This window comes from Jaculus jaculus, chromosome 11, assembly GCF_020740685.1.
Source record: "Jaculus jaculus isolate mJacJac1 chromosome 11, mJacJac1.mat.Y.cur, whole genome shotgun sequence".
In the NCBI taxonomy this organism is placed as follows: domain Eukaryota; kingdom Metazoa; phylum Chordata; class Mammalia; order Rodentia; family Dipodidae; genus Jaculus; species Jaculus jaculus.
The window spans coordinates 104845368-105131406 of record NC_059112.1 but is presented as its reverse complement, the minus strand read 5'-3'; the positions used below and the strand labels follow the sequence as shown (position 1 = coordinate 105131406).

The 286039-nt window shown below is 48.9% G+C and overlaps 4 protein-coding genes, 1 non-coding gene and 1 pseudogene across 8 annotated transcripts; 4 read left to right on the top strand and 2 right to left on the bottom strand.

Annotated features, from left to right (window-relative positions):
- Nucleotides 1–50088: 50088 nt before the first annotated feature.
- Nucleotides 50089–51382, top strand: LOC101593953 (annotated as a pseudogene).
- Nucleotides 51383–93144: 41762 nt separating this feature from the next.
- On the top strand, nt 93145–214026 carry Abat (4-aminobutyrate aminotransferase). Of its 2 annotated transcripts, XM_045161866.1 has the most exons (17): nt 93145–93209; nt 93911–94105; nt 164972–165083; nt 174407–174504; nt 175299–175328; nt 178295–178412; nt 183827–183876; nt 194194–194274; nt 195995–196087; nt 196494–196556; nt 199843–199906; nt 200679–200827; nt 203933–204070; nt 206355–206522; nt 207075–207221; nt 210646–210757; nt 211708–214026. In XM_045161866.1, the coding sequence occupies exons 3-17, from the start codon at nt 165014–165016 to the stop codon at nt 211827–211829; spliced, it is 1503 nt and encodes a 500-aa protein (XP_045017801.1). In that variant the 5' UTR covers nt 93145–93209; nt 93911–94105; nt 164972–165013; the 3' UTR covers nt 211830–214026. The 2 variants fall into 2 exon arrangements, with proteins under 2 accessions (XP_045017801.1, XP_004652304.1); XM_004652247.2 differs by lacking the exons at nt 93145–93209; nt 93911–94105 and adding an exon at nt 115095–115215.
- On the top strand, nt 184121–184311 carry LOC123453498. Its single transcript, XR_006632872.1, has one exon. It is a non-coding gene; the product is annotated as a U2 spliceosomal RNA (small nuclear RNA).
- Nucleotides 214027–226503: 12477 nt separating the features above from the next.
- Nucleotides 226504–229849, bottom strand: Tmem186 (transmembrane protein 186). The gene is made up of 2 exons (XM_004652031.2): nt 229628–229849; nt 226504–227989 (listed from the first exon to the last, which is right to left on the bottom strand). The coding sequence occupies exons 1-2, from the start codon at nt 229721–229723 to the stop codon at nt 227363–227365; spliced, it is 723 nt and encodes a 240-aa protein (XP_004652088.2). The 5' UTR covers nt 229724–229849; the 3' UTR covers nt 226504–227362.
- Nucleotides 229798–252954, top strand: Pmm2 (phosphomannomutase 2). Of its 3 annotated transcripts, none has more exons than XM_045161837.1 (8): nt 229798–229946; nt 236799–236910; nt 239107–239183; nt 240483–240574; nt 244571–244670; nt 245264–245339; nt 246732–246847; nt 251481–252954. In XM_045161837.1, the coding sequence occupies exons 1-8, from the start codon at nt 229851–229853 to the stop codon at nt 251580–251582; spliced, it is 771 nt and encodes a 256-aa protein (XP_045017772.1). In that variant the 5' UTR covers nt 229798–229850; the 3' UTR covers nt 251583–252954. The 3 variants fall into 3 exon arrangements, with proteins under 3 accessions (XP_045017772.1, XP_045017773.1, XP_045017774.1); XM_045161838.1 differs by lacking the exon at nt 251481–252954 and adding an exon at nt 247983–248136; XM_045161839.1 differs by lacking the exon at nt 229798–229946 and adding an exon at nt 230103–230207.
- A 1469-nt stretch (nt 252955–254423) lies between these two features.
- On the bottom strand, nt 254424–271336 carry Carhsp1 (calcium regulated heat stable protein 1). The gene is made up of 4 exons (XM_004652250.2): nt 271272–271336; nt 260232–260399; nt 259372–259494; nt 254424–256676 (listed from the first exon to the last, which is right to left on the bottom strand). Exons 2-4 carry the CDS (start codon nt 260390–260392, stop codon nt 256514–256516), a joined length of 447 nt encoding a protein of 148 aa, XP_004652307.1. The 5' UTR covers nt 260393–260399; nt 271272–271336; the 3' UTR covers nt 254424–256513.
- Between the last annotated feature and the right edge of the window lie 14703 nt (nt 271337–286039).

Below are 286039 nucleotides of genomic sequence, written 5' to 3'. Positions count from 1 at the left end.
TTTACATTACAAAAGAGACTGGCATGTGTCATATGGATTAACTCTCATGTCCCTCATCACAGGCAGGATGGCAGGGTTCAGCCTTCTGGGAGCATCTCCGTGAGAAGACCTGAACACCTTTCACCTGGCTGGAGCCACGAGCGAGTCGTAAGTTGTTTCACATGGGACCACAGATTAGGGTCAACAGTTATTCATAGGCTGATTAGTCCTGTTAATTTTTTGGCTAAGTGACCATGTACATTATGTTCCCCTGATACAATCCTTTGTTTCAATTCTTACACTGTGGAATATTCAAATGGGACAGTGCCGGTGACCACACAGTATAACAAGACACCCAAGGGCAACACATCCTTTTTTTGTGGCATCATATGGTTGATGCTTGTAAACTTCTGGTGAAAGTTATGTGAAACGACCACAGCATTTGGTAAACTTCTCCCCTGGCTTAGATTTAGTGGTGAGACCAAGGTCAATGACAACAACCTTGCCTGTTGATCTTGTCTGGCTTCATGTCTTGGCGTGACACTGTAGACACTAAGGAGACTCAAAACTCATCAAAGCAGAAAACCAGAGGCTGTTGGAACTTAATACTAAAGGTGACTTGGAACACATCTTTCAAAAGATAGGGTAAAAACACTCTAAGAGCCTTGGGGTGGGAAGGAGTATCCTGAGGCATTGTCCCCCATTCTCAAAACTTACTGGTGCATCCATGACCCCACAGTAAATACCAATAACACCACTGAATAGGTCCCTCAGTGGAATGGGGGAAAGGAAGAGATGATATAAGAATATAACCTAATGGGAAGATGACCAGGTACAATATGTTCATAAAGTCCACAATTAACATAAATAAATAAAATGAAAAGCTGTAAAATAAAGAAATAAAAAACTGGTGCTTTGGGGCCTCAGGAGCTCTCGGCCAGGAAAGAAATAGTCTGGGACTATGGCATGCTGTCCTTATTCCTGTCCTGTCCAGGAGTGAAGAAATGAGTCCCTCCTCAGACACCAAGAGAACCACTAGAGAGTCCAAGACTCTAAGGCAGAGAGAAATGACCTGAGAATCCCGGGGAAGAGGAGACCCTAAGACGAACAGACCACCTGTGAAGAGGAGGTGTCATGGCAGCCATTTAAAAGGGAGCATGCAGGGCTGGGGACAAGGAAAAGTGGCATTAGCTCGGCCATGAGTTCAATCCCCAGTCCCTCAATAAAATAAAAGAGGGGGCATGCCACCTGTTTGTTGTATGGCAAATTCCTCTGCACTAAAAGCAGTAAACAACAATCGCCAGCATTATCAAAAGCAGCTGGGACAAGTCACAAAAGACTCGTGAGATTGGGTCTGTTGACAATTCCCCATAGAAGGAAGGACATGTGGAAGGTCTTCAGAGCTCCATCCATGATCACTGGAGCCTCCTGAGATGTAATGATGCACAAGACCCGCAGGCCTCAGGGGGAGATGATGAAGATAGAGGGTAAAAGATCGAGGAACAATGAGCTGTACCCAAGCAACCATGGGAAGGTGATCTGGTTTGGGGACTGCTTTGGGGGTCCATGTTCCTGTTAGTAGCCCCTCACCATGCACTGTAAGTGACCTCTTCAAACTCATCGGCTCACTAAAACTTGGTTTAATACAGCCGTACCGTCACCTGTCATCTGTATCTTACCCGGGTGAGTAGACGTGTGTTCACGTCTCCAGGGAAGAAAGTTTAACGCAACATTGCCTCAGGCTTGCAAGCGCAGATGCGCCAGCTGTGGTTTCCAGAAACCACTTCTCTGCTGCACCATTCTTTGTCCCAGTGCTGGGGCCCACCTGGCTGCCCACAAGGCCACAGGCTCACCCAGCACAAGGAATAAGAGCTCACGTGTGTGGCGCTCCTTCTGGGTGTCAACACTGTGTTGAGAGCTCAGTGAGCGCTCCGAGCCTCATAACATTGGATTCTCATCATAACCACGAGAAGTATAAATTCTCTTCCTACACCTAATGATGAAAGCAAGAAGCTGGTAGAAGGTAAGACCCCATTGCTGAAGACATCACAGGCTGTGGTCAAAGGACACTGAGAGGCCATGCTGGAACTTAAAGGGGCGCTGCTTTCCTCCTGGCTCACCTTCGTAGTGCTGGAAACTGCAATGAAAGCTACTGGGGGATATTGGGACATGGGACCCCCTCAGTGCAAAAGAACGCATACCTGGTACTGGGAACCAAGTCAAAATCCCATGGATAGGAAGCTCATAGACTCCAGAGAGAACCTCCATTGTTGTTTTGAGTACACACAGCAAAAAGTCTCTTGAATAATGATGCTTGTCTCCTGTTAACCCAAGCTGCTCTCACGTTTAGTTAGAGAATCTGTTTTATTTTGCAGATGGCATATAAGACTGGGGAGATCCAGTGTCCCTCAACGCGACAAGAAAAGATAGCTGACTGCCCATCGCAAGCTGCATCGCCTCTATGCATCTGCCCGGACCCAGGAGACATGGCAGAGGAAGTGGCACCATGAGGGCTGCTCTCACTGCCAGCCTGATTACCAGCTCCTGGAAGATGGCAACAGACACTGTGGTCATTCAAAACTCAGCAAAGCAGAAATCCAGAGGCTACGCAGAACTCAACACTAAATCAGACTTCTAACATGCCCACCGAGGCTAAGAGAACGTTGCAGAAGAAGGAGTGGAAAGGTTGTGAGAGCTTCAGGGTGGGCAGGAACATCTCCAGACACGCCCCGCCCACAACACAAACTGGCTTCAGGACCCCACCGCGACTGTCAATAACCCCACTGAGGTGGGCCCACAGTAAAATGGGGGTAGGGAAGAGGGGATATAAGAGCATAACCTTTCTTTCACACTTTTTTAGGACAGTGAGAGAGAATTGGTGCACCAGGGCCTCCAGTCACTACAATTAAACTCCAGACACTACAATTAAACTCCAGACATGTGTGCAGCCTTGTCCGACCTTGTGCGCTTGCATCACCTTGTGTGTCTGGCTTACATAGGATCTGGAGAGTTGAACATGGATCCTTAGGCTTCACAGGCAAGCACCTTAACCACTGAGCCATTTTAAAAATAAATTTTTTTTTGAAGAAGCCGAGACATTCAGTCACCTTCTCCAAGTCCAGGGCACAGCCAGGATTCCAAACAAGTTCCTGTGACTCCACAATGCTGGGATGATAGCCTGGCCAGGTCTACCTTCCTGTAACACAGTGGACTCTTTCACCTATGCCCACACCTTTAGCTGTGGATGGAAAGTCGCCTCTAACTTTCAGGTAACCATTATTGGGTCAGAGATCCACACTGTTGGAGTAGGCATGGTGCTCAGTGGTAGAGTGCTTGCCTAACATGTTCAAGGCCCTGGCTCCATTTCAGCATAACTTTCCTCCCCACCCTTCAAAGTTAGCACTGTTTCAAATCGTGGCATCTGGCTGCATCACCATGACCACAAAACTTCAGAAAGCCCACCAATCCAAACCTTGTCCACATTCCCCACACGTGCCCACCACTGTACAAATGATCACATAATTTTGGAGCCCTTCTGAGTGCTGGTCCAGTTCCCCTAACGTAACTGTGGCCCAGCCTCCTGACTGCCCCCATCAGCCCACCCTCCAAGGCTCTAATGCTTCATATCCAAACCTACTCACATATTGACAAAAGGTCACAATTGCCCATATCAAAATCAAAGCCAAGGTCTGCACGCTGGACACAAAGGAGAGCTGACTTTAGTTTAACTCTAATAAAATAAAAATATGGAGCAGAAGAAAAATGAGGAAGGCCAGCTTTGAGGCTGCACCATGTCCCATAAATGACAAATGCTCTGTGTCAGGAAGCCAAGGCTTATAAAAGCCACAAGTGAATTAGGATGGAGTCCAGAGTGGTGACGTCATGTGAGAACATCTTCTTGAACTGTCATGTCTGAGTACAAGGTTGCTGCTGGTCAGCCAGAGGCCCCAGCCCCTCTGCCCCTGAGGGGCCTCCCAAAGTAGAGAAAAACACAGACATGACTTCTGGAATCATAGTGTCTCTCAAGGAGGCACAAGGACCCACTCACCCTCAATGAAAGCAATTCCAAGAAGGGCATGAGAGTGGACATCTCCCCACCAAAGGATCGTGCCCCCAGGAGTATGGTGATCCATCCTTAACAGCCTTGTCTTCTCAGGGAGCAACCTCATAGACCATTCCCTACTGCCAGCTCTTCTTCAAACACCCAAGGAGCCGAAGTGCCTAGATCCATCCTGAAGAGGCAGGAAGCCCCCTGAGACCTCAGTTCAACCAATCAGATATGGTCAGGACTTGAGCCCTGAGAGAGACTGCAGAGGGGTTGGGAAGAGAGCTCTGTGGGTAGAGGGGCTTACCTTGCCAACATGAGGGCCCAAGTGTAGATTCCCATGTAAATGCCAGGCAGGGCAACATGGCCCTGAATCCCAGCGCTAGGAAAGGGCAGACAGGGTTCTGCCGGGGAAAGCTGGCTAAGTAGTCTAGGCGAATTGGTGAGCTTGCGAGAGACCCTGTCTCAACAAATAAGGTAGAGAGACTTTGAAAAAGACATCCCATGCCAACCTCCTGCCTACACACATACATATGCACATGCATTTGCACACACACACACGTGCTACACACAGACACACCATGCATACACACACACACACACAAACACATGCAAAAAAAAAAAAAGAATCAGAAAAAAAGAAAGCTGAAGTGCTGGAGAGACGGTTAGCGATTAAGGCGCTTGCTTTCAAAGCCTAAGGACCCAGGTTTGACTTCCCAGAACCCACCTAAGCCACCACCATGTGCCTGGAGTTTGTTTGCAATGGCTAGATACCCTGGCTTGTCCATTCTCTCTCTCTCTCTCTCTCTCTCTCTCATATCATATCATATCATATATCATAAATAAATAAAAGTATTTTAATAAAAAGAAAGAAAAGCGAGCTGCAAAGATGGGGTGAGTTCTATGCTGTTGGGGGCTCTTGTTGGGTGGCCCCTCCTCCCACATTCCTGCCCACGGCCCAGACCTGGTCCTGCATTGACCGGCAGGTTCTGCAAGCTCCCACTACGCTAACTTAAGCAGGGTCTGCTGCTGCTTCTTACAGCTACAAAGCCCTGCCTTTCCCCTGTGGGAGCTGGCATAATTCTATTGAACTCGCCTATTTTAATTTATTTTTTTTTAATCTGTGAGGAGAGAGAGAATGAGTGTGGGCATCCCAGGGCCTCTTGCCACTACAAACTCCAGACATATGCACCACTTTGTGCATCTGGCTTTACGTGGGGAATCAAATCCAGGCTGGCAGGCTTTACAAGCAAGCACACCTGCTGAGCCATCTCCCCATCCCCAGTGCCTGTTTAGATGCCTGCCAGGAAGAAGTACCCAGAGATACTTGAGAAAGGATAGAAAATGGCTGTGCGCCGAGGAAAGCCCAGGCTTGAGATGCAAGTGCCTCTCTCATACCTGAGGCCCTTTGCATAGGCTTTTACCCTGGCCCTTCCATCAGATCTGGACATCAATGCCACTTCCTCAGAAAATCAACATAGTAAGTCATCATACGTTGGCTTATAGTCATCCAAGAGCCTCATAAGAGAGATGGGCCAGGACAGTTCAGCTTACCACTCACTTGCTGGTGTCTACCTCAGCCTGAACAGGATTGGCCTTCCACACAATGCTATAAAAATTCACAGCTGTAAAGCAGAATCATCTGTCCAGATGAACACTCTCACAGCACACAGGAGCTTGATGTTGCCATCGCCATCTACGCTTAGCAGACAGGACCTGAGAAACAAAGGGCTCAAATCACCTACAAGACGCACAGCGATTTCCGCCAGCAACCAGCTGGCCATGTCCTTTCACTCTACCCGACCAAGAAACAATTCATGTGTTGGTAGACGGCAGCATTTGGACCCCTCTTCATCTGACAGAAGTGAATGCAGCAGCAGGCAGGCAGGAGCAGCAGCAGGTAGCGCCCCCAGCATCCCACATCTCCAGGAGCAGGGCTCAGCTCTACAGTCGGATGTCAGGACCCTTAGCTCTGAAGTGGTACCGCTCTTGTGTAGGGCTAGGAAACTGAGATTCCTCCGGCCTTGGTAGCAAATGGCCTTCCAGCTTCTGAGTAGACCCAGAGAATAGGACGCCTCAATGCTGAGCAGCAGGGGGACAGAGACCCTTGGCCCTACAGAGTCAGCAGGACTGACAACCAAGGACTGAGGCTTCTCTTCTCTGGCTCTGTATAGACTTTTATCCTGCGCTGGGCTCCACTCTTTGCCCTTTCTTGCCTTCTCTCTATTTCCATTGACTCTTCCAGGCCTGGCTGCTCCCTTGATCCGGTAGCTGGCTCGATGCTGTAGCCTCGGCTCCAGCTGGTCACTGCTGCTTCCTCACGACTCATGGGTCCTGTGGCTTCGCCTCTTTAACTGTCCACAAGCAGCTTAGGTGCTTGCTGCTCTGCTTCGAGGGGGGGGGACATTCTTATACTCCACCACTACTTGGTTAGATTTTGACGATCTCTCTCTCTCCATGTACATGCCATGTAACCTGATCATAGTCCCCTCCTGCCACCCTTCTTGCCCTCCCAACCCCTTCCACTGAACGCCCTCTCTGCTCCAACGAGTCCTTCTTCAATGCTGATGTCATTTTTCTTGGCCGTCCTCCATCATCCATGACTGCACGTGAATGGGCCCAATATTATGCAGACTTTTTAAATATTTTTTTAAATATTTATTTACTTGAGAGTGACAGACAGAAAGACAGATAGAGAGTGAGAGAGAGAATGGGCACGCCAGGGCTTCCAGCCACTGCAAATGAACTCCAGATGCGTGCGCCCCCTTTGTGCATCTGGCTAACGTGTGACCTGGGGAACCAAGCCTCGAACCGGGGTCCTTACGCTTCACAGGCAAGCACTTAACCGCTAAGCCATCTCTCCAGCCCTATGCAGACTTTTTGCCGGTAGCAACAACTACTACGAAGTCATGAATGCCATCCTCACTTCATGTCTAGAAGAAGGTGTTCCCAATCAGTCTTCTTGTTCTTTGGCTCTTACATGCTTTCCACAGTTTCTTCTGCAATGTTCTCTGAACGTCGGAGCGTGTGATGTCTCACTTACTGCTGAACACACAGCTGACATGTCTCCTAAGCACTGTGATGGTAATCCACCTCTCGATGGAGGTTGAAAAGCTTCTAGGAGAATGCATGAGATGGGAGAGATTGGAGCCATCTGCCAAAACAAGTAGTATTTTGCCCAATTTCACCTCCGTGGGGGGGGGGGACGTTCTCATATGTGTGCAGATGAGTGTGCCTCATATGAACATGTGGAGAGGCCCTAGCACTTTGCATGTCCTCTGTCACTCTTCCGCCTTATTTCCCTGAAAGCAAATCTCTCAGTGAACCTGGAGCTGCCAGTTCTCAGTTAGAGTGGCTGACCCGTGAGCCCTGTGTCTCACTCCGCACGTCATCAGCACTGAGCTTACAGGCATGCCTGACCATGCTTGTCTGTCTTTTTTATGACAAAGAGAGAGAGCGAGCGAGCAAGAGATAATTGGTCTGCCAAAGCCTCTAGCCACTGCAATCAAACTCCAGGCATGTGTGCCACCTTGTGCATACATATGATCTTGTATGCATATGTCGCCTTGTGCATCTGGTTTATGTGGCTCCAAGGAATCAATCCTAGGTCCTTAGGCTTCGCAGGCAAGCACCTTAACTGCTAAGCCATGGCTCCAGCCCTCTCTGTCTTTAGATGAGTGCTGGGGATGAAACTGAGGTCTTGATGCAAGTTCTCTTACTCACCAAGTCCTCTCCACAGGCCCAACAAGCTCAACTTTCCATGACTCGCCCGAGGGGCCCCATTGAGAGTTTAGAAAGAAAAGCACTGGAGTCTAAAAAGAGAAGCTAGGAAAAATCAAAGGCAGGCCTGGGAAAGGGCAGAAAGCTACGGTGACTTCCCCTGCAGTGTTTACATATTTTCAGTTCATTTCCCTACCAGGCCTGGAGGTCTACGAATTAGAAAGTCATTTGTGGTAACTGGTTACCAATTTAAAAAGGCAGACACTTTGGGGGCTAGCCAGGGCCCTCCAACAGTGTGCAAATAACTTTCGAGGACTGTGCCTCACACCCACCGCTGAGAGCTGGCTGCAGGGGAAGGCTGGGGAGAGCATCCCTTACCTTTGTGGCCAGAGCACACCTGGATAGGCATGGGAGTGGGAAGAGGCTGCTGATCTGCATTGCAGGAGCTTGTCTGTAAATCACGCCATGTCTCCCGTAATCTGAGCCTGACCCAATGCAAGATGGTATAGTGGCAACATTTACAGTCCTGCTGGCAGGATGGGCCACTTTTTATAAATACCCATGCACACGGGTCAAGGGACATAGCTCAGTCAGTAAAGAGGCTGCCTCACTGGCAGGAGGACCTGAGTTCCACTTCTAGTACCCACATAAAATGCTGGGCATGGGCTGGAGAGATGGCTTAGCGGTTAAGCGCTTGCCTGTGAAGCCTAAGAACACCGGTTTGAGGCTCGATTCCCCAGGACCCATGTTAGCCAGATGCACAAGGGGGCACATGCGTCTGGAGTTTGTTTGCAGTGGCTGGAGACCCTGGCGTGCCCATTCTCCCCCCACCCCCGTCACTCTCAAATAAATAAATAAAAATTTTTTAAAGTGCTGGGCTTGCTGGCATACACTTGTAATTCCAGAGCTGGGGGGGCAGAGACAGGAGGATCCTTGGAGCTCACTAGCCAGCCAGTCTTGTGGAATTAGTGTGCTCCAAGCCATGTGAGGCTGTCTCAAAAAAGGTGGATGAGGGCTGGAGAGATGGCTTAGCGGTTAAGCGCTTGCCTGTGAAGTCTAAGGACCCCAGTTCGAGGCTCGGTTCCCCAGGTCCCACGTTAGCCGGATGCACAAGGGGGCGCACGCGTCTGGAGTTCGTTTGCAGAGGCTGGAAGCCCTGGCGTGCCCATTCTCTCTCTCTCCCTCTATCTGTCTTTCTCTCCGTGTCTGTCGCTCTCAAATAAATAAATAAAAATTAAAAAAAAAAAAGGTGGATGAAAGCCAGGCGTGGTGGGACACGCCTTTAATCCCAGCACTTGGGAGGCAGAGGAAGAAGGATTGCCGTGAGTTAGAGGCCACCCTGAGACTACATGGTGAATTCCAGGTCAGCCTGGACTAGAGCAAGACCCTTCCTCGAAAAACCAAAAAAAAAAAAAAAAAAAAAACTGAATGATACTTGGGCTGCAAAGTCACTCAGAAATCCTGCTGGAGCTGAGCTGAAAACCTCCTCTGTGTAGACCAGGATGACAGAAAGCTGGAAAAAGCTACGCTACATGCAGCTCCGTGGGAGAGAGAGACAAGCCATCAGTGGAGCAGCTGAGGGAGACTTCACAGGGTAGCTGCCTGTGGGTCTCCCAGGCTCCAGTAAGTAAACCCAATAAACTTATTCATTCACAAAGCTGGGCTTAATTCTTTTAAAAAATATTTTATTTATTTTCAAACACACACAGAGAGAGAGAGAGAGAGCATGCCAGGGCCTCCACCTTCTGGCTGCATTGGCCACTTTGTGCATTTAGCATTATGTGGGTACTAGAGACTCAAACCCAGACCATCAGACTTTGCAAGTAAGTGCCTTTAACCATTGAGCTATATCTCCAGCTGCAGAATCTTTTACTATTGATGTTGAGGTGTGTGATATAGTGGGGTGTGTGTGTGTGTGTGTGTGTGTGTGTGTGTGTGTGTTATGCACGTGTGTGTAGACATCTGCCTGTGCTCCATGTACACTCATGTAGAGGCCCAAAGAGGACATCAGGTGTCCTCTGCTATTCCTCTTCCACCTTGAGGCAGAGTCTCTCACTGCACACGGAGCTCACTGGTTTTCAGATAGATGGGCTAACCAGCAAGCCCCAGTGATTCTCCTGTTTCCACTCCCCTCAGCACTGAGGTTTGCAGACATGCCTTTTACACACAGGCTGGGGGTTGAACGCACTCTTGTACAGAAAGCCCTCTGTGGCAGTTCGAATGGATGTCCCCAGCCAATTCAGTTTTATTAAAGCTTCTTGGATTTCCAGCTGCCTGGCTGGAAAAAGTGTCACTGTGGGTGGATCCTGGGGTCCAGACCTAAGGTGTGCCTGAAATTCCAGCCCAAGACAAGGAGAGTGCTTGAGCTCTGCCTTGGGTTCCTGGAGTGTGCTCGCTTATGCTGGTGGACCTGTAAAAGCAGGACAGCTTCTTCTGCCATTATGGAACTTCCCCCGGATCTATAAGCTCCAAAAAATTCCCTTCCTCCCACATCGGTGTCTGGTGTGGAGGTTCATCCCAGCAATGTGAAGCTATGACACCCTCTTACCACTGAGCCACCTCCCCAGCCTGAGACAGAACCTTTTCTTTGGTCTCTTGGTGATCTATCAAGAGAGTAGAAGTTTCTTTCTATACCTCCTCTGGAAGGGTCACATGGCAGCTAGGTAAGGGCTGGAGTTGAACTCACATCTTTCCTTGCCTTGTGCTTGATGCCATTAGCTGCCCCTCACAGGAAGACCAGGGAAACACAGGTTGATGGCCTCAGAGAGTGCCAAAGCAGGGGCAGGGGTGTTGGTGGCAGCCAGCTCCTGTCTGTGACAAGCAGTGTCTCTTCCAACCAAGGCAAGCCATGGGGATGGAAGCCCAAGGAGTGGGATTAAGGGCCAGCTCGAAGCAGCCACAGTACAAAAGAAAAAGGGATGCCAAAGAGCCCTGCCACATGGGGTGGGTGGGAGGCGAGGAGACCTTGGAGGCCGTGTGATGCCTGGTGCATCTCGAAGTCCAGCCAAGGTCTGCGCTGCAGAGCAAGGTGGAGAAACCTAAAGAGAGGAAAGGGAGGAGCCAGGTGTGGTGGCGCACACCTTTAACCCCAGCACTCTGGAGGTAGGAGGATGGCTGTGAGTTCAAGGCCACCCTGAGACCACATAGTGAATTCCAGTTCATCCTGGGTTAGAGTGAGATTCTATCTCAAAAAAAAAAAAAAAAAAAAAGGAAAGGGAGGATCCAAGATGGTAGCTGGGTGCTCTAGACACATGAAGGATGTGGGATTTAGTGAGCCTCAACTGCGAAGGCAGGAGGAAAAGAAAGTCAGGGAAGGCAGGGAAAGCTAAGGAACGAACATTGTGTGATGAGCTGTGGCTTATGCAAACCAGGGTCTACAGAGAGTTCCAGAAAGGACATGAGGTTTAAAGGGGCTTGAAGTTAGGAGAATTCCCCCTGGAGAATACAGAGAAGTATAAAACACAGGAGAGAGGTAGATGAAACTCATGATGGAAACTAACCAACCATTAGACACCTTCCAATAAGACACTGATTGGAGGACTTCCCAGGCAGAGCTATGCCAAGCCATCTCTCTAGCCCTGTGGACTTGCTTTTTAACAGAAGTCCCTCATCATGCTATGGTCCCGGAAAGTTTTATGGTCCACCAAGGTCAGTGGTGCGAGGCCAGTGGTTCACCAAGTCTTCACCTATGACAATGGGAAGCAGAACCAGATGAATACCAGAGCTAATAGGCCAGCTGACAGTCCTACATTCAACTGAGACCTGGAAGTTCCTCTGTAGTGGCGAAAGACCCTGTTTCCAAGAAGGTGGAGCACCAGACACCTCAGAGTTGTCCTCTGAGCTTCACATGTACATACCATGGCATGAGTACTCAGACCCCCACACACACACACAAATAATTTATAAAAATAAAATAATAGGTCTGGGGAGATGGTTGAATGGTTAAAGGTACTTGCTTGCAAAGCTTGCCAGCCTGGGTCTGATTCTCCAGTAAAAGTAAAGTAAAGCCCAATGCACAAAGTGACACATGTATTTGGAGTTCATTTACAGCAGCAAGAGGCCATGGCACACACATATACTTCCTGTCTCTCTCCCACAAATATATATATATATATATAATTAAAATAACAAGAAGGGCTGGGAATGACGCTCCGCGATAGAACACCCACATAGCATGCAGAAGGCCGTAGATTCAATACCCAGTGCCACAGAAATCAAGTGATAACAAGAAGTGTGTGGGTGTCGCGTGCCTGAAGCCGTAGTTTCCACCCCAAGCCTGGCGTGGCGCGTGCCTGGGGTCTAGCACTGGGGAGGTGGAGGCAGGGAAACTAGAATCCCTCATAGTTTGAGGCCAGTCTGGTCTACATAGCACTCTTCTCAGAAATAATAAATAAATAAATAAAATACAATGAACAACAGCCCGTCTATTACAAACCCTGGAGGAATGCTTTCCACGAGCATCTACCAAACAAGAACGGGGCTCCCTCAAGGGGGCTGTAACAAGTGTGAGAATCCAGCTCCATTGTCCAAGCCTTTCTGCCCAGCGGAAGGCTCCCATCTAGCAGAAGTGACTTCCTGTCGACGCCCAGGCTGCGAATACATAGGTTGGCAACTTTTGAGATTCCCTTCATGCCAGGTGTGAATAATTTCCAGAGTCAAAATATTCCCAACACTCAAAATCAAAATGACATTGGGTCACAGGGTAGGTACATTATAGGCCAATCACCCTGATGTTTTTGTTTTTGTTTTAACGGTGAGAAGCCATTAATGCCACTGAATAAGCAAATCTGTTTTCATAACCAGATTTTTATAGGCTACTGGGAATAAAGTTCCCCTAAGTGGGCGATTTGTACAACCGTCGCCTTTGGGGCTCTGGCATCACTGTTTTGATGAGGAACTGTTCCTTTAATTATGTGGCAGGCCAATTACCACGTTATAGCCGCATCGTTCTGCGGGCTGACTCTCCTTTTGCCATTTCTATCACTTCAGAACTGTTGTTCTGCAGGAAATGCAGCCTCCGAGAAGACACTTGAGGCAGATAATGCTGGAAATAAAGATGTTTTTGTGAATTCAATTGAAGCTACAACATGAAAGTTATTTTGTTGAATAAAACATAGCACGGTAATGAGCACGTGTGTGTCAGCGCTATGGCAGAGGCGATGATGACTCAGGAGGGAGCAGCCCTCGCCCCGTTCTCTTATCACTAGGGCAGTGGATAATGCTGGAGAGGGGCTTCCTCCCGGTCAGGCTTCTAAGGGCTCTGTCCCTGCAACTCTGCAGCCTGAGAAAGTGCATGAGAGGAAGGCAAAGGCATTAACCTGGGTCCTTCCCAGAAGGACTACTACTTGATGGCTCGGGTCTGCTGAGATTTCCTGCACCAATTTCTCACCCAGGAAAGACTTTCCTTTTTTTTTTTTTAATAAATATTTTCTTTATTTTTATTTATTTGTTTGAGTATGACAGACAGAGAAAGAGGCAGAGAGAGAGAGAGAATGGGTGCACCAGGGTCTCCAGCCACTGCAAACAAACCCAGATGCCTGTGCCCACTTGTGCATCTGGCTTAGGTGGGTCCTGAGGAATCCAGCCTCGAACTGGGGTCCTTAGGCTTCACAGGCAAGTGCTTAACTGCTAAGCCATCTCTCCAGCCCCCAGGAAAGACTTTACTGAGAAGCTGAGATGAATCACTCTCTCACTTCACCCTGGAACACTTGGAGGGAGACGTGGAAGGAACCATCAGAGCCAGGGCAGAGAAACAACAGAGAAAGTCAGGTCAGGATAAAGATACTGTGATGGGGCCGGGGAAATGGCTTAGTGGTCAAGACGCTTGCCTGTGAAAGCTAAGGACCCCAAGTTCCATTGCCCAGGACCCATGTAAGCCAGATGCACAAGGTGGCGTGTGCTTCTAGAGTTCCTTTACAGTGGCTGGAGGTCCTGGCATGCTCTCTCTCTCTCTCTCAAATAAATAAAAACAAATAAAATAAAATAAGAGGGCTGGAGAGATGGCTTAGCGGTTAAGCGCTTGCCTGTGAAGCCTAAGGACCCCGGTTCGAGGCTCGGTTCCCCAGGTCCCACGTTAGCCAGATGCACAAGGGGGCGCACACGTCTGGAGTTCATTTGCAGAGGCTGGAAGCCCTGGCGCGCCCATTCTCTCTCTCTCCCTCTATCTGTCTTTCTCTCTGTGTCTGTCGCTCTCAAATAAATAAATAAAAATTTTAAAAAAAATAAAATAAGACTTATTTTAAAAGATACTGGTATGTTGGTTTCAACCCTGCCTCTGATGAGCAGGATCCATGGCTTCTCCTCTTTGTGATTCAGTGGTTCTTGTCTGTAAAAAGGAGCTGCTGGGACTGGGGAGATGGCTTATTCAGTGAAGTATTTTCCATCGAAGCATTAGGATCTGAGTTCAGACCCAAGAACCCACCTGCAAAAGGTTAAAATAAAAAGCCAAGTCTGAACACGGTGGTACATACATGCACAGCCCAGCCCTGGAGGTGCAGCAACAAGCACATCCCTGGAGCTCACTGGGGAGTTAAGGCCAATGACAGACCCTGTCTGGCAAAAAGAAAAAAAGATGGACAGTACCTGAGGATGACATCCTAGTCCTCTGGCCTACACACACACACACACACACACACACACACACACACGGAGATGAGGGAAGAGAGGCTGAGTATGGTGGCTCACATAATCACAGCCCTTAGGAGGCTGAGGTAGGAGGATTACAATGAGTTTGAGGGCAGCATGAGTGTGAGACCCTGTCTCAAAAATAAAAAGAGGACTAGAAGAGAGCTCAAGGCCTCCTTAAAAGTGTGGACATTCCCTGACCCTGTCCATCTAGTTGTCACTTTTTATCCATACTGATAGAAATCTTGACTGGTTCGCCTAGAAAATACAACATCAAGCTGCATCTACAAAATATGCTTGCTTAGAACTATGTAGGTGAGGCATGAGATGTATCTCTCTGGCAAAAAAAAAAAAAAGATAAAATCACCAATGAGAATTGGAAATACTTAACTTGCTGTCCTTGTGCCAGAGACAACATTGTCTACCACACAATTGTGCCTCATGGTCATTCAGGAAGACTCCATTTCCCATATTCCTTTATGGCTGGGTTTGGCCCTTGTGACTACATTTTCACCAACAGGAATGTAAGAAATACATTTCCCATCCCAAGTAATCCCACCTATTTGTGTAAAAGGGAAATGGGAGAATCACAAGATGGGAATGTCTATTATCTCTGAAACATTTCTGGAAGAGGAACGGCAATGTGGGTATTAAACCACTCAGACTTGGTCTGTTTGCCAAGGCAGCATTACCTAGAATTACGCTAACAGTGTGAGGTTCCACAAGGTTCTAGCCCACAGGACAAGAAGCTGGCTTCAATTCCAGTGTCAATCTTGATACACGTAAGAGCAAAACCTCTCTCCTAAAGTTCAGATGATCCCCATTCTTTTTAAGCACACAAGGTACATTTGCACAAATATCAACTACCACATATTTACCCAAGGAAATCTCAACAAATACGCCTAACATTGCAACAAAATCCACTATATGCTTTTTTTTTTTACTGTCCAGATCACATTTTATAACCGTAATACATCAATATTAGAACTTGACAGAAAATGGGAATTTTTTTGTTAGCTTTAAAGATATTTTTAAGACTTCAGATGGTACCTTATTAACAAACAAATAAAAAAGAAGGATGCTGTGAACCTGTTTTATCAACACCACAGTAATACATGCACACCAAAGTGTGGGAATTCCTGCAGAGTGTGTGTGTGTGTGTGTGTGTGTGTGTGTGTGTGTGTGTGTAGCCTTGAGGTCTGCATTACCTGGAATGCTTCATCTCAGTTGTCAACTTGGTGGGACAGAAAAGCACCTGGGAGATTAGCATAGGGTGTGAGGATGTAATAAGGGCGGAAGACCCACCCGAGGGTGGCTGCAGCATCCCATAGGCTGGGAGTTGGGGGCTGGAGGGATGGCTTAACAGTTAAGGCACTCACCCGCAAAGCCAAAGTACCCAGGTTTGATTCCCCAGGAGCCACGTAAGTCAGCTGTACAAGGTGGCGCATGAATTTGGAATTCATTTGCAGTGACTGAAGGCCCTGGCATGCTCATATTCTCTTTACCTCTCTCTCTCTCTCTGTCTGTCCCTCCCTCTTTTTCTCTCATTCTCTCACAATTTAATAAATAATTTAATAAATAAATAAAAACCATAGGCTGGGGGTTTGGATAAAATAAAAGGAAGTCCTATATGGGGCATTCTCCTCTCTCTCTCCATTTGTTTCTCTGCTCCACCACACCCTCTGGTGGTATGATTCATGTATTTCCCCCATAAACTCAGGTGTTCTGAATGCTAGGTTCCCAGCTGAAGATCTGGGGAATTAACGCCTCCTGAAGGCAGAGTATTGTTGGGGGCGGGGTTTTGGGGGTTACAGCCAGTTTCCCCTTACCGGTGTTTGGCACACTCTCCTGTTGCTGTTGTCCACCTTATGTTGGCCAGCAAGTGATGTCCATCTTCTGCTCATGCCGTCGTTTTCCCCTGCCATCATGGAGCTTCCCCTCAAGTCTGTAAATCAAAATAAAACCCTTTTCCCCAAAAGCTGCTCTTGGTCGGGTGATTTCTGCCAGCAATGCAAACCTAGCTGCAAACAACACCCTCCCTCCCACAATGGACTAAAACCTCTGAAATCATAAGCAATACACGCTTTCTCCCTTTAAGTGGTTTTTCTCAGCTATTTGTTCACATTAACAAAAAGTCGAACACTTATGTATCCCTAAACAAATTCCTCTAAAACCCCAAGTGGTAAGTGCTTGTGCTTGTTAGCAGCAGACTTCCAATTTAAGGTCACTTACACTGTCAGGCAGAGCCGAGACGGGGGTATCCTGTAGATGGGAGGCACTTCTGTTTGAAACAAACTGGTCTATGGCCATGTCTTCACCACTGGTCCCACTCTGTAGGGCTCATCTTAGGAACAGTGCAGGCAGGGGCCATGAGGCCTGGAGACCAATTGGCTCCTCACCCACCTGCTGAACGTCTCACATAGGACTGCTCAGCTGTAATGTACAACCCAGACATCATCATGGCTGTAGTTTGAAGATGCTCCTCACAACATGTATGTTGGAAACTTTACCCCCAATGAGACAGTGCTGGGAGTTGAGGCCTAATGGGAGGAGGTGTTAAGGCCATGAGCAGATAAAAGCCATTATGAGGGCTGGAGAGATGACTTAGCGGTTAAGCGCTTGCCTGTGAAACCTAAGGATCCCGGTTCGAGGCTCGGTTCCCCAGGTCCCACGTTAGCCAGATGCACAAGGGGGCACATGCGTCTGGAGTTCGTTTACAGTGGCTGGAAGCCCTGGCGTGCCCATTCTCTCTCTCTCCCTCTATCTGTCTTTCTCTCTGTGTCTGTCACTCTCAAATAAATAAATAAAAAACAAACAAACAAAAAGCCATTATGAAAGGGGGGTCACTCTCTGTTTCAGTCAGGTTTGCATTGCTGGCAGAAAACACCTGACCAAGAGCAGCTTGTGGGGAAAGGGATTTATCTTGGCTTACAGACTTGAGGGGAAGCTACATGATGGCAGGGGAAAACAATGGCATGAGCAGAGGGTGGACATCACCACCTGGTCAACATCTGGACAACAGCAACAGGAGAGTGTGCCAAACACTGGCAAGAGGAAGCTGGCTGTAACACCCATAAGCCCACCCCCAATAATACACCACCTCCATGAGGTATTAATTCCCAAATTGCCATCATCTAGAAATCTAGCATTCAGAACACCTAAGTTTATGGGGGACAGCTGAGTCAAACCACCACATTCCACCCCTGACTCCCATAAACTGATAACTATCCATGATGTAAAATGCAATGCATTCACACAACCTTAAGAGTCCCCATAACTTTTAACTGTCCAATGATGTTCAAATATCCCTATAGTCCAAGGTCTTTTATCTGAGCTGTAATAATAAAGAAAACCAAAAAATCCATAATGGCACAGAATAAACACACTGCAAAAGGTGGCATTGAACATTCAGCCAATGCAAGATTTAAATAGGACAAACATCAAACTCTGTAGCTCTAAGTCCAACAATCTAGCCAGTGACAAGGCTCCCAGTCCAATAATTTTAACCACTGACAAGTCTCTGAGGTTCCAATTCCACCCCTCACAGTCCTGGAAAACTTCATCCGGTGCCGGCAGCTCTCCTTGGCAGCCATCTCATAGTCCTGGCACCTCCACTGGGTCTCTGTTGCAACCCACGGTTCATGCTCATGGCTCCACTGGGTCTCCATGCAGTCATCAAACAAGCCTGCTTCACACTGCCTATAGCCGTTTCCAAAACACAAAACCATGTTACAAATCCAATGACCCTCTCTTTCCTGTATTTCTTTTTCTTTAATTTTGTTTTTATTTTTATTTTTATTTATTTATTCAAGAGTGACAGACAGAGAGAATGAGGCAGAGAGAAAAAGAGAATGGGCATGCCAGGGCCTCCAGCCACTGCAAGTGAACTCCAGATGCATGCACCACCTTGTGCATCTGGCTTATGTGGGTACTGGGGGAATTGAGCCTCAAACCAGAGTCCTTAGGCTTCACAGGCAAGCACTTAACTACTAAGCCATTTCTCCAGCCCTCTTTCCTACATTTCTTATACTCTATAGTACCAGGTAGGCTGCCAGCTTGTTAATCCATGGGGGAATAAAGCCAACTTTGAAGAACAGGACACTCCTTCAGTATTCGGTCCCCTTGAAAAGATTGCATTCTTTCTGTTTTCCCAATGCAGGTCAGCTGGCCCAGTCTCAAAGGTTATAATTTCTCATACAATTGCAGTTGAATGGTCAGAAGTTTTAGACTGAATATTTCATTTCTGTGCCATATCCCTCTGCTCTGTCCATTTCTATACAATGCAACCATGAACAGATTCTCAGGACACAGCAAGCAGAACACAGCAGGCTGCTCACACAAACTGCTGGCCCAGTCCAAGCAAAGCTCTTCCTCATCTTCACAAGCCAAACCTCACAGTCCATAGTTCTTACTGCATTCAGATCTTTCAGCTCCGACCAGAATAGTCCATCAAGCTGCACTTACAGCTTTGCAAGGCATCTCTTGGGCCAAGATTTCAAATTCATCCACACTCTTCCTGCAAAGCAGTTCCAAGAGGCCAAAGCCACAGAATCAGGTGTCCAGCAGCAATCCCACTTCTGAGAACCAACTTTACTGTTGCAGTCAGGTTCGCGTTGCTGGCAGAAAACACCTGAGCAAGAGCAGCTTGTGGGAAAAAGGGTTTATTTTGGATTACAGACTTGAGGGGAAGCTCCATCATGGCAGGGGAAAATGATGGCATGAGCCGAGGGTGGACATCACCTCCTGGCAATATCAGATGGACAACAGGAACAGGAGAGTGTGCCAAACACTGGCTTGGGGACACTGGCTATAATACCCAAAAGCCCACCCCCAACAATACACTCCCTCCAGGAGGCATTAATTCCCAAATCTCCATCATCTGGGAACCCAGCATTCAGAGCACCTGAGATTATGGGGGACACCTGAGTCAAACCCCCACACTCTCAAATCAGTTTGGCCTGTGGCACAACTTGCCTTCCACCTTCCATCATGGCATAAATGCAGCAAGAAAGACCCCAGAAGATGCCAACACCTTGGTCTTGAATTTCCAGCCTCCAGACTGTAGGAAATTTAAGCCACCCAGTCTATAGTATTTTTGTTCCAGCAGTATGCATGAATGAAGACAGAAGATAGAGAAAAGTGAAACAATGTGGTCAGAAACAGCATTCCTCGGGAGCATAATTTGCATCAGCCAGCCAATATCACGCATTATACAAACTCAATGGCATATGCAATGCAAATTTCTTTTTGTTCTATAGGTTAGAAATTCAAAATGTGTCTCTTTTGGGTACAATCAAAGTCTCAGTGCTACTATATCCCCTCAAGAATCTCTAGGGGGGATCGCTCTCCTCCCTTTGCCTAACTTCTAGAAGCCACACACATTCCTTGGCTTATGGTCCCTCCAGCCAGCCTCAAAGTCAGCAACTGGGGCACAAGATACTCCGTCTCCTAATCTGCTTCTCTTTTATACAGGAGCAGGACCTGAGGAGATAAGCAGCCCATTGCACTCCAGCTCGGCCCCAGCTGAGCCCACAGAGGAATTGGGGAAATGAGCAAGAGAGCTGTTTTCTCAGTGAATCTTATGTCAGCAGGAGGGTGAAGGAGACAGACACTGAGGACCCTCAACGCCTTCCAAAGCAGAGATCCAGAGGCTCCGAAGAGCCCAACACTGTAGTAGACCTAGGATGCACCCAACATGGCTAGGGAATTTTGTGGAACAGGCCACAAGTTGGGACATTATGCCCAGAGACACTGCCTCTCCCCCATAACTGGCTGATGCCCCTACAATGCATGACCCACAATCCCCAACGAGGAGGACCCCTTTGGAAAAGGGGCAGGGATGAGGGAAAGGATGTGTTGTTCACATACTATGTCCATACACAGTAAAAATAAATTTTAAAAAAGATGTTCTGTGTCCTTGTCCCTCACCAATGCTGACTCTTCTGCCTCGTTCTTGCAAGGCCCCTGAGATTGCACTGGGCCCACAAGATAATCCTTGTTGATCTCCCTAAAGTGAACTGGAGGCAACATTCTGAATTATGCCTGCAAGGGCAATCCTCCTTAGCCATGTGGCCTAACATGAGCATGACCCAGGGGTCTAGATATGGGCGTCTTTGAGGGGAGAAGGGCACTATACTGCCCACCCCAGGGTAATATTCAAGTGGACTATGGTATGGGCCTACACCCTAAAGATGGGGTTCAAGTACAGGTGTTATGGTGTCCCTATAAGCAGCAAGGAAGAGGACAGAGGAGCCCAGAGTACACAGAAAAGCATCTGAGCAATCTGAGCAATTCCTAGCTCTTTGACTGCTCTGAAGGTGAAGTTAATGCCTGCCTGCGTGGCACACAGAACACTAAGTATCTTGTACCAAGGGGTAAAGTACAGACACCAGAGGCCATGCAGCCAACCTCCAGACCCTCCCCAGGAACCACCACCTCCTAGTCAGTCCCAACACACGTGCACTATGCCATACGTGCATAAGGAGGCATGCCAAGGGGGCACACGCGTCTGGAGTTCGTTTGCAGTGGCTGGAAGCCCTGGCACGCCCATTCTCTCTCTCTCCCTCTATCTGTCTTTCTCTCTGTGTCTGTTGCTCTCAAATAAATAAATAAATAATGAACAAAAAATATATTAAAAAAAAAAAAAAAAGAAGGAGGCATGCACGGTGCTCCCTGCAGAAGGGGGCCAGGAACCAGGAAAATGAAACAGAAACCAGGTGGTGGTTTGAATGTAAAATGTCCCCGTACAGCCTCTTGTGCATAGATGTCTAGTCGCCAGCTGGTGGCGCTGTTTGGGAAAGTTGAGGAGGAAGTGTGTCACTGGGCGCAGGCCTGGGGTGGGATAGTCCAGCCCTGCATGCCACCCTCAGCTCACCCTCCCTTCCTCCTCCATGCGGACGTGCAGAAGCTCCCCGACGCTCTCCGCTGCTGCTGGGCTTTCTCCACCACGGTGAAACTTCCCCTCGAAACTTAAAGCCGGTAAACATGTTGCTGCAGTCAGGTTCGCGTTGCTGGCACAAATCGCCCGACCAAGAGCAGCTTGTGGGGGAAAAGGGTTTTATTTTGGCTTGCAGACTTGAGGGGACACTCCACGATGGCAGGGAAAATGGTGGCATGATCGTAGGGTGGACATCACCCCCTGGCCAGCATAAGGTGAAACCCTACCAACAGGAGAGCGTGACAAGTATTAGCAAGGGGGAACTGGCTATGACACCCACAAGCCTGCCGCCAACAATCCACTGCCTCCAGGAGGTGCCAGTTCCCAAATCTTCATCAGCTGGGAACCTAGCAGTCAGAACACCTAAGTTTATGGGGGACACCTGAATCAACTCACCACATTTCACCCCAGCACTCAGGAGGCAGAGGTAGGAGGATCGCCGTGAGTTCAAGCATGCGAGGGGCAAGTGCAGCCTCAGCTTGGAGGCGAGAAGAGTTCCTTCAAGGCAACCCCGAGGAGAGCAGCAGAGGCCAGCTGTGGTGGGGCGCCCCTGTGACCCCAGCTCCCGGAGGCCGAGGCAGGACGTGGAGCTTTCAAGGCCAGCCTGCGCGCACGGGGATGGGAAGAACATCCCAGGTGGGGAACAGTGAGAATGGACTCCATCAGGCTCACTTTGAGGGAAGGAGAGCCAGAAGGCCAAGGCTGTGCCTGAGAGAGCTGGGGACCTCAGGAGCCAGGAGCACCCAAGTGGCGCTCTGGAGTCCACATGGGGCAGGCCAGAAGCAGGAAGGCGGGCTGGACCAGACTCAAGACTCAAGCAGGAAATGCGAAAGCATGGTGACTTTGATAGGTGGGGCACACAGCATGCACCCCATCGATGCTAGGCCCCCAAACCACTGACAGAGACCCGTCTCACATCAAGATGGCAGCGGCGGGAAAGCGGCCCTCCCCCAGAAAGCAGGGCTCCTCCCGGCTCCTGTCTCTACTCCCAGCAAGGTGGGGTGAAAATTGGCTAAGACAAGACATCACAGCTCTAGCAGGTTACAGAGGGCGCCCGCTTGCTGATAACGTGCACATATGGCAGATCAAAACGTACTTTTTTGTTGCTTTGGGGATCTTGCTCAGTACCAGAGTTCCAAAGCAGCTGGCTGAGTGACCTCACAGCCAACCATTCACCTGCCAGAATATTATCCACACAGATAAATCTGCAGTGCGAAGCTGACTTCTGAGCTGTCCTCTGAATAAAAAGAACCATGTCCAGTGGCAGACGGGGACTGCCCACTCCAAAACCACCCTTAGTGGTTCTTTTACTCCAGTCTTAATTACCACTAGTACCTCCCTCATCACACATGACACAGTAATTGCACTTATAATGTGTTTGCGTAGGGTATAGAGAGCTGCGCGTGGGCTAAAGAGGCCTTGGCAGAGCTCAGGGAGTTCAGAGGGGCCTCATTGGAGGATAGGCAGAGCGAGTGGATACAGGCGCAAAGAGTCAGTGCAGGTGGTTAGATCAGGCATCAACGAACACACCTGGAGAATTTCTGGAAGCAAGCAGAACCAAGGCTTCTAGATCACAGTGTTGAGCCAGGCCGTAGAGGTGAGGCACAGGACAAATGGATGGACAAATGGACGATCAGATGGACAGATGGGTGAATGCACAGCAGTTTGGGAATACTCTCAGCAGTGAGGGCCAGGCTGAGCTGAAGACACTCAGGAGTTCTCTCCCTGCCAGTCCCTTGACACACACAGCACGTGGTCAGTGGGGCCATATTGTCACAGTGCTAAGCGTCCTCCTCTTCACAGGGTCCAGGTGCGAATGCCTGCACCCTTCCAAGTCCATTCTTCAGTGGGTTGTGTGAATTGCCAAGCCCGGGTTTCCTGACCTGCTGTTAACACGCCCGTGTGCTGGTACATTCACAACCCACTCTGGCAAGTTGATGGGCAGTGTCTTTGCTACTTGTAGGGACGCGACGAGTTCTTCACCGGCCTGGGCCTCGCCCCGTGGGCGGCGCAGGGCAGGTGGCGGGGTTTACACGCACAGGGAGACGCAGCTCCTCTTACTCTTCTCAAGCACTCAACGCAGCGCCGACTGCTGCTGGCGAGATAGACGCACCCACGCAGAAAGCCGCTGTTTTGCACGATATGGAGTCACTGCAGCCGGGCGCAGCCTGCTCTCCAGGGTAGGCCTCTGCGGCTGGTGCCAGTCCCAAGGAAGCCGGCCACGGCCGCTTGCAGAACAGGCTCGAGGAAACTTCTTCTAAATAATACACAGCCCAGTGTCACACGCCTTTTCCAGTGTGCTCCAGGTCCCACACACTCTCCCATCCCAAAGTGGCAGGAGGGGTGTGTTTTTCTGGGGCCTGGCCTGACCCTTTGGGCTCCACGTAAACCAAGGCCTGAATCTTCAGTTCATCTTACTCCCCTTAAAACATCATCAACTATGACATTTTAAGGACCAGCTGGACAGGAGAGGATTATCGCCGCCCAGGGCATAAATGCCTCCAGGACCTGAGGTGATGAGCCTCATGGAAGCCATTATATAAACTCAAGGCATCCAAGCTGGATCAGCCTTGAGCAGACCTTCAACAGGAAACAAAGAGAATAAAGAGAGTTTCTGATTATTCAAGCTCATTCAAATTCTTATTTGAATATGAAAATGCAGCCTCTATACCATCAAAGCTTTTTTTTTTTTTTTTTTTTTGCTCTGTTTTCATGGTTCTGAGGAAAGAACTCAGAGCCTTTGAATGCTAGCTGACTGCTCTGCACCTGGATAACACCCCTAGTACCCGCCACACCACTGAGTCACACCCCCAGCCGCCGTCAGATCTTGTGCCCAATGTAAGGGTTGTACAGAAGTGAAAGCAGGGAAGACCCGAGGAGCACGGGGTGGCCAAACTTAGCGTCTGTCATCCGTCCAGGGGATGTTTTCTTCCCTCGCTGGCCCTGGCCCTGGACCACAGCAGATGTATCAGAAGAATCCGGGCCTTGGACCCCGCCACACATCTTTGACACTGACAAATTTCACACTCAAGAACTGCGCAGTGGAATCAAGCTGGAGCTGAGCTGGAAGCCTCCTCCCTGCTGACTGTGAGGATGCCGAAAGGACCTGTGCAGCCCCTTGAGAGAGAAAAGTCATCAGGAAGGGGCTCAGCAGGAGTGGGAGAGAGAAGAGAGGGTAAAGGGAGATAAAGATGACTAAAGTACATTACACATGCATGAAGTTGTCAAATGTAAATAAATATTTTTTAAGTGGGAGTACAGGTATACTTTAAAAACAAAGAGAACCCTCTACTATACAAATATTGTAGCTCACGAAACCCACAACAAACCAGCTGACCATTTGACTCAGTGGCAGCTCACTTGACTAGCAAACACATGGCCCGGGGTTTGGTCTTCGGTACGATGAGATGAGAGGAGGAGGAGGGAGGAATGGGAAAGGGAGAAGAAGAGATGAAATCGTAATAAAATGAAGCAAAATAAAATAATTAAACTTCCATAAAGGGGGGGAAAACAAGCATACAAGGACCACCAATTCCCATCTGTCAGTTTGTAGGAGCTGGAGTCAGCAATCAGACTCCCTATTTACTGAACCATAGGATGCACTTCAGAAACCGCCTTTCTCACCTGCGTCATGTGACACTCTCCTCATAAAGTCGGCCAGGACTCGCAGGATCCTCCCTCTCTGTGGCCGGGAGAGGCCGAGGGCCAAGGCCCTGTCACTCTCAGAGTGGGGTGGCTACTCCGTGAGCAAGACCAGCCAGCTGCGCACCTGCTGCCCCCACATGCCATGCTTGGCAGACAAGAATGAATTTTTAAAGGCTGATCACACATTCTTTTTTTACCGGTGCCATGTTTGTGGAGTGTGTTGTTCCCAGCTGGTGCCACGGTGGGTGACAGGAAAAAGAGGCACGAATAACGCACAGCACAGCCTCAGAGAACCACGCTGCCAAGACAGCAAGGATTTGAGGGGGCATGAGAGAGGTGCCTATGATTGCCATGTTCCGCCTGAAAACTGGAGACTGCTGCTGGTTTGAAAAGGTCCACACAATGGAAGAATCCCACCTCCCCAAATCTAATCTGCTGATGCATGGCCCCGGGTACATAAATATTCACGAATAAGAATGTCTGCCAATCTGCCCTGATTGGATGCAGGGGTGGTGGCTAGAGGTAAACTATGATGGAATTGTGCTTCTCCAGAAAGTCCCTCTAGGCTCCTACTGAGTCTGTCCCTGACATGGGCATGGTGGGGAGGGATGGACTGGAGTGATGACCATGGTCATGTGTGTAGAGCTGGAGCTGGAGGCAGTGAGGAGGAGGAGAGTCATGCTGGAGCTGATGAGGCAGCGGTATTTGCCTGTGAGCGGTACAGAATGCTCCCAAACTCTTCTTTCCTGCTTCTCTCTACAGAGATTGAACAAGAGATGCTCAACTTTCCCAGACTCTCCGGCAACTAGGGCAGCTGTGCTAGTTTCAGTGTAAAATGTCCTCTGTAGCTTGATGTGTTTGCAACGCACCCTCACACTCAATCCACAGCTGGTGAAAACTTTGGGAGGTGGAGCCTTGCTGGAGGAGATGTGCCCCTGGGCGTGGACCGTGATGTTTATTCATCCAGCCCTACTGTCAGCTCGCTAGCTAGCTCATTCTTACTGCTGCCTCCCAGCTGCTGATGCATGAAGATGTGAGTCAGTTGCTTGCTCGGGCCAGGATTTCGCCACCATGATGAAACTTCCCCTAGATATTTTTTTTTAATTTTTTTTTTAATTTGAGAGCAACAGACACAGAGAGAAAGACAGATAGAGGGGGAGAGAGAGAATGGGCGTGCCAGGGCTTCCAGCCTCTGCAAACAAACTCCACACATGTGCGCCCCCTTGTGCATCTGGCTAACATGGGACCTGGGGAACCGAGCCTCGAACCAGGGTCCTTAGGCTTCACAGGCAAGTGCTTAACCACTAAGCCATCTCTCCAGCCCCCCCACCTAGATATTATAAACCTGAAATCAATCCTTCACTCCCATAAGCTGCTTTGGGCCACTGTTCCGTCCCAGCAATGAGAAGGCAATTGCAACAGAGACCATGTGACCCAGGTGACAATGAAATATAAAGGAAACTTCTGTGAAAAGATGAAAGATGTGTCCTCTCCCATAGGAAGATAAAAGACCTCTCTGTTCTCTCTCCTCTCCCATCTCTTCTCCCGCCTGCTGTGCCTTCTCCCCAGTTGCACGGTTTTTAGTCAATCCATATATCCTTTCTTGTATGGAGGCCCATCAAATCCTCTACAAGTAAAAGAAACAGCAAGTGGTCTGTGGATGTTGCTCAGTGTAGCACCTGCCTAGCATGTGCACGACCCTGGCTCCATCTCCACACCACAAAGTAAAAGAGAAAACAGTAGCCAGTTGAAGAATAATAGTTATCATATAATCCTGTTTTCACGTTTGTGTACCTGTGTTTAAATGAATGCATGGACAGAAAATAACCTAGAAACCTATACAACAAGCCATCAGTGCCTAAAGAATTGTGGTATATATACAAAATAGTTTTATTCATTTGTAAAGAATGAAATTTTGTGATATGCAGGAAAAATGATGGAAATGGAGATCATCATACTGATCAGAATAAGACAAGCATCACATTTTCTCATATTCAGAGCCTTGACATTACATCTGTGAGTGTATAAACACATACATGTGACATTAAAGGAGGAGGGGAGGAAGGGACCGATGGGAAGGCAGGGGACAAGAGAGCAAGGAAGAGTCAAGGGAGGAGAAGAAAAGAGAAGAGGAGAGGAAGAAAAGAGAGGAGAGAAGGAAGGGAGGAGAAGAGAGAAGTTGGGGGCTCACTGAGTCCCAAGCCATGCCACATTCCACCCACTGCTTACCCACAAATACTTTGAAAAGTAGGGGCTAAGACATCAGGGAAAAACAAATCAAAACCTGTCCTAAGATTCTATTTCACCCCAGTCAGCATGTCTATCATCACAACAAATGCTGGTGAGGATGTGGGGAAAAAGGAACCCTTACTCACTGCTGTTCTGAGTGTGAACTAGTCCGACCACCATGGAAATCAGTATGGAGGCTCCTCAAGAAACTGAAAATAGATCTACCATATGGCCCAGCTATACCACCTCTAGATAGTCACCTGAAGGACTCTAAGTCAATGTGCCACAGAGATACCTGCACATCATGTTTATTGCCGCACTGTTCACCATAGCCAAGATATGGAAGCAGCCTAGGTGCGTGTCCATCAACAAATGAATGGATATGGCAGTTGTGGTAGATATATGCACTGGAGTTTAGTCAGTCATGAAGATGAAATAGTGTGTGCAGGAAAATGATGGAACTGGGGATCATCATATTAAGCAACATAAGACAAACATCACATTTTCTCATACTCGGGATCTAGACTTTAGATAGGAATGTGTGTGTGTGTGTGTGTGTGTGTGTGTGTGTGTGTGTGTGTGTTGGCACATATATGACAGGAAAGGAGAAGTCAGACTACTTGTGGGGAGGATGGGGACCACTGGGAACGAGTTTGGGGACAAGAGAAGTAATAGGACTTGAATATGAGCAAAGGACAATGATGGAAACATCGCTATGAAACTCACTGTCCTTGTACACTAGCTGAAAGATTAGCTAAATATTGAAGAACAAAGTAGAAGCTGCGGCAAGGGCATCGTTGTCATCCTGAGCTATAAGCCCAGCCTAGTGGCTTCAGTTCTCATCTGTGAAGCAGGGCTGCCAATGGGTCCCACCAGGCCAGGTTGGTGTGAAAGTAAACAAGAAGATGCACTCGTAGCAAGGTGACACGCTTTGTCCCACAACAGATGCCCTGAGCTGAGGCTCTGGGACAGGAGTGTATCTGGGCAGCAGTGTTAGGAAGTGGCACAGGGAAGGAGACAGTGACAAGAGGAAGCAAAGACAGAGGGGTGATGAGCAGGTCCCTGCTTCGCCATCTGTCCCAAGTAAGTGTCCCCAATGAACACCAAGGCTGTTGGCAGATCCTGAGGATATGAAGCAGAACAGTCAACATCACCTCACTGGCCACCATGGTCACTTAAAAAAGACAACCCAGTAACCCTGAGAAACAAAGGTCCCTTGTCATATTTAATACAAGTAAAAGCTGGTGGCTCAGGCCCATTATCCGAGATACTTGGGAGGCTGAGGCAGCAGGATCAAAAGTTTAAGGACTGTCTGGGCTACACAGTAAGTTCAAGGCCAGCCTGAGTGACTTAAGGAGACCTTATCTCAAATTGGAAGGATAAAGGAGGAATGGCATGTAGCTCAGCAGTGAAAGCACTTGTCTAGCATTTGTGAAGCTCTGGGCTCCATCCCCATTATTGCTAAAGGCCCAGGTGATGTGAAAGGGAACCCCTGAATTTCATCTCCAGCGGTGACTAACCTACACTGCTGGGCCTCTGGTCACCAGAGAATCCACGAGAACCCAGGCCCCTGGGCTCCAGCCCAGACACTCCATGCAGCAGTTCCCATCATGTCTCTTCTCTCCAGGTGATTGGATGGCAGAGGGCATGCTTGCATCGAGGGCATGGCTCTAGAAAGGCTGAGATAGATGCTGATTCTATAGCACTCCTGGCCACACAGAGTAGTGAAACACCTCCAGGGAGATTTTACAGAACTGGTGGACATTTCAAATGTGCGTGTGAGTAAACACTGGCAAAGGAAGCCTCTGATGTCAGCTTCCTATGACGACTCTTGGTATCCATGGAAGATGGGCTCCAGGCCCTGCATGGATACCAAAGTCCATGCATGCTCAATTTCCTTACATAAAGTGCTGCATTGGGAGTTCAAGGCAGAAGGATCGTGAGTTCAAGGACAACCTGGCCTACACAGTGAGTTCAAGGTCAGTGCGATCCTATCTTTAAAAAGTGGAGAGCTAAGGAAACAGTTCAGCCAGCAAGGTGTCTGCCATGCGGTAGACGCTGGGGAGGTGGAGACAGCAGATTCCTCAGGGCTTGCTGGCTAGCTAGGCGACCCTATCAGCGAGCTGCAGGTTCAGTGAAGGGGCTCCTCCCAGAAAAATCAAGGTGGCAAGCAGATAAGGAAGCCACTGGACGTTGACCTTTGAACTTTTCGTGCACACATTCACACAACACAATACATACACCAACACAAATGAACACACGCACCCAGATGCCCTAGGCCCCGCCTCAGCTCCGCCTCCCGCTCCCTCGGACAAGCGCCTGTGTCCGGGACTCGCCTTGAACCCGCCCTGAGAACCCGGTCTGGGCCCCGCCCCAAGCTCGGACGCTCAGATCTCAGAGGAGCCGGGCCCCGGCCCCGCCCACTCCCACGCCCGGCCCCGCCCACGCCGCCCGGCCCCGCCCCCACTCCGCCATCCTGACTCCGCCCTCCCGGCCCCGCCCCGCCTCCTGGGCTCGGGCCGCTTCCCGCCCTTTTCCAGCAAAGTCCGCTCCTGTCGTTACAGCGCGCGGACGGCGCGGGCACCGAGGCTCTTCTGCGGACCTTTGGCGCCGTTAACTGGCAGCGCGCGCTGCGCTCATTCCCCTGGCAGGTGGGTGCCTGGCGGGCATCTGGTTGGGGTCGGGGCGGCTCATTCCCCTGGCAGGTGGGCTCCTGGTGGGCATCGGGGTTGGGGCAACTCATTTCCCTGGCAGGTGGGTGCCCAGTGGGCGTTGAGGTTGGGGCGGCTCATTCCCCTGGCAGGTGGTTTCCCGGTGGGCACTGGGGTCTGGGTGGCTCATTTCCCTAGCAGGTGGATTCCCGGTGTGGGTCAGGGTCGGAGCAGCTCGGTGCTGAGCCATGATTGCAGCACGCCCCTCCCTGGGAAGGGACCGGACCTGCGAGGTCGCGAACTGGGCATGGCCGTTTTCCAGTGGTCACCCAGTTGCCCTTCCATTGGGAGGCCAGTGCCCTGGGTGGCGAGAACTCTGAGCTCCCCAAAGGGTGAGCAAGTGACCCTCTTCTCACCTCCCCATCTCAGTAGAAGCCTGCAGACAGAACCCTCTCTGGCTGCGGCCATGGTTTTCGGGCTTGGATTCAATACCCCAGCACCCCCAGAAAGACAGACAGAGCCATCTCTGTCACTGAGCACTCAGGCTTATGGGGGCAGGGAAGAGAGCCAAGCGGGAGGGGCCCGCGGCTGGGCACTAGGGCCCTTCTGCCATCCGCTCATGGAGCGTGCAGGGATAACCCACCGTGAGCTCACCGGACGACCCAGTCAGGACACAGAGCCTTGAGGGGCCGCCCCGTCCTGCTGGGTGGCAGTTGTTTGTGTTACTTCATCCACTGGAGATGTTTAGCCCTCAGGACACTTCCACTGGGGGAACGTGTGTATTTAACCAACGTTAACCACATGCCTAGTTCTCACTTCATTGTTGCTAGGTTTGGGTCAACATCTAAGACTGGTCCAAATATCAAGTGTGACTGGTCGCATGCCCTGCTAAGAGCTGGCTTAGGTTTGTCCACAGTGTCCCTGCACTGGGTCTATTACGGTCACTCAGTTTGACCAGCAGGAGCCGAGTGCTGTAGTTGAGAGCTCTGCCGGGGATCCCAGGCGTCCTGTTCGGAATGTTCCTCAAACCACTGTGCACTGAGTGACCTGGGACACTTAGTACGATGGAGGACATTGTAATACTGACCTTGTGTTCCAAACAGCTGGCTGGGTTCTTTGCCCTGCCCAGGTAGAAGGCCCAGGAGGCCAATCTGGTGATGGTCCCAGAGGGCAGCTTTGCTTTGCTGGCTGTGGGGTCTGCAGGGAAGCCCATCAGCGGGCAGGGACGCTTGCATCTGCTGGCTACCTGGCTGGAGGCAATGTCACTGGGTGGATCTTAAGTTGTGGTGATGGGTTTCCAATTTCAATCTAAACATATGCAAAGTGTGTCTAGCTGGAGTTCCTGACGTGTGCTGTGGCTTTGGACCTTTAGGCTTGTACTTCTCTCTCTCTGCTTGGGCCTGTGAAGGCAGGCCAGCTTCTTCTGCCATTATGGAACTTCCCCTGGATCTGTAAACTTCAATAAATATCCCTTCCTCCATAACTGCCTGGTCTGAAAGTTCACCTCAGTGAACCTGAAGCTGTCTGCTACACCCACCATCTCTACACATCTCTTCTGGAACACTGGTCCTCACTCCTGTCATATGAAGTTCCTAAGATAATCACAAGGCCAACTGCTTGTCTTTGTCGTAGACGGTGAAACACTCTGTGTGTGAGAAGCACCCCCCTTCGGTGAAGTACTCGCAGCGCTTTCTCTCAGAGCTCATCAAAAAGGTGAGTGACAGGCAAGGTCTACCAGAGCCAAACCGCGTCGGGACCCTGGCCAGCTCTCCAGAGGTCTCCCTGCCAGGGCTTTGGCCCACTGCAGGAGGGCAGAGCTCTGGGCTTCCTCCTGCCATGCAGGCTCTCTCCTTCATGGCAGCAGTCCCCACATCTCACTGAGGGCATCCTTCCTTCCTCGTCGCGCCAGCCCTGTGGCTCCATCAGACCTGCTCTCCTCCTGTGCTCCGTGGCTGCCTGTCCTCCGTCCCTGCTGCAACTCGCGCTTCTTCCTGCTCGTACCTTCCCTGAGAGCGGACCTGCCATTCTCCCCACTGAGCTGCTAGGCGAGCTTTGAGACGGGGTGCAGGATGCCTCCAGCAGATGAGCCCAAACCTCCTGTGTGCCACTTCAGATGGTACTGGAGGGGATTCCTCTCAAAGAGCAGACCAGCGTCACCCCCCTGGAGTACAAGGACCACACCTCAGAAGGCTTAGTGTGTGTTATCCTTGCTTCTGTCACAGCACCCCCAGGTCTCTGACGTCCCAGCAGCCCTGGGACCTGGGCTGGCTGCCAGGCTGGCCCTGTACGGCCCCTAAGCACCGCAAAGGTGGCTTGAAACCTATGCCTGCACCAGGGAGCACGGTTGCCATAGCTAGCTTTTTGTTGCTGGGACAGAACATTGAGCCAGAAACAGCTGGTGGGAGGTTATTTTGGCTTCGAGTCTCAAGGGGAAGATCCATGATGGTAGAGGGAGGCATGGCATAAGCAGAGGCTGGACGTCACCTCTGCCATGGCAGGTGGAAAAATACGAAGACAGTGAGCCAGGCTCCAGCAAGGGGAAGGTGGACATAACATCCCAAAGCCAGACCCCGACAACACACCTCCTCCAGCAAGCCTCTCCCAAGTTGCCACCAGCTGGGGCCAAGCATTTAGAGCACAGGAAATTTTGAGGGATAGCTGATTCAAACCACCATGGCTGATTGCGCAGAGGGGGACGTGGGAGCTACTGTGCCACTGTAATCAAGTCTCCCCTAAATCTAGTGACAGTCAGGCTGGGGTGGGGCTCAACACTCGTCTGCTTACGCAGCACGTGTAAGGTCGTGGGTTCCATCCGCTGCGCCGTGAGCGAGGCGAAGGCCAGCCAGCCTGTTCACACATCAGAAGCAACGGGCAGAATCTTGGGTTACTTTTGGTGGTCAGCATGGCCATCGTGACTGGAGCTTGCTCTATCCACCCCCAGCATGAGGCTGTGCACACAGAGCCTTTGGATGAACTGTACGAGGCACTGGCAGAGATACTGATGGCTGAGGAGTCTACCCAGTGCCACCGGAGCTATTTGCTGGTATGAGATGTGCCGCGCCCTTCCCCCACTAGCCGGCTCTAGAACTGGGTTCTCTGGAGGGCGTTCCACGAAGGAACCCAATGTCAGACCTGAGGTGGGCTGCTTTTCCTCAGCACAGGGCCCTTGGGATACACATTGCCGAGTGTACACGTGGTACTTTCCATTGTGAGCGGTGCTCCATGGCATGGACAGGCTGGTCTGCTCGACCGTCCACCACCCTCTGATAGCCGGCCTCGCCTTCCTGCCCTGTTTCCCGTACAGCCTTCAGGAGCCTCCATCACACTCTCTGAGAGCACAGCCATCGTGTCCTGTGGCACCACAGGCTTGGTCACGTGGGATGCCGCCCTCTACCTTGCAGAATGGGCCATCGAGAACCCAGCCACCTTCACAAACAGGTGACCTTGGGGCAGAGTACCAAGGCAAGGTGGTCCTGATGCAGTCATGGGCTTAGGTCCCCCTTTCTCCCTTCCAGGGCTGTTCTTGAGCTGGGCAGTGGAGCTGGTCTCACGGGCCTGGCCATTTGTAAGATGTGCCAGCCCAGAGAATATGTCTTCAGTGACCACCACAGCCATGTGCTCGAGCAGCTGCACAGGAACGTGCTCCTCAACGGGCTCTCGGCAGAGCCAGAGGCCGCCGCTGAAGCCGGCAGCACGCAGGTGATGGTGGCCGAGCTGGACTGGGACGAGGTGACTGCCTCTCAGCTCTCTGCACTGCAGCCGGACGTTGTCATCGCAGCAGGTGACGTGGCGTGGAGGGCGCTGCAGCAGGGAGGGGCCCTGGGTCTCCCAGTGTCGTCAGAGCCTCAGGCCCTTCGTGGAGAGGCCACGTAGCGTAACGGCTCATGTAGTGATTCATGAGTGAGTGGCTGTCTCAGCATGCCCTGAGGTAAACGGGCCAGGTGCCAGGGTACTGCAATAGCCCATCAGGGAAGTGGTGGCTAGCCCTGCCCACTCTATGCAGGCCCCACTGTGAGAGAGCCCACAGCCAGCCCTTCTTTAAGTGGGGCAGACTGGCCACAGAGGGCCGTGGAGGACAGCACCACTCTCCCAGGCCATGTCCACTCTTGTGGACACCAGTACCCAGTCCTGTGACAGGAAGACAGCGGGATGGCAGGGGCCAAGTCCAGGTCCCCGTGGATGCTGGCCGCGCAGAGCTGGGCTGAGTTTTGCTGTTACCACCTTGCTGGATGGCCCCCAGCCCCATGTCTTTCAGAGACCACAGGAAGGAGCTCGCCGCTCCTGGTGCCAGGAGGGACTTCTTAGTGGTGTTTGGGTGTGTTGACAAAGACATGTCATCTCTTTCTGGCCCCACAGTGGTGGCCAAAGTCAGAGCATGTCTCTGCAGGCCTGGCCTCTATTAACACTGACACCCAGGGCTGGGGAGAAGTCCAAAGCTGGCTCGGGGTTCGCTTCCTTAAGGATCTTCAGAGTGTGTGAGAGAGAGAGAAAGAGAGAGAGTGTGAGCAAATGTCTTTTAGCTCTGCCCACATGAGGGAGGCACTTTCTTCTCTCACCCGGGGAGCTTTCTGTCAAATAGCATAAATCAAACGTAACTGCTGTCCTCAGGCCTGTCTCCTGTATCAAAGTTGGCTCAACCCAGACTGTGTGCTTTGACTGTGACTCTTAGCAGGAGGCCTTTTCAGTAACCGAGAACTTCCATTGCAGATGTGCTGTACTGCCCGGAAGTGACCCTCTCTCTGGCCAGGGTCCTGAAGATCCTCGCTGCCTGCCAGAGCAAGCGCACTGCTAATGTCTACGTGGCCTATACTGTCTGCAACACAGAGATGGGCCAACTGATCACCACTGAGCTGGGTGAGTCCCCAGACTATGGGCTACTGTACTGCCTCCTGGAGGGCTAGTGAGCCAGTCCAAAAAGTAAAGGACTTTGGGGCTGGAATAGCTAGAAAGCTCCAAGCGCACAGGAGTGCGCGGAATTTCAGACAGGGCGGCTTAGCCAGCAGCAGGAGGCAGCCCCGCCCTGTGTCACTCAAGATGCAAGCTCTGCAGCCCCACTGTGTGCACCGAAGCAGCGTCCATGAGCCCTGGGGCCTCAGGCTCTTGATCTCAAAGTAGAAGTGGCAAGTGATGCCTCTTGGTGTTAGGTGTGCACCCCACCCACAGAGGGCAGGCCTTCCACGTGGAGATGGGTGGTTACTTGCTCTCCTTGAACTTCACGTAAGTATGGTATTTTTCCAAAGTCTGTGAGCTCTTCTGCCAAATTACCACATCTAAGGGGAAGGGTGTGGCAGCCCTCAAATTTACTTTTGAACAAGAGAAAGTTCAACTGGAGATGGGAACCTTACAGCTTGTTTCTGAAGTAGGGGTGATATGTGAGACTAAGTCTTTTAACCTCTAGAATGTGATGCTGATTCCAGGCAGTCAGTGTCAGAATTGAACTGAATTTTAAGTCAGCCAGTAGGTGTCAGGCAAGCAGAGATGTGTTACTGGAAATGAAAATGTGGACTGGTATCAGAAGGTAAAAACTATTGTCAGAAAACCCTACCAGCCTGCCATGTGCAAAACAAGTAAACCTGATACTGTTTCTCAGTTCAGCAAGTTAACTTGCTGCAGAGTGCTTGGGCAAGTAGGTGACAACGAGATTTTGCCTGTTACAAAACAACCTGTTCCAAGATGTAGGTGAGATGCTGGGCTTCCTTCTCGAAAGGAACCCAGACAGCATGGATATCAAGAAAACTTATTCCAGCCGGGCATGGTGGCGCACGCCTTTAATCCCAGCACTTGGGAGGCAGAGGTAGGAGGATCGCTGTGAGTTCAAGGCCACCCTGAGACTCCATAGTGAATTTCAGGTCAGTCTGGGCCAGAGTGAGACCCTACCTCGAAAAAAACCAAAAAAAAACTTATTCCAAATCTAGAAATTAGGCCAAAACAATAATACATACTAGCTCTTTTGACTTGTTCTTCATATATATTTGCTATATTAAAAGATCTAGGGCTGGAGAGATGGCTTAGCAGTTAAGGCGTTTGCCTACAAAGCCAAAGGACCTCAGTTCAGTTCCCCAGGACCCACATAAGCCAGATGCACAAGGGTGCGCACGCGTCTGGAGTTTGTTTGCAGTGGCTGGAGGCCCTGACACACCTATTCCCTCCCCCAACTCCTCTCTCTGTCTGTCTCTCTCTCTCTCTCTCTGCCTTTTTCTCTCAAATAAATAAAAAATAAAAATTTTTTTTAAAAGATCTAGTGTGAGAGGGCTGGAGAGATGGCTTAGCGGTTAAGGAGCTAGCCTGTGAAGCAAGGACCCAGGTTTGATACCCCATGACCCACATAAACCAGATGCACAAGGTGGTGCATGCGTCTGGAGTTCATTCACAGTGGCTGGAAGCCCTGGTGTGCCCATGCTCACTTCCCTCTCCCTCTCCCTCTCTCCCTCTCTCTCAATATATAAAAAGATCATATGTGCAGTACAACTACTTTTTTTTCTCAGTAAGCAGATGATAACTGTTCCCTTTGTGGAGAAACATAGGTTACTAAAAGTGATGTAAGGGATATGTTAGTTTGTTTCAGTGTAGTAAATAGTATACTAAATGTACATTTTACAACATCATTTTGTATACTTTAGCTATACCCAATGAAACTTACTGTGCAAATAAAGGAATGTAAGTGGTGTGCTGTGGGGTCCTCTGTGAACACAATTTCACCTAGTGCACTGGTTTGGGGACAGCATTTCTGAAAGTGAGAAGTAAGAACGGGAACAAAGTGAAGGAAGGACAGCTGGGCGGGGTGGAGCTGCTGCAAAGGCCTGTGGTTCTGGACTGAAAGAGGGTGTGGGGCCGAGAACCATCAACAGGTGGAAGCTGGGGAGGGACTTCCAGAAAGCCCCCAGACTCCCCAGAAGGAGAGAGGGGGAGGAATGCTTGTAACCCTCCTTCCCTACTCAGACTTGCAGTGGCTTTGATTCCCACTACAGGAAGAGCTGCCGGGCTCAGCCTGAGGCTCAGCATCTCAGCTCAGACTCAGAGAACAGCAGTGTCCTTCGCCAGGACCTCTGGACCAAGGCACCAGGGAAGCACTTTCTAAGCCTGACAGAAAATACAGCTCTCCCAATGTCTGTGACGCAGTGGCCTAAGTGAACCTGCATCCACTTAAGGATGGGACATCATGTGGTCTCCCTCTGGTCCCTGCCACCACTTGATAGAAAGGGAATTTAATTATGATCCCAAACTGCTTCTTATTTTGGTGGATATTTCAGAAGGCAAGAGAGAAACAATAATATCAACTTTTAAAAGTTCAGGGCAAGCCAGGTGTGGAAGGCAGAGGTAGGTGGAACACCGTGAGTTCAAGGCCACTCTGATACTACATAGACAGTTCCAGGTCAGCCTGAGCTAGTGTGAAACCCTAACTCGAAAAACCAAAAGAAAAAAAAGGCCAGGGCTGATGTTGTTGGGCTAATAAGTCACTTGTCATAAAACGGGATAACTAGAATGTAGTACACGTTAGCTGTTGTCAGTGAGTGAGGCCTGACTTGGAGAATTACGTACAAAGTGCCTTGTTCTGCAGTCAGTCCAAGCAATGTCAGCTGTGTGAACGAGTCGATCTGGAGGTTGCACATTGGTGGAGGAGAGTGATTGAAAATTACAAAAACTACTAATAATGAAGCCAGCTCTGTGGATGCCCACATTTGGGTTTAATTCTGGCTGTGCTGTTTCTAGCTTCGTGCCATTTCTTTTTTTTTAATATTTTTTGTTCATTTTTATTTATTTATTTGAGAGCGACAGACACAGAGAGAAAGGCAGATAGAGGGAGAGAGAGAGAATGGGCGCGCCAGGGCTTCCAGCCTCTGCAAACGAACTCCAGATGCGTGCGCCCCCTTGTGCGTCTGGCTAACGTGGGTCCTGGGGAACCGAGCCTCGAACCGGGGTCCTTAGGCTTCACAGGCAAGCGCTTAACCGCTAAGCCGTCTCTCCAGCCCTCGTGCCAGGTCTTAACTAGATTCGACTTCATCTGTGTTGTGGGATAGGAACAGTCTCCACCTAGTACAGACTGTAGGTTTGCGTTCTCTGCAGTGGACATTTCAGTCCTTACCCTCGCCCAGTTGGTAGTTTGGAAGGTGGGTCTAGGGGGAGTGATTAGGATGTGAGGTGATGCCATCAGCTGCGCTCTTGATGGGTGGATTCTCAAACACTGAGCATGGGAGCTGCCTCGTCTCTGTGCTTTCTGCTGCATGAGTAACCCATAGTCTACAGTCGACAGGAGAGTTTTTGCCAGAACTCAGCCACTTGGCCCTTTGCTCTCAAACTCCTCTGACTTCTGCAGTTTGTCAACCATGCAGGTGATGGGTTTTGGTTATAGCAGCTCATGCTGGCTATAAAAGAGCGTGAGGTGACATGTGCATTCAAAGCGATTCATTTAGGATCTCATATATGATAAGATTTCAATATTATCTATTGTTATAATGATGATACAAAAATCAGGAAGGCTTTTGTTGCCAAGTCTTAATTTCACATTCTAGATGGTTCTTTTTTTAATCCATTAAAATTTCATCTTCAAACAGGTTTAAAGAGCATGTCAGTGTTCTAGGGAAGTTTTTATGTCTCTAATTCAGCTTTAGGAATCTAAGGGTCAGGTGGATTTGAAGCTAAGAGATGACAGAGAAGAAAACTGAATTGTCTGTCCCAGTGTTGACACCTGAAGTTCAACGTCCTGCACAATCCTGCAGTCCTGAGCCAACCAGGCCAGTGAGCACATGGATTATAGAAGTGATTCCAGGATGCTCAATGAATCCCAGAACCAGGCCTGACCCCCGGCCTCGTAAGACCCAGTCCTGAGGGCAACCCCATCCAGCATGCCCCTTAGCGACACCCTCAGGGGGCTGAAGAACAGCATCACTCTTAGGAGCTCTCTTTCATAAATATGAGGACACAGGATGGTTGCTATTATTTTCACTATTTTTGTGACTCTGGCACTCTGAAAATATGAGGCAGAGTGGAAAATTCACATAGCCAACTGTGTTGTTTACTAAATGTACCATAGTCACTGAATAATGCCAATTGTTCATGGAAAGTGAACCTAGCATTGCAGGATGTATTCAAGACGTGGGAAAAATCTATATTTTTAAAAATGCAAAGTCCCCCTATTTTCAAAAACTGAAAACTAAGTCTATTAAAGAATAAAAACAGGCCTGGGCACCATAGTGCTAAGAAGTGACAGAGGAGTGTTCAGCACTGAAATATCTCTATCACACCTTCCAAGGCTCAGGATCCATTGTGGAAATGGTGGTGGGAAGAATGGAAGAGCTAAAGGAAGGATAGAACCCCTTACAGTGCACTCTTTCAGACACAAAATGGCCTGGATATCCATGACCTTGCAGTGCCTGACACTACCTACGCAGGACCCTCATAATAGGAGGAAAAGATGATGATACCAAAATGAAAGACAGACTAATTAAGGGGGGAGGGGATATGATAGAAAGTAGAGTTGAGAGGGGAAAAGTGTGGCGGAAGAATTATCATGGTTTATTGTCTATAATTATGGAAGTTACCAATAAAAAGTTTTTCAAGCATATGTCACCATGAAAAAAAAATAGACCTGGGGAGACAGCTCAGCCAGGAAGGTGTTTGCCTCACAAGCACGAGGACCTGACTTCAATGCCCCAGGGCCCACGTTAAAAACAAATGAAAACAACCCTACCTCGAAAAACCTAAAGTAAATAAATAAATTAAAACAAAAATTTTTTTTGAGAAACAGAGGAAAAGAGGCAGGAAGAGAGAGAGAGAATCCTGCCACTGTAAATGAACTCCAGATGCATGTGCCACCTTGTGCATCTGGCTAATGTGGGTCCTGGGGAATTGAACCTGGGTCCTTTGGCTTTGCAGGTGAGTGCCTTAATTGCTAAGCCATTTCTCCATCCCACACACTGACATTTTAACCTCATATAATGTTCAGTGGTCTATTTGTAGTTTCGCCCTAGTCATAAAATGCAAAGCCCCTTATGATCTCACATTACACGGAAGCAATTAAGAGCCCCGCATGGTGACGTTCAGCTTAAGTCCCAGCATTCAGGAATCCAAAGCAGGAGGATGCGGACTTCAACGTCAGTCTGGACTACAGAGTGACACCCTGTCTCAAATGTAATAAGAAAATAGCATCTCGTGTTCCTTTTCGCCCATGTAGACTATTGCTTTTCCTTTTCTTTCTTCAACTTTTTCATTTTTTTTTTTTTTTTTTAATTTTAGAGAGAGGGAGAGACAGACAGAGGAAGAGAGAGAATTGGCACGCCAGGGCCGCAGCTGTGCAATGAAACTTCAGAGACTTGCGCCACCTAGTGGGCATGTGCAACATTGCACTTGCCTCACCTTTGTGAATCTGGCTTATGTGGGATCTGGAGAGTCGAACATGGGTCCTTAGGCTTTGCAGGCAAGCACCTTAACCACTAAGCCATCTCCCCAGGCTTTTTCTTTCTTTCTTTCTTTTTTTTTTTTTTTTTTTGGTTTTTCAAGGTAGGGTCTCCCTCTAGCTCAGGCCAACGTGGAATTCACGGCGATCCTCCTACCTCTGCCTCCCAAGTGCTGGAATTAAAGGCGTGCACCACCACGCCTGGCCCTTGTTTTCTTTTGTGAACTTTGTTTTGTTTTGTGTGTGTGTGCATGCACATGTGCACACATATGCCACAGCATGTGTTTGAGGTCAGAAGACAACCTTGCGGTGTGGGTCGTCTCTTTCTACTTTGTTTGAGAGTGGGTCTTGAAGTTGGCTGCTAAGCATGCCAGAACAGTTCATCTGTGACCTTTAGTATTCTCCTAGCTGCACCTCTCCTGCTTTTCATCCAACTTTATGTGGGTGCTGGGCATTGAATGCTGGTCAGCAGCTTCTCTTTAGAATCTGAACTGTGACGTACTTCCCCATGGCTTTCTGTCCACCTCCATTTTCACGGTGGGCATTTCTCTTTTGGTTTCCTTCCTGTCCAGAGCACACCATGGCCACCCCCTTGGAGGATGTTTCTACTTCCCCTGGCTCCAAAGGGTTTCTCCAGAACTTTGTGTCACCTGCTGGTCTTTAACCTTTCCCAACAGGTGTGGTGAGGCGCTCTGCTCCTGACTGACTACATCCTTTTCCGGAGGGACCTCTTCCAGGGACGCGCCGTGCTGGAGCTGGGCGCAGACACTGGGCTCACCAGCGTCGTGGTGGCCACGGTGGCAAGCACTGTGTACTGAACGGGTGAGAGCGCAGAGCCCCAGGCGAGGGGTGGTCAGCGGCACGGAGTGTGGCCAACCGAGGAAATGGGCCAGGACACTGGGGTTGGACCATGACTCTGTTGACATTGCCAGACACTTCTCCTGGTTCCGTTTTTCTCAGTGCTGTCCAGTGGCCCTTATCACCCCATATGTAGTTACATTGCAGTCTTTACAGCCTGTATTGTAATTATCTTTCTCTTTTCCTTTGTGCATACACCCAAGGAACGGCTGAAGACAAACTGTGTACAGTACAAGTATATATAGAAAGTACAATTACTATGTGCACACAGTGTTCTGTACTGCCAAAAATGTTGAAAAGCATTTCCGCAAGCATTTTCCCGTGTCACCAAATGCTGTTCTAAGAGTGACCTGTAACACCTAGACCATTTTTTGCCTTTTAAAAACATTTATTTATTCGAGAGAGATACACAGAGAGTGAGTATGGGCACACAAGGTCCTCCTGCTGCTGCAGACAAAATTCAGGAATATGCACCACTTCCAGCACCTGGCTTTATGGGGATAAGGCCATGAAGCTTTGCAAGGCAGTGCCTTTAACTGCTGAACCCACTCTCCAGCCCTATTTTTTTTTTTTTATCTTTCAGTCCTTCTTGCTGGATACTTGGGCTTCCTGTATTTTTCTTCACATTTGTCAGTTTTTCAGCAATGAAAACCTGAATACTTCATAACACTGCAGTCCTTACTTCTCCTGACAAGAGGTAATGCCACAGTTAAGGGGAAGAGTAGGCACCTCCAACTGGAAAGAGATCAAAGGCTTTGGGTGACGACATGTGCTCTTGGAGGTATCCTGCGAGGGGAACTGACTTGTCCTCACTCAGCCTGGCGTCCGGGGAATGTGGTTCCTACCTTGGAACTCCTATACTCCTCCCAGCAATAGGGAAGCTGAGGCAAGGGGATGACTTCAAGTTTCAAGGCCAACCGGGACTACAGAGTGAGATTTTTGTCCCAAATAACTAAATAAGTGCTCAAGTTCCACCACAAACTATCCGTGTTTCTAGCCTCCTACTTTGTCACAGGAAGTGCTGAGGGTACAATAGCATGTCGAGTCTCAGGAGAGCAGACCGCATGTCACACCACGTGGTGGGTCTGTGGAGAGAGGATCTCCTGTAAGCTGAGTATGGAGGCGTACCCTAATGTCAGGTAGTGAAAAACGCAGTGACCCAAAACCTAGAAGAGAGGCACAAGCATTTCCTTGGTATTTATGAGGATAGTTGTGTACGTGAAGTGCGGGAACTTCACCACCCCATCAAGTAATGCTATGTGATTCTTGTTGTTTCTGTCCCTGAGGAGGCTAGCCTATGCATGTCATGTTTTGCCATGTTTAACCAAGTTTATGTCTCATGTGTAAAACGGCCCTATTTCCTCAAAAATCTCCAAAGTTTATCATGCTCAAACGGCTGCTGGCTCCTTTCTAAAGATGGTTATGTGGACATTTAGCCTTCAGTGTATATGTCTGTGTCTCTGTGTGCAGCGTGCTTGAAGGATGCACAGTGTATGCACACGTGTGTGCTGATATGCACTCTCTACACACACACGTGCAGAGGCCAGCGGGTGTCTGGTGTCCCCCTCTGTCACTGACGCTCCTCATTTTTCTCAGACACCAGCTCTTGGTGAGCCAGGGGCTGCGGCTTTTCCAGCGTGACTGACCAGCGCGCCCCGTGGGTAGCTCTGCCTCTGCGAGAATTCTCAGCACTGGCACTGCACGCGGGCATGGCGACGCCCAGCTTTGTGCCCCGGTGCTGAGGATCGAACTCGGTTCTTCATGCTCGCGCGGCATGTGCTCTTGCCCACTGAGCCATCTCCCCGGTCCCGCAGTTTGGTTTTCTGAGACAAGATGTCACCGTGGAGCCCAATCTAGTCTTGAGCTTTGGGTCCTCCTGCCTCTGCCTTTCTCACATGCACGAGCCGTGGCAGCTGGAGCTCTAAATTTTAAGGGAATTATGTTGTAGTTGTTTGGGAATTGTGACCTGGGAAGTGTTGGGAAATGATAAGGAGGGAGAAAAGTCAGTCATCTGAGTACTAGGAGAGTGAAAATAAGGGCAGTGACTACTTTAGGGAAAGTGAGGAAAAGTCTGGAAGGAGCCAGCTCCGCCGAGTGAAGGAACAGATTGTGGAATGTGTGTACTTACTAAGTGAGGCCCAAAACGCTCAGGGCCTAGCCAAGTAGACATTATTGTGATGCTGGTGGTGCTGGAGATTGACCCTAAGGCTGTGTGCATGCTAGTACGCACTACCCCTGAGCTACAGGGGCAGTACTGCTTCTGCTCTTAACTTCGTCTCGCAAGGAGCCCTGAGGACATCTCTCTCCCCCAGGTTCCATGGTGGGAGGATGGCATCTCTCATTCACAACCTGCTGGTCTTGCTGTCGCCTGGAAGGATTCTTGCCAGGAGGCGACGCGCCCGCCCCATGGATCAACAGTAGGAGCATCCTGCAGGAATCCTGAGTACTCATCAGTCTCCTTGGCCCCGGGCAGCCACTCCAAATGTGAGTCTCCAGCGACATTGATGACACCTTCACTAACCCGATCTGCATCGTGCAGCGGTCTCACACCACTTCTGAAAGCGCTTAGCAGCCAGCTAGTCCCCCGCCTGATTCAGGTCGCACCCACAGGCTTGAGCACTTACCTGTGCGCTCATTTACCTGCACAGATGTGGACCATGTTGTATTCTCTGGCTGTGCTGGGGGTTGGGCCTGGGCCTTAAAATGCTAGGTAAATGCTCTGCCACTGAGCTCTGTCTCCTGTCTCTGCACAGATCTCACAGGTTAGTAAGCCAGAGCTTAGAGAATTATGTTCCCCAAGGTCACAGGGCTCAGAAGTAGGAAGTGTGTGGGTCGAAGCACAGGTCTATCTCCTCCTCACTGAAACCCAGTGTTCCTTCCCTTCAGCTACCCTGGGAGAGCTGTCGTGTGACTGCAGGTCAGGATACCTGTGCACGCAAGACCTGGCTGTGCCACTGTCCTGGAATCCATAGATGGGCTATGACTGGTCTCAGCCTTCCCCGCCTTCTTCAGGCTTCAGGAACTGATGGCACATGCAAAGACAGAAGCTTTGCTTTGGGGCCTGGAATGGTGGTGGAATCTCCAGATACAGAGGTCACCCTGCAGTTGATGACTTCTTGCCAGGGTAAGGGACAAAAGAAAAGTGAACTTTCTCTCTACATCCCCTTCGTCTGGGTTTCCGAGAAGCAGGAAAGCTTGACAGTGAGATCAGGGAATCTGCCATCCATCCTCAACCTGGCCCCAGCACCTCCCCCTGAGCTCTGCATCCTGGCCTGTGAAGTGGTAAGGCCACTGGTACTTCCTTCTCAGAGCTGCACTGGGTAAGGAAGCAAAGCCCAGAGCAAGATGTCCAGCCCTCAGGCCGCAGTCACCCAGGGTGAGCCTTCCCTTAATCCTTCCCAGTGCTCGCTCACTCACTAATGGTCCCTTTCTGTCTTCCTGATCTCTACTAATAACTTTTATTTTAACTCACATACGAATCTAAGCATCTGAAGCTAAGATCTACATATGAAAGAAAACATGTGGCATTTTACTTTCTGAGCCCAGGTTACCTCAATTTGTATAATCTTTTCTGGATCCATCCATTTATCCAGTTGTGAGCAAATTTAATGGCTAATTTTAAAAAATCTTCAGGGGCTGGCTCAGCAGTTAAAGGTACTTGCTTACAATGCCTGACAGCCAGCCTTAAATTCCCCAGAATCTATTTAAAGCCAGATACACAAATTAGCACGTGCATCTGGAGTTCATTCACAAGGGCAAGAGGCCCTGGCATGTCGATATTCTCTTCTCTATCCCACTAAGAAAAGAAATTGCAAGCTTGGCTAACTGTCAGTAGTGGCCATTAAGAAAAGGCTTTCCAGGTGATTCTATGCAACCAAGTTTAGGGACCATCTCTGGGCAAGGGTGCAAGGGTGGTTCTGTAGGCATCAGTACTGACAACCCAGAGTCTACACTGACACGTACTAAAAGACAATCTTTGGATGAGCATGGCACCTGAGTGGTTTGCGTGTGTACTAACGTTTAAGAAGCAGTAAGTTAGACCATCCCAGAGACAAACACCAAGTCTGTCATCTCTTCCAAATCCCATTTCCACAGGCCCCACCTCCAGCTATGGTAACAGGTAGGCTGTTTCTGTCAGGCAGTGGCCATCTTGCCTCCTCATGGAAAAAGCCAGTGGAGACAAAAGGTTGAACCTAGGCCATTCATGCCTGAAGCTTTGAGTCATTTGGGAAAAATGAGTCCGAGTTCCTTCTTCACCTTTTAAATTAGGTTGGTTGGTTTCTGTATTTGCAAGCAAATGAATTCTAATGGGTAATGGGATATTTGTGTTCAGTTCATGCAGCGTTATCACCTGGATTCTGCTCATCACAGCCCCTAGACCAGTGAAAGAATCTCATAATGCCACACCTTCTCTAGCCATGCTATCGAACCCCTGTTGGTGCTGGGCAGGGTTTCTAGGCACTAAGCATAGAATGGCAAATAACATGGGCCGGTTGATGTGTAACTTGTATAGGCTTGGATTCAGAGGGTTTATGATGAGGTCCTGTATTATGGATGAAGAAACCAATACTTAGAGATGTTGAACAACCTGCCCAGGGTCACCCAGGAAATAAGAGGTGGGTTCAGAATTCCAACTTAGGTCAGTTTCACCCCTTAGGCCTGGGATAAAAATATAACCCATAGGTTTAAGTCTGGCCAAAAAAAAAAAAAAAAATCTAGCCAAATCATGCCAAAAGATTTTGTTACTTGGACCACAAATATCATTGTGTTACATTTTATTTTAGGTTTGGAAGATTAACCGGCATTAAATTATTGTATATATGGATCGGATGTGTTAGGTAGTCTTGCAAAGTTGTAGGTTCTGACAATAGACTGGGTGGTGCGTCATTCAACGCTCCATGGGCCACCTCTCTAACGTAAGTTTATTTGCTGCCCCTGCTATAAACGATCTGAGATATCCTGCTATCCCCTGTCATCCTCATGTTCCTAGTGCTTAGCACAGAATCAGTCATGGGTCATCTTTCTACCACATCAGAAGTAAGATGAGAAGTGTTGCCCAAGGTAGCTCTGATGACAGTCATCCATCCACTTGACACTTGCATATCTGAGAGCAGAGCACAGCAGAGCCAGCGGATAGAAGCAGCTCTGGAGAGACTGCCCTGCTGGCCTTCTTAATTTCTGGAGAGAAAATGCAGGCAGGGGAAAGTATGCAGCACGGGGGTAGAGCGCCTGCCTGTCATGCGTGAGGTCCTATTGATTCCTAATTCCTCAAAAGAAAGAAAGAAAAAAGAAAGAAAGAAAGAAAGGAAGGAAGGAAGGAAGGAAGGGAGAGAGAGAGAAAGAAAGAAAGAACGAAAGAAAGGGAGAGAGAAAGAAAGAAAGAAAAAGAGAAAGAAAGAAAAAGAGAAAGAAAGAAAGAGTGGGAAAATACAATCAGTGCTATAGATAACGCAGAGTTTAAGGCTGTCAATGTTAGGGAGCAAATCAAGGATAGAAAGAGATGTGCCTGGGAGGCCTGTCATGCCTGTCAGAAGGGCTTCGTTGCCTTAATAATGAGGAAAAGAAAACGGTATAGGGAGAACAGTCGTGTGCTATTGGACGTCTCCTATGTGGCAGACACTGCTGTGGGCCCATGGCAAGGAAATGACATGCTGCTCCTGCCCTCAGAGAGCTCACACTCTACAGGAGATTCAGTGGGGAGATAGGTAAGCCCAAGATGCTGTAGAGAGATAAAATAGCAAACCGAACTAGGGGAGCTGGGGAAATAGCTCACTGTTAAAAATGTTTGCTCTACCCATTCATTCTCTTTCTCTGTCTCTCTCCCTCTCTCTCTCTCTCTCTCTCTCTCTCTCTCTCTTTCTCTTTCTCCCCTTTCTCTCTCTGTCTATTGCTCTCAAATAAATAAAGAATAAAGAAAAGATAAAAATGCTTGCTCCACAAGCCTGCCAACCAGAGTCCAGATCCCAAGCACATAAAACCAGATGCAAAGTGGTGCATGCTACATGGAGGCAGAGTCAGGAAAATCCCAAAGTTCACAGGACACCTAGTCTGGCCTTCCCAGTGTCAAAAATAGAAGAGAGCCGGGTGTGGTGGCGCACGCCTTTAATCCCAGCAATCGGTAGGCAGAGGTAGGAGGATCACTGTGAGTTCGAAGCCACCCTGAGACTCCATAGTGAATTCCAAGTCAGCCTGGGCTAAAGTGAGACCCTACCTCAAAAACCAAAAACAAAAACTAGAAGAGAAACTCAGACCCAAGCATAGTGGAAGGAGAGGACCAGCACCCTGAGATTGTCTGTCCTGTGGCCTGTACACATATACTGTGACACACATGCACACCCAGACACACATGCAGCACACACATACCACGTATTGGAAAAAAAGAGATAAGAAAATGGTTATTATCCCAGTTAAAAAAAAAAAGTTGACAGAGGACACAAATAGTTCGCTGTATCTGGGAGTAATGGTAGCAAATAGCTAATCAAATGCTAATTAAGACACCTAGTCGTACCCAGTAGGCTTGAAAATAAGAATGTATAATAGAAAATGTTAGTAAGAATGGGAAATAGTGAGTGTGAAAATCAGGGTGGCCCTGGAATGTCAGTCACAACTGTGCAAAATATGGAGTAAGAATTTACACTGCAGTAAACCTTCCAGAATGGCACTCAGGAATCACCGTGCACAAGGGAACTCCAGACAGTGAGAACACAAATGACGTCATGGATCGGCATTCGTTGAGGTCCACTCATACGGTGTGGCAAAGCCATTTACTATCCATGGTAACTGGGGTTTGCGTTCACCCCTTTCCATGTCTCCTGCACCTGCCTGAAACTAGGAGGCAATAGAGAAGATCCCTGGCACATGTGTTTGCAAGGTTGAGTTATTGTGTACTGCCCTCTTGCCAGATGTTCAACAGCTGCCATAACAAATTACCCACACCTCAGTCAGGAGACCCCAGATAAATTTATCCTAGGAGCCATTAATGTCACTGAGCCAAGACCACGGTCTCCTCAGGGTTCACTATTGTCACTAAGGAGATTTTTTTCTTCACTGCTTCTGAGGACACTTGGCCTCAGTGCCATTTCAGTCTCTGTTTCCATCCTCTTTCCTCCTTCCTCCCTGGAAGTCTGTGTCTTCCTCATATTATGATGTAAGTCACTGGGTTTGTCAGCTCCTCCTCCAACGAAGGAATGTATCTCAAAACCTTGAACTATCTACATGTACAAAGAACATATTTCCTTATTTACTTAAGGTCTGATTGGACACGCAGTGTGAGAAGGACACTTGTCAATCTGTGGGTTCTCCTTCACCCTCGAAGTGACTGTGATGATTTGAATGTGAAATGTCCCCCCATAGCCTTGTGTGTTTTGAATATTTGATCCCCTGCTGGTAGCAATTGGGAATCTTTTGGAGTTTTTGGAAATGGAAACTTGACACAGGAGGTATATCACTGAGGATTGGCAGTTGACCTTGAGTTTTATTAGTCCATCCCACTGGGTGTTCAGGGATAAATCAATCAGATTACTTCCCTCCTGTGCTGCAGTGACAAGATGTGACTCTCGGCTGTCTACTCTGCCATGTGTCCCCGCCAATATGAAGGTTCCACTCCGCACTATAACCTGAAATAAACCCTTTCCCATAAGCTGTTTTGGTTGGTTGGTATATCCCACTATCCCATCAAGAAAACAGTAACTGCTACAGAAACTTGGTAATGATCATGAAGCTATTTCTGTAGTGAAACTGATCATTTGATGAAACTTGAGTGTAGGAGGTATATAGGAAGATTTGGAAGTCTGGATGAGAGAAGTCTTGCAGTGCATTAAGCAGAACTGCAAAAGGCCATTCTGGTGAGTTTGAAAGATCTTAACATTGAACTGTGGACTGTGGAGCCTCAGTATATGAGGTTTCAGAGTGGAAAGAGACCTTTGATGGGCTGGTCTGGAATCCATGTGTGATGTTCTGGTAGAGGGAGAACTGTGGACGGTGAAGGCATGCTTTATGAGGCTTCAGAGAGGAAAGAGGACTGCTGGGCTCACCTACGAGCAGTGTGGAGGGGGTGGTGCCTTCTGCCACGTCCTGGCGATGGAGCACAGCGGAACGGTGCAGTGGGCGATGTGCAGAGGTCGAGCGACGGCAGAAAGTCAGCTCTGCTACCGTTGTTGAGGAGCCGGCCACCACCGAGGACGGAGCAGCTGCTCTGAACCGGGAGAGCAGGACTGGTTCTGATTGTCTGAAAGGAGACTGCTGAAGGCGTTGCCTGTCCTCAAAGTCATCGTTATCCACGCTGGATCTACAAGCGTGGCAGGCCTGCTGGGACTAGTTTTTGAAGTTTGACACAGGCAGGAAATACAGGGCCGTTGAGTTCAACCATGGTTTCAGGACAGTGTGAGGCGGAGTAGAGGTCCCTGCAGGGAGGTCCTTGGAGGCCCTTGAATGGAGCTCTGAAGATGAACCTCGGGTGGCAGTGCAGACCCTGGGATTAGGAAGAGGCCAGGACTGCGGGATGGCCACCAAGGACAGCTGCAGCCTCAGGGTGGATCGGCCCAGACTGCAGCCAGCACAGCTGGAGGGGTGGAGAGTCCACAATACATTCTAGAGCTCAGAGGGGTTCATCACAGGCCCAGATGCCTGACATGGAACTGCAGGATTTGATGCTTGCTCTGATGATTTTTCCCTCATCATGATCCAGTCTTCCCTTGGTATGCCATCTTTTTGCAATAGGAATATGTACTCTGTGCTTTATATATTGGAAGGGTAAAACTTGTGTTTGATATTACAGACTCACAGTTAAGAACATGTCTTAGCCCTGCGCTTCCAGCCCCGAGGCGTGGGCTGCAGGAGCCTGGGCTGCTCTGGGCACAGGCAGGCGGGCTGGCAGGCAGAAAGGACCAGGCTGGACTAGAGGAAGGAGGTGGGGAGGGAGCTGAGCCCACCTCCTCCTCCTCGCTGTGTGGAACGAGGCCTGAGCATCTGCCAGCAGGTGTCCAAGGCGAGGCCCCGGCACAGACCCATGGTGGGTTTCGGCACTAACCCAAGGGCCGGCCACCTGCCCTCCTTCGTGCTGGCGGGGCTGCTGGTGGAGATCGTCATCCTTGCATTAAACTGCTGGAGCATCTCCTCCCATCACGTTGTGCTTCAGGAGGAGGTGGCCGAGCTGCAGGGCCAGGTCCAGCGCACCGAGGTGGCCCGTGGACACCTGGAAAAATGAAATTCCGACCTCTTGCTCATAGCGGACACTCATAAGAAAGTGATCGACCGGAAGGATGCAGACTACAGCTGCCTCAGCAGCCATCTGCAGGCCAGAGAAGGCCTGGCGAAGAGATGTGAGGGTGGCAAGGTTAGACCACAGAACAACACACCTTATCAGACGGCCAGTGTACATCATTTACAGGAACAACTTGCTGAGCTGTGCCAGGAGTTTCTTCAACAAGAAGATCAGCTTCAAGACTGCAGGAAGAGTAATACATATCTTGTGAAGAGGTTAGGCTATGAAAGTTTTCAGAGTGGACAACAGATCAAGGAATTAAGAGCACAACATGAGGAAAATATTAAAAAGTTAACAGACCAAATTTTGCAGGAACAAAAGCAGGAGGTCCCCAAGGCACAATCAAACAATGGAAAGGAACTGGGCATAAATGATCATGTAGTATCTAACAATATTGCAAACATAGCTGAGAATGCTGCAAATGCTCAAACAATCATATTCCACAGGGGAAAGAACAAATCAAACGAGTTGGAGATGCAGGCACGCCTGGAACAGAAGAGAATGGACTAGCAAAAGCAGACGATTTTCCTGCTGCTTTAAAGAAGCCCCTGTTCTAATTTCTCCACATGAAAGTCATCAAGCAATCTCCCATCTCCCAACTGGACAACCTCTTTTAGCAAATGTGACTCCAGGCTCGCGTGTAAACCACAGTGGAAATCCTGGTACTGCCAAAAAGAACACTTCCAATCCCCTCCAGCATTTAATTCCAGATTCAAATTTGAAGAGAGAACCGAGAATTCAGACAGACGTACTAAATCAGGCCACCAAGGACAGAGTCAGTGATTTCCACAAATTGAAGCAAAGCCGATTCTTTGGATGAGCATGAATCCCCCGTTGATCCACAGCATGGCTATAAACTGGCAGATTGTAATGGGGGATGATGGTAACTTGGTGAGAATGGGGCAGACAAGCAGGCTGAGTGGGCTTACCATGAGGAAGAGGACGGCGAGGTGGAGAGGAAGACGACCAGGATGATGAGGAACAAGAGCTTCAAACTGATCCTGCAGATTATGGGAAATATTGCAATGATGTCCTTTAACGACTAAAGTAAAACTCTAGAAAACCAAAAGTGCTATAAAATGGCATCATTTCTACTTTGTCAACTTTAGTTATAAAAATCAGTTGTATCAGTTGTAAAAATACAGTGTTACAGATTTAAGAAAAAACTTTAATGAAAAAGTCTATGTACATATGGGTACATTTTCATATTGTATTGTCAAAGCAGAAATGGTTTTGCTTATGACACAGTTGAGCCAAAAACAGTTAATCTTTGCATTTAATGCAAACTACTGTATATGCCACATTTTATCAAGCCCATCTTTATTCCCACAGATAGACCCGCAGGATAAAGTCGTCGTACGGGTTACATGTTGCACATAGCATAACCATGGTGAGAAGTTATTCAGCTGAAAATGGTTATGCACTAATATATCCCAGCAGGTGTTCTGTCTACCCTCATCTAATGCTTGTCCAGGAGTTATACGAGAATAATGACAGAAGAGAGGGGAGCCTGAGTGCCAAACCCAGGGCAATGTGTACAGAGTCACCTCCCCCTGCTCCTTTTTCTTTCTAACATGACGATGTGTTTTGGTAGATTAACTTTCAGCTGAATAGAATCATTTCATCTGCAAATAATGACAATTTGATCTCTCATTTCCAATTTTTATCCTTTTTATGAGTGTCTCTTGCTGTGTTGCTATAACTAAGACTTCCAATAGTATATTAAATAGAAGTGGGGACAATGGACACTCTTGTCTTGTTCCTGAATTTAGTGGAAAAGCTTCAAGTCTTTCCCCATTTAGTATTATGTTGGCTGTAGGTTTGCCATAAATAGCTTTTATTATGTTGAGATATGTTCCTTCTATTCCTAGTTTCTGTAATACTTTTACCGTGAAGGGATGTTGGGTTTTGTTGAATGCCTTTTCTGCATCTTTTGAGATGATCATGTGATTTTGTCCTTCAGGCCATTTATATGATGTATTACATTTATTGATTTGCATATGTTGAACCATCCCTGCATATCTGGGATAAAGCCTACTTAGTCAGGGTAAATAATCTTTCTGATATATTTTTGTATTCTATTTGCCAATATTTTGTTCAGAATTTTTCATCTATGTTCATAAGGGAAATTGGTCTTTAATGTTCTCTTTTTGTTCTGTCCCTGTCTGGTTTTGGTATCAGGGTGATGCTAGCTTTATAGAAGGAGTTTGGTAGAATTCTTTCCTTTTCTATTTTATGTAAAAGTTTGAGAAGCAGTGATGTTAATTCTTCCATGAAGGTCTGGTAAAATTCACCAGTGAATACATCTGGGCCTGGGGATTTTTTAGTTGGGAGACTTTTTATAACTGCTTGAATCTCCATACTTGTTATAGGTCTATTTATATTTAGATGGTTTATCTCATCTTGATTTAATTTTTTAGGTCATATGAATCAAGAAAATCATTCATTTCTTTCAGATTTTCGAACATAGAGGCGAATATATTCTTAAAGCATGTCCTTATGATTTTCTGAATTTCTTTCGTGTTTGTTGTAATGATATCTTTTTCATCTCTAATTTTATTAATTTGTGTCTCTTCTCTCTTTATTCTGGTCAGATTTGCTAAGGGTTTATCAATCTTATTTATCCTTTCAAAGAACCAACACTTTGTTTCATTGATTCGTTGAATTTTTTTTTTTTTTGTTTTTGGTTTCTATTTCATTAATTTCTGCCCTAATCTTTATTATTTCTTCCCATCTACTGATTTTTGGTTTGCCTTGTTCTTCTTTTTCTAAGGCCTTAAGGTGAAGCATTAAATTGTTTACTTGTGAACTCTTAATTTCTTAATATAGGCACTTAGAGCTATCAATTTCCCTCTTAGGGCTACTTTCATTGTGTCCCAAAGGTTTTGGTATGTTTATTCTCATCATTATTTGATTCTATGAATTTATTGATTTCCTTTTTGATTTCTTCAATGACACATTCATCATTCGAGACCATACTGTTTAGTCTCCATGAATTTCTGTATGCTCTGTAGTTTTTCTTGTTGCTGATTTGCAGTTTAATCCCATTGTGGTCAGATTAAAGTACAAGGAATTATTTCAGTTTTCTTGTATTTGTTCAGATTTGCTTGTTATTATTGAAAGGTATGTGTTTACTCTTGTTTCATAGTGCTTCCTGTTTTCCCTTTACTCACTAGTTTTAAGTGTTATTTAAGTGTCGTTTATTTTTCCCTAATTCCTCCTGTGTGTGTTTTGCTTTGTCTTCTGCATGAATGATTCCTTCAGATATTTTCTGTAGAGCTAGGTTAGTTGTTATACATTCCCTTAGCCTGTTTTTGTTGTAGAATGTCTTTATTTCTCCACCAATTTGGATCGATAGATTTGCAGGATAAAGTAATCTTGGTTGACAGTTGTTATCTTTCAGAAATTGGAATACATCATTCCAAGCCCTTCTTGCTTTTTAAGTTTGTGTTGAGTACTCTGCAGTTATTCTGATGGGCTTGCCTTTGTAGGTGACTTGCTTTTTCTCTCTAACTGCTTTCAATATATTTTCTTTGGTTGGTGTGTTTAGTAGTTTAATTATAACATGTCTAGCAAAGTTTCTTTCCAGATTTTATCTGTTTGGTGTTCTAATAGCTTCTTGTATCTGCATTAGCATTTCCCAATTTGGGGAAATTTTTCTTCTATGATTTTGTTGAAAACACCTACTAAGCCTCTGGATTGAAATTCTTCTCCTTCTCCTATACCTTGAATTCTTATGTTTGATCTTTTCATAATGTCCTGGATATCTTGAAATTCCCATTCATACCTTCTTATTAGCTTGTCTTTATTTTTGTTGGACTGTATTAGGTCTGCCACCTGGTCTTCTAGTTTAGATATTCTAGTCTCTCCTTTATCCATTCTACTCATGAGACTTTCCACAGAGTTTTTTATTTGACTGACTGTGTTCTTCAGAGCTAGAATTTCAGCCTGCTTTTTTTAAAAAAAATATTTCTATCTCCTTACTCGTGTCTTGTAATGACCTCCTTATTTCATTAAGCTGGTTTCCTGTGTTCTCCTTCAGGAGTTTGTTTTCTTCTTTAATTCCTTTGTTTTCTTCTTTGATTCCTTTCATTTCTTCTTTCATTTCTTGGAGTATAGATAAAATCATTTTTTAAAAAATCTTTGTCAGGCATTTCATCTAAAGCAGTCTCATTGGTGGTCATTTCTCATGGGTTTATAATTTTTGGTGGGATTATAATGTCTTGATTCTTTGTGTTTCTGGTATTATAATGTATCGACTTTTGCATCCTGAATTGATTTGATGCTTGGGTTTTCTACTTATCTGCAGTGTTCTTAGATATAGCAATTCGCCTTTATATGCTTTCAGGATATGAATTTAAGGTGCCAAGTGTAGCTCTTGGGCCCCAGTCCAAGCGCAGAAGTAACCCTAGGTGTTGAGTTTGCTTGTTAGGCAAGTATTTTAGTGGACTGGGTGGAACAATTTACTGACAAATTCTAAAGTTCAGCTGAGCAATATACACATTCAATAAAAACCAGCACAGAGTATGCAACTGTGGGGATTAAAACAAACAGATAGTCTTATAAAGCCAAAATCCCTAAAGGTGTGTGTTGCTCTACACCCTAAATCCTGTCAGCTGGGAGGTAGAGAATTCTGTTCTGAATTGGGTTCCAGATCAGTCTGGATTTGAATCAGACCCTGAACCCAGTAATGACAGAAGCAAAAGGCAAAAGCCCTATAAATCTGAAAGCATCAAAGGTAACACATAACCTGCCCTGACACGGAAAGAGAGATTGGCTCTTCCAGTGCAGGCCTATGTACCTGGTTTTTTGTTTGTTTTGAGTTTTGGTTTTTTTTTTTTTTTTTGCGGGTTTTGTGTGTGTGTGTTTTGTCAGTCAGCCTCATTACCTTTTGGGGTGTCCACCTCCATCCCTCCGTGATGTGCTGTGGCTGGAGTTCTGATCAGCTGTGCTGGATGCGCTGACACTGGGGGATGAATGCCAGGAGGTTCGTGGGTCTGATGGTCGGGGGATGGGAGAGCGCAGGAAGCCTGGAGCTGCTCACCCAGCCCCGCCTGCGGCCCCGCCAGGAGCTCCGTAGTTGATCTCAGCTGTCTTTCCTTCAGATTTCTTGACTTCGCAGGGAGGCTGATGAGGTTGGAAACCCCCCTTGTTTGGTCTCTGCTGCTGCCGCTCTGCACCTGGCCGGTGACGTCAGGTGGGTGTGTGGATGGTGCAGATCGGCAGGCCACACGCACCTCGGTGGGATTCTAGCCGCTTTCCTCCTTGCTGGTGGATCTGGGTCTCCCCTGCTTCTCCACTGTGTCTGAGAATAACCTATACTCCTTCACTTTTCAGAAGAAGAGGCTTTTTTGCTGTGTTTTTGCTTAACTCCCTAGCTGCTTTTGTGTGGCTCCTATCTTAAGGTTCCCTGTCTTACCCAGAAGTCCTCTCTTTCTGGTAATTTTAATAATCTTAAAAAATAAAATAAAATAAATCTTATTTGGTTAGACTATTAAATAAGGCATGTTAACGTTTTTTAGAACAAGTCAGCAAAATAAAATTCTGGGTGTTGTTGGACATTGTTCCACACATACATCAAACAGGCCAAAAATAAATAAAATAAACAGCAACTTCATAGACAAAAAAAAAGGAAAAACAGAAACCTTTTATCTTTGGCCTTTTTAACCTTCTCATACAAACCAACTACTTATAGTACAGTTAGGTACATACACAAAAAAAAAAGTTACTGGAATGCTCAAAATAAGATTTTTGTTGTTGTTTTTACAAGGTTGTTTTTTTTTTTTCTCCTTTGAGATTATAATAAACATGGTCAGAGAACACTCTGAAGGCCGGTCTGGTCATCTGTTACCATTAAAAGTGGCTGGCCCCTAACAATACGTACACAAATTGGCAGGGGCTTCTCTTCCATTCTCTGTCTCCTCCACAACTTCCTTCTTTAACTTCAGATCCCCACATCTGACATGGTGGGACATGCCATGCTGGTGGGCCAATGCAGCTAGCGATAGAGAAATCAAGAGTTCGAAGCTCTGGCAAAAATGCTGCCGGAGGGGAGGGGGCGGGAAGGCAGGCAGAGGGGTGGCTGCAGAGAAACGGAGGCCAGGAGCAATGCAAAGATGGCTTTTCCAAGCAGCCTGTGGGGGCAATTTTAATTTTTAATTAATGTACAGATAAATAGAAGCACAGTGAAGTCTACAGATGTTTTATTAAAGTGGCTTAAAGATTTGTAATAAAAAAGGAAATCTTTGTAATTACTTAATGCATTAGGTAAGAACCCATCAACCGCACATTTGCTAGACTTATAGAAGTGTTTTGTCTTTCTTGACATTATTCATTAGAATATATAAACTAACCCTTATTTTCGGATTCCAAGCACTTTTAAATCTTGTTCCCTAAAATTGAAAGGTTTTGATACTAGGGAACATTCAAAGTTTTTAATCCTATATGTCAGAAGGACTACTGGCATTTGAATATAAACATGAAATATAAGAATGGGGATATAGCTCATTGATAGAGTTCTTGCTGAGGATGTGTAAGGCCTAGTTTTGATTCTCAACACTGCACATACATATATACCTACTTACCTGCCTACCATGCAAAGACAGCTCCCACCTACACACATTATACAAAATACAAATTTATAGAAAAAAAAAAAGCTTGTTATTTTCTTGAGATACAAAAGTTCTCAGACTTCAGTACAAACTTACTTAGTGACCAGGATAAGGGGCAATAATGTACAAAATTTAGTTTTTCTACTGTATCAAGCAATTCATGCTTGATTGTCAGTGGGGCCATGCCTATAATAACATATATGATTCACAGAGGTTTTTTAAAAAAAATTTTGTTCATTTTTATTTATTTGAGAGCAACAGACAGAGGCAGAGAGAGAGAGAGAGAGAGAGAATGGGTGCGCCAGGGCCTCCAACCACTGCAAAGAATTCCAGATGCATGCGCCCCCCTTGTGCATCTGTCTAACGTGGGTCCTGGGGAATCGAGCCTCGAACCAGGTCTTTAGGCTTCACTGGTGAGCGCTTAACCACCAAGCCATTTCCTCAGCCCATGATTCACAGAGATTTTTAAATAGAGATAAAATAATGGAACATGGTGGCACATGGCTGTAATTCCAACACTCAGGAAGGACAGGAAGGAGGGATTTTTAAAGTTGCACTAAGTGCATTTTGCATCAGGAGATGGCAATAATTCTGTGGTGGCCAGGAATAGAAGGTAATGACCTGAATGTGAAACGCCTCCCATAGCGGCGTGTGTTTTGAATACCTGGCACCAAGTTGTTGGCAATTTAGAAAGGTTGTGGCTCCTTTGAGAGGTGGAGCCTTGCTAATGGAAGCTCAATGCCTAGGACAGACTTTGTGGCTTATTAGCTCATACTTCAGGGTGTTCAGAGTTAGCTCACTCAGATTACTTCCTTGCCCTGTTGGACTGGCAAAATGTGATGCTTGGTTACCTGCTCTGCCATGCCTTCTCCAGCATTATGACGCTTCTATTAGAAACTGCATTCTGAAATAAAGCTTTTCTTCTCATAAGGTACTTTTGGTTACGTACCGGAAATAAGGTGACTGCTGCATTGATATAAACCAGAGTCAGTTTGGAGATATAATGGCAAGTAAGTGTGTGATCAGGGAAATTGAAAGGTTAATCAGGAAGAGTTACTGAGATAACCAGGTGAGAGGCAGAGGCGTGGGAACAAGCAAGATGTGGGCTCAGGACACAGTGGAAAAGACTGTGCCACAGCTCAGTGGCAGAGTCCTTGCTGAGTGTGTTCAAGGGCCTGAGTTCCATTTCCAGCATACAGAAATAGAAAGGAATTAAGCTTCTATGCCAGAGTGACCAGGGGCGTGAAGAGCAGACATTTGTGCAACAATGGAAAACTAAGGCCTTTCAAGGTGGTCTGACCCCTTAGGAGCTATTTCGTAACATTGCAAGTTGTAGGTAACTTATGGCAATATAAATTGTCTTGGACTGTGGCCATTGAAATGAACTATATTCAAACAAGGGGAAACTTAATACACACTCAATGAAAAGATGATCTTTGAATTTATCGTGATACATTAACTCTGAAATGAATTATTTCCAGATGAGGGGAAACCTTATCCACACCCAGTGAGGCCAGCTCTGGGGACCTGTGAACATGCACACCACGCTTCATTTGCTGATTGTAAAGTTGCACTCTGTTTCTGTTGCCTGCTTTCTGAGTTTAATTAACACATATTGTTTGCCCAGACATATTAGTTTACTGTCACAATTGTAAAAAAAAAAAAAAAAAAAAAATCACTGGTTTTTTTTTTTTTTGGTTGAAATCAACACAAATATATTTTCAGAAGACTCTGAGAAGGGACAGTGTAGGCTGCAAGTGGAGGCGACAGGGGGCCTTTCACCCAAGGTTTAATGTGAGGACTTCTCAGGAGGGTCTTTCCTTCTTTTTCCCACAGTGGCCACAAGGTATACACACATCAGTGTCCTTGACATTGCCTGGGGCTTCATGATCTTCACAGCTGTTGACTGCTGTTGCTGTCATCATGTGGTGCTTGAATGGGTGGCCGTTCTGAGAAGGCGAAAGGCAGACACCGATGATCCTTATGCAGTTTTGGATTCTCCCCTTAAAGGCCTCCTGGCACCTGGGCAGGCCCTGATGAGTGGTTTCCGGGTGCTCGTCAGAGAGATTCTCCATGCTAGCCATCTTGCCCAGGAACCAGGGTCTGCTCCCTCTTCTGTGTGCACCTAGGGTAGATGCTACAGGCTTCTCTTCTGTCATATCCTTGGTGGCCATCTTATCCGGGAGCTCAGGACTGCTCCCTCTTCTGTGGGTATCCTGGGTAGATGCTACAGACTTCTGTTGGGATATATCCTTGGTGGCCATCATCTCCTGGAGGCCAGGCCTGCCCTCTTGACCATGGGTATCCTGAGTAGATGCTACAGGCTTCTCTACTGTCATCTTGGGGCGTGTGATCTTCTCCAGGAACTCGGAACTGCTTTTTGCACCATGGGTAACCTGGGTGGATGTTGCAGGCTTCTCTTTCATAAACTCATGGATTATAGTTTCAGCAAGCTCAGGACTGCTTCCTGGTCTTTGGGTAACCACATAGATGGGGCAGTCATTGGAGGACTTGTCTTTTCTCTGGAAGCTGTGGACCAAGTCTGGGACACAGCAATAATGGGGTGAATACATTTATGGCTGGAGTTGACAATGGGCCTTTTCTTTAGGCAGGATAGCTGTATGTCAGGCAAACTGGCTCAGCCTGTTGGGCATTCTCAGACTATGCATGCACTTTGAAGCTTAAAGACAAGATCCGAAAGGCAGACACATAGTCTTCACTTTTTGGAGCCAGAGAAAAGGCAGCAGAGTTGGTGTGGGTGGGGAAAGGTATTGGCCCTGGGCGTACGAGTTGGTCTTGGGCCTTGTATTACAGTGCCAGGTATCTCAGTGGGCAGGATGTTGCCTTTAACTGGTCAAATTTAACCTTGTTGGATGGACTCAATGGTGTCGCTTAGATCAAACCACATAAACCCCACGAAGGACAGGACATAAGATGTCCAACTGTCTGGGGAGCATCTCACAGTGACCTGAACCCCCTTTTCCTTGCTGGAGGCAAGGGTGCTCCATAAGGTCCGTTGCTACAGGGGACAATTACTGATCCACAGTGAGTAACTGGCTGGTCAGATCTGTTAAGTCTTCAGATATTGTTCTGGTTCCTTGTAAATCCCTTCTAAAATGTTCTGTTTGAGTTCCCAAGTTGACTCAGATCCAAAAGGCAGAGTCAGGTACATAGGCTTCCCTACTCAAACCAGAGTCAGCAGGTTTGGAAGGGGTGGGTAAAGGTGTTGTCCCTGGACATACTGGTTTGTCTTGGCCTATTATTGCACTTCCTGGTATTGCGGTAGGCAGCATGTTACCATTAATCTGTCAAAGTTAACCTTGTTGGATGGACTCAATAGAGTCACCTAGTTCTAACCACATATACTCAATGACTGACAGGATATAAGATATCCAGCTTTCTGGGAAGCAGCTCATGACGACCTGAAGGCCCTTCACCTTGCTGGAGGCAAAGGTGCTCCATAATGTCTATCACCGTGGGCCTCAGTTCCACATCCACAGTCAGTAGCTGGATGATTAAACCCCTTATATTCGGATACTTGTTCTGGTTCCTTATAATTCCCTTCTAAAATGTTCTGTTTGAGTTCCCAAATTGACATAACTTCAAAAGGGAGGGAGGATCAGACACATAGTCAGAGGGAAGTCAGTAGATTTTTGTGGGGTGGGAAAAGATGTTATCCCTGGACATACTGGTTTATCTTGGGCTTTGTATTGCAGTGGGCAGGATGTTGCCATTAATTGGTCAAAGTTAACTTTGTTGGATGGGTTCAATGGTGTTGCCTAGGTCAAACCACATAAACTCCATGAAGGACAGGACGTAAGATGTCCAGATGTCTGGGGAACAGTTCACAATGGTCTGAACCCTCTGGACCTTGCTGGAACCAGTGGTGCTTAATGATGTCCATCTTTGTGGGCCTCAGTTCCAGGTCCACCATTCATGACTGGCTGATTAAATCCCTTAAGTCTCCAGATACATGTTCCATTTCCTTGTAATTCTGTCCCACCGTGTTCTCTTGGAGTTCCCACAATGACATGAACCCCCTTCACCTTGCTAGAGGCAAGGGTGCTTCATAATGTCCATCGCTATGGGCTTCAGGTCCAGGTCCACAGTTAGTAACTAGCTGATTAGATCTGTTATGTCTTCACATGTTCCGGTTCCTTGTAATTCCCTTCTAAAATGTTCTGTTTGAGTTCCCAAATTGACTTAGATTCAAAAGGGGGGGTCAGGCACATGGTCTTCCCTACTTGTGGTCAGAGGGAAGTCAGCCTCAGATTTGGTGGGGGTGGGGAAAGATGTTATCCCTGGACATACAGGTTTGTCTTGGGGCCTATTATTGCGGCACCTGGTATTGTAGCAAGCAGTATGTTGCCATTAATCTGTCAAAGTTAACTTTGTTGGATGGACTCAATGGTGTCGCCTAGTTGTAGCCTCATAAACCCTATGACCGGCAGGATGTAAGATGTGCAGCTCTCTGGAGAACGGCTCACAGTGTCCTGAACTCCCTTCATCTTGCTCGAGGCAAGGGTGCTCCATAATGTCCATCGCTGTGGGCCTCAGTTCGGAGTCCACAGTTAGTAACTGGCTGATCAGATCCATTATGTCTTCAGATATGTGTTCTGGTTCCTTGGAATTCCCTCTCATAATGTTCTGAGTTCCCATATTGACTTAGATTCAAAAGGGAGGATCAGTCACATAGTCTTCACTCTTTGTGGTCAGAGGGAAGGCAGGAGATTTTGTCAGGGTGGGGAAAGTTGCTGTCCCAGGACACATAGGTTTGTCTGGTGCCTTGTTTTGCAGTTCCTGGCATTGCAGTAGGCAGTGTTGCCATTAATTGGTCAAACTTAACCTTGTTGGATGGACTCAATGGTGTCGCCTAGGCTGAACCACATACATTCTATTACTGACAGGATGCAAGATGTCCAGCTGTCTGGGGAACAGCTCACAATGACCTGAACCCCCTTCACCTTGCTCAAGGCAAAGTTACTCCGTCATTTCAATCACTGTAAGCATCCCGCCCGCCCCCACATTTAGTGACTGGATGATTAGATCTGCTATGTCTTCAGATACGTGTTCTGGTTCCTTATAACTCCCTTCTAGAATGTTCTGTTTGAGTTCTCAAATTGACTTAGATTCGAAAGGGAGGGCCTGGCACATAGTCTTCCCTACTTGTGGTCAGAGGGAAGTCTTGGGCCTATTGTTACAGTGCCTGGTATTGCAGTAGGCAAGTATGCTGCCATTGATGTGTCAAAGTTAACCTTGTTGGATAGGTTCAATGATGTCACCTAGTTGACATCAAACCACTTAAACTCCATGAATGACAGGATGTAAGATGTCGTGATGTCTGGGGAACACCTCACGATGACCCGAACCTCCCCCCCCCCTTCATTCTGTTGGATGCAAGGGTGTTTCATAATGTCCATTGCTATGGGCCTCAGTTCTGGGTTCACAGTTAGTTACTGGCTGATTAAATCCCTTATATTCAGATACATGTTCAGGTTCCTTGTAATTCCCTTCTAAAATGTTCTGTTTGAGTTCCCAAATTGACTTAGATTCAAAAATGTAGGCTTCACTCTTTGGGGTCAGAGGGAAGTAGCTAATTTGGTGGGGGTGGGGAAAGGTCTTGTCCCTGGACATATGAGTTTTTCTTGAGACTTGTATTACATTGCCTGTGTTTGTATTGCATTGCCTGTGTCGTGAACATCCAGTTAAGTAGTAGAGAAGCTGAGCAATTTACACTTGCCATACTTTATTGACACACTTCAAGTTCAATCAACACATGGTTCAATGTTCCTAGCCTCACCCTAGACCTAAACCGAGCCCCAAGGCAGCTCGTGTGTGAGGACACTTGCTCTGTGGGTGGCATTCAGGTCAGCCATCCTCCTCCTCCTCCTCCTCCTTCCCCATCGGTCAGCCAACTCGAGCCTGGCTCCCACAGGCTGCAGGTCTAGTGGCGGGTATCAACACAGGGCAACGAGGAGTTGCTCCTCTCTGGGTTGAGTGGCAGCTTCTCCAGCTTCCCCGTCGGTTTTTATACTCTTCTCCTCTGGTCCTTGTCCATGGTTCTCATAACCACTGTAGGGTTGGCTCTTTGGCATATCAACACATAGCTGGTTGTGTTTGTAGCCTCATGGTGACGATATCATTGCTAGGTGTGTCTCATCTTTTTTACACTAACTGGTTCACTAACTGGTCCTCCTAACATCTGATCCCCTGATGCCTCAAGCATATAGGGGCAAAGGGGCATCACAAAATTGCATGCCACAAATTGCTGCATCTAATAAAACACTGCCAACATCATCCTGTCAGTCATATAATATCAATGAGCAATATGGGTAATACATTTCAAAATGTGATACTCCACAAAAGTTTCCAATACAATTTCTATGTCGAATAAGCAGATAACTGAAACAAGCAAACATAGCAAATGGTCTGACAAGAGCTCTAAGACATATTATATCCTTCTGAGGTTTTAACGGGAGTTTCTGGATTCTTCTCTGTTGGTTCCATGGACCCCCAAGAGAAGTCAAGCATTAGCAGGACAGAATCAGGGTCATCCATAATCCTATGTTGAATAGCTGTAGGGCATATATAACGTCTATTGGAGACAAATAGTGCTGCCTCGTCTATAAGAAGCAGTATGAAGAGCTAAGTCATGATGCAGGATATAGCATTAAAACAGCAAAAAGCATGTCATCATCATCACGCCATATCCGTGATAACGGACCAACAGTGAGTACAGAAGTGGCATTGTGGGGCCCATCTGATTAGATCCCTTATGTCTTAAGATACATGCTCTGGTTCCTTGTAAGTCCTTTTAAAATGTTCTGTTTGAGTTCCCAAATTGTCTTACATTCAAAAGGGAGGGTCTTGGTGACTACATAGAAAAGGACACCTGAATTCCACATATCCTTTTTTGGGCCATCCTATGCTTGGTGCATGATTGCTTCTGGAGAAGTATATGTGTAATCCCCACAGTACCTGGTCAACATTTGTCCTGGCAGAAATCTGTTGGCTAGGCTGAAGTCGATGATGGTGACCTTACTACTAACCTCCAGTATGATACTATCTGGCTTTATTTCTTAGTGTGTTATCCCTTGGTTATGGCAGTAACATATGGCATCCAAAACTTAGCTAAAAGTTCTGTGAGCCTTGTCCTCCTGCAAGCAGACCTTCCTCCAGATGTGCTACATCAGCTCTTTCTGATACCAGAATTCTGGAACCAAGTATATATTTTTCCTCCTTTTCAACACTCTGAATCAGAGATACAATGTTTGGGTGTGTGGTCATCTGCAAAATTTCTACCTCCCCTGTAACTGGGGAGCTTCTCCTAACTTTCTCCAATACCTTGATAGCAACCATGACACTTGTTAGGCAGTGGTGAGCTCTTCATATTTTTGAATAGGCACCCCAGCCTAGGAGTCCTCAGTCCTCATAGTGGACCAATCTCAGCTGGCCATGACCAACACTGACAGAATGGACCATGACAGTGTGGGGCTCAGCTGGGCCACAGAGGTTCACATGGAAGCTTTTGGAAATCAGAACCTGGGGGATGCTTTGTGTCCTTTGGGTTCCTCGTTGACATCTGTAATCCCTTCTGTTTCACAGACCTCTTGCTTTCTCCACTCGCCATGTTACCTCCCTCTCATTCTCAGTGATGGTCTCAAGCATGTGCTGCCCCTTCACTGATATTGTAAGGCTTGTTCTGCTCATAAAATCCAACCCGATGTCTATTAATATTAAGAAGTTGATGTGAAGATCCCATTCGTATGATATTCGGGATATTTTTACTTAATCACTGAATAGTTCCCATTCAATGAACTATCTTGATGGTGTCACTTTGGATGTCTATAAAGGGATCCAGCTTAACATGACTGTGGCCATATTGGCTGTGTCCAACATGGCCTGCCTGGTGACCCTGGCATGCATTCCTAGCCTTGTAGGATCAAGTTTTCAGGGATGTCAGCAGAACATGCTGTTGACAGCTCACACACAAACTGCTGTTCTAAATTTTCAACTATTTACTGTTGTAAACACTAAACAGAAGTGCTATGAGATCTAAATAGTGTCTCGACAACTCTGACAGAGCAAATGGTGTGTGGGAAAAGCTAATGAGGATTTTTTGGTACTTTATACATGGAAGACAAGCTCTTATCACCTTCTGTTTTCTATTGGCTCTGGTGGTGCAACTGGACAGAGGGAGTTTTATTCTTTTAAGCCATCAAGACATGACTGTGATAACCTGTTTTAGGACTGATGGTGAGGAAAAGAGCCTTCCAACCATGGGCTAGCTCCACACAGAGCACTAATCCTGATATGGACGACAGTATTGGTCTGGCCAAGCAGTGAAAGCAAAGCACCTAGCTGTGCTCTCTCACAAGGTCGCTGCAGACATCCCTGCCTACCTGAGGTGTTCTTTGGCCATACTTCTATCAGCCTTTCCATGCTAGCACTGGTTAGCTGGAGGAGCGGTCAGCAGTGTGTCCATTTCATCCTCCTTCTGCTGGTCCAGAGTGACCTTTACCCACTTCCCAGGTCACGTCAAGGGGGGGACAGCGAGGAATGAGACACAGGAGGAATCTGCTTCAGGCTGAGAGTCTGAGCACCAAAGGGCCACCTTGATAAAGATCATGTTTCCTCAGGTCCATGGCAGCATATCACCTATCATTTGACTTTGACTAGCTGGAAAAATACCATGGCTGCATTATCCTAGGAGTTAAAACAGGTGCCAGGAGCTTATGTCCTTAGAGGTGGACAAAGTAAGGTACTCATCTGGGGTGTGATGATGTGAACGTTATACCATGTCCCCATCATGATGGAATGAATCCTTTGAGGGCATGTGCTAAATAAGTACTTTCTCCCCTTGTTGTCAATGATTTTAATCACAGTGACAAATATTGAAATTAGTGCGGAACACAGTTTCCTCAGAAACAATGACAGAAGCTTTCGAGAAGGTTCCTTTGGGTTGAGAAAGTACCAGGAGAGTGCCAGAAGCAGAAAGCATGTGGATGGTCCTCACTGAGAGCAGGTAGGAACCAGGAGGCAAATGGTGGAAGAAAGCAAGTTCCAAGTTGAGAAGAGAACTAAACTGGTCATGGAGGGGAAAAGTTCATGTCACTTGACCAGCTGAATCTTAAGGCTGTAGTGGAATGTAAGGCACAGAATATACCATTAGACCTGCTTAAGAATACTAGGCTCACGTCGCACATTGCACAGGTGGCTCAAGTGTCTGAAGTTCATTTTCAGTGACTGGAGGCCTTGGTGTGCCAATTCTCTCTCTCTCTCTTTCTCTCTTTCTCTTGCTGTCACTCTCACATAAGAAAACAAAAAGACTAATCTTTTGGGTTTGCCTCAAAAAAAAAAAAAATGCTTTGCTCATTTGGTGGAAAATATAAGAAATAAGTGCTATTTAGTGTTTCTGGCCAGTGCACAAAAAGTGGAGTGACTTAGAAAAATCATGCTAAGTGAGGTCACTCAGGCTCAGAAAGACACAGGCCACATGTCCTCTCTCATATGCAGTTCCTCACCTGGACCAGTGTCAGTTAGTTATAAGCCTTTGTAAATATCAACAGTATGTACATGATACTAGAATGAAGCCAGGAAATAGGGAGGAAGGGAAGGAAGAGCTAATCAACAATAGGCCATGGCTAACAACAGAAAGAAGAAAGGAAAGAAGGGAGGGAGGGATAGACCTGGGGTAGAGGAAGGGGGGGTATACAAAACTGATCCAACACGAATCCATTCCTCTGAAACCTTTCTGGATAGTGTTCCATATGTCATTACCCTTAGTAAGGGAGAGGGAGGCCTCAAACAGAAAAGCATCATAAAAGGTGGAGAAAGGGTAATTCCCAGGGCTGGAATTGGGTCCCCCACTCAGTGAGTTGTCAGTCAGGGAGACACAGGGCCCCAAAATAAGGTCATTCCCAAACACTTAGATACCTGCAAGAGCTAAAAGGTAAATCCCTGTTGCTGACGACACCACAGCCTGCAGCCACAAGACATCAGGTGACCTCACTGGCACTAAGAGGGAAGCCAGTTTCTTCTGTGACATCCCTCATAGTGCTGGAAAGTGCTATGAGAGCCGCTAGAGAATAACACTTACCAACAGAGTGAATAAGCAGGAAATCCTGCCGTTTACTAAATCAACCAGCCAAGCAGGAAGCACACTCTTGTGCAGCAGTGGCACACAGCCAACGCAGGTAACCACCTGCTCCCAGACTGGACACGAGACCTGCTCAGTGAGGGACAGCTCAGGTCTGGCTCCGGGAACCAAGCCAGATTCCCTAGGACAGGAAAGCAATAGGCTTCAGAGAGAGACCCTCCACTGCAAGAAGAGTAGGCATACACATCACCAAGTCTCTCTGATACTTAGGCTTATTCCCTTTAATTCAAAGCGCTCTCACTTTTGTTGGAGTATTGTATCTTACAGGTGATGGAGAACTAGAATACATCAGTACATCGGGAAGACGGAGGCGCCTACCGTGAGATAAGTCACCACCTCCACCTCATCTGCCTGGGCCCCGAAGCTGTTTCAGAGGAACTGGTGACATGAATACTGCTCTCACAGCTAGCCTGAAAACCAGTTCCAGGGAAATGGCGACAGACACTGTGGTCACTCATACCTCATCAAGACAGAGATGCAGAAGCTACAGACAAAGCAACGCTAAGTGCTGTCTTGCCTACCAAGGCTCAGGGGCATTGCGGAAGAGGGGGCGGAAAGATTGTAAGAGCCTTAGGGTGGGTGGGAATATCCTGAGGCACTGTATCTCTCCCCCCAGAGACTGATTGAGGCCTCTTAGTCCCCACAATGAATACCATTAACACCACTGAAGAAGACCCTCAGAATTTGGGCAAGGGAGAAGGGGGTCTAATCATACCACCTTTTATTTTTTAAAAAAAACTAATAAATAACATTAAAATGTAAAAGAAATTAAGAAAATATATGAAAACCGGGGGTGGGGGAGGTGACAGGATGTCCAGTGATCCACAAGTGAAGGCAAGACAATGACAAAACACAAATAACATCATGGGCCAGAATCCTCTGGGGCTGGTCCATATGGTGCAGTCATGATCTTGTATAATCCACGTTGACTAGGGTATGTGGGCACTAGTTTCCATGTCTCCCATGCTGAGCTTGAGACCAGAATGCACATAGTATGTCCCTGGCAAAATTTGTTTGCAAACTTTAACATTTTGTATTACCCTTTCCCCTGATGTTCATGGGTTTTCATAACAAATTGCCCCAAACTCTGGGGCTACACACCATTCAGCTGCTCCTGGGAGGTTTCCTGTCACACAGGCACAAGGTAACAAGAGCCTAGAACATCTCATGGCACATGGTAATGAGTCACCCATGGCTCTGCCTGAAATGACCAGTGTTTGCATATTTTGGGTGATGATTGTTTATGCATATACATGTGCATGTGCACATGCATGTTGTATGGAGACCAGAGCACAAAATCAGGAACAAGCATGTTTTATGGAGACCTGAGGTCATTTCTCAGGAACATTTTCCACCTGATTTTGAGAAAGGAACTCTCATTGGCCTAGAGGTCACCATTAAGCTCGCCTGGCTGGTCAGGATCCTCCCATCTCTGCCTCCCCAGTGCTGGGAATACAAGCACATGCTACCACGCTCAGATTAAAAAAAAAAAAAAAAAAAAAAAAAAACAAGCAGAGATCTTAGGACTTTCTGCTTGCAAGACAAGCACGTGATGAATCGTGTCCCCAGCCCAGTGCTCACTTATTTTAACTAGCCTCCTCTCAATGGAAGGTGAAAAGCTCGTAGAAGAAATCATGGGATGGCAGATATTGGAGCTATCTGCCAAAGCACGTGGTACTTTACCCAACTTCACCAGGCTGTTCCAATGTCAAGGTCGTGTGTGTGTGTGTGTGTGTGTGTGTGTGTGTGTGTGTGTGTGTATCTGTGGTATGCTGTGTGTATGTGTGGGGGTGTGTATGCAAAGTATGATCATGTGTGCAGATGTGTGCCTCATGTGAACATGTGCAGAGGCCACAGGATAGCAGGTGTTCTTTGTCACTGTTCTGCCTTATTTCCCCGAAATAGAAACTCTCAGTGAGAACTGGAGGGTTGGCTTAGCAGTTAAGGCATTTGCCTGCAAAGCCAAAGGATCCTGATTCGATTCTTCAGGACCCACATTAGCCAGATGCACAAAGGGGTGCATGCATCTGGAGTTCGTTTGCAGTGGCTGGAGGCCCTGGTGCACCCATATTCTCTCTCTCTTCCCCTGTTTCTTGTCAAATAAATAAAAGTAAAATATTTTTTAAAAGAATCTCAGTGAACCTGGAGCTGCCAATTTTAATTAGACTGGCTGACCTATATGAGTTCTTGTAATATACTTGTCTCCCCACGTCCTCAGTACTGAGCTTACAAGCAGGCATGACCATGATTGTCTGTCTTTCTGTGAGTACTGGGAATGGAACTGAGGTCCTAAAGCTGCTACAGCAAGTGCTTTTACCCACTAAGTCATCTCCACAGCCCCAACAAGCTCAATTTTTCACCCAAGGGGCCTGTTGCAGTCAGGTTCACATTACTGACAGAAATCACCCAACCAAGGGCAACCTGTGGATAAAGGTTTATTTTGGCTTACAGCCTCAAGGGAAAGCTCCATGTTGACAGGGGTAAATGATAGTATGAGCAGTGGATGGACATCACCCCCTGGCCAACATAAGGTGCACAATAGCAACAGGAGAGTGTGCCAAACACTGACAAGGCGAAAATGGCTATAACACTCATAAGCCCACCCCTAAGAATACACTGTCTCCAGGAGGCGTTAATTCCCAAATCTCCGTAAGCTGGGACCCTAGCATTCAGGACACCTAAGTTTATGGGGGAACACCTGAATCAAACCACCACATTCTGCCCCTGGCCCCATAAACTGAAAGCCATCCATGATGTAAAATGCAATGCATTCAGTCCCTTTCAAAGTCCCTATAGTTTTTATCAATCTTAATGATGTTCAAACATCCCCATAATCCAAGGTCTTTTTACTGAGCCATAATACCAAAATATCCCCCCAAGCCCATAATGGCACAAAATAAACAGTCACACAGCAAAAGATGGCATTGGGCATAGCAAAGAAATATTCAGCCAATAAAAGATTTAAAATAACCAGGGAAAACAGCAAACTCTGTAGCTTTAAGTCCAACAACTCTAGCCAGTGACAAATCTCCAAGCCTAATAATTTTAACCACTGACAAGTCTTGAGTTCCAATTCCACCCCTCCAGTTAGGCTACTGACAGTCCTGGAAAGCTCCCGGAGCCAGCAGCTCGCCTCAGCAGCCATCACATGGTCCCAGAATCTTCACTGGATTTCCACTGCAAACCATGATCCATCCTCATTGCTCCATCAGGTCTCCATGCAGGCATCCAGCAAACCTGCTTCACACTGCCCAGGGCCATTTCCAAAACACAAGACTGTGTTGCAAACTCAATGATCCTCTCTTTCCTGCATTTCTTATACTCCATAATACCAGGTAGGGTGCCAATTTATCCAATCTAGGGGCCAATAAAGCAGACTTTGAAGAACAGGACACTCCTTGAGCACTCAGGCCCATTCAAAAGAGTCTACATGCTTCCTGCTGCTCCAGGGCAGGTCAGCTGGCCCAATCTCAAAGGTTATATTCTCATAATTGTAGCTGAGTAGGCAGAAGTTTCAGCCCAAAGATTTCATTTCTGTGTCATATCCCTCTGCTCACACCAGTCCATTTCTACACAAAACAACCCTGCACAACTTCTCAGGAAGCAGCAACCTCACTCCTGGTACCAACTTTACTGTTGCGATCAGTTTCACATTGCTAGCAAAGGTCACCCCACCAAGAGGTGCTCGTGGGAAGAGGTTTATTTTTGCTTACAGACTTGAGGGGAAGCTCAATGATGGCATGAGCAGAGGGTGGACATCACTCTCTGGCCAAGATAAGGTGGAGAATGGCAACAGGAAAGTGTGCCAAATGCTGGCAAGGGGAAACTGGTTATAATACCCATAACCTGCCCCCAATAATACAGCACCTCCAGGAAGCTTTAATTTACAATTACCATCAGCTGGGGAACCTAGAATTCAGAACACCTAAGTTTAGAGGGACACTAATCAAGCCACCACAGGTCCCCACTGAGAGTTTAGAAAGAAAAGCACTGGAGTCTTAAAAGAGAAACTAGGGGAAGTCAAAGGCGGGCTTGGGGAGGACAGAAAGCTAGGGTGACTTCCCCTGCAATATTTACATATTTTCACTTCATTCCCCTACCAGGCCTGGAGATCTATGAATTAGAAACTCATTTGTGGTATCTCATTATCAATTTAAAAATGCAGACACCTTGGAAGCTAGCCAGAGTCCTCCAAACAGTGTGCAAATTACTTTCAAAGACTGTGCCTCACACCCACTGCTGAGAGCTGGCTGCAGGGGAAGGCTGGGGAGAGCATCCCTTACCTTTGTGGCCAGAGCACACCTGGATAGGCATGGGAGGGGGGAGAGGCTGCTGATCTGCATTACAGGGAGGACCAGGAGCTTGTAAATCACACCATGTCTCCTGTAATCTGAGCCTGACCCAATGCAAAATGGTATGGTAGCAACATTTACAGTCCTGCTGGCAGGATGGGCCACTTTTTATAAATACCTATGGACATGGGTCAGGGGACATAGGTCAGTCAGTAAAGAGGCTGCCTCACAGGCAGGCGGACCCGAGTTCCACCTCTAGTACCCATGTAAAATGCTGGGCACGGTGGCATGCAGCTGTAATACCAGTGCTGGGGAGGCAGAGACAGGAGGATCCTCGGAGCTCACTAGCCAGCCGGTCTCATAGAATTAGTGTGCTCCAGGCCATGCGACACCCTGTCTCAAATAAGGCGGATGGTGTCCCTGGGGATGGCACCTCAAGATGTCCTCTGGCCTCCACGCACACGTGCGTACACAGGCGCGTGCACCTGCACACACCCCAACGTGTAAACACAAGTCCGTGACTGAACAAAGCCCCTGCACCGCTGTGCAGAGAGGCCGTAAGTCACACTGTCACACGGCCCTCCAGCCCTCTGCAAGCACCTGTAATCCACCAGGGCAGAAAGCTTGCCACAGAAGCCCTGGGAGTGTGGAGGAACGTGGTTCCACTCCTTCGGTCCCTTATTCCCCAGAGGTGCCTCTTCCCGAATTCACCCACGCTGAGGGCGCCGCCTGCCAGCCGCCGGCCCTCCCCTTGCCAACGACGTCCCCAGCAGCCCGCTCTCTAAATAGTCACCAGCTCTGCCTGCAAAACCAAAGGACACAGGTTCAATTCTCCAATACCCACGTAAGCCAGATGCACAAGGGGGCACATGTGTCTGGAGTTCATTTGCAGCAGCTGGAGGCCCTGGTATGCCCATTCCCCCCACCCAATCTCCTTACAAATAAATAAGCAAATAAATAAAATAAAATTTTAAAAACTAAGGGAACAGAAAAATGGGAGGCCCATTCCACAAAGAGTTAGGTTAAACCTCTCTAAGGAGTCTGCATTTAAGACATCTAAAGCACAACAAAGGCTCCTGTGGGCAGAAAATGTCATAGAAAGAAAATCCTTGGTCACCAGGGATAGGAGGGAAACAGGAGTCCTTGCTAATAGGTAAAATTGTCTTGGCCCTGGGAAAGGGCTTGCACACCTCTATCATTGTATGAAAGCCGCCAAAATGTATACTTACTTGAAAAGGTTGTGAGAATTTTATCTGAATTTTATATATATATATATATATATATATATATATATATATATATATATATATTTTATATTGGCAACTTCTATACTTACAGACACGGTATTTTCCTCCCCTCCCCTCCTTTCCCCTTCATACCTCTGCTCTCCATCTTATCCCCTCCCCTCTCTCCACTGGTCTCTCTTTTAATTTGATGTCATCGTTTTTTCTCCGAATTTTTAAGATCACAAGCCATATCCAGCCCTCCCAGAGTTCCAGACCCAGATGCCACACAACCGCAGATGCTCTGTACCTCAGGTTCCCAAAAATAAACATATGGAGAGGGGTGTGTAATAAAGCCCACCTTACTCAGCTATTTGTGAGACTGATGGAATTACTCCCTCGAAACCCACTGGAAAAGGTGCTGGGGCATAGTGTGACCACAATGTGATCCTCGATTCCATCACCACGCCCTGCCCCTGTCATCAGACAAACCTACCCCCAGGTGGCTCTGGGGCTTGTTCAAGTTCTCACAGCACAATTAAAGCTAAGTCAAGGTCAGCACTGACACCTTTTGGACTCCAGGTCAGGGTCATTCCCCAATCAATAGTCTGGCATGATTCCTGGCCAGGAATTCCGACACCCCAAGGCAGCTGCCCTTGACATTAGCACATCCCTCCCTCCATGGCCCCATACCCAGTAGGCCCACCTACAGACAGGCACAATGAAATGGGAACACAGTTTGCTTCTTCCTGACCAAAAGCTGTGGCCACTCCATGAAGCCCTCACCCCGCAACACCCCAGCAGCCGCTCAGGCCCTTCAGAACACTCCCTTTGACTATTAGGGTCTAGCCCCAGCCCAGTGCCCTGCCTCAGCCTATCTTGGACGTGGTGGAGAGTTGTCATGGCTTTCTCATGCTCAGCCAGTCACAGGTGGAGACGGCCCTTCACATTCAGAGCTTGCTTGTTGTGCGTTTTGTGAGGTAGGGTCGCGCTCTAGCTCAGGCTGACCTGGAATTCAATACATAGTCTCAGGGTGTGGCCTCGAACTCACAGCGATTATCCTACCTCTCTGCCTTGAATTCCAAGCACTGAGAAGCTTTCTCCTACCACCACACTAGGCTGAAAAGGGCTTTCCCTTGCTGGCTTCCTCTGCTGCCAAGCCAGGGCTCTCCTTTGGAATGTCCCAGCCTGCTGGGTGGCGTGGTGCACCAGGACACATGGGCCAGGACCGCATTGTGGGTGCTCACGGGGTTAACTCCAGGACCATGATCTCAGCCCGCTCAGCTTCCACAGCAACCCTGGCTTTTCCCGGGGCAGAATGTGTGTCCGAAGGACCAGAGCCCAGCTGGCAAGTGTGCGATGTGAGTATCCTGTCCCATGTGCCCGCCATCGTCTGCATGTACAGCAAAACGAGCCCGGAACCATAGGGTATCCACCCAGAGGAACTGTTCCCCAAAGAGAGAAGAAGAACAGGGATGATGCGGGGTTCAGAGTTTGCTCTGCAGAGCTCCCAGATCCCCCCGAGGCTGACACCCCCATGCCTGGGCTTCCATCTGTGTCCAGTCCAAGTGGTCTGAGATCGCTGGGGCTTCTCTCTTGGACACGGGGTCTCCAGCCCCAAGCCAGGAGGTGAGGATTCATTAGGTCGGGGCCTTCCTGCAGTGTACACAGACAGGGAATCCCGAAGTGAACTTAATGCCCTGGCCAGCATGGGGGATGCAGACCTTGGAGACAGACTCACTCCCCTGCCTCCCTCCTCACCCGGTCTCCACCTCAAGGCCTGAACCTCTCTGACCTGCTGTCCCACGGCACTGGAGCTGCCTTAACATTGTGTGCCATGTCTCCCTGCCACCAAAGCCCCTTAACAGCATGGCTCTGTGCACCATGGGTGGCAAAGATATGCCATATATGTTTAAAAACAAGTTCAGAGCCAGGCATGGTGTCGCACACCGTTAATCCCAGCACTCAGGAGGCAGAGGTAGGAGGATCGCCATGAGTTCGAGGCCACCCTGAGATTACATAGAGAATTCCAGGTCAGCCTGAGCTACAGTGAGACCCTACCTCTAAAAACCAAATAAAAAAAAAATAAAAACAAGTTCAGAAGCTGGACATGGTGATGCCACTAGGGACAGGTAGGAGTTATGTAGGACCAGCGTAGGTAACATAAAGAGTCCCTAATTAATAATAATAATAAATCAGGATTATCATCTAAATTACATATCCCAAGATTTGCACAATGTCTGGCATATGAGATCTTTAGCACTCTTCTTCAGCTATGATTTGGATGACCTTTGCCCTCTCATGATTGGCTCCATACAAAAACACAAGAGCCAGGCTGTGCCTATAAAAATCACAACCTCTTGTTTCAGCAAGAAAGCTGAAGAGTAGCGGTCACACTCACACTGACTGGACAGTACACTAAGGGAGAATAATGAAGACAATAAAATGAGCCAAGCAGTTTTCCACTTATGATTGCTGTGGGGAACACTGATTATGCCAATTAAAGGGTAGAATAGTAAATACCCACGCCTTTGCATCCAGTTAAGTGCTCAGATTATGTCTTAGAAATATCTGTTGAAAATAGGACTTGATTATCAAGGCTCCCAAATTAACGGTCAAGTACCAAGGGTGTGTTCACTTGAGAGCTCATTTCACAGAGCAGCATGGTTCCTAAAACTCCTAGGAGATCAAATAAGAGCTTCCCAAGATGACGGCTTGGAAAATTGGGGAAAGTAGATATTTGTTGAGAACACAGCATAAATCAACAAATTCAAGTGGGGGAATGCCTGTGATTCCATGTGCAAACATGAGAAACTCAACTAGGTTTTAGAACTGCCTGAGATTCTGGTAATACCAATGTCGGCTAACTGTAAATAATAAGTCAGTCTTACAAAATGTTAAACACTTCATCCATCTAGTCAATTCTGTGTGTCAGAGCCAAATTGATTAGTATGTAAGTTAAACAAAGTTCCGTCACTAAAAACTAAGAATTATGGCTAGTGTCTATCAGAAATGCAATCTATAAATATTGGAGGATTTGCAAGGTAAAGCAACCGTAGCAATTCTATTATCAGGAATAAAAATGTACTACATGAACAGGTTACAAATAAGGTGCTAATATCCACAAGAGAAAGAATTCCTCTATGTGTCTTAGTAGGTTAGTCACAAGTGAGAATAGGGTAAGGTTTTTCTCATGACTACTGCCTTTCTGCCAAGGAGTAGCATCTTAGCTGTCTTGTATCAGCGGACAAAACATCCCACAGAAACAGATTAAACAAGGAAGGACTTATCTTGGTGTATGGTTTCAGAAGTTTCCATCTGAAACCAGCTCCCTGCTGGCTAGCATTCACAGTGGTGGAAAGTGCTGTGTAAACTGCTGGAGGATGATAGGCACCAACAGTGTGAACAAGCAGGGTATCCTGCAAGCTACACAATCAACCAGCCAGGCAAGATGTACACACCGATGCAGTAGCGGCACACAGGCTGTGAGGGGAATCAGCTGTTTTCTGATGAGATCTGAGGCCAACTCAGTGGGAAAGAATTCATATCCCATACTGACAACCAAGTCAGAAGCCTATGGCTTGGTAGTTCATAGAACCTAGAGGGAAGTTTCCACTGTTCCTTGGCTGAATGGAGTCTGTACAGCCATCCAAAAAGAAAAATACTTCTAAATGTCCACTTTTATTCCCTTTGATCTCCTCTTGGTTAGAGAATCTGCTTTTTACAGATGGCACTGAATACCAGAGAGACCCAAGATCCATCAGTATGACAAGAAAAGAAAGCTGGCTGTCTAGCATGAGACTTGTCATCTCTGTCACATCTGCCAGGGCCAGGAAGCATTGAAAAGACAGTGTTGGATTAACCATGAGTGCTGCTCTCACCGCTGGCCTGAGAACCTCTCAAGGGAGGAGATGACAGACACTGAGGAGACTCAAAATTCATCAGAACAGAAAATCAGAGGCTACTGACAACTCAACACTAAAGGAAATTTCTTACACACCCTCCAAGGCTCGGGGTGATGGTTCAGGGGTTAAAGGCACATGTTTACACAGCCTGCCAGCCTGGGTTCCAGTCCCCAGTCCCCTCACAAAGCCAGACACACCAAGTAGCTCATGAATTTGTAGTTTGTTTGCAGTGGCAAGAGGCCCTAATGTGCCCTTACTGCCACTCTCTCTCTTTCTCTCCCTCTCTCTCAAATAAATAAAAATATTTTTAAAATGTGAGCTGTATTTCTAGAATTTCACCTAAAGTTGTCCTCTGGCCTCTACATGCCTGTACACACATGTAGCCACACATGCATAAATATGTATAGGCATATGCATATGTGTACACACACTTAAGAAATACACAAGCCTCCAAAAGAAAACTGAAAACAATGCTCCTTGTGAGATGGCAATGGGGTGTTCTGGTTGCTGCTCAAGTCAACTAGACTTTATGGCAGAAAGTTTAGATGCTGTCAGGAGGACTGTGTGACAGATACTGCCCCAGGGATGCATGAAGAACACCGGCTGTGAGCAGGAGCCAAATATAGCCATGGAGTAGGCCACTTGCTTCCTCTGGCCTTGTCACAGCTCCAGCATTATGAGGTAAGAAAAATCAAGGGGTCCTTGTGCAATGTTGGCCAAGATAGTAACACTAAAATGTTATTATTCATCACTTCAGGTGTTTCTCATTTTTGAGACGGTTTGGTTTTGTAGCCCAGACTAGCCTTGAACTCATGATCCTCCTGCCTCAGCCTCCTGAGTTCTGGGATTAAAGATAGCACCCCTGCACCAGGCTTTGACTGCTGCTTTCGAGCCTGTGGCAAGGCTGAACACGGAGATGGAGGAGAGCGCATGGTGCAGCAGCGCTGCTCACCCCAAGGCTGCTGGAAAGCATGGGGCAAGGGAGACTGGATCCTCACATACACCTGGAGCGGTCGCCTCCAGTAACCTCACTTGCTCCCAGAAAGTACCACCTCATATACATATACCATATACACACACACACACACACACACACACACACACATACATATATATATGTGTGTGTGTGTATGTATGTGTGTGTGTGTGTGTACATATATATATATACATATATATATACACACACACACATACATACACACACACACACACACAAATTTTCAAGCAGAGCTAGAGAGCAAAAGAAATGAATGGGTGTGCCAGGGCCTCTTGCCACTGCAAATGAACTCCAGATGCGTGTACCACCACCAGATGTGTTTGGCTTTACGTGCTGTAGCAGACAGCTTCAGGTTCACTGAGATGAACTCCCAGACCAGGCACAGTTATGGAAGAAGGGATTTATTAAAGCTTACAGATCCAGGGGAAGTTCCATACTGGCAGAAGAAGCTGGCCTGACTTCACAGACCAAACACAGACAGAGAAGCACAACTCTAAAAAGCCAAAAGCCACACAGCCCAGCACACTTCAGGAAATGCAGGTAGGCACACTTTGCATATCTTTAGATTGAAATCTGAAACCCACCACCTCACCTTAAGAGCTGCCCAGACACGCCTCCAGCCTGGTGGCTGCAGAGGCAGATGGGAGCCGTCTACTCAAGCTACCACACGTGCATACTGAGTGTGGTGGTTTGATTCAGGTGTCCCCCATAAACCTAGGTGTTGCGAATGCTAGCTCCCCAGCTGATGGATATTTGGGAATTAATGCCTCCTGGAGGGAGTGTATTGTTGGGGGCGGGCTTATGGGCTTTATAGCCAGTTTCCCCTTGCCAGTGTTTGGCACACCCTCCTGTTGCTGTGGTCCACCTTCTGTTGGCCAGGGGGTGATGTCCACCCTCTGCTCATGCCATCATTTTCCCCTGCCATCGTGAAGCTTCCCCTCGAGCCTGTAAGCCAAAATAAATCTTTTTCCCAGAAGCTTCTCTTGGTTGGGTGATTTCTACCAGCAATGTGAACCGGACTGCAACACTGAGGAATTGAACCTAGGCCAGTCTTGGGCAGGAATGCTTTGCAAGCCAGTACCTTTAACCACTGAGCCATCTCCCCGGGCCTTTTCTTGATTTAAAAAAAAAATTTATTTAAGCCAGGTGTGGGGACACACATCTTTGATCCCAGCACTCTAGAGGCAGAGGTAGGAGGATCACCATGAGTTCAAGGCCACCCTGAGAATACATAGTGAATTATAGGTTAGCCTGAGCTAGAGCAAGGTCCTAGCTTGAAAAAAAAAATCATGTATTTTATTTATTTATTTTCAAGCAGAGACAAACAGACACAGAGAGAGAGAGAGAGACAGACAGGGAGAGAATGGGCATGCCAGGCCTCAAGCCACTGCAAATGAACTCCAGTTGCAAATGCCAGTTTGTGCATCTGGCTTTACATGACTACTAGGGAATTGAACCTGGGTCTTTAGGCTTTGCAGGCAAGTGTCTTCACTAAGCCATCTATCCAGCCCCCACTTTTCTTAAAATTCCAATGCATAGGTGTACATGTGTTTATGCATGTTTGCTGGCATGTATGTGGAGACTAGAAGACATCCCAGGCGTCATCCTCAGAATGCTGTCCAGCTCATTTGAGACAGGGCCTCTTATTTGACTGGAGGTCACCAATTAAGCTAGACTGGCTGGTGAGTGAGCCCAGGGGTCCTGCCACCTCCACACCCCCAGCGCTAGAGTCACAGCTGCATGCCACAACACCTGGCATTTAACATGATCTTTGGGGATCAAGTTCTTATGTGTGTGAAGCAAGCAATTTACCCACTGAGCAATCTCCCCAGCTCCAAGCCCCATTTTAGAAAGGCCTCACCACCTCCCCCTAGGCACCACAGCCTGGGGCCAAACCATAGGCTTTTTGGCAACATTCAAGGTCTTTCCTAGAGCAAGGTCTATCATTGAAAATAGGTCCCTAGATACTCATGCACCTGTCTGTCTGGAAGGGCAAGGTGAGTGACCCTTCCTGATCTCTTCTCAGGAGCCCATCATCAGGGCCTCACGAGGCCATCATCTGAGCAAAGGTTCCTGGTGGCCTACACCATGGCCTCAGAGGCATTCTCTAAGCCAGGCAGAGGACCCACACTGGGTGGATAGGCTCCTTCTGTGCACACCAGGCCTGTTGTTAAACCACTTACCAATGTCTCAAGCATCACGTTGCTCAGCTAGACTATCTGATGGTCTAAGAATCTATAAACAGTGGGTTAATGAGGTTACTTTGTAATTTGAAAAAGAGCATGAAGATCATGAGTTTGAGGTCAGCCTGGGCTACACAGCAAGACCTTGTGTCAAAAAAAAAAGAGAGAGAGAGAGAGCCAGGTGTGGTGGCACACACCTTTAACCCCAGCACTTGGGAGGCAGAGGTAGGAGGATTGCCGTGAGTTCGGGGCCACCCTGAGACTACATAGTTAATTCCAGGTCAGCCTGGACCAGAGTGAGACCCTACTTCGAAAAACCAAAAGAAAAAGAGAGAGAGAGAGAGAGAGAGAGAGAGAGAGATGAACAGACAAAAGCTAGTTAGAATTTATTGAACATTTACCTAGTCTTGAACCCTTGTTCATCCAAAGGTTCCCTCTAAAATACACACACACACACACACACAATCTTATACCACAAAATACATATTTGAGGGCTGGAGAGATGGTTTAGTGGGTGTAGCAGACAGCTTCAGGTTCATCGAGATGAACATCTAGACCAGGCACACATATGGAAGGAAGAAATGTATTGAAGCTTGCAAATCCAGGGGAAGTTCCATTATGGCAGAAGAAGCTGGCCTGCTTTTTTTTTTTTTAATTATTTATTTATTTATTTGAGAGCGACAGACACAGAGAGAAAGACAGATAGAGGGAGAGAGAGAGAATGGGCGCGCCAGGGCTTCCAGCCTCTGCAAACGAACTCCAGACACGTGCGCCCCCTTGTGCATCTGGCTAATGTGGGACCTGGGGAACCGAGCCTCGAACCGGGGTCTTTAGGCTTCAAAGGCAAGCGCTTAACCGCTAAGCTATCTCTCCAGCCCGAAGCTGGCCTGCTTTCACAGACCAAACACAGAGAGAAAAACCACAAGCCAAAAGCCACACCACACAGCACACTTCAGGGACTCCAGATAGAACTGGGCACTTTGCATATCTTAATATTAGAATTTTAAACCCACCACCACACCTTAAGGCTGGACCCTAAGATCCACCCAGTGACACTGCCTCCAGCCAGGTGGCTGCAAGCGCACAAACTACAAACTAATAAAACACTAAATATGTTGGGGGCCATCTATTTAAACTACCACAGCAGTTAAAGTGCTTGCCTGCAAAGCCTAAGGACCCATGTTTGATTCTCCAGATCCCACCTAAGCCAGATGCACAATGAGGCAAGTGCAAGGTTGCACATGCCCACTAGGTGGTGCAAATGCCTGGAGTTTAATTTCAATGGCTGAGGCCCTGGCATGCCAATTCTCTCTCTCTCTCTCTAACAAAAATTTTTTTAAAAAATTTTAAATACATAATTGACTATGGAACCACAGTTCCCAGGTTGAATGACCTGTCCCAGTGCTTTCCATTGACAACAAAGTGCCCATTTTCCCATCTTTGTGCCTCAGTTTCCACATCTACCAAAAGGAGATGATAACAGCGCCCTCTCTGGGCTGAATGGAGACTAACTGGGTTTCCATGGACTTGGTAAGGCATCCAGAACAACTCAGTATGTCATAAGCTTGTGCGAGAGCTTTCTGTTCCTATCAGTGTTACTGTGACTTTATGGCATTTCTCGGGGTGTCGTTTCCTTGCTCTTCTTCTCCCTCACCCCCGTCCCTCACTCTACATATCTCTACTCTCTCCCACATTCAAATGCAGGAGTGGCAGTTCTATCCTGGGAAAGCCATTAGCCCTGCAATTTAAAAAAAAATAGTCTGTGCTGGTTTCCTTTCTCTCTAGAATTTCTCACGTCACTCTAGTTAATCACAAATCCTGAGAGAGAAAAAAAAAAAAAGCAAAATGGGGTCTTTACAGCGTGAAGAGAAGGCTTGCCAGTTAAAGGCACTTGCTTGCACAGCATGTCAACCTGGGTTCCATTTCCCAGGACCCACACAAAGCCAGATGCACAAAGTAGTGTGTGCATCTTCAACTAGTTCACAGGGGCAGGAGACCCTGGTGCACCTCACACTTACTCACTCTATCGACTGAACAAATAAATTATTTTTTTGTTTTGTTTTGTTTTTCGAGGTAGGGTCTCACTCTAGCCCAGGCTGACCTGGAATTCACTATGGAGTCTCAGGGTGGCCTCAAATTCGTGGTGATCCTCCTATCTCTGGCTCCCAAGTGCTGGGATTAAAGGTGTGCTCCACCATGCCTGGCTAAATAAATTATTTTTTAAAGGGGTCTTTTGCCAGGTGTGATTGCGCAGGTCTATAAGCAGTGCTGCAGAGGCTGAGGCAAGATCAGGAATTCAAGTCTACCTGGAGCTACATAGCAAGTTTGAGGCCAGAGTGGGCTACATGAAGATCTGATTTGAGTTGGGGAGATGGCTCAGCAGGTAAGAGCACTTGCTGCATAAGCAGGAAGGCTGAGACTGGCTAAGTCTGAGCCTCAGAAACCACATAAAAATTTTGGGGGTGAAGCTGGGCATGGTGGCACATGCCTTTAATCCCAGCACTTGGGAGGCAGAAGTAGGAGGGTCGCCACGAGTTCGAGGTCACCCTGAGACTCCATAGTGAATTCCAGGTCAGTCTGGACCATAGTGAGACCCTACCTCAAAAAGCAAAATCAAAAATTTTAAAAAGCTGGGGGTGACCATGCATGTCTGTCATTCCATTCCTGTGGTGGGTGGACACCTGAGAATCCCTGGGGCTCCCTGACCAACAAACAGCAGCTGTAGGTTTAGTATCAAAACGACACACAGAAGAACAATACAAGACTCCCCATGTGCCCCTCAGGCCTCCACACATGCACACATGGGGTGTGCACATCTGTACACACACATCTGAATATTCCACACACAGCCTAGCACACTCCACATGCACACCACACATACTCTTCACACAGAGAGACCCAGATAAAAGGAGAGAGAGAACAAACAAGAGTATTAGCATCTTATTGCCTCTAATCAAGGCCACTGATACACAGAACATCAGGCAAACTGATTTTCAGCAAACTGACTTGGCAAATTAGTCATTGGGCAGGATGGTCATTACACAGATGGGTCACACCGAAGAGGTCATTTAGCAAATCAGCTTACAACAGCTTGCCTCTGAAAGTTCTCTTCAGTGAGCACTTACTGGGCTAAATTACTCATTTTCATAACTAATATTCACTTGAGCCTGGATAGGAAACTTCCCAGAGACCCAGGATCCACCAGAACAGCGGCTTAATAACCAGACAACTAAAGCTTTTGATTTGGGGAGGAGGATGTGAGCCCACCCATGGGTGCACATGTGCCATAGGATGCCTGTGGAGGTCAGAGCAAAGCCTCAAAGCGTTGGTCCTCACCTTCCACCTTGTTTGAAACAAGGTCTCTTGTTCTCCACCACACATGCCAAACTAACCGGCCTGCAAGCCTTGGGATTCCCCTAACTCTGTCCCTCACTGCCATACATGCATTGGGATTACAGATTCATGTGCCACTGTGTGAGGCTTAGTGTGGGTTCTGGGATCTGTATTCTGGCCATGGACTTGCATAGCCAGTGTTTTTAACCACTGAGCAATCTTCCCTACCCTCTGTATCTTTCTCTCTCCCTCGTTTTTGTTTTGTTTTTTTTTTTTTGTTTGTTTTTTTTGTTTTTTCAAAGTAGGGTCTTACTCTAGCTGGAGCTTGACATGGAACTCACTCTGTAATACCAAACTGGCCTTGAACTCACAGAGATCCTCCTGCCTCTGCCTCCTGAGTGTTGAGCTTAAAGGCGTGCACCTCACTGTCAGAAAAACAGGCTCAGTGTCATGATGGGAGGCCTCGTGACACACGCAGCCATTGCAGGAAAAAGCAGTGAGTCAGCTTTGGGTTTCCTATAGCTCCTGAGTTGCAAGAACCCATGACACCACTTCACACAGACCTCTGGGGGCCAGGACTGGCTTCCTGAGTTTGCAGACCACAGTCCCCAGGACCCAGCACTTGCGCTGAGCAGCCCTCAGCTTCCTTTACTAATCTGACCATTTTGAAATTATGGTTTATATACTTTTTATTTTGTTGCTGTTTTCTTTTCAGGTAGGGATTTGATATGTAGCCCAAGCTGCCTTCAAACTTGAATGCCTTCTACGTCAGCCTCCCTAGTGCTGGGGTTACAGATCTGCACCACCATACCCCCCATCATTTTGAAATTCTCGATTCTTTTCTTGCTGCTGTTGAGGCCAGGGTCTTACTCTAGTCCAGGCTGACCTGAAACCCACTCTAGTCTTGGCTGGCCACAAACTCCTGGTGATTCCCTACCTAAGCTTCTACAGTGCTGGGATTATAGCTATGAGTCACCATGCCTGGCAGAATTCTGGATTCATTATCAAATCCCTGCAGTTTCACTATCCATGAGTCCTGAAATTTGTGTGGCCAGTTGGATTTGTTTCTAGGGCTTTGGTAATCACTTTCCACAAAGTGGGTGGCTTAAAGGAGCACATTGATGCCTCGGAAACTTGGAGGCCGGGAGTCCAAAATCAAGGTGTGAGCGGCACCACGTTCTCCAGTCTGCCCTTCAGGCCTCTGGCACTGCCGGCAATCTTTGGTGCCATCCCTTAGCGTGGGGCTAAACACTCCCTTCTCCATGTGGTCATTTTCTCCTGCACTTTGATTTCCCAGGGTATCTTCCTCCCTTCGTACCAGCCATGGGTAGATGCCCTCTACTTTTTAAAGTATTTTATTTATTTATTTGACAAAGAAAATGGGTGTGCCAGAGTCTCTTGCAGCTGCAAATGAACTCCAGTCACATAGGCCACTTTGTGCATCTGGCTTTACATGTGTACTGGGGAACCAAACCCAGCTTTAAGGTTTGCAAGCAAGTGCCTTTAACTGCTGAGCCATATCCCTAGCCCCGCCCTTTACTTTTATACCCTTTACTCTTCTGTCTTAATCTTACCATGACTGTATCTACAAAGACCCTGTTCCCAAATATATTCACACTCCGAGGGACTAGGGGTTAGAAATTCCAACTTACCTTTGTGGAGAATGCAATTCAACCTGTAACCAAAACATTATATAGTTCTGGTGTCTCTCTCTCTCTAAATATCCAAATGGTGAGACCATCACACTGAGTCTCCTGTATTCCTTATTACAGCCAACCCTGCTGAGACTTTTTCCATAGGCACAGGGGCTTCCTGAATGCTGGAAACAGCCCCAGCAAAGTTGGTGCTTTACTTAACCTTCAATTCCATTATACAGTCCACATTGGGTACGATTTATATTTGAACTATAAAATTCTTCTATAAGTTGAAAATGACCTATAAAGGTCTTTTGCCCTGAATCAACATTTCAGAAAGAAATCAGTTTGTCTTTTTTTTTTTTTTTCTTAACAAATACCATTAGCCAGAGGAGGCATAAAGGAAACATGCCCTCATGCTGATTGAACTCTCAAGCCCACAGCATAACTTCTAAATGGCAACAGTTCCATATGACTAAAATGTACTAGGCTATTGGATTATAGAGGGCCTCAAACCTGGGACTTAAACCTTTGATATAGTCCATGCATGCACTGCACTGCCCCTTGTAACTAGCACGATGGTTCTCACGCTTCATGCCAGATAGACTCCACATGAAGCAGTCACACTGGATTGGAGGCAAGGATCTAAGCCTTCACTTCTGCTTGAACACGCCAAGCCTAGGTCTTTAAAACTCCTAGACTTCCAAGTAAGATGGTGACACACTAACCACACCAAAGCAGCCTAGGGAGGGAAGTAAACAGAAACACAGCAAAATACACTCTTCTTCAGAAAAGTGAAGGTGTATGAGTTATAATCAACCACAGTAGAGAAGCAGGAGAGACCAAGATTTTCCAGAAAAGAGGAAACTGGCCAGAATTCCACCAAGGAACCAGTGGCCCCTATTTGTGAGCCTGCAAGCCTGCCTGCCCACCCAGATGTGCCAAACTGTAGAAGCAAAAACAGAAATCAGTGTGGAGTTTCCTGAGACAGCTAAAAAACAGATTTACCATGTGACTCAGCTACACCACTCCTAGGCATATATCCTAAGGACTTATCTCACTGCCTCAGAGATACTTGCTCAAACATGCTTATTGCCACTCTACTTACAATAGCTAGGAAATGGAACCAGCCTAGATGTCCCTCAACTGGTGAGTGGATGATGAAGATGTGGTACATTTATACAATGGAGTTCTATTCAACAGCAAAGAAAAATGAAACTATGAAATTTGCAGAAATGATTATACTTAATGAGGTAACCCAGGCCCAGAAAGCCAAATGTCACATGTTCTCTCTCATATGTGGATCCTAGCTACAAATGACGGGACTTCTATGTGAGTTGCAATAAAACTCAGTAGCAGAGGCCAGTAAACTAGAAAGGGGATATAAAGGGAATGGGTGGGGGGGACTTAAGAGAATGATATTTTATATATGTAAGTAGAACAGATTAATGGGGAGTGGAAAGGCCTAAGTGAGGTCAGAGGAAAAGATTTAGTAAAGTAAAGGTGGAGAGATGGCTAATCAAACTCTAAGACAATATGAATAAGTCATATGGAAACCTACATTTTTGGACAATGGCACACCCAGAAGCTATAGATTGTTACTAGAAAATTCTCAGTGCTAGGAATGGGATACATTCCAGTAAGTTGCTGACCAGGCAGGTCCCTGATGCTCCCAAAATATTATAGACCATTGTCAAGGCTTTTGGTTTCCCACCAGGAATAGATGGTAAGACCCTACTGCTGAAGATTCCACATACTTGGGCTGCAAGGTCACTGAGAAACCCTGCTGGATATGAGCTGCAAAACCTCCTCTGTGTAAACCAGCTGACAGAAAGCTGAAAAAAAAGATATGTTGCATGCAGTTCCATGGGAGAGAGAAAAATACCAGTGGAGATAAACAACAGTGAACACTGCAAGCCTTAAGTTTGGCCAGCCAGGCCAAATGAGCCAACAGGTGCCATAGTGGCATGTCTGTTATGGGGGAAACCAATTGCTCTCTAATTGGACTGGAGACCCACTCCATGGGAAAGAATACATGCCAGACACTGAAAACTTATGATGGGGGAAGTCATGAGCTCTAGGGGTGTAACATCTGGCTAAATATACATGCTATGCTCTCCAAACGGCCCAATGACCACTTCTCTTAATGTTCATACCCATGTATTAATACTACTCTCATTTTTGGTTAAAGAAGCTTCTCTTGTCAGATGGCAGTGACCTTGGGATGACTCAGAAGGCACCATAGTGCTGACATGAAGTGACAGAGGAGTGCTTAACACTGAAATATCTCTATTACTCCTTCCCAAGGCTCAGAGTTCATTGCAGCGGAGGTGGCAGAAAGAATCTAAGAGCCAAAGGAAGGGTAGGACTGTTTACAATACACTCTTCCAGACACAAAATGACCTGGATATCCATGACCTCACAGTGCCTGACAACACCACCTACACAGGACCATCATGTAAGAGGAAAAGAGGAGGACATCAAAATAAAAGAGAGCCTATGCCGGGCGTGGTGGTGCACACCTCTAGTCCCAGCACTCGGGAGGCAAAGGTAGGAAGATCGCTGTGAGTTCGAGGCCACCCTGAGACTACAGAGTGAATTCCAGGTCAGCCTGGGCTAGAGTGAGACCCTACCTCGAAAATCCAAAAGAAAAGAAAAAAAGAGAGCTTGATTGAGAGGGGGAAGGGATATGATGTAAAGTAGAGTTGCAAAGGTAAAGTGGGGGGAGGGAATTACCATCATTTATTGTCTATAATTATGGAAGCTGTTAATAAAAAATTTAAAAAATAACTCCTTCTATACATTGATTTTTCTAGATTCAATTCTAACATGCATGGCCTTTGTCCCTCCTGAAAACCACACTGCAATATAAGATGCCTTCTGATGTTGATGATGGCATGAGCAGGGGGTGGACACCTCCTGGTCAACATCAAGTGGACAACAGCAGCGGGAGAGTGTGCCTAACACTGTCAAGGGGCAGCTTAAAGTCCACCCCAACAATACACTACCTCCAGGAGACTTCAATTTACAAATTGCCACCAGATGGAGATCTAAGCATTCAGAAGACATAAGTTCATGGGGACGCCTCAGTAAAACCACCACAGGGGGATCCCCATCCGTACTCGCCCCTCTTCCTGCCTTCCATTCCACAGGGCAGCAGCTCTATGTACTTTTCTTTTCCACTCTGTGGTACTTTGAATGGATGGTCCCCAATATATTCAGGATTTTATCAAAGCTTGTGATTTAGATCTGCAGCCACCTGGCTACAGCAGGTATCACTGGGCAGATCCTAGAGTCCAGCCATAAGATGTGGTGGTGGATTTGGAATTCTAGTCTAAAATTATGCACAATGCCTGAGTTTTGCCTGGAGTTCCTGCAATGTGCTTGAGTGTGCTGTGCTGTGTGGCTTTTGGGTTTTGGCTTGGACTTTTCTCTCTCTGCCTGGGCCTGTGAAAGCCGGCCAGCTTCTTCTGCCATTATGAACTTCCCCTCTATCGCCAATCAGTTCCCTTCCTCATAACTGTGTCTGGCTGGAGGTTCTTCTTAGCAACCTGAAGCTGTCTGCTATGCACTCTAAGTCTAAAATCCCGTTTCAATGTATTTTTTTTTCCCCAGACCCATACTCCACTCCCTCATGGGCTCATAGAACATATGCGTGTATCCATTTTCCCTTCCTCAGTTCACAAACTCTCCCTCTCCTAGTATCCTTGATATTCTTGAATAAAAATGTAATAATTTATTAATTATCCTTCTCAGTTTGGTTTCATCCCAATCCTTTGATAAAGACAGATGTGAATTCATGGTTTGGAATTTAAGGACTCTTCCCAAACACTGGAAAGCCTGTTACAATATCAGGGCAGGCTGGACAAACCTAGGTGTGTGTGTGTGTGTGTGTGTGTGTTCCTACTGAGACCAATGACCCCAGAATCTTGGGAGTTCTAGGATGGGAGGTGCTCTGCGAGGTTCAGGATCTTGGTTCTGACGACCCCAGTGGCTCCTTGTTCCAGGACAACACTGGAATGATGGCTCCTTCGTGGGTCTCCCCTTTACCCCAAGAAAACATCAGGTCTGGGTCCCCAACCCCTAGTAACGAACTGAGGGGGAACATGGAGCAAGGTGGGAGATCCAATGGCAAGCCCAGAAGCCCCATGGAAACAGAACCTGCTCTCCTGAAAACCGATCCAGGGATGGGGAGAGTGGGAAAGATGCTCCAAAGTAACACAGAGCCCAACCCCTTCCTCAGTCTGGGACAGCTCAGTCGCAACCACTCTCCATGTCCAAGGGAGCTTTCCTCTCAATAAACTCTCACATCTGCCTTGCTACCCCTGTGTTCCCATCTCCTAATTCCTTGTCTGATGGAGTAGAACCCATTTGCTAGCCACCAGTGTCAGTGTGTGTGTGGTGTGCGTGCAAATGCTTATATGTGTGTGATAGGTGCATGCTCAAATGTGTGCCTGTGGGGCTGGAGAGATGGCTTAGCAGTTAAGCGCTTGCCTGTGAAGCCTAAGGACCCCGGTTCGAGGCTCGATTCCCCAGGACCCACGTTAGCCTGATGCATAAGGGGGTGCACGCATCTGGAAACCGTCTGCAGTGGCTGGAAGCCCTGGCGCGCCCATTCTCTCTCTCTCTCTGCCTCTTTCTCTGTCTGTCACTCTCAAATAAATAAATAAAAATAAACCAAAAAATGTTTAAAAAAATGTGTGCCTGTGTATATGAAGGTGAGAGGTGGATGTCAAGCATGTTAGTCAATTTCTCTCCACTTTTCCAGGCAGGGACTCTCACTGAGCCCTGAGCTCACTGACTGGACTAGATCCCTGGACTAGCTAGCCAGCAAGCCCGGGGTCCTCCTGTCTCTACCTCCTTAGTGCTTCCATCGCAAGTGCACGCTGCTATGCCCAACATTTTATGTGGGTTCCGGGGATCAGAACTTGGGTCTTCGTGTTTCCTCAGCAAGTACTTTACCTAGTGTGCCATCTCCCTGGCCCCCGTGAAACACGATAGGAGATGGCAGGCAGTTTCCTTGGCTTCGCAGACAGGTAGGGTAAAAGGGCCCTGAGTAGGTGGCTACATTCTCACCCAAGGTGGCAAAGAGGCCAACCCCTACTTCCTCCTGAGTCCTGGCCGAAGTGCCCTGAGTGTATTTGTCCTGCTGGCAGACTGGCTTGGGCGCTTTCTAGGATCTGCACAGTACTGAATGTACCAAGTACCAGCCAGTGCCTTCGTCCTCATATAAGCTTACCAACCATGGACTCGGGATGGGTGGGGCTTCCCTCACTCAATACCAGTCCAATTCCTCCTCAGATGACACATTTCTAACTCTGGAGTCCCCTCCTTCCAGAGGAGTCTTTGAAATGAAATTTATTCTTTCCTGCCTTTTAATTCCTTAATCAGCAGAGAAAATGAACCCAGTTCCCCTAGATGGTATTACCTGGCCTTGGTTTCCGAATGTCCTTAGAAGGCCCCATGCAGTACTACTGTGACCTCAAGTGTAGGCCTTTGTGCTCCACAGGGACAGTTGATACTAGCTCCTGCGTGTGATTTATGACTGCAGCCAACGGACTGCTACTGCTTTGCATGATCAATTGAGTCAGAAAGCTGATTAAAGAAGCACAGGCAAGCCAGTGCCCCTGAGCTACCTCTGAAGTCAGCCTTCCTCAGCCTACAAGACCCAGGCTGCTTCACAGGCACGGGGGAGGCTGACTGCCTCAGGATCCTGTGGGAACCAGGGGGACTGGGCAGCATGTCAGACCCGCAGAATAATAATAAACGCAGAAATACCAGGCATGGTGGTACACACCTGTGATCTCAGCATTTGGGAAGCAGAGGCAGGAGGGTCACTTTGAGCTCAAGGCCAAGCTGGGCCATATGTCAAGTACCAGGCTAGCCAGGGCTGCCCAGCAAGACCCTGTCTCGGAAGTCAACGGAAAACCTACGGCACAACCCACAGGCACAGTGTGTTCATTCTCGTTCTCATCCCTCCCCATGGTCATCAGTGCTCAGGAGACGAGATGAGCCCTCTCTTGTCCCGGCTATATTCACCGCTTCCTGGAGGAACAATGGAGAGGGGAGAATCCCTGCATCTGCTTGGAAATAACTCCCCCCTCAGGATCGCCTTGTTAAGCTGGGCTCAAAGGTTTTTCATCTGAAGGAGGCAATGAGGTTTTTAGTCTGTCCCCTCAGCGACCCTCTGCAAGGATATTGAACAAGTTAGATCCCCAGTGCAGTTTCACAAGAGATTACTAAAGTGAACTGTTGGACCTTAAACAATGGTACAGATGCCAGTAACAGCAGCAATAGGGTGCCAGCCACCCTCAAATCCTGGCCACCCCCTGCAAACAACTCCCACTCTTCCTTCGGACCTCTTTCCCTGCAAGATGAAATACAGCTTCTGCTGGGGTTACAGGCCTTGCTTGCAAAGCCTGTTGGCCCAGGTTCAAGTCCCCAGTACCCACGTAAAGTCAGACTCACAAAGTGGAGCATGTGTCTGGAGTTCGTTTGCAGTGGCAAGAGGCCCTGGTGTAACTCTGTCATTAAAAAAAAAAAAAAAAAAAAAAAAAATCTGCTGGACACCCTGTCAGCTGTGTGCTCACCCTCAGGCAGATACTGCAACTGATATATTTAATTACCTCTATTCCCAGTTCCACAAGGCTCTGGAACCTTGGAGCTCAAGGACTGGCTGTATGTTTGGATGTTTTGCCCTACTTAAAAAATTTTGTTAATTTTATTTATTTATTTGAGAGAAAGAGGCAGAGAGAGAGAGAGAGAATGGGAATGCCAGGCCTCCAGCCACTGCAAACGAACTCCAGATGTGTGCACCCCTTGTGCATCTGGCTAACGTGGGTCCTGGGGAATCGAGCCTCGAACCTGCGTCCTTAGGCTTCACAGACAAGCACTTAACCGCTAAGCCATCTCTCCAGCCCTGCCCTACTTTTTTTTTTTTTTTGAATTGTAAACTTTTGTTTTTACTGACCTTTTTTTGTTTTTTTTTTTTGGTTGTTTTTTTTTTTTTTTTTTTTTTGGTTTTTCGAGGTAGGGTCTCACTCTAGCCTAGGCTGACCTGGAATTCACTATGGAGTCTCAGGGTGGCCTCGAACTCATGGCAATCCTCCTACCTCTGCCTCCCAAGTGCTGGGATTAAAGGCGTGCGCCACCACACCTGGCTTGTCCTTGGTTTTTTTTGACAATTTCATACATGTATTTTGATGCACTTTGATCCCTCCATATTTCTCCTTTCCCCTTTCCTTTCCCACTAAACTCTCCCCACCAGAACCCCATCCATGCTTTTTATTTATTTGGATTTTTCTGCACGCACGTTTATGTGGGGGGTGTGTGTGTGTGTGTGTGTGTGAGAGAGAGAGAGAGAGAGAGAGAGAGAGACAGTGTGCGTGTGTGTAGCGCATGCACGTGTGTGTGTGTGCTATTGTGGTTACTCTCTGATTTAAATCAGGATGGCTTGCAAATCATGCCAGGGAGGTTATTTACTGGAGAATGGGCAATGCTACCCACCCTCCCCCACTTAAAGGACCAGCGGTCATCCCTTTCCACTAACTCTGGGAGGAGGGAAGTGCGGGGTCGCGGGCCCTCCCTCGTCCCTGTTGGGATTCCCACAGGCTCTGTCCGGAAACCGCACCTGCGTGAGTTCACAGTGCGCGCACTCGCCTATCCAGAAGACGGCCTTCTGCAGCCCCTCCTCATCCTCCTGCTCTCGCCTTCCTCCGCCTCCTCCGGCGACTCTGGCAGCCCCGGTGCCTGACAGTGCCAAGCATGCAGTAGGTGCCTAGTAAGTCTTGGGTGCTGTTGGGTGACAGACGCAAAGGCTGAGGAAGCGTGAGCGTGCCCTTGCTAGCGCCGAGTTGGATGCTAGGATAAAGCCATCCGGACCAACGACGGGCGAGTGAGTAGAGGACCAAGAATCGTTAAGGTGGCCTGTGGCCAGACCCGACCTTTGCAGGGAGCGCGCCTGTCCCTGAGCGCAAACGCGGATGGGGTCCCGCCTCCCAAGTGCCAACCCGGACGGACCTGCCCCACGTGCAGCATCAAGACCCGGCCACCCGCCGCCCCGACTAGGCCCGCATCAGGCCACAAGCCCCACATCTGGGCCGCTCGGAAGACTCCGAACCGCAAGCCCTTCTCCTGGACCCCGAGCAACACCTCACGCCGCCTCCTAGCCGCCGCTCTGGAGCTCCGCCTCCGGGTCGTCAGTCCCCAGCCCCGCCTCTGCTTTCAAGCCCCGCCCCGAGCTGTGAGAGCTCCGCCCCAGCTCGGCCGCCCACTCTCTAGGACACGCCCCCGATTCAAGCCCCGCCCCCTAGCCAGCGGAGAGCCCCGCCCCCTACTCCCGCCATCTTGGCCCCGCCATCTTGGCCCCGCCATCTTGGCCCCGCCATCTTGGCCCCGCCATCTTGGCCCCGCCATCTTGGCCCCGCCCCCACCCCGCCTCCTCAGCTCCGCAGCTCTTCCCGCCCTTTCCCAGGACGTCCTCTCCAGCACTGAGGCTCGTCTGCGGACCTTCGATGCCGTAACTGGCAGGTGGGTGCCTGGCGGGCATCGGGGTCGGGGTGGCTCATTCCTTTGGCAGGTGGATGTCCCATAGGAGTCGGGTGATGGCATCTCATTCCCCTGGCATGTGGGTGCCCTGCGGGGGTCCGGGTCTGGGTGGTTAATTCCTCTGGCAAGTTCTCTTGTCTCCCTGTGAGCCCTGGGATTACAGGCATGCACAGCCATGCACAGTTTTTACATTGGTGCTGGGAATCAAACTCAGTTCCTCAAGCTTGAGCAGCAAGCACTCTGACCAATGAATCATCTTTCCCAGCCCTACAATGTTCTCTCTTGAGACAAGTTCTCACTGTAGAACCCAATATGGCCTTGAGCTTTTCCTCCTCCTGCCCCATCCCCTGACTTCTGAGGTAGCATGCACGCACCATTGCACGCGGCACTCTCAGTTTGAAGGCATTAATGCTGTGTTTGATAATTCTAACCTGGGATGTGTAGAGAAATAATGAGAACAGGTAAGTCATCTGGGCACTAGAAGAGTGAGAATGAGGGCAGTGGCCACTTTGGAGAAAGTGAAGAAACGTCTAGAAGGCAGGCACCCGCTGTCTTGACTGAACAAACAGATGTTGGAATGTGAGAACTGAGTGAGGCCCTCAGGGCCTAGCCACATGCAGATTTTGTTGTGATGCTGGAGATCAACCCAGCCCTGAACTTGTTCTTGACTTCCATCTCCCAAGGAGCCCTGAGGACATCTCTCCCCCCCAGGATCCATGGTGGGAGGATGGCATCTCTCATTCACCACCTGGTGGTACTGCTGGTGCCAGGAAGAATACTTGCCATGAATTCCAGCCCCATGGATCAACAGTAGGAGCATCCTTCAGGAATCCTGAGTATTCATTAGTCCCATTGGCCCTGGGTAGCCCCTCCAAAACGTGAGTTTCCAGCAATGTTTATGACATCTTCACTAACCTGATCTGCATAATGCAGCGGTCCTACACTAGATCTGAAAGTGTTTAGTAGCCAGCTAGTCCCAGGCCTGACTCAGATCACACCCTCAGTCTTGAGCACTTACCTGTGCTCTCTTTTACCTGCACAGCTGTGGACCATGTTGTATTCTATGGCTGTGCTGGGTATTGGACCAGAGCCCTAAAATGCTAGGTAAATGCTCTACCACTGAGCTTTGTTTCCAGTCTCTGCACCCATATTAGAGGTTGGTAAGCCAGAACTTAGAGGCTAATGTATGCCCCCCAAGGTCACAGGGTGCAGAAGTAGCAAGTGTGTGGTCTAAACACAAGTCTGTCACTTTTTCAGTGAAACCCAGGTATGGTGGTTTGGTTCAGGTGTCCCCCATAAACCTAGGTGTTCTGAATGCTAGGATCCCAGATGATGGATATTTGGGAATTAATGCCTTCTGGAGGTAGTGTATTGTAGGGGGCGGGCTTATGTGTGTTATAACCAGCTTTATCTTGGAGTGTTTGGCACACTCTTCGGTTGTTGTTGGCCACCTGATGTTGGACAGGAGGTAATGTCCAGCTTGTGCTCATACCATCATTTCCCCCTGCCAACATGGAGCTTTCTCTTGAGTCTTTAGGCCAAAATGTTTTCTGCCAGCAATGTGAACCTGACTTCAACAGTAAAGTTGGTCCTGAGAGAGGAGTAATTCCTGCTTGAAACCTGATTGTGTTGCTTTGACCTTTTGGAGCTGGTTTTCAAGAGGAATGTGTAAGAATTTGAAACTTTGACCTAAGAGACCCCTGGCACTTGGACTGACTGGCTTGATGGACTATTCTGGTCAGAGTTGAGAGACCTGGATGCATTAAGAACTATAGACTATGAGGTTTGGCTTATAAGAGTGAGAAATAGCTATCCTAGGACTGGGCTAGAAGCAGTTTGTGTGAGAAACTTGCTGTTATGACCATGTCCTGAGAATTAGTGCAGGGATGTATTGCATAGAAATGGCCTAGTGAGACCAGAGGGATATGGCATAGCAATGAAATCTTTGGCCACAACTTCTGCCCATTTGACTGCAATTGTATGAGAGATTACAGCCACTGAGATTGGGCCAGCACACCTGCATTGAGACAACAGACAGAATGCAGTCTCTTGAAGGGGCCTGAATGCTGAGGGAGTATCCTTTTCTTCAAAGTCTGCTTCATTCCTCCCTGAATTAACAAATTGGCACCCCACCTGGTATTGTGGAGTATAAGAAATGCAGGTCAGAGAGGGTCATTGAATTTGAAGCATGGTCTTTTTTTGTTGAAATGGCCATGACAGTGAGAAGCAGGTTTGGTAAATTTTGTGCTTGGAAATCCAATGGAACCTTGAGGCTGGACCTTGGTGTGCAATGGAGACCCAGTAGAGATGCTTGGACCACAAGAGGGCTGCTAAGAGAGCTGTTTTCCCCACATGAAGTTTTCCAGACCGGTGAGTAGTCTAGCTGCAGGAGTGGAATTAGAAGACCAGACAAATTTCATTGATTGGAATTATTAGACTTGGAGTTTTAATCATTACTAGAGTTGTTAGACTTGAAGCAACAGAGTTTGATGTTTGCCCTGGTTGTTTTAAATCTGGTAATGGTTGAATATTTCTTTGCTATATCCAATGCCATCTTTACAGTGTGAATGTGATGGGGTTTTTTTGGTTTGTTTTTGGTATTATGTATTAGTTAAAAGACTTTGGGCTATGGGGATATTTGAACATTATTGTGAGTGACAAAAACAATGGGAACATTTAAAGTTGGATGAATTCACTACATTGTTCATCATGTATGGTTATCTGTGTATGAGGCCAGGGACCAAATGTGGTAGTTTGCTTCGGGTGTCCCTTATAAACTTAGGTATTCTGAATGCAAGGCTCCCAGCTGATGAAGATTGGGAATTAATGCCTCCTGGAGGCAGTATATTGTTAGAGGTGGGCTTATGGGTGTTATAGCCAGCTTCCTGTTACCAGTGTTTGGCATACTCTCCTGTTGTTGAGGTCCACCTGCTGTTAGCCAGGTCTGTGAGTAGCCTAGGAGGAGAAGCAAAATTGGAACTCCCAAGACTTGACTTTGGTTAGAATTATTGGACTTGAAGATTTGTCACTGGCTAGAGTTGTTAAACTTGGAGCTACAGTTTGATGTTGGTCTGGGTTGTTTTTATTCATTTATTTATTTACTTTGGTTTTTCAATGTAGAGTTTCACTCTAGCCCAAGCTGATCTGCAATACACTATGTAGTCTTAGACTAGCCTCAAACTCACAGTGATCATCCTACCTCTGCCTCCTGAGTACAGGGATTGGAGGGAAGCTCTGCCTAGCCCAATGGCCCTGGTTCTTTTAAATCTTGTATTGGTTGAAAATTTCTTTGCTAAATCCAATACCATCTTTGAAGTGTGAATGTTAATTCAGTGGCATTAGGTGTTTTTATGTTGGCTTAGTTAAAAGACTTCAGGCTATAGGGATGTTTGAACATCATTGGGAGTGACAAAAATGATAGAAACTTTTAAACTTGAATAAATGCATTGCATTTTACATCACATGTGGTTATCAGTTTTTGGGCCTAGAGGCAGAATGTGGGATTTGATTCAGGTGTCCTTTGTAATATTAGGTGTTCTGAATGTTAGGCTCCCAGGTGATGGAATGGGAATTAATGCCACCTGGAGTCAGTGTATTTTTGCAGCATGATTATGGGTGTTATAACCAGCTTTTTGATGACAGTGTTTTTGTAGACTGTCCTGTTGGTTGGTGTCCACCTGAGGTTGACCAGGAGGTGATGTCCACCTTCTGCTCATGCCATCATTTTCACCTGCCATCATGGAGCTTCCTATTGAGCCTGTAAGTCAAAATAAACCTTTCTTCTCACAAGCTGCTTTTGGTTGAGTGTTTTCTGCAAGCAATGTGATCTTGACTACAACAGTAAAGTTGGTCCTGAGAGTGGGTTCATTGCTCCTTGAAATGTGACTGTGTGGCTTTGGCCTTTTGGAGCTTGTTTGCAAGAGGAATGTGGAAGGATTTGAAACCTTGGCCAAAAGATGCCTTGCACTGCTGTAAGTACAGGTTAATGGACTATTCTGGTCAGAGTTGAAGGACCTGAATGCAGTAAGAAGTATGGATGGTGAGGTTCGGCTCATGAGGGTGAGAAAGAGCTTTGCCTGGACTGGGATAGAAGTGGTTTGTGTGAGAAGCTTGCTGTTATGCCCATGTCCTGACAATTTGTGCCGGGTTGCATTGCACAAAAATGGGCTGGTATGAGCACAGGGATATGGCACAAAAATTAAATTTTTGGTTCAAAACTTCTGCCTGTTCAGCTGCAGTTGTGTGAGATTACAACCATTGAGGTTAGATGAGCAGACCTGCATTAGAACAACAGACAGGATGTAGTCTCTTGAAGTGGCCTGAATGCTGAAGTGTCCTGTTCTTCAAAGTCTGCTTCATTCCAGCCTAGGTTAATAAATTGGCACAACACATGCTATTGTGGAGTATGAGAAATGCAGAAAGAGAGGATCATTTAATTTGCATCATGGTTTTGTGTTTTAGAAACTGCCATGGGCAATGGGAAGCAGGTTTGCTGCATTGCCTGCATGGAGACACAATGGAGCCGTAAGGATGGACCGTGTGTTGCAGTGGAGACCCAGTGGAGCTGCCAGGAACATGAAAAGGCTGCTAAGGAGAACTGCTGGCCCCTTGTGGTATTTTCCAGGCCTGTGGGTAGCACAGCTGTAGGTGCAGAATTGAGATTCTGAAGACTGTTCATTGGTTAGAAAACTGTTCATGGGTGAGAATTATTGAAGTTGGAGATTTGTCACTGACTAGGCGTTGTACTTGAGCTACAAAGTTTGATGTTTTCCCTGGTTACTTTAAATCCTGTGTTGGTTGACTATTTCTTTGTTATGCCCAAGGCCATGTTTGCAGTGAGAATGTTCTGTGTTTTCTGGTATATTTTTGGTATTATAGCTCAGTTAAAAGACTTTGGACTTTGGCGATGTGTGAACATCATTGGGAACGAAAAAATGATGGAGACTTTTAAACTTGGATAAATGCATTGCGTATTACATCACATATGGTTATCAGATTGTGGGTACCAAGTGTGGAGTTTTGATTCGGTTGTCCCTTATAAACTTAAGGTCTTCAGAATTCTAGGTTCCCAGCTGATGGAAACATGGGAAGTGATGCCTCTTGGAGGCAGTGTATTGTTGGGTGAGGACTTAGGGGATTATAACCAGCTTCCTCTTGCCAATGTTTGGCACACTCTCCTGTTGTTTGTTGGCCACCTAGTGTTGGCGAGGAGGTTGATGTCCAAGTTCTGCTCAGGCCATCGTTTTTCGCTGTCAACATGGAGCTTCCCCTTGAAGTCTGTAAGCCAAAATAAATCTTTCTTCCCCACTAGCTGCTCCTGGTCAGGTGTTTCCTACAGGCATTGTGAGCGTGACTGCTGCCTTAAACTTGGTCCCGAGAGTGAGGTCATTGCTGCTTGAATCATGACTGTGTGGCTTTGGCCTTTTGGAGCTGGTTTTCAAGAGGAATGTGGGAGGATTTGAACCTTTAGACTAAGGAGGCCTTGCACTGCTGTAAGTACAACTTGATGGACTGTTCTCTTCAGAGTTGAAAAGCCTCAGCACATTAAAAACTATGGACAGTGACGGTGAAGCTTGGCTTATGTGCATGAGAAAGAACTTTGCCTGGACTGGGCTAGAAGCAGTTTTGTGATTGGCCGGGTGTTATGCCCGTGTTCTGAGAATTTGTGCAGGGTTGCATTGTGTAGAAATGGACTGGTGTGAGCAGAGGGAAATGGCACAGAAATGAAATCTTTGGTCTAAAACTTCTGCCCTTTAAGCTACAATTGTATAAGAGATTATAACCATTGAGTTTTTGCCAGCTGACTTGCATTGATACAACAGAAAGAATGCAGTCTTTTGAAAGTATGTCCTGTTCTTCAAAGTCTGCTTCATTCCCCCCTGGATTAACAAACTGGCACCCCACCTGACATTGTAGAGTATGAGAAATGCAGGAAAGAGAGCGTCGTTGAATTGGCAGCACAGTATTATGGGTTTTTTGTTTGTTTGTTTTGGAAATGGCATGGGCAGTGTGAAAGCAGGCTTGCCTGATTGCCAGCATTGAGACCCAATGGTTCTGTGAGGATGGACCGAGAGTTTCAGTGGAGACCCAGTAGAGATGCTGGGACCTCAATATGGCTGCCAAGGAGAGCTCCCAGCCGTGACTGAAGTTTTCCACTACTATTAGTTGGCTAGCTGGAGGGGTGAAATTGGAACTCCAGACACTTGTCATGGATTAGAATTATTGGACTTAGAGATTTATCACTGATTAGAGTTGTTGGACCTGGAGCTACAGAGTTTGGTGTTTGCCCTGGTTGTTTTAAATCTGGTATTTGTTGAATATTTCTTTGCTATGCCCAGTGCCATCTTTGCAATGTGAAAGTTGATTCTTAGCCATTATGGGTTTTTGGTTTATTTTTGGTATTATGGTTCAGTTAAAAGATCTGGACTGTGGCAGGGTTTCAACATCATTGTGAGTGACAAAAACTATGGGGACTTCTAAACTTAAATGAATGCATTGGATTTTACATCATGTGTGGTTATCAGCTTATAGGGGCCAGGAGAGGAATGTGGTGGTTTGCTTCAGGTATCTGCCATAAACTTAGGTGTTCTGAAAAGCTAGGTTCCCAAATGATGAACACTAGGGAATTAATGCTTCCGGGAGGCAGTGTGTTGTTGGCAGTGGGCTTATGGGTGTAACCGCCAGCTTCTTCTTCCCACTGTTTGGAACACTCCCCTGTTGTTGTCCTGGTGTTGGCCAGCAGGAATTGTACAATTTCTGCTCAGGCTATCGTTTTCTGCTCCCATCATGGAGCTTCCCTCTCGAATATAACCCAAAATAAACCTTTATGTTCCACAAGCTGCTCTTGGTCCAGTGTTTTTCTTCAAGCAGTGTGAACCTAACTGCAACAGTAAAGTTGGTCCCAAGGGTGTGGTCATAGCTGCTTGAAACTTGACCTGTGGCTTTGGCCTTTTGGAACAGATTTTCATTAGGAATGTGGAAGGATTTGAAACCTTGGCCTAAGAGATGCCTTGGCCTAAGTATACCTTGATGAACTATTCTGGTCAGAGTTGAAAGAGCTCAATGCAGTAAGAACTATTGTCTAGGAGGTTTGGCTTATGAGGGTGATGAAGAGCTTTGCCAGGACTGGGCTAGAAGCATTTTGTGTGAGCGGCTTGTGGTGATGCTCATGTTCTGAGAACTTGAGCACGTTTGCATTACGTAGAAATGGCTTAGTGTAAGCATAGAGATATGGCACAGAAATGAGATCTTTTTTCTGAAACTTCTACCCATTCAGCTGCAATTGAATGAGAGATTACAACCATTGACATTGGGCCAGCTGACCTGCATTGTTCAACAGAAAGAGTGCAGAGTCGGCTGAAGAAGTGTCCTGTTCTTCAAAGTCTGCCTCATTCCTCTGGATTAACAAAGTGGCACCCCACCTTGTGCTGTGGAGTGTGAGAAATACAGGAAAGAGAGGGTCATTGAATTTGGAGCACGGTCTTGTGTTTGGAAACAGCCATGGGCAGTGTGCAGCAGGTTTGCTGGATGCCTGCATGGAGACCTGATGGAGCCGTGAGAATGAACCATGGGCTACAGTGGAAACCCAGTGGAGATGCAGGGACCACAGGACGGCTGCTAAGGAAAGCTGCTGCCCATGTATGAAGTTTTCCAGGACTGTGAATAGCCTAGCTGGAGAGAGGGAATTAGAACTCCAGAGGCTTCCATTGGTTAGAATTATTGGTCTTGGAGATTTTTCACTGATTGGAGTTGTTGGACTTGGAGCTACAGAGGTTGATGTTTTCCCTGTTTTTGGTTTTTTTAATCTTGTATTGGTTGAATATTTCTTGGCTATGCCATTTTGCAGTGTGAATGTCGATTTGGTGGCATTATGGTTTTGTTTTGTTTTTTTTTTCTGAAATAGAGTCTCACTGTTGCTCGGGCTGACCTGGAATTCACTGTGTAGTCTCAAGGTGGCCTCAAACTCATGTTGATCCTCCTATGTGTGCCTCCCAAGTGCTGGGATTAAAGGCGTGCACCACCAGGCCCAGTGGCATTGTGGGTTTTTAAGTTTACTTTTGGTATTATGGCTCAGTTAGATGACTTTGGACCATAGGGAGTTTTGAACATCATTGCAAGTGATAAAACACTGGGGACATTCAAAGTCGAACGAATGCATTGCATTTTACATCATGTGTGGTTATCAGTGTATGGCCAGGGGTGGAATATGGTGGTTTAGTTCAGGTGTCCCCAATAAACTTAGGTGTTCTGAATGCTAGGCTCCCAGATGATGGAGATTTGGCAATTAATGTCTCCTGGAGGCAGTGCATTGTTGGGGGCTGGCTTGTGGGTGTTATATCCAGCTTTCTGTTGTCAGTGTTTGGCAAAATCTCCTGTTGTTGATGCCCACCTGATGTCTGCCAGGAGGTAATGTCCACCTTCCACACACACCATCGTTTTTCCCTGCCTTCATGGAGCTTTCCCTCGAGTCTGTAAGCTAAAATAAACCTTTGTTTCCTTTGTTTTTTGTGTTTTCTACAAGCAATGTGAACCTGACTGCAATGGTAAAGTTGGTACTGAGAGTGGTGGTGTTGCTTGAAACCTGACTGTTGCTTTGGGCTTTTGGAGCTGATTTTCACAAGGAATGTGGAAGGATGTGAAGCCTTGGCCTAAGAGATGCCTTGCAGTGCTGTAAGTATATGCTGAAGAACTGTTCTGGTCAAAGTTGAAAGAGCTCAATGCATTAAGAACTATGGACTGTGATGTTTGGCTTATAAGGGTAGGAAACAGCTTTGCCTGCACTGGGCTAGAAGCAGTTTGTGTGAGAGGCTTGCTATTATGCCTGTGTCCTGAGAATTTGAGCAGGGTTCCATTCCATAGAAATGGACTGGTGTGAGCAGAGGGAAATGGCCCAAAAATGAAATCTTTGGTCCAATACATGTTGTTCAGCTGCAATTGTATGGGAGATTATAACCATTGAGATTGGGCCAGCTGACCTGCATTGGAGTAATGGAAAGAATGCAGTCTTTTGAAGAGGACTGAATGCAAAAGGAGTGTCTGTTCTTCAAGTCTGAATTATTCCAGCCTGGATTAACAAATAGGCACCCCACTTTGTATTGTGGGATATGAGAAATGCAGGAAAGAGTGGGATATTGAATTTGCAGCATTGTCTTATGTTTGGAAACAACCATGGGTGATGTGAAGCAGGTTTGCTGGATTGCCTGCATGAAGACCTGATGGAGCCATGAGGATGAACTGTGGGTTGCAGTGGAGACCCAGTGGAGATGCCGGGACTATGAGAGGCTGCTATAAAGAGATGCCAACCCCACATCAAGTTTTCCAGGTCTGTGAGTAGCCTAGCTGGTGAGTAGAGTTGGCACTCTAGGGACTTGCCATTGGTTAGAATTATTGGACTTGGAGATTTGTCACTGACTAGAGTTGCTGGACTTGGAGCTACAGAGTTTGATTTTTGTTCTGGTTGTTTTAAATCTCATAGTGGTTGAATATTTCTTTGCTATATCCAATGTCATCTTTGCAGTGTGAATGTTGATTCTGTGCCATTATGGCTTTTTTGGGTTTATTTTTGGTATTATGGCTCAATTAAAAGACTTGGGGCTATGGAGATGTTTGAAGATCATTGGGAGTGACAAAAACAATGGGGACTTTTAAATTTGAATGAATGCATTGCATTTTACATCACACATCGTTATGAGTGTATGGGGACCAAAGGTGGAATGTGGTGGTTTGATTCAGGTGTCCCCCATAAATTTAGGTGTTCTGAATACTAGGTTTCCAGATGATGGAGATTTGGGAATTAACGCCTATTGCAGGCAGTGTATTGGGGGGGGGGGGGCTTATGGGTGTTATAACCAGCTTCCTCTTACCAGTGTTTGGCACATACTCCTGTTGTTGTTGGCCACCTGATATTGGCTAGAAGATGATGTCCATCCTGTGTTCATGCCATTGTTTTCCTTGCTGTCATGGAGCTTCCCTCTTAAGTCTGTAAGCCAAAATAAGCCTTCTTCCCCCCACAAGCTGCCCTTGGTCAGGTGATTTCTGCCAGTGGTGCAAACCTGACTGTGGCAGTAAAGATGATTCTGTAAGTGGGGTCATTGCTGCTTGAAACCTGACTGTGTGGTTTGGCCTTTTGGAGCTGGTTTTCAAGAGGAATGTGGAACGACTTGAATCCTTGGCTTGAGAGACACCTTGCCGTGCTATAAGTACAGCTCAATGGACTGTTTTGCTCAGAGTTGGAAGATCTGAATACAGTAACACATGATCCCCAGCTGGTGGCAATTGGAAAGGCTTTGGACTCCTTGGAAGGGGAACTTTGCTGGAGGAGGTGTACCACCGAGGATTGACAGTGAACCTTGAGTTTTATTTGTCCATCCCACTGGACGTTTAGTCATGGCTGATTCAGATTATGTCCTTCCCCCCTGCAGTGACACGATGTCGATTTCAGTTGTCTTCTCACCATGCGTCACCACCAACATGAAGCTTCCACGCAAAACTGTTACCTGAAATAAACCCTTTTGTCCCATAAACTGTTTAGGCTGCTTGGTGTGCCCAGAAACAAGATAGTAACTGCTACATAACATGGTAATGAGGCCCCTGCTGCAGTGAGGAGGACCGTGGGAGGAGACTTGAGTGTGGGAGGAATGTGGACAGATTTGGAACTCTGGACTAGAGAGGCCTCAAAGGATGTTAAGCAGAGCTTGGAAAGGTCATTCTGGTGAGAGTTTGAAAGACCATAGCATAGAAATGGGGACCGTGCTGGCTCAGCATACGAGGTTTCAGAGAGGAAAGGAGACTTTACCAGCTGGCCTAGAAGCAGTTTGTGTGGTGATCTGGTGGAGAGGCTGCTACCCTCAGCCTATGTTCTGAGAAATGGAGGAAAGTTGAGTTTAAAGGTAAATGTGCTGGTGTGTCTGGCAGAGGAAAAAACACAGGCAAATGTGAGCAGGCTTGGCAGTCCTCCTGGTGCTGGTCTTACACGTTTGACAAGTGCAGGAAATACAGGGTCGTGGAGGTCACCCATGATTTCAGGTCAGTGCGAGGCAGAGTAGAGGTCCCTGCAGGGAGGTCCTTGGAGGCCTTTGAATGGAGCTCTGAAGATGAGCCTTGGGTGGCTGTGGAGACCCTTGGATTAGGAGGAGGCCAGGACTGCGGAATGCCCACCAAGGACAGCTGCAGCCTCAGGGTGGGTCTGCCCTGACTGCAGCCAGCACGTCTGGGGGAGGGGTGGACAGTTCTCAAAGCGTTTTGAAACCCATAGGATTTTTTCGCCGTTCCAGGCGCCAGACACAGGACTGCAGGATTTGATGTTTGCCCTGAAGATTTTCCATCTTACATTGATTTAGTTTTCCCTTGCTATGCCTTCTTTTTGCAATGGGAGTATTTACTCTGTGCTACCATGTGTTGGAAGTATGAAATTTGTGTTTTGGTTTTACAGGCTCACAGTTAATAAGTTGTCTCAAATGACAGTCTCACATGAGACTTCAGACTTTCAAACAGTGTTGGGACTGGTGAAGACTAAGGGTACTTTCAAAGTTGGACTAAATGCATTTTGCCTCATAAGATGGCAATAAGCCACATCAGCCAGATACATAAGGGGGTCGTGTCTGGAGTTCATTTGCAGTGGCTGGAGGCCCTGGCGAGCCCATTCTCTCACTCTCCCTCTTTCTCTGTCAACTAACTAACTAAATTAATAAATAAAATATTTTTTTAAAAAAAAGATGGCAATAAGACTACGGAGGCCAGGGGAAGAAGCTTATGACCTGAATGTGAAATGCCTCCCATAGACTCATGTGTTTTGAATACTTGATCCCCAATTGTTGGCAATTTGGGAAGGTTGTGGAACCTTCCTAGAGGAAGTGTGATGTCTAGGGCAGTCTTTGAGGCTTATGAGCCCATCCCTCAGGGTATTCACAGTGAGCTCATTCAGATTACTTCCTTTGTTGCTGTGGCAAGATGTGATGCTTGGTTGGCTTCTTTTCCATGTCATTCCCGTGGTGAAACTTCTGCTCAAACTATGTTCTGAAATAAAGTCTTACTTCCAACACAGTGCTTTTGGCTACATGTTTCTCCCGGCAATAAGGTGATTCCTACAATGCTATAAACTGGAGTCTGTTTGGGGGCATAAAGAAAAGGGTGTGGTCAAGGAAAGTGAAATAGTAACCCAGGAATAGATTCTGAAATAATCAGGCAAGAGACAGAGGAGGGGAAACGAACATGATATGGGTTAAGGTCTGTGGAATGGCTTAATAGCAGAGTCCTTGCCTGCCATGTTCAAGGACCTGGGTTCCATTCCTAGAATGTGAAAATAGAAAAGAATTGCAAATAAACCTAAGCTTCTCTGCCTGAGTGACCAGGGATGTGAAGGACAGACATTGATGCAAAAACGGAAAACAATACGAGCTTTTTTTAATGACATTGCAAGTTATAAGTAAACTTGGAGCTATATAAATTGTTTTGGACTGGGTTGGAGGGATGGCTTAGCAATTAAGGCACTTGCCTGTGAAGCATAAGGACCATACAATTGCTCTGGCCCTGGTTTGTCTATATTTATCCCCCCCCCCGTCTGTGTGTGTGTGTGTGTGTGTGTGTGTGTGTGTGTGTGTGTATTTCTTTCTCCAAAAAGAAATTATCTTGGGACTGTGGTCATTGGAAGCCCTCTCTACCCTCAATGGAAAGATGAGCTTTTTTTTTTTTTTTTTAAATTTTTTTGTTTATTTTTATTTATTTGAGAGCGACAGAGAGAGAGAGAGAAAGAGGCACATAGAGAGAGAATGGGCGCGCCAGGGCCTCCAGCCACTGCAAACGAACTCCAGATGCGTGCACCCCCTTGTGCATCTGGCTAACGTGGGTCCTGGAGAATCGAGCCTCGAACCGGGGTCCTTAGGCTTCACAGGCAAGCGCTTAACCGCTAAGCCACCTCTCCAGCCCCAAAGATGAGCTTTTGAATGTGTCTTCACATACAAACTTGACATGAACTACGCTCAGAAGAGGGGAAACCTTATCCTCACCCAAGGACCTGTGGACCCTGGGGTCGTACACACTATCCTTCATTTGCTGCTTATAAGTTTGTGCTTCTTTTTCCTTTAGCTAGTGCTTTCCACATTTAATTACTAAATATTGTTTACCCATACATATTAGTTTTCTGAAGCAAATGTAAAAATAAAATCACATGCTCTATGGTTAAAATCAACACGGATATATTCTTTCAAGTCTCAGGGAGGAGGGGGAGAGGAGGCTGCAGGGGAAGGGGAGCTTGCACCTAAGATGTCATATGACGTCTGCTCAGGAGGGTCTTTTCTTCCCTTTCCTGTTGTCACCACAGAGATGTACACACACCTGACTGTCTACAGATTGCTGGGGTCTTCGTGGTCTTCACAACCGTCCACTGCTTGCACTGGGGACACATGCTTCCTGAAAAGGTGGAGGTTCTGGGAAGGCGTGCAGTGAAACAGCCTTCTCAGGCAACTTTGGATTAAAATATGTTTAAAAAATCACCACACACTGAGTGGTGATGTCAATACAAGTGTATTCTGTCCAGGCTCTGGGAGAAGCAGCGGGAGGGTGCAGGAGTGGCGAGGAGAGGGGAGCTGGCAGAAGAGGGCACAGACGACTGCTCAGGAGGGTTGGACCTTGCCTCTTGGGCCACACACACGGAATACACATGCTCGTGTCTACTGGGGTGACGGGGGTGTCATCGTCTTCCTGGATATCCACTGCTTGCTGTGAAACACGCGCTTCCGGAAGAGGCGGAGGTCCCGGGCAGGCCCGCAGTGGACGCTCTTCTCGGCCGCTTTGGATTCTGCCGCGCAAGGCCTTCAAGTGGCTGCGCAGGCGGTTCGAGGGCTCAGTGTCCCATTCAGAAATGTTCGCCATGTGCTCGGGGAGCTCCAGCATCCTCCCTCGCTCCTGGCTGCCCTGGGTTGATGCTGCCGGCTTGTCTTTTGTTACCGCGGGGCTGATCTGCTCCAGGGCCTTGGGACCTCAGTCTTCTTTAGTTGTATGACGTGCCTTCTGCAGGAGCTGTGGCCCAGGGCTGGGACAGCGGGAGGCTGGAGCAGTATTGGGGCGAGGACATTCGGAACTCAGCTTGACAGGGGGCCTCTTCGTGGCCAGGATATGTGCAGGTTGGGTAAACTGGCAACCCTGAAATCCTTAGGCTCTGCCTGCTGCCCATCCTCAGTCTGTTCCTGTGCTGTGAAGCCTGAAGACAGTGTCCGAAACACAGGCGCGGGATGTTCCATCTTGGGGGTCACAGGGAAGGCAGCACGATCAGTGGGGGTGGGGAGAGGCATCGATCCTGGACAGACAGGCTTGTCTTCAGCCTTGACCCCCATCCTGCTCTGTGCCTCGGACAATGCTGTGAGATACATTGCCATGATTTCGTCATACTTATGTTCCTGGATGTCTTCAAGGGTGTCATCTACATCAAATTGCATGAATTCCGTAAGTGATATGATGTTCCTGCTCAGCTGTCTGGCGAGTGGCTCACGATTTTCTGAACCCCTTGTCCCTGCTCGAGCCAATGGTGATTCATAATTTCTATTGTTGGCCTCCGTTCTGTATCTGCAGTTAGTAAAAAGCCTAATGAGATCCTTCAATTCATCAGAGAGGCCTTCAGGTACCTTACAATCCCCTGTGGTGATCTTCAGGCAGAGCTCCCTGCGTTCATCAGAGTTAAAAGGGATAGTCCCGGTTACCATATAATAGAGAGGGGCTCCCAAGGACCACATGTCCTTTTTAGGGCCATATTATGCTTTGAAAGAGATAGCTTCTGGAAGCGTGTACTTGTAAGTCCCACAGTACTTGGTCAGCATTTGTCCTGGCAAAAATCTGCTGGCCAGGCCGAAGTCTATGACTGTGACCTTACCCCTGTCATCCACCATGATGTTGTCTGGCTTTATGGGTTGGTATACTATTCCATGGCTGTGGCAGTAAGAGATGGCATCTAAGATTTGTCTGAAAATCCTCCTGCAAGCAGCCCTTCATGGAGATGTGTTCCAGCAGCTCTTTCTGGCAAAATTCCAGACCCAAGTAGATGTTGTCTTTTGTATCAACTATCTGAAATAGCGACACCGTGTTCGGGTGTGCGAGTATCTTCATTATTTCCACCTCCTGTGCAACTGTGTGAACTCTACGCCGCTTCTCCAGGACCTTGATGGCCACCGTGACTCCTGTTGAGCGGTGGTGAGCCTTTCGGACGCTCGAATAGGCGCCCATGCCGATGAGGCTGAGGTCCTCATACTGAGACCACAGGGTCTCCTCGGCCTGAGACATCGTAGCAGAGCTACAAGTACAAAATAAAATGCTAAAGTAAAAGATAAAGGAAGGGCTGGAGAGATGGCTTAGCGGTTAAGCGCTTGCCTGTGAAGCCTAAGGACCCCGGTTCGAGGCTCGGTTCCCCAGGTCCCACGTTAGCCAGATGCACAAGGGGGCGCACGCGTCTGGAGTTCGTTTGCAGAGGCTGGAAGCCCTGGCGCACCCATTCTCTCTCTCTCCCTCTATCTGTCTTTCTCTCTGTGTCTGTCGCTCTCAAATAAATAAATAAAAAAAAATTTTTTTTAAATAAATAAAAAATAAAGATAAAGGAAAATATGTAGCTAACAAAAGAAAGTAAAATAAACAATCAAAATAAAAATCCAAACCAGAAACCAATCAATAATAAAACAGAAATCCCACACTAAAGTCTACCCAAAGAAAATGAACCAGAAATTTAAAAGGGCCAAAAAGATAAAGTTAAAAGGCAAAAAGCCAAAAGCAAAAGAACAAAAATAAAGATAAAAGTAAAAAAGGAAATGAAAGATGTAGTTAACAAAAGAAAGTAAAAATAAAGAGTCAAAATAAAAATAAAAACTGAAAACCAAGCTGGAATAAAACAGAAATCCCACACCAAAGACTCCCCCAAGAAAACAAATCAGAAAATAAATTCCAAAGAGCCAAAAAATAAATAAATAAATAAAGTTAAAAGGCAAAAACCAAAAGCAAAAGAACAAAAAATAAAGATAAAAGTGTAAAGGAAATGAAAGATGTAGTTAACAAAAGAAAGTAAAATAAAAATAAAAACTGAAAACCAAGCTGGAATAAAACAGAAGTCCTATACCCAAGTCTACCCAAAGAAAACGAACCAGAAAGTAAACTCCAAAGAGTCAAAAAATAAAGTAAAAGACAAAAAGCCAAAAGCAAAAGAACAAAAAATAAAGATAAAAGTAAAGAGGAAATGAAAGATGTAGTTAACAAAAGAAAGTAAAATAAAAATCAAGACTGAAAACCAAGCTGGAATAAAATAAAAATCCCACACCAAAGTCTCCCCAAAGAAAACAAACCCAAGAGTAAATTCCAAAGAGCCAAAAAATAAAAGTTAAGAGGCAAAAGCCAAAAGCCAAAAGCCAAAAAAACACCTCTCCTCTCCCCTCCTCTCCTCTCCTCTCTCTCCTCTCCTCTCCTCCCTCTCCTCTCCTCTCCTCTCCTCTCCTCTCGCCTTCTCCCCTCCCCTCCCCTCTCCTCTCCTCTCCTCTCCTCTCCTCTCCCTCCTCTCCTCTCCTCTCCTCTCCCCTCCTCCCCTCCCCTCCCCTCCCCTCCCCTCCCCTCCCCTCTCGTCTCCTCTTGTCTCTTCTCAATAATGTGCAAAAATCTCCCCACCAACTCTTCTCAGTCCGGGTCCACTCTCTCCTCCTCCTCTTCCTCCTCATCTTTTCTCTCTCTCTCTCCCTCTCTCCTCCTCTCCCTCTCTCCCTCTCCCTTTTTCCTCTCTATTGGCCCGGACAAATCCAGAGCCCACCAGGCCCCCTTGTATCTGCTCACAGGGACTGCCTCACTATGGCCCCACCCATCTGAGCTTATAGAGAACACGGACTGGACCTATCACAGCTGGTCATGACCATCAGTCACAGAAGGGACCTTGACATTGTGGGGCTTAGGTGGCCACAGAGGTTCACATTGAGGCTTGGGGAGATTAGAGCCTGGAGGAAGCTTCCTGTTCAGGAGTGAGTCCCCATACCCGGCTCTCTTGAGCATGTCATTAGAAACTAGTTTTCTTCTGTTTGTCCTGTTACAGCCTGTCTCCGAGCGTTAGGATGGAGGCTGCTGGTGGCAGGACCTTGCACCCCAGCTCAGTGGTTACTAAATACATTATCTGTTGAAGGAGAGCTCTAGTCAGATCCTCCACCCAAGCAACTGAGAAAGTAACCAAGCAAAGCTGGTGACAATGGACGTTGCAAGTTGTGAAGCCAGATGTGGTGACGCAGGCCCGCACTGGGAAAGCAGTGGCAAGGGGATCGCCACAAGTTCAAGGCAAGCCTCAACTATGTATGAGATCCTGCCGCAAAATTCATACAAAGATGTTACAATGTGTGGCTACCTGTTTAGCCACCTTGTGCCCCCACTGAAGCAGCCATTTCTTATTATGGTAAAATATACATAACACAAATCTAACCATCATAAAATGCACAATTTAATGTCCTTGGACACACTCCACTTAGCGCGAGAAATGTTTACACCATCTGGTTCAGAGCTTTTTGTCACCGCAGAAGTTCACCCGTACCCATTTAGTCCCCACTTCCCTCACCGCCAGGCTCATCTGCCAAAGCCTGTTACTGTGGATTCCCACTGTGGGCGCTTCCTGCTTGTGGAAGATTTGTTTTCAAGACCCATCCATGTTACAGCATGTATCATCCCTGTGTTCTTTTTTGTAGCAGAACAATTCTTTTTTAAAATTTAATTTATTTATTTGAGAGAGCGAGAGAGGGAAAAGACACACAGAGAAAGAGAGAGAATGAATGGGTGTGTTTGTGCCTCCGGGCACTGCAAACGAACTCCAGATGCATGCACCACCTTGTGTATCTGGCTTACGTGGGTCCTGGGGGATCGAGCTGAGGTCCTTTGGCTTTGCAGGCAAACACCTTGGGAAACTGCTAAGACACCTCTCCAGCCCCAGAATAATATTCCTCTGTGGGATTATACCACAGTCTGTCTTTTCACTGGGTAGTTATTTCTAGTGTCTCCACATTCAGGCTGTTCCTGTTTGAACACTTGTTTTGAATTCTAGATAGGTGTCTGGGAGATTACTGGATACTAGCCCAATTCTGTGTTTAACTTATTAAGGAAACGGCACACTGTTACCCAGAGTGGTGGCACTGGTTTACATCACCCATCCCCCCCAACAACTCATGCGCTCCCAGAATCGCCACGTCTTCGCCAACACTTGTTAGTGTCCATTGCTGCCTGCTGGTCATCGTGTGAGTGGGAAGTGGTGTCCACTCTGGTCCCGATGTGCCCGACTCCAGCGCTAATAGTGTAGAGCATCTTGCCGCGGGCCTGTCGGCCATTGGACAGCTTGGGAGATGTGTCTTCTCAAGTGCTTTCCCTGCTCCTCTTTCTTTGCTTGCATGTAGAATATGTGTGGTGCGTGCTGCACGTGTGCAGACTTGGCGCCCTGCTTTTCCTCCACTTTACCTGGTTGCTGAGCATTGAACGCTGGTCAGCAGGCTTGAGTATCAAGTGCTTTTAACCACTGAGACAGCTCCTCAGCAAGTTGCAAATAAAATAAGAGTCATTGTCCATTTTCATACACATAGATCACTACTACTTTGTTTTTTTGTTTGTTTTTCGAGGTAGAGTCTCACTCTGTCCCAGGCTGACCTGGAATTCACTGTATAGTCCTAGGCTGACTTTGAACTCACAACAAGCCGCCTACCCCTGCCCCTTGAGTGCTGGGATTAAAGATGTGCATCGCAACACCCGGCCCACTACTGCTTTTTAAGAATATGTTTATTTGTGAGAAAGGGTATTTGTGAGAGTATAAGTGTGTCAGGGCCTCTAGCCACCGCAAGTGAACTCCAGATGCATGCACCATTTTGTGCATCTGGCTTTATAAGGGTCCTGACTGCAGATTGGCACCCCAGACGGTCAGGCTTTACAAGCAAGTGCCTTCAACTGCTAAGCCCATGATCACTGCTTCTGCCAATGTGAAAATCATCCACAATTTCAGCACACGGAGATTACTACTTATGCCAGTGACACTTTCTCTCTCTTTCCTTGATGTTCAGTGTGATAGCCACTCCGTATGTGATCTGTGTGGGGGAGAGGATGGAGACAGGAGCTCACCCTGTAGCTCATGCTGGCCTGGAACTCACTCATTAGACCACGTTGGCCTTGGACTGAGAGCCTCCTGCCTCAGCTTCCCAAGTCCTGGGATGGCAAGTATAAGCCACCATGCCCCACTTATATGTAATTATTCAACTTAAAGTTAGATGCATCTGTGCCTGGGGAAATGATTCAATAGATAAGAATGCTGACTGGGCAAGCAAAAGGGCTTGAGAGAGCCCGAGACCAAGTGAGCTTGGTTCCAGGCACCCATGTTCAAAAGGTGGACATGACCACAGGCACCTGTAACCTGAGTCCTATGGGAGCAGAGGCAGAAGGTTTGCTGAGACTCGCCGGTCAGCCAGTCTGACAGAAAAGAGCAGCTCCAGGTTCCGTCAGAGACTGTGTCTTAGGAACAGGAAGCTTGATAGAGGAGGACTTCCGGTCTCTGCACGAGCACATGAGCGTCTGCAGACACGCAGCACGTGCTATTCACATGACCAAAACGAGGATGAACTAGACGGTCATGGTGACACAGTGGTAATCCTTGCACTAGGGAACTAAGACACGTATATCACAAGTTCAAGGCCAGCCTGAGCTGCATAGCAAGACCCTGTCTCAAAAAGCAAACAAAGCCAGATGTGATGACACACAGCTTTAATCCCAGCACTTGGGAGGCAGAGGTAGGAAGATCACAGTGAGTTCAAGGCCACCCTGAGACTACATAGTGAATTCCATGTCAGCATGGGCTACAGCAAGATCCTACCTTGGGGGGGGGGGAGCAAAAATTAGATGAAATTAAAATTTCAGTGTTTCAATGGAGCACTCATTTCAAGGAGTCAGTGCCTCCTTGTGGCCAGTGTCCACCATGTGGCTGCCACAGAAGCCCAGACATATATGTCTACTATCACAGAATGCTCTATCAGCATCAGTGTGTTTAGATCCAATTTTACAGACTTGGGGAAAACTGTTTCTGTGAATGCCTGCATTCCCTGAAAACACTGGCACAACATTTCTGGACTGTTCTGTTGTTTCAGGCAGTGCGTTGAGTCTGTGCCGGATATGTTTTCCAGTGTGGCTCTCTCACAAACAAAATGACAGCAGACCACGTTACCATCTACCCTTTGCCCCTTCATTGTGTTGGGGTAAGCTCCCACAGGTTGGATTGCTAGCTCAAAAAGGAAACTTCACACCACACACTCTCCACACATCACACACACAAACACAACACACATATGTAACTCTTGTTTTCTTTTTTTTTTAAGTTTTTTAATTTATTTGAGAGCGACAGACACAGAGAGAAAGACAGATAGAGGGAGAGAGAGAGAATGGGCGCGCCAGGGCTTCCAGACTCTGCAAACGAACTCCAGACGCGTGCACCCCCTTGTGCATCTGGCTAATGTGGGTCCTGGGGAACCGAGCCTCGAACCGGGGTCCTTAGGCTTCACAGGCAAGCACTTAACTGCTAAGCCATCTCTCCAGCCCAACTCTTGTTTTCTTATTATGTTATTTATTTGTGTATTACAGTCATGGTTTCAGTGTGTAACTCAGGCCTCATATTCATGACTCATGATCTTTCTGCCTCAGTCTCTTCAGTGCTGGTATTGCAAGAATGAGATCGTTCCTCATTCATTCAATTTTATTGTAATTTTTTGTTGTGTTGAGACAGGATCTCATGTAGCCCAGAGTGGCCTTGAATTCACTGTATAGCTGAGGAAGAAGGAGGGAGGGAAAGGGAAGAGAAGAAAGAGAGGAAGTCAGGAAGGAGAGGGAGGAAGGGAGGGAAAGAAAGAAGGAAAAGAGGGTTGCAGAGATGGCTTAGCAGTTAAGGTGCTTGCCTGCAAAGCCTATGGACCTGGGTTCGATTCCACAGCACCCATGTAAAGCCATATATACAAGGAGGCACATGGGTCTGGCTGGAGGTCCTGGTGTGCGTGTGCGCTCTCTCTCTCTCTCTCTCTCTCTCCCCCCCCCCCCCGCTCGCTCGCTCGCTCTCTGGAAAAAAAAAAACCATTTCAAAAAATAAGGAAGAAAGGATGGAGGGTAGCAAGGAAGGGGGAAGGAAGAGAGAAAGGAAGGAAGGGCTGTGGGGCTGAGTGACCCACGCCGTTTTGAACAACTACTCACATTGCTTTGAAATTAACAAATTTCCCCTCCACATCTGATATTTGATTTCCACCACAAAGGAGATTTCCTGGTCACTGTCTCCAGTGACCAGCGAGGAAATAGAGGATGGAGACAGTGCGGCTGTTCTGACTCGGAGTCCAGCACTCTCGGCCGCCCTGCTGTGCGCGAGTCATCTGTCCTTCCCGGTCTGTGGAGCTGGCCATGGTCATAGGGCTGAGAGGTCTCTGAGTAGTGGACGTGGGGCGGGCAGAGGTGCGTAGCCTGGGATCCCAGGGCTAGAGAGACAGGATCGTGGCCCGTGCGGGAGAGGGGGCAGCTACACCCTGGCCTGCAGCCCCAAGGGTCCTAGGGTCTCTGGAGATGGGAGTGTAGTAAAGGTGCAGGTTAAATCAGCCTGGAGAGTGGTCCCCGCCTTTGGGCATGAGACGCCCGGCTTCATCACTACTGCTGTTTTCGCAGCTGCTGTGTCCCCGGCCCTCGCTGCCCCTCCTCCTAGACCCCCGGTGCATCCCGCGGGCAAAGGCCGGACTCTGTCCCCCCCCCCCACACCCAGCTCCCCCCCCCAGGGGGCGGTGGCCCGTGGCGGTCGCTCCCATTGGCTCCGGCTCGAGCCAGGGCCAGAGGCGGCGGCGCTGATTGGCCAGGGCGCCTGGGCGGAGCCTGGGAGCCGGGCGAGTCGCTGGGGGAAGCCTAGCAGATGCCAGGAGCAGTTCGGATCGCTGGAAGCATATCTGCAAGTCTGAAGACAGGTGGGCTGGAGTCCACCGAACAGAGCAGGTGCCCGGAGGTAAGTGCGAATGCCCTGGGGAGCATGGGGTGGGCCCTTCGGAGGGGAGCCCTGCCCCCAGGGAGCAAAGCCAGAGCATCTTTCCGGAGAATCCGGGCCCTCCATCTAAAGGCGCGTTCCGCAGGAAAGGAAAGGATCTCCCAGTCTCCATCCCTCAGACAGCAGCAAAAGGGCTTCTTCTGCCCTTCAGAAACGGCCCTTCCTCCCGAGCGCAGCCTTGCAGGGTGGTCCCCTCTTTCACTTACCCTTACGTGCGCTGGTGAGTACACACACACACACACACACACACACACACACGCCCTCTCCCTTCCTCCCTGGTATCTAGAGCCTTCCATTATTACTAAAGTGTTTGGGTCTCATCTCTCATCTACACGTCCAGATGGGAGAGGCCTCTCAGCTACACAAGTCTTGTCCCCCAGCACAGTGGAAGTCCTGGCGGAGAAGCCCCTGTCCTAACACAAGGACATACCAAAGCAAAGGCTCTGCCCATCACCCTCCAACCCCACAAGGCCCTCCTTGCACGGGCACCTGAGGGGCTCTGGAGAGAGATGAATCACCTAACCTTAGACCCTTCCTCACCCCAGGAGAGGCCACAGGGCTCCCACCCACCACACTAAAGGTTCTTAGGGACCCCCCTTCACCTCATAAAGGCGTAGAAGGGGTGTTTACTCAGATAGGACACTTGTGCTTGGCCAAGATGTCTAGCCCTCCCCTATCCTTTCACTCAAATCTTCCCCTACCCCCCCCACACTTTTCCCACCCCATTTTAACTGCACTCCCACTCAGTACCCCACCTGACAATTCCACCCCCCTCCTCCTCACCGAGTGGCCTCAGCAAAGACATACTGAAGCCCTTTAAACTGTGATCCTGGGCCCAGAGTCCCTCCCAGGAACCTCCATACTCGGAGGACGCAGCAGGACCAGCAGGGACGCTTTCCAGCCCCACCTTCACCAACACACATTTAAAAGGCTGTGCTCCATGTTTCCCTCCTCAGCCCGCCCTCCATCCCCGTTGGGCAAGGGGTGTCAGTGCAGAGGGGGGCTGCGGGGCCTCTGCCAAGAGCCTTGCATGTGTTCTCTGGGTCTGCCCCCCTGGCAACGCCTGTGGCTATCGCCTGGTGGAATTCCCTGGGCATTCAGCCAAGAAAGAGAGAGATGCTTCTGGGCCTGTCCACTGGCTTGGGGACAGTGCTGGCTTTGTTGCCGTGACGAAGCTGCACTAGGGACAGGACTCTGTGGCCTGAGGAGGCTCCGTGGGCGAGACTGAGGAGTAAGGGAAAGCAGCACGTCTACCTTGTTGCGGAGCTGGGTTTCCTGCTGCTGGTGTCTTAGGGGAAATGTGGCTCTGGAGGCCAAAGAGGTCAGCGCTAGGGAGGCCAGATCAATCTGAATCCATCTGCAGTCCTAAAATGTAACAGGGCGTCCAGATCAAAGAGCCCACCCCTCAGTTTGACAGTCAAAACGAATGGAGGCAAAAGAAGGGAAGAAACTTGTTCAAGGTCACCCAGCCAGTGGGTAACAAAGCTGGCACAGCTACTGCAGAGCCCATGGGATTGTGCCTGCTTCTCAGCACCAGCTTGTCTTCACGCTTGCAACGGGCGCCGCTGGGCAAGGTGTCTCGTTTGTTCTAGAAAACACCAAAGCTCCTAAAACCCACGCACCGAGGGAGCAGAGGTGGGGCTCAGACCATCAGCGTGCAGTCTCCTGCTGCAGCCAGTCCTGGGTGTCTGCACTCCACTTTCTTCCCGCCTGAGCTTTTTGGAGCTCACTTCCAGTGTCGGCCTGCCGGAATCAAGACTGATTCCACATAGCAGATAGCATCACTGGGAATGTGCTGGGGTGCAGACCTCCACAGAGAGCTCAGGTGTGTGGCTCGCTTTGTTCTTGGAACTTTTGACAAACTCTGAAGAAGTCACCTCCCTTCCCTCTCCTCCCCTGCTCATTCTGTCTGGCTCCAGTCCCCTGCAGGACAGCCTCCCCCAGCTCAGAGCCCTGCACCCTTTCTTAGGGCATGGGGTGAGGAAAAAAGGCTGAAATGCTGCTGTTCTTCCACTCAGCTGGGCAGCAGGGACCAGATTCCTAGAAATGGGAAGATCTGGGAAGCAGCTCTCCATGCTCCTTCCCTGTCCATGTCCAGCTAGGAGTGGCTGTCACACTTCAAGGTACACCTGAGAGCTAAGTCCAAGGTACAAGGTGAGGGTATCAGTCTCTGTTTGCCAACTTGAAGTGTGATCTTGGGGAAGTTATTTTTACTATTCATACTCCAAGTAAGATGAGTTTTGAAATTTTTGTGTGTCGTAGAGGGTATGTTGTATGTACATGTGTGTGCTGATTCCCATGCCCTGTGCACACATGTTTGGACAATGGGGGTAAATCCATGGACAATGGGGATCAAACTCAGGTCTTCCTGCTTTAGCAGCAAGTAAGTGTTCTTACCCACTGGGCTGTTTCCCAGTCCCACTGAATGAGTTAACCCTTTAAGGCACTTATAGCACAGTGAATAAGCAGAACCAGTGGCCGCAATTTCAACTGCAGCGCATCACTGGTGAGCAGTAATGCTTTCACATGCACCCTGGGACCCCTGTTGTAGACAGTCCGCAGGACAGAGGCAACCACAAACTCCGGCTGTGGGAGACAGAACGAGCCTTCCAGGGAGACAGTACAGTGCGCAGAGAGGACCCCCAATCCCCAGTCAGGTGGAGCCGAGAGCCAACCATCAGCTGTTGCTGCCTGGGGACCCAGGACAGGGTGTGCATGCCTCCCCGTCTCCCCTCTTGTCTTTGTGACCTGTGCAGTGGTCATGAGATGAAGGTGAGTCTAGTTCACGATTACTAACCATCATCCCTGCTGACAGTCTTGGGTTGGATGATTCTTGGGTGTGAGTTTGGGTCTGTCCATGTGAGGTGTGAGTTTGGGTCTGTCCATGTGAGCTATTTGTCATCTTCCTTTCCCTGTACACACTAGACGCCAGGAATAGCCCTTCAGTGGATAAAAGATCTCCAGGTGGGGACAAAGTCCTCCACCCTCCCTCCCTCTCCATTGAGAACCCATGGTGCAGCCATGGAACGTGGCTGATACCGGAGCTGAGACAGCTCCCTTTTCTTACACAGGCTTCTTGCTCTGGTTTCTGTCTGATGGCAGATCAGGAGGTGTCCAGCTGCTGAGCCTTCCAATGTCAATGGCAATTTTATTTTATTTTATTTTTAAAATGTTCTTACTTATTTAGTTGAGTGAGAGAGAGAGTTTATAAGTATGGATACACTGGGTCCTCTTGCCACTGCGTGAATTCTAGATACATGCGCCACTTTGTGCATCTGCCTTTGTGTAGGTTACTAGAGAACGAACCCACACTGTCAGACTTTACAAGCAAGTTCCTTTAGCCACTATGCCATCTCCCCAAGCTGTCAGTGACAATGTTAGTCCCTCACGTTTAAGCATAGTTTTGTCATCTGCAGAGCACATTAATCGGCCACACTAGGCTTTCCACTCTACAGATAAGACAGGGCGCATGGAGGTGAAAAGATGTCTCAGTCCTGTCCTCAGCACACATGCTGAATCAGGAAGCAGTCTGAGAAACCAGCTTCCTCTGGATCCTTCCTCAGAACAAGAGGCAGTCTCTCAAAACTTAAACCACTCAAAGACACTTTGACGCAGCTACCTAAGGTCAGGGAATCTGCTATGCAAATGCTTCTCACATGTGCAGATAACTTGGGGACATGTACTACAGGGCTTTGCCACTCCAGTGTGGGAAGGGGTAACATTCAAGTGAAAAGGAACAGTAGATTGAGGTCCCTGACCTGGAACCATCTCAGGTGTGTATTTTCATGAAAACAGTAATGCCACAGCATTAACGTACAGAATATGGACTCATTAAAAATATGTAAGTAAGGGCTGGGGAGAGATTGCTTAGTGGTTAAGGCTCTTGCCTGCAAAGCCGAATAACCCAAGTTTGATTCCACAGTACCCATGTAAAGCCAAATGCACAAAGTGGTGCATGCATCTAGAGTTTGTTTGCAGTGACTAGAGGTCCTACCATGCCCTCCCTCCCTTCCTTTTTCTCTTTCTGCTTGCAAATAAATAAAGTATTACAATTTTTTGGTTTTATTTTATTATCTATATTTATTAGGAGAGGGGAGAATGGGCATGCTATGGTCTCACTGCAAACAAACTCCCAGATGCATCTGTGTGTGTGTGCATCTGCCTTACTGGGATCTGGGAAATCAAACCTGGGTCCTTAGGCTTTGCAAGTGACTGCCTCAACCACTAAGCCATCTCTCTAGCCCCAATTTCTTTCTTTCTTTCTTTCTTTCTTTTTTTTTTTTTGTTTGTTTTTGAAGTAAGGTCTCGCTCTAGCTCAGGCTGACCTGGAATTCACTCTGTATTCTCAGGGTGGCCTTGATCTCATGGCGATCCTCCTACCTCTGCCTCCTGAGTACTGGGATTGAAGGCATGCGCCACCATAGCCAGCTCCTGATTTTTTTAATAAAAATGCATAAGTATATATCAATTACATGGTTGGAGATGCAAAGGCATGAAGAAAATGTATATATATATTTATATGAATAGGTTCATGTGCGAAGAGGAAAAGCCAGTTTCCTGTGCTTTGCAACAAGCGCAAACCCAGAAAGAAGAAACTTCCTCACATCAGAGTTGCCAGTGGCAGAAACTCAGTTCTTCTGAGCCTTCAGAGAGTTCAAGAGCCAATAAATGGGAAATTGAGGTTTTATCTATACAGGCTGAGTGTATGGAGGTGGGTCAGATTGGACTGACCTAAGCTGAACTTGTCTTTCCCCATGTGACCGCCTCGGTCAGCCATGTTGGCCTCTGAGAGCCTCACTTCCCTAAAACATAAGTACAATGTTAGGAACATTAGGAAAAAGGCAAATACATGACAGTGGGAATCAGTGTTGGGCAATAGTAGAAGCTATTTTGTTGGGTAACGTGAGGATTCAGTGGAACCTTGTGTTCTGACCCTTGGTACATATCCTGCACGTAATTAATGTCACCCCTGGCCTCAGCCCACCTCCTTTTCCCTTCACTTGCTAGTTTCTCCACCCAGGAGACAAATGACAAAAGCCTTGTAGGTGACCCTGAGGCTCGTAGATAGGCTAAGCAGGCTGGATCCAGAGCCCCCAGCGTCCACTGTGCCCCGAACCACTGTGCTAGGCAGGAGTCTTCAGCACAAAGCTGGGGGAAGAGTGAGTGGAAGGAACCATGCTCTACTTCCTCCTCCTTGTGTCTCTTATCACTTCCTCTGACACTCCAAGGACGTGGCCTCCAATCACACGTTCATTCCCCAGAAAGATCCCACTTTCCAAGGGCAAATTGTCCATCAAAAGCTACTTTATGGTCCTTTTCTTTTGATTTGTTTGTTTTTGTTTTGTTTTGTATATATATTGACAAGTTCTATACTTACAGACAACAAACCATGGTATTTCCCTTCCCTCCCCAACTTTCCCCTTCACAACTCTGCTCTCCATCATATCCCTTCCCGCTCTCCATTAGTCTCTCTTTTAATTTGATGATGTCATCTTTTTCTCCTATTATGAGGGTCTTGTGTAGATATTGCTAGGCACTGCGAGGTCTTGGATATCGAGGTCAACTTCTGTATGTAAGGAGTGGTACCCTTCCTTTGGCTCTTACATTCTTTCCGCCACCTCTTCCGCAATGGACCCTGAGCCTTGGAGGGTGTGAGATGTTTCAGTGCTGGACACTCCTCCATCCCTTCTTCTCAGCACTGTGTTGCCTTTTGGGTCATCCCAGTGGTCATTGGCATCTGAAAAGAGAAGCTTCTCTAACTAGAAGTGAGAGTAGCATTAATATATGAGTATGAACATAAGTGTAGTGCTTTCAGGGCAGTTTGGTGAGAGTAATATATGCATTTATCCTGACAACAGTTTTTTTTTTTTCTTAAGTCAAGGACTTGCTATGTAGCCCTGGATGACACAGTATTCTCTATATAGCCCAAGGTGACCTTGAACTTGATATGTAGCTTAGACTTGCCTCAAACTTATGACAATCCCCTGGCCTCAGCCTCCTGAACGCTAGGATTGTGTGAGCCACCACACCCAGCTTTGGACCATCATTGTGTGTGTGTGCTTGTGTGCTCACACATGCATATATACCTATCTGTCTGTGTTTGGACACACATGCATGCATGCATGTAGAGAGGGCTGGAGGTCAACATTAGGTTCTCACTGTCCACATTTGTTTGTTTTGAGAGACAGAGAGAATTGGTACACCAGGGCCTCCAGCCACTGCAGTCAAACTCCAGACACGTGCGCCATCTTTTGTGCACATGCAACCTTGCACACCTGCATCACCTTGTGTGTCTGGCTTAAGTGGGACCTGGAGAGTCGAACATGGGTCCTTAAGCTTCACAAGCAAGCACTTTAGTGGCTAAGCCACCTCTCCAGCCCATCCACCTTCCTTTGTAAGCAGGCTCTTGTAGTGAACCTAAAGCTCACCACCCAAGCCCTAGGAACCATCCCATCTCTGCCTCCCCCACGCTGGGAGTGCAGGTGCCCGCCACTATGTCCAGCTTTATGTAGGTGATGGGGACCCAAACTCCAGTCCTCACACTGGCGCTTTACTCACTGAGGGTCTCCCCAGCCCCAGTCCTTCTTGTATAGGGAATGACCCTTGAATCTGTGCTGCCCGGAGCCAGAAACAGTCCTCCTCTGTCCTCTCTCCACTCATGCACGAGCTCCGCGTGGACCTCCCGTGCGGCTGGGCTTCCTGCCCGCAGGTTTTTCCTGGCAAGTGGAGCTCACACCTGCCTCTCCGTCCCTGTGTCCCAAATTAACAGCACAGCATCCACAGTTTTATAATTAGTGTGCAAATTTCATTTCATTTTTTATTTTATTTTTAGTTGGATACAGAGATTAAAGTATCGTGCATTCCACTTTCTCTTCCCCCAGTACCTCTTCCCTTCTGTTTACATGTCTCATGTGTCCTTTCCCCTTCCCTCATTCCCCTGACTGCTCATCTCTTTATATTCCTGCTTGGTTATCCCTTTACCTTTATAGGTTGTACCCACGTTTGTCCCATACAGACCCGTTCTTTTAGCCCGTTACAAACTAGGATCTGTGTATGAGAGAGAACATGCCGCTTTGGTCTTTCTTAGTTTGGATCTATTTACTTCATATAATTATTTCCAGGTCCATCCATCTTCCAGCAAATTTCATTTTTCATGTAGTTGAGTAGCATTCCGTTGTGTCTGCGTACCACATTCTCAGTATCCATTCAGTGCATAACACCAAACTGAGCCTTTTTGTCATTTGGAAGTTCACTAGGCACATCCATAACGCCGTCCTCCATCATCACTACCTAGTTCCAGGCCCCGTCCTCGCCCCATCAGAAGACCCACATCTGCTGTTCTCCCCGCCTGTGACAGCTGCTTTGGCCCTCTCTGTCAATGCCGTGTGTTGCCAGTCCCAGCGTTCCACACGCAGACTCCCGCACAGTGTGTGTTGTCTGCTGCGCTTTGCTCCCCGTGGTCTGACACGAATGAGTTCTTCATCCCTTTTCAGAGATGTAGAATAGTCTGCTGTGGGGACAGACTGCAGGGTCTCGTCTGTCCATCAGTTCTGTCGTCTCTGCATCTCGGCTGTTGCGGACGCGCATGCATGGGTGTCAGCTTAATGATCTACTCTCACTTCTCCCGAGTATATGCCAAGGAGTTGACCTCAGGGACCGTGTGATGACTCCCTTTCTGAGAACCTCCCAGACAGCCTCCCACAGCTGACAACAGTGTCTGCATTCCCTCTAGCAGTTCCCTCCCCTGGAGCCTCTCAGTGTCCCCACATCCTCACCCACATTTACTGATTCTTTGTTACTATGGCCTTTCTAGTGAGGGTGAATTTAGCATCATGTTGTCATCCCAAACCGCTGAGAGAGTTGAGATTCCTTTTGCTTGCTGGTTCTCTGACTCTCTAGCCATTTGCCCAGTTTTGAACTGGGTTGTTTAACTTCTTATAGTGAAGTTGTCATTTTTGTGTCACCATTTTCTTGTCCATTTAAATGGTTGCTGAATTTTTGTTTTGTTTTTCAAGGTAGGATTTCACTGTAGCCCAGGCTGACCTGGAATTCATTATGTAGTCTCAGGGTGGCCTTGACCTCACAGTGATCCTCTCACCTCTGCCTCCTGAGTGCTGGGATTAAAGGCGTGCGCCACCACACCCGGCTCGGCCGCTGAATTCTTATACAGGCCAGGCACTCTCCTGTGACCTTGGAGTGCCTCGGCTACTCCCTGTAGAGCCTCTGCCCAGGTGGAACTCACTTGTCTAAAGAAATGTCTTAGCCTCAATGCTGTTGGCTTTCTTGAGAGCTGACCTGTGCTTTGTAGAGTGTTTAGTGGCTTCCTTGGCTTTCACATGCTAGATTTCCATAGTATGTATGCCTCCTCCCCCCAAGTTGTGACAACCAAAACTGTCTCTAGATATTTCCCAATGTCCCTTGAGGGGACAAAATTACCCCCAGTTGAAACACTTGTATAGAGATGTTGTGAGGGAGATGAGAACAAATATCTATTCACCCCACAGAGGAAACCCAACAAGAGGCCAAAGCAATAATTCCACCCAAGTCCAGCTTAGTTAAACACTGGGCTTATTGGAGTTTCTTACAGGAACATGGGTGAAGGGGCACTTCCAGGATGGCGGGTAACTCGGAGGCAGCTGCCTCACCACGCCATCCTAGGTAATTCATGGAAGCTGCATCCCTGGAGCTCCTTGAGCAACTTGCAGGCAGCTCCACCAGAGAGTCTCCTCCCCCAGCAATTGGACAATGATTTTATATCCTTGGGAAGGGGACTTGTAGCTCTTCTAAGCTTTGTGAGTTTTCAGAGCCTTGTAAGTTTCCTTGGCTTCCCAATGTAAGGGCTTCCCCTCTTCCCTCTAGGAAAGAAAGTTTTGACCTGCAGGAAATAGCTGTACAAGAGACTAAAACAAGTCCAGATACCTATAATTTCCATCAGATCTCTTGTGTCCAGCAGGGAATACTGTAGAAGTACAGGGCATGTGTGTTCCATTTCGAATGGTTGGGTGTGTGGATTTATGGGATGGATGGATGAATTCACCCATCTTGTTGGTTGGACAGATTGATGGATCACTTTGGGGATGGATAGATAAATACGCGAATTCAATTTGTAAGGTTGACACCTTTCATGGAAAATGAAACACTGCTCCTCAGAGAGTGGTCCTCACAGGTGTTTGCCTCAGAATCCCATGAACTTCATAAGACACAAATCAGTGAGCTCAATTTCTGCTTCCATAGAAGCGTCAGACTGGTCTGGGAGGTGGCTTGGTGGGGAAGGACATGCTGCAGATGCCTGAGGACCCACGTTCAGGGCCAGCACCTATGTACAACTCCTTTCAGCCCAGCTCTTGGAAAGCAGAGTCACTGGGTCCCCAGGGCAAGATGACTAGCTGGACCAGCCAAATTGGTAAGCTCTGGCTTCCGTGAGACACTATGCTATAGAAGTAAGGTGGACAGTAATAAAGGAAGATACCTGGTGATAACCTTTGGCCTCTACACATATACATCAGCACCCACACGCACGTGTGCACGCACATCACATCTACCAGAAAACTCCCAAATCAATCTCCGTGTCCTTTGCAAATCCCGAACAACCTCTGCCACACCAACCTGCCAGTCCTCACCCGTAACTGCTAGCTCTTCCTCTAGGTGCTGATGCTCGTTTCACCATTGCGCACTGCTGGAAATGTGTCCCCTGACTTTACTGAGAAGTCTTTCAAACCTGGGCCCCGCTGGGCTTTAGAGCCCATCCGAGAGCTTGACTGGGGCTGTGGTCCTCGTGCGTGAACACATGCCTAGCATGTGGGAGGCCCTGGGTTCAGTCTCAGCAACGCAAATGATGACATTCCTTAAATTAGAATTTTCTACCATTCCTGGAGAAAAATAATAGTAGTATTAGTAATAATATGATAATAATAAATAATGCAGAACTTAGTCCACACCCAGCCTTACAGAATGTGACTCAGCCTTTCCTCGGTGTCTTCGTCATGACTCAGGTGACTCTCATAGCTAAGCTTCATTAACCTTGCTGACAAGTGGCTCTGATAGTCTCTCCATGATCTAAACGGGCATCACGAAGGCTTTCTTGGCCATCAGTATGTTTTATCTTTTATTTATTTATTTATTTATTTGAGAGCGACAGACACAGAGAGAAAGAAAGATAGAGGGAGAGAGAGAATGGGCGAGCCAGGGCTTCCAGCCTCTGCAAACGAACTCCAGACACGTGTGCCCCCTTTGCATCTGGCTAACGTGGGACCTGGGGAACTGAGCCTCGAACCGGGGTCCTTAGGCTTCACAGGCAAGCGCTTAACCGCTAAGCCATCTCTCCAGCCCTGTTTTATCTTTTGTTACCTTTTAAATTAACTATTTTTTAAGACAAGCCCAACAAACTGGCCTTTTTTATGTGAGGAACGAGAGCAAGAGAGAGAGAGAGAGAGAGAGAGAATTGGCGTGCCAGGGTCTCTAGCAACTGTAATTGAACTCCACATGCATGGGCCGCCTGTGTGCTTGCATCACCTTGTGCGTCTGGCTTATGTGGGACTGGGAGAGTTGAACATGGGTCCTTGGGCTTTGCAGGTGAGCGCTTTAACCACTAAGCCATCTCTCTAGCCCTAAATTAGCTTGTTAGTGCACAGAATAATGGGTTTCATCACGACATCCTCACACACAAGTGTCATTATACTTTGCTCATATTTCTCTACCATGCCCTCCACCATCTCTTCATCTCATCTCCCTTCATCCCATTGGTTTTCTCTTCCCCTTAATAAGTCTCCCTTTTGCTTCCATGTCAACTATAAATACATACAGATTTAAGTTTAGATTCCACATGGGAGAGAAACAGGTGATAGTTCGTTTTCTCCAATTGCCCCGTCTTTTTCTCTCTTTCCCTTTAGAACTTTTACTCCTCCCATAGTCTCTCTTCTACTTTCATGTCGTATATATTATATTCATAGTTCAACTCTGTAAATATATGAGATAAGGCATGGGTAGTTTCTTTCAAGTCTGGCTTATCTCACTGAGCCTAATGAACTCTAGTCATAGCCATTTCCCTGCAGAAAACAATATGTCTTTCTTTCTTTGAGAGAGAAAGAGGCAGAGAGAGAGAGAATGGGTGTGCCAGAGTCTCCAGCCACTGCAAATGAATTCCAGATGCATACACCACCTTGTGCATCTGGCTTCCATGAGTACTGGGGAATCAAACCTGGGTCCTTAGATTTCACAGACAAGTGTCTTAACCATTAAGCCTTCTCTCCAGCTCATGTCATTCTTTTTTTAAGAAATGTTTTATAAACAGAATATTTTTATTTTTATTATGTTTTTGGTTTTTTGAGGTAGGGTCTCGCTCTAGCCTAGGTTTTCTGGAATTCACTATATAGTCTCAGGGTGGCCTTGAACTCACAGTAATCCTCCTACCTCTGCCTCCAAAGTGCTGGGATTAAAGGTGTGTGCCACCATGCCTGGCTAGAATCTATTGTTTATTTGACAGGGATGGGGAAGAATGGAAGGAGAATAGATACAACAAGGCCCCTTGCCACTATAAACAAACTCCAGACACATGTGCCACTTTGTACAATATGGGTTTACATGGGTACTGAGGAACCAAACCTAGGCTGGCTGGTTTTGCAAGCTAGTGCTTTTAACCATAGAACCATCTCCCCCAGCCTAGTTTCATTCTTCTTTAGGGCTGTGTAATATATACTAGTAGTTTTTTTTTTTTTTTTGAAAGACAGGTTCTCATATAGCTCAGGCTGGCCTTGAACTCACTGTGTAATAAAGGATGTCTTTGAACTCCGAATTCTCCTACCTGTGCCTCCCAAGTGCTGGGATTACAGAAGTGTACCACCTGATCTGTCTTATCATATTCTTAATCCACTCATGGCTAGTGAGCAACCACGCTGACTCCCTGTCTTGGCTGCTGTGAATAGCATTAGAGTGAGCCTTAATGTGCAGGTATCTCTATGGTGGGCTTCCATGGACTTCCTCAAGTACAAACCTAGGAGTGGTCGAGCTGAGTCAAATGGAAGTTGAAGTTTTCATTTTGCTGAGACACCTTCATACTGATTTCCACAGTGACTGGGGCAGGTCACGTTCCCACCAGCAGTAAACCAGGGTCACTCGCCCTCATCCTCACCAGCAGGGAACTGGGGTTCCTCCCCACTCATCCTTACGGGTTACCTTGATGTGCTTTACCCTGTGGAACGTCTGAGCTAACCTTGTTGTGTGGAGAGAGACGGGTTCAGAGCAGCTGGGCTTTGCCCAAGCTACGGAGAGCTTCATCTACTCCCTAAGCAGGAGCAAGACCCCATGGACTTGAAATGCCACTGCCTTGCTACATGAAGGTGTGCCATGGGGGCTGGGGTAGTATTCTGTGGCTGCCAGCTTTTTTTCTCCCAGAGTAGGGAACTCAAAGATGATGTCAAAGTGCTTAGAAAATACAAACCAAAATTGTATTCTTCACAAATTCAGCAAGCCCATCTTGACTATCTGGAATGTGGTGCAGAACAGGGCAGCAGAGCTCACCACTAAGTCACTCTCCCTGATGGCTGCATGCACTGATTGCGTAACTTTGTGTACAGGCCTGGGGGTGTGCTTATGCATGTATGTTAGGGATACAGGGTGCTGCAGAGCACCTCCAGGCTTGCTGAGGGACAAGGAACCGGCTCCTCAAGATGCTGGGAAGTAAACTTTCTTCCAACAAAACCAGGTTTCCAGGGAGGAGGGAAATAATGGTACCAACACATAATGCACCCATACAAAGTTTCAACTTAATAAGAAAAAGTTTCCTGGGGGTGGGGAGATGGCACAGAGGGTAAAGGTCTTGCCACACAAGCATGAGGACCTGAGTTTAGAGCCCCAGCACCTACATAAATGCCTCATGGGCACAGGCCTGCCTATACTCTCAGTCCTCTGGCTATAGGAATCCTGAGACAAGCTGACTAGTGAGCCCTGGGTTCAAGTGAGGGACCCTGCTCAGCAAGTAAACTGGCAAGAGACGAAGGATAAACCCCGACATGAAGCTGCAGTTTCCATATGTTCACAGTGCCCACATGCATAGCACACCGAGGTTCCCATAATGGGGAGGCCCTTGGTGTGACACACTGCTTGGATGTGCAGGAAGATGATGGCAGGTTTCATTTTAATGTGTGTGTGTGTGTGTGTGTGTGTGTGTAGACCAGAGGACACACTCAGGTGTCATTCTCAGGAATGCCATCCATCCTTTTTGAGACAGGGTCTCTCATTGGCCTACAGTGCACCATGTAGGATGGACTAGCTGGCCAGTGAGCCCCAGGGATCCTCCTGCCTCTGCCTCCCCAGAGCGGGCTTACAGGTATGCACCACCACACTCACATTTCATGTGAGTACCAGGCACTGAACTTGGGTCTTCTTGTGTGGCCAGTATTGTACTGACTAAGCTATTTCTCCAGCCTCCACGGCAGAGGTTTTAGCTAGGAAATGATGTGATTTTTTTTTTTTATTGGCACTTGACAAGTTCCTTCTGGAATGTGGACGTCCACTAGAGTCACTTTCTCCCACCACTGAGCCCAGCTTCCATGATGGAAGCAGCCAATCCCAGCGGCAAGTTGCTGGCCTTGTAGCAAAAGCTTTGAAGACCTTAATCTCCTTGGGGCAAGGTTGGCAGAACATCAGCCAAAAGAGCAAGGGACCACCTCTCAGGCAGGGCTGACTGTGGGCAGGTACAAAGCCACCTCCCCTCTCCTTGTCCAGAGCTGTGAATAGCTCTCTGCTGGCTTTGCAGGCTGCGTGCAGTGGAGGGAACAGGCTGGAAATGAGCACAGCAAAGCTTTGTGCAAATCACGGCGTGCAGATTTCCATGCCTGGCATCCCTCCTTAGACCAGCACACCGCCGTCCCAGGCACTGAGTGAGAACCAGGTTCAAAGAACCACATGGGAAAAGAGCAGTGACATTGTGACCTAGCGACACAGAGTCACAGTAAGCAGAGAACAAGAGAAAACATTCAGAGGACCCCGACCTAGCTTTATCAGAATAGCAGTGACCCCCAAACACAGCAGGGACCACTGCTTTAAACTCTTGCTTGATGTGACCATACACCTCACCCTGCCCAGTGAGGCAAGAGTGACCAGATCTCGGGGACAGGAAATGGAGGCGTGGAGAAGATGAGAAACGCATCAGGGGCTCCTCACAGAGCAGCATTGGAGAAGACATGACTGTGGATGGCTCAGCACTGAATGAGACATCTACATCGCCCCTTCCAGGCTCCAAGAGCATTGTGGAAGAGGGGACAGGAAGAATGTAAGAGGCAGGGGGTGGGCAGGAGTGCTGTGGAATGCTGTCTGCCGGGCACGTAGTGGCCGTTGCATTCTTGGCCTCACAGCAGCTGTCATTACCTCCACCGTATTGGGCCTATCAATGTTTTGTCATGGATGGTAGAGAAGGACAAAAAAAAATAATAATAATCAAGCTGGGCATGGTGGCACACGCCTCTAGTCCCAGCACTTGGGAGGCAGAGGTAGGAGGATCGCCGTGAGTTCGAGGCCACCCTGAGACTCCATAGTGAATTCCAGGTCAGTCTGGGCTAGAGTGAGACCCTACCTCGAAAAACCAAAATAAAAAAAAATAATAATAATAATAATCAAAACAGAAGAGGGACTGGCTGAAGAGGGGATTTGGTGGGAGGACAGGGAAGAGGGACAAAGGTAGACAACAGGAGGGGATTATGAGCAAAATACATTATGTTCATGTAATGAAAGCCGTCAAGAAAAGTTTTAGGGGGCTAGAGAGATGGCTTAGCAGTTAAGGCACTTATCTGCAAAGCCAAAGGACCCAGGTTCAATGCCCCAGGACAAACGTAGGCCAGACGTACAAGGAGGCACACACATCTGGAGTTCATTTGCAATGGCTGAAGGCCCTGGTGTGCTCATTCATATCCCCTCTCTCTCTCTCTCTCTCTCTCCCTGCCTATTTCTGCATCCCTCTCAAATTAAAAATAAATAAATAAGAGAAAAAGTTTTAGTTACTTTTTTTCAAGGTAGTGTCTCATTCTAGCCCAGGCTGACCTGGACTTCACCATGCAGTCTCAGGGTGGCCTTGAACTCTTGGCAGTTCTCCTACCTCTGCCTCCCGAGTGCTGGGATTAAAGGTGTGAACCACCACACCCAGCTACAAAAAAGTTTTTAAAACAGCAGAATTTTTAGGGAGAAAGCTGAGCTTAAAGATTCTTGAGTTCTCTACTTTGTGCATCTGACTTTACATGGGTACTGGGGAACCAAACTCAGGTCATTAGGCTTTGCAGGCAAGCGCCTTAACTGCTGAGCCATCTCTCCAGTCCCAACACAAATAAATAGCATTTATTGTACACTCATTACATGTAAATTACTATTCTAAATTCTACAATAAACGTGTGTGTGCAAAAAAAAAAAAAGATTCTTGAGTTTTGATATCCCTGCTGAGCAACTTGGGCACCTCTGGGTTTGCCCAGTGCTGGCTCTAGCCTCAGTGTACTTAGCTGACCAGGAAGCATGAATGAATGTCTTTTGTTCACAGGGAGTTGGGGTGAGGGATCAGCTGCTGGTCACCATTTGACCATAACAAAAAAGTGAGATCAAGTACTGGAGAGGTGACTTAGCAGTTAAGTCATTTGCCTGCAAAGCCAAAGGACCCAGACTCAATTCCCCAGTACCCACATAAGGCCAGATGCACAAGGTAGCACATATATTCGGAGTTACTTTGCAGTGGCTAGAGGCCCCAATGTGCACGTTCTCTCCCTTTTTCTTTTTCTCTCTCAATTAAATAAGTTAACTAATAAAAATTTTTGCCTTTTTGTTTTGTTTTTCGAAGTAGGTTCTCACTGTAGCCCAGGCTGACCTGAAATTCACTATGTAGTCTTAGGGTGGCCTTGAACTCACAGTGATCTCCTACCTCTGCCTCCCAAGTGCTGGGATTTAAGGCATGTGCCACCATGCCCAGCCCTAATAAAGTATTTTTAAAGTGGGTCAAAAATTCAAAAGGCTTCTGGATCCATGGTGCACACCTGTAATCCCAGCACTTGGGAGGTGAGGTAGGAGGATACTAAATTTGAAACAAGAATGGGATATAAAGCTGGGGAGATGGCTCAGCTGTTAAAAATGTTTGCTTACAGAGCCTGGTGATCCAGGCTTGATTCCCCAAGACCCATATAAATAACAAAATAACACATGCTTCTGAAGTTTGTTAGCAGTGGCAAGAGGCCCTGGCACACCCATATTCATTCATTCATTCTCTCTCTCTCTCTCTCTCTTTGTCTCTCTCTCTCTCCTCAAATAAGTAATAAATTTAAAAACTAGTTGGAAGCTGGGCATAGTGGTGGCACATGCCTTTAATCCCAGCACTCAGGAGGCAGAGGTAGGAGGATCACCATGAGTTCGAGGCCACCCTGAGACTACATAGTGAATCCCAGGTCAGCCTGGGTAGAGTAAGACCCTACCTCGAAAAACAAAAACAAACAAAACAGCTAATTGGAGGGCTGGGAAGATGGCTCGGTGATTAAAGGCCCTGGTTCAGTCCAGTGCTCTCGTAAAGCCAAATACACAAAGGGACACCTGCATCTGGAGCTCATTTGCAGAGAAGGCCCTGGTGCTCCCATTCTGCTCGTTCTTATTCTCTCTCTATCCTTGTGAATAATTTTTATAAAAAATGGGATACATAGTGATTTCCAAGTCATCTTGAGCTCATATATATATATATATATAGCAAAATCCTGCGTGTTTCACCCCAAAACAGACAAGGAGAAAGGGGTCTGAGAAAGTGCTGTGCAAACATGAGGACCTGGTTTCAGACCCCCAGTACCCGCGTAAAAAGCCAGGCTTGGCATCTAGCACCTCTCATCGTAGTGATTGCCAGGCAGAGACGGGAGCCTCCCTCGGGCTTGCTAGCTGCCTGGGCTAGCTCAGTGGGAACTGACTTTCACCGGGACTGGTAATCTTTAACCTGTGGAAGGTTGCAGTGGGGACGCACTCTATTTCCAGGACTGCTGGGCTCAGCTGCGAGCTGCTGCACTGTGTCCTGTCTCCAAAGTTGGGGGGAAAGGTCAGCTGCTGGGGTCAGGAGGCCCATGTGGAAGCCAACCCTGGGCCCTGTGCCAGGGATCCAAAGGTGGCACCTGGCTGTGCTTAAATGAGGATTAAAAGGGCACTTGGAGCCTTTGCTCGCTTCTGTTTTCAGCACCTCACGCCTGTTAATCTTTGAACCGTGCTGCAGCCCCGTGGTACATGTTCTCATTAACATCCTGTCCATGTGAGTGTGTTTGGGTGTGTGCGTGTGCACGTGGGGGCTGCAGTCCGGTTCGCATTGCTGGTAGAAATCACCCAACCAAGAGCAGCTTCTGGGAAAAAGAGGTTTATTTTGGCTTATAGGCTCGAGGGGAAGCACCACAATGGCAGGAGAAAATGATGGCATGAGCAGAGGATGGACATCACCCCCTGGCCAACAGAAGGTGGACCACAGCAACAGGAGAGTATGCCAAACACTGGCAGGGGGAAACTGGCTATAAAGCCCATAAGCCCGCCCCCAACAATACACTCCCTCCAGGAGGCATTAATTCCCAAATCTCCATCAGCTGGGAACCTAGCATTCAGAACACCTAAGTTTATGGGGGACACCTGAATCAAACCACCACATGTGCCATCCACCTCCTTTGAGACAGTGTCTCTCGGTGGCCTGGAGATTTCCAGTAAGCCTAGCCGAGCTGGCCAGCAAGCTGCAAGTCTCCACCTGTCTCCACCTCCCCAGTGCCGGCATTGCAGCTTCCTCGTCTGACCAGTACTGAGTCTGTGTGCTCTAGCTATCTTCTTGTTGCTGGGACAAAGCACCTGACCAAAAGCAGTTCATGGAGGAAGGTTTTTATTTTGGCTTTGAGGGGTCATGATGGCAGTGGACACGGTGTGAGCAGAGGCTGAACATCACTTGTTCCAAAGTGGGTGGAAAACAGCAGCAGGAGCGTGAGCTGAGCTCTGGCAAGGGGGAGCTGGCTGTGACACCCCTAAGCCTGTCCCAGGCAATGCACCTCCTCCAGAAGTTGCCACCAGCCAGGAGCCAAGCATTCAGAACACATGAGTTTATGGGGGACATGTGATTCAAGCCACCACACTGTATAAGTGCAGTCATTTTTTCCTGAGTCTCCTGGAGTCTGAAACGAGTCCCAGTTGTGTTTTGGGATGTCCTTTGGGAAGAACAGTGCTCATGTGGGTGCCGCATTGTTTGGGAAGAAAGTCGCTGACTTGACGTCTACCCAGTTGAGTCTACCCAGGGAGCAAGGGAGAGAGCTCCTCAGAGATTTCTCTGTGAAGACTGGAGTGAGAGCAGATGTTCCCGGTGCGTTTGATAAGAGCCTGTGCTTGCGGTGGTTTTAATTTCCTGAGAGAGCCAAATGATTATGAGCATTGCCTTTCCCAGCCCTTTAGAGCCTCCCTACGCACTGCGCTTGGGCTGTGCAGGAAACAGCTGATTCCAAGAGCAAATGCCCCTCTCTTGCTATAAGAACAGAGGCAGAATGGAGAATAAAGAGCTTGCTGTGCGAGCATGCGGACATGAGTTCAGATCCTTAACACCTGTGCAAAAGCTGGGACAATGTATCCATGGAAGATAAAAATAAATATGGTGGCCGGGCGTGGTGGCGCCCTCCTTTGATCCCAGCACGTTGGAGGCAGAGGTAGGACGATCGCCATGAGTTCGAGGCCACCCTGAGACTCCCTAGTGAATTCCGGGTCAGCCTAGGCCTTAGTGAGACTCTACCTTGGGGAAAATAAATAGATAAAGTAACCTGAAATAGTGGGGCTTCTCTGATCGTGTTGGGGGTCATGGGAGGCCTCTCTGAAAGGCTGATGTTTGGCATGAGTAAAAAGTTACCATCAGAGCCTTGGGAAGCTCATTCCCTGCAGGGCCCTGCAAGGGCAACAAGGGGCCAGCCCCGGTGGTGGGAGTGTTTCAGGTTCTAGTTGGAAGGCTAGGTGATCACCGATGGTGCTGTTCTCGGCGTTGGGTTCAGGTGTCTCCATGAGTCCCTGGCTTCAGCTCTTTGGATATATACCTGGGAGCAGAATTTCTGAATCCCGTGCTGACCATATGTCTGACTTCTCGGAACTGCCAAGCTGCCTTTCACAGTGTGAGCATAATTGCAGTCAAAGTGATGACAGGGTGACAAGCAGATACCACATCCTACAAGGGGAGACAGAGAACCAGAGGGAAGAGATGGAGGAGAGGAAATACTGCTGACACCAGCTTTGGGGCAGTCACCCTGTCATACTGAGCGCTGACTCATTCAGTTATTCTTCCAGTGACTAGTTCTTTTTTGAAGTTACAAAGTTGATGTTAATGAAAGACCAGGAGTGTGTCACAAGCGGTGGTCTTCAGCTGTTAGTGGTGACGTCCCATCTCACGGCTTGCTTCTGTCGACAGTCATTTCTGCTCACACCTCTGGTGGACCTTCAGAATTCCTACCACCCTCGCGGAGGCTTCTTTCATCCTGACTCAGTAATGTTTCCCAGACTCCAACAAACTGTATTCTTTGTTCCCAAGATGACATCAGTCTACACCCTTTCTTGCTCAAAGTAAGGCACGAGTAGCCTTCCTCCCATCCTCAGCCTCAGCGATCAGTGGTCCACACTTTCAGAGGTGGAGCAGTCTTGGATGGAAGTGCTGGTACACCCTGCCCTGCGTAGATGATGCCTTCTTGGTTCATCCTCACACAGGTGCCATGCCTGGTGTGGGGAATGCAGACATCAGGATTATCCTTGTCCTCTTGCAGCTTAGAGACAAGCCATTAGCTAAGATTATGAGATGCGTTTTGAACCCAGTGATCTGGACTTTCCTGATGTTCTCTTCCTCATAATTTCTACAGTGCAAACAAGCTACATCACATGGGGAGGCACACTCCGTGAACCTCACCTGTAGAGACAGCTGTGGAACCAGCACCCAGGTCAGGTTAGAAACCGTCCTCACAGAGATTCCTCATACCCAAAGGGTATTCTTGTGGCTGTCTAACATGCAGCCCTGTGGAGGAGTCCTGCTGTGCTTGACGTCCATGTGGATGGAGCCATACAGCAGATGCTCCGGTTTGGGCATCTCCCTTGTCCCTCCTGGTGACATGGCCCCATTGGGTCAAACCGCAGTAAGACTGTAGAGGAGACATGTACAGGAGCCTTGCTCTTTGCCTGTCCCACCCATGGGACATGGGTCCATCGTGTGCCTGTCACTGTCCCTGGGACGTGGTGCCATCATATGCCTGAGCAGAAGGTCACCGGCTCTGTAACAGTCCCACTGGCATCAAGTCCCTCCCCTGCTTGTCTATTAGCTACTGTCTCATTGACCAGAAGCAACTCAAGGAAGGAAAGAAGTTTCACTTGGCTTATGGTTTTGAGGGGAAGTTTCATAGCAGCAGGAGCAAGAGCCATCTTGTCACATTGCATCCACAGGGAACAAGAAGTGGGGGCAGGCTATGAAACCTCAAGGCCCACCCCCCAGTGACCTGCTGCCTCCAGCAAGGCTCCACCTTTTTTTTTTTTGTTTGTTTTGTTTTTTGTTTTTCGAGGTAGGGTCTCACTCTGGTCCAGGCTGACCTGGAATTAACTCTGTAGTCTCAGGGTGGCCTTGAACTCACGGTGATCCTCCTACCTCTGCCTCCCGAGTGCTGGGGTTAAAGGCGTGCGCCACCACGCCCGGCTAAGGCTCCACCTCTTTTTTTTTTTTTAATTTTTTATTTATTTGAGAACGACAGACACAGAGAGAAAGACAGATAGAGGGAGAGAGAGAGAATGGGCGCGCCAGGGCTTCCAGCCTCTGCAAACGAACTCCAGACGCGTGCGCCCCCTTGTGCATCTGGCTAACGTGGGACCTGGGGAACCGAGCCTCGAACCGGGGTCCTTAGGCTTCACAGGCAAGCGCTTAACCGCTAAGCCATCTCTCCAGCCCCAAGGCTCCACCTCTTAAAAAGGTTCCACAACCTTCCCAAACCACCAGCTGGGGGCCACGTGTTCAATACATTAGCCTGTGGGGAACGTCTCACATTCAAAGTACAAACAACTTGAAATCTAGTGTATCAGGTGACTGTTCTCTGTACCTCAATTTCTCATACTGTCATCATTATATCACTAATGGTCCCCTTTCCCTGAAGGGGGTACGTTGCAGCCCCACTGAGGCCTGTGGCAGTTGAAGAACACTCATCTGGTAGGCACTGTGTAGGGTTTACAGGAACTGTCTATTCCAAAAACAATAGTAACATAAACGTTTTCACTTAAATTTATTTCTGTTAAAAATGAGCCAGACATGGTGGCACACGCCTTTAATCCCACCACTCGGGAGACAGAGGTAGGAGGATCGCCATGAGTTCGTGGCCACCCTGAGGCTAGACAGTGAATTCCAGTTCAGCCTGAGCTAGAGTGACACCCTACCTTGAAAAAATTAAAAAATATATGTATCAGGGGCTGGAGTAATGGCTTAACAGTTAAGGTACATTCCTGCAAAACCTAACGACCCATGCTTGATTCCCCAGCACCCATATATAAAGCCAGATGCACAAAGTGGTGAATGCATCTGGAGTTCGTTTGCACTGGCTGGAGGTCCTAGTGCATCCATTCTCTCTGTGTGTCTCTCTTCTTTCTATCTCTGCTTGCAAATAAATAATAAAAATGAAGATCAGAGCTGGAGAGATGTCTTAGCAGTTAAGGTGTTTGCTTGCAAAGCCTAAGGACCCAGGTTCAGTTCCTCAGTACCTATGTACGCCAGATGCATATGCATCTGGAGTTTGTTTGCAAAGGCTAGAGGCGCTGGAACACCCATTCTCTCCCTCCCTCCCTCCCTCCCTCACCCCCTCTCTCTCCCTAATTAATAAAATACAGTATGTTTAAAAATGAAGACCATTTCAAGGAAATGTCTTCTCTGTCTGTTCTCTTCCTCTTTCTCCCCACCCCCAAGGGGGATTCACATGTAGGCAAGTGTTGAAACCAATGACCTACATCCCCAGTTCAAGGAAAGGTGTGATAAATGATGGAAAGTCCACAAAACGAATGTGGACCTTGTTTTGAGCTGCGAGGGGTGGGCTTTAAGGAAGGGTCTTGCTCTAGCCAAGACTGAGCTGGATTTTGCTATGTAGTCTCTCAGGGTGGCCTCGGACTCACAGCAATCCTCCTACCTCTGCCCCCCCAGTGCTGGGATTAAAGACGTGTGCTAACACGCCCTGCTTAATGTGGGCTTTTGAGACACATGCACTTTGTGCCTTGCTGACAATTTGGTAGAAAATGTGGTGGTGGTGCCTGCCAAACCAGGGTCTGTGAGCTTTCTTTAAGCTTGAGCTCTTGCTGGAATTGAGGGTCACCATTTGTTGTTAAGGGAGTTGCCTTCATAAGTGGTGTGGCCCGCGCTCCAATGAATCACCCTGGCCATGCTCATGAAGACAGCCCTAAACTCGGTAGGTGGCAAGAAAATGGCATCGCATAGAAGGAGGACTGCATCCTAGATGGGAAGAAGGGTACAGCAGGAGTGGAGGGGGAATGAGTGTAGGTTATGGGCGTGTGATTATGACCAAAATACATTGTAAACCGGACATGGTGGCGCAGGCCTTTAATCCCAGCACTGGGAGGCAGAGGAAGGAGAATCACTGCAAGTTCAAGGCCACCTTGAGACTCCATAGTGACTTCTAGGACAGCCTGGGCTAGAGTGAGACCCTATCTTGAAAAACCAAAGAAAAAATATATACATTTTATATATATTATAAAATTGTCAAAAATGAAAAGGCTTCTGGTCGTGGGTTGCAGACCCCTAGACTGAAAGTGACTCCACAGGCAGTGTGGCCGCAAGGTCTTCTCCGTTCTTGGCCCCTTAGAAGTTCCAGACCTCTTCACTCCAGGCTTTCCTGTACTCTGCTCTGGCAGCAGGACGACAAAGCTTCACTTTATGCTGTGGATGCCCTAAGCTCCCTGGTGGTGCTGACCTACTTTCACATGCCAAGCCTTCCCACCTGAGGATCAGAGCCAGCCTGCCCTGGTTCAGTGCCACAAAATGAATTACCCTTTTACAGTCCATTTGGAAGCTCATCTCCTGCCACACTTCTGGACACCAGACAAACCCAGATTGATGTGTAAGCACCTCTGGGATCCCCCACACACACTCATGCTGCCCAGTTATTGGGGTGCTGTTTTCACATATTGAAATGTCTGGCTGGACACCATGTGGCCGCCATCCGCTCAGGGTTCCCTCATGCCCTTCACAATTTCTCTGTGTGTTGAAAAGGCTGCGGAGGGTCCTTTCCCAAAACATTTGGTAATATTAACCATATAGATCACTGACTAAGAATCAAAAACTAGAAAAAGGAGGGGCTGGAGAGATGGCTTGGTGGTTAAAGTGTTTCCCCACGAGGCCTAAGGACCCAGGTTTGATTCCCCAGTACCACATAAGCCAGATGCGCAAGGTGGCACATGTGTCTGGAGTTTGTTTGCAGTGGCTAGAGGTCTTGGTATGCTCATTCTCTTACTCTCTCTCTGACTGCTTTTCTCTCTATTTCTTTCTCTCGCTCTGAGAAAAATAAAAACTAAGTAAAGAATATTTTTTAAAAAAGAAACTAGCCAGGTGTGGTGGCACATGCCTTTAATCCCAGCATTTGGGAGGCAGAGGTAGGAGGATTGCCATGAGATGGAGGCCACCCTGAGACTCCATAGTGAATTCCAGGTCAGCTATAGAGTGAGACCCTACCTTGAAAAACAAAACACAAACACAAAAACAAACAAACAAAGGCGTCTTCCAGTCCAGAGCCTCATATCCAAGATCAAACATTAAACAGAAAACAGATTGCCCTCCTGCTGTGCTTCATCATGTTTTGGTTTATGGTCTTGTTTTTGAACCTCTACAAATTTACACCCAAGCTGAATATAAAACTTCATATGTTTTTCGTCTGCTTCAAAGATCACTTTCCTGTCCTTTATACAGATCCTTCTAAAGACAGTATAATGAGCATGTATACAGTTCAGCTGAGTGTTCCTCTGCTTTTGGTCGGCTCCATTGTTTTCAGTTCTTCACTCTTCTAAATGACACTGGACGTGGGGTTGGGGAGATGGATTAGTGTCCAAAGGCGCTTGCTTGCAAAGCATGCTTGCCTGGGTTCTATTCCCAAGGCACCCACATAAGCTGGATGCAGAATGCGGTGCAAGCATCTGGTGTTTATTTGTGACAGCAAGAGACCCTGGCATACACACACACACACAGAGCAAATAAATTTTTAAATATTATATTGTACTGGACATTTCTGAGACTAGCACTCTTCCTTCATTGAAGACTATTTGCATTAGCTGAATTCCCGGAATTGAGATTTTTTTTTTTTCTTTTTAAAGATCTGAGTTTTTATTAACCTCTTTTGTCCTTGTGACTACATTGTTTTCCAAAAGGGTTAGGCTTAGGCAGTGTAGGGTTGGACTTGGGAGCCAGGGGCAAGGTCCTGACTCCCAAAGATGCCGTGTACAGATAGCGTAACCGCTGGGTAGTTCCTTGACTCCACGCCTAACACACACCGTGCTTTTATAAAGCAGTTAAGGGAGAGGGCAGATTCCACAATCCCTCCAGCCAACAATGCTTTCATGTTGGATACAGCTAAGCCGTAACCATTTTCCCATGGTTCTCTGTACAGCCTCCATGCTCATAGAGGAAGACATTGCACACAGTAGGCATTTAGTACAGGTGTGCCATTTGCAGAATGACTTTTCTTCTGGGCCCTCATCTCCTTCGTATGTAAAATTCCACTCAGCAAACACTGAATGCGCCCATGGCACTGTAGCTCATCTCTGGGAAGTGGACAGGACGTCATGGAAGAGAGGCATTCAGGAGACACTCATGCAGATACTTACACAGACTCAAACAGATGTGTGAAAAGAGTAAGAACTTTAAGAATAATGGAAATAGAGGGAGCATAATTTCATGTGAAGGCTAAAAATAGCTTCCCTGCCAAAAGAAATAATAATAAGTGTATGTGATGTGATGGAGGGAAGCTCTGGAGCCGAGGACTCGCCTGGGCAAATGATGAAGCCTGGGGTTAGTGATCAGCACTGTGGCTCCCCCGCTGGGACGGTCTCGGGTACACAGATCAGGTCTGCAGGTTCGTACTTGTAAAACAAGGAAGATGCATGGAAACCGCTTCCTTGGGTGACAGAAAAATGGTGACTGAAAAATATATAGCTTCTCTGAAAATATACCATGGGAATTTGAGATCTGAGTGATACAGAGCAGTTGGTTAAGGACAAGTAAGGGTAGCAGTCCAGATAGCAAGAATGGCCACTGCAAAGGCCCTGAGGCCACCAGGTTCTGCAGCTTCCCAGAATCAGAAGCCAGAAAGGGCCAAGTGACGTGATACAAATTAGGAGAGGCCGGCAGGGCGGTGTGAGTACTCAGAGGCCTCGTGAAATGGTGGACGCCAGCCCTGATCGGGGAGTGACAGGCTAAGAACACAGACGTAAGATGACACCCCTGCACTTGTCCTGGGGAGGGCGACAGGCGACCTTGGTAGTCTAGAGGTCATGGAAACGTGACAAGCCGATGAACTAAAGACCTTTCCGAGGCAAGTGAGAGTTCTCCTCCATCCCCCTTTCCCGGCTCCAGTCTCAAGCTGGTGACCAGGTGATTCTAGTCTGATCGGAGAAGTCAAGAAGAAAACACGCCTTCCTTTTGTGCCAGTTTAAAACAGGCAAGAGACAACGTTTCTAAGGTAGTAACCACATAATAAAGCCCCCCCCCAACACACACAAAAGCTAGTTGCATTTCTTTTTTATCTTTTATTAAGATTTATTTTTATTTATGTATTTATTAGAGACAGAGAGAGGGGTGGAAAGAAGAGAGAGTGAGAATGGGTGTGCCAAGGCCTCCAGCCACTGCAAACAAACTCCAGATGCACGCGCCACATTATGCATCTGGCTTACGTGGGACCTGGAGAATCAAACCTGGGTCTGTAGCCTTCACAGGCAAGCACTTTAGCCTCTAACCCATTTCTTCAGCCCCTAATTTCTTTCCTGAGCTACCCCTCTCCGCCCTGGGTCCTGTGTTGCTCAAGCACTAAACAAAAACTATGCCAGAACCCATCATAACACCATCCCCATGAAAATCCAGCCACCACTTGATGTAATTAAAGCGCAGGGCCAGACCTAGCCTGAGGAGGAAGAGTGGTCTGAAGCATTAGCCTTCCCAGGAGGAGACCACATGCAAGAAAGAGTCCGCCTTGTGTTCCTATGGAGCTGATCTGACCTGTGGGAGCTTGGCCTTGATCTTTCATGTAACTCCTAGCCACTGGGGCAAAAGAAGGCAGCAGAGGAGCTCTCTAGTCTATTATCCTTTTTTTTTTTGGGGGGGGGGTTGTTGTTTGTTTGTCTGTTTTTGGTTTTTTGAGGTAGGGTCTCGCTCTAGGCCAGGCTGACCTGGAATTCACTGTGGAGTCTCAGGGTGGCCTCGAACTCACGACAGTCCTCCTACCTCTGCCTCCCAAGTGCTGGGATTAAAGGCCTCCAGCTGCTGCAAAAAAAAACTCCAGACGCATGCGCCCCCTTGTGCATCTAGCTAATGTGAGTCCTGGGGAATTGAGCTTCAAACGGGGGTCCTTAGGCTTCACAGGCAAGCGCTTAACCGCTAAGCCATCTCTCCAGCCTAATTTTTTTTATTTATTATTTACTTTAAGCAAAGAGAGAGAAAAAATGGGCATGCCGGGATCTCTTGCCACTGCAAATGAATGCCAGACACGTGTCACTTTTTGCATGTGGCTTACCGTGGGTGCTAGGGAAGTGAACCCAGGCTATTAGACTTTGCAAGTAAGTGCCTTTAATTGCCGAACCACCTCTCCAGCCCCGCACACTGTATACTTTTTTAATGTGTGTGTCTGGGGTGCACATGTAACATGCATATGGAAATCAGAGGACAACCCTGAATGTCACCCTCCAGCATCATCCACCTTTCTTTGAGAAAGGGTTTCAAATTGGCTTGGAGCTCACCAGTTAGACTTGGGAGGTGTGAAGATCTCAAGTTCATGGGCAATCTGAGCAACTCAGCAAGACTGTCCAAAATAAAAAGTAAAGAGAGGGTTGGGAGCACAGCTCAGTGATAGAACACTTGCCTTCTTTGTGTAAGGCCCTAGGTTTAATCTCCATAGAAACAACAATAACTCATTTGTTTAGCAAAATAGACTTTGTTTTTTCTACCAGTCATAACAGTGCGCACCTGTAATCTCAGCATGCTAGCAGCTGAGGCAGGAGGATCACGAGTTCATGGCCAGCCTGGGCCTACGTAGTGAACCTCTGTCTCAAAAGAAGTAGACTTCTGGGGCTGGAGAGATTGCTCAGTGGCTAAAGCACTTGCCTACAAACCCTAACAACAAGAGTTCAATTCCCAAGAACCCATGTAAAGCCGGAAGCACAGTGGTACATGCGTCTGGAGTTTGCTTGCAGTGGCAGAGGCTCTGGTGTGCCCATTCTCCCTCCCTCCCTCTCCTTGCAAATAATAAGATTTAAAAAAAAATTTTTAAAGAAATAGACTTCTGCATGCTGTTTTCACCTCCAAGGCCAAATTCAATCTTCAGAATGGCCGTGGGAGTGTGAGCAGAGACAAGGAAGCAGGCTCTGTGACCCCAGGGTGTGCACAGGGGCTGGACCTTCCCACCCCGGCTGTCGCCTGCTAGGATTCCCTCAAAACTGCCCCACTCTCCAGGGTGTGTTCTGTGGCTTCTTTCACCCACTGATTAGGTAGTTTCCAGCATGGTGCCCAGAAAAAGAGAGAGAGGATGGTCATTGAGTAGAACCCTGCAACCTTTCCTAATGGCACAGTCCAAGTGCTTTATTGCTGAGGGACCCCTGGAGGGCTGGGAGCCATATTCCCAAGCCTCCAGCCTTGTTTCCTTCCTGGTGGAAAGTTCAGCCCAACACTTGTGAAAAGAGGTAGGTTGTCAAGCCAGTGGTCCCTGGACCCATGTCTCCAGTCAGCACAGCACCCCACAGTAAGGATCTGCTGAGGCTGTGGGGGGCATCACACCACACATGCTCAGTACAGCTTGCTTTAACTTCATGTGTGAGTGTACTTTCCCACACCAACACATACAGTGCATATAGTACGGGTGTACAAAACTTACTAAGCCAGTTTTTACTAGTGGCCATTTAAAGAAACATTGTTATCGAACATTTTAATACATGAACATACTGTACCTTGCTCATAGTTCAGTCCCATTACCCTCTTTTGTCTCTCTCCCACATTCCCTCCCACTGGGTTCCCCTCTGTCCGTTGTTTTTTATTATTTATTACAGAGGGGGGAGAGGAAGAAAGAGGAGCGTATAGGTGCACCAAAGCCACTTACCACTGCAAATACTTCCAACACATGCACCATTTTGAGTGTCTGGCTTTAAGTGAGTACTGGGAAGTCAAACCCAGGCCCACAGGCTTTGCAAGCAAGCGCTTTTAGTTGCTAAGCCATCTCCCCAGAGCTTTCCTCTGCTTTGATATCTCACTCCTTTTGTCCTCCTCCGTCCTACATATCCAAATGATGAAGGGCACTTAACTTTGCAGGTCTTTCAGTGGTAGCGACAACCACTGTGAGGTCATGAGCGTACCAATCAGCTCATATCCGGAGGACGGTCCCGAAGGACTCCTGCCCACCATGTAGCTCTCATATTCTTTCCACAGTCTTCTACAATGTGCCCTGGCCACTGAAGGCATGGGGGTTCAGTTTATCTCTTTGCTTGTGCGCTTGGTCATGTGTGTGCATGGACATGCCAGGGTCTATTGCCGCTGCAAACCGATGTCATATGCACGCGCCACTTTTTGCATCTAGATTTACGTGGGTGCTGAGGAATTGAACCTGGGCCAGCAGGCTTTGCAAGCAGGTACCTTCAACCACTGAGCCACCTCCCGAGACCTTAGGCTCTTTTCAGTTTATATCAACAAAACAAATTCCTTCAAGTAGAGTGAAGCTGGAAAAAAAAAAAAAAGTGGTTCCTACATCTAAAATTTTACAGATGTAAATGAAATATCCTCCAGATCATTGACATTAAGTCCCATCCCCCAGTGGTGTATGAAGCACACCCATCCCCCACAGCTCCAACATGGCCAGCTATTTCATGATGGTAAGTCAGTGAACAAGCAGAGGGCCTGAGATGGCAGCTGGAGCTCCATCAGGGGGTTAACCCAGGTGTCCAGCTAAGTGATGCTGGGTTCCAGAGCTGGGACAAGAGAAGTAGGAGAGACATTGGAAGCCAGAGCTAGTGTCGGAGTCTACTGTGAAGTGTGGTTTTGAATGAAGAGTGTGGAGGAAGGACTCAAAGATGCCTCACATGTCTGGTTTGAGCCTTGAGTCCATTGATGCCTGTGTTTACTGGATGGAGGAAGGACTTGGGATTGCCTCACATGTCTGGTTTGAGTATTGAGCTCATGGTGCCTGTGTTTGCTGACAGGCTGGTCTCAGGAAAGGGGAGGTAGGTGTGCTAAAAGGAAGACAGTGGCTTTGGTTGGGAATATTATCAGCTTGGTATGCAGGACATCCTTCTGGAGGAATCCACCGGACCAGAGAGCAAGCATAATGAATCATTTGTGGAAACCATGAGTGTGCGTGAAATGAATGGATGGGTAGAGGGAAGGAGGGAGGGCAAAAGAATGGATGGATGGAGAGCTGGATGATGAGAGACAGATAAGTAAATGGATGATAGTTGAATTGACAAATGAGAAGATAGAGAAATGGATGAATGAACAGATAGAAACCTATTTCTATGTAGATAGAACAGGGAATTGTTTTTGTAATTTGAAAATGATCAAATTCTTAATTTTATACATATTTTATTATTTATAAAATATTTTATACAATATTTTAGGTGAAGGGCACCAATGTCTGCAAATAGTTGGAAATGCATCAAAAACTAGGGAGGGCTGACATGGGGAAGGGGGGCAGTTGTGGTAAAACAGGCGGCGTGAGGCTGTCAATGCGTGGCGCTCCCAAGGTGGGGATACTGTCATGTTTGTTTCAGCTTTACAGTGCATTGGAAATTTCCATGCCATGTTGATCATTGTTGACAGTTTCAAATGACTTCAAGCAGTATATTTACATGTGAACTTGGCCTAAAAGGCCACGAGATCCTTTTAGGTGGCCAGCGTGCAACATCAGTGTGTCTCCTTCGGCCTGCTCTCCCCAGATCTGGGGGCCCAGGTTTCTCCCGCCTGCATTCAAGCTGAACTGTCCCAGCATGCTGACTACTGTGCTGAGTGCACGGTTTCTGGCTTGTAATAATTACAGATTTGCTCTGCGATTTGATCCCATTGGTTGCCCTGGCAACAGAGTAATAGCTCAACAAGCATCTCTCTCCCAGCCTCCAGTCTGGGTGGCCCCAACCCCTTGCCATCGTTGTCATGGAAACTGATGAGCAGCACATGACTGAAAAGTCACCCCAACCCTCCCCCCCCACCCTGTCATAGTCCTCCTTCTGGGCCCCTTAGGCAATGACCCTGGTTTAGGATATAGGAAGAGGTGATTGATCTCCAAGGTCACCTCCCACCCTGGGAAGAGAGGGGGCCGGGTTCTGATGGGGCGACTGAGCAAGGGCGGGCCGTGGGCCCTGGGGGTTTCTGTATGACCGACTCCTGCCTGCAGAGGCCCCAGCGCCAGTGCTGGAGCTGCGCTTAGGAATCTGGAGCTTTGTCTGGCCTCAGGGCCTGAGCCATGCTAAGAATTTGGGGAGAGGCCCTGCAAGAGGGAAGGAGTGGAGAACCCAGTTTCAGATGGTCTCAGATGCTGTGGTTTGTTCGGATTGAACAAAATTGAACTTAAAACATCTCTTTAAAAATCCGTGTTCTACTTCCTCTTGTTTTATATTTTTTTACCCCCCGTTTCTGTTTTTTTAATGAATCCTTCCCTTTCCGTATCTCTCTGGAAGCTCCTCCCTTTCCTGGTCAGTCTTCAGTGTGTCTGTCTCTCCCTCCTCCCTCACCTCCTCTCCATCCCTCTCCTTCATACACTTGCCTGTGCCAGCTCCAGGCTTTCTTTTCCCAACCCCGCTTTGTCTCCAGGGCAGCCCTTTTTGCTGTCTTGTACCTGAGCCCATGTCTGGGGGCTTCCTGGATGTGCAGCGTCCCCTCTGGATCGGGAGCTGGTAGCTGCTGGCACTTCTGCGGCTGAGCCCAGCCAGCCACAGCCCTGGGGCCTCTCACATGGAAATGTTTTCTAAAAAGTAGGGCTGCCTGCAGGACCCTGGCCACCAGGCTCGTGCCTCCAAGCTCATGTTTATATGTGTCTGTTGTTTTGTGGAGATCTGTCTCAATGAGATGTTGAGGTATACAAGTGTGTGCATGCACCCATGTGCATTTGTACAAACACACCTACGTGTGTAAAGAGCACGCACATGTGCTTGACAGAGGCTTTGTGGTGAGAACACAGAACAAAATAAAGACAGACACAAAAACAATAAATAAGGAATTTACTTTTGCCAGGAAGAGGCAAAAGCAGTTGGCACACTTTTGGTCCCCAGAAGTGAAGTGGGGGGTCACCTTGAAAAGGTGTTTTTGGAGCCAGGCGTGGTGGCTCACGCCTTTAAGCCCAGCTCTCGGGAGGCAGAGGTAGGAGGATCACCATGAGTTCGAGGCCACCCTGAGACTACATAGTGAATTCCAGGTCAGCCTGGGCTAGAGAGAGACCCTACCTTGAAAAACCAAAAAATAGAAAAAGATGTTTTTGACTCAAACCCCCCAGATAAACCTTCCCTCACTGCCTCAAGCCTGACACAGCCCCACATCCCTTTCTCCTTAAAGCCACGAGAAATGGGAGGCTGCAGGGGACGCAGTCCACGGGGTTTCACTTGCTCTCCTCCCCCAGACAGGCTGCTGCCAAAAGCAAGCATGAGGCAGCCTTGGATAGCAGCTCCCTGCACTTCTCCTGGTCAATTAGAAATTCATTTTGAATGTCCCTCAGAAGCAGCCCGTGCCCCAAGAGGCATCCAGAGGAAACGATTTTAGAAAATGAAATTTCATTTGCAGGGTAACGTGTGGGAGGGAATCCTGGCAGCCTGCCTTGTCAGGGCCTGTGGTGAGAGTGCGCAGGCTGGCAGCCAATCACACTGGCAGAGTGTCCTTTGTGCTTGGCCTGTCCCTGAACACCTGGGAGACTTGGGCCCCTGGTCTGGGTGAATGATGACTTTGGTGTGGCCATTGCCCTGGGCACCCTTCAAGAGAGGACAGAGCCAGGCACAAGCACCAACCTCAGGAAGTTCAACTGCAAGTAGAAACAGACCTGACCCCCCCGACCCCACAGGGAGCCCCCCACTAAGAGGTTTTGCTGCCGCTTGCATTTCTTCCGAAGATGCCGTTGCATTTCCCTTGCTCTGGCCTCTTGTCTGTCGTGGCCACTTTGTTTTGTTTTTTTGTTTGTTTGTTTGTTTGTTTGTTTTTCGAGGTAGGGTCTCACTCTAGCCCAGGCTGACCTGGAATTCACTATGGAGTCTCAGGGTGGCCTCGAACTCACGGCGATCCTCCTACCTCTGCCTCCCGAGTGTTGGGATTAAAGGCGTGCGCCACCACGCCCGGCTGTCCTGGCCACTTTGTTCCTCCTTCCAGAGTTCTACCTGTCTTTAAACTTCCTCTTTCATTGCTTCCAGGAAATCTGTCCATGCTTGTTCATTCATTTGTCTGAGACAGGGTCTCATGTAACCCAGGCTGGCTTTGAACTCTTTCTTCATGAGCTTGCTTCCACATCCCCAGTGCTAGAACCAGAGCATGTGCCACCACAGCCCGCTGTTTCCAGGGAGCTACCTGCGGGCTTTGAACACGTGGACCTCAGACATCACTGTCCTTCTGCCCTCTTATCCCGCATTCACCCACAAGCTTCAGTTTATTTGCAGAGTAACTGCCTTGGACTCTTAAAATGTAAATGTCTTCAAAGGCTAAATGGCTAAGAAGCACTTCAGGAATTAAAAAGTTATGCATTTGAGCTGGGCGTGATGGCGCATGTCTTTAATCCCAGCACTTGGGAGGCAGAGGTAGGAGGATCACCGTGAGTTCGAGGCCACCCCGAGACTCTATAGTGAATTCTAGGTCAGCCTGGGATAGAGTGAGACCCTACCTAGGAAAACAAAAACAAAAATAAAAGTCATGCATTTAAATGCACTGTGTGACCCTGGGGTGGAGGTTAGATCAAGGGAACCCTCAAAAAATAGCCATGAGAGACATTTTGGATACAAAGGGGGAAATTTGAATATAGACTATGTATTAGACAATAGAATTTTCTCAACATTTTCTGGGCTTTTTAAATTTTTTTTTCTCAACATTTTCTAATAGGGAATTAACTTTGTATCTCAAATAACTTTTCCCGGGGTTCAAGAGGAAAAATGCCCATGTTCTTAGAAGGCACAGGCTGAAGTATGAAGGGATGAAAGCATATGGACACGGTGACAGTCCACCCTCCAGGGAGCAGGAAGGCAAAGGAAGCTGCCTGTAGTGGCAGAACTCAGGCCGTGGGCCGTGGTCAGAGCACTTGCTTTTGCGGAGTGAAGCAGATTCTTGTCCAACTTCTTTGGGTGTGAATTGTCCCCTAGATGCTGACCTGTGGCACGGAGATGAGCGGTGTTGTCATGCCGATGACCCTTGCCATGTTGTGAAATTACATGATTTACTTATTAGGGCCTAGCTTTTCCCACCATCTCCCACCAGATCCTTCGACTTCAGTAGTGTATCTCTGGGCCAGTAGGGTTAGGAAATACCAATGTCTAAAATGAATGAATGAATGAGTGGTCCAGAAGTGTAGTAAAGAACAGTGAATGAATGGCCAGGAAATATCAGTGTTAAACAGTGACTGAATGAACAAAAGCAGGATGAAGGGAGAGAGAGCTGTGATGATAGAGGTAGAGCATGGGAGAACATGTTATACACGTGCTTAGGTGACCTAAACGTGGGAGGTGATGATAGCTGTAAAACTGGGGGGTGGGAACTGGGCTTGGTGGCGCACTCCTTTTATCCCAGCACTCGGAGGCAGAGGTAGGAGGATCGCCATGAGTTCGAGGCCACCCTGAGACTACATAGTGAATTCCAGGTCAGCCTGGGCTAGAGTGAGACCCTATCTCGGGGGAAAAAAAAAAAAAATGGTGGTGAGCCTAGTCAGTCTATTCAGCTATCCTGTCTGCTTAACAGTTTTCATAACAAAGCCAGCGTGGTGGCTTATACCTGTAACCCCAGGGTACCTACAGGTGGCTGGGGGAGATGGAAGAATTGCCCAGAAACATGAGGGCCAGCTAGCTAAACAGCAGTGGATTAGAGACCGTGCCTTGAAAACAAGGAGAAAGGTGAGGACCACCACCTAAAAGTTGTCCTCTGACCTTCCCACATGTGCCCACACTCACACACATGAGGATGTACACTTTTACACACAGCAACAACAACAACAGAGGTGGGTGTGTCTCCTGGTGGAAACAAGGAACCCAGGTAGTTCCAGGCATGCTGGCGGGCTCCCTTTCACAAGGAGAAGGCCCCCCATAAATTCTCTCCCAGATGTACTTTATGAATTAAACACTGGAGAACAATTGTTTATTTTTCAAGAGACAAAAAGAGCTGGGCAGCCAGGCGTGGTGACACACGCCTTTAATCCCAGCACTCGGAGGCAGAGGTAGGTGGATCGCAGTGAGTTTAGGCCACCCTGAGACTACATAGTGAATTCCAGGTCAGCTTGAGCTAGTGAGACTCTACCTTGAAAAACAAACAAAACAAAAGGGCTGGAGAGATGGCTTAGCGGTTAACGCTTGCCTGTGAAGCCTAAGGACCCCACATTAGCCAGATGCACAAAGGGGCGCACGCTTCTGGAGTTCGTTTGCAGTGGCTGGAAGCCCTGGCGTGCCCATTCTCTCTCTCTCCCTCTGTCTCTCTATCTCTGTCTCTCTGCATCTTTCGCTCTCTGTTGCTCTCAAATAAATAAACAAAAAAGGAAAGTAATTGAACAAAAAAGAACTGGGCATGGTGGCACATGCCTTTAATCCCAACACTCAGAGGTAGGAGGATCACCCTGAGACTATGAAGTAAATTCCAGGTCAGCTTGGACTATAGGGAAACCCTACCTTGAAAAACAACAACAAAAAAAGAAAACAATGGGCTGGAGAGAAGGCTTAGCAATTAACCACTTGCCTGTGAGGCCTAAGGACCCCGGTTCAAGGCTCGATTCCACAGGACCCACGTTAGCCAAATGCACAAGGGAGCACACGCGTCTGGAGTTCGTTTGCAGAGGCTGGAAGCCCTGGCGCGCCCATTCTCTCTCTCTCTGTCTATGTCTGTCACTTTCAAAACAAATAAAATAAAATAAATTTAAAATCGAGAGAGTGCGCCACAAAACAACACTTGCTGACCTTGAACACTGGTAACTAGCGGCATCCCACAGTCGGCCTCCCCCACAGAGAATTTCATGTCAGCTCTGACAATGGAGTTTTCTTTTCTTTCTGTCTCCAAGTCCCATTCCTTTCACTAAGCAAACCCACACTAGACAAGTTGAAGAACCTCAAAGGGACTGTGGAGATGGCTCAATTGGTAAAATGCAAGACCCTATCTCAAAAAATAAAGTGGGGCTAGGTAGATGACTTAGAGGTTGAGGCATTTTCCTGCAAAGCCAAAGGACCCAGGTTTGATTCCCCAGTACGTACATAAAGCCAGATGCACAAGGTGGTGTATTCAGTTGGAGTTCATTTGCAGCATCTGGAGGCCCTGGCATGCCCCCTCCCTCTTCCTTCCTCCCTCCCTCTCTCCCTCCCCCCCCTTTCTCCCTCCCTCTCCCTCTCCCCCTCTCTCTCTCTCTCTCTCTCTCTCTCTCTCTCTCTCTCTCTCTCTTTCTCTCTCTCTCTCTCTCTCTCTCTCTCTCTCACACACACACACACACACACACACACACACATATGCATGCTCTCGCTCTCTCTCCTTACAAATAGATGTTTTTAAAAAAGAGTTCAAGGGGAGCCGGACGTGGTGGCACACGCCTTTAATCCTAGTACTCAGGAGGCAGAGGTAGGAGGATCTCAGTGAGTTTGAGGCCACCCTGAGACTACATAGTGTATTCCTGGTCAGCCTGAGCTAGAGTGAGACCCTAACTCAAGAAACAAAACAACAAAAAACAAAAACAAAAAAAAAAAAAACCAAGGGCTTAGGGCTCTGGAGAGATGGCTCAGCAGTTAAAGGCACTTGTTTGCAAGCCTGCCTGCCTGAGTTTGATTCCCCAGCACCCATGTAAAATCCAGACCCCAAAGTGGCACATGTATCTGTAATGCCAACACCCCTGTGGCAATGGGAGGTGAAGCTGGCACACCTGGATGCTTGCAGCCCAGCGAGACTGGAGCATTCACCACAGCGAAATGATCGAGGTCTCAGGTACAGGTGGAAGGAGAGAACACCAGAGATCGTTCTCAGACCCCCATACCACCACGGCACATGCGCGCCATATACACACACACACAGACACGCGCATGCACACACAATTTCTAAAAATTCAAAGTATGGGGCTGGGGAGATGGCTTAGTGGTTAAGGCCCATGCCTGTGAAGCCTAAGGACGCAGGTTCGATTCTCCAGGTCCTACGTAAGCCAGATGCACAAGGTGGCACATGCATCTGGAGTTCATTTGCGGTGGCTAGAGGCCCTTGTGTGACCATTCATTCTCTCTCTAATAAATGAATAAATTAAATCTTTTTTAAAAATTCAGAGTATGGGGAGGAAAGTACAAGTAAAATATTTAACAAGTATTTCTCTTTTTGTTGTTTCTTTTCCTGTCTCTATGATTAATGTTAAGTCACTGTCATTTCAAATTGCATATTAGTCAGTATATATTTTTGTTAAGTTTTATAGGAAAAAATCTATAATAAAACTAAAAATAATAAACAAAAAAGTCAAAATATACTATTAAGGAAAAATATTTAACCACAAAGGAAGACGATAAGAAAAGGAGGCAAAAAACTACAGTAAAATTAGGTAAACGGCTTAAGTTACTTTGATACCGAGTAACTTGTTTCTATCAATAATGACCTTATCTTACATGTAAATGCATTACATTTTCCAACAAAAAGACAAAACAGCTGACTAAGTAGATAAAGTGCTTGCTTCCTGATCCAGAGTACCTGAATTAAAAGCTGGAAGCTGTGGTGACCTTTTGTAATCCCAGTGTACCTACTGCAAGAGGGGAGGTGGAACTGGCAGAACTTTCCAGAAACTACCAGAACCATGGAAAACTACAAGAGACTCTGCCTCAAAATGAGGTAGTAGGCAAGGATTCACCTAAAAGATGTCCTCTGGCCTCCACACTCATGCCCATACTAAAAATAAATAATAAAAGAGCAACTGAATGTTTTGTTTGTTTGTTTTTGAGGCAGGGTCTCACTCTATCCCAGGCTGACCTAGATCTCACTGTGTAGTTCCAGACTGGCTTTAAACTCATGACAACCCTCCTACCTCTCTGCCTCCTGAGTGCTGGGATTAAAGGAATGTGGCACCACGCCTAGCTCTGAATGGATTTAGGAAAAAAAGAAACAAACAAAGACTTGAAGACCCAATCCATAAGAAACTCATTTCACTTCTCAGGACGCACATAGATTGAAGATGAAGTGATGGGAAAGATATTTCATGCAAATAAATCTGAAAAAAGTAGGAATAGCCACATTTATATTAATCAGGCCGAAGGCAATAAATAGAGATAAGGAAGGTTATTAGGTAATGATGAAGGGTCACTTCAACAAGAGGAAGCAACAGCTGGAAAATGTACTCGATGTCATAGCACTTACATATATAAAACAAACCCTAACAGACCCAAATGCAGAGATGGGCTCCAAAACAATGGTAAGAAAGGACTTCTTTAATCCCCTACCTTTAGCCCCAGACGAACCATCCAGGCAGAAAGTTATGAAAGAGAATTGCGTGTGGTGGTGCACGCTTACAATCCCAGCACTAGGGGAGGTAGAGATTAGAGGATCAGGAGTTCAAGGCCAGCCTGCACAAAACCTTGCTTGTTTCAGAAACAAAAAGAAAGTTATTGGTATCAGGGGAATGTAGGACTGTCTCCAAGTGGCACACCAGACCTTCTGGAAGGAAATCTGGTTTGTCTTCTCCACAGTGTTCTTAGTGTTTGCATATTCAGCAGTGCTTGGAGTGACTTCTTTTCTCTGGACGGGAAGTACTGTCTGCTCCAATCAGACGACGACCTGGTTGGTTAGTCGTTGGGTTTTCCCACCTGAATACAAAGTTCAGAGAACAGAAGGCCCAGCCTCACTGGGGCTTGACGGTGCTGAGAAGGTTGTCCTGAGGCCTTACAGGGATGGAAAGCTGACTGAGCACTCGCAAGGCCCTGAGTTCAGTTCCTAGCACTACCAAAACAGAAGTGGAGAACAGATGTGGGCAGCAGGGCCGTCTGAGGCTTCAGCCAGCGCAACTTCCCAGCGTGGCCCAGCCCAGATCCTGCTCATGCGCGCCTCCACCCTGCCGGGAACTGGAATCTCTGACTAGCTCAGCATCCAGAGCTTTCCAGAGCCTGCCTCAGAACAAAGGCACCGTGTGGCTCCCGACCCATGGGCTTCCACTGGAAGAGCAACTGCTCTGTTTTGTCCTCAGTTTGTTTGTTTGTTTGTTTTTATTTGTGTGTGAGAGAGAGAAAGAGAACTGGCATGCAAGAGCCTCCAGTCACTGAAAACAAGCTCTTGTGCACGTGTGTCACCTTGTGCATCTGGCTTACTTGGGTTCTGGGTAGTTGAACCTAGGTCCTTGGGTTTCGCAGGCAAGAGCCTTAACTGCTAAGCCATGTCTCCAGGCCTTCTCAGTTTTTTTTTCTTAATTGTCTGATGGGCTGATTGGGAGCCCGGGCTTGGGGGGGTGAGCAATTGGGGCAGGCTAGCTTCTTGCTCACAGACTAGGCCTTTGGGCGCTTTTCAGGGCCACTGCGTGTGTGAAGGGATCGTCCCATGGCTTGAGCAGTGGAGAAAATACTGTCCTGAGAGGGTCTCGGTGCTTTGGAAGTGGATGGATGGCCGGCAGTGTTCCTCCTTCTACTTACAGTGTGGTGGGTCAAGAATCCAGTTCCCCTGACCTCGTGGGCACATTTATTCTTCCCTTCATTTTTTTTATTTTTATTTTTTCGAGGTAAGGTCTCACTCGAGCCTGGGCTGGCCTGGAACTCACTCTGTAGTCCCAGGCTGGCCAGCTTTTTGATTTTTTTTGGTGTGAGTATGTATGTCAAGTTTGTGTGTGTGAAGGCCAGAGATCAGCTTTGGGGTCTTTCTCATTCTCCAGCCTTGTTTTTGATTCATTCACTTAGTTAGTTAGTTTATTTTGTGAGCGGAGACAGGGAGAAGATAGACAGAGAGAGAGAGAGAGAATGGGTGCACCAGGGCCTCCAGCCACTGCAAAGGAACTCCAGATGCATGTGCCACTTAGTGGATCTGGCTTTTACGTGGATGCTGGCGAATTGAACCCAGGTCATTAGGCTTTGCAGGCAAGTAAGTGCCTTAACCACTGAGTCATCTCTGCAGCGCCTCCAGTGTTATTTTTGAGACAGGGTCTCTCACTGAGCCTAGAGCTCGCTGACTTGGCTAGCCCGTAAGCCCTAGATATCTCCTTTCTCCTCAGCGCTGGCATTTCAGGCACACGCTCTATGTGTGGATGCAGGAGATCTGAGCTCAGGTCCTCGTGCTTACACGGCAAGCACTTTTCCCATTGACCCATCTCCCTGGCCTCTTATTCTTCCCATTTTACAGATGGGGAAAACTGAGGCCTTGAGCCATGGAGCACCTTGTCCAAGGTCCCTGAAATCAGACACATCCCCACTGTGATCTGTTGCTCAGTTCCTGGCTCTGGTGATGCTCATACTTTCATGGGCACCTACCCTTGCTCATCTCTAGACCAGCATTTCCCTCTCCTTCCAGGAGTCCCTGATGAGGGTATGAAACCCCAGGTGGCGACTGTGGGACGTCAAGTGTGCAAGGAAGTGGGGAGGGCCCGTGCTGCAGAGAACGCTGGGGAGGCTGCTTATGCTGGGTCTGGAGGCCACCCATCACAGCCCTGTGAATGGGACTCTGTTAGCCAACTGCAAAGACCCAAGGTTCTGGCTTTACTGGTTACCATGGAGACCCCTGGCCTTAACAACGGAGGCAGAGTTACGCCATTGTGTCCCATGGAGTCTGCAGAAAAGACAGCGAGTTGAGGCCCTGGCGGCAGGGCGGTGGGGGAGGGGTGCCTCTTTCTAGCCAGTGGTGCCTGCAGAGGTTTGGGAGGCCGAACAGTGAAAACATGAGCCAGACGCCATCTTCACAGAGCGCCTGTCCACCCGGTGACTGGAGAGCGAGGCACTGCTCCAGAGCCGGGCTTCCGGCAGGGACAGAGGTGCCAGGTCTCAGTTCACACGGTGCCAGTCTGCCAAGTAGGTGCATTTGTTGCTGCCTCCCTTTCACAGACAAGGACACTGGGGCATTAGAGAAGCGACTTGCCATACCTGAAATCACACCCAGCAAGTGAAGGGAGACACAGGGTGATGCATCCTCCGTGCAGACCCTCTGAAGGGGGCAGCAGCGGGACGACGAGGGGGAAGCCAACGAAGAGAAGAAAATTGAGGTTGGGTGGGCTTTCCCTGTTGTTTTGGGGGCGTGTGTATGGATGTGTGTGCCATGGCGTGCATTTGGAGGCCAGAGAACAACCTCACTTTCTACCTTGTTTTGAGACCGTTTCTTTTTATTTTATTTTATTTTTCAAGGTAGGGTCTCACTCTGGTCCTGGCTGACCTGGAATTCACTATGTAGTCTCAGGGTGGCCTCAAACTCACGGCGATCCTCCTACCTCTGCCTCCCGAGTGCTGGGATTAAAGGCATGCGCCACCACGCCCAGCTTCTTTTAATTTTTTTAATTATTGACAGCTTCCTTAATTATAGACAATAAACCATGATAATTCCCTCCCCCCTCACTTTCCCCTTCACAACTCCCCTCTCCATGATAGCCCCTTCCCTCTCTCCATCAGTCTCTTTTATTTTGATGTCATCATCTTTTCTCCTATTATGATGGTCTTGTGTAGGAAGTGCCAGGCACTGCGAGGTCGTGGATATCCAGGCCATTTCGTGCCTGGGAGAGCGTGTTGTAAGCAGCGCTACCCATTTTTGGCTCTCACATCCTTCCTGCCACCTGTTCCGCAATGGCCCCTGTGCCTTGGAGGGTACGATAGAGGTGCTTCAGTGCTGAGCCCTCCTCGGTGAGACTGGGTTTCTTGGCTAGCTGGCCCACGAGCTTCAGGATTCTCCTGACTCCCGTTGCTGTAGGGGCTTTGGGACGTAGACGCGTGATGTTGTGTCTGGCTTTCCATGTGCTCCGGGGATCTGAACTGCAGACTCAGGCTTGTGCAGCAAGCGCTTTCAGCCCCGCAGCCATCTCTTCCGCTCTAAGAGGCTGCTCTCGTGTGCACATCGCCTGCTCAGGTGCCCACCGCAGGGTTCTTCCTCCTGCATCTCCCAGAGACTTGGCTTGCAAGGTCAGCCTTCCTCATTTCCAGGAGTTAAGGATCAGACGATCCTGTGGTTCACAGCAGTTCAGCACCTGCATCCAGAACCTTCTGCCTGCTCAGATCGTACTTGTGAGGCACGGGTTTACTGGGTCTGGGAGAGACCTGCGACCCTGAGGAGAAGGTCAGGTGCAGCCAGGGCTGCCGGTCGGAGACCCTGGTCAGCCTGTTGCTCTGAGCCTCTCATGCAGGGCAGAGCCTGCAGATCAGTGCACTGGCGTGTAGGAAGGGTATCACACGTAGTCAGTGAGCAAGCATGGCCGCGGAGGTTACCGATTGCTGTGGCCCACTCTGCAGAAGTGGGGGTGCTATTTCATTTTAGATGGGACACAGGAGATCCACCCTAGGCAAACACTCCATCATCAAGCTACCTCCTCCAGAGCAAATCACAAGGGTTTTAATGGATTTTTAAAAATATTTTTTAAGTATTTGTTTTTATTTATTATTTGAGAGCAACTGACAGAGAAAGAGGCAGATAGATAGATAGATAGATAGATAGATAGATAGATAGATAGATAGATAGATAGATAGATAGATAGAGAATGGGCACGCCAGGGCCTCCAGCCACTGCAAAGGAACTCCAGACGCGTGCGCCCCTGTGCATCTGGCTAACATGAGTCCTGGGGAATCGAGCCTCGAACTGGGGTCCTTAGGCCTGACAGGCAAGCGCTTAACTGCTAAGCCTTCTCTCCAGCCCTTTATTTATTTATTTGAGAGCAACAGACAGACAGAGAAAGAGGCAGATACAGAGAGAGAGAGAGAAAATGGGTGCGCCAGGGCCTCCAGCCACTGCAAACGAACTCTAGACGCGTGCGCACCCTTGTGTATCTGACTAACGAGGGTCCTGGGGAATCAAGCCTCAAACCAGGATCCTTAGGCTACACAGGCAGGCGTTTAACCGCTAAGCCATTTCTCCAGCCCAGATGTTTTTTTTTTTTTTCTTCCTGTCCTTTCACCTGACTTCTCATGTTAACATCAAAACATTGAATTCTTGCTGTCCACCCCACCCCACCCCACCCCAGTCTCCCAATGCACAAGGCAGATAAGAGCGAGCAGAGACAAGTTATTAGCATTTTAATTAAAGAATAGTGGACAGGGAGAAGTGGAAGAGATCTAGACCCTGGTTATCTGGGTAGGCCAGGGTTTTCAACTTGTCTTGAAGGAGGTACACAGTAGGAAATAGAATTTGTTGTAGATTCACCTCACAGCTGCAGCAAAATCGCCTCTGCTTGTCTTATGCTTTGAAAGTTCCTATGCTATTAAATGCATTGTTTTAGATTTCTTTTTCATTTATGATCACATCAAAGAAAAAGTCCCCCTGGATGCTAGCCTTCCTTTAACACCTGCCAGTACACTTCTATGTTTTGTTCGCTTGTCTGTTTCTTTGTTTGTTTGACGGATGGATGGGTGGTTTAGGAGGGTGGTGTTTTGTGGGGTTTCGTTTTTATTTTGAGACATCATGGTCTCATGTGTACCGGGCTGGCCTCAGACCCATTGTGTAGTTAAGGATGACCTTGAAATTTTGACCCTCTAGCCTCTACCTCCCTAGCGTACTGGTATTACAGGCACACACCACCAATCCTGGCTTAGTCTGTCATTCTAGCAAAAGGAGAGGGGTCAGGTCTGGGGCTGAAGCCTTGAGCAGTCATCATTGTCCAGTTTTCAGTTGGATAAACTGTTTTTAGGTTTGTGTGTCTGTCTGTGTTTCTGTCAACACACACACACACACAAAAAGCGGAGTTCTATCCTTAAAGAGAATAAGATAATTTTTTCTAAAGCCGTATGTCAGTCACCATACCCTGTGAACACAAATTCAGGTTACCCCAAGTACCATAGTCAACGTGCTAACAGTTCAAAGAAATTTTTATAACAACAGAATAAAAAGACAACCATAAGCCAAAATACTTTAAATATTTCAAATCGTCGGGTTAGACAGGTTACTGCAAAGCTGAAAAATCTCTGCTACAGGACCCTGTTGTTATCTGGGAACGTTTCCAACCTTTGGATTGGAGGAAGCTAGGGGGCTGCTCCTAAATTCCAAAGGATTTACTTAATAGCCACAAGGATGTTAGGTCATACGGAGGTGGGTAATAAAAGCTATTTAAGGGGCTAAAGATAGCCCACGATCATTTGGCTTCAAGTCTGTACCATTCCATCTCTCCACAGTCACAGTTCCAGTCAGTCCATAGTCCTGTAGGATATTTAACACAGGAACGGCATGGGGTTATTTTGGTGGTTTTTTTGTTTTGCTTGTTTATTTTTGGTTTTTCTGGAAGCTTCAGTTCACACTGTGGATCAAAACCCAGGGCCTCAGCCATGCCACGTAGGCTCTTCTCCACTGAGCTCTTCTCCAGCCCTGGATTTCCCAGTCTTGACGTTGTGCGGATTGAGTCATCCAGCTTTTGTGACACCTTACACATATGCATTTCCACTTAGCACAGCGAGCCTGGCTCGTCTGCATAATCCGTGTTCTGCTCCATGCCTGTCTGAGGCTAAGCAGTCCCACTGGATGCCCCGGCTGTGTGCATCAATCCACCCATCTGCTGATGAACGTTTGGATTGTGTCAGCCTCCTAGTTCCGAAGAATGCTACTATGAATGTGCAGCTGAATATCTGTGTGTGTTTTCATCTCTTTTGGGTACAGACCTGAGCACAGTTACTACGCCATGTGCGATTACATTATTTTTTCTCATGGTGTATGTGATGTGCGTATGCACATATATGTCCAGATATGCCTGTAGACACACAGAGCCAGAGGAGAATGTCGGTGTCCATCCTCTACCACTCATCCGAATAGTTTTCTTTTCTTTTTTTAAGAGTTTATTTATTCGTAAGCAGAGAGAGATAGAGAGAGAGAAGAGACAGACAGAATGGGTGCACCAGGGCTTCTAGCCACTGCAAATGAACTCCAGGTGCATGCACCGCCTTGTGCATCTGGATTTACATAGGCACCGGGGAATCAAGCCAGGGTTATTGGGCTTTGCAGGCAAGCAAGCGCTTTAGCTGCTGAGCCATTTCTCCAGCCCATCCAAGTAATTTTCTTGAGACCAAGTGTCTATCTGTTTTGCAGGCAAGCAAGCGCTTTAGCTGCTGAGCCATTTCTCCAGCCCATCCAAGTAATTTTCTTGAGACCAAGTGTCTATCTGGACACAGAGCAGTGGCTTTTCTGAAGCCCCAGTCATTCTTGGTCTCTTCTCTCAGGAGTGATAGACACGTGGCCATGCCCAGCTGTTTAAGTGGGTGCTGAGGAATTAAACTCAAGTGGGCTCAAGCTCTCACTCTTAACCTCTGACCACCCCTAGATCCCCATGTTCAACTTGTTGAGGAATACATGATTCTTGTTTTAGGATCTTACTGTATAACCCAAGCTGGACTTGGCCTACCAAAAGTGCCAGGGTTATAGGAGAAGGCAACCGCATCTTACTTAGAGACCCATAATTCTTTGATTCATTTACTTATTTATCTCTCCATTTAAAAACAGGTTCTTGAGCTGGAGAGATGGCGTAGCGGTTAAGCGCTTGCCTGTGAAGCCTAAGAACCCTGGTTCGAGGCTCGGTTCCCCAGGTCCCACGTTAGCCAGATGCACAAGGGGGCTCACGCGTCTGGAGTTCGTTTGCAGAGGCTGGAAGCCCTGGCGCGCCCATTCTCTCTCTCTCCCTCTACCTGTCTTTCTCTCTGTGTCTGTTGCTCTCAAATAAATAAATAAATAATATAAAAAAAAAAACAGTTTCTTGCTATGTAGCTTTGACTGGCCTCTAACTCACCACAATCCCTCTGCCTCAGCCTCTCCCCAGTGCTGGGATTACGTACTCAAGTAGAACCCATATCTCTGAAAAGTTGACATCAGGGTGGAGTATAGATAGCTCAGTACTTAAAGACACTTGCTTGCAAAGTCTAACAGTCTGGCTTCAACTCCCAGGACCCACGTAAAGCCAGTTGCACAAAGTGGTGCATGCATCTGGAGTTCTTTTTCAGCAGCTGGAGACCCTGGCATGCCCATAACGTCTCCCTCTTCTCTCTCTCTCTCTCATAAATAAATAAATAAATAAATAAATAAATAAATTTTTTACGTTGGCATTTGCCAGGTGACACACAGCTTTAATCCCAGCCCTAGGGAGGCTGAGGCAGGAGGATCACTGGGAGTTCAAGGCCAGCCTGGGACTAATTCCAAATTCACCTGGGCTAGAGATGCTACCTCGAAAAACAAGAAAAAAATTTTTTTTAGTATAAAAATAATAAGTCGACATCAAGCCACACGTGGTGGCGCACGCCTTTAATCCCAGCACTCAGGAGGCAGAGGCAGGAGGATCGCCATGAGTTCAAGGCCAGCCTGAGACTACATAGTGAATTCCAGGTCATCCTGGGCTAGATCGAGACCCTAACTCAAAAATAAAAAAGTTGACATCAACTCTTTTTTTTTTTTTAAATTTTTATTTATTTATTAATTTGAGAGTGACAGACACGGAGAGAAAGACAGATAGAGGGAGAGAGAGAGAATGGGCGCGCCAGGGCTTCCAGCCTCTGCAAACGAACTCCAGACGCGTGCGCCCCCTTGTGCATCTGGCTAACGTGGGACCTGGGGAACCAAGCCTCGAACCGGGGTCCTTAGGCTTCACAGGCAAGCGTTTAACCGCTAAGCCATCTCTCCAGCCCAACATCAACTCTTAAGACTGAAGATTAAAGAGTTGATCCCTGGGTTCCACCCCACGCTACCATCAGCGCCCTCCCACAAACCTACCTCGTGAGCTCATGGTGACTCTGGCATCCCGTGGATGGGCCAAGGGCATGTACCCTGCCCACCTCAGGGAGTCCAGCTAAGCACAGACCCACAGCAGTCTAGAGCTGATGGGTGGCCTTGTCCCCTGGAGAAGGCTCCAGAGGAGTCGTGGGCTGAGGTCAGACTGGCTCTGCCCTCCCCTCCGGGATCAGCTCAGCTGAGTCACATCCCTCTCCACTGCTGCGATTTTCAGTCCCGCACCTTGTGACACGCCTGGACCTTGACTGTCCTCCGTCACTTGACTCTGCTCACGCCTCCCTCCTCTTCTCTGACCTCTGTAATTTCTTGAACTTCATGTAGCTCACGTGAGGCTTCCGGGGCTCAGTGCCCCTAGCCAAGACAGACCCCCCCATCTTCCCCGTGCACCGTGCACATTCCTGCCACATGGTCATGACTCCGTTCTGGGGCTGGTTGGTTTTTTTTCTAATGTGCGTTTGTGCGCGTTCATGTATGTACGCACATGTGTGGAGGCCACAGGAAATTCTCGGTTGTCATTTCTCAGGAGCACTGTCCGGCTGTCGTTTTTGTGTTTTGAGATGGGGGTGGTCTCTTACTGGCCTGGAGCTCCCCAGTTAGGCTGGAGTGGCCGGTCATTACTGAACCCCAGGAGTCCTCATGTCCCCAGCTCCCCGGTATTTTGACATGGGTTCTGGGGACCCCAAGCCTGGGCTCAGGTCTTCACACTTGGGAGGCACGTACTTTACCAATGAGCTACCTCCCCACGCCTGCTGGTTGCGGTTTTGATTCTTTTCTGGTTTTGGGTTTGTTTATGTTTTGAGATAGGGTCTCACCAGGTATACCAGGCTGTCCCTGAACTTACTGTGTACCCTGTGCTGGCCTTGAACTCAAAATCCTCCTGCCTCGGCCTCCACACTCCACACTTCGGAATTATTGGAAGACCCCCAGGCCTAGCTTTCCATTCTGCCTTATGCAGAATTCTCTGTTGACGGTGAACTGGAAAGTTTTATATATGTACCTTGCCAGGTTATTTTAAGGATTTAATGACAGGTTGAATAAAGCAGCCTAGTGCATTGCATTCTCCCACCCTTTTCCCTGTCATAATCCTCTACCACTGAATTATGAGCTTCCAGAAGAGTGTTTCATCCAAATCTAAAAGATTCGGTGCCTCACCTGTGACAGCTGCCTAGTGAACTTGGGTTGATTGAGTTAGTGGGCGAGGAGGGAGAGTGAGGAACATTACCTCTCCCCATTATTTGAAGCCCGTACTTTGTGTGAAGAGCTCGTGTTGACAGGAAACATGCTTTGTCAGAAGGGCAGCTTCAACTTCAGGCCACCAAAATGTCACATGCCACTGGAATTTATTTTTCCGTGTGACATTTTGTGGTTAGAGGTGCGTGGGGACAGGCATGGTGCTGTACGCCTTTAGTCCCCGTTCTTGGAAGGTGAGGGAGGAGGATCACCGTGAGTTCGAGGTCAGCGGGAGACGACATAGAAGGAGGAGGAAGAAGGGGGGCAGTAATAGTGGTGGCAGGGCCTGGGCGTGGCTCCCATTTTCTAAGAACGTTCATGTAGTAATGCTCAAGTTTTCCGAGATTCTTGCACTGTCAAAGCAAATGTAATAGAAATGGAATCATTTCATGTCTCAGGGTTCCTGTTTGAGGAAATTATCTTTGCCTGTGTGTAGTATGTGTGGTGATTGTGTGTACGTGTGTGTGTGCAGATACACACTCCCCTTGCACGTGCCTTTAGAGACCAGGGATTCTCCTCGATCACACTGCATTGCTTCCTTGACACAGTCACACGCTAAATCTGGAGGCCCATTTTTTGCAGTCACAGTGGCTGACCAGTGAGTCCCAGTGATTCTCCCGTCCCCTCCCCACAGGACTGGGGTTACAGGCATGTGTGCGCATGTCCAGCCTTTTTCTTTTCTCACGTGGGGCTGAAGACCGCGTTCCGGAGTCCTCCGGCCCCCACGCTTGTGCAGCAAGTGCTCTTCCCTACTGAGCATTTCCTTGACTGCAGACAAGTGGTTTTAAGTGAGAGGCGATTACCGTTCTGTCTGTGTAGTCATTCTGCTGCTAAGTGAACGGGTATGCCTTCAGTTGGATATGCCAGAATTGATTTTTGAAAACTCATTATATTGTCAAGAAAAGAAAATGTCTTTTAAGCTAATTCATGGTCACACTTTCAAAGCCCACTCATTCCTCCCCCTCAAAAAAAAAAAAAAAAAAAAAAACCTTCCTCAGGTAAGAAGAAATAAAATGGGGCTGGTGAGATGGCTCAGTGGAGAAAGCGCTTACCACACAAGGCTGAGCACCCAAGTTTAGATCCTCAGGCCCCCAGTAAAAGCCAGAAGCTGGAGCTTCTGTGATCCCAGCATGCTGAAGGGGAGAAGGGACACAGAAACAAGAGGATCTCCCAGAAACTCATGGACCAGCTAGCAGCAGTGAGAATGGGGAGCCCTGTTCAGATGAGGAGGAAGGCGAGGAAGGACCCTGGAGGTCATCCTCTGACCTCCCCATGTGCATGCCTACATACACTGACACATGTGAACACATACATTGATGTGGGAGGAGAGATCTATGGGGTTAGAACGCCCACACCAGCAGCTCTCAAGTCTTGTGTTCTTATCTACATTAGCAAAGCATCGAAAACACAGACTCGTGGGAAGAATAACTCAGGAGGTTTGTATTATGGAGAGTTAGAATTAAGAAGTAAAGCAAAGCAGAAAAATCCAAGCCAAAAGAAATCCTCCCCATTCCCAGCCAGCCTGGGAAGGAGGAAGAGAGACCAAAAAGAACACCCTCACACAGCAAAGGAGAGGCTTAGGGGCTCAGAGAGCTAAGAGAGCCAGAGAGGTCACACAGTGTCTCTTACACACACACACACACACACACACACACACACACACACACACACTTACATGAATCAGACATCCAGTGAGAGCCTCCTCAGCAGACTCAGGTGCCTAGGGAGAAAGCTGATTGGTTGGTGGGCCATCAACATTCCATCGTGGATGCTCATGGGATCCCACTCCTCCCAGGGGAGCTATAGGCATAATGGGGAGAAGCTGTTTAGTGGGAATAGAAGGAGAATAAGAAAAAGTAATGGGGAGTGATATGACCAAAATACATGATATACATGTATGAAATTGTCAAAAAATAAAATGAAAACACAGGGCTAGAGGGATGGCTTAGCAGCTAAGGCATTTGCCTGTAAAGCCAAAGGACCTTGGTTCGATTCCCCAGGACCCACATTAGCCAGATGCACAAGGGAGCACACACGTCTGGAGTTGGTTTGTAGTGGCTGGAGGCCCTGGAGCGCCCATTCTTTCTCTCTCTCTTTCTCAAATTAATTAATTAATTTTAAAAAATGAAAACACAAAAAGCAAAGCATTCCTCATCAAATGGGGGAATAGTGAGGGTGCACTCCCTGGCAGAATAGCCAGAGGCAGGAGTGGGGTCCTGTAGGTGTGAATCTGTTTGTACTCTCTTTTAGGGTGGCCGCAAGTGAAGGGTCCCTGTCCCCACAGGAGGGGCCATGGCCTTCATCTTACTCCCCCGACGGCTGGCCTGCAGCTCCCAGCACAGCTTCCGCCTCCTCGTACCTGGTAAGTCCTGGGGTCACAGCAAGACCTGGTCCTAACAGAGCCAATATCCAGACAAGGCACGCAGGGCTGAAGAGTCTCTGAGGACAAGGGACCTGACTGCTTCTTGGAGCTGTCCCACCATTGCCTAATAAAACCATCAACATTGCTAGATCTCCCCCTCTCTCCCAGGTGGCTGATTGGGCAGCAGGCAGGGAGATAGTTACCTGGGAGCCACACTGTCTGCTCAGAGGTCGTATGTAAGTTCGAAACACCCAGAAAGGAAGATGCACTGCTGCAGATGGTGGCAGGGGACAAAGAAAGCCACCAAAATAACCCGACATAGTGGTGCGCTCCTGTAATCTCAGCACTTGAGAGGCTGAGGCAGGAGGATCAGGAGTTCAAGCCCACTTTGGGCTATGGCCTGAGACCCTACCAGAGGGCGAGAAAGAGCACTCACACCCACATAAATGCCAGGCGGGCATCGTGACCCTCCTGCAGTCACAGTGCTTAGGAGGCTGAGACGGGACCCCCAGGGCAAGCTGGCTAGCCCAGGCTCTGATTCGGGTGAAAGATCCTGCGTCAGGAAACAAGGTAGAGAGGGCTAGAGAGATAACTTAGTGGTTCAGGCACTTGCCTGTGAATGCTGAGAACCCAGTTTCAATTCCCAAGTACCCACGGAAAGCCAGATGTACAAGGCGGCACATGCGTCTGGAGTTCACTCCTTGTAGCAGCTAGAGGCTCTGGCTTAGCCATTCTTTCCCTGTCTGCCTCTTTCCCTCTCTATCTCCTACCTCTTTCAAATAAATAAATATTTTCTTTTAAATAAGGTGGAGAGTGATCAAAGGAGACACTGACATCACCTTCTGACCTTGGGACACGCACGCACACTTTGCACACAAGCACACAGGGAATGGGGGGAGAGAGAAAAAGTATAGAGAAAAAAGAAGCCACAAAGGTATATATGGACAGCCCAACAGTCCCCAGCTTGCAGAAGTTTGACTTACATTGTTTTGACTTAATGAAGTGCAGTCAAGGCATGTTTGTAGGAACGGTGCTTCCGTTTGTACATTCGGACCTGTCTCCAGACTCATCACTGCAGACCGATTCCCTGACACGGCCCTGGGCAGCACAAGCCACAGCTGCCGCTAGGAAGCTGATGCCGTGTGTCTGCAGCACGCCGCCGCTCAGCTATCGCCCTCAGCTCAGCGCCCGCAGCATCCTGCGCGCCCCGTGTGCTGCCAGCTGTGCGTGCGTGAACGCAGCCAGGCCGCTTGTCTCCTGCAGCACAGTGCTCAGCAGAGAACACGGCACCATCAGCACTTGACTGTAAAGCAGGCTCCGGTTGGATGACTTTGCATAATGGCGGCTGATGAAAGTGTTTGAGCGCGTTTAAGGCAGGCTGGGCTGAGGCTACGATGTTCAGTTGTGTGCTAGTCAGCTCTGTCTAACTGCAACGGAAACACCTGACACAGGCAGCTTAGGAAGTAGGGAGGTTTATTTTGTGCATAGTTTTAGAGGTTCCAAGGCCAAGATGGGGTGAGGAGCATTGGTTTAGCCTATGTGACAGCGACAGAAGTGTAAGTCAGGAAGAAGTGGGAAAGAAAGAGGGAGAATGGATGGGTTCCAAAGTCCCTTTTGAAGGCATGCTGCCAATAACCACTTGTAAGGCCCCACGTCCGAAAAGTTCCAGGCCTGGGCTGAGGAGATGGCTCAGTGGGAAAGAACTCACTGTGCATGAGAACCTGAGTTCAGCTCTCCAGAGCCCAGGGCAGGGCAGGGCAGCCTTCCTGGAATCCCAGCATTCAGGGCAGAGACCCCGCCTTGCAGAATAGATGGCGAGTAATCAAGGAAGACACTTGATGGCAACTTTTAGCCTCCACTGGTACACACACACAACAGTTACACGGACACAAAAAAGCCCAAGTCCTTCCCAAGAGCTCCAACCTGGGAGCAAGCCTTTATACATATACCTTCAGTAATACGACCTCAAAACTTAGCAGGGGGCTGGAGGGTTAGTTTAGCAGTTAAGGCACTTGCTTGCAAAGCCTAAGGACCCAGGTTTGATTCTCTCTAGGTCCCACATAAGCCAGATGCACATGGTAGCGCATGCATCTAGAGTTCGTTTGCAGTGGCCTGAGGGCCTGGCACACCCATCTAATAAATAAATAAATATCAGGAAAAAAGCTTAGCAGATGAGTAGGTGCATCAAATGCCTTTTCTTTTCACTATTGTCATTGCTGTTGTTTTGAGATGGGGCCTCATGTAGTCCAGGCTGGCCTTGTTGAACTTGCTATGTAGCCAAGGATGACACTGACCTCTTGCTTTCACCTCTGGAGTGCTGGCATCACAAGCCTGTGTCCCCAACCCACAAGCTTCTCTTCCTCCTCTGCCTTTCTGGGACCCTCCCATACCAGTGAGCGCCGTGCTCCTGAACAACAGGCGCGCGCCACCAGACCAGCTTATGTGGTGCTGGGGTGAAACCCAGGACTTTGCGCAAACACTGTGCCAGCTTAGCCTCATTTTGCCCAGCCTGCTTTCTGGCTTTGTTTATGAACTGAGAGACCAGGCATCAGGGTTGGTTATATCTGGGCAGAAAAATGTAAAGTATTTCCTCTTGGGCTGGAGAGATGGCTTAGTGGTTAAGCGCTTGCCTGTGAAGCCTAAGGACCCCGGTTCGAGGCTCGGTTCCCCAGGTCCCACATTAGCCAAATGCACAAGGGGGCGCACGCGTCTGGAATTCGTTTGCAGAGGCTGGAAGCCCTGGTGCGCCCATTCTCTCTCTCCCCCTCTATCTGTCTTTCTCTCTGTGTCTGTCGCTCTCAAATAAATAAATAAATAATTTTAAAAAAATCCCCTCTAACTGAAAACTGTGGAGCTCCAGGTTCAGTGAGAGATTCTGTCTCGGGAAAATATGTCCAAGAGAGCACCTGACATGTTCCTCTGGCCTCTGCATGCATGTGCACCGTGTGGCTGCATCACCAACATGCACGCACGCACACACAACACCACCAAAAAAAGAAAATTTGAAGTATTTCCTTCCTTCTGTGTTGCTTATTGTTATCTTCCTCAATGAGCATGGTATGTGAGAGGCATATAAAATGGTTTAAATACAAACAAGCAAGGGGCTGGAGAGATGGCTGAACAATTAAGGCATTTGCCTGCAAAGCCTAAGGACCTAGGTTTAATTCCCCAGTACCCACATAAGCCACGTGTACAAGGCGACACATGTATCTGGAGTTCATTTGCAGTAGCTGGAGGTCCTGGTGCACCCGTTCCCCCCCACCCAAATAAATAAATTAATTAAATTTAAATTCCTGATTCAAAATCAGGCAAGGCTGGGAAGATGGCTCAGAGAAGTGAGAACCTGAGTTCAGTTTCCCAGAACCCACATAAAAGCTGGATGCTGCAGCGGGCATCTGTAACTCCAGCATGCCTATGGCAAGAAGGAGCCTGAGTGGTGACGGCACCGGAGTTCACTGGCCAGCTAGCCTGCACACGCAGTGGTGAGCAAGAGACACAAGGGACTTTGCCTCAAAAAAGAGGGAAGGTGAGGACTGACAACTGAAAATGATCCTCTGAGCATGCCGTGGCCACACACAGCCATACTCACGCACTGAAGAAAGGCAAAAAAGAAAAGCAGAAGGGAGTCACCACTGCCATCCCAGCGTGCAAGAGGCTGAGGCAGGACAGTCAGGAATTCAAGGCCAGCCTGTGACACATAGTGAAACTGTCACAAAAGCCAAAAAGAAAAAGAGAGGGCCGAGGAGAAGGCTTAGCAGAAGGCACTTGCCTGCAAAGCCAAAGGACCTAGGTTTGATTCCCCGGGACCCACATAAGCCAGACGCACAAGGGGACACACGTGTCTGGACTTTGATTACGGTGGCTGGAGGCCCTGGTGTGCCGATTCTTTCGTTCGCTCTCTCACGTGTTCTCACTCTCACGCTCTTGCATAAAAGAGGTCAGTCTGTTGGGCTTGCCTCAAAATTAAATGGAAGAGAGAGAAGAAGAGGGAAGGGAAGGGAAAGAAGGGAAAAGAGGAGGAGAGGAATGAATTGGGAAGAGAGGGAAAGAAAGGTGAGGTTCACACACAGAACTTTGCTGTGTGGGAATGAGTCATTCATTTATCAATTTCAGCATAAAGACCAAGAGGACATTATGGATGTTTAGTGCCAGCCTTGATTGATGTGATCAAGGTCATGGGCATCATTGCACACCCAGAGGGCTGGGCCAAATGGACCTTTATCCACTGGGGCCAATCTTGTGTATCAGTGACACACCTCTGCCTTCAGATGGGCTTTTGTTCATGACTGAAGATGCTGGACGCTTCCACATCTCTGCAAGCATGGGTTTTTTGTATTTTTCTTCTCGGTGCTTCTGATAATGATTTGCCTGTGGGTAAGTGGTTTGTTTGCTGCAGATCTTTCACTTGGAAGGACAGCCTCGGTGAGATCCAAGTGTTGCGGAGGCAGACGCAAGGAGCACCTGGGACAAGCTGGCTAGCTTGTCTAACCAAAGTGGTGACTCCTGGTTTGGTAAGAGATCCTGTCTTTAAAAGTAAGGTGGAAGTCAGGCATGGTGGCACACGTCTTTAATCCCAGCACTTGGGAGGCAGAAGTAGGAGGATCGCTGTGAATTCAAGGCCACCCTGAAACTACATAGTGAATTCCAGGTCATCCTGAGCTAGAGTGAGACCCTACCTCTAAAAATAAAAACAAACAAACAAACAAAAATAGTAAGGTCAAAGCTAGGAAGATGGCTCAACAGTACAGGTAGGTCCTTGCAAAACCTGTGACCTGGGTGCAGGTCCTGGATACCCATGTAAAGCCACATGCACAAAGTGGCACATGTATCTGGAGTTTGTTTGCAGTAGGAGGAGGCCCTAGAATACCCATTCTCTTTCCCTCCTGACTTTCTTCTCTCTCTTCTTACAAATAAATATCTTAACAGTTTGTTTACTTATTTTCAAGGAGAGAGAGAGAGAATGGACACACCAGAACCTCTTTCCACTTGCAAATAAACTCCAGAGGCATGCACCACTTTGTGCATCTGGCTTTATGTGGGTATTGGGGACTCAAACTGGGGTCATTGAGATTCTGTGGGCAAGTGTCTTAACTGCTGAGCCATCTCCCCAGCCCAAATAAATATTTTTTTAAAAAAAAATAAGGTGGAAAATGATCGAGGAAGTGACTAACATTGACTCTGACCTTCACACACATGCACACACGTGCACAAACACACACAACATGGTCGTCAGCATGTGCCTTGACTTTCAACACTTTTCCAATGGAGTGGATTCTCAGAAATCCATTTTCAAGATCAAAAGCAACAGAAGGGCTGGAGGGGTGGTTAAGGTGCTTGCCTGGGAAGCCTAAGAACTCATGTTCAAATCTCCAGGTCCCACGTAAGCCAGGTGCACCGACGCAAGCATGCAGTGTCGCCCATGTGCACAAGGGGCCACACGCATCTGGAGTTCGTTTGCAGCGACTGAAGGCTCTAGTGCACCCATTCTCTGTCTGTCTGTCTCTCTCTCTGACTCTCAAATTAAAAAATAAGCCGGGCGTGATGGCGCACGCCTTTAATCCCAGCACTCGGGAGGCAGAGGTAGAAGGACAGCCATGAGTTCGAGGCCACCCTGAGACTCCATAGTGAATTCCAGGTCAGCCTGGGCTAGAGCGAGACCCTACCTTGAAAAAAAAATAGAAGCTGCTTTCTTCATGCTTTATGTAAGCATGGTGCTGGACCTCGAACATGGCCCTCTAGAAGTCGACATATCACATAATCAATTCAGAAGCCTTTGATATCCAGAGCAATAACAGGAAATGAAGAATAATTGAAATATGTTCTTTAATATCATGGCTTTCCATTGTTTAACAAGGGTGTGTGTGTGTGTGTGTGTGTGTGTGTGTGTGTGTGTGTGTGTGTACATGCATATGTATTATGTGATATCTTGGCACATTTGGGGTTCTTGTGTGTGTTTTCTCTCTGCTAGGGAATGAACCCAGGGATTTCTGCATGCTGGGCAAACATTTGGCCATGGAGCCATACTCCAGCCCTTGGTGCTTTTTTTTTAGCCTCTCTGAGCCTTAGTTGCCATTCTGTGTGTTGACGATTGTGATGATAGACAGATAGAAAGATAGATGATGCAGTGACTAATAGATGATAGTGTGATAAGTTGATAATAAATGATAGCTGTGAGGGTCAATCTCTGGCTGTCAACTTGACAGAATTTAGAATCACATTGGAAACAAATCTCAAGTCAGGCCTGTAAGATCTTCTAGATTGGATTAGTTGGGATGGGAGGACTCACCCTAACTGGGAGGCACCGCTCCCTGGGCTGGAGGACTGGACTACGTAAAGGAGAGGGAGCTGGCTGAGCAGCAGCATTCTTCAGGCTTGGCTTCCTCACCGTGAGGGATGTGGCCAGCTACTTCAGACCCCGCCGCCACGCTTGCCTGCCGCCAGGGGCTGCGACCTGGAGCTGTAAGGGGAACACAACCCATTCACACTTATTTAAAATGATTCACTTACTTGCAAGGAAAGCACGAGAATGGGCATGCAAGGGCCTCTTGCCATTGCAACGAACTCCAGGTACATATGCCACTTTGTGCATCTGGCTTTATGTGGGTCCTGGGGAGTCAAACTTGGGATGTCAGGCTTTACAAGCAAGTGCCTTTAATCACTGAGCCATGTCCCTAGCCCCTAAACTGATTTTTATCAGATATTCTGCCCCCCAAGAGCCAGGCATGGTGGTGCACGCCCCAGCACTCAGGAGGATTGCTGTGAGTTCAAGGCCACCCTGAGATTACATAGTGATTTCCAGGTCAGCCTGGACTAGAGTGAGACCCTACCTTGAAAAAACAAACAAACAAAAAAAAAACAGATATATCTGTCCCAGTGATGAGAAGCTGATGATACAATAGTCATAGACAGACAGACAGGACATGTACATCTACATAACGATGAAATGTAGTCACCATGTGTTTTACAGATTGCCTACTTTGATACAATTTTAATTCACGGCACCCCCCAGTGGGAGGAGCTAATGGTGTCTAATTGGCAGACCAGATGGGAAGGTAAAGATAAGCAGTGATATGAAAGCGACTTCTAGGAGTTACTGTCAATATTGACATGCTTATCTTGGGTTCAGCAAGCCACATCTGTTTGTCACGTGGGGATAAGACAGGCTTGGGCTAGAAGCCACCTTCACGTTTCAGCCACACGCTGAGCAATTAAAGCCTGTGGGATTTGTCTGGGACTTAAACTCCGGCTGTAAGTTTATTGCTCTGAAAAAATGTTGTGGTGGTTTGACGTGGGTGTCCTCCATAAACTTAGGTGTCCTGAATGCCGTCTTCCCAGCTGTTGGCAGTTTGGGAATTAAAGCCTCCTGGAGACGGTGTATTGGTGGGGGCGGGCCTATGGGTGTTAGAGCCAGCTTCCTCTTGTCAGTGTTTGGCACACTGTCCTGTTGCTATTGTCCATCTGATGTTGGCCAGGGGGTGATGTCCACTCTCTGTTCATGCCATCGTTTTCTCTACCATCATGGAGCTTCTCCTCAAGACTGTAAGTCAAAATAAACCCATTTTTACCATAAACTGCTGTTGCTCATGTGTTTTCTGCCAGCAATGCAAACCTGACTGCAACAAATATGAAGCTAGTTTCCAACTGATGACTTGTGATCAGGACATTTTTATTTTAATGAAAGACATCTGTGAGGCTAGAAAGATGCCTGAGTGGCTAAAGGCACTTGCTTGGAAGCCTGCCAATTGGAGTTTAATATTCCTCATCACTCACATAATGGTGGATGCAAAGTGGTACCTTTGTCTGTAATCCCAGTGTGCCTAAGGCATTGGGAGGCAGAGCCAGGAGAATCCAGAAGTTCACAAGAAGCAGCAGCAAGAGAGGCCCTGTCTCAAAAGAAAGTGTAAGAATGAGATGGAAAAATGGTTCAGTGGTTAAAGTGCTTGCCAGCAAAGCCAAAGGACCCAGGTTCAGTTCCCACATAAAGCCAGATGCACCAAGTGGCACCTGCATCTGGAGTATGTTTACAGTGGCTAGAGGCCCTCGTGTGCCCATTCTCTCCCTTTTTCTCTGTCTATCTATGTCTCTGCCTCTCACTCTCAAATAAATAAAATATTTTTAAAATTTAAAAAAGAGATCCAGGCAATCACTTGGGAGGCAGAGGTAGGAGTATTGCCATGAGTTCAAGGACACACTGAGACTACAGAGTGAATTCAAAGTCAGCCTGAACTAGAGTGAGACCCTACCTCAAAAACCAAAAAGTAAAATAAAATAAAAATTTTAAAAGAAAGTGTAAGGAGAAGAGAAACACTCTGATCTGTCCACATGCACTGTGGCAAGTGTGCACCCACACACACACTCCTACACATACACACACTTCATACACACACACACAATACAAAAAGAAAAGACATCTGTTAAGTGAGGACCACCTTAATTTGGAATTTTATTTTCAAATGAATTTCCTCCTCCTCCTCCTCCTCCTCCTCCTCCTCTCATTCTCTTCCTCGTCCTCTCAGTTTTTCCCCCTTCCTCTTCTTTCTCAAAATGGTGGAATGGTGAATATTGATTGTCAGGATCTGGAATCACCTAGGAAACACCCTCTGGGCTTGTCTGTGAGGAGCTTCTAGACGCTTGAGGTGGGGAGACCCTCGCTAACTGTGGGTGGGCCATTCCATGGGCTGGAGTGCCAGACCGAACAGACAGGAGACAGGGCTGAGGCCGGCCTTCGTCCCCCTCCGCCTCCTCGCGAAGGCTCAGTGGAACCAGCCGCCTTGACCACCTGTGGCCAGCGCCTTAAACCACTGAGTCAGCGTTCCAGCCCTCAGATGATTTTCATTAAATTTTTTTTTTTTTTTTTTTTTTTGGTTTTTCAAGGTAGGGTCTCACTCTAGCCTAGGCTGACCTGGAATTCACTATGGAGTCTCAGGGTGGCCTCGAACTCATGGCAATCCTCCTACCTCTGCCTACCGAGTGCTGGGATTAAAGGCGTGCATCACCACGCCCGGCTCATTAAATTGTGTTTAAAAAGTCCTGGTCACAAGTCATGAATTGAAAACTCTTTTCTCCTGCCATCACACTTTCCCTGCCATGATGGAATTTGTCCCCCCAAATCACGATCCAGAGTAAAGCCTTCCTCACTTGAGTTGCTTTGGCAACTGCTTTGCCGCAGTCATGAGAAAAGGGACCAGTACACACGGGGTCTTACTGGTCAAAGACAGGCCTTGCGCTCAAGTCCATCTGCTAAGGGCCAGGGGCATCTGTTGGGGCTCCTGGTCATTGTGTCTGCTGTCAACCAGGGGTTCTTGATGTCTTCCTTTTTGCAGCACCCAGATACATCAGTCAAGCTGCCGCCAAAGTTGATGTGGAATTTGATTACGATGGGCCCCTGATGAAGACAGAGGTTCCTGGGCCTAGATCTCAGGTGAGTCGATCACACCTGAGAAAGAGCTCCATGAAGTGACAACACGGGCAGCCATAGGCAGTGTGGAACACAGCTGAGTGTCAAGGGACTTACCTAGAATGGGTAAGGCCTTGGGTTCTATTCCCTAGTACTGAAGAAAGAAATGAAGAGGAATCCTTGTTTTCATAAGTACTAGATAAATATCTTTAGAAGGAATTTTTTGCTAAGTATTTGCTTCATTTGGGGCTGTGGAGATGTCAGTAAAGTGCTTGCCTTGCAAGCACGAGGGCCCGTGTTTGAGCCCCAGAACTCACGTTAAAAACAGTTCTGGACACTGGCATACTCTTGTAACTGCAGTGCTGGGGACACCGGTGGACCCCTGGGATTCGCTGACCAGCTAGTCCTGCCTACTCGTGAGCGTCAGGCCAGTGGCAGACCCTGTCTCAAAAAGAGGGGGATAGTGGTGCTGAGGATAGCACCCAAGGTTGTCTTCTGGCCTCCACATACGTGCACATGCATGTGCATGCACACCCATGCACACGTAATGCACAAAATGCACGTCATTTTATTTTCTGGGTATCTAAATCTCCAATGTGTCTATTATACTTGCAACTTAACTGCATTAGAATAGATAACTATCAGCTATTTCTATTAAGCAATTTTTTCTTTCTGTTTAAAATTGTAGACTAATAAATCATCAGGTTATTGGCCATGAAGTGGGGTTGGGGGAGTCCCAGGAATTGGGAAAACGTGAGAGAGTTTGAGGCTGTCTTGGCAAGAGGGTCATACTGGACTGTTATTGTTCTTGTCTGCAGGACCTAATGAAACAGCTGAACATGATCCAGGTAAGTAGGCAGGGGACGGGTGCTGCTCTGTGCTGGCCCTGGGTTCTAAAACCTTTTTCCAATTTCCCTGTGATTTCTTCTTTGATCCATTCACTATGAATCCATCGCTTTGTAAATTTCCCTCATTTCTTTCTGATGCCGATTTCTGCTTTTATTCCACTGTGATTGGAAAGCATCTTGTGTTATTTTAAATGTTCTGAGCCTTCTGTTTTGACCTCACACGTGATCTGTGCTGGAGAAGGCTCCCTCCAAACTTGAGCAGGATGTAAAGTCCACTCTTGCTGGGTGGTGGTCCTTGGTTTGCTGTTGGCTTTGTTGGTTGTTACGCTGTTTTGTTTTTGTTTTGAGACAAGGTATCTCTGTGTAAATCAAGCTGGTCTCCAGCTCACAGTCCTCCTGCCTCAGCTACTCAGGTGATGGGAGTGCACCACACCCAGCCGGTGGAATGCTGTTCAGAAGTCTGTTAAGATGGTCGTTTCTAGGGTGCTGTCCAAGTCTTGCGTTTCCTGACTGCTCTTCTGCCGATCTCAGTTCACTCCTGAACGACACATGATGTGACCATTGCAACATTTATCACCATTTATTTATCTCTTCAGTTATGTCCATTTGTGCTCTATTTAGGTCTCTGCTGTTTCACACAAATATTATATATAACATCTTCTCAGTGGATTGACCTCTCATTATGAAGTGTCTCTCTATAGTAGCATTTTTACTTTTATTTCATTTTTTGATTGATTATGAATTTTATTGTATGACCCTAACAGGTTATAGTAGCATTTTTTAAAAATATGTGTGGCAGCTGGGCATGGTGGCACACACCTTTAATCCCAGCACTCAGGAGGCAGAGGTAGGAAGATCGCCATGAGTTCAAGGCCACCCTGAGAATACAGAGTTAATTCCAGGTCAGCCTGGGCTAGAGTGAGACCCTACCTCGAAAAAAACTACACACACACACATATGTAGTGTGTGTGTGTGTGTGTGTGTGTGTGTGTGTGTGTGTATATTTATTTATTTATTTATTTATTTATTTATTTATATGGCTGGAGAGATGGCTTAGTGGTTAAGCGCTTGCCTGTGAAGCCTAAGGACCCTAGTTCGAGACTCGATTCCCCAGGACCCACGTAAGCCAGATGCACAAGGGGCACATGCATCTGGAGTTTGTTGGCAGTGGCTGGAGGCCCTGGCACGCCCGTTCTCTCTATATATATATCTGCCCCTTTCTGTCTCTCTATCACTCTTAAATTAAAAAAAGTAAACAAAAAATTATTTTTAAAAAATGTGTGCAGTTTGCATGCATGCATGTGTCTATGCATGTCCATATGTGTGTAGGGGCATTGTGTGTGCACGAGTGCACATGCGTGTGTGCATGTGGGTGGAGGACATTTATAGATTGTTCTTCAGTTGTTCTCCAGCTTATTCCTCCAAGCAGTGTCAGTCACCGAACCCGGAGCTCAGTGACGAGGATGACCAGGTGGCGGGGAGCCCGGGGATTCTCCCGACCCCGCCTCTCCCGGGCGGTGGTTATAGGCATGCACCGCCACGCCCGGCAGGCTTAGTGGGAACTGGGGTCCCAACTGGGGCGTTCACGCTTGCGCAGCCTCTGTCATAGCACGTTTGCTGCTGCTCTCTTGTGCCTGATTGCAGCATAAGCTGTTCTGTTTTTTTTCCTCTTGGCTACCATGTGCATCATGGGTAATTTTTCCATTCTTTCTTTTGTTTTCAACTGATTTGTATTCTTTTTTGTTGTTGTTTTTGAGGTAGAGTGTCACTCAAGTTCAGGCTGACCTAGAATTCACTATGGAGTCTCAGGGTGGCCTTGAACTCACAGCAATCCTTCTACCTCTGCCTCCCAAGTGCTGGGATTAAAGGTGTGTGCCACCATGCCCGGCTTGATTACAGTGTGTCTCTGTAAATAGCATATAATTGGTTCTGTATAGCCAATCAATCTCTAACTTTTTTCTCTTTCATTATTTTGTTCTCTTTTTTTTGATTGTTTGTTTGGGGGTCTAGGTAGGATTTCACTCTAGCCCAGGCTGACCTGGAATTCACTATGTAGTCTCAGAGTGGCCTCAAACTCAGGGCAATCCTCCTACCTCTACCTCCCCAGTCCTAGGATTAAAGGCATGCACCACCATGCTTAGTTATTTTGTTCTTTTTAAAATAGGGTTTCATGTATCCCAGGCTTATCTTGAACTCACTGTGTAATGGGGATGACCTTGAATTCCTGATATTCCTGCCTCCACCTCCTGAGTATGCTCAGATCACAGGCTGTGTACAGCTACTTGCTGCAACCTCTCACTTTTGATTGGCTTATTTTACCCGTTCATAGTTAACAGTACTTTTAGGATTGTGTTAACATCTGCCATTTTGCCTTCTGATCTGCATACACCTGTTGTTTCCTTTCATTCTTTCATCCTTCTTTTTCTGTTTTATTTATGCATTCAATGAATATTTTCTAGTGTCATATTTTTATTTAATGATTAAAACTTCTGCTTTTGTTGGTGGCTGCTATAAAGCTTACCATATATATTTCACTTATCAGAACTTGCTTCTAACTGATTTCTCCACCTTTCTTTTTTTTCTAATATTTTACTTACTTGCAAGGAAAGAGTGAGAGAGAGTGTGCCAGGGTGTCTAGCCAGTACAAATGAACTACAGAGAGAGTTCCTGGTCAGCCTGTCTGTGAGTGAGACCCTACCTCCAAAAAATAATAAGAATTAAGAAAAGAAAAAAGCTCATACAAAATTTCACAAAATACAAAACCATAGCTTTATGAACTACTATAACACAAACCACTCGTGTCGTTCCTCCCCGGGCGAAAACAAAATATTGCCAGTACCCACAGATATCCTGTGTGTCCGCAGGACGACCCAGACACAGTCTGCTTCACCTGTTCAAGCTTATTCCTAAAAGACAAAGAATCTTGGGCGTTGTAACCAGCCTGAACCAGTCTCCTCTTTCCCAAGAATGCAGAGGCTGTGCATTTTTTCTGCAACTATGAAGAGAGCCGAGGAAACTACCTGGTGGATGTGGATGGCAACCGCATGTTGGATCTTTATTCCCAGATCTCCTCTGTCCCCATAGGTAAGAACCGGAAAGCCCGTCCTTGAGCAGCTCCTCTCTCTCTCTCTCTCTCTCTCTCTCTCTCTCTCTCTCTCTCTCCCTCCCTCCCTCCCTCTCTCCCTCCCTCCCTCTCTCTCTTCTCTCTCTCCCTCTTTTTCGCTCCTCTCCCTCTCTCTCTCTGCTATGGTGGTCAACTGTAGCTGTTTCCCATAGCAGTTCCCTTTGTGTATTGCCAGCTTCTCTCCCAAGGGTAAAAGAAGGAGCAAGTAATGGTAGAGGCTGTGTTAGAAATACGATGGCCCTCCCTGCATGTGCTCCTCCCCGAAGCCCCACGAGGCAAGTACGTATTCATACCTCCGTTTTGCAGAGAGAGACAGAAAACTTAGAGCAGCATCTATCTTGCACAGCAGTTGGAGCTTAATCCGGGTGTCTGTTGGCTCTCCTGGAATCAGAGCCTGGACAAGGATTCTTGAGAAAATAATCTACTGAGGGCGAGAGTGCTCAGAGGTGGAGGAGGCAAGGACACAGCACCCAGCAGGGGAAGAAGACCAAAGGGGTGAGGTCTCAGCTAGAGCCATAGCTCGGTCCCACAAGGACGTTGCATCATGCCCTAGGGCCAGTGCCAGTCAGAGGCAAGTCTAGCCTGTCTGTGGATGTGGGTTAGTTTGTGGAAGCCAGAGGGCAACCTTGGCCGTTGTTCCTCAGGTATCATCCACCTTTCTTTTGAGACAGGATCTCTCACTGGCCAGTTAGGCTAGACTGCCTGGCCAGGAAGCCCAAGGGATTCTACTGTCCCCTCTTCCACAGCACTGATTACAAATACATGCCACCATGCCCAGCTTTTTTACATAGGTTCTGGGAATGGAACCCAGTTGTGATGCTTGGGAGGCAAACACTTTCTTCACTGAGGCTGGCCTTTCTGCACCCCTGTGCCGGCCACTCATTATCCACCAGCTGCCAAGGGAAGGACCAGGGCAATCTCCAGCAAAGCAGCCTCCATTCATGGAAGACAGTTTCCAGAGGAGGCAGCTGGAGCCATGACCAGCCAACACACACAGCAGCTAGAAGAGAGATGGGTGACCTGCCCAGGAGATGTGACCTGAGCCGGGTGCCAGCAACACCTGCCTCCCTCCTTGGGCTCACCTGCCAGCCAGCCACACAGAGCCTGAAGCAGACGACGCCACTGACAGGGGTAAACTGGGAAATGCAGTAGCTGCTGTTCGCAGCCTGGATGGTTAATGTCCCTGTGCTTGTGGACGCCGGGCTGTCTTCACTGGTCTGTGCACTGCGCCTGATGAAGCCTGGCCCTCCGCAGATGGCATTACTTGTCTGATGCCAAGGAAAAGGCATGTGGGAGGCCTGGTTCTCCTGATCAGCAGCTCTCCATCCCTGCCTCTCAACACACTGGGACGTCCCCCGCCCAGCCTTAGGGGCCCACTTTTGTCCTCCTCCCAAGCCTACATCCTCAAATCGATTTGTTTCCCACTGAGCTGTGACCAGACAATAACAGTGACTCACTCTTTCTGGAAGTCCTCCCTTCAGGGATGCCTCAGCCTCTGAAATGCTTACAAAACCCACGTCCCCTTTGTGATGGACTAGAAGGGAACAGTTCTCAATCATCCTGGCTTCCAATCCAGGCTCCATCTATTAGCTGTGACTCTGAGACCTATCCACAGGACACCTTCTGCTTGAATGCTCCTCACTGCGCACACGGGGGAGAAGGTCAGGCCTTCAGTACTGGCAAATGACTAAAGGTCTGCAGTTGATTCTCCTATAGCTGTTGTCAAATGACTAAAGGTGTACAAGGTCATTCTAACCACCTTTCCTGCTATAGTTACTGTCTTTTGAGAAGATTTATTTTCTATTACTGTATCATTTACTTAGTTATTATTTTGAGGCAGGAGCTCTCGGTGTAGCCCAGGCTGGCTTGGAACTCAAGATCCTCCTGCCTCCGACTCTCAAATCCTGGGAGTAACAGGCATGTGTCACCATGCCCAGCTTTTGTTTCTCTTTTCTTTTCTTTTTTTTTCTACTTTTCTTCTCCTCTCTCTCTCTCTCTCTCTCTCTCTCTCTCTCTCTCTCTCTCTCTCTCTCTTTTTCTTTTTTGGTTTTTCGAGGTAGGGTCTCACTGTGGCTCAGGCTGACCTGGAATTCACTATGTAGTCTCAGGGTGGCCTCGAACTCATGGCAATCCTCCTACCTCTGCCTCCCGAGTGCTGGGATTAAAGGCATGCGCCACCACACCCGGCCTCTTTCTTTCTTTGCGACTGAGTCACATATAGCTCAGGCAAGCCATGAACTTATAGTATAGTTGGGGCTAACCTTAAACTCCTGAAACTCCTGTTTCTATTTCCTAAATGGATTACAGGCCTGTGCCATCATGCCCAGCCTTCTGTTTTTATTATCACGTGTGTGGCTGTATGCATGTGTGGGTGTTTATGGTATGTGTGGCATACAGCACACATATGAAGGTCTGAGGACAACCTCAGGGTCTTTATCTTCTCTTTCCTGGTTGTTGGTTCTTGCTTGTTTGTTTTTCCACCGGGGAGTGTTCTCCTAGCTGGCCTGAGAGCTTCAGAGTCTCTGGTTTGGCCTTGCATTGCCGTTGGTGTGTTGGGATCAGACATGCGTGCACATTGGGGTCCAGCTTTTACATGGAGCTCGGGGGTCTGAACTCGGGGACTCAGACTTGCCTGGCACTGAGCCATCTCCCAACCTTCTTAGACTCAGTTCTATGCAGCGTCCTTGTAGACGCTTGCTCTGCAGTGGGGTGGCGGCGGGGGGCCCACAGCTTGGAAGCTTGGGGTGAGGTTGCCCTGATTTGCAGCAGCAACTGGCTCTGTTTTCATCTCTCTCGCCAAAGGAGAGACACTGCAGCTGTGGCTTAATGAGATTTACCGGTCAGGGTTTATCCACTGAGGCAGAAAAGTCGTAAACACCCAGGCAGCATGATAAGGAGCCAGAGGGTAAATGATCTCTGGCCAGAAAACAATTGGAAAAACCCAGAGTATCCCATCCTTGAGTGATGAGCGCTGTCCAGCCCTGAGCATGGAGAGCTTTGGGGGAGGCGGGAAAGAGGCTGAAGACTGTTAACCATGCCCCTAAATCCACCACCCCCTCTCCCATCACCTCCCCTAGCCCATCCTCCACAGCAGGCGGAGTGAAACCACAAAGATTTCCCAGTCTCCTTCAATCTTTTTGGTTCTCTGAAGGAGAAAGGCTTGCCCGGGTGATGGTGGGACTTTAATACCTGCCTAAACGAAATAAGTCTCAGATGGAGGAAAGTAAGGCCCAATTTCAGAGCCTTTGCAGATGGCATAAAGATCCTTTCCCTGCCTTCAGCCTCTAGCCACAAAGTGGCTAAAGTTAATGCATTTCAATTAAAAAGTGAAATTAGGTACAATGTCTGTGTCTTCCCCCACTAGCTCTGTTGTGACAAAATACTGTTGACTGTGTAGCTTATAAGCAATAGAAAGTTATTTCTCCCACTTTTGGAAGCTGGGAAGCTCAAGGTCAAGGTCAAGGCATCAGCAAATCAACTGAAAATAAAAACTAGTGAACTCTTAAGTTCATTAAGAGACTCTGGCTCAAGAAAGTAAGGCAGAAGAGCAATAGAGGAAGACACTAGACATCTTTTCTGACCTCCATACACATGCACACAGGGCGTGAGCATCTGTACATGTGTGTGTACCATGCATATGCATGCCTACACATGCAGAAAAGAAAAAGGAAAGAAATGCAGTTGATTTTTCTGTACTGGTCTTGCAACCCTGCTTACTTGTTTATTGGCACTAATAGTTCTTACATGGGTTCCTCGGAGTGTATATATATATACATATATACATATATATATATATATGCGTGCGTGCGTGTGTGCATGCGTGTGTATATTAGTGTTATCAGCAAATAGGTGTACTATCACTTTACCATTCCAAACCAAACACTGAGCATTTCTTTAAAATAAAAATGCCAGGCGTGGTGGCACATGCCTTTAATCCCAGCACTTGGGAGGCAGAGGTAGGAAGATCGCCATGAGTTCAAGGTCAGCCTAGGCTAGTGTGAGACCCTACCTCGGGGAAAAAAATTTTTATTTACTTAGAGAAAGAGGAGAGAGAATGAAATGCCAAGACCTCTTGCCACTTCAAACAAACTCCAGATGCATTTGTCACTTTGTGCATCTGGCTTTACGTGGATGCTGGGGAATTGACCCACAGCCTGGCAGGCTTTACAGGTAAGCTCCTCTAACCACTTAGCCACCTCCCCAACCATGGCATTTCTTTTTCTTCCCTCTTCACCCTTACTGGAATGTCTAATTCACTGTGGCAAGTGTAAATAAACATCCTTGATTTGTTCTTGAGCTTGAAGAGAGGCATCTGGTCATGTTCATGGCTGAGTATGACACGAGCTGTTGGTTTTGAGACGGGGTCTCATGCAGTCCAAGCTAGCCCCACACTTGCCGTGTAACCGAGGATGACCTAAAGCTTCTGACCCTCTCGCCTCCGCGTCCTGAGTGCACACGTGCACTGCCTCTTCCAGATGTGTCACGCGGGGAGTGAACACGGGACTTCGTGCACGTCAGGCAAGCGCTTTACCATCCTGAGTGACTGAGCTACATCATCTGCCCTGTTATTTTTAAACTGTTATATTTAACTCTTAATTAGGAGGAGTGGGAGCAGTGTCTCTCCCAAGCCTGAGCCCCGGCCCGGTTCCTGTCCCCGAGGCAGCCAGGCTGCTCCTTTCCTCCAGCGAGACCACAGTGCACACACGGGCACATCCGCACGCTGCCTCCCTTTCACACGAGGCTGCAGATGACACCAGCGTCTCTAAACTGCACAGAGGAGTCTCTCTCGTCCCTGTCTGCAGTGGCATGGTTTCGTTGGGAGGTAGCCGTCAGATGCCTGAGTCACAGTTTAGCTCCCTGATCCACAACTCATGCAGGTCAGGCTGCTCCCAAACCCTGAAATGCTGGTGTTTCCGCCAAGGCCATGCATGGAGGGCCACTTCACAGAGCAGCGCTTCCTGAGGCAGAGTCTTCTAAGCTTAGTCATGTAACATCAGCCCTGTGGCAGGGTCCTGGGAACAGCGCGTGTATGAAGACAAGATATGGCATGCTGGTCGCAGAAGGCAGATGGCGTCACTTGGTCCCCAAGCAAGCACAGAGTGCCCATGGACACTGCAGGAGAAGGCAGGACCGCCTTGCGGTTCACACCTTGGCCTGTGGACATGTGATGTGACCTTGCTGGACATTTCCAAGCTCCCCCAGAAAGTCAAGATTGTTTGTCAAGGGCTAGGAATTTCTTTTTGTCCGCAAAGGATCCAAGACCCTTTGGCATGTGGCAAACACTGCAGGGATGGAAGGGAAGGGTGGGCCAGGGCTGGAGCAGGGGGTCCCTCCGCCACAGCACTGACCTCTGACCCTGCCCTCCTCTCCCCAGGTTACAACCATCCCGCCCTGATGAAACTTGTCCAACAGCCTCAGAACGCGGTATGTCTCCCCATTATGCACCGGAAAGACCAGAGATGTTCATGGCCACCCACAGAATCACTAGGCCGGTAGTCCATCATTCATGCCATAAGTATTTACTGAGCAGCTACTGTGCCCCAGGCACCTGGAATGCCTTCGTGAGCAAAACCCAGTAATCCTCCTTCCCATGGAAGTGGGTACTTAGCCCCATGCGTATGTAGAGAGTTGCAACCATAGTCAGGTTACAGAAAAGGGCACACATTGGGTTGCTGCTCGGCCTTTTGGCTAAGATCAAGTGTAGGATCTGTTCTTATCAGTTTAATATCTGATACGTCCTCTATCTGAGGACAATATATTAAATGGATTTTTGAAAGTAGGAGTGGGAAAAGGAGCTTGCTGCATCCACTCCACGCGTGGGCCTGGTGTTGCAGTACTTCCAGGAATGGTGCGCCCCCTCGGGGGCATTTACTGCTTGGTTTACAAAAGACAGTAAGGTTCCTATTTAACCCTATGTGTTGTATTTCTACACTAGCTTTTCTCTGTCTTCTGTTCTATCTTTGACCTTGTCAATAAAGGAAAGTGAATGAACAAGGAAAAACAAGGCACACAGTGCATTGGGGGCATAGATAATGGTAACTGGTGACCTTCATAAAAAGCTGTGCTCTGCCTCTGCTCTTCCTGGAGGTAATCTCCACCAGCCTGTGAGGCAGGAGTTGTTGTCTCCATCTCATAGATGATGAAACTAAAGTACAGAGAGGATAAGGACCTGCCTCTCCTCTTAGTGTGGTGGCTTCCACGTAAAGTGTCATCCATAGCCTCATGTGTTTGTCATTAAGCCTCACACTCAATCCCCAGCTGGTGGAACCTTTGGGAAGTGGAGCCTTGCTGGAGGAGGTGTGTCACGGGAGGTGGACCTTGGGGTTTCAGCTCCGTTTGCTGGTGCCAGCAAGCTCGCTGTCTGCTCCCTCCATGGGGCGAGTGAGTGCTTCCTCCCGTAATGAAACTTCCCCACTCTCTTTTTGGGTTGGTTTGTTTGTTTGGATATTTGTTTTCGAGGTAGGGTCTCACTGTAGCCCAGGCTGACCTGGAGCTCACTCTGTAGTCCTAGGCTGGCCTTGAGCTCACTGTGATCCTCCTGCCTCTTCCTCCCAAATTCTGGGATTAAAGGTGTGCACCTCCAAACCAGGCAAAATTTCCCCTCTCTCGTGGGAGGAAATAAAGCCTTCCCTCCCACAGGCTGTTTCCAGTCAGGTACTCCTTGTCCCAACAACAAGAGGGTAACTACCTCCCTTCGTTTTCTTGTTCCCGTTACCAAATATCTGACAAAAAGCAACTTAAGTAGGGAAAGATTTATTCTGGCTCACAGTTTGAGGGTACAGTCCATCACTACGGGGGAGGCACGGCTGCAAGAGCGTGAGGGAAGAAGTGAACCTCAATCCGTAGTCAGGAAGCAGAGTTGAATGCTGCTTCCTCTTCGTTACTGAGTCAGGACCCCAGCCCATAGGGTGATGCCATCCATATTCAGGGTGGGTCTTCCCATCGCAGCCTAATCTAGAAAGCCCCTTATAGGCATGCCCAGATGTTTGTCTCCTAGATGATCCTAGATCCTGTCAAGTTGACATTATTGCCCACACGCTGCCCAAAGCCAATGGAGGTGCTGGGAATAAACCCACAGAACTGAACTGTTCTGGGATGGAAGGGTCAGAGGTCAGGAAACACTGCCCTGAGAAGTGAGTTTAAGCTAAAATCTGAAAGAGGAGAGGAGGCTCTGAGGTGACAAGCCAGGCCAGGTGTGGCATGCGTGAAGATAGTAGACGAACGCCCTGAGCGCACAACTGTGAGGAGACTCAAGTAAGGCTGGCCCCGGCATAGACTCTGGGTGGGGGCCAGGCCTCACATGGCTGCTTGGCACGGCTTGTAGCCATGACCTTCCGTGGGTTTGCTTATCTTGGCATTGATGGAGTTTGGATCTAGATCATTCTGTGTGAAAGCTTCTTGGACATTTAGAGTGTTCAGAAGCATCTGGCCCCACCCACCAGTCACCCTCTCTCCCCTCACTTGTCACGACCAAAAGTGTCTACAGACGTGGACAGACGTCCCCTGGAGGATACAGTCACCTGTTGAGACTACTCTGTGGTTGGGGGTATCTGTCCTGAGCATGGCAGAAAACCATTACCCCAAAATGCAATGGGTGCAGAGACCCCATACATACATCCTCGGTGCACTGCTCAGCCCAGAGAACCCAGTGCTTCTAGACTTCTTATAGTTCTCCCTTCGAGATGCCTTTTGTTTCGGTTATTGATTTTTGAGGTAGGGTTTTATGTAGTCCCAGGGTGACCTTGAACTCATGGTGATCCTCCTACCTCTGCTTACCGAGTGCTGGGATTAAAGACACGCGCCACCATGCCTGGCACTGAGATACCTTTTTACATGTTATTTCTCTGGGGTTGGGGATGTAGCTCAGTTGGCAGAATGCCTGCCTAGAGTACAAGAAGCCCTGGATTCCATCCTCACTACCATATAAACCAGGTGATGGTACACTCCTATAATCCCACAACTCAGGAAACAGACAAAGGAGAGTCAGGACTTCAAGGTCATCCTCCACTACATAGTGGTCTCAAGACCAGCCAGGGCTGTAAGAAACCCTGTGTAACAATTACTTTCTCATTGCCTGGACAAAATATCTGACTAGACGCAGCTTATGGGAGGAAAGGGGTTGTTTTGGCTTACAGTTTTGTTTTGTTTTTTTTTATAACATATTTTATTTATTTAAGAGAGAGAAAGAGGCAGAGAGAGAGAGAGAGAATAGGCTGCCAGGGCCTCCAGCCACTGCAAACAGACTCCAGATGTATGTGCCCCCTTATGCATCTGGCTTATGTGGGTCCTGGGGAATCAAACCTGGGTCCTTTGGCTTTTCAGGCAAACGCCTTAACCACTAAGCAATCTCTCCAGCCTTGGATTACAGTTTATTTTTTTTTTTGGGGGGGGTTTCAAGGTAGGGTCTCACTCTAGCTCAGGCTGACCTAGGATTCACTATAGTCTCAGGGTGGCCTCGAACTCTCAGCAGTCCTCCTACCTCTGCCTCCTGGGTGCTGGGATTAAAGACAGGCTGCCACACCGAGCTTGAGGGGCAGTTTTAACGTGGTGGGGAATCATGGCAGGAGAAGGTGACCACACATCACTTATTCTCATCAACCAGGAGGAGGTAGAGAGAGTGCGTTGAGCACACGTGGGGATGGGCTATAACACACAGCAAGGTCGCTCCCATGACACTCACTCCAGCAATTCTGCGCCTCCCCAAACAGCGCCACCAGGTGGGGATCAAGCATTCAAACACGTGAGGCTGTGGGACACATTTTTTATTCAAACCACCACATTCTGTCCCTGGCCCCCATAGACTCATGGCCATCTCATGTGCTCAAAATGCATTCAGTCCAACTTTAAAAGTCTCTAATCTTTATGACGCTCTCTGCTGCATAGAGATTTCAAGGCCAATCTATGCCACACGAGGCCCTGTCTTTAAAAGAAAAAAAAAAATGGGCTGGAGAGATGGCTTAGTGGTTAGGGCGCCTGCCTGCAAAGCCAAAGGACCTCGGTTCAATTCCCCAGGACCCACATAAGCCAGATGCACAAGGGGGCACATGCATCTGGAGTACATTTGCAGTAGCTGGAGGCCCTGGCACTCCCATTCTCCCTCTCTCTCTCTCTCAAATAAATAAACAAATATAAATAAAAATAAAAGTAGCCAGGCATAGTGGTGCACGCCTTCAATCCCAGTACTGGAGAGACAGATGTGGTAGGATGACCTTGAAGCCATCCTGAGACTACACAGTGAATTCCAGGTCAGCCTGAGCTAGAGTGAGACCCTACTTTGAAATAAGTAAATATGTATGTGTAATACACACACACACACACACACACACACACACACACACACATAGTACAGTAGAAGTTATTTCCCTAATTATCCCACCATCATGAATTTTGAGACCATGATGTATTTGTTTTTGTTGCTATAATAACAAATGACCACACATTTGCTTGGTTTAAAACATTTTTGTGAGCCAGGCACGGTGGCACAGGCGGGAGGATCAGAAGTTCAAGGTCATGCCTGGCATGATGGCGCATGCCTTTAATCCCACCAGCACTTGAGTGGATGATTCCTAGAGAGGAGTGGCGATCAAGGTTGTCCTATGGCCTCTGCACACATGTTTATGAACACACCATCATTAGCACACACACACACTCAGAGGCACATATGTGTGATGCATGTCAACATGAAGTGTGGCCACGAGCTTCATAGCACCCCACTGTGTGAGTGAACACACTGCAGACGGCTTATCCGCTCCTCCGTGGGTGGTCAGTGGGGTAGTTTCCCGCCGAGGACCCTGAGGAAGACCGTTGCTGCTGCTGCTGGAGCCTGTGTCTTTTGGGGAGTCCATGTGTGCATTTCTGTTGACGCCAGAGCTAGAGGGGTGCCTTCGTGGTGTGTGCTCAGCTGATGTGGCAGTTTCCAAGCTTGCCGCCCTGACTGCCTCTCCTGCCAGCAGAGGGTGGGGAGCTCCCATTGCCCGTGTGTTGCAGGGTTCCCACGTGACTCCTGGCTTCCAAAGGAAGGCCTGGGCAGAAACCCTTCTAACCCCCGCAACGAGGATCTCCTGAAAGAGCCTAAGTCTTTCCTGATCAGTGCACGTGTGTGTCTGGGAGGTGCCAGGGGACGTTCTGGCCTCCGGCTAATGGACAGGGGCAGCGGGGGTCTGCAGCAAAGTAAATCCGGGTCCTGGGAAGATGGCTGTGGAGGCCGCCGGCGGCCGGATGTGTTTACAGCCAAAGCCTCTTTGTTTCACAACTTGTTGCGAATCCCAGATGCCTCGGCAGCTGGTGCCAAAAGAACAAGTCAACAAACATGTCAAACGCGTTGGCAGTGTCAGCTGCCTGCGGAGGCAGAGTCCTCCTAAAAGCCACGAGGTTCCGATTTCTACAGGGACACCAACCCCATCCTACCAGAACCTTCTGTGCCGCCCCAGGCGCCCGTCACCCCTGTCCTCGGCGAGGGCCGGTCCCAGCCTCCCCGCACACTTGGAATTCTGGCCGTAGCCTTCCTCCAGGAACCCCTTCTGCATGCATGGAACCCTCCCTGTCTGCTGCCTTCAGGGTGCAGCTGACCGGAGCTACTCCATTCCAGATGCAGAGTCCTTGATGAGCCGGCTCCTTCCTTCCTTTCCTCCCTCCCTCCTTCCTTCTCTCTTTCCCTCCTTCCTTCCCACCTTCCTTTTTTTTCTTTTTTTTTTTGTATGTATGTGGGAGCGTGCACGCACGGGCATGTTGTGCACATCCGCATGGAGGCCAGAGGACAGTCCTGAGTAGTCATTGCACATATACCACCCACCTTGCCCAGTAGGCTAGATGGACTGGCCAGGGAACCCCAGGAACCCTCTTGTCTCTGCCTCCCCAGACCCGGCTTGCAAGTGTACACCGCCACAAGCAGCTCTTGGACACGGGTTCTAGGGGTCCGAACCCTCATGCTTGTGCGGCGCTTAATCCACTGAAGCGTCTTCCCAGTCCCCGAGTCCCATCTTACCCTGCCCCGAGCTGTGCGGTGAGTGGGGCGTTGCCTGCATACAGCCGCAGTGTGACCTCCTGACCCCCGGGGTGGGTGTCACCATGGGAACATAGTCAGGTAAGCAGACAGCATGCTGTGACTTTTGGGTCTCTCTACCTACGTATCTCTCTTCTTCCTTCAAGGCTGAGCTCCCGAACTTTCCATATGCCCTGTCACCTGACAGCTGTTTACAAGCACGAGGCAAAGGTGCCCACGTGGGCAGATGAACACCCCGAATGCTCAGAGGCATCAAGTGACTTGCCCAGGTTAACAGCCAGGGCCACGTCTCTTCTTGCTGAACCTTAAGGCTGCTGAGCTGGCAGCGGCCTCCTAGAAACCTGTCCTCATTGGATGCTGCAGCCCAGTGTCCCACATATCTTCTGTCCCTAATGTCACGCTTTGTCGAGCAAGAACACCACCCCCACGTCTTTCCTGGACGCAGATAGGCAGTGACACTACCAACAAACCCCCCTGTCCCCCGGGGCCGTTTCCCTGCAGCCCGTGGCGGCAGTTTGCTTCCTCCCTATTCTCGTGATGCACCTGGTTCTGTCGGAACCCCAGAAGCAGGCCAGCGCCAGAGGGTGGTACTCCTTAAAGAGCCCCTCCAGCACTGGTGCCGAGCAAGCACGAACGCAGGAACATTTCTGTTGAAGGCTTCCTGGGGCTTCTGCCTGAGATGGCATCCGAAGCCAGCAAACCTGAGCCTGATTCATGGCTCTGTGTCTTCCTGTGTATCGTGGGACAAGTTGCTTGACCTTTGCTCCTCAGTCTCCCCCACTCTGCAATGGGGAGGGTTCGTACTTCCCACCCTTCCCGTCCCCCTCTACTTTTCTTAGACCCATCTGTGGATCTCAGAGCAGAGAAAGCAACAGAGGTGTGAATCTGTCACAATGTCTGGTGGCCCAAGCCAAGTGCCAAGGCCACTTGGAGAATGATGATTGCTAGGCCTCCTTCTCCTTGAGTCTCTCCTCTCCCGATGCAGTGGCAGCAATGTTCGTGTACACTCAGTGTGTCCAAGAGCCCCCACATCCCAGGACAGTCTCCCCTTGTTGTCAACACAAGGTCTTCCCAAGTATCCCTGGCTGGCCTAGAACTCGTTAGCTAGACCAGGCTGCCCTCAAATTTGCAGCCATCCTCCTGCCTGTGTCTCCCGAGTGCTGGAATGATAGCTGTGCACCTGACACAGTCCCCCATTTTATAACTAAATAATCCGTATTTGTAATAGAACCGTTTCAGATTCACAGACCAGTTGTGGAAAGTTCTTAGCTTCCTTTCCTCAGCCCCCAACCCCACCACAGCCAAGTCTCCACCTCACTGCAGTGCGGGCGCGTTCGCACCGACTTTGGAGCTCACTCTCTTCTCCGGACCGCTCTTTGTGCCGTGTTCTAGAATCCAAGCCAAGACGCCATGCTGCCTTTAGTACAGTCTCTTCTGCAATGCCTGACCTCGCTGTTTACCCCTTGCCCAGCTCCCTCCATTCCCTTCCCTCCCTCACCCCAGTCCCCAGCACTTCTGCTGTTATTTCACTGTAGTTGTTTTTGTTTATTGGCACAAAGACAGCTCAGCTCCAAAGCAAGAGAGGACCAGGCTCCAGGTTAACTTCCAGCTGTGTCCCTGGCTTCCCACTGTTTTTTTAATTTATTTTGTTTATTTGCAAACAGAGAGAGAGAGAGAAAGAGAGAAGATCAACAGAGGGAGAATGGGTGCACGAGGGCCTCTAGCCACTGCAAACAAACTCTAGATACATGCACCCCCTTGTGCATCTGGCTTACGTGGGTACTGGGGAATTGAACCTGGATCCTTTGGCTTCTCAGGCAAGCACCTTAACCACTAAGCCATCTCTCCAGCCCCCATGGCTTCCCACTTTTAGGGCCACAGAATGACCCCCGTTGCAGCTCCATCTCTTTCTTGCAGACGCAAACTATTCTAGATCCACTGGCTTCTCGCGTTCTCCCACGAAGTCTAACGCTTCTCTCTCCTGCAGCGCAGTAGCTGGTCATCTGCTCAGCTGCGATTGTCTTAAGCATGCGGAAAGCCTGACCTGCAACTGCCAGGCTCCTGGGTCTCAGGGCTCCACGGTGCCACCATTCCCTCCTGCTGTGGTGGGAACATTCTCTACCTGGCCTCTCTGGAGAAAGTCGCTTCTTGCCAGGGTGTGCCTAGTACTCATGTGCGCAAAGAAGGACAGGTTCTGTGCGTCTAAAGACAAAATCATTGAGGTTCATTAATGCTAGATGGCTTAACTGTAATAGCTTCAGCATTCTTGTTTGTTTGTTTTTTTTTTTTTGAGGCAAGCCCAACAGACTGGCTTTTTTTTTTTCTTAATGTGTGTGTGAGAGAGAGAAAGAATTGGCATGGTAGGGCCTCCAGCCACTGCAGTCGAGCTCCAGACGTGTGCCGCCCCCTTGTGCACATGTGCGACCTTGTGCGCTTGCATCATTGGGTGTCTGGCTTACATGGCACCCGGAGAGTCAAATATGGGTCCTTAGGCTTTGCAGGCAAGCACCTTAGCTGCTAAGCCACCTCTCCAGCCCCATTCTGTTCTGTTTTGCTTTGTTTGGTTTGGTTTGGTTTGGCTTGGTTTGAGATAGGGTCTCACATAGGCCAGGCTGACCTTGAACTCATTATGTAGCTGAGGTGAGCTTGAACTCCTGATCCTCCTGCCTCTTACCTCCCCAGGGCTGGGGTTACAGGTGTATGCCACCACACCTGGCAGTAGCTTTAACTTGCAGTCTAGCACATTTACACACCCCTCACTAGGTTCTGGGATGAAATCACGTGCATGAGTGCACCTACCCACCCTGAAACACAATGCTGTTTGGGGTTTTTGTTTGTTTGGTTTTGTTTTTTTGAGATATAGTCTCACTCTAGCCCAGGCTGACATGGAATTCATTATGTAGTCTCAGGGTGGCCTCATACTCACAGAAATGCACCTACCTCTGCCTCCCAGGTGCTGGGATTAAAGGCGTGTGCCACCTCGGCTGACTGGGATGGTTTCTTTAGAGAAGTCCATAGTGAGATCGTTCAGGTCAGACTCTTCTGCGGCAGTGCTGGGAATGGAGCCCGGGCCTCGCACATGCTCAGTGAGTTCAGACTCAAGCATACAAACAACCCACCTTGGTGAAACTTCTGTCAGTCAGCACTGGTCATGACTAGTTTGGGAATCTTTCCTTTTGTACTTCAAGGGAAGTGTTTGAGGACGTGGCAGACAGACTGTAGGATATTGGCCCTACCTGGTCCTCACCTCGTGTGGACAGTAGCACCTGTGTCTGGCTTTTAGCCACCCCTGTCTCCCCACGTCCCAGATTGTTCTCTTAGGTTGCTGAGAGGGCTTCATCCCACCATGCACATGAACCATGGTTTCTCTCTTCCCACGGGGGCACATTTGGGTTATTGCAATTTTTTCAATAACATTCACAGCCACCACCACAAATGCTCACATGCACATCTGTGTGACCAGCGCTTTCATTCCACCTGGACAAATAGCTAAGCAGCAGAGACAGCGCCTGTATGTCACGGTGGGAACCTGACACATCGTTTTGCAAGGTGGCCATACCACTTGACCTTCCCACGCTCAGCGACGAGGGAGGTGGCTGTTCTGTGTACTGGACAGTACTTACTACTGTCCACGTTACAACCTTTCTGTTTTTTTTAAATTATATATCCTCAAGGATGTGCAAAATAAACAGCACAAAGAGGATCTTTGCACCTTTTGCTTGGTTTCCCCCAGTGATAGCATCTTATAAAATTATAGTGCAGGGCTGGAGAGATGGCTTAGTGGTTAAGCACTTGCCTGTGAAGCCTAAGGACCCTGGTTCAAGTCTCGATTCCCCATACATACACACACCACACACACTCCTGTACACTTGTACAGCATGCATACATGCACACACCACACACACTCACATACAGTGTGCACCATAGATACACACAACACACATACATACACTTGTGTACACCATACACACAGCACACATACTACACTCACCCATGCATACACCACACATGCATATGTCATATACACACCATGCATACTGTGCTCACATATGCATATACTGTACACACCTACCACACATGCTGCATATACCACACATGCAGCACACATACTATGCTCACACATGCATATACCATACATACACCACACCACTCACACATACCAACAAACAAAAGAAAAAGAACTGTCATTTTCAACACTGAAAGAGCTGAACATAGTGGTACATCTCTATAATCTTAGCACCTAAAGACAGGAGCATCCAGAGTTCAAGGTCATTCTTGACTGTAATGAGTTCAAGGCCAGACTGGACTACATGAGACCTTGTTTCCTCCCCCCAACAAAAGCAAAGAAGAATGAAAACACTAAAAGAATAGCGTCAGCCTACACTCAGGGTCCATTTGAATCCCTCTCCTTTGTAGAGGCTCAGGGTGGAAGAGGACTGTAGCAGTTACCTTCTTGCTGCTGGGACAAAACACCCAACCAGAAGCAGCCCGTGGGAGGAAAGGGCCTATTTATCTTGGCTTACAGTTCTAGGGGAACTTTTTCTGTGGCAGAGCAGGAAGCTGGCTCGCGTCTTCGTATATCAGCAGCAGAGAGAGCTAGCGGTGAGCACCCGCCTCGCTGGGGATCAAGAAGGAGCTTAATCACCAACCTTTGAGCGATGGAGGCATTTACATTCAAGCCACCACAGGGACGGAGCCGCAGCCCCGGAGCTTACCATTTCTCTGCTGGCCTTTTACAGAGCACATTTATCAACAGACCTGCCCTGGGAATCCTGCCTCCAGAGAACTTTGTGGACAAGCTCCACAAGTCCTTGCTCTCGGTGAGTCCGGGGCACAGGGCCCCGTGGGTGCAGCCTGCTGTCCTCAGAGGTGGTCCCAGCAGGGGCAGCAAAGAAAGGGCGGGGTTGCTGCTGATGAAATCTGGCCCCTTTTCTTAGTCTCTCGTGAGTATTTTTAACTTTCCTCCTGAAGAAAAGAAGGGGTCTTGTGGGGGCGTGGGGGGAAAGGACACCATGGGGAAATTAGTCTGTGTCCACGACAGGAACATGGTAGGAGTGACTCATTCCTCCTGTGGGTCTTTTGGTTCTATCTGTTGCAAGGATTAGAGTTACTTGGATCATCATCTGCAAAGTGTGGGTGCCTTAGGGGAGGCCGTTGCATCAGGAGACATGGATAGGCCTCCTTTTCCTCTATTTTTATTCTCTCTCTCTCCCTCCCCATCTTTGGTTTTTCGAGGTAGGGTCCCAGTCTATCCCAGGTTGACCTGGAATTCACTATGTAGTCTCAGGGTGGCCTCGAACTCTCAGTAGTCCTCTGCCTCTTGAGTACTGGGGTTAAAGGCGTGTGCCACCACGCCCGGCTATTCTCTTTTTTTACATGTGTGGATATGCGTATGTATGTGCATGTGGATACATATGTGTATGTGACTGTGCGTGCACGAGTGTGTGCATGTATGTAAACTAGATGACGTTGATGCCATATATCTTCCTCTATCACTTCCTTATCTTACTTTTAACCAATTGGATTAACCAGTTTGGCGAGGTCAGTTACCAGCAAACCCTGAAGATCCTGCTGTCTCCGCCTCCCTAGTACCCGGAGCACAGGCACATCCCAGCAAGCCCTGCATGTCACACGGGTGCTGGGGATCTGAACTCAGGCCCTCACGCTTACGTAAGCAAGCACGTTACCCACAAAGCTATCCCCACAGGTCCTGTTTTTCTTTTCCTGAGACAAGATGTCACTGTGTATCCTTATACAACTGTCCAGACAGAATTTTGCCTTGACATCTAAGACCTCGCAGTACCTAGCAATACCCACACAGGACCCTCATAATGGGAGAAAAAAAATGACGACATCAAATTAAAAGAGAGGCTAATGGAGAGAGGGAGGGGATCTGATGGAGAGCAGAGTTATGAAGGGGAAAGCAGGGGAGGGGAGGAAAATACCATGGTTTCTTGTCTGTAAGTATAGAAATGGTCAATAAATAAATATATATATCTTTTTTTTTTTTTTTTTTTTTTTTTTTGGTTTTTCGAGGTAGGGTCTTACTCCAGCCCAGGCTGACCTGGAATTCACGATGGAGTCTCAGGGTGGCCTCAAACTCATGGCAATCCTCCTACCTCTGCCTCCCGAGTGCTGGGGATTAAAGGTGTGTGCCACCACGCCCATCATATATCTATATTTTTTTAAAAATAAAAGGTATCACTGTGTAGCCCAGGCTGGCCTGGACTCGCAGTTCTCCTCAACCTCCAGAGTGCTGGATCGACAGGCATGTGCCACCATTGCTGGCTCCGCTGGGGCCTCTTTGCCATTCTTTCCTTTCTGCCAGCCTCAAGGTCTTGCTGAGCATCCCCATCCCTGGAAAGGCCTGAGCCCATATCCTCACAGGCTGCTTGCAGAGCCTCCCTACTTCACTTCTTGCCTCCCTCAGCCTCTCCCCAGTGCTGAGGTGATGGAGGCTCAGGCCTTTCCCCTGGGAGCTATGGTTCCCGGAAGAGGAACTGGAGTGTCCAGATGACTCACCGAGAGCTCCCTCTGCAGGTGTCTCCCAAAGGCATGTCCCAGCTCATCACCATGGCTTGCGGCTCCTGCTCAAATGAAAACGCTTTCAAGACCATCTTCATGTGGTACCGGGTGAGCTCTGGGATAGAAGTACACACGCTTGGATTCAGCCACACACTCGTTTGTTCATCTTGGTAGGCCAGAGTATTAAGCTTCAGTGGTCAGGAACAGAACATAAGGAAGGCCCCACATCCCAGGGTGCGTGGTGCCGAAGTCTGAGGCTGTGGTGCCAAACTGCCGTGTTTTTCCTGCCGTAAATTGTACCGTCTCTACAGACTTCAGCTGCTGTAGCTAGACTATTAATGAGTCGTATGCATTTGCTAGCGCAGTTAAGTCTCATGAGTCAGCACATGAGTCGTGATCAGTACATAAGACCACGTGTTGAGAAAGCACCGTGTTGTCTGGAGTCAGCACCACTGTGGGGGGGTGGAAGGGATGCCCGGCTAGCCCAGCGTGTGTGACTCTGTTGTCTTGGCAGAGCAAGGAGAGAGGGCAGAGGAGCTTCTCGGAAGAGGAGCTGGAGACCTGCATGATTAACCAGGTAGGTCATCCGGGCTCTTGCCTCACCCATTTGGGGATCTGACAATGATTCAGTGACCCCGTCCTCAGGTAGGAGACATTCTGCAAGCATTGTCACCCCTCAGTTCATTCCCTGGGTATCAGGGTTCAGAGAGATGCTTCCTGAGCACTTGATTTCAGGATGACTTCATGAGTCTGGCAGGTCTAAAGAGGCCATGACTGCTCCAAACCAACCAAAATTGTCAGTAAACATGAGTGTGCAAGAGTGTATGCCCCACTAGTGTTTATAGTAACAATGCCTTAAACAATGTGTTGGAGGGCTGGAGAGACGGTTTAGTGGTTAAGTGCTTGCCTGTGAAGCCTAAGGATCCTGGTTCTAGGCTCGATTCCCCAGGACCCACGTTAGCCAGATGCACAAGGGGGTGCATGCATCTGGAGTTTATTTGCAGTGGCTGGAGGCCCTGGCATGCCCATTCTCTCTCTCTCTCTCTCTCTCTCTCTCTCTCTCTCTTTCTCTCTCTCTCTCTCTTTCTCTCTCTCTCTCTTCTTTCTCCTTCTCTCTGTTTGTTTCCCTCAAATGAATAAATTTAAAAAAAAACGTGTTGGAGGGATGGCTTAGCGATTAAGGCGTTTGCCTGCAAAGCCAAAGGACCCAAGTTCAATTCCCCAAGACCCACGCTAGCCAGATGCACAAAGGGGCTCAAGCATCGGGAGTTCGTTTGCAGTGATTGGAAGCCCTGGCACGCCCATTCTCTCTCTCTTTCTCTCTGTCTCTCCCTCTTTTTCTGTCAAATAAATTAATTAAAATAAAATAAAATAAAAAGGTTGGAAACCACCAGGAATGGAGAAGGAGTAGTGAAATGTAGGGTTCTGCACTTGGCTCCTGCAGTACAGCAAGCATGCCACGTCAGAGGCCAGGGTGGAGGCTGCATGGACAACCAAATGAAAAGAATCGCTGACTTCCCCGCAGCTCCAAAAGGAAGCGGGCAAGTCCTCTGTGTGGTGGGAGCCCAAGAAGGGTTACAGAGATGTATCAGGTACTTCCCCGTTACTGGGCCAACATACTCAGCCAGAAGCAGGTATGAAAGGAAAAGGGTTTAAAGCAGCTTTCAGTGTGGAAGTCTCACTGGGGCAGGAAAGGCCTGGCAGGCCGACATACCCTTGGTCCTGTTACCTCATCAAGGTGACGTCCCAGCCTCACCTCAAACAGTCTGGCCACATCAGTTGAGGGACGCTGAGAAAGTTACCTTAAAGCACTCTCCAGGCAGTTCCTAAAGGCATGTCCCCATTCGTCACTACGGCCTGCAGCTCCTGCTCCAACCAGAGTGCTTTCAAGACCATCTTCAGGGCTGGAGAGATGGCTTAGCGGTTAAGCGCTTGCCTGTGAAGCCTAAGGACCCCGGTTCGAGGCTCGGTTCCCCAGGACCCACGTTAGCCAGATGCACAAGGGGTCGCACGCGTCTGGAGTTCGTTTGCAGAGGCTGGAAGCCCTGGCGCGCCCATTCTCTCTCTCTCCCTCTATCTGTCTTTCTCTCTGTGTCTGTCGCTCTCAAATAAATAAATAAATAAATAAATAAGACCATCTTCAGGTAGTGCTGGTGAGCTCTGAGATCGGAGCAGCAACACTGTCATCCCCTCCCCCCATGTGACAGCTCCTCCTGACAGCCACTGTTGACTTCAGTGGCCAGAGACAAAACTCTAGGGAAGGCCCAACATCCTAGTGTGTGGCACAAAATCCGAGGCTCTGTTGTCAAGTAGACTCTTTTCTAAGATCTTAGGGAAAGTGCCCTGGGGCCCTGCAGCCTCCCAGAGCTGAAGCCTCCCCAAGGTCCCTCTGGGGGAGCTGGAAGTCTGTTTGGATGCTCCTGCTGGATGGAGAGTCAGGAGACAATCAGGCTTGGTACTGGCTGGGGCTGGGAGTCTTGCCCTCCTGGAGTCCTGCCCAAAGGAGTGGGGACGATGATGCTCCCACTTCCGGAAGCAGCAGTCCTCTTGGAAGGAACGCCTGGGCCATTTCTGGTAGCCGGGCATGTCCTGCGAGAGGCTCAGTTCAGTCCCTCATGTCAGGACAGCTTCCTAGCACAGACCTGGGGAAGCCAGAGCAGCCTGGTGCCAGCGTGGACAGCATGGGCAGAAACTGTAAAGTGGACTGACATCCGGGACTCTCAACCAGCCTGGTGGTGGGTCCTGGGCCTCCCTGCTGCTGCCAAAGAGAAGAGTAACCCAGTGAAGTGGAGCTGATAGGAAGCCAGAAATTCAGACACTGGTGTGAAATTTCTTGGTTTTAACTTTGTAAAAAAAAAAAAAAAAAAAATTGTTTAGTTGATTTTTTGTGGGGGCTTGTTTAAAATGTATTTTGATTTATTTATTTGAGAGAGAGAGTAAATATGGGCACACCAGGGCCTCTTGCCACTGCAAATGAATTTGAGATACATGTACCACTTAGTGTGTCTGACTGTATGTAGATACTAGGGGATGAAGCTTGGGCTGGCTTTGCAAGTAAATGCCTTTAAGTACAGTCTCTCCATTCCTGGATTTTTAGTTGTTCTGTTTTATTTTGCTTTTTGGAGGCAGGGTCTCACTCTAGTCTAGACTGACCTGGAGCTCACTTTGCAGCTGAGACTGGCCACAAACCATGGTGATGTTCCTATCTCAGCCTCCCAGGGGCTGGGATTAAAGGCATGCTGGAATTATTTTTAAAATTTTTTAAATAAGGGCTGGAGAGATGGCTTAGCGCTTGCCTGCAAAGCCTAAGAACCCAGGTTCGATTTCTCAGGACCCATGTAGGCCAGATGCACATGGTGACGATGCATCTGGAGTTTGTTTGCAGTGGCTAGAGGCCTGGCACAACCATTCTCTTCCCATCTATCTATCTATCCTCTCTCAAATAAATAAATAAAATATTTTTTAAACTTTTTTCTATTTTTTAAAATATATTTTATGTTTTTGAGGAAGAAAGAGGTAGACAGAAAGAAAATGGGCACACCAGGGCCTCCAGCCACTGCAAACGAACTCCGGACACATGCGCCGCCTTGTGCATCTGGCTTACGTGGGTCCTGGGGAATTGAACTGGGATCCTTTGGCTTTGCAGGCAAATGCTTTAATTACTGAGCCATCCCTCCAGCCCTAAAAAATGTTTTTTAATGAGCAAAACAAACACCAGCATGTTGGGTATAAACCTCCAGGGTCCAGTTTACAACTTTTGTCTGAGAAGGACCCTGTTTCCCCTAATGGGTATCTGTGTTCCTGTAGGTTTACAGAGCAACACAGAGTTCCCAGTGACTGATCTCTGTATTTATTCATTCTAGGGCCCGGGATGCCCCGACTATAGCATCCTCTCCTTCATGGGTGCTTTCCACGGGCGGACTATGGGTAAGAAAGGACCACTGTGGTCCCATGGTGGCTTTTTTTTTTTAATTCATCTTTTTTAGAGAGAGAGAGAGAGAATTGGTGCTGCAGGACCTCAACCACAGAAATCGAACTCCAGATGTTTGTGCCACCTAGTGCGCATGTGCGAACTTGTGCTTGCATCACTTTTGTGTGTCTGGTTTACATGGGATGTGGAGAGAGATGAAGCATGGGTCCTTAGGCTTTTCAAGCAAGCACCTGAACTGCTAAGCCATCTCTCCAGCCCCCATGGTGGCTCTCAGAGATAGAGGAAGAGCTACAGCAATGACAGTCGCCTTTGCTCTAGTCATGGCATCCACACACACCGTCTCCTTGATTCCACGCAAGTTCCTGCAGAGGTGGGACAGTTATGCTCACATTGCAGATCTGGACAGGGAGGGTTAGACGTGGAAAGAACTTTTCAGGGTCATTGAATGACTGAGCCAGGATTTGAACCTTTACCTCTTACCTTTCAGAGGTTGGTTGTAACCGGAGATAAATCACACAGCAGATGCATGTGTACACACGCACGCACACGCACGTGCACGCACACACACGCACGTGCACACACACACCGCGACGGTCCATGGGCTCTGCAGCTTTGGGATGTCACCGTGATGGGGACTTGCAGGGAGCTGGCTTTTCTGGATATTTCATGTATGGATGTGGGGCTAAGATGCCCATCGTGTCCATCTCAAAGACCACCCATGCTGCTGCCTCAAAACAAGTATCTTCTTTTCTGTTTTGCTGGGCCCAGGCTGCTTAGCGACCACGCACTCCAAAGCAATTCACAAGATTGACATCCCCTCTTTCGACTGGCCCATTGCGCCATTTCCACGACTGAAATACCCTCTGGAGGAGTTTGTGAAAGACAATGAGCAAGAGGAGGCCCGCTGCCTGGAGGAGGTAACCCCGACGCCCATGCACAACCCTCCCTCTGTGTTTGGGCAGTGGAGTGGCCAGAGGACGTGGGTGCAGCCCCTGGGGAGGAAGGAGGAGCAGGTGGACTTCATGTCTCAAGTGCTCCTTGTGGGGAGGGACAGCAAAACACATTTTGCTAACCCAGAATTCATCACCCATCATTTTCTCTAATACTGTATTTCTTTATGGTCGAGCTTTACTGACTCAAAAATAAGGAGAACTCCAGGGTGGCCTTGAACTCATGGTGATCCTCCTATCTCTGCCTCCCTAGTGCTGGGATTAAAGGCATGTACCACCACGCCCAGCAATTTAGTTTTGATATACACAGTTAAAGGATGTCTTGATACACGGCAGAAACTAATACAATGTTAATTCACTTGTCCATTGCCCCACGTAGTTATACTTTTATAACCATGCAGAGAATAAGGAAATATCTTGGCAGATTTCCTCTAATGGCAGCTGTTTTAATTTGCATCTCCCTACAACCATGTAAAAGGTTTTCTTTTGGGCTGGAAATGCCTTAGTGGTTAAGTGTTTGCCTGTGAAGCCTAAGGACCCTGGTTCAAGGCTTGATTACCCAGGACCCATGTTAACCAGATGCACAAGGGGGCGCACGTGTCTGGAGTTTGTTTGCAGTGGCTGGAGGCCCTGGCGTGCCCATTCTCTCTCTCTCTCTCTGCCTCTTTCTCTCTCCGTCTGTCACTCTCAAATAAATAAATAAATAATATTAAAAAAAAAAAAAGGAGACTATAGGGCTGGAGAGATGGCTCATTAAGGTGCTTGCCTTCCTGCAAAGCCTAAGGACCTCAGTTTGATTCCCCAGTACCCACATGCAGCCAGATGCACAAGGTGCTGCCTCTGGAATTGTTCGGCGCAGTAGCTAGAGGCCCTGGCACCTGTTCATTCATGCTCTCTCTCTCTCTGGTGTTCCATAGAAAACATGGGAAAGACTCTAGTGCTGAGAAAACAGCCACCATCAGGTTGGCCCGAGAGCTCAAATGCAGCTGCTGGTTTTCCTCTTGCCACAGCATCCTTTGCAGATAAGTTAACATGTATTAAGCATATGCTAAGCACAGTGCTAAGTAGTGGGTATTCAGCAGTAAATGCCTCTCTGTGTGTACTCGGAAATTGGCCCCTGGCCTTTAGGCATTGCAAGCAAGTGCCTTTCAAACGCTAAGCCATCTCTCTAACGCTTCCACAGTCAATGACAGACAGGGTCACAGTCGGGTTTGTGCCTGTGAAGGAGAGATACAGCATACGCTACAAATGCACTTCTAGCTTCCGGTCACTACAACCTTAAGAACCAAAAAGAAATGAGTGAAATTTATTTGAGCTGCATATTTTGGGGGGTAGATCCTTGAGACACAGTCTCACACTGTAGCCCAAACTGCCCTGCAAATTACTCACTACATAGCTCAGGTTGGCCTCAGATGCACAGCAATGCTCCTGCCTCAGCTTCCCAAGTGCTGTGATTATATGCATGAACTAGTAGCATTTTATTGAATCTAAGATACCAAAAATACGTTGACATGGTATTAATATTTAAAAATTGTTAATTTTTTTTCAGCCCTTGAAATTCTGTGTAAATTTTATTCTCAAGCACAGATTAACCTAGCTAACTGCTCCACATGCTCCAGAGTCACATGTGGCGTGTGGCTACTGTCTGGGAAAATACAGGGTAGTGAGAAAAAGAGGAGCTGGACAGAGAGTTCAGCAGGTAGAGGCACTTGCCTGCAAATCCCAACTGCCTGTGTGTGGCTCCTGAGGACCCACGTGGGCTCAGATCCACGGAGCGGCGCATGTGTCTGCAGTTGGTGCACAGAGGCGGGAGGCCCTGGCATGCCACTTCTCTCTCCAGACTCCTGCACCACTTTGCACATCTGGCTTTATGTGGGTACTGGGGGATCAAACCTGGCCTTCAGGCTTTGCAAGCAAGTGCCCTTAACCCCTGGGCCATCTCTGCAGCCCTTCTGAATGCATTTTAGACTAATAAAGTATTAATAGTTTTTACTGTTCATTATCCATAACACCCACTTGAGAACAAAAGTTCAAGAACTATATAACCACTTAGGGGCAGCCAGGTGCTTTTCTTCTATTTCGTCACTGTTACAGCAAATTCTATAAGCCAACTTCAGAAACGTGCAGGTTATGTCCATGCACCCATTTCAGTGTTTGCTTCAACAAGCTTGAGAAATAAATGAACCATCACCCCAGCCAGGCATGCTTGCCCTCCGGGCAGTTGTTGTTGTTGTTTGGGACAACCTGAGGGTTCAGCCCACACTCTCCCCGGCCCCGCTCCACAAGGCCGTGACGAGACTGCTGTCCTGTGGACAGCCTGGCAGCACTTTCTCAAGCGAGCTTCCGTCGCAGAGCGCGCCAGCAGGCTCGCGGGCGTGGCAGCGGCTGGGCGAGGTGGCTCCCACCTGCCATCCTCGCACGCGGGAGACGCTTGGGAGGTCCGCCGCACCCTGAGCTAGCAAGTGCGGTTCTGTCTCGGGAAAAGCGTAGAAATAACAACGACGGCATAGTGACGGGCTGGGGGCTAGCTTGGCTGGAATACGAGCCTGGCGTTCATGAAGCCCTGAGTTTGACCCCCAGGACTGTGTTAACCAGGCATGGTGGAGCACTCCTGTAAGCCCACCACTTGGGAGGTGGAGGCAGGAGGATCAAGTGTTCAAGGTCATCCTTGGCTAAACAGTGAGTTTGAGGCCAGCTTCCAGCTTAAGCCTCATGTGAGACCCTTATAAATAAGTTACATATTTATACATACATACACACACACACATATGGCTTCTGATAGTAGTAACTGTGCTCTGCTCTTTTAGTACAGTCTTTCCAGTGTGCCTCCCTTAACAATCAGGAGAGGGAGGCTTCAGGAAGCTAAAACTCTTGTTTCACATCCTTAATTTGCATTCCCCTCAGGTAACAGCAGCAGTCATAGGAGAACACATTCCCATGCACACGTGTCACAGGAAACACCACGAACACATTTTCAGTTTTATTTCAGGAGATTCTCAGAGGCCCAGGCACCAGCCGCGGGCGCTGCGCAGGAGCCTCTGAGCGTGTGTCCCTTTCCCATTTGGGATGCAGGTAGAGGATCTGATCGTGAAATATCGGAAAAAGAAGAGGACCGTGGCCGGGATCATCGTGGAGCCCATCCAGTCTGAGGGTGGGGACAACCACGCCTCAGATGACTTCTTTCGGAAGCTGAGAGACATCGCCAGGAAGGTTAGAGGACACGGAATGAGGGGCCATGGCATTCTGGGTTGGGTTCTCAAGGCAAGAAGCTCCACCTCTGCATTTGGGTCCATGTAAACTTCCACATGGACAGAGGCTGACCAGCACATCATCGGCAGAGGATCTGACGCCAGGCTGGTGGAAGGGCTCCGTGGTAGACTTGCGTAGCATGCACAAAGCTCTGGGCTCCACCCCCAGTACTGCAAGAGGGAGGGGAGGAGGGAGGGAGGGAGAGAAAGAGAGGGGGGATGTGAATTAGGGGGAAGTGCGGGATTCCTCTTTAAAATCATATTGCAAAATAAGCCTCCAGGGCTGGGGTTGTAGCTCTGTGGTAAGGTACTTACTTAGCATGAGCATGGTCCTGGGTTCCATCCTCAGCACTGAAAAAAAAATGTGGGGCATGGTGACTCATGCCTGCAATTCCAGCACTCTGGATGCCAAAGCAAAAAGATAGGGCCAGCCTGAGCCACAGAGTAAGAGCCCATTGTAAAAAAAAAAAAAAAAAATCAAGGCTGGAGAGATGGCTTAGTGGTTAAGGAGCTTCCCTGCTCCCAGAACCCACATATGGCACATGTACAAGTGACTCATGTGCACAAGGTGGCACACATATCTGGAGTTCAGTTGCAGTGGCTAGAGGCCCCAACATGCCAATTCTCTCTCTCTCTCTCTCTTTCATGAAGAAATCAACTCCAAACTGCTGCTTTAATCTGGAACTTGTTCAATTAAGAGATCCCCTCCCTTTGCATTCGACAGGCCCTCTCTTATCTCCCAGTCCATACTCGCCAGGTAGAAAATGAACAAATAATGTTGAGATAATGTGTTTATTTTAATGTTCTGGACACTGTATTAGTTAGTTGGCTTATCATTGTGATCAAAATATGTGATCTAAACAATTTAATGTATGAAAGATTTATTTTACTTAGCTTCAAAGTTCAGTGCATGGTTGCTTGACCTTGTGAGCTTGGGCAGAAGGTCATGGCAGTTGGTGCATGAAGCAGAGGAGAGTTGTTCACATCATGGCTGACAGGAAGAAGAAAGAGCAAAACAGGAAGTGACCAGGATTGAGTACAGCCCCCAGAGACCTGTCTGTGGTGCCCTACTTCCTCCAGCTAGGCCCTACATCCTAAAGTGTCCACAAACAAAATAGCACCACCAACTGGGGACCAAATATCCAACATGTGAGCCTGTGGGGAACATTTGATAGTCACACTGTAAAAGGCACGTGTAGGGCCGGAGAGGTGGCTCAGCAGTTAAGTCACTTGCTTGCAAAGCTTAATGACCCAGGTTCGATTCCCCAGTACCCATGTAAAGCCATGTGCACAAAGTGGCATATGCATTTGAAGTTTCTTTGCAGTATCGAGATCCTGGTACCCCAGTCCCTTACTCTCTGTCTGTCTGTCTCTCTCACACACACATTCTCTCTCTCTATGTTGTAAATAAATAAATAATTTTGTTTTGTTTTGGTTTTTTTTTTGTTTTGTTTTTTTTGAGGTAGGGTCTCACTCTGGCTCAGGCTGACCTGGAATTCACTATGTAGTCTCAGGCGATTCTCCTACCTCTGCCTCCCGAGTGCTGTGATTAAAGGCGTGCGCCACCACGCCTGGCTAATAAATAATTTTTTAAAAAAACATGTGTAGGGCTGGAGAGATGGCTTAGCAGTTGAGGCCCTTGTATGCAAAGCCAAAGGACCTCAGTTCAATTCCCCAGGACCCACATAAACCAGATACACAAGGTGGTGCATACATTTGGACTTCCTTTGCAGTGGGTAGAGGCCCTGGTGTGCCCATTCATATTCGCTCTCTCCCTCCCTCCCTATTTTTTTCAAAAATAAATAAATTATATTTTAAAATAAATTAAAAAATAAAAAGGCATGTGTATAAAGGGCATCTCAAACCAGTCAGTTCACAGGTAGCATGCAGGTCGTGAGCTGACGTAAACATGCATAGGAATTACTGACGGTCTGGGTGATGTGTGGAACGTGGCAGCTGGCAGGGAGGGCCCGCCCTCTCAAGCTTGCTGTGGCACACACTGCCTGCTGATGAGGGCACGCCTGCCGCGGGGCTCTGCAGTGGCGTAGGGAGCGTTGGATGTTCTGGTTTGGTCGGCTGGGTGGCCCGGTCAGAGGCAGCGCTGGCCGGAACCGCTCCGTGTCGCTCTGCGTGGCCCAGGCTTCGCAGCTAGGGTCGACCACAGCTGTGGGGTGCCTCGGTTGCTGTTGAGGGGCTCCAGCCTCCCGCGAGCGTTTACTCTCGCTTCTCTGTCCCTGTCCACCCAGCATGGCTGTGCCTTCCTGGTAGACGAGGTGCAGACCGGAGGAGGCTGCACGGGCAAGTTCTGGGCCCATGAGCACTGGGGCTTGGATGACCCTGCGGACGTGATGACGTTCAGCAAGAAGATGATGACCGGAGGCTTCTTCCACAAGGAGGAGTTTCGGCCCAGCGCCGTGAGTGGGCCCAGCCTTTTCTCATTGCTCAGAACAATGAGGGAAGGCCCTTCCTCCCTTCCCACACCTGAGGAGCCAGCGAGGCCTCGGCAGGACACAGACGTTTCCCAAGGCCTGACTGCTGTCGTTTTAACTGATCATTGGTTGCAACCCAGTCCCCCGTATCCTAGATCCTATCTTCTAGCCGCACTGTAGCCATCACGACTCGTGTACACATGTGATGTGCACACAGTGGCAGGATGCCTCACACTGCATCTCCCAGAACGTACCCCACCGTCCAGTGATGTGTGACTGGAGTTAAGAGAATAACTAGCTTGATTTGGGACCTGAGGGACTTCCCAGGAATGGGACAACCTGGTTTCTCTTGATAGTACCTACAAGTAAGGTTGAGGTTGGAAGACCAGTGAGATAATCTGTTCTCTTGACCCTCGTGTGTTGCCTCCTAATTAGTTTCTCTCCTTTCCAAGAGAGGACAAGGTGTGTCTGGGGGCAGGGGCTCCTCTGCGGTGTTCTGTCTGATGCGTGAACCCCTCTAACTCTGTCTCATCTCAGCCTTACCGGATATTCAACACCTGGCTGGGGGACCCATCCAAGAACCTGATGCTGGCCGAGGTCATCAATGTCATCAAGCAGGAGGATCTGCTCAGCAATGCAACCCACGCCGGGAAAACCCTGCTCACGGGGCTGCTGGACCTCCAGGTACCCGCCCAGCCCGCGCTTCGCACCTGGCCTCGCGGCTCCCAGGCTCTGAGCCTTTGCATGCGCTGTGCCCTCTGCAAGGAAGGCAACCCCATTCTTCATCCCGATCCCATTTCTAGTCCGGAGGCCTGATTCTCTTTGGACACCAGATTCAAACACTCCCTCCTTTCAGACTGGCCTTGAACTCACTGTAGAGCCGCGGACAACCCTGAACTCCTAATCCTCCTCCCTCTACCTCCACAGCGCTGGGGTTACAGGCATGTGGCATCACATTTGGCTCCCAGATGTCCTAGTTGCTAGATAAAAAGTAGATAGGAGGTAAAATTATTTTTAATAATAAATGAGTCTAGCCGGGCGTGGTGGCGCACGCCTTTAATCCCAGCACTCAGGGGCCAGAGGAAGGAGGATCGCCGTGAGTTCAAGGTCACTCTGAGACTACATACTGAACTCCAGCTTAGCCTGGGCTAGAGTGAGACCCTACCTCAAAAAAAAAAATAATAATAACAACAATAAGTGATACTGAACCCAGTATATCCAAAAGTCTATCCTTTTAGTGAGTTAATCAATATAAAAATATAAGTAATGTGCCAGGCATGTTGCTCACCTATGATCCCAGCACTCAGGAGTCTGAGGCAGAAAGACCATAAGGTCAAAGTCTGCCTGGGCTACAGAGGGAGTTGAAGACCACCCTGGTCCAAACCAGCCAGTGCTACATGACTACACAGCAGACTGGCTCCGAAAAAGAAAAAAGAAACCCTGAAACCAAAAGGAAAGGAGGGAGGAAGAGAAGGGTGGGGGGAGAAGAATGGGGACATGGAGGTGAGAAGAGAAAGCACTTTTGCGATTTTTCAGATTCTCTTATACTAAATCTTTGAGATCTTGTGGTTTGTTTCTTAGGGGTGTTTTTCTTTTAATTATTGGTTTTTCAAGGTAGAGGCTCATGCTAGCCCAGGCTAACCTGGAATGCACTATGCAGTCTCAGGCTGGTCTTGAACTTACAGCAATCCTTCTACCTCTGCTTCCCAAGTGCTAGGATTAAAGGCATGTGCCACCACACCTGGTTTGGGTGTGTGTTTTTAAAACTAAAACACAGCTCAGTTTGCACTTGCCACGTTTCAGCAGCCACATGAAGCTGTTGTATTGGATGCTACCCCTCTGCGTTAGAACTTTTGCTCCAACACACAAATGCTGCTCTCATAAGTGAAGGGTACAAGTGAGAAATTGCTGGGGAACCAGTGTGTTGCAGTCTGGTTCGCATTGCTGGTAGAAATCACCCAACCACAAGCAGCTTCTGGGAAAAAGAGATTTATTTTGGCTTACAGGCTCGAGGGGAAGCTCCACAATGGCAGGGGAAAACGATGGCATGAGCCAAGGGTGGACATCACCCCCTGGCCAACAGAAGGTGGATCACAGCAACAGGAGGGCGTGCCAAACACCGGCATGGGGAAACTGGCTATAAATCCTGTAAGCCCGCCCCCAACAATACACTCCCTCCAGGAGGCATTAATTCCCAAATATCCATCAGCTGGGAACCTAGCATTCAGAACACCTAAGTTTATGGGGGACACCTGAATCAAACCACCACACATTGTTCACAGGACTAGCCGGCAGGGTCAGGAGTTGAGAAGAAAGATGACCTTCTCCAAATGGCTAATCTCAAAGAGCCCCTCTTCTGGGAGCTTGAAACACAGTCAGCGGTGGCATGAGCAGAAGCCTACTAGAAGGGTGATGGTGACGGTGGTGATGATCATAGTGACAGTGATGGTGGTGACTATAGCAGTTATCTTCTCATTGCTGGGACAAAAATCCTGACCAGAAGCAGTTTAGGGGAGGAGAGCTCACAGTTTCAAGGGGAAGCTTCCTCGTGGCAGGGAAAGCGTGGCAGAGCAGACAGCTGCGGTGTCACACCAGCTGGGAGGAAGCAGCAAGCGTGAGCTAGCTCTGAATACCCAGTGGCCTGGACTAATGAGTCTCAAGGTCATCCCCCAATGACACACTTCCTCATGCAAGACTCCCACCTCCCAAAGGTCCCACAATCTTCCCCAAATGCCACCAGCTGAAGAAAAAGTATTCAAAATGTATGAAGCTATGAGGGACATTTCATTCAAACCTCCATGAGGAGTGACAGTTGTGATGATGATGTTGATAGTGGTGATACAGTGATGGCGATGGTAATGATGGTGATGTGGTGATGGTGATGTGGTGGTGATGATGGTGATGGTGATGGTGGTGATGTGGTGGTGGTGATGGTGCTGGGCATGCTGGTGTATGCCTATAATCCTGGCAATTGTGAGGCTATGGCCAGAAGATTGCCACAAGTTACAGGCTCTGGAGAGTTCACAGGGTGGTGGCAACGGACACAGATGGAACACGGGATGGGAAGAACAAGGTGCAGGCAGTAGAGAAGGAAACACGAGAGTTCACGGGGATGGAGAGCAATGTGCATCATGTGGATTATCAGGTCGAGTTGCTTAGAGCAGATAAAAAAGCCAGGCCTCAGCTGGGACAGAAGCTGTGCTAATCTGGCCAAGGCAAAGCTGAGCTCTCAAAGATCCCAAGTAATGCACAGCACCCTTGGGAATGATGATGGATCTGGAGGAAAGAGGAACAGGAAGTCCCTAATAAGGCAGTCAGCTCGGAGAGAGGCTGTGGAGGGCAGTTTCCCAAAGTGAGCTCCACATGAAGAACAGCTTCCATCAAAACTCCCCTAGCACCTGGCTTTTGGAAGCCTACATTGGAACTAATTTTGAGAGGATGGGGGATTGCAGGGCTCTGTCAGGACCTTAGAAAGGTGTAAGCAGACAGGTGGGGAGATTGCTGGAGTGCCTTAGAATAACTAGAGAGAGCAGGTGAAACACATGAAAGGTCTGTGTGCAGAGATCTCTAGGCCTCTGTGGAAAGAGTCTCCGGCCACTGTCCGAGCCCCAGGGAAGGGGGAGGAGGGCTCTGGCTGCTCTGTGTGTGAGCATGTGTGAGCACATGCCCACAGGTGTGTCTGAATGAAATGTAACAGACCTTTGCCCTGCCTCCCCAGAACCCACATCCTGGTATCTGTGTGTAGACAGGGGAGGGGTTCACACCTCTGACTCCCAGGTCACCTGCAAGTTCAAGGAGTCCGGAGCCTCAGCTCCCTGGTCTGTGGAGGGACTCTTCTTCCACAGTGGGGTGAGGATTTGTGACTAGGCCTGGACACCTGTATCACAGCACAGTGCCTGGCTCCATCCCCACCAGAACTTAAGGGGCTTACCAGGGGTTGCAAAGTGAGGAGTCAGCTGGGTTTATCCAGGGCTGTTAGCCAGCAATGGACCTGCCAGTCCCTGTATTGCCCCAAAGCCCAGCCCTGGGGCCTCTGAGGAGAGATAGCCTCTGAGCCTCGCAGGTAACAGGTCACAAGCCCTGATACCAGCATGTCTTCCTGCCGCAGGCCCGGTACCCCCAGTTCATCAGCAGAGTGAGAGGACGAGGCACCTTTTGCTCCTTTGACACCCCAGATGAATCTGTACGGAACAAACTCATTTTCATTGCCAGAAACAAAGGTAAGGAGAGAGAGTGACCAACACATCGTCACTGTCCAAACATACCTGCTGTAGGCACACAATATTGATAGACACGGGGTGAGGGGCACGGCTTATCAGAGCTTGACTGTTCTTTCTAGAAAGCAGAAAAGTGCTGGGGATGTGACTCAGGGGTAGAGGGCTTGCCTATCATGCTCGGAGCCCTGACCTCAGTCCCCAGCGCCTCTCAGACTGGGTGTGGCAGCCACTCCTGTAAGGCTGCGAGGAGGTGGAGCAGGAGCTCAAGGTCATCTTTGGCTGCATAGTAAATTTGAGGGAGGCCAGTCTAGGCTACATAAGACCCTGTCAGAGTTGGAGAGAGGAGGGGAAAGGCAGAGGAAGGGGAAGGGAACATGATCCAAAGATGCCAAATAATCTGAGTGTGGCGGATGTCAGCAGTGAAGCCCCCCTTTAAAATAAACGGGGCAGAGCCAGGAGTGGTGGCGCACACCTTTAATCTCAGCACTCGGGAGGCAGAGGTAGGAGGGGCGCCATGAGTCGAGGCCACCCTGAGACTACAGAGTGAATTCCAGGTCAGCCTGGACTAGTGTGAGCCCCTACCTGGAAAAACAAACAAATAAATAAATAAATAGCAATCCACATTCTTCAGTCCTTCCCGCTTGCTTCCAAAGTGGCCTGCATCTTTATAATTTGTTAGCTCACTTATTTTCTGGCTCCATCACGCCATGAGCTTCTGGCTGGCAAGGACTTCATCTGTAGAGCTCTCTATCATCCCACCTAGGACAGGAGGAAAGGGGGTGAAAGAAGAGAAGGAGGAAGGGGGACAGGAAGGGAGGGAGGGAAGGAGACAGAGGGAGGGAGGGAGGAATCATGGTGGGAAGGTTGGATGGGGGCCTGAGGAAAGTGATGCAAGGTGAATGGGGGGGGCTACGTGCCCAGGAGCCTAACCCACTCCCTGCCACTTCTTCCAGGTGTGGTGTTGGGGGGCTGTGGTGACAGGTCCATCCGTTTCCGTCCCATGCTGGTCTTCAGGGATCACCATGCTCACCTGTTCCTCAACATTTTCAGCGACATCTTAGCAGACTTCCAGTAAGGAAGCCATATTTCCAGGACCCTCGGAGAAGACCCAGTCTCAGCAGTTGTCACAGGGACTAGTTTGCCTGGTTCGCATTCTCACCCATGTATCTGAGATGCAGCAATGGAAGGTCCACATGGGGGGCGGGGAGTGAGGGGCTGGGCCTGGGCATCCCCCCGGCAGTACCAGCTGGCTTCAGTCTGAAAGCTCTGTGCAAGCCTTGGACACTATCTTAGGAAGGGCCATATGGCCAGATTCCTGCCCACCCTTGCCCAACTCAGCAGTCTCTTTGGAAGCCAGTCAGGGGTATTAAGCCTGCTGTGAGGCTGGTCCATCTCAAGTGTCCTGTCCTGGCTTCCCCTCGCCCTATGCAAACAAACACGCCTCCTCTTTCCACCCAACCCAAGCTTTACACACCCCATACCTGATCCTGAGAGGGGCTGGAAGGCTTTTGAAGACACAGAGGGAGAGAGGAGACTGAGCTTATAGTGAGGCGGGGGTGGGGGGGGGGTGTTTTGGCACCTTGCAGACAAGAGCCACCCTGCTGTGTGTGGAATAATGCCACTAAACTCTGAACTCATTTGTTGGTGGGCCTCGTCTCTGGAAGGATCTCTGAGGCATCCCTGATGCTTCTCACTCAACATTCCCCACTCTTCAAATGCTCTCCTTTTTTGTTGTCTGCCTGGAGGTGTGGGAAGGAAAATGCAAGCCTCCAGGGGATTCACTCCAAAGGAGCTGAAGGGTCAGAGGTACAAGCCTGTTGCCCCAGGAGCCTAAGCCCAGGCGTGGGGATAGCAGAATCCCTACACCTTGTCTCCAGGGCCCTTGCCCTTTGACCCCTCATCCTGAGACCTCCTCCACCTTTCTCTTGTCCACCTTTCCCTGCCCCTGAGTGAGGCTGCCCCAGCGAGGAGCCTGGCTGGGCTAGCTGTCTTCTTAGGTGGACGCACTGAGCCAGAGGCCATAAAAAAAGCAGCTTCTAGGTTCGAGGTGGCGCCCTTGTACCAGCCCTGGAATCTGGTTTTTCCCAGGGTGCCTGAGGGTGACGCTTGCCAGGCAGGCAGTGCTTACATAGGCTGCAGGCTCCTTGGCAGCGGAGGACCTCAGATGCTCTCAAGGAGCCCCTGATCGTCCAGCAGCGACAGTATTCACTGGGTAGCCTGTGTGCGGCTGGCTTCGCCTCTTGGTGCCTCAGTTACTATTTGAGGAGACAGGCATGTCAGAGTTCCTGATTTAGAACTTTGTTCTTCTAATAATGAATCATCCAAAGATCTTCCTCCCACTCTTCCTCAGCCGTGGTCACCAACTTATTTGTGTAGAGTGGCAAAAGGCGCTGACATGCTTAGTAGACATGGCCAGGCATCCTTGCAGTTGGCAGCTCACCAGCCGCTTGTAAAGAGTTTTGTCATGTTTGAGGATCTAATGGATGGTGTCTGCCTTCTGCCCTCTCTGCAAAGTTTCCCTCCGTTGTATGGTTACTTCCACGTCAATCATTTATCCAGTCTTCAAACTTCATGAAATCCCTGTGCCATCCCAGGTCCTGTGCTTACGTCAGGAACACAAACATGAGGTAAAATATAGTCTCTGTGCTGAAGGCATGCCCGTCCCATTGGAAACTGCGCATTCTTGTACCAGTACTTAAAAACCAGACTGGCCAGTGTCCTAACAGCGATGGAGAGTATGGGCCAGGCCAAGGAGCACTCAAAGAGAAAGCGAGGTTGGGGTGAGGGTTGCAGAAGGACTGTGAGCAACACTGTCAAAGGCAGCAGCATGCACAAAAATGCACTGGCTCATGGTCCCCCACCCTACCTGCCGTGTACCAAAGTTCAAGGCCTTATTTAACAAATAAGGTCAATGCAGAGCAGACAGATCCAGTGCTGGCTTAAGCTGCTTTCTCGGAAGAACTTCAGCATGTGCTCGGCAAGGCCCTTGGAGGCCACAGGGTATTAAGCCTGGTCTCGAGGGGACCTTTGCTCTCTTCAGTGCAGGGCGTGTGTCTGATATCAGTTCTCTCCCCACCAGGAGTGAAATCACGTTATCTGGAAAGTCATTTGCAGATTGAATGTTCACTCCTTACCAGAGGAAGTTAATTCTCATTTTTAAAAACAATGTTAAGGGCTGGAGAGATGGCTTAGTGGTTAAGGGGCTTGCCTGCAAAGCCTATGGGCTCATGTTCAACTCTCCAAATCCCACGTAAACCAGATGTACAAGGTGATGCAAGCAGGAAGTCACACAGGCACACAGGGTGGTGCATATGTCTGGAGTTCAATTGCAGTGGCTGGAGGCTGTGCCATGCCAATTCTTTCTCATTAAAAAAAAAAAAAATTAAACTAAAAAACAATGTGAAGCCATTTACAACAAGTCCTCAGGGCCACAATGAGTTCCTGAGACATCCTCTTGTGAGGAGGTGAGATTTTAGAAGAATCCCAAGGAAAAGGATTTTCAGCCAAACTCAACATCGTAGAAACTAAACTTGAGGGGGTTGGTGCAAACCCAGGGAGCTCGAGTGGGCAGGCTGCCATGCAGGATGTGTTTTCTGTGGCTGAGACTCTGGAAATGAACCCATCACACATTAGTACAACAGAGTTAGTCAACGTCTAGCAAGTCTTGTCACTTGTACAGAAACAACGTTCCATACTAGCAAGTCTTAGCACATCCTCCCTTTTATGATAAGTGGGTGGTTTTTTAAAATAATTTTTACCAAGGCTCAGTAGCCATGTGAAACTGTGCACATTAACGTATCTATAGACCTCCACCTGTCTGTCTATCCGCTCACAGTAGAGGAGCACAGCTAGGGACCATCACAGACTCACTCGTACAAAGTGATCTTGTTGACAGTCTTCTGTTTACAGTGCCAATAAGGATAAGGAAACTAATGTGTCACAATGTAACTGCTGACCATATGCACAATTCCATGAATTAAAACCTTCCTGTGTGGATCAGTGTTCCTCTAATTAAAAATATTTATAATGGCAGCACCCGTGTGAATGTGGCTTTTCTGGTGATGCGTTACTTTTCCTGGAGAGAGATCTAGAAATACCTTCATCATTCTAGATGGGTCAATGGCAGAGCAAAGAAGTGATTCCACCCAAGCCTGGCTGAGTGAGTGGATGGGTCTTTGGGGTTACTTGGAGGTGCATGGGAGACTCAGCTACACCACACAGGAGCCCACCTCAGCAGGGGCTTAATTCAGGAAAGCCGTGTCGCAAGTTTCTTGTGAGACTTGCAGGCTGCTCCACTGAAGAGTCTCCTTCTCTCCCACTGCTCAGCTGTGGTTTGCTGTTTATAGAGCCTCAGGTGAGGGCCTTGTGGGTCCTCAGAGTTTCTTGTAGTACTGCCATTTCTCCTTGCTGTGACCAAATACCTGACAAGAAGCAACGTATGGGAGGAAGGGTTTCTTTCAGCTCACAGTTCAAGAAGGGACGTCGTCTACCATGGTGGGGAAGGAGTGGCGACAGGACTGAGAGACAGCTGGCCACGCTGCTCCCATAGTCAGGAAGGAGGGAACAGATGGTCGGGAAGCAGAAGCAGGCCAGAAAACCTCCAGGCCCACCCCTAAGACCCACTTCTTCCAGCGAGGTTCCAGCTCCTAAGTTCCCACAACCTTCCCAAATAGGGCCACCAGCTGGAGATCAGGTGTTCACACACCTGAGCCAGTGGGCCACAAGTTTCATAAACCCGTGTTTCATGAGCCTCAGAGCCTCCACAAGGCACTATCTCTTTGTGCGGGGGACTACAGTGCATGCTCATGTATGTGAGCGTGGGCAGGCGCAAGCCACAGCACCTATGTGGAGGTCAGAAGTCAACCTCAGGTGTGTCCTACCCTCCTGTTCACACTGCATTCTCCAAGCAGACTGATCCTCCCTTGGGCAAGAGGGTTCTCCTGACTCTGTCTCCCATCTCACCAGAGGCTCGTTGGGATTATAGATGCCTGCTACATCTGGCTTTACATGGTTTCTAGGGATCCAAAGGCAGGTCCTCGTACTTGTGTGGCAAGCACTTTATGCACTGACCCATCTCTCCAGCCTCAAAGGAACTATTCCAATCCAGAAGGAACAGCCATGCAGCCTGAGGTCAGGCAGAGTGGAGTTCATCGCCCAGGCTGGGCAGGGCCAGCTCCAGCAACTGAGCAGAAGGATGGACAACACTTCAAAACAAGAATGGCCACTCAGAGGCAGGGTGAGGCTGGCATGTCTGAAGTCAGTACTGCTAGGTCACAAGAGAGGGCGCCAAGACAAGGCTGGAAGCAGTCGTGAATGACGGAGCTTTTAATGCTGTGGTTCTGTTAAGGATGTAGGACGGTGAGATGCACTTAGAAACACTCCCAAATGCTCCCCGTGAACAGGAATGCCAAAAGAATCACTAGGGCCGGGCGTGGCGGTGCACACCTTTAATCCCAGCATTCGGGAGGCAGAGGCAGGAGGATCGCTGTGAGTTTGAGGCCACCCTGAGACTCCATAGTGAATTCCAGGTCAGCCTGGGCTACAGTGAAACCCTACCTCGGGGAAAATAAAAAAGAATCACTAGGGATCTGTAGCATCATACCACCTACAGCCCAGACAAGGACTGTGATATTGGGGACAGAGGAAAAATAATCACAAACACAGCTGGACGCGGTGGTGCACGCCTTTAATCCCCAGCACTCGGGAGGCAGACATAGGAGGATCGCCATGAGTTCAACACCACCCTGAGACTACATAGTGAATTTCAGGTCAGCCTGGGCCAAAGTGCGACCCTACTTAGAAAAACCAGGGGAAAAAAAAAAAAAAAAACCTGATGCTTGGTCCTCACCCCTAAAGCAATGAAATTCTTTAGGCTGTCAGTAGTGTAGGCAAGGTGATGACTGATAAGAACAGCTTGGAAGACACACGAACACACAGCGGCACAAGATGCCCCACGGTTCTTCAGCTGTCCTGGGTTCCACACACTTCTGCTCCCAACGCCCTCTTGGTCTTTCACACTTTGGTAATTTGCAGTTTGGGGGCGCTGGAGAGATGGCTTAGTGGGTAAGGTGTTTGCCTGTGAAGCCAAAGGACCCAGGTTCGACACCCCAGGACCCATGTAAGCCAGATGCCCAAAGTGATGCAAGCATCTGGAGTTCATTTACAGTGGCTGAAGGCCCTGGCATGCCCATCTCCCCTCCCCTCCTTTCTCTGTGTCCTTCTCACTCTCAAATAAATAAAATGAAAATGAAAATCTGCAGTTTGGGGACTGGAGAAATGGCTCAGTGGTTAAAGGTGCTTGCTTGAAAAGCCTGATGACCAGGGTTCAATATTCCAGCACCCACATAAAACTGAGCACATTGCTACAGTGTTTTTTTGCAGTGGCAAGAGACTCTGGTGTATGTGTACACTCTTACACACACACACGCACATAAAAATAATTTTTTTTTTGGTTTTTCAAGGTAGGGTTTTGTTCTAGCCCAGACTGACCTGGAATTCGCTATGTAGTCTCAGGGTGGTCTTGAACTCACGGCAATCCACCTACCTCTGCCTCCTAAGTGCAGGGACTAAAGGCATGCACCACCATGCTCTGCTAAAATATTTTCTAATATATTTTATTTGCTTATTTGAGAGGGAGAGAGAATGGGTTTTCCAGGGCCCCCAGCCACTACAAACAAACTGCAGATGCATGTGCCACCTTGTGCATCCAGCTTACGTGGATCCTGGAGAGTCAAACTGGAAGCCTTTGGCTTTGCAGGCAAATGCCTTAACTGCTAAGACATCTTCCCAGCCCTAAAATATGTTTAAGAAAGAAAATAAGCACTGCATCACACACTTCCTAGGTCCCTTTAAAAAAATGTATTTATTTATGAGAGAGAAAGAGGCAGATAGAATGGGTGTGCCAGGGCCTGTAGCCACTACAAACGAGCTCCAGATGCACGTGCCACCTTGTGCATCTGGCTTTACATGGGTACTGGGGGATAGAACCCTTGTCAATAGGCTTTGCAGGTAAGTGCTTTAACCAGTAAGCCATCTCTCCATGCCCCTAGGACCCGTGTGTGTGTGTGTGTGTGTGTGTGTGTGTAATGTGGTGTATGCAGCACCCCGTACACTCTCCTGTGTTGGGGTCACTCACCTGTGGTGGCTGGATGGAACATAGGGTGTTCCACTCCATCGCTTTTCTGTCTGATCTAGTTTTGAGCCAGAGTCTCCTTTTACTGATTCTGGGGCTTGGTGGAACGTGGAAGGTTCTCAGGTCTCTGCTCCCCCGTGTGACTGAAGCTATGGGCATGCGTAGACATTTTTTTTTCTTTCTGAGACAGGGTCTCTCACCAGCCTGCAGCTCACTGATTAGGCTAGGCCGGCTGGCCAGCAAGCCTCATGGATCCACTCTCTGTCTCCCCAGCACTGGGATTACAGGTGTGCACTACCACACCTAGCTCTTTTTAACTGGGTTATAGTAATTGAACCAGGGTCCTCATACTTATGAGGCAAGTACTGTATTAACTGAGCAATCTCCCCAGCCCCTCAACACTGCTTTCTGCATGGTGGCACTCAAAATCCCAGCAATTGGGGAGAGGGGGAGGCAAAGGCAGGAGAATCACTGCAAGTTTAAGGCCAGCCTGGTCTACATAAAAAGTATCAGGGGCTGGAGAGATGGCTTACTGGTTAAGGCATTTGCCTGCAAAGCCAAAGGACCTCTATTCAATTCCCCAGGACCCACGTTAGCCAGATGCACAAGGGGGCACTTGCATCTGGAGTTCGTTTGCAGTGGCTGGAAGCCCTGGTGCGCCCATCCTCTCTCTCTCCTCTTTCCCTGTCTGCCTCTCTCTCTAAAATAAAGGGGTGAAAAATAAAATATTTAAAAAGGCTACGTAGTGAGATCGTCTCAAAAACAAAGCACCCACAGCTTCTCTAGAACCGAGTGTCACACATAATTCTAACAGCACCACTGAATTCTTGTAAGAGCCCCGTTCCTACTCATAAATACTGTCTGTTTCCCAACGCCTTGCAGGCCTGACTGATGCTGGAGTCTTAGTCAACCAAACCGAATGTTTGTCCCTAGTCCTGGCGCATAAGCGGCCAGATGGTATCAGCCCCGCCTGATTAACTCTAATCATGTAGCTGAATGCGGCAGGATCAAAACAAGGCCATACAAGTTGGACTCTGCCCTGGGGCTCCAGGGGCCCTGCTGCTTTCCATTAAAGCACTCATGAATCCTAAACCCTAAGACACCCTCAAAAGAAAAGCTCCAGCCAAGCTGTTTGCACAGTTTATCCGGGGCCATCCCCCCACCTGAGCAGTCATCCCACCAATTACATTCTGGGGAGCGCAATAAACAAAGTGGTCTAATGATGGGCTGGGAGACAGGATAGGCTCCTGGCAGAAGGACAAGGTCTCTCTTTGGGAACAGAACAAAAGACAGCCGGGCGTGGTGGCGCACACCTTTAATCCCAGCATTCGGGAGGCAGAGGTAGGAGGATTGCTGTGAGTTCGAGGCCACCCTGAGACTCCATAGTGAATTCCAGGTCAGCCTGGGCTAGAGTGAGACCCTACCTCGAAAGACCAAAAAACAAAAAAGACAACAGCTACAGAAGAGAAATGGAGGACTTTCATCCGAGCAGACCGGACCATGTGTAGAAGGCCAGCCATCTAGAACTCAACACGCTGCAGACCACCTACCTGCCCCTGTGTGGGGGTGACAACGGCCACAGCATGGGGACGGGGTGCAGAGGCCAGACAGGGAGGAAAGCCACACTGACACAAACATGGTTACACCACAAATGCTGGTTTTTGAATGTGTGGCTGGTGTGCATTTGTGTATGGGTGTGGATATGCATTTGGTTGCACGCGTGTGTGGACGTGCATGCCATGTGGAGACTAGAGGTCAACATCAGGTATCTTCCTCAAACACTCTCAACCTTACTTTTTGAGACGGGGTCTCTCGTTGAACCTAGGGCTTACCAAGTCAGCTAGCTTAGCTGGCCAGCAAGCCGCGGGGATCCTCTTACTTCCTCCTCCTCCCCAGGGCTAGAATTATAGGTGCATGTCACCACACCCAGCTTTTATGTGGGTGCTGGGGATCAAACTCAGGTTCTCATACTTCGAGAGTGTGATGGTTTGATGCAGGTGTCTCCCCTTAAACTTGCGTGTTCTGAATGCTAGGTTTCCAGCTGATGGAGATTTGGGAATTAACGCCTCCTAGAGGCAGCGTGTTGTTGGGGGCGGGCTTATGGCTATTATAGCCACTGTCCCCTTGCCAATGTTTGACACAGTGTCCTGTTCCTGTTTGTCCACCTGATGTTGGCCAGCGGGTGATGTCCTGCCATTTTTCCCTGCCATCATGAAGCTCCCCCTTCAAGTCTGTCGGCCAAAATAAACCCCTTTTCCCACAAGCTGCTCTTGGTCGGGTGATTTCTACCAGCAGTGCGAACCTGACTGCAACACGCAGGCACTTTTCTGACTATATCATCTACCCAGCCCCACAATTGCTTTCAGCTGGCTGCATCGTTCCCCACATCTGTGTAGCTTCCGAGTCCACACCAGGTCCTGGTGTTGAGCTCCTCTTGGCCTCGGAAGCTGGCGTGAAGGTGAAGGGCTGGAGAAGAGACCGTATTTATTACAGCAGGGTTCTCCACACTCATGGGAACATGGAAGTGTCATTACAAGGGGATCAAGTTGGAAGTGGGTTACTCCATGTCATGTACCTGAGTGCTCTCTGAAGAGGTGACCACTATAGACAACGTGCAAAGTGTACACTGTTCAAAACACAAGCAAGATCATACAGAACCATATTGTTTGATAACTGGCTTTTTAATGAACATTAGCCCCTACCACATGATCACCTTTCCACATCAGGAACATAGGTCAGTCTCATTGTTTTTAAGGCCTCCTGTATTCTACAGTATGGATCTACCAACATTCTTCCAGTTGTTTTATTTGTGTGTTTGTTTGTTTGGTTTTTAGTTTTTTGAGGGGAGATCTTACTCTAGCCCAGGCTGACCTGGAATTCACTATGTAGTCTCAGGGTGGCCTTGAACTCACAATGATCCTCCTATGTCTGCCTCCTGAGTGCTGGAATTAAAGACGTGGGGCACCACGTCCAGCTTTTGTTGTTTTTTGTTTGTTTGTTTGTTTAAGTTTTTATTTATTTGACAGAAAAGAGGATGAGAGAGAGAGACAATGGGTACACCAGGGCCTCCAGCCACTGCAAACGAACTCCAGACATGTGCGTCCCTTGTGCATCTGGCTAACATGGGTCCTGGGGAATCAAACATGGGTCCTTTGGCTTTGTAGGCAAACGTCTTAACCACTAAGCCATCCCTCCAGCCCTGTTGCTTTTTTAACATGCGTAGTATGTGTGGTGTGTGCACAGATGTGCAATGCTCACACAGAGGCCAGCACCCAGCTGTAGATATGGGTACTGGAGAATGAAACTCGGGCAGTCTCAGGCCGTCCAGCTTGTGTGGCAAGTGGTCTTATCAGCCAAGCCATCTCCCCAGCCCCTCTACCAATGTTTAGCTATTGCCTACGAATGAAAAGAGGTTCTTCACTGACTTTGTTTTTTGCTATAAATAAGATTTCAGGGCCGGATGTGGTGGTGCATGTCTTTAATCCCAGCACTCAGGAGAGGCAGAGGTAGGAGGAATGCCATGAGTTTGAGGCCATCCTGAGAATAGAGTGAATTCCAGGTCAGCCTAGACTACAGTAAAACCCTACCCCGGAAAAAAAAAAAAAAAGATTTTGGGGACTGGAGAGAGCACTTCTCCAGTACACACATAAGCCAGATGCACAAGGGGGTGTATGCATCTGGAGTTCATTTGCAGTGGCTGGAGGCCCTGGCACGCCCTTTCTGAAATATATTTCAGAAGATTTCAGGAGGAGGCCCGGGGGGTGGTTCGAGGGGAGGGGAGGTCGCTGCACAGGCGCGCTGGCCCACAGGCCTCTGGCGAGTGGGCCAAGGTCCGTGGAGAAGCAGACCCTGATTAGCAGTGTCGGGTTTTCCCATATTCCCCCCACACGTGTGTCCTCTTCTGGGTTCCCTCCATACCGTTACCCCTTCTTTCGTGGTTTCCTCCCACACTCCTGTTCCACGTCCTCTTAGTTCCTCCTAGAGTTGTGGGCCCCCATTGCTAGTCCTTTGACTGTTCAAATTTTCCTCCCTCCCTCCCTCTTTTCTTTTCTTCTTTCTTTCTTTCTCTTCCTTCCTTCCTTCCTTTCATTATTTTTATGAGAGAGAACTGGCAAGCCAGGGCTCCAGCCACTGTAATCGAACTCCAAACCCATGCACTATCTTATGAGCATGTGCAACCTTGTGTGCTTGAGTCACCTTGTGCATCTGGCTTATGTGGGACCTGAGAAGTCAAACATGAGGCCCTAGGCTTCACAGGCAAGCATCTTAACCACTAAGCAATCTCTCCAGCCCAAATTTTCCTTTAATTTCCTGTTAAAACTTTTTTTAAGAGCATGGAGTAAAAACTGTACAGGTGGTTTTGGGGTTCCAGTGTTGACTGTCATTTAAAAATTGGGTTATTGGGGCTGGAGAGATGGCTTAGTGGTTAAGCGCTTGCCTGTGAAGCCTAAGGACCCCGGTTCGAGGCTCGGTTCCCCAGGTCCCACATTAGCCAGATGCACAAGGGGGCGCACGCGTCTGGAGTTCGTTTGCAGAGGCTGGAAGCCCTGGCGCACCCATTCTCTCTCTCTCCCTCTATCTGTCTTTCTCTCTGTGTCTGTCGCTCTCAAATAAATAAATAAATATTTAAAAAAAAACTATCTTTAAAAAAAATTGGGTTATTGGACTGGAGAGCTGTTAACAGTTAAGGTGTTTACCTGCAAAGCCAAAGGACCCAGGTTCGATTCCCATTCTCCCCCCCCCCCAGTCAAATAAATAAAAATATATATATTTTTTTAAATTGGGTTGTTGCTGGGTGTGGTGGTCACACCTTTAATCCTAGCACTCAGGAGGCAAAGGTAATACTATGATCACCTTGAGTTCAAGGCCACCTTAAGACTACATAATGAATTCCAGGTCAGCCTTGGCTACAGCGTGACCCTACCTCGAAAAACAAAACGATTCCAGGCTGAAGAGATGGCTTAGCAGTTAAGGCACTTGCATGCAAGGCCTAAGGACCCAGATTTGATTCTCCAGAACCCCATGTAAGCCAGATGCACAAGGTTGTGCATGTGTAGGGTTTGCAGTGGCTAGAGGTGGTAGGAAGATCACTGTGAGTTCAAGACCAGCCTGGGACTAGAGAGTGCTAGGTCAGCCTGGAGCTAGAGTGAGAGGCTGGTGGTAGGGGAACTAAAGGGAGGAATCACCAACATATCTATCATCTGAATTTAAAGGTCTCTTTGTGTGGGGGTGGGGCATGGAGGCCAAAGAACATCAGGTGTCCTTCCTCCATCACTCATACACACCCTTCCTTAGACAGACTCTGGGACACGCAGCTGAGTTTCCACAAGCCCCGGTGATTCTCCAGTCTCTGCTCCTCACAGAACTGGGTTACAATTAGTTGTGCATGGCCTCGTCCCACTGTTTATACAGGTCCTGAAAAATCAAACTCGGGTGGCCTCAGACCCTCATGCTTGTGGAAAGTGCTCTTACCCACTGACCCTATTTCCCAAGGCCCTCCTTCATTTCAGAGCTGTTCTGCCATCCGCTGCATAGTTCTGGGGGACTGAAAGCCTGAAGTGCTTGGAAGGAACTGGAAAGCATAAGAAAAAAAAAAAAACAGAAGCCCGGGGTCTTTCAGGGTCTGTAAGCATTAAGCACGGCCACACTTTCGTTGTCTGACTTACTCCTGATCTGCTCGCAAAGCTCCCAGGAAGTGCCCTCCAGGGATGTCAGAGAAACCTAACCCATGTCCTGTTCATGTGACATCAGCTGGTGAGCCCAGGAATGGACTGACGCACCTTGTGTGTGCCCTCTGCTGGCACTACATGAGCAGACCACACCTGGAAAGGCAAGCCGGTAACAATGGTTTCTCACCCCAGTCAGGCTTGGCAGTGAACTGGACCCGCCCACAACCCAGCCCTGCCTCACGCTGCAGTCACCAGGACACCTAGAATTAGCAACCCCAGGGCCTGGGTCTGAGCAATTGTTTTGTTTAGTTTTTGCTTTTCAAGGTAGGGTCTCGCTCTAGCTCAGGCTGACCTGGAATTCACTACATAGTCTCAGGGTGGCCTCGAACTCACAGTGATCCACCTACCTCTGCCTCCTGAGTGCTGGGATTAAAGGCGTGCGCCACCACGCCTGGCTTGGGTCTGGGCAATTTTGAAAGCACAGCCACCATGAATGTGTGAGCCAACAGCCATTGACCCTGGAGAGCGAAATGATACTTCTCAACAGGAGGGAGGCACTCCAGGCTGGGTGGCTCAGCAAATGCTAGGCCACACCCAAGTGTGCACCATTGCCCCCGTGACTAGGAAAGCCACGTGTACCTATACCGAAACAGGTGCTCCAAACAGCTGAAGGCACACTCACACTCTCCAGCCGTCCGTCTGGTGCCAGGAAGCAGTCCCAAAGGTACTGATGAATGAAGCAGTCCCGTGAGCCTGTGGCCTATCCTTCACATCACTCAGTCTTTTTTTTTTTGGTTTTTCGAGGTAGGGTCTCACTCTGGTCCAGGCTGACCTGGAATTCACTATGGAGTCTCAGGGTGGCCTTGAACTCTCAGTGATCCTCCTACCTCTGCCTCCCAAGTGCTGGGATTAAAGGCGTGCGCCACCACGCCCGGCACATCACTCAGTCTTTAACTGAAAGCGAGGAACAGCTAAAAGCTATTTCCTCTTGCTGGTGCAAATTCTGTACCCTGGCCATCGCCACAGCTCCCAGTGAGGGAGCTTGTCTGCAGCCTGAGCCAAGAAGTGGAGATGAAGCCGGGTGTGGTGGCACACGCCTTTAATACCAGCACTTGGGAGGCAGAGGTAGGAGGACCGCTGTGAGTTCAAAGCCACCCTGAGACTACATAGTGAATTCCAGGTCAGCCTGGGCTAGAGTAAGATCCTACCTCAAAAAAAAAAAAAAAGAAAGAAAAGAAAGTGGAGATGGCGGCTAAGAACCACCCTTGGTGAGGCAGACAGGACCACTTTTTTGTTGTTGTTGTTTGTTTTTCAAGGTAGGGTCTCACTCTATCTAGTTCAGGCTGACCTGGAATTCACTATGTAGTCTCAGGGTGGCCTTGAACTCATGACAATCCTCCTACCTCTGCTCCCGAGTGCTGAGATCAAAGGTGCACGCCACCAAACCTGGCTTGACTTCGGGTCTTTTTTGATGCTCTTGGGAATTGTTTTCATTTTCTACTTTGAGAGGGTATTATGCTTTTCATTGGCAGGAAGGATAAGACAGTGTATCACGTAACCCAAGCTGGCCTGGTATCTGATATGTAGCTTGATACTCCTGCCTCCACCTCCTAAGTGCTTGTGACCACACCCACTTCTTGAATATTTTAAATAATATTTATAACTGAGATACTCATGTGGTTAAATAAACAAACCACTTCAGGTATAGTAAGTATAAGATAAGGTTTTGAAACTCTGGAAGGCCAGATGGCATAGTGAATGCCTATAATCCCAGCACTCCAAAGACAGAATTGCAGTGAGCTCAAAGTCAGCCTCGGCTCAACTGAGATCCTGCCTCAAAAAAAAAAAAAAAAAAAAAAAAAAAAGGCGGGTGTGGTGGCACAAACTTTTGATCCCAGCACTCAGGAGGCAGAGGTAGGAGGATCGCTGTGAGTTCAAGGCCACCCTGAGAATACATAGTGAATTCCAGTTCAGCCTGAGTTACAGTAAGCCAACTTTGGGGGGGGGGGGTGTGAGGAGCTAGAGATGGCTCAGCAGTTAAGGCACTTACCTGCAGAGACTAAGGACCAGAGTTCAATTCCTCAGTACTCATGTAAACCAGATGCACAAAGTGGCATATGCAGCTGGAATCTGTTTGCAGTACCTGGAGGCTCTGGCGTGCTCATTCTTCCTCTTATGTCTTTCTCTGTTTGCAAATAAATAAATAAAAATATTGGCCAAAGCCAAACCCAGGCACAGCCCACATACCTTCATTTAAAAAGATCTCCAGGGCTGGTCTGGAGAAATGGCTTAGCGGTTAAGCACTTGCCTGTGAAGCCTAAGGACCGTGGTTCGAGGCTCGATTCCACAGAACCCATGTTAGCCAGATGCAAAAGAGGGCACACACGTCTGGAGTTTGTTTGCAGTGGCTGGAGGCCCTGGCGCACCCATTCTCTCTCTATCTCTCTCTCTATCTCTCTCTGTCTCTTTCTATCTCTGTCACTCTCAAATAAATAAATAAAAATAACAAGAGATGTCCAGGGCTGGAGAGATGGCTTAGTGGTTAAGCACTAGCCTGTGAAGCCTAAGGACCCTGGTTCAAGGATCGATTTCCTAGGACCCACATTAGCAAGATGTACAAGAGGGCGCATGCATCTGGAGTTTGTTTGCAGTGGCTGGAGATCCTGGTGTGCCCATTTTCTCTCTCTGCCTCTTTCTCTCTGTCACTCTCAAATAAAGAAAAATAAACAAAAAAAAATTTTAATGTTTAAAGATGTCCACAAATCAGCAAATCCACACATTAGTTTCGTGGCTGTCTAGGACTTGGAGGGATGGGGACACGGTACTGTTAAACGGGTAGAGACTGAGATGATGATGTTGTCTTAGAACTAGACGGTCCTGACGGCTGTACAACACTGTAAGTGTGCTTAATGTCCTTCAGTTACACATTCAAAACATGGTTCTATGGATGAGTTTCTACGCACATTTTATTACTATGAAAAATGACCAGAGGGCTACAACACAGAACATGATGACTTCGGAGCAGCAAAATCACAGCGACCGCCCTTCCTTCCTCCTTACAATGTCGACTGTTCACAGCAGCCTCGCGATGGAACAGCACAGCAGAAGAGGCCCTCTGGCTTCACGACACTCGAAGGTCTCCAACACGAGAGCCCCTGGACATCCGCCGGGTGCTGATGCACTGAAATGAGTCCACCCCAGGCTCCAGCTCAGTCCCTTCTGCTGCTGAACCTGAGTGCAGCTCAGGTGGAAGCCTTCCTCTGTGCCCTACGTGTAGATCAACAGTTTGCCATGCACTCTGGACTGCTGACCTTGCAAAGCACTTGGCAGGCAGTGGTTGTGCTGGCTTGTGGGCACTGGGGATGGAACCTGGGACCTCACACATGGTAGACAAGAGCTCTATCACTGAGCTACACCCTCAGCCTCAGCTCTGATTTTCACATTCATCCTCACTGATAGGCCAGACTTTGCATCCAACCAAGATAACCTGTCCCAGGCCTTGTTGCTGAGGGCTGGCAGAACTCTAATCTCCAGAAGCCATGATCCACGTCCTGCTACTGTCCCTTCGGCCTTCCAGCTTCACAGTGGTGGGCTGCCTCAGTGAACCTGGAACAGCTCCCTCCATGAGCGGCCTCTGCACAGAAACTGCTAGCCACTGTCTTACTGGATGCCCCATGTACTAAGGTTCTTTTCCTAAGCATGATTATTTAGCTTCTTCCCCATCCACACAAGTGGCCTTCCAGTCAGCCTTCTTGTCAGAGATGTAGATGTGCCTGGGGCTATGAGAGAAGCCTGGCAACCCACTGTTCACTTGAGCTCGGCCAGGTTCCCAAACACCTGTGAGAAGCGCGCTCTGTCCACGACATGGCCATAGCGCAGGGAGAGGTAGAAGGTGTGCTGGCCGCTGTACTGCTGGATCCGCATGAACACATCCTGGGCCCAGTCCTTGGATTCTGACAGGGGTATCACATCTGCCACGGGACAGTATGTGTCTCGCCGCCACCCCCAGAAGGTTAGGTGGGCCACTCGCAGCACCGTGCCTGATTCATTCACGTACAAGATGCCCACCAGCTTCTGGAAAAAGGAGCTCATCCAGCACAGCATGGCCAGGGCAAAGCAAGATGTCCCACCCAGGAGGCACAGCGAGTGGAATGTCACGAGGCCCTGTGAATACCAGTAGTATCCCGGTGGCAGGAATATCACTGTCAGGGCTGTCTGTGCCAACTTCAGCCGAGACAGGTACCCAAAGACTCTAATGGCCTTAAAACGATAGACCATGTGGAATCTCTCTGCCTCGGTGTCCAGTGGCTTCTCCTTTGGTGTGGGAGATCTGCTCCCCACCCACTTCTGCCCACTGAAGCACCATAGTCCATGAAGAGGCCTTCCCCTTGGGACTGGCCCCCGCAACCTTGACACAACTCGAAGGAAGGCAGCCTGCAAGGGAGACAGGAATTCAACCACGCTGACCACAGTGAACACAGCAGAACATCCCACAGCAAGGATACGATAACTTCCAGAAAAGGAATGAAGGATAAAGCCAGGGATGCTTTATTTCAGGTGAGATGTTATCCTGGACAAGTACCACATTGCACTTTAAACACTTAAAAAAAAAAAAAAAAAAGTCCAGAGCTGGAGAGATGGCTTAGTGGTTAAGGCATTTGCCTGCAAAGCCCTTAAGGATCCTGGTTCGTCTCTCCAGGACCCACGTAAGCCAGATGCATGCATCTGGAGTTCGTTTTTAGTGGCTGGTGGCCCTGGCATACCCATTCATTCTCTCCCCCGGTCCTTCTCTCTCTCAAATAAATAAGTAAATTTAAAAAAAATATATATTTTTTTAAAAAGTACAAGCTGGGCATGGTGGTGCACGTCTTTAATCCCAGCCCTTGGGAGGCAGATGTAGGTGGATCACGGTTAGTTCAAGGCCACTCTGAGACTACATAGTGGATTCCAGGTCAGCTTGGACTAGAGTGAAACCCTACCTCGAAAAAACAACAACAAAAAAGTACAAAAAGGACAAAAAAAAAAATTAAGGTCACACAGCACAACGAACGGGTTAGAGTCTGACTCTCAAGCTGGTCTTCCTACCTCCCCAGGCAGTGCCTTGTAAATATTCAAAAGGTGTACTTTCGGGGCCAACGAGATGGCTCGATCAAGTGCGAGCTTCACAATCATGAGGAACTGAGTTTGATCCCCAGTATCCACTTAAAAGCACTAGGTGTGGTGGGTGCCTGTAAGCTCAGTAGTGAGGAAGCAGATAGGATGTCCCCAGGGCTGGCTCTAGCTAACTGGCAAGTTTCAAGCCAATGAGAGACCCTGTCCAAAAAAGAGTGGGGGAGGAGGTGAAAGGTGGGTTTCTGAAGACACTTAAGGTTGTCCTGTGGCGCGCGCGCACACACACACACACACACACACACACATTTTTAAACAGGCATGGTTTTACTCATTCAACATATACTGAGGGCCAAGACTGGGCTGGAACCTGAGGCCACAGGGCTGTGTAAACCCCTCCCCAAGAAGTAAACACATCCGTTCCCTAGTGGGGCATATACCACCGCAGTAACTTTGCAGTTCTCGGCCTGCTTTACACATTACCTTACTGCACAAGAAAATTGCTGTTTTATTGTTTTCTTGAGACAGGGTCTCATGTATTCCAGGCTTGCTAAAACTAAGTAGCCGAAGATGACCTCGAGCTGCTGATCCTCCTGCCTCTACCTCCCCAGTACTGCGCTTACAGGCGTGCACCGCCAGGCCGGGCGGGGATGACTGCTTTCTTCTACCCTAGTCAGGAAAGTGGGAGACAGGGTGGACCGCAGCACCCAGAGACCCAGACTATACTGAACGAGCTGATGGTTCTTAGGCCCCCAACTCGGTGCTTGCTGCACAGCGAACGCACAGCGGCTCTGGGTCCACGTGACCTGAAGGGGCGCAGGGGAGGCCGGGAAATACTAAATTACACCCCAAGACGTAGCTTCACACACAGACGGTCCGAGTCAGAGGCCCACGAGTCCTGCCTGCATGCCCCAGGCCCGACCCGCGACCCCATCTCTCGCTACCCATCACCTGCATCCTTACCATGAGCCCCGTCACCTGCCGCCAGAAGTTAAGCCCATCCGCCTTCGGGAATTCCAAGAGCGCATGCGCGGGAGCCACGCGTAACGAGCATTGCATCCTGGGAGTTGAAGTCCAGCGGTTGAGTACCAAGCATCGAGGGAACTCTGAGGGCTCTTCCCGGCGTGCCCTGCGGCGCGGGGGGCGGGAAGGAGGGCGGACCCGGAACCCTCGAGCGGAGTTATCGATGCCAACGGGTCCTGGGAAGTCCTGCGCGAGGAAACGAGACATGGCGGCGCTGTGCCTGTTCGACGTGGATGGGACCCTGACCGCCCCGCGGCAGGTAGGCGGCGCCCGGGAAGCTCGTGGCCGCCAATGCTGAGCCCTTGCTGCTTCCAAGGCCGGATCGGGTGGGAGCATGAGGCGGAACTGCAGGTCGGGTCCCCCGTCCTGTCCCCGGGGGCTGTATTAACGACAGGCTTCCGGGTGGATGACCTTGAGCGAGTCGCTTAACCGCGGAATCCTCCGCAGCCACAGCTGTATATGAATGGGGACCTTGCCCTGCCTGGTCCATAAGCAGGTTCTGAGGACCTGAAGAAATCGTGTAAGTCTTGTCACTTCTTGCACGTTATCAGGCCCGGAGCTTTAACCACCGTCAGCCCCTGTGGACTGGGGTGATGGAGGGACCCTGGATTAGGTTCCATGCCGCCTGCTGTTAACTTGTTGCTAGAGGTCACTCCCCCACCAATATATTTTATTTATTTATTTGAGATAGAGAACGGGCTGCCAGGGCCTTCAGCCACAGCATGCAAACTCCAGATGCATGCACCCTCCTTGTGCATCTGGCTTATGTGGGTCCTGGGGCATTGAACCTGGGCCCTTAGGCCTCGCAGGCAAACGCCTTAACTGCTAAGCCATCTCTCCAGCCCCAACTCTTCTTGCAGTTAGGATCAGCCGTGTGGTGCAGGCCCCTCTGCCTCCTTTTGGAGACCACCAATCATTCCAACTGAAGACTGGACCCAGTTGGTCTTACTGTCCACACAACTTCTACCACACTCCTTTTAGTTTTGGTGGGGTGTGCTTTGGAAATTATTGTCAAGAGTATGTTGACCCAGATATATCATTCTACCTTTCTCCCCCCCCCCCCCCTTGTTTCATTTTGGCTTGTTGAAGCAGGCTGTTCTGGAACTCATGGTGATGCTCCTATCTCAGCCTTGAGTGCAGGGATTAAAGGCTTGCCATTCCCACTTCATTCTTCCTTTCTGAGCCACAGGTTTGATCCATCTAGTAATGACTTCCTACTCATCAGTTCTCCAGAGTCCCTTCTGACTAGAATAAAGTGATGAGCACACACTTGTGAGTTATTAAAAGTGTGGTGGCACAGGCCTGTGCTCCCTGCACTGCAGGCTGGTGCAGGAGAATCACGTCAGCGTCAGCAACTTAGCAAGATCCTATCTCAGGAAGGAAAGAAAAAGAAAAAACACTGTCTGCTAGTTATATGTCTGAGTTCCTTTCTCCATAATAAACTGTATTCCTATTACCATAAAACACACACACAAGCTGGCAGGCAGAGGTAGGAGGATCCCTGTGAGTTCAAGGCCAGCCTGGAACTACAGTGTCTCACCACTACAGTGAGACGTTACTTCAAAAAAGAAAAGGAAAAACCACCACCACCACCACCCACACAGCAACAGTTTGTAAAAGCAGTGGTTGTCTAGTTCTGGGGCCAGCAAATTATATTTTGGAAAGGGCCATATATTAAGTACTTTTCTCTTTGTAGAGCATATGCTCTGGAATAATTAACTCAACTTTATTGCAAGAGTCATAGAAATGTAAACATGGCGTGACTGTGTTCCAGTAAACATTATTATAAAATCAAACAGCTGCTCAGCATGGTCCAGGAAACAGTACTCTAGAGTACATTTCCAGTCCTGTTTTTTTTTTTTTTTTTTTTTTTGAGGAAGGGGCACACTGTCTAGCCCAGGCTTTTTACACAGTGTTGGTTTCTTGGTCTTCCTCCACCATTCATCCTAGTAGTCACTACTATTGTAAGCAAGGAAACTGAGAGCCAGTGAAGTCCTCAGCTTCCCACCACAGACCTGGTCCAAGTCCCTGGGCCTCAGAGCATTGTTACTTACCAGGTTCACCACTTCTTTTCCCTGTGCTGAGGTGGGATCTGCTCCACGTGCTGGGTATGCTGTAGGAAAGTGCTTCTGACTCCCCGAGTGAATCTGAATATGCAAGCAGGATATGTAAAATGGCAAAGAGGCCGGGCATGATGACCACGCACGCCTTTAATCCAGCACTCGCCTTTAATCCAGTGCTCGGGAGGCAGAGGTAGGAGGATCACCAGGAGTTCAAGGCCACCCTGAGACTACATTGTGAATTCCAGCTCAGCCTAAGCTAGAGAAAGACCCTGCATTGAAAAACCAAATAAATAAATAAATAACACAGCAAAGAAACCAGGAGACCCAGATGTATTTCCTTGAAACACGATATCCTGGTAAATATAAATAATTATTTTAGAAAGAAAGTCTTGGGCTGGAGAGATGGCTTAGCGGTTACGATGTTTGCCTGTGAAGCTTAAGGACCCAGCTTCAATTCCCCAGAACCAGATGCACAAAGTGGCTGCACTTTGTTTGCAGTGGCTGGAGGCGCTGGTGCACCCATTCTCTCTATCTGCCTCTTGGCCCCTCCCTCATAAATAAGTATATAAAATATTTTTTAAAAAGACAGTTTTTAAAAGAGCATCTCCTATGGGTAGAATGATGTAGGTACAGCACTTGGCACCAGATCAGTTCATCATGCACCCTGTCGCTCCTCAATATATGTGCTTTCTTTTTGTGTGTGTGTGTGTGTGTGTGTTTGTGTGTGCAGGTGCACCAGGATCTCTTGCTGCTGTAAATGAATGGCAGTCCAACTTTATGTAGGTGGCTGGGGGATTGAACCCAGGTCAACAGGCTTTGCAAGCAAGCTCCTTTAACTGCTGAGCCATCTCCCCAGCTCTTAGACATGTGCGTTGTCAAACATTGGACGGCATACTACGACCTGGACATGGGAGAACAAGTGGCTGAAACAGGGTGTAAGCTGCAGCTTCGATTTGGCTAGCGTGGACTCTGGAGATTTGCCCAACTCCCTATTTGAGTAGAAGTGTGTCATGGTGACTGCTTTCTTCCAAGTGCCATTTTAGCTAAAAAGGACTTGGAACAAAAGCTTTCAAAAAGAGGAGGATGTAAGCTGGGCATGGTGGAGCATGCCTTTAATCCCAGCGCTCAGGAGGCAGAGGTAGGAGGATCACCATGAATTCTAGGCCACCTTAAGACTACATAGTGAATTCCAGGTCAGCCTGAGCCAGAGTCAGACCCTACCTCAAAAAACAAAAAAGGAGGATATGAGCTGCACTTTCCAGCTTTGCTTGCATTGTGAAAATTTTCAGTCATAGAGATTATTGAAAGAAGTCCATGAGCAGAGTGCCCACACCCCTACACTCAGGTTAAAATAACCATTTCCTCATACTGGATTTTTTAAAATTAAATTTTTTTTTTTTTTAATTTGACAGAGCGAGAGAAAGAATGGGCTTGCCAGGGCCTCATTTCCTTTTGTGAGCCTTCAGTTTCTCTTCTGCATGTCTTTGGGTTTTTGCTGGCAGGCCTGAGGACAAGAACTTCATAACCATCATGTCATCATTTCATCTGCTGTTCCCTACCATAGCCTAGGATCTGGCAAACGTGCCTGTGAGAGGCAGCTAGTCAGCGCTTTGAGGCTTTACGGGTTACATAGCACCTGTCACACATGCGTCTGTGGCACAGAAGCTGCTAGAGATGCTTCATACATGATCTGCCGGACAAGGCTGTGTTCCTGTAACAGTCCTGGGTCTGATAGAGCCTCCCAGGGCTGTTTGCTGATATCCCCTTGACTGCCCCACCCCTTAAAAGCCTTTTGTGACTTTTTTGTTGTTATTGTTGTTCTGAAGGTGAATATTTAACTTTTCTTTCACCTTAATTTCAGTCTTTTGGGGCCTTACTCCTACTTTGTCAGGGAGGGCGTGGTTTCCAGCACTCAGCACAAGGGTTATTTAAGAACAGAAAACCAGGTGGGCTCTGTGCTTGCCTCTCTTGGAAGATCCTCTATGCAGGATGTGATGTGGCTGCTCTGCTGTGGTGATGGCATCAGGATCCTGTTTCCCATACAAAAATATTTGCTCCAGGGCTGGAGAGGTGGTTTAGGTTAAGTCATTTGCCTGTGAAGCCAAAGGACCCAGGTTCAATTCCCCAGGACCCATGTAAGCCAGATGCACAAGGGGCACATGCATCTGGAGTTCATCTGCAGTGGCTAGAGGCCCTAGTGTGCCCATTCTCTGTCTGTTTGCAAATTAGTAAATAACATTTATTAAAGTAAAGAAAGAATGTTTAAAAAAAATATATTTGCTCCCAGGCTGGAGGGATGGCTTAGCAGTTAAGGACCCACATAAGCCAGATGCACAAGGTTGACACGTGACTGTAGTTCATTTGCAGCAGCTGACGGCCCTGGTGTGCCTATTCTTTACCTGCATCTCTTTCTCTCAAATGAAAATAAATAAATATTTGCTCCTAGTTAGAAGCTAAAAGCTATGCTTATTGTGTTTTGTTTTTTTAAGACCTTGTCTATAGCCCAGGCTAGCCTCAGACTTTCACTGTAGTGGAGGATGACCTTGAATTCCTAACCCTCCTGCCTCCAGCTGCCAAACAGTGGGATTACAAACCAGTGCATAACAGGTATCTTTCACATCACCTTCACTTTACAACCTGCACCTTGAGGGCTGACCGCAGCGCATGGAGCTCAGTACTGAGGGCTAAGAGAGAATAGACTGCGCTGTCAGACTTCTCTGAGGATTGGGAGTGTTGCTGCTCCTGATGGTCAGGATTGCGTGGTATAATATTTGGCAAGCATGCCTTCCCCACTGCCTCTGGTTCTGGTGTCAAGTCTGGGCAAGCCACTTGGGGCCTCCAGGCCGGTTTTCACGGTTCTCACTGACTCGAAGAGGCCGCCAGTGTCGTTCTAGGTTTTGTCTAGTTGGTCAAGATTCCTTTGCAAGGCTCGGGGTCTAATGCGGAAGAGGTGGCGGAAAGAATGCAAGACCCAAAGGAAGGGTAGGACTCCTTACAACGTGCTCCCTCCAGACATAAAATGGCCTGGATATCCATGACCTCATAGTGCCTGACACTACCTACACAAGACCATCATAAGAGGAGGAAAAGACCATGACATCAAAATAAAAGAGAAACTGATTGAGAGGGGCAGGGGATATGATGGAGAATGGGATTTCAAAGGGGAAAGTGGGGGGGGGGGATTACCATGGGATATTTTTTATAATCATGGAAAATGCTAATAAAAATTGAGAACCCCCCCCCCAAAATAAAAGATTCCTTTGCAAGAAATATAGAAAAAATGAGATTGGGGCTGTAGCGTGGTGCTTGGGTACTTGCCTAGCATGTGCTAGGCCTTGGGTTCCATACCCAGTCCTGCAAGTCATGGGGAAAAAAATGTATTTTAGGGCTGGAAAGATTGCCCAGTGGTTAAGGTGCTTGCCTGCAAAGTCTAACAACCTGGGTTCAATTTCCCAGTTCCCATGTAAAGCCAGATGTACAAAGTGCTGCACATATCTGGAGTTGTTTGCTATGGCAAGAAGCCTTGGCATGCTCCCATACACACACACACTCTCTTTTTCTCTCTCTACTAACTCACTCTGTCTCCCTCTCCCTCCCTCCCTCCCTCCTTCTCTTTTTCTCAAATTAAAAAAAATCTGAGCTGGAGAGATGACTTAGCAGTTAAGGCACTTGGCTGTGAAGCCAGAGGACCCAGGTTCAATTCCCTAGGTCCCACATAAGCCAATGTACAAGGTAGCGAAGGTGGTGCATGCATCTAGATGTCTAGAGTTGGTTTGCAGTGGCTGGAGGCCCTAGTATGCCCATTCTGTCGTTCTCCCTTTCTCTCCCTCTCTCTCAAATAGATAAATAAACCTCTCCCAAAAATGTATTTTAGTATAGGCCCCTCTGTGCCATATGCTTGTTTGGTGAGATAAGGTCCTATGTAGCTCAGGCTGGCCACAGACTTGCTGTGTTGCCAAGTCTGCCCTTGAGCTGGTGCTGCTGCCTCAGTCTCCCAAGGCTGGCTTAGGTGCATGTGTGCGGTCACGCCCAGCTTGTGTCACATTATTACTGAGAGACTTAGGGAGACCATGTGTCAAAATAAAAAGGGAAAAGAGGGCAGGGTAGAGCGCAGTGACAGACTGCTTGCCTAACATGTTTAGCCCTGGATTCAACCCCTAGTACCTCCAGAAGCACTATAGAAAGGAAGGCTTTTTGTTTGTTTTTAGTTGAGACTAAAAATAATAATAATTACTATTACTATTTGAGGGGTTTTTATTGTTCTTGGGGTTTTTGTGGTGCTGGGATCAAACTTGATGTCTCACACATGCTAAGCACACACTCTACTGTTAAGCTACCTTGCTTATCCCTGCTTTATTTTATATAATTATCGTAAATCAATTCTGAACTTCCTCTTTAATTTCATTGTATCTTTTTAATTTATTTACTTAGAGAGAGGCAAATAGAGAGAGAATGGGTGCACCAGAGCCTCCAGCCACTGCAAATGAACTTCAGCCCCATGGACCACCTTGTGCATCTGGCTTACATGTGTACTGGGGCATTGAACCTGGGTCCTTAGGCATTGCAGGCAAGTGTCTTAGCTGCTAAGCCATCTTTCCAGCACATTTTTTATGTTAAAATCATCAGCTTGGTCCGATGTGTTGGCACACACCTGTAATCCCAGCATTTAGGAAGCAAAGGCAGGAGGATCACAGGTTCAAGGCCAGCCTGAGCTGCATATCTAAATTCTGAACTTTTTATTTAATTTTTTTTTAATTAGGTGAGAGAGAGAGAATGGGCACACCAGGGTTTCTTGCCACTACAAATGAGTTCAGATGCATGTGCCACTTTATGCATCTGGCTTCATGCGAATACTGGGAAATCAAACCTATAATGCTGGTAGGCTTTGCAAGCAAGCACCTTTAACTTGAATTGATTTGAACTTGAACTTTCCTGCAGACCTTGTCACTGCGCAGGTCTATAGAAACAGGAGCTGAGCCACTTCTGTGGTGTGCATCTGCTGATTATTGTGTGCCTCATGCTTGTTGTCTTTCCTTCCTGAAATGCAGAAAATTACAAAAGAAATGGATGACTTTCTACAGAAATTGAGGCAGAAGGCCAGAATTGGAGTGGTCGGCGGTTCAGACTTTGAGAAAGTGCAAGAGCAGCTGGGGAGCAACGGTAATGGATGCGTTGCTAGCTGCACTTTGCTCGTGAGGCTACCAAGACCTATAACCAAGTGCGCCCGTAGCACGGCCACTGTCACCTGCTGGCATGCTTTCTGCTTCCTCCTCTGGGGAAACATTTCCTCTTCCTGCATATTTCCTTTGCTTTAATCCTACAAAAGTAAGCTCTAGAAGTGCCTAGGAAAGACAAGCATCCATGTCTTTGCTCTTGGAAATCTTTCTGTATTCCCCACCACTGCCCAGGCCCATCTCCTTGTGCATCCCAGCCAGAGACAAAGGGGCCCTCTGAGCGTAGGTGCCCCTCCCCCTTGGTGCCCTCACTTGCTGTCTCCCAGCCTGACCCTGATCCTGAGGGTCACCAGCTCTCTCATACACCAAGTCTCCACGTGACTCCAGAAGCTGGGAAGTTGTCATTGTCTGGTCTCACCGCATAGGCCCAGTGAGCCTTGGACATAGGCAGTCCTCCAACCTCAGCCTCCCGAGTGCTGGATGATAGGTGTGAGTTCCCACATCTAGCTGGAAAAGGGTTGGGAGTGTGCGTACGTGCATATGTGGAGGCCAGAGGACAGCTTTGCAAGTCATTTCTCAAGTGCTGTGTGCCTTTTCTGTTGGACAGGGCTTCATCGGCCTAAAACTCACCAAGTAGTCTTGACTATCTGGTCAGCAAGTCCCAGAGATCCATCTGTCTCTGCCTCCCTGGTGCTGAGATTACAAGTGTGCACCACCACACGTGCCATTTGTATGTGGGTTCTGGGGATTGAACTCAGAGCCAGGCGCTAACAAAGCAAGCACTTCACTTGCTGAGCCATCACCCCAAACCAGCTGCAAAGTCTTCGTGGCTCCTTTCTTGGAGATTCTTATCCTGAGTTTATAAGATCTGGGAATCATATTTCAGCAGCACATCTCCTCCAAAGGATTCTGATGTCTGGGTTAGAGATGGTTCGGTTCATAGGTTAAAGGCACTGGGTTGCAAAGCTTGGCGGCGCAGATTCCATTCCCTGGTACCCACATGAGCCAGATGCACAAGGTGGCGCATGCATCTGGAGTTCGTTTCCAGTGGCAGGAAACACTTGGCACATCCATATTTTCTCTGTCTCCTCCACCCCCTCAAATAAATAAATATGAAAAATAGTCTAATGCCCACCCCTGGTAATGTAACACTTATAATTTTTGGAAACTGGTCTATGTTTGCCTTGATGACCAAAGCTGTGACTACTCCCAACATTTAACGTGGATTCTGGAGATTCAAACTCGGGCTGTTTCAGGACCTCATGCTTCACATTGAGCCATCTCCATCCCTGGCCTCACGTTTAACAAGCACCCCTGCCTAGACTGCTTGCTGGACCATTGTTAATGGAACAGTAGTCTCTGTAGTTGCTTCAGAAGTCTCTTCTCTTAAATCTCATTTTCCTCGCAGGTGCTCTGCTTAGAAACGTTATCAATAAGGGAAAGGGGTACATTCAGTCCAAGAAATCCTGGGGCCTGGTGGTGATTGCCCTTTCTTCCTGTGCTGGCATACTAACACCATGCTTAGAGGGTTTGTCAGTGTAGGGCAGTGCCATCCATTTCAAAGAGGGTATAACATAGGAGGCCAAGGTAGGAGTATCATCATGAGGTCAAGGCCAGCCTGAGATGACATAGTGAGTTCCAGGTCAGCCTGGGCTAGAGCGAGACCCTACTTTGAAAAGCCTAGGGGGTGGGGGGGGGGTAGCGTATAGTAAGAGAATCAAAATACGCAAGCTAACACCTGCCACCTACATCAGAATCACATTGGCCAGGAGTGGTGGCCACAATGTGAAGTCAGAACCAGCCTAGGCTATAACAAGACCCTGTCTCAGAAAGCCAGAAAAGTGACTGGGTGTGATGGTGTATGCCTTTAATCCCAGCACTCAGGAGGCAGAGGTAGGAGGATTACTGAGAGTTCAAGACCACCTTGAGACTACAGAGTGAATTCCAGGTCAGCCTGGGCTAGAGTGAAACCCTACCTCAAAAAAAACAAACAAAAAAAAGATGACCAGAGCACTGCCTCTGAAAGGGGCATTTGCCACTGTCCTGGCCCATGAGGGGTGGTTATCTGTCCGGGCCCTTGCTGGGGTCTAGCAGCTGTGTGGGTGGTGGGTATCAGGCAGGAAAGATAAATGCAGGCCTGTTCCACTTGTTGGGTTCTCAGTTTCTTTTGTTTTGATTGCAGTGGTTGAGAAGTATGATTATGTGTTTCCAGAAAATGGCCTGGTAGCCTACAAAGATGGAAAATTCTTGTGTAAACAGGTAGGTCCCTGAGTATATAACCTACTACTATACATTGCTGCTGTTAAAATGCTACACATCTTAGTCAGGCCTGGTGAAGGCCTGTCATCCCAGCTGATGCATGACAGGTTTAAGGCCAGTTTGGGTTACAGAATGAGTTCGAGGCCAGCCTGGACAACTTAGTGGGATGATACCTTGTCTCCAATTTAAAAAAAGGAAAGAGCGGGATAGGAAAAATAATACAACAGATGCCTTTGGGAAGTTGAGGAGCGCAGGGAATGAGTCTTATATTCTTTGTTATCATTTCAGTTTTGGACTATATACTTGTTGCCTATTTCAAATTGGTAACTGAATTTTTATAATTTTTTTAAAAATATATTTTCTTATGTTAGAGGGGGACAAAGAGATAGTGATATAGACGTAGCAGGGCCTTCTGCCACTACAGATGAACTCCAGACACACTTATGCATCCAGCTCTATGTAGATATTGGGGAATTGAACCTGGGCTGTCAGGCTTTACAAGCAAGAGTCTATGACCACTGAGAGAAAGAAAGAGACTGAATGGGCATGCCAGGGCCTCTATCCACTGCAAACTCCAAACACATGTGTCACTCTATGCACCTGGCTGTACATGGGTACTGACTGGGGAATCTGGGTCTTTAGGTTTTGAAGGCAAGGGCCTGAACTGCTGAGCCATTTCTCCAACCCCCATAATTGTTTTCAAGGTGTGTTTTTTTTTTTTTTTTTTTTGAGGTAGGGTCTCACTCTATTCCAGGCTGACCTGAGATTCACTATGTGGTCTCAAACTCAGAGCATTTATCTTACCTCTGCCTCCCAAGTGCTGGGATTAAAGGCATGTGCCACCACGCCTGGCAAATAATATTTTTGTTAGGATAGAAAAGCTAGAGCCGGCCACCTCCCTGTGAGCGTGTTTAAGAGGGACCACAGAGCACTTAGCACTATGGTTGCTTCTCCTCGGACTCGGGAGAAAGCTGAGGTAGGACAAATATATCTTCTTCAGCATCTGTAGATATTCTAGTTAAATAAAGCAGCAGTAGCAAGCTCTTGGGCTTTTCCCGAAAGTATGTGAGAAATAACGAATGCAAGACTCAAGCAACGCAAGCAGAAAGCACCTTTGATGGCTGCCTCCATGTTCAGCCTAATGTTTTCCAGAAGGAAAGAGAAGGTGGCAGGACATGTCACTGTCCCCCTGCACCTGCTGGATCTTCCAGGAATTACGTCTAAAGACCTTAGTGTGCTGTAAGGTCTTTCCATTATATTTACTATTGTGTCAAGTAATGGCAGTGTTTCCTTATCTAGAATATTCAGGGTCATCTGGGTGAGGCGCTGATCCAAGACCTGATCAACTACTGCCTGAGCTATATTGCGAAGATCAAACTCCCTAGGAAAAGGTAGGAGTGCTGTGAGTGAAGAGGCTCTGCTGGGGTGTGGAGGAATAAGGTTCTGGCTTACTGGCATCTGAAGCCCAGGGCTGAAGAAAAGGGATGGGAAACAGTCTAGGTAGCCAACCACGAGAGGACAGTTGTAGAAAGGATCATTTGTCCACAGGAAGGGAAGTTGTACAGGGCTGTCACTGGGGACCTCTGAGAGTCAGGGTGAAATAAGAGCCGCAGAGCCAGGCAGGTAGCGTACACCTGTCATGCTAGTACTGAGGCAGGAGGGTCATGAGATCACGCTACCTTGGCCTTCATAACAGACTCTTCAAAAAATAATAGGGAGAAAATGCCAGATGTGTGGTTCATCCCACACATCCCAGTGCAAGGGACGCTGAAGCAGGAAGGTTGCTGTTTCAAAAAAACATAAAAGAGGGCTGGAGAGATGGCTTAGCGGTTAAGCTCTTGCCTATGAAGCCTAAGGACCCCGGTTCGAGGCTCGACTCCCCAGGACCCATGTTAGCCAGATGCACAAGGGGGCGCATGCGTCTGGAGTTTGTTTGCAGTGGCTGGAGGCCCTGGCGTTCCCATTCTCTCTCTCTCTATCTGCTTCTTGCCGTCCCTCTCTGTCTCTCTCAAATAAATAAACAAACAAAAATTTAAAAAAAAAACATAAAAGAAATAGAGAGCCCCATTTACAAAATAGCAGTTGTTTCTACAAATGCCACAGAAAGTTGGCAGGAAATGTACCCAAATACTAAGCATGGCTATTTTTGTTGTTGTTTTGGTTTTTGAGGTAGGGTCTCACTCTGGTCCAGGCTGACCTCAAATTAACTATGTAGTCTCAGGGTGGCCTCGAACTCTCGGCAATCCCCCTACCTCTGCCTCCTGAGTGCTGGGATTAAAGGTGTGCACCACCATGCCCGGCTTATTTTTTTTATTTATTTATTTTCAAGGTAGGGTCTCACTCTAGCTCATGCTGACATGGAATTTACTCTGTAGTCTCAGGATGGACTTGAACTCACAGTGATCCTCCTACCTCAGTCTACTGAGTGAAAAAAAAATTTTTTTTAAAGCATTAGCTGGGTGTGGTGGTGCCTTTAATCCCAGCACTTGAGAGGCAGAGGTAGGAGGATCACTGTGAGTTCAAGGGCACCCTAAGACTGCATAGTGAATTCCACTCTGGGCTAGAGTGAAACCCTACCTTGAAAAACCAAAAAGAAGAAAGAAGGGAAGGAAAGGAAGGGAAAGGAGGAAATTCTTGGAGAGATGGATCAGTGGTTAAGGCACTCGCCTACAAAGCCTAACTACCTGGGTTCAGTTCCCCAGTACCCACATAAAGCCAGATGCACAAAGTCCTACATGTATCTGGGGTTCTTTTGCGGCAGCTGGAGGCCTGACACACCCATTCTCTATTTCTGTCCTTTCTCTACCTCTCTCAAATAAATAAAAATTGCCAGATTTCTGAATGTATCATCCTGAGCTGGGGAGGGCTCAGCAGGTGAAGTGCTTGCTGCCCACATGTGGGGGCAGGTCAGTGCTGGGCATGGTGGTGTGTGCTGCTTGTCCCGGGGCTGGGGAGGTGGAGACAGGAACAGCCCCAAAGCAGACCAGTGAGCTCTGGGTTCACTGAGAGACCCTGTCTCAGTAAAGAAGGCAGAGAGCAATTGGGAAGCCACCCAGTGTTGATCTCTGGCCTCTACATGGGTGCATGTGTGCACACACATGTGCTCACACATGTAAACATACATAAAACATACACATCAAAAAGATTGACTGTCACCTTCCCTTTGTGCCGTGAGAATGTGGAGGACAAATAACAGCTGCGCCCTGTCACCCATGTACGACTTGCCACCTCCTGAGTGGAGCGCAGCGGGGAACAGGACCCGCCTGCCGGGGCTGCCGGTCCGTCGTACCTGCTGAGGCTCGTTTCCACTGGTTTCCAGAGCACCTTGAGAGGAGCCAGTGTGCATTTGCTGCTCCCAAGACCCTTGGGGCCAGTGGAGCTGGTGGCATCGGCCTCTGTACAGGTGGACGCAGCAGCCTGGAGAGGTGCCCAGAACGCTGCCCAGGCAGAGGCTGCACTGGCCTCCAGTTTCCTCAGCTGCTCTCAGTATCTAAGGTAGCCAGACATCAGGGTCATGTGACTAAAACAGCAGAAAGACCCAGGGACACGATTAGGGGACTCACCGGCACTGTTGGCAGACCTGGAAGAAACTTAAGAAGTTTGTCACAAAACACACACCTCTCATTTGTCTGGTGACTGTCTTTTTTAACAGTGTACGTTGTGATGGGGTTCACGATGATGTTTTATGAATGCGCTCATGTCCTCTGCAAGTGTTCACTGTCTTGCTGTCCTGTTCCTTCCCTACCCTTCGTCCCCTTCCTCTGCTCTGCTACTGTTCTGTCTTAAGAGTGTTGAAAGGCGGGGGTTGGAGAGATGGCTTAGTGGTTAAGGCATTTGCCTGCAAAGCCAAGGACCTCGGTTTGATTCCCCAGGACCCACGTAGGACAGATGCACAAGGGAGCACATTCATCTGGAGTTCATTTGCAGTGGCTGGTGGTCCTGGCATGCCCATTCTCTCTCTTTCTCTCAAATAAATAAAATAAAATATATATATTTTTAAAAGAGAGTGTTGAGGGCTGGAGAGATGGCTTAGCGGTTAAGCGCTTGCCTGTGAAGCCTAAGAACCCCAGTTCGAGGCTCGGTTCCCCAGGACCCATGTTAGCCAGATGCACAGTGGCTGGAGGCCCTGGCGCACCCATTCTCTCTCTATCTGCCACTTTCTCTGTTGCTCTCAAATAAATAAATAAAAACAAACAAAATTTAAAAAAAAAAAAAAGTGTTGAAAGGCTGCCTGTGAGAGAAAACATGATATTTCAGCATGAATATCTAGTTGCCAGTTTACCTTGGCTTTTAAGAAACTATTGTGTGGGCTAGAGAGATAGCTTAGTGGTTAAGGCCTGCAAAACCTAAGGATCCATGTTTGACCCAGGTCCCACATAAGCCAGATACACAGAGTGACGCAAGGTCGCGCATGTGCACAACGTAGTGCATGCGTCTGAAGCTCAGTAGAGTGGCTGGAGGCCCTGCCACATCAGTTCTTTCTTCTCCTCATTAAATATATATATATTTTTTTTATTTATTTATTTATTTTTTTTTGAAGCTAGGCATAGTAGCTCATGTCTATAATCCTAATACTTGGAAGGCTGTGTCAGGAGTATTGCCACAAATTTGACTAGCCTGTGCCAGGCGTGGTGGCGCACACCTTTTATCCTAGCACTTGGGAGGCAGAGGTAGGAGGATCACCATGAGTTCGAGGCCACCTTGAAACTACATAGTGAATTCCAGGTCAGCTTGAGCTAGAGTGAGACTCTACTCAAAAAACAGAAACAGTAGAGAAAGGAAGGGAGGAGGATACTTAATAGGTTGATATTGTACATATGTAATTACAATGAATGTAATGGGGAGGTAATATGATGGAGAATGGAATTTCAAATGGGAAAGTGTGGGGGTGGGGAGGGAGGGAATTACCATGGGATATATTTTATAATCATGGAAAATGTTAATAAAAATAAAAATTAAAAAAAAAGAATAAAACACATATACTAATAAAAAAAAAAAAAACCAAAGACTAACGTAAAGAATGAGACCCTGTCTCAACCCTTAGGTCCTTAGATCTGAACTCCAGCAGTTCCTCGCTCTTCTGTGACAGATGCTCTATCAACAGAGCCATCTCCAGCCCCAGTACAATCTGACTGTAAATCAGTCTATCTAAAATGCTATCTTAACAGCAGTGGTCACCTAAAACACAAGGAGTCGTGATTCCGTTCCTTCACTCTGCCTCTTAAATCTCAGCATGGACTAGCTGCTTTGCGAGGAAGGCTGCGGCCCGAGTGCTGCACAGCCCTGAGAAGCCTGACTTACCTCACCCCTCCTGTCTGCCACTGCACTGATTTTAGCCTATCTTTAATAAGGTATTTTGGGGACCTGTGTCCCCTTCTCCTCCCCAGGGGCACCTTCATCGAATTCCGAAATGGCATGTTGAATGTGTCCCCTATTGGACGAAGCTGCAGCCAGGAAGAGCGAGTTGAGTTCTTTGAACTCGATAAAGTGAGTCCTAGAAACGGCCCGGGGAGGCTGGGGCGGCTCAGGTTAAGGCACTCGAGTGCGGTGCCTGGCGTCCTGGGTTCAGTTCCCCAGTAATCGCACAAAGCCGTGCACATGTCTGGAGTTTGTTTACAGTGGCAGGAGGCCCTGGTGCATCCATGCTCGCTCTTTCTGTCTGTTTCAAATGAACAAATAGGGATATTTTTAAAATGTTGGGGCGGGGGGGGTGTTGGAGAGATGACCTAGTGGTTAAGGCACTTGCCAGTGAGGCCTAAGGACCCAGGTTCGGTTCTCCAGGTTCCACATAAGCCAGACGCACATAGTGGCTGGTGCATGCATCTGGAGCTTGTTTGCAGTGGTTAAAGGCCCTACTGCGCCCATTCTCTCTCTCTCCTTCTCCCTCTGTTACATAGAAAAAAAAGAAAAGAAAAAAATGTAAAAGAACACAAATATTTAAAAAAAGAAAAAGAAAAATGGATGTCCCTGGGGAATGGCTGTGTTCATGAAAGTAAGAGGAGTGTGCGATTGCAACCAGTATTTAAAGCACTTCTCAGTGCCGTGCCACGGACAGTTGGTATCTTTTTGTTTTTTCTCAGAAAGAAAATATACGACAAAAATTTGTAGCGGACCTACAGAAGGAGTTTGCAGGAAAAGGCCTCACCTTTTCCATAGGTATGGAGCACAGAGATGCGTCCACACTTGGTGCCCACGTGCAGGAGGCACTTGTGGTCGCCTCTGCACTGCTGACGTTGGACATAGGACTGACTGCTCACAGCACGTCCACCACAGCGGGGAAGCCAGGAAGTGGCCTCACATCTGCACCCCGCAGATTGTCCTGTCTGCACTCTCCTCCTGCTTAGAAAGGTTGCTTCCTGATGTGTGAACAGTAAACCCATGCCCTCAGGCTGGAGAGATGGCTTAGCAGTTAAGGCATTTGCCTGTGAAACCTAAGGACCCAGGTTCGATTCCCCAGGACCCACATAAGCCAGATGCACATGGTGGTGTATGTGTCTGGAGTTCATTTGCAGCTGCTAGAAGACCTGGCATGCCCATTCTCTGTGTCTGCCTTTTTCTCTCAAATAAATTAAATTTTAAGAGAATTACCAGACAAGCCCAAGTGAATGGTGGCCTTGGTAGTTTTCATAGGCCTGCTTCGTGCAAGCCCACTTCCTTGAAGGGGCACTTTAGTGCAGATACATGACTCATTGTGACTCACTTCTAGACCCAGGTGAAATGAATAATGCTTGGGGCAAATGTAGAACTGATTTCTGGAACCTGCCCGCTGAAGTAGCTTACGTGGCGAATTAACCAGCCTTGGCAACCTAGTTTCTGACAAAGGAGTAAACAGAAACATTTTCTCACCGAAGGTAATAGCCTTGGGCTGGGCGTGGAGCCCAGAGCCCCAGGCATGCTGGGCCTGGGCCGTCACTGAGCCCTATCCCCAGACTTCACCAGCTTTTATCCGTATTTTATGTTGCTTGTGTGATCGCACATGTATGTGCCTTTGCACCCCATGCTCTGGCTTGTGGCTGGGGGCACTCACCTTGAGCAGAAGACTGGGGTCATTGAGTATCCCCCTCTATCGCTCCTTTGCCCATTCTTGTTTGAGCTAAGACTCTTACTGGTACTGAAGCTTACAGGTTCTTGTTTTGTTTTGTTTTTGCTTTTGTTTTTTTTTATGAGAGAGAGAATTGGCGCACCAAGGCCTCTAGCCACTGCAAACACTCCAAACACATGTGCCACCACATGCATCTGGCTTACATGGGTTCTGGGGAACTGAACCTCAGTCCTTAGGCATCACACGCAAGCACCTTAACTGCTAAGCCATCTCTTCAACCCTGGAGCCTGCAGGTTTTCATGACCCCAAGTGATTCCCTGGTCTCTGCTCCCCTTTGGGGGGACTGGGGTTATAAGTATGTCACCATGCTCACTCACTTACATGGGATTTGAACTCAGGCAGTCTCGGGCCCCACAGGAAGTGCTCGTAGCTGCTGAGCCATCTCTCGAGCTCTCACTAGACTTTCCATCTTCTGTTTGCTTCCTGCATCCCTCCCAACCCGGCAGGTGGCCAGATCAGCTTTGATGTCTTTCCTGACGGCTGGGACAAGAGGTATTGCCTGAGACATGTGGAATGTGATGGTTACAAGACCATTTATTTCTTTGGAGACAAAACCATGCCTGTAAGTATCCCAGTCTTTTTTACAGTTTGATCAATCTGTACTTAAAAGGAAAAAGCAACTATTAGGCTGATTTTTGTTGTTTCCCACTGGCCACACTTTGCCTGTTGGCCCACCCAACCGAGGGCCTCCTGCATGCTACCAGGAAAGTGAGGGTTCTACCATTGAACACTCAGCCGATTTTTTTTTTTTTTTTTTTTTGAGGTAGGTCTCTCTCTAGTCTAGGCTGGCCTGGAATTCTAGTTTTAGAATGGCCTTGAACTCACAACAATCCACCTACCTTTGCCTCCTGACTGCTGGAATGAAAGACTGCCACTATACCCAGTTAGGTCTTATCTAACGGCTCCAGCCTCCTGCTTGCTGGGATTAAGGGAATGAATGTGCCACCACACTTGGCTTCTTTTTTTTTGGGGGGGGGGGTTCAAGGCAGGGTCTCACTCTTGTCCAGGCTAACTTGGAATTCACTGTGTAGTTTCAGGGTGGCCTTAAACTCACAGTGATCCTCCTACTTCTGCCTCCTGAGCACTGGGATTAAAGGTGTGAACCACCATACCCGACTTTTTCTTTTTCATTTTTTTTCAAGGTAGGGTCTCGCTCTAGCCCAGGCTACCCTAGAATTCACTCTGTAGTCTCAGGGAGGCCTCTAACTCACAGCAGGCCTCCTACCTCTGCCTCCCGAGTGCTGGGACTAAAGGCGTGCGCCCCTGCCAGTAGCTCTCCTTGCTTGGTAATTTAGCGAGTGCCCTTGAGGGTGGGAGTGTGCGCAGTGGCATACACAGCTAGTGCAGCCCTGGAACAGGAAGCGGGCCACACTCGGTGTCATCCGTCTGCCATAGACGGTAAAACCTAGCGGTGGGCACCCATCTCCGTCTCTTCGGTGACTGAAGCGAAGTGCAGACCAGTGCGGTGCTGTGCGGTGAGCCGGCCTGGTAGTGCTGCAAGCCGGCACCCGTGGGGCGGGCTGAGCCGAGAGCCCGCCTCCGAAGAAAAAAGGGAACGCCTCTCCGCGTCAGCTTGCACTTGTGCAGAAGGGGGTGGAAAGGATAAACATTTTTACAGTAGTCACTGTGGTAGGAAGGAGGGGAAAAGAGCAACTCAGCACCAAAACATGGATCTGGCTTGAACTTTTTTCTTCCAGGCCTCCCAGTTCCCAGTACAGACCAGGCGCGGGGTGTAGGTGAGCTGTCTGCCAGCAGGTGTCCACCCCTCCTCTTTTGAGTAGTGGAGTAGGACCTGTCTCCAGAGGCCCTGTCCGTACATTTTTCTGAAATCTATTAAAAACTAAATTAGGGGCTGGAGAGATGGCTTAGCGGTTAAGCGCTTGCCTGTGAAGCCTAAGGACCCCGGTTCGAGGCTCGGTTCCCCAGGTCCCACGTTAGCCAGATGCACAAGGGGGCGCACGTGTCTGGAGTTCGTTTACAGAGGCTGGAAGCCCTGGTGTGCCCATTCTCTCTCTCCCTCTATCTGTCTTTCTCTCTGTGTCTGTCGCTCTCAAATAAATTAAAAATAAATAAATTAGGAGCTGGGCGTGGTGACACACGCCTTTAACCTCAGCACTCAACTCATCACCATGAGTTGGAGGCCACCTTGAGACCTACCTAGTGAACTCCATTCTAGGTTAGCTTGGGCCAGAGCAGTGAGGCCCTATCTCAAGAAAAGAAAAAAAAAAAAACAGTTTAAATAACAAATGGAGAGACTGAAGGGCTCCACTCTTTTCACGCCGTGGCCCAGGCCATGAACGACAGGCAGTGAACTTGGTCTCTGCGGCACTTAGTGCAGGGGAACGCCTCCCCCTCGCTCTCCCTCACCGCGCCCCCGAGGACCTTGCCTATCCCTCTCCTCACTGGAGGTGCAGCATTTCACTGTCCTGAAACTGAGAAGGGTCAAGGGGTGATGACATGTAAACCACCCAGACTGGAAGCGGCCCTCACCACCGCAGTGAGCACACACTAGCCTTGGTCTGAGAGCCCCAGAGCCCTGGTCAACGCAGTGGGGCTGCCGGTCTCCCCCCCCCCCCCAAAGCAGCTGTGAGCATGAAGTGAGGCCCCGGGAGTTGGTAGGCCCTGGCCTGGCTGCAGGAGCGTCAGGACGTGCGTCTTCGCACAGAGCCTGCTCCCCTTGACAACGGCAGAAAGGTTCAGCCCAGGTTGAGAGACAGGTAGAGTCCCGAGCCACACCTGGCCACTGCCTCGAGCAGGAGCTCACTGCCACCATGCTCGGACTGAGTTCCCTGTCCTCAGGGCATGTTCTCTGCAAGGCCTTGGCACACTACACTTAACCGTCCCTGGGGAGAGCGCCTTTGAGACCCAGCTCTTGCGTGGGGCTCTGGCAGGCAGGCATAAGCTAAGTTCCTGAGGCGAGGCCTTCACCAAAGACCCTGGATGAGTCACTGCTCCCCAGTGTGCTTCCTGAACTACTAGTAGGTTGAACCAGCTTAGAAGTGCTCAGGCTGGCTCAGGGTGTTCTCTGTGTGCCTGCCTTCGCACCTTCCCCCTGCTTGCCAGAGAACGCTGCAGGTCCAAGAACGGTGCTCCTAGGAGTAAGCAGCTCCTCTGCCCAGGGAGCCATCAGCCCAGGCGTGTGGCTGGCCTGCCTCTGGGATCTGGGCACATCAAATGCCAGGCCTGACACACAGCTGTGTCCTGCCTCACAGGCCAGAGGTGTATAGTGGTCAAGCTCTAAGCCATTGTTAGACTTGACCTTCACTCTAGGGCCACCCCAAATTCTACTCCACACCCTGGATCTATGAAGCTCAGCCTTAAGGCTATCCACTCACCTGCCCGCTTTCAGAGCCCCTGGGCATGGCCTTCTCCCTGCAGCATCTTGAAGGCACCCTGGCGTGGACCAAAGCTACAGTGCGTGTGCAGGTGACTGCGCACAACAGGTGCCACGGGAATTCAGCCCAGGCTTCTTCCTGTGGAGCGGGGTTCAGACTGCTAACGCTCTCCCGCATCAAAGGAAAACCAGATTCACCACGGGGCTCAGAAAGGGCCGTAGGGTGCTAGCCAGCCCGTGAGGTGGGGCTAGCATGGGCAGCTGCCCCAGCACCAACCTCAGTGTGAGGGCCTTTTAGGGATTTAAATATTAATAGGCTCACTTCCAGCTGCCTTTGGGAACGGGATCCTTCACTCTCCTCCCTCTCTTCCTCCCTCCCTTTCTTCTCTGGGAACAGCTTTTGTTCTCTGAGCTGAAGGGGGAGAGCTGAGCTTCCCCCACTCGAGTCTGTAACCTCTGCTGTGCATGCAAATCCAGTGAAATTTCCAGTTCCCAGAAGCCTGTCACACCCCCCCCCAAGCTTGGGTTCTGCTCCTGCTGACCTCCCCCCACCGTTGGGCAGCTCGGGGCTGCAGGAGTGGCCCAGCGAGTCTCCCAGGTTCTCCACTCCTGGTGCTGGGAAGTGAGGGCGAGGGCGGCACGCAGCTCACCTCCGGCTCTGACCCCGCCCCCGCCCCCGCCCCCCAGCAGCACCAAGGAGACTGGCAGAGTCAGCTGGTAACCCTTGTTGCCTCTGAGTTCTCTTTCCGAGGTAGTAACTTATGTCGCAGCCAACTGGCTCTGCCTTCACTTTTGTGCCCTCACCCACCCACCCCACCCATTTTTAGGGCAAACACCAGATTCCGGGAACGGATAAAGGAGTTCACTGACCACCAAGTGTATCTCCGAGGTACTGTCCTGAGCTTTAGATTCAAACAAAGGAAGAACTGGGTGGTCAAAAGGGCTGTGTAAGTCGGTATCCCTGGCAGAGGAGTGGTCGGCTTGGTCCCTGTCACTTGTGGTTCTACAAGGTGACTCTTATCTGGGAGGGCGGGCAGTGAACCATTGTCCTCTCTGAGAGCCGTGCTGTTCCTGGTGTTCAAGGTGACTGCGGGTTCAGGACAAAGCTTTTAGCCTTGAAAGCAGATGAGAGACAGATGTGGTTAGATACAGTGGGCGCCTGATGCAGCTGCAAGGAGACAAAACATATAATGAAGGTCACCCACCCCAGAGACCTTGCTTCTAAACTAGCAGCCCAGGTGCCAGTCATAAGGAGCCATTTAAATGTAATTAAGATCAGCTGGCTGTGATGGCGCCTGCTTGTAGTCCTGGCCCTAGGGAGGCAGCGATCTTGCAGGCCAGCCTAGGCTACAAAGTGTGCCTGTGTCTCTAAATAAAGAAATAAATAAATCTGAAAGTAACCAGTTCCTGTCTTGCTGGCTACACGTCAAGGGCCATCATGCCACGTGCCTGTGGCTAGCACAGAGCAGCCATGTCCCTCAACACAAGAGTTCCAGGAAGCCACACTCTGGGCCGTCCGCTCTACCAACACTGCTGATGATTTACAGAAGTTGAAGGCAGCTGTGAGAATTTTGTCACTCTGCGCTCTCTCTAAAAAATAAGCTGTAGACAGGCCTTCACAAATGCATCGTGGTTTCTTTCCTAAGCATAATTACATGTTCCACACTCAGCTGCAGTTCAGAAGGTTAAACCCTGATCAACAGTGACTGAAAAAGCTCACAGCCCACTCTCGGAAGTGAAGAGAACCCCCTACCATAGGAACCTGAGGTTCCTTCTCTTTGTGACCCGCCTCAGGCCCCAGGCTCGCAGCCACCCCAGCCCGGACAGAGCCAAGCCTTCTGTGTGCTTTGTGTCTGTGCAGGGGGGCAATGACCACGAGATCTTCACAGACCCCAGGACCGTCGGCTACACGGTGACGGCGCCCGAGGACACGCGGAGGATCTGTGAGGAGCTCTTTCCTTAACAGCGAAGGGACGAGGTGGGGCCAGCGCCGAGGCCCCCCATGCGTATGTCCCGATGGCCACAGGGACGGGAGTTCACCCAGCTGCACCCCAAGGGAGAGAAAGGACTTGTCAGAAACGGTTCTGGCGGCCCCATGCCGATCATCCCTGTGCTCAGGAGGCCAAGGCAGGAAGAGCACCACAAATTCAGTCAGCCTAGGCTACACAGTGGGTGCCCTATCTCAGAGACCTCTCCCCCAGCCTCTGCTCGGAGAACTGTCTGATAGGGTGTAGTTGGATTTGCTTAGGTTAAGGCTGACTTCCCCGTTCTTGAATGAAGCAGAAAAGAGCATGTCAGAGCCCCTCTTCATGGGTCCTGTGAGAATGGTTTCTTTTTCTCTCTTTTGAGGTAGGGTTTTGCTCTATCTCAGGCTGACCTGGAATTCACTGGGTAGTCTCAGGTGGCCTCGAACTCACTGTGATCCTCCTACCTCTGCCTCCCGAGTGCTGGGATTAAAGGCGTGTGCCGCCACACCCAGCTCAGCCTTAAATTCTTGATCCTCCTGCCTCAGCCTCCTGAGTGCTAGGATGGCATTTCTTTACCAGCAGGCCCCGCTTAGTCTTGTGAAAATGTGACGGCTACTAACGTTCAGACCCTTGGGTCACCTGAGAAAGGGCGGGCCATCTGCAGTACCCACCAGGGAGAGCAGTTAAAGGGTACTTCCCGATGCCGCCCAGGGTTGGCGGTGTGAGCAGTGCTAGTGTGCCGTGCTGGGCCGCAGGGCTGGAGACTTTTCCAACCGGCTTCCTGCTTGTCGGCCAGGCCTGCTGGGCAGACAGCTGGCCGAGTAACAGCTGACCCCACACGGTTTGCACCTTGCTGGCCTGCCTGGAATTTGGGCCAGATCTATTCACTACACTGACTGCTTTCCTGTAACCAGAGAGGAGAGGAACCAAACACTGGGGGCAGCCCAGAGGAGCTCCTTGGACAAGCATCACTGGAACCTGATGGCCACAAGGATAGGAGCTCCTCTGACCTCTCCGCCTCTTCTCTGGCCCGCTGGGAGAACGGTTCTTTCGTGCACCACTGTTTTGCATCTGGAAATGTGCTTGCCCGTCTGGTGCTGGGTAGGCGGCCTCTCTGGGATCTGCCAGTGTATCTGGGCCAGGAGCCTCTGCAACGCTGCTCCTGCCTCCAGCCACCATGTGTCCCATCCAGAGACAGCCCACCTTGCCCCTGGGCTAGCTGCCTAGGGCTACAAAACAGCCCCTCCACCTCCTCTGTCCCCCATAAGAGACTGCCAGGACCCTCATCCTGTGGCTTCTGTCCCTGCTGCAGTTGGCACGTGGTACTGTAATGCCCTGGCTGGCACATTAAAGGAACGGTTTTTTACAGCTCTTTCTGGTGACTTCCCAGTGTGCAGTGGGTGGTGGGGGACCTCTCAGCCTTGACCTCCGGGACACCTGCTGCCCTTGCTTCATTCCCAGCCATTTCCTGCCGATCTACCCACTTCACCTCCCTTGTCACTGGAGACGACTACCCACCGCGCCCAGCTTCCTGTTTTCTTAATCAGTCCTCCCAGAACTTACTCAGAGGGCCTTACCTAGCCAGGCTCAGTGGCTATAAAGTCTGTGGCTAAGGAACATGGGCATGGCCTCGGCTTGTACGCAGAGTGCCAGGGTCTGTAGTGTGCCTGCCAGCTATGCGGCTCAAGGCAAGCTCCTGGCTAGCTTCTCACCTGTCAGGTGCGCCGGCACCTCTGGTGCCACAGTGGAGCTTTTGGTGAAACATGAGGAACTAACGCAGCAGGGCTGTAGTCGCTCCCTCAGCCCAGGCAAGTCGGCAGAGTCCAGACATCACAAGGAATCTAGATGCCGTGAGAGGCAAGAAGCAGGAACAGGTTGCTACGCCCAGGCAGCTGCGGCTACTTCGGTCATCCCTGCCCCAAGTAGAGGCTGGCCCCGGCCTTAAGGTCACCCAAGGGTTAGAAGCTTCAGGAGAAACCAGAGCAAAGAGTTGGGCTCCCATACTGGGGTCTGCCTGACCCTGGGAAGGTGTTCCCAGTCATGACCACCCCTGGGAGGCCAGGGCAAGGAGTAGAAAGTTCAGATGTGCCCTGATCCTACTGCAGTCTGCCCCCGCAGCCCTGAATCACCTCTGACTTCCTCGCCCACCCTGGGCACCTCCCTCCCCCATGGCACCCCAAAGGCAATGTCTGCAAAGCTGGCCTGCTTTCCCCAAGTCTCATCTTGTGTGGCCTTCCTGAACAGGTTTGGTGGGTCGCTTGTCACTTCCCCAGCACAGCATCTGATTCACCAAGACCCATCTGCTCCCGCACAGCGGGTTGCTGTCCACATCACTGAACCAAACCACTCGGCCAGCACCGGCCTCGCGGCCCCACCCTGAAGGTGGGCTGGCCGGCTGCCGCTGCTCACACTGCCCCAGCTGCAAAGTGCTGCGCTGACCCGCAGGGCCACTGGCCTGCTCCTGAGCCACGGGACCCAGGGAGTGTAGCCTCGTCTCCATCCCCAGCCTCCCCCTCGGGGACTGTGGAGCTCAAGGCTGCAGCAGACATCTGCAGCAGAGACCCCAAGGCCCTTCCCACCAAAGAACTGATGGGACCCTGCCACATGACATCTCCAATGTCACCTGAGGGAATTTACCCACAGCCCAGCACACCAGTGTCTCCACGAGGCTTGTTCTAAGGCTCAGCTTTTCCGGCTTTAGAGAATGAAGAGGGCTGGGCCAGCACTGTTGGACTACAGATCAGAACGTGTCAGTCTTGTTTAGAAGAGACATCCTGTCTGGGTCACAGGAAAAGCCCGGGTATATGTGTACACACATGCGCAAGTATGCACAGCTCTGCAGAAAACAAACTCTTTATTGAGAAAGAAGTGGCGAAGGGAAGCAGGGTTTGTATTTGGGAATCTACATTCCATTCCTGGCTTGGTCACCAATACCATGTCCCTCCTCCTCTGTAAGTTAACCCTCCCTTTCTGAACAGAAAAGGGATCTTTTCCAGCTCTAATACCCTGCAGTTCTAGAATACTCTACTGGCTGAAAAGATGTGGTCACACAGGAAGAGCCATTTATAAAAGATCTGGCCAAGCGAGAGAATCCAGAGGTCACCACGCCAGCAGAATGGGGCTCCCGGCTGCCTGCGCGGTGGGCCCGCTAGAGCGCAGGGTGCAGGGTGAGCGCGAGGCAGCACGGCAGAGGCAGGGAGCCCTCCCGGTCCTGACAGAAGCAGCTGTGGGAGTGTGTTCTGAAGACAGGCCCCAGGGTGCCAGTGGGGAACAAGCCAGGGCTGGAGGGGAAGAAGCCACCTTTGACACAGTATGAAAACAACGGCCAGTGACCCAACCAGGACCACAGGCCACACAGAAAGTGAGCAACTGGGGTGGAGGAGCCCGTGCTGAGCCAGCCAAACGCAACTGGCGCACCCAGGCTCAGCGTGTGCAAAGCCCTGCGCTCATCAGCAAACCATCCAGCCTTCGCCCCTTCCACAAGGACACACTCACCCAGAGTTCAGTCACAGGGTGAGCTCCCCGTATCAAATAACTCTCTTACCTGGACCACTCTTGGGGCCCCAAAGCCAGTTTCAGGACACATCCCCAGCACTGACAGGTGAGTTTGTGACTTTCTCAAAGCCACATACTTCTAAGCAGGTTTCCCAGCCACTTCTATTTTTAGATCACAACTAAATCCAAACCACAGCGGAGGAGGTCCTAGGAATCTATCTGTTCACTCGAAACATAAGTCTACAGGTCACAGCAAGGTGCAGAGCCAGCTCTGAGAAAAGAGCTTCAGTTATATAGATTAAAGAAAGAAAGAAAGAAAGAAAGAAAAACAGTGCTTACCTAACAGGCCACACAGCCCTGGGTTCCATCCCCAGCACAGAGAAAGAAGAATTCTAAGCATTTCTTACAGCAGTTTTAAGAAACCCCATTCCCCACCCTAGGTGTGTTTCTCCTTCAACGTTGATTTGCAAGGCTGTCAGGAAGCAAGCTGCCTACTTTTCTCTGCGTGAGTAGGAGAAAGTTCTGGGGCGTTTGTTTTGTTCTGCAGTGCTGACAGTGGAAGCCAGTCTTGCTGTGGCCCAGGCTGACATGGAACTTGGGATCTTCCCCATCTCAGCCTCCCAAGTGCTGGCATTACAGATAGGAGCCACCAACCCGGTAGAAAGTTCTGTTTTGAAACAAAGATCCTCTGCTCTCCACAGCCCTCTCCTCCCCACCCCATGGCCATCCCAGCATCAGCTTAATGACAGGCTGTGAATGGCTTTGCTGGGTGGCTGCCAGTAAAGCAGCAAGTGGAAAACACCAGCCCTCTCAAAGAATCAGGCCTGCGCCTCAAAGTAGCCATGACCTGGGGCAGGAGCTCCTGAGAGACAGGCAGGACTCCTGGGGGACATCATCCCCCGAGGATGGCAACGGCCCTGCTTGCAAAGGCACCTAAAAGCAAAGCCCTTACACACATAGCTCCTCCTTTTGCCCCAGCCACCTCTCTAGAACCAGCCAAGCCAAGAATTAGAAAGTGGATCTTGCCCTGGTCTCAGAAGAGACAGAGGCCCTGGGCGGGAATTCACAGGACTGGTGACATGCCCCAGAGGCCACACAGACCTCCGGTTCCATGAGGGGTTCAGTTTGGGGAAAGACATGTGACCCACCCCTCGGCTGGGGTTGGACCCTCCACGCAGCCACAGCCAGGTGCCTCTCCTTTTGAAATGCTTTAATGCCTTTCAGGTGGTGAGAGCTTGTTGTGAAGGTCAGAGGCTGTGCTGGTGGAGGGGGCACCCCGAGCTGCCCCCACGCCCTTCCAGGAGATGCATGAAAGGGCCCGTGCCCCACCTTGGAGCCCGTGTTGTATGGTAGAATGTCATCTCCAGTGTGGCCCTTGCTCACCCCCCCTCCAAAGTCTCCCCGAAGCCCAGGAGAAGGGGTCTTGCAGGTCCTAAGAGCTGATGACATGTCCAGACCAGGTCTCATGCTTGGTGCCCGGTGCCAGATGAGTGATGACCACCTCCACGGCCTGCAACTTCTCATTCTTGGGTGGGATGGAGCACATCTTATAAGTGACCTCGTCACCTTCCACTGGGACATACTCCCCCTCCACGCTGCAGGGCAGAAGAAGCAGTCAGTATCCACAGACGGAAAAGTTCCACAAACTCGACCTGAGACATGAGACAAGGACTGTGCGCCTGGTCTCCGGAGCCCTTCCAGGGAACAACCCCTCCCCTTCCACCACTCTGCGCTGGCTGCTGCTACCCTGCATGCTCACACCGGCACCCAGTGTGAGATGCACTCTTGCAGGTGGAAGAGCCGGAGAGATGAGACCATCACGAAATAAAACTGAAGTGAGGGGACGGTTTGGTCAGCTTTCCCAAGCTCCTCTGCCTACACTGAATTTTGCTTCCACAAGACCCAGGACGCAGGGTATGGCTTTATCACTGACTGTCTCAGACACTCATGTGAGTCTTCAAAAAAGTCCCTGATGGCTGGGCAGGAGGGTATAGGCCTGTAATGCCAGTTATTCAGGAAGCTGAGACAGGAATAGCAAGTTAAAGGTCTACCTGGCCTACAGAGTGAATTCAAGACCAATCTTGGTAACTTAGTGAGACCTTGTCTCTAAAGAAAAAGTAGCAAGCCAGGTGTGGTGGCGCACGCCTTTAATCGCAGCACTCGGGAGGCAGAGGTAGGAGGATCACTGAGAGTTCGAGGCCACCCTGAGAATACATAGTGAATTCCAGGTCAGCCTGAGCTAGAGTGAGACTCTACCTTAGAAAAAAAGAAAAAGAGCCGGGCGTGGTGGCGCACGCCTTTAATCCCAGCACTCGGGAGGCAGAGGTAGGAGGATCACCGAGAGTTCAAGGCCACCCTGAGACTCCATGGCGAATTCCAGGTCAGCCTGAGCCAGAGTGAGACCCTACCTCAAAAAAGAAAAAAAAAAAAAAAAAAAGAAAAAGAAAAAGTAGCACTTGGGAGGCAGAGGTAGGAAGATCACTGTGAGTTCAAGGCCAGTCTGGGACCACAAAGTGAGATCCAGGTCAGCCTAGGCTATAGTGAAACCCTACACTGAAAACAAAAATAAATTCAGTTGGAGAGCTGGCTCCATGGTTAAAGGCAATTGCTTTGCAAACCTAATGGCCTGGGTCCAATTCCCCATTATCTACATAAAGCCAGATACACAAAGTGGCACACGCATCTGAAGTTCATTTGTAGTGGCTGGAGGCCCTGGTGCACCCATACTCAACTCTCTCTCTCTCTCTGTCCCTCTCTCTGTCTCAAAATTTAGCCAGGCACAGCAGTAGTAAAAGCCTTTAATCCCATCACTTGGGAAGCAGAGGTAAGAGGATCACCATTAGTTCAAGGCCACCCTGAGACTACATAGTGAACTCTAGGTCAGCCTGGGCTAGAGCAAGACCCCTGCCTCAAGAAACAAAAGACCTGGGATGCAAGAATGTGGTGGCGGTGGGGGTAGCAAAGGAGAGAGCTACAACTTCCATCACGGGAGATGAGGTCCAGCATGAGTGTGGAAGCCAGATACTGACCTCTGGGGTCTTCCTTAATCACTCTCCACCTCTGTTTTTGTTTTGTTTTGTTTTTTGTTTTTCAAGGTGGGGTTTCACTCTAGCCCATGCAATGTTGACCTGCAATATTCACTATGTATTCTCAGGCTGGCCTCAAAGCACAGCAATCCTCCTACCTCTGCCTCCCGAGTGCTGGGATTAAAGGCACGTGCCAGCACACCTGGCAGAGACAGAGAGAATGGGCACACCAGCACCACTGTGCATCTGGCTTTACACGGGCACTGGGGAATCGAACTGTGGCTGTCGGGCTTTACGAGCAAGCACCTTAGCCACTAGGCCATCTCTCCCGCCTGCTACTTCAGATTTTGAGACAGGGTCCCGGGTCCTCTTTCTCTGCCTCCCCAGTACTGGGATTGCACATACAGGGTGCTGGGGTCCAAATGCAGGGCCTCATGCTTGCACAGTGGGCACTTCACCGCTGAGCCGTCTCCCCAGTCCTATAACCTGATTTGTTTTCAAAACTGTGGTTTCAGGGTTTGCCGGGCTCAGGAGGCCTCTGCCTGCCGCCAGCTCAAAGTTTGAGGCTGCAAGCAAGGGTGCTGCTCACAGGTGGAGCCCTGGCCTAGTGTATGTAGAAAGCACTGGATCCCATCCCAACCCCAGGAGAAGAGTCTGGAGGAACATGTTTGTGCCAAAGAAGAGGGTCAGGATGGGGTGCCAGTTTCCCCAGATAACCAAAGCTTCCCTGGAGTCTGGAGGGGACGCATGGAGGTGCTGGGTGTCAGGCAGGCCCCGCCTTTGGCTCCCATGGGCGTCCAGACACTCAGGAAAACAGGAAGGAAGGACACCAGTGAGCAAGCAGCAAGAGAAAGGGCCCAGCCCCGAACTTCCTTCCTGGAGCAGAGGGGCTGGGCAGGCCCCAGACTCACGAAGCCACTAGGGTTAGGAAGCCAGGGGCTGATCCGTTGGCCCAAGGTCACCCTTCTCACCAGTCAAGCACAAAGCACTCAGACCCATCCCCCAGCCATTCTCCACTCACACAGCAGCCCAGCTGCCACCACCCTGACCCCAGGGCATGACCACAGCCCGTGGCATCTGCAGTGCACAAACACTCAAAATACCCAGTTACTGTCACACAGGCCGTCACACGTTCAGAGGGCCAGCCACCACACATACCTGACCACATCCTTGTGCCTGATGCCCTTCTGTCACACACTGCCCTCACCTGCACAGGGTCACGGCCCTGGCCCAGGCCTCCCACATACGACACTAAGGGACTCACTCGGAGATATGCAGGAAGATGTCAGGGCCCCCGTCGGCCGGGGTAATGAAGCCATGACCTTTGGACCGGCAGAAGCATTTGCAGACTCCTTTGTAGACAGGGCCTTGTGATGCCCGCACAGTCCTGTCAGAGAGAGGGGGACCCCATCAGCCCTCCAGACAGCCATACTCTCCTGAGGCACACCCGGCTCGGCCCAGCTCCTGTCCACGGGTGGGCCTCAGGGAGCAAGCCCTGGCTAGAACCACCGTATGCAGTCAAACAGGCTGGCACTGTAAGTCCCGGGAGCTATGCAAACCCAACAGTAAAATGATTCTGGGCGACCTGGGCAAGTTGTCTCAGGCCTGTTTCTCCATCTAGAAAAAGGGGTCTGCAGGAAGAAATCTTCAGAAAACTAACTGTTAATAAAAGCAGCCCCAAACCAGGTATGGTGGCACACACCTTTAATCCCAGCACTCGGGAGGCAGAGGTAGGAGGATCACTGTGAGTTTAAGGCCACCCTTGAGAGTACAGAGTTCATTCCAGGTCAGCCTGGACCAGAGTGAGACCCTACCTCATAAAAACAAAACAAACAAACAAACAAAAAAAAAAAAGCCCCTACTCACTGGGCCTAAAATCTACACCTGTTTATGGCCACCCCAACATGCCCCCCCCCCCGCAGCTGAGGAAGTCAAGGACCTGATGATGTCACATCCTAGTGATTCCCACCCACTGAACCCCGGACAGGACAGGGTGCACGGGCAGCAGTCACAGTGCCTCAAGTTTGGCAGGCGCCTTGCTGGTTTCTAGCACCAGTCGCTAGGTCTTGCCTCGCTGGAGCAGCAACAAGTGTCAGGAGTGCCTCCCACCTGCCCAAGACTCACGCTGAGAAGGTCCTTGTCCGGCGAGTAGGCAGCGGGCTTGGGACCACGTTGCCCCTCAGCGGGGATGGAGATCGCTCTCGGGCCCGAGGGGTGTCCAACAGCCCAACGGAAGCCTGATGTGTGGGGGGCTGTGGTGGTGGCGGGGGAGGCTCCGATGACATGGCTGACCTGGGGGGAGACAGGGAAAGGGGGTCTCTCGAGGGTCTGGCCTCAAGAGACCGGAGCTGGTGCAGCCTGACTCTTCCCTGGAGGCTCATGCCAGGTCACCTTGTCCAGAGCCACACCCCCAAGCTCAGGTGTCGGTTCAGGTGCCAGCTCCGGGCTCCTACAGCAGCCACGGGCCTCCCAAGTCACCACTGTGCAAGAAAACGCCAGGCCCGCCCCTATGGCAAGGACAGTACTGATCCCCGCAGGTCCCCAGCGTCCCCAGCACAGACAGCGGCATACGCAGGTGGTGCAGCAAATACTGTGGGAGGGATGAAGGCCCTCGGCCAGGAGAACTTTCATGCCAGGCGTTCAGCTCAGTGCCCAACCCCACACTGCAGGGAAGGGCAAGGGCAAAGTGGAACAGCAAGCACCCAAGGGACCTAGCAGTCACCTGCTGGAGACTACACAACACACCAGAGACAGCGGAGCTCCCTCAGGGGCTGTGAGCCCAGGGACAGGGGGGCAACCCAGAAATACCCTTAGGGACTGGGCAGAAGGTGTTCCCAGCACCACCCCCTGCTAGAAAGTTGACTTCACTCAGTGACCCCCTAAGAGGCATCAGGTAGTCAGGCCATGGCTTGCGCCTGTCATCCCAGCACTGAGGACGCCGAGATGAAAGGAGCGCCAAGTTCAAGGCCAGCCTGTCTCAAAGAGGAATGCTAGCAGGAAACAATTCTCTGGGGTGCCTGGAATGGCCGCTGTACCCAAGCAACCCCGTGGGACGTCAGGGTGCCAGCTCAAATAGACCTTGGCTCAAGGTCAAGAGCAGCTAACCAGGTACAGGACTGGGTAAGTAAGGCCCTTCTCCTCTCTGCCTCGGTTTACACACCTGAGAGAAGACAGGCCGTGTGAGCAGCCCTCAACACCTGCTCAGGGCTAGGGACAGGGACTTAAGATGGAGAACCTCAGTAAAGATGTGCCCTCGGCGGGGGGCATGGTGGCGCATGCCCTTAATCCCAGCACTAAGGAGGCAGAGGTAGGAGGATGGCAGTGAGTTCAAGGCCACCCTGAGGCTACACAGTGAATTACAGGTCAGCCTGAGCAACAGTGAGACCCTACCTCAAAAACCGAAATCAAAGAAAAAGATTAAAAAGGGTGTACCTTCAGTGGGTCCATGTACCAACACAGGGCTTTCTAAATGTAAAATATAAACTTTTCAATATCCCAAAATGTCAGCCTGAAATTTCAAACTTCAGTTTTCAGCTACTTTTTTTCCCCCCCTTTTCTTTTTTTGGCTTTTTCAAAGTAGGGTCTCATTCTAGCCCAGGCTGACCTCGAGCTCACAGCAATTCTCCTCCCTCTGCCTCCTGAGTCCTAGGATTAAAGGCGTGCACCACCACATCACACCCGGATAATTTCTTCCTTTCTTTTTGAGATAGGTTTTCTTGCAGCCCAGGCTGGCTGCAGTTGTAGGCATGCACCCCCACGCCTGCTGTATTCAGTGCCAGAAGTAGAATCCAGGGTTCTATACATGCCAAGCAAGCTCTGTGCCAGGCACCCTCAGCAGAGAGCCTGCAGCCTTGCCGACCCTGAGCCCAGCATCACCAGTCTGTAGTAACTCAGTGGCCCTGAGTCTTCCTCGATGCTACCCAGCAAGTCTCCCTTTAGCCTCCACCCTCCACCTCAGGTTCTGAGCAACCATGGCAAGAGCACCCCTCTCTCAAAAGCAAGAAACGTCTCCTCCATATACCATATACTCCACATCCCCTTGGGGATTCAGTCCTGTCTCGCTGGGGAGGGGTGACCAGGCAGCCTTTGCAAGAAGTGACGGCGTAGCTACCTCTTGACTCTCTTGTTAGCTGCAGCCGCAGCCAGGCAGGAACACGAGTCCAGGAAAGCCCCCACCTCGTCCTTGTAGAGGCCCCCAGCTGCTGGACTGCTGGTCAGGGCTCCAGCAGAGGTCATAAGAGTGCTAGAATGTTCCAATGCCCGGAATTCTGGGAAGAAGGCTGATCCAGAGGGAAGAGGGCAGATGGGCCCCACCCAAGCCTCCCAGGGCAACAGGGAAGACTGTAAGGAGCTGCCCACACTGGTGTGAGGCGGGAGCCGCTCTTCCTCTTCCCCTTCACCTAACCAGTCTACCCCATCCCCCAGCTGGGCACATCTGACTTCACATCTTCCCAACTGCTGTGTGACCTCAGGCAACTAACTCAACCTCTCTGGGCCTCAGTTTCTGCAACACGGTCCCAATGTCACAGCATCCTCATGAAATGCAAACAAAGTAATGCACTGGGCACACACTCTTTCCAGAACGAGCAAGCACACAGTAACCAGCACCAGCCACTCAGCAAACATGCACCCAGCACCCAGCACCAGGTGCTGTTTGTGGCACTGGACACAGGGCTGAACCCAGATGCAGAGAATCAATGAGATGGAAATGTCCGCAAGGAGCTCACCAGGCACAGTGGGCGGTACTTACTCTAAGCCAGAACTCAGCAGGCATAGGCAGGAGGATGTGTTTAGGGCCTGCCTCGGCTACATGCCCAAAAGAAAAGCAATGGCCAGACGCCACGGTGGTGTACACCTTTAATCCCAGCACTCAGGAGGCCTGCTTGCAAAGCCTGATGGCCCAGGTTCAATTCCCCAGTACACACAGAAAGCCAGATGCAAAGTGACACAAGCATCTGAAGTTCATTTGCAGCAGCAGGAGGCTCCGGTGCAATCATACTCACTCTCTGTTGCTGTGTCTCTTTCAAATAAATAAACATATTTAAAAAATAAAAACAGCTGGAGAGATAGCTTAGCAGTTAAGGCATTTGCCTATGAAGCGTAAGGACCCAGGTTCAGTTCCCCAGTACCCACGTAAGCCAGATGTACAAGATGGCACATGTGTCTGGAGTTCATGTGCAGTGACTAGAGGCCCTGGTGCACCCATTCTCCCTCTCTCTCTCAAAATGAATAAATATTTTTAAAATATTTTATTTCAGAGAAAGAGGCATATATATACAGAGAAAGGAAATGGGCATGCCAGGGCCTTCAGCCGCTGTAAACAAACTCCAGACATGCACCACCTTGTGCATCTGACTTACATGGGTCCTGTGGAATTGAACCTGAGTCCTTTGGCTTTGCAGGCAAATGCCTTACCTGGTAAGTCATCTCCCCAGCCCTAAGTAAAATATTAAAATATATATATATATAAGCTGGGGAGATGGCTTAGTGGTTAAGGCGCTTGCCTGCAAAGCCAAAGAACCTAGGTTCAATTCCCCAGGACCCACATAAGCCAGATATACAAGGTGGCACATGCTTCTGGAGTTCATTTGCAGTGGCTGGAGGCCCTGGTGTGCCCATTCTCTATATCTGTCTCTCTCTCTCTCTCTCTCTGCTTCTCTCAAATAAATAAATAAAAATAAATTAAAATTAAAAATAAGGCCAGGCATGGTGGTGCACGCCTTTAATCCCAGCACTCGGGAGGCACAGGTAGGAGGATCGCCATGAGTTTGAGGCCACCTTAGAATAAGAGTGAATTCCAGGTCAGCCTGGGCCAGAGTGAGACCTTCCCTTGAAAAACCAAAAAAGTCAGTAAACTGGATGTGGTGGAACATGCCTTTAATCCCAGCACTAAGGAGGCTGAAGTAGGGTGACTGCCATGAGTTCAAAGTCAGTTTGGGCTAAAGATGAGTTCCTGGTCTGCCTGGGCTAGAGTGTGATCCAGGAGGATTGCTGTGAATTTGAGGCTAACCTGAGAGTAATTCAGGTTGGTCTGGACTTGAGCAAGGCCCTACCTCAAAAAAACAAAACAAGAAAAAAATGAAATAATAATAAATATTAATAATTAGAAAAGAGAAAACCAGGCCAGAGAGATGGCTCAACGGTTAAGGTGCTTGCCCATAATAAAGCCCAACAACCCAGTTCAATTCCCTAGTACCCACATAAAGCCAGAATACACAAGGTGACACAAGCATCTGGAGTTATTTGCAGATGCTGGAGGCCATGGTGCGCCCATATTCTCTCTTTCTGCTGGGTGTGGTGGCGCGCACACACCTTTAATCCCAGCACTTGGTGGCAAGGGTAGGAAAATTACTGAGTGTCAGGCCTCTCTCAGACTACACAGTGAATTCCAGATCAGCCTGGGTTAGAGTAAGACTCTACCTTGAAAAATCAAAAAGGAGGGAAGGGGCTGGAGAGATGGCTTAGTGGTTAAGCACTTGCCTGTGAGGTTCGAGGCTCGATTGCCCAGCACCCACGTTAGCCAGATGCACAAGGGGGCACATGCGTCTGGAGTTTGTTTGCAGTGGCTGGAGGCCCTGGCACGCCCATTCTCTCTATCTGCCTCTTTAGCTGTCTGTCACTCTCAAATTAATAAATAAAAATAAAGGAGGGAGGGAGAGAAAGAGAGAGAGAAGGGTACTCAATGGCTGGAGGCTGGGGAGAGCTCAGTATGACTGAAGGCCAGCAAGGGCTCCGAGTGGGGGTGGGAGGCAGGAAATGCGGTGCAGAGGGCAGGGCTGGCCCAGACACCATATTGCATCACCACCTTTGTCATCCTGTCCTTCCCTTCAGTATGAGCCACTGACATCATATGACACCATTGTGTCACCCACCTCTCCCGGGCCCCAAACCCCTCTGTCCCAAATCCATCCTGTCCCTGAGAGCCCTTCAGTGGGGAGGACTTCTGAGAGAAACAGAAGGTCCCTCTACATCCTAGGGTGAGCCAGGCCTGGAACGGAGAGGGAACATTCCTCACGGACCTGGGAAGCCACACCCGGAGGACATTCACGACCTTCCATAAGTGTTCAGGGCCACACTTATTCACTCAACAGTGGAGGAAACTGAGGCACGGAGAATGGGATGGGGTGGGGTCCACCTGGGACACTTGGGAGGCTCCATCTCATCCTAGCCGGCCTCTTGGAGGCCATCTGGCCTGGACACAGTGGTCAGAAGTGGCTAGGCCAGCACGAGTGAATGGCTGTCCTGTGGGGCGCTGGGTCAGACGCCAGCTGTGAGGGGAGCCAGCCAAGAGGTCCCACACCAGGTCAGGCGAGGAGCAGCCTCTCCCTGCCTCCAAGCACCAGCTGCTTCCCACTACTGACTCCTCCCAGCTATACCCTGGGGAAGGCAGTGCCCATCATTGCACCCTACTGGGGGACTTGGCATTGAAGCTGTCGTCTTGTTGCCTGCGGGGGACTCTGGGCCAGTCCCTGGATGAGCCTTAAGCCCGTACCAGATTCTAAGGAAATGCCATGGCCAGGGCACCAGGACTGCTGGGCTGGGCACACACACGCTTCTTTGTGTGCATGTGTATGTGGGCACGTCTCTGTACCTGCTCACAACAGGTGTATGCACACCTGTGTATGTGGGGGGGCATGTGGCATGTCTCTTCATATGATCAAGTGAGTGGGCTTCTACAAATGTATGTAGGTGTACGTGTGGGGATGCCCATGTGTACACGTGGGTGTTTGCCCGTGTATGCTTGCACAAAGCTGTCCACACACACTACATGCACGCGCGCCAAATGCACGAACTCTGTCAGGCACCACATCACCCACGTGCACTAGCAGAAACGAAGGCATCTGGGACACGATCCCCCCAATGCTCAATGTGGGGGTGAGGGGAGGGCAGGCCATGGCTCCCCCACCGCAAGGACTCCAGTTCTGAGAAGTACCCACCCAAGGGTGAGGTCCAGTGGGGGGGGGAGGCCACACCCGCCCTATCCCCAGGGAGGGTGTGTTTAGCCTTTACCCTGAGAACTGGTGAGAAAGGGGCCTTAGCCCAAAATAGCCTGGAAATTTTCCACAGGCCCTGCAGCAAATCAGAGGTCTCGGGCTCCGGTGAGCACCAGTCAGACCTCAACTCCCCCTCGCCCCCCCCCATCTAGAGACTCAGGACAAAATCAGAGCCTCAGGTTCACCTACCCTGCCAGCATCCCTTGAGCTCTTGGCAAGTCTCTAGCCACATCCAGAAAATAACTTAAATTTTTTTTTTTTTTTTTTTAATGAGAGCAAGCAAGAGAGGGCCTCTAGCCACTACAAAAGAACTTCAGATGCACGTGTCACCTTGTGTGAAATGCATCACCTTGTGCATCTGGCTTACCTGGGTTCTGGGGAATCAAATCTAGGTCCTGGGCCTTCATAGGCAATCACCTTAACCATTAAGCCATCTCTCCAGCCCCAGAAAATAACTTTAAAATATATTTTTTCCCTAGGTTTTTCAAGGTAGGGTCTCACTTTAGGCCAAGCTAACCTGGAATTCACTATGTAGTCTCAGGGTGGCCTGGAACTCACAGCGACCCTCCTACCTCAGCCTCCCAAGTGCTGAGATTAAAGGCGTGAGCCCCCATGCCCGGCCCCTGTATTTACTTATTTATTTGAGAGTGAGAAAGAGGCAGATAGAAAGAGAATGGGCACTCCAGGGCCTCCAGCCACTGCAGAAGAACTCCAGACACTTGTGCCCCCTTGTGCATCTGGCTAACATGGGTCCTGAAGAGTCGAGACTTGAACCGGGGTCCTTAGGCTTCGCAGGCAAGTGCTTAACCACTAAACCATCTCTCCAGGCCCCCTGAATTTTTTATTTATTTACTTCAGAGGAAGAGAGACGCAGGGAGAGAGTACAAACACAAATGATTCCAGGTGCAAACACCACTTTGGCTTTAGGTGGGTACTGGGGAATCGAAACCAGGTGGTCAGGTTTTTGCAACTGAGCCATCTCTCCAGCCACCAGAAAGTAACTTCTAATTATCTTCTCCACTTTTTTTTTTCTTTCTTTCTTTCGTTTTTTTCTTTTTTTTTTTTTTTTTTTTGGTTTTCTGAGGTCGGGTTTCACTCTAGTCCAGGCTGACCTGGAATTCACTGTGTAGTCCAGGGTGACTTTAAACTCATGGCCATGATCCTACCTCTGCCTCCTGAGTGCTGGGATTAAAGGCGCACGCCACCATGCCCGGCTTTTTCTGTTGTTCTTTAGTATTATGCATGCATGTATGTTTTATGATTGTGTGTGGGGGTGTGTACATGCCACAGTGTTTGTGTGGGCGATCAGGAACACCTCCAGGTGTTGGTCCTCTCCTTCCACCTGGCTTGAGACAGGTGTCTCTGGTTGTTTACCACCGGGAAGGCCAGGGTAGCCGGCCCTCAAGCTCAGGATTGTGACCCCCCCCCATTACGTACGGGTGTGTGCAGGGAATCCGGACCCTTGTGCCACTCTGATTAGGCTTTACCTGGGTGCCAGGAATCCGGCCTTTGTGAGCAAGCTTATCAAACAAGTATGCCTTTATTAAAAGCTGAGCCATCTCCCCAGCCCTGTTTTTGTTTTTTTCTGTTATGTTTTGTTTTTGAGACAGGGTCCCAACCTCCTGCCTCAGCCTCCCCAATACTGGGATAAGGAAACCGGAAACCGCCACACCCAGTTCCAGAGTCAAGTGTTCACTGCAAGGAAGGGCCCAGCCATTTCCACTTTCGTGAGAGGGAGATCACTTCCCAAGGCTCTTATTGCTTCAGTTTAGACTCCTGAAGGAAGGAAAACAGGGACTCGGCACAAGGAGCTGAGACACTTCATTCTCGGGCAATGCAGAACTTCTCCAGGGCTACTGTGCAAAATGGAGGGGTCTTGAGTGTTCTGTGGGTGTGTGGCTGGGGAAGGTCACCTGGCATTGTGCTAGGGTACCTCCTAGCTCAGGGCCAGACCCCCCGCGGCAGGTGGACAGCAGTCCCTAGAGCAAGACACCCTGGCAGGGAAGGGGGGGGCCGGAGAATGGTGCTTTTCTGCTCTCCCAGACAGTGTATATTAGATTTCCTTCCCATGAGCCCCGCGGGGAACACCCTCATTCCCTTTCCACACATGAGGAAAGAGGCGCAGAGCTCTGAGGCCAGAGCTTCTCACACTTCAATGCACCCTTGCAACAAGGATATTCAGATGTGGGTTTTGATTCTGAAGTTGTGGGTGACACCCTTTGGTTGACTGGTTAGTTGGGAGAATTTTTTGGGTGCTGAGGACGGAGCCAGATACTCCAGCCCTCTAAGCATGGGGTCTGGGACGGAGCTGCTCTCCTAGCCCCCAAGACTGCACTTTTAAGGGGCTCCTAGGGAGACAGCTGCTGCTGAGAAACTGAGCACCCAAGAGGCAGCTCAGGTCTGTGTATGGAGTCAGGGGCTCTGGCAGGTGGAGCTCCAGGAGGTTACCTAAGGTCTTGGGGTTACCAGCCCACACCTATCCCCAAGGGGCCATGGGGAGGGGGGAGGAAGCAGTTAGCTGAACTGGACACAGAGGTCTCTGGAAAGGACAGCCCCCCCACCACCCCCCAAGGATCCAGACGGTGATGCAATTTAGGGGGTGTCTTGCCACACAGCCCCCTCTCCATTGTTCTGGGCGAGCTGGGATCAAGGAGCAGAGGGACCGGAGGGCGGGGCCAGAACCAGTGTTGTCTTTTCAGCCGGGAAAAGCAAACAGCAAGGCAGGCCTGGAGGGCCAGCCCAATGGCTGCCCTGTCCCCTCAGGCGGCCCAGCCTGCTGGAACCACGGGGTCTCTGAGTGCAGAGAGTAGCCGGTTAGTCCCAGATGCACATCCAGGGACCCAAGGTGGCCCCTCCAACACCCAATGCCTTACCACCCTATGAGCAGCACCCAGGGGACAGAGAGTCACCCACCACTCCAGCTGTCCACCTGGAAGTGCCTCTAGGGCCCAGCGAGGAATCCTCTATGTCCAACAGGCCGAAGTTCTCCCAACCCTACCCTGTCTGTCCACCTCCTGTGTCCCGGGAGTGAGGTCTCCCACACCAGCCCATGCAGAGGGGGAGGCAGGCTATGTCAACAACGGTAGTACTCCCAAGGACAAGGGAGGGGGGCGTTGGCGTTGGAGACTTCCCTCCCATTGCTGCTTCACCTCAAGCCAAATTCCTGCCACAAAGTGGGACAAAGACAGCTTCCCTCGGAAGGAGCCCACCACCCTCAACCCCACCCAAAGACCACCTTGGGATCTGGCTCGGCTCATTCAGATCCCAACCCAGCAGCAGAGGCTGTTCTCGCCCTGGAGGGTCTCCCTGAGCAGGGGAGGAAGCGAGCAGATGGCGACATCTACACAACTGCCCCAGGAGAAGACAGAGGGAGGCCTCTGAAGGCGGTCCCTGGCACAGACCAGGGGACGGGTGAGCTGGGTCTTAAAGGGGCAGTGTCCCGAGGCAGGGGCAGCTGGAGAGGATTGTAGGGAAGATAATAGACAGGACCGTTGAGAAATTTGGGGCTTAAGATGACAATGGGGACATGGGACAATTTTACATGCAAGTGGGAGGGGGTTGGTCTGAATTTTTTTATTTTTTATTAATAACTTCCATGATTGTAAACAATATCCCATGGTAATGTCCTCCCTACCCCCACTTTCCCCTTTGAAACTCCATTCTCCATCATATCTCCTCCCCCTCTCAATCAGTCTTTTATTTTGATGTCATGATCTTTCCCTCCTATTATGATGGTCTTGTGTAGGTAGTGTCAGGCACTGTGAGGTCTGAATTTTTTTTGTTGTTTTTCTTTTTCGAGGTAGGATCTCGAACTCTAGCTCAGGCTGACTGAAATGATTTTTTCTATTTGGGTTGCTTTGGCTGTTTGAGAGAAAGTCTCCTATGTAGCCTAGGCTGGACTCGAACTCATAGCAATCCTCCTGCGGGAGTGCTGGCATTACAGATGTCAACCACATCACCGGCTGAACCAACTGTGTGCGTGTTTTTTTTGTTTTGTTTTGTTTTGTTTTGAGTTGTTTTTTTTTTTTTTTTTTAATTTTTGAGACACAGTCTCATGAAATCCAGACTGTTCTCAAACTCATTACCCTAGCCGAAGATAACCTTCAACTACTTTCCAAACGCTGGTTTTCCCCAGGTTTAATGAACCAACTGCTTCTACAAGTTTCCTCTGGCTTCGGCTTGGCGATCAGATTAGACATATAAGACTGGGCGCGGAGGCTGAGCAACAGCAAAACAGCCAAAAGAAGAGAGGGGTTTTTGTTTGTTTGTTTGTTTGTGTTTTTGTCAGTGTCTCTCATTCCCCACCCGCCCTGGACTAGCCAGCTCCCTCCATACGTACTCACCCCTTTCTGCTAGGAAAAGTTATATTCCGGTCTCAGAGAAGGCCCCCTATTTCGCAGAGATCTTTTTCCACCTCTCACAATCACTTCCCCTGAGCACCCATCCCCTGCAGCCCCTGAAAAGCGGTGGGCCCACAGCCTGCCTTTAAAAAATAAAATAAAATCCACCAACGCTGCATTTCCGGCCTGCAAACTGGCCCTGCCAGCACGGGTGAAGTTTTCCACGGTGCGCCCCGGGGCCCCTATCCGGGCGCGAACACCCGGGACGAGCGCGCGGGGCGGCTCCTCCTCCCCAGATGCGGCCAATCGGGCGAGGCCAGGGCGGCTCCCCGCAGCCGGGCCTGGCCGCCGTCCCACCGCCCAGCCCGCAGCAGGCGCGGCCAGGCCCCGCTGGGTCGGCCCCGCCTTCGGCTGGCAGCACCCCCGGCCCCGCGCCCCGGCACCGAGTCACCCCACTGCAGGCTCCAACCCGCGGGCGGGCGATGCGCAGGAGACGGCCGGGCCGAGCGCTCCCCGCACGCCCCGAACAGGTGGTCAGGCGGGAAGTGGCCCCCCGACGTCGGCCTCGGAGCCCTCCGGCTGCGGCCACACCCACCCGATCCCCGGGCGCCCGGGGAGCAACCCGCGCCCCGCCAACGAGCCAGGCGGAGCCGCTGGGGCAGGTCTACGGGGGACCAGAGGGAGCCCGTGCGGATCCACAGCTGGTGAGCGGAAAGGCCCCGCACGAGGGGCCCCAGGGACCCCCAGCAGGCCGACGGCCCACCCTCCCGGCCTCGGGGCCGCGCGCGCCCCACCACGCCCTGCCCGCGGGTCCCGGGAAAGCCGCCTACCAGGCAACGCGTTCGACCCCGCCAGCCGCTGCGCTCCGACTGCGAGCCCGAACCCAGCGGGGCGGGAGGCGGGGCCAGGCGGCGAGGCCGCGCCCCCACACGCGCCCCGGCCAATGGGAGTGCGGAGCGGGGCTCGGGGCGGGGCCAGCGCGGAGGGCGGGGCCGCTGGCCGCCCCTGCCGTGGGACCTTTGTGTGGGCGCCGGGCGGGCTGGAGCGCGGGATTCGGGCCTGGAGACGCGGGTCGAAGCTGTGCGGGGGTCCAGTGCCCGGGAAAGTGGGAAGACCGGGTCTCTGCACCCTGATGCAGGTCCCTGCCGCCCCCCCACCTGCGCCTGACTCCAGATAAGCAGGGCGCTTGGGTTTCAGCACAGATAAAGGAATGCTGGGGAGAGACCCAGTGGAAACAGAACGGAAGAAAACTACATATAGTCAAAATAGTTTTCTTTTGTTTTGCTTTGTTTTTGGTCCTTCGACGTAGGGTTTTACGCTACCCGAGGTTGTCCTGGAATTCACTATGTAATCTCAGGGTGACGATCCACCTACCTCTGCCTCCCAAGTGCTGGGATTAAAGGCATGCGCCACCACTCCCCCCTAATAGTTTTGTTTTGTTTTTTAACTTATTTGAGAGATAATATGGGCACACCAGGACCTGCAAATGAACTCCAAGTGCATGGGCCACTTTGTGCGTCTGGCTTTACATGCATGCTGCAGAATCGAACTTGGTTCGTTAGGCTTTGCAAGCGAGCAGTTTAAACCGCTGAGCCATCTCCCCAGCCTGTGCTGTTGGTTTTGTTCTTTTCTCTTTTCGTTTATTTACTTATTTATTTAATTAACTGATTTTGAGACGGAGGTCTCACTCTGTAGCCCAAATGGGCATCTAACTCCTGTCAGCCTTCCTGCCTCAGCCACCCCGGAGCTGGGATGGCAAGTGTACACCAGCAGGCACATCTTTCAGTTTTCATTTCCACTGCCCCCTTGAGTCCTCAGCGCTGAAGGTGCATTTACAGAAGAGGAGAGTGAGGCACAGAGACCCTGCTGTGACCTCCTCATGAAGCAAACACCCAGGCCCCAGGGTCAGGTTCACTTATGGACACGGAGAAGTGATGCGCAGAAACTGTCATGGGGCAGCAGGCCCATGGTGGCCCTGAAGACCCTGATGGAGCCCACCCACCACCTCAGATACTCTGCACCATTAAGGGCCATGTGGTGGAAAACCAACCAACCAACTAAGATCTGGAGAAAGGCCATCTGCTGCTGCTACTGCGAATGTAAAATGGTATCTTCTCCTTGCAAAAGTGACTATAAGGTCCCCAAGCAGGTAAACCTAGGGCCATTCCCTCCTAGGCATGTACCCAAGAGAATTAAAAGTATGTATCCACAAAAACTTACCCACACCCAGCTGTTCTTAGCAACATTCTTTCCAGTCCCCAGAGAGTAGAGACACACACCCCATGTCCATTAAGCAATGAATAGGAAAATGGAGCCGGGCATGGTGGCGCACGCCTTTAATCCCAGCACTGGGGAGGCAGAGGTACGAGGATCGCCATGAGCTCAAGGCCATGCTGAGACTAATTCCAGGTCAGCCTGAGCTAGAGTGAGACCCTACCTCAAAAAACTAAAATAAAAAGAAAAGAAAGAAACAACATGGTAAACTGGTTGTGGTGGCTGCCATTTGTAATCCTGGCACTGATAAGGCTGAGGCAAGAGGGTGAATGAGAATTTGAGGTCAGCCTGAGCTACATAGAGAAAGACCCTGTCTCATAAAAACAAAAACAAAACACTGGGGCTGGGGATGTAGATCAGTTGGTAGAATTATTGCCTAGCATGCATAAGGGCCTGCATTTAATCCCCAACACACTTATAATCTTCACACTCAGGAGGTAGAGGCAGGAGGATCAGAAATTCAAAGTCATCCTTGACTACAGAGGGAGTTTAAAACCAGCCTGGATGAGACCCTAGCTCACAAACAAAACTATGGGGCTGAGAAGATGGTTAGTGATTAAAGGCACTTGCTTACCAAGCTTGCTGGGCTGGGTTCAATTCCCCAGTACCCACATAAAGCAAAGCGTGTGTGCAGTGACAAGAGACCCTGGCATGTACACACACACACACACACACACACGTTCACAAATAAATCATTTCTTTTAAAAACTATAACAGGGGGCTGGAGAAATGGCTGAGCAGTTAAGGTTAAGCCAGTGAAGCCTAAGGATCAAGCTTCAATTCTCCAGGTCCCATGTAAGCCAGATGCACATGGTGGTGCATGTATTTGGAGTTCGTTTGCAGTGGTTAGAGGCCCTGGTAAGCCCATTCTCCCCCCCCCCCCTCCAATTTCTGTCTGTACTAAATAAATAGCTTTTAAAAAAAACTGTAATAGGGCTAGAGGGATAGCTTAGTGGTTAAGGTACTTGCCTGCAAAGCCAAAGAACCCAGGTTCAATTCCCCAGGACCAACATCAGCCAGATGCACAAGGTGACATATGCATCTGGAGTTTGTTTGCAGCGGCTAGATGCCCTGGTGCACCCATTTTCTCTCTCTCTCTCTCTCTTTCTCCCGCTGCCTCTTTCTCAAATAAATAAATTTTTTAAACTATAAGAAACAAATTTAAAACAATAAATAAAATGTGTTTATACCCTAGAAAGAGCCAGGCATGGTGGCGCATACCTGTAATTCCAACACCCAGAGCAGGCTGAGAAAGGAGGATCAAATATTCCATGCCACCTTGGGCTATGTAGTGAGATCCTGAGGGACTCAGGATGGTGGTGCACGCCTTTAATCCCAGCACTAGAGAAGCAGAGGAAGGACTTCCAGGCAAGCCTGAAACTATACAGTGAATTCCAAGTCTGCCTGAGCTAGACCCTACCTCAAAAAGAAAGGGGGGGGGGAGGAGTTCCAAGGAAACATTACCCTTAATGCCCTTTAGACTCCATCACGACCAAGGGACACCACTGTCCTGCCTCCTACACTGAAGGCTCATCCTTCATGTGTGGTTGTTTTTTGTTTTTCTTTGTTTGTGTTTTCAAGTTAGGGTCTTTCTCTAGGGAGTTCTCACTCTGTAGTCCCTTGTGCACACGTGCGCACACACACACACTCATACACACAAGAAAAAAAAGAAGAACAGGCGTGGGGTTGCATGCCTTTAGGAGTCGGGAGGCAGAGGTAGAAGGATTGCCATGAGTTCGAGTCCACCCTTAGACTACATAGTGAATTCCAGGTCAGCCTGAGCTAGAGCAAGACCCTACCTCAACCCCCTCCAAGAAAGGAATAAGGTGGAGAGTGACATCAACCTTTAGCCTCCACAAGCTCACACCATGTGCACACATACCCACGCACATATACAAGCGTATTTTTTAAAACACCATTTACTTAAAGCTCAGCCATGGCCCTAGGAATGAGCATGGTTCCAAGTTCTAGGGGCCACAATATGTCCAGCATACTTTGTACCATAATTTGTGTCACATTGGGAGCTGGGTACACCATACCCTCCCTCACTTTTTTAAAAATTTTATTCATTCGCTAGCAGAGAGAGAGAGACAGAAGAGAGACAGACAGAAAGAGAATGGGCACACCAGGGCCTCTAGCCACTGCAAACAAACTCCAGATGCATGTGCCCCTTCTGCATCTGGCATACGCGGGTCCTGGAGAATTGAAGCTGGGTCCTTTGGCTTTGCAGGCAAACGCCTTAATTGCTAAGCCATCTCTCCAGCCCTTCCCTCACCTCTTAAATCCTGACCGCAGCCCTGTTAAATCTAAGAATCTAAGTCTATTGATTTTTGCATGGACAGGGAATGGGTCTCATGTCCACTTAAAAAAGCAGGCCACGTTCAGAGTTGAACCTGGACCTCTGAGACCCTCCAAAGTGCCACCTCCACAGGCCATTGAGATAGAAGGTCCTTGGCCCAGGAAAAATAGCTCCTCCCGGGGTCTCAGAGGAGAGTGGGAGGGACCTCGGGCTCTGGGGTTAGGATGCTCACTTCCCCTGGCCCAATGTCCTTCTTCGTTTTGGAGTCAGTTCCTTCTGGATAGCACCCTTCCTGTCCTTGGCTTATGTCCAGCCACTGCCCCTCTGCACAGCAGCCAGAGGTGTCTTCTCAGAACGGGAGTCCTTGCCCCAAAGTCATGTGTCACCTCTGCTTACTCCATCACGACCTCCGACCCTTTACGTGTGCTGCTCCTTGCTTGGAGCTCTGTCACCGCCGACGGCACCGTCCCATCCTGCTTCCTGTGATGGCTTAAAAGTCTCTCAACCAAAGAAATGTCGGCCAGCCCTAAACCTGCCCAGCCGCAGGCAGTCCCAGCACACACTGCTGCCCGTGGGGAGACTTTGGGGGACAGGACAGGGCAGTTACTCCAGCAGCTTTCCCCTGAGCCACTGCAGGCATTGTGCAATAGTTAACAACTCATTCCTGGAATTCCTTCTTCCTTCCCCTCGTCCTGTCCAGGCTGGGCCCTTCTGAGAAGGGAGGATGTGCAGGAAGGAAAGTGAATGTCCCTTTCCACACAAAGGGAAAACAAATAATGTCCCTCAAAATTTGAGGCCCAAGCTGCAAAGTCCTTCTTGACTCACAGAGACAACACTGCTCAGGGAGGGGAGGGAACCCAGAACCAAAGGCCTGCAAAGAGACCCTGAGAGCCTCCTCAGTTTCCCAAGTGTTACAGTTCCATGGTTGGGATGTCCTACTCCGGCGTGGCCTGCCTCACTCTGCTGATATATCAACTTCAAGGGTTTTGTTATCAATGGTGAACACTCTGCAAGGTTTCTGTGAGCTGGGCAAGGACCCAAGTGTTTCCCATGATTCCTCACATCCACCACTTATGTAGCAATCTTTTTGTTTTTTTAAATAATTTTTTTTTTAAATTTTTTATTTATTTATTTGAGAGCGACAGACACAGAGAGAAAGACAGATAGAGGGAGAGAGAGAGAATGGGCGCGCCAGGGCTTCCAGCCTCTGCAAACGAACTCCAGACGCGTGCGCCCCCTTGTGCATCTGGCTAACGTGGGACCTGGGGAACCGAGCCTCGAACCGGGGTTCTTAGGCTTCACAGGCAAGCGCTTAACCGCTGAGCCATCTCTCCAGCCCAATCTTTTTGTTTTTAATACATTTAGTTAATTTATTTAGTTGAGAGAAAGGCAGGGTGAGAGGAAAAAAAAAGATGGAGAGAGAGAAAGAATGGATATACCAGGGCCTCCAGCTGCTGCAAACAAACTCCAGATGCATGTGCCACTTTGAGCAAGCATCTGGCTTATGTGGGTTCTGGGAAATTAAACCCAGCCCATCAGGCTTTGCAGGCAAGTGCCTTAACCATTAAGCCATCTCTCCAGCCTGTGTAAAAAAATCTTTTTTTATTTTTGGTTTCTATGAAACTGTTTCATATACCCCTTGAAATTACTATGTACTTGAGAGTAACCTTGAACACCTGACCCTCCTGCCTCCAATCTCCCAAATTCTGGAATTACAGGTCTCACTCCTGCTGACTGCATTTGTACATTTACAGAATGTGTGCTGTCTTCCTGCACTAAGCAATAGCAGATGCTCACATACAAGCTGGATATGGTGGCTCAAGCCTCTAATCCCAACACCTGGGAAAGAAACTGAGGCAGGAGAATTGCCTTGAGTTCCAGATCAGCCAGGGTTATACAGAAAGACCTTGTCTCAGATAAAACAAGTGATGGGATGGTGACGCAGGGTTGGAATCCTGGGAGAGAGGAGAGATTAGATCTCTACAAAGATGCAGGAGAAGGCTGCAGAGATGGCTTATCTGTTAAGGCGTTTGCCTGCAAAGCCAAAGGACCCAGGTTCGATTCCCCAGGACCCACGTAAGCCACATGCACAAAGTGACGCATGCATCTGGAGTTCGTTTACAGTGGCTGGAGGCCCTGGCACACCCATTCTCTCTATCTCTCTCTCTGTCAAATAAATAAAAATATTAAAAAGGAAAAAAAAAACACATTGTTTAAAGAAAAAAAAAAATTTAGGATTAAGAGGGAAGGCAAGCAGGAAATCCCAGGCCACAATAACTCCCCACTTCGCAGCCCGTCTGGTCCTCGCTGGTCTGGAGTGCAGACCTCAAAGTGTAAGGCAAGGACCCAGCTCGGGGCTGTCCTCCGACCGCCACACGTGGCCCGGGATGGGCACATGCGTGCGCAGGCGCACTCACAGGCGCAGAAGGGAAAAAGAAAAAAAAAAAAAGGAACAGGTTCAGAGAATCAAAAATGTTTACCTGGGGCCATACAGCTGGGAGTGCCACAGCGTAGATATTACCTTCCGTCTCCTTCCTCTGGGCCAGCCCTTATTTGGGGAGGGCGGGTTAAAACAGTAGTAACAGAAAACAGTCCACCTGGCCCCGAGAAGGGGTCCACAGAAACGCAGCCAGGGATGCCAGTGGCTCTCCCCTAAGGCCCTGGATCCTGGCTGCAGGGTTGGGGGGGGATCTACCTCAGGACCTGCGGCTGGCTTGCCTGGCTCCTCGTCCCTTCTGGCCAGGCCCGTGAATGACAGGATAACATGAAGGCGGACAGATGGGGCTGTTGGCCTGTGATGCCCAGAGTGGGGAAAGAGGGGCTGATTCCCGGCAAGCTGGTGCTACCCCCTGGTGGCATGGGTTGAAATCGTTGCAGCGGAGATGATCACTCATTGGTTTCCTCTTTCATTCACTATTTCCCCAGTTCAGAGCCACCCGTGCTAAAAGGACTGTTAGGTCCTCAAAATCCCTGAGGAAGAAGCTAGCGCCCAACTCAGTCCCGAGAGCTATAATTTCAAGTCTATACACAAGGACCCCAGGCCTTAGGGCATGATATCCAGAGGAGAGCCCAGGCCAAATGGGGTGGGCTGGGATGCACGCACGCCTCCATTGTCTGTTCATCCACTCAGCTTACATAAAGGGTCACCTCCCACCCCCTCAGGTTTGCATTCCACAGAGAGTAGCGGAAGATGATGAATCTCTGTGTCCCAGTCCTAAAGTGGCACCTAACCTGATGGCCTAACCCCAGTCGGCTGTTCATACTGGTCTGCTCAGCCTCGCTAGAGTGAGAAAACGGAAGCTTGGTGGAGCTCACACTTGTAACCCAAGCACTTGGGAGGCTGAAGCAAGAGGGTTACCAGGAACTTGAAACGAGCCGGGGTTACACAGCACTTACAAGGACCCTGGCACAAATAAGCAAGCACCTTCAAAAGGTTGCTGTTACTATCCCCACTTTGCAGATGCAAGTTGAGGGAAGGGGTGCAGAGATGGCGAGCTCTCTCCAAGTTCCTGGGGCTACATAAGCATCAGAGGCCAGCTGGTTTCGTGAGAAGGTACGCATACATACACACGTGTGCATGGGTATTTGTGTGCCCATTCTTACCTTTTTATTGTGGGGGGGGTTTGAGATAGGGCCTCACTCTGGCTCAGACGGACCTGGAATTCACTATGTAGTCTCAGGCTGGCCTTGAACTCACGGCGATATTCTTCTCTGCTTCCCCAGTGCTGTGATTAATTACCTTTTTTTTTTGTTGTTTTTATTTATTTATTTGAGAGTGACAGGCAGAGAGAGGAAGAGGCAGAGAGAGAGAGAGAGAGAGAGAGAAAGAGAGAGAGAGAAAGAGAATGGGTGTGCCAGGGCCTCCAGCCACTGCAAACGAACTCCAAACGCGTGCGCCCCCTTGTACATGTGCTGGGGTGCTGGGAATTGAACCTGGGTCCTTAGGCTTCTCAGGTGTTGCAGTCAGGTTCGTATTGCTGGTAGAAATCACCCAACCAAGAGCAGCTTGTGGGAAAAAGAGGTTTTTTTGCTTGCAGGCTCAAGGGGAAGCTCCACGATTGCAGGGAAAACAGTGGCATGAGCAGAGGGTGGACATCACCCCCTGGCCAACATCAGGTGGACCATAGCAACAGGAGAGTGTGCCAAACACTGACATGGATAACCTGGCTATAACACCCATAAGCCCACCCCCAACAATACACTGCCCCCAGGAGGCATTAATTCCCAAATCTCCATCAGCTGGGAAGCTAGCATTCAGAACACCTAAGTTTATGGGGGACACCTGAATCAAACCACCACCTCAGGCAAGCACCTTAACCGCTAACCCAGCTCTCCAGCCCATCCCCCACTGTTTTGAAGGGTCTACATAGTCCAGGATGGCCATAAGCTATGTAACAGAGGCTAGCCTTGAACTCCTAACCCTCCTCTGGTCACTACTTCATTGCTGAGTTTACAGGCGTGTGTCCGCATGCCCAGTTTATACTTCTCTGCATGTTATACAAGCACTCTACCAACTGAGCTGTTTTTTGTTTATTGTTGCTATTGTTTGAGATATGGACTTGCTATGTAGCCTTGGCTGGCCTAGAACTTACTATGTAGATGAGGCTTGACATTAAATTCAAATTTATAGCAATCCTCCTCCTTTTGCCCCCAAATGCTGGGGTTACAGGTGTACATCACCACATCTAGCTTATGTTGGGGGTAGGGGTGGGAGAACAAAGTCTCCATGTGCAGCTCAGGATGGCCTGAGGCCAGCATCCCCCTGCCTCAGCCTCCCAAATCCTGGGATGGCAGCCTGCACCATCAGACCCAGTCCTAAACTTCCTACATTCTCATTAAGAGGATCACTGGAAGTGTGAAGCCAGCCTGGGATTCCAGAGTGAGTTTCAGGTCAACCTGGCCTAGAGTGAGACCCTACCTTGAAAAAAAAGCAGCGGGGAAGAGGACACCACATTCTAATTATGCTGACAGCCGCCTCTACCAGAATCCACATTGCTCCCCCACCCAGCCTCAGAGAGCTTCTGCCTGCCACAAGAGGTAGTGGGCAGTGGGGAAGGACCATCTTCAAAGGTCCTTCAAGCTGAGCTCGTTGTGGCCCACTCCCTCAAGCAGAAAGTGGAGACAGAGCCCCTGGTCTGGTACAGAAGACATCACAATGGTTGTGGCAGCTGCAGGAGGTCACAGGGACTCCTAGAGACAAGTGCCCAGCCACTCAGAGATTGGAGCCTAATCGACAACACTGTCGAGGCATCATTTCCTGGACAAAAGACTTTCAATGGCGTCAAAAGGGAACCAATCCCCAGGTGAGGGTCCTTACCCAGAGCCTTGGTGAGGCCTGGGTCAAATGGACACTGGGAACTTGGGGAAGCAGGAGAGGGGACTGTGGGTCACCTGGCTGAACTGGCGGTTGACTCTTATCCTCCTCTGGAAGTCCCACTGCCCACATGGGTGACCCAGTAGGGAAAATGGGCAGGAGGGCTTCCTCTCTCAAAGCACCACCAGGAATCCATCACGCAGTACTGATGGCTCCCTGTGTCAGGCACGACCATGCCATTCCCCCATGTGAGCAGCACTGCCTATACTTGCTGAGGTGGCCCTACAAAGTCCCCAAGCCCCTCTCTTTTGTTTTCTTACTGAAGTCCCTACTGGCCTCGTGCAATGGTGGAGAGGGTCTAAAAAGGGCTGATCTGGACCAGGCAGTAACTCGGCGTGGCATGAGTAGACCCCTGTGCAGTGCATACTTCTTTTCCCACTTTTGATTTCTTCTATCAGATGAGTCTGAAAAACCAAACCCCAGGCAGGACTGACGGGGCCTGCAGGGCCAAGACGCTTCAAGGTCCACATGGAGACTGCCCTCTTGCTGACTCCACTCTGGGAGGTGGCCCCCGAGAAAGCTCAGGAGGAGGCTCTGGGCAGAGGGGTCCAAGTGGCTTGCTTCCAGCCACCAGCTTCTCTGCGAGGGGCCAGGCCCAGTGGAAACCAAGCTCAGATCCCTGTGTAGGCACCCACTGAGCTCTTCATGGAAACTCACTGACAATCCCATAGTCCAGCCGTGATTAAGATTATGGGAACTCTTGCTAGACATGGTTGTTCATGTCTGTAACCCAAGCATCTGGGAAGCTCAAGCAAAAGGATTGTTGCAAGTTTTAGGCCAGCCTGAGCTACAGAGTGAATCCCAGGCCAGCCTGGGCTAGAGTGAAACCAAGTCTTAAAAAAAAGAAACCATAACAAAAAAAAAAAAAAAGAAACCATAGCCAGGCATGGTGGTGGATGCCTTTAATCCCAGCACTCGGGAGGCATAGGAAGGAGGATCACCGTGAGTTTGAGTTCTAGCTCAGCTTGGGCTAGAGTGAAACTCAACCTTGAAAAAAAAGCCAAGGCAATGGGGGACTGGAGTTTAGAGGTTAAGGTTCTTGCCTGGTTCAATTCCCCAGAACCAATGTAAGGCACATGCACATGCACATGGTAGTAACAACTTCCATGATTATAAACAATATATCATGGTAATACCCTCCCTCCCTCTACTTTCCCCTTTGAAACTCCATTCTCCATCATATCCCCTCCTCCTCTCAATCAGTCTTGCTTTTATTTTGATGTCATGATCTTTTCCTGCTATTATGATGGTCTTGTGTAGGTAGTGTCAGGCGCTGTGAGGTCATGGATATCCAGACCATTTTGTATCTGGAGGATCATGTTGTAAAAATATTTTTTAAAGAGTCAGATGTGGGCTGGAGAGATGGCTTGCCTGTGAAGCCTAAGAACCTTGATTCGAGGCTTGATTCCCCAGAACCCACATAAGCCAGATGCACAAGGTGTGCATGCATCTGGAGTTCGTTTGCAGTGGCTGGAGGCCCCGGTGTGCCCATTCTCCCTCTCTCTCTCTCTCTGCCTCTTTCTCTCTCTGTCACTGTCAAATAAATAAATAAAAATAAACAAAAAAAAATTTTAAATGTGATGGCACAGGCCTTTAGTTCCAGCGCCCAACATAGGAGTATCACCCTGCATTCCAGGCCAACCTGGACTATAGAGGGAAACCAAGTCTCAAAACAAGACTTGGAATGTAGCCCAGTGGTACCATGCTTGTGTAGCATATGTTGAGGCCCTGAGTTCCCGCCCCACAGGGGAGGCCTTTGGGACTCAGGATGAGGTTGTGGAGAAAGGAAGGTGGAATCAGGACTCAGGGAGCAGCACTGCTGAAGGCTCCTCCTACTCAGGAACCAGGAAGTAACTGTGGCTGGGGCTCCTTGGTCGGGAATACTGAAGTTTCATCTCTGTCTCTGGTGTGTTTTGTGGAGGGGAAAATAATTTGAGACAAGGTCTTACTCTGTAGCCCAGGCTGGCCTTGAAGTCATAACTCAGCCTCCCGAGTGCTGGGATTCAGGTGTATACCATCACATCCAGCCTCTGGAACTCATTTCTGGGGTGACCTCAGGCAAGGTCCTTAACCTTGGATCCTAGTCCCGGGGCCTGCAGAATGGGATCATGCCTCGCGGTTGCCTTCATGAGTGTGAACACGGAAGCATGTTAGGCATCTGGCACAGGGAGTGCCCTATAGTACGTGATCCCACGCCACATCCACATCCAAGACCTCTGGCACTGCACCCAGGAACAGGAGGACCCAGGTGGAGCTGCGCTGGATCCCTGATACCCACATAAAACGTCAGGTGTTGGCACGGGCCTGTAAAGCCAGTGTTGGACACAGGAGCCTCCCCAGGGCTCGCTCGCTGACAAATCCAGTCTGAGCAGCGAGCTTCAGACCAGGCAGCGCTTCTGTTTCAGAAAGAGGGGGACAGCACACTTGAGGTGACACCCAAGTTGTCCTACAGCCCCCACGTGAACGTTCCATAGACATGTACCCGCATCTGCATGCCCACACATAGCCCTCCACCGGAACATGCACACACACATACATGCACATGTGCATGATAAAAAAAAAAAGTGAAAAGACAGCTGAGGATGTAGCCAGAGTGAGCTGGCGGTCAAGCATTTGCCTAGCATGGGTAAAATCCTGGGTTGGATCTCCAGAACCACAAGAAAGAATGAGAGAAGAGAGAAGACAGAGAGAAAGAAAGAGAAAGAACTCAAGAACAAATGGAGGAAACAAGGAAGGAAGAAGGGAAGAAAACGAAGGAGAGAATGGTGACAAGGCTCAGTGGTTGTAGTGCTTGCTCACAATGCCTGAGGACCCTGGGTTCAATTCCCCAGCACCCACATATAGGCAAACGCAAGAAGCGGAACATGGCATGGGTCTGGCATTTGTTTGCAGAGGCAAGAGACCCTGGCGCACACACACAGAGGCAAATACATTCTTAAAAATTCAGGGCTGGAGAGATGGCTTAGCGGTTAAGCACTTGCTTGTGAAGCCTAAGGACCCCGGTTTGAGGCTCGATTCCCCAGGACCCACGTTAGCTAGATGTACAAGGGGGCGCACGCGTCTGGAGTTTGTTTGCAGTGGGTGGAGGTCCTGGCATGCCCATTCTCTCTCTATCTGCTTCTTTCTCTGTCTCTGTCACTCTCAAATAAATTAATTAAAATAAACAAAAAAGTTATTTAAAAAATGCCTAGGCATGGTGATGCACACCTTTAATTCCAGCACTCAGGAGGCAGAGACAGGAGAATTGCTGTGCATTCAAGGCCAGCCTGGACTACAGAGTGAGTTCCAGGTCAACCTGGGCTAGAATGAGACTCTACCTCAAAAAAAAGAAAAGAAAAGAAAAGAAAGAGACTTCAAAGAGCCATTATGGGACGCAGAGTTTCACACATGAGCCACTGGGAAGCACTTACCCAAACCACATCTAAACCCCAGAGGACAGCCCCAGGGTGACATAGTGAAGATGACCCAGTGTTGGAAAGTGCACATAGAGCCCACAATCCCACTCCTAATTTTTCTTAGTTTCTCACCAAATGGGCACACTCTCATGCCTCTCCAAATCCCAACAGCCATCACCCTATCCCTAAAAGCACCCAAAGTCATAAGCACCCCCCCCCACACACACACTCCATTCCAGATGGTTCACCCCGAGCAGACCCTGAGTGCCCACCCGTATCACTGACTCAAGCCAGTCATTCCTGTGGCTGTTGGGTTTGACTATCATCTGCCTGTGCAGAATTGGGGTTTGAACCCAAAGCCTCGTGTATGCTAGGCAAGAGCTCTGCCACCCATAACTGCATTCCCAGACCCTGGAAGTTTTCTTTTTTTCCTTATCTTTTCCTCTTTCCCCACTTCCCTTTTCTTTCTTTTTCCTTCCTTTCTTCCTCTCTCCGTCTCTTTCTTTCTAGACAAGGTCTCGTGGAACCAAGGCTAGCCTTGAACTCCTGATCCCTCTGCTCAGCCTTCCAAGTACTGAAATTACAGCCTCATGCCCATCTGGAATCACTGCCCCAAGAGCTTCCTGCAGCCCAGGCCGACTCTGAACTCACTGTAGCCAAGGATGACTTTGAGCATATGATCCTCCGGTCTCCACACTCCTCCTCAAGTGCTGGGATTGCCACGCTTAGACTGTGCCATGCTAGGAGCAAGACCCAAGGCTTGGCGTGGGTTAGACCAGCGTTCCCCCAGCTGCGCTACACCCCCAGCCCTGGGATCACTTTCTGTCTCACGTGTGGCACGACGTGGTGTGCGTGTGGCGTGCCAGTGCCCCTGAGCCCTGACATCTGAGGTGTTTTTCCTTTCTCTCTCCTCAAGGTCCTGGGAGTCCTAAAGGGCCTTCTTCTCCCGGCTACGCTCCTCCCCGGGGAGATCCAGTCTTGCCCCCAGTGCACCGTGCCTACTCCCAAACCCCCGAGGTCATCAACGTGGGTGAGTGCAGAGGAAGACGGCGCCTCTCCTGGAGTTGTGGGTCATGCTGGGGCATCGCCGAGGCTCTTTGCTGCCCTGGGGCCAAGACTATGCAGGCAGCAAGTTCTCCGGCCTGGAAGGCACCCCTTCCACTGTGAAATTCTGAGGGGGGGGGTGGTATACTGCAGGCGCTCAGGCAATGCTTAGGAAAGCACACCGCCACCCAGTGACCAGGGAGGGTAATGCAGAGCGCCAGGCAGGACGAGGGCGTTGGGGTTCTACCCCAATCTCCTAGGAATTCTCTGGTCCTCACAACTGTTGGGTTGGACTGTGTATCAGTCAGTTTTTAAAGTAATTAATTAGTAAATTAATTTTAAAGAGAAAGAGAGAGAGAGAGAATGGGCACACAAGGGGCTCCAGCCACAGCAAATGAACTCCAGATGCATGCGCCATCTTGTGCATCAGGCTAACGTGGGTCCTGGGGAATTGAACCTGGCTCCTTTGGCTTTTCAGGCAAGTGCCTTAACTGCTAAGCCATCCCTCCAGCCCATCAGTCAGTTTTATGCTACTAGAACAAAATACCTGAGGCTGGAAAGATGGCCCTGCCTATTCAAGGTGCTTGCTCAAAAAAGTGCCAGCCCAGGGTTCAATTCCCAAGCCACCCATGTAAGCCAGAGGCAGAAATTGGTGCAACATTTACTGTTCATTTGCAGCAGCAAGTGGACCTAGTGTACCCTTGCCACCATACACACCGTGTGCAAATAAATAAGTAAACTAAAAGTTTTTTTTTTTTTTAATTTTTAAAGAGTCAGACGTGGTGGTGCACACCTTTAATTCCAGCGCTTGGGAGGCAGAGGTAGGAGGATTGCTGTGCATTCAAGGCCACCCTGAGACTACAGAGTGAGTTCCAGGTCAGCCTGGGCTAGAGTGAGACCCTATCTTAAAAAAAAAAAAAAAAAAATGAAAGATAGGAAGGAAAGAAAGAAAAAGGCTTTCACACGTGAGCCATTGGGGAGCACTTACCCAAACCACATCTAAATCCCCAGAGGACAGCCCCAGGGTGACATAGTGAAATGACCCAGTGTTGGAAAGTGCACATAGAGCCCACAATCCCACTCCTAATTTTTCTTAGTCTCTCACCAAATGGGGATACTCTCATGCCTCTCCAAATCCCAACAGCTATCACCCCATCCCTAAAAGCACCCAAAGTCATAAGCAGCCCCCCCCCACACACACTCCATTCCAGA

Bases quoted from the DNA above. Each gene is read 5' to 3' on its own strand.
- Abat (XM_045161866.1), top strand. From the start codon at position 165,014: ATGGCCTTCATCTTACTCCCCCGACGGCTGGCCTGCAGCTCCCAGCAC. The intron at 199,907-200,678 runs GTAAGAAAGGAC...TGCTGGGCCCAG, and splicing joins TTTCCACGGGCGGACTATGG to GCTGCTTAGCGACCACGCAC. The intron at 206,523-207,074 runs GTGAGTGGGCCC...GTCTCATCTCAG, and splicing joins AGGAGTTTCGGCCCAGCGCC to CCTTACCGGATATTCAACAC.
- Tmem186 (XM_004652031.2), bottom strand. From the start codon at position 229,723: ATGCAATGCTCGTTACGCGTGGCTCCCGCGCATGCGCTCTTGGAATTC. The intron at 227,990-229,627 runs GTAAGGATGCAG...TCTCCCTTGCAG, and splicing joins GGCAGGTGACGGGGCTCATG to GCTGCCTTCCTTCGAGTTGT.
- Pmm2 (XM_045161837.1), top strand. From the start codon at position 229,851: ATGCCAACGGGTCCTGGGAAGTCCTGCGCGAGGAAACGAGACATGGCG. The intron at 236,911-239,106 runs GTAATGGATGCG...TTTTGATTGCAG, and splicing joins AGAGCAGCTGGGGAGCAACG to TGGTTGAGAAGTATGATTAT. The intron at 239,184-240,482 runs GTAGGTCCCTGA...TTCCTTATCTAG, and splicing joins GAAAATTCTTGTGTAAACAG to AATATTCAGGGTCATCTGGG.
- Carhsp1 (XM_004652250.2), bottom strand. From the start codon at position 260,392: ATGTCATCGGAGCCTCCCCCGCCACCACCACAGCCCCCCACACATCAG. The intron at 259,495-260,231 runs GTGAGTCTTGGG...TCTCTCTGACAG, and splicing joins CGGACAAGGACCTTCTCAGC to GACTGTGCGGGCATCACAAG. The intron at 256,677-259,371 runs GTGAGTCCCTTA...TCTGCCCTGCAG, and splicing joins ATCTTCCTGCATATCTCCGA to CGTGGAGGGGGAGTATGTCC.